Source organism: Myodes glareolus, chromosome 1 (assembly GCF_982192425.1).
Source record: "Myodes glareolus chromosome 1, mMyoGla1.1, whole genome shotgun sequence".
Lineage (NCBI taxonomy): Eukaryota > Metazoa > Chordata > Mammalia > Rodentia > Cricetidae > Myodes > Myodes glareolus.
In genome coordinates this window covers 64,348,854-64,604,712 of record NC_142026.1, presented here as the reverse complement: position 1 = coordinate 64,604,712, position 255,859 = coordinate 64,348,854, and the positions used below count along the sequence as shown (strand labels likewise).

The following is a 255,859-nucleotide window of genomic DNA, read 5'->3' as shown; positions in this document are numbered from 1 at the left end:
GCCTTCTTATTATTTTATGGTTGATCGGTCTCAGGCTGTTTGACAGAGGAGAGGAGGTTCCCCTTTGCATGGATTCTTGCTGTGTCGAGCCCAAGACAAAAGGTTAATTTGCAAAAGCGTCACCAGAGCAACGGTGAAGGTGGCAATCTAGGCGCCCAAGATGCTTTACTAGGTTGCACACCCGTCACTTGTCGGACAGCCAGACAGTCCTTCTCTGTGCCCAGTGCATCTGCCCCCAAGCGCCATCCAGAATCGAGGCCGGCCGTCGTCAAAGGCTGAATTGGTTGTCACCATGGGGGAGTACAGAATTGCAATACCCAGGTCGGGGGCAGAGAAGCCTGGTTTACGCTCTGTGGAGTCTGGACACCCAGCCTTGCTGTCGGGAGCCCTCTCCACCACAGTCAGCGCGGTCTTGATGTCCCAGCTGGTGTGTCCGGTCCGGTCCATCGCGTCCCCACTCTCACCAGAGGCCTAGACGACCCCTCGCTGAGTGACAGGAGGGAGGGTCTCTGTGGAGGGTGGTGTGGTGGTGAAGACTGTTGGTTTTTAACCCCTTTTCAGCCAGTCTAGGACATTCGTCTCCTTAGAACTAATATAGGGAGACCCTCCTCCTTCCTCCCTCTCCCCAACCCTCCTCCCACTCCCCAAAACCACCAACCTTTCATCTTCTAAGTGACTCCATCACCACCGGCCACCACTGGAACCTGCGGCCTCATTGCTCCAGCCCGCCCCACTCGACCGTCAGACTCGCTCATCGAACTCTTTTGATTAACCCTTTCTGTGTTCATCCCACGGAAAACTTGTGTGTCCGGCAGGGAGGCCAGGGGGGATGCTAGGGGCAGTTGCTACCTTTCCTCCATCTCCTCCCAGTGCCCATGCCTCCCCATCCCATGCCCCCATCCCCATCCCTCACCCCTTAGGATCCGCCTCCCCTGAGGGCCCAGGGATCCTCTAGAAATATACCTTTGCTGTTTGGCTTTGCACCCTTTAAAAGGCGGGCCTAGGAGGCGTGGCCTCCCCAGCCGAGCGCTCACTCCGACCGTCTTCCCCGTTGCCCCCACCCACTCCCCACGCCTTCATTGTAAATAGTCACTTTTGTACTTGGTTTGAGCCAGGCGACGTGGGGAGTCTCTCTCTTTCCCTTTTCTTTCTTTCTTTCTTTTTTTTTTATTTGTGTTGGCATCTCAGCTACTGGAGGCATGGTCCACATCCCAGGTCGATTTGGGAGAAGCCCAAGGTGTGTCCCGCCAAAATGCTAAGGATTTCGAGATAACAGTATTAACTCCGACAGGCCTGGGGTGCACAGGTCCCCCGGCCGGAGGCAGGAAAGTAAGGCTCTGTTCTCGAGATCTGTGAAATGGGTTCATCCCCCAAGCTCCCTGAAGAACCTCGGTGGAGTTGAGAATTGAATCTCTCCTCCACTTCAACTGTTGGAGACTGGCGCGAAAAGAATGGCTTTGGGGATGAGGCTGTCTTTGGAGAACTGACTGCGGAATCCTTCATGGGACCTGAAGTTAACCTCTGCTAGGCGTGTTATCTTGCAAAGAGGTAGTCGGATGAACGTCTAGGGTCCCTTTCCAACCCTTAAAGGAAAGGTCCGAGTCCGCGGCTGGCCCCTGCCTGCGGCCACTCTGCTACATTCCAATTTGGAGGTAGGGTGGGAAGTGAAGTGGCCATGCCTCCAGTTTCTCCATTCAACCCTCTTAACTGATTTCCTTCCATCTTCTTCGACCAGCGCCGCCGCCCACTTCCTCTCCGCCACCTCCAGAAGCTCTTGGCTGGGGTCACCGCACTCTCCTCCCCTTCCCCCCATCGCCATGCCTGGGCCATGCCCACCTCTCCCACCCACTCACCCACCCCCAGTGTCCGTTGTGTGACCTAGTGCACCACGTATTAGCTTCCATGGACCCCACCCACCCACTCCCTGCTCCCACCACACCCTCCCCCCACCCGTTCTCCCTCGGCGACTTCACCTTTTTTTGCCGCGATAAACGTCATCTCAGCATCTGTGTCTAATGTTGTCTTTTTTGCTTGGCATCACACACGCCTTCTTAACCCATCCCCTTCCCTCTCCCTCCTCCCTGACACCTCCACCCTCATCCTCAACTCTCCCCCCCCTTCTCCCCCATCCCCCACCCAGGGCTCTGGGCATTTAGGGGAGGGGGGACCCTTAAGGATGGTCTCAGAGGAGGGAGGGGTGTGTTGTTTTCTCTGAACTGGGTGAATGAGACCGAGAGTAAGCGTGGTCAAAGACAGGAAGTGTTTGAAGGTTGAACTTGCAGTTTCAATGTTCAGTCCTCAGAACCAGGGTCACCACCACCCACACATACACAGAGCCCACAGACAGCTCCTGGACACCATGTCCACACAGGGAGCAACTCCTCAAGTCCAGTAGCACCAGAATAGCCCGGGGCCAGGTGCTTGAAGTCCTGTGAGGCCCCAGTTCAGATTCCTGAGACTTTGCCCATCTGAGCCACCACCTTGCCAACTGTAGAATGGAAAATTTTTTTAAATGTTATTTCTACATCCATGGTTTATGCTTGAATTTAATACATCATTCACTTTTTAAAGAGTTTATTAAGCACCTACTATGTGTAAGGCACTGTTCTAAGTGCCAGAGTTAGAAAAAATGAACTAAACAGACCCAAACATGTCTGCCTTCAGGGAGTGTGTGTTCTACTGGAATCCAAATTCTTTCTTAGTCGAAGTCTGGCACACAACACACACAAAACAAATTTGGGGGTTTCAGGTCATCAGCCACAGGAGGTCAACCTAACAAACACAGAACCTGTTCCCAATTCTTGAACAGCATTTTGTGTGGGATACTCTGGCTTGAGAAAATACAAGATGGCACCAAGCATGGAGGTACATGTTTGTGATCCCAGCCCTGAGAGGATAAGACAAGAGGGTTGAGTGGCAAGAACTGGAAGCCAGCTTGGGTATTTGTGAGAACTGGAGGCCAGCCTGAGCTATACAATGAGTTCCCAGCCAAGCTGAGTTAGATTGCAAGACCCTGTCTCAGAAAGTCAAGGAAAAAAGAAGACAATAAAGCCAAGAGGGCTTCTGGTTGCTATCACAAACTAGCCTTGAGGGGTATGAGGGAGCCACAGCCCATTCCCAACCCACACTGCTCCTTTGTCTTATGATGCCTCTCCTGAATGGATCAGATGCAGCCTCTGGGTAAATGCTTAACACTAATGATCTACATGTTTGAGATAACCATGAATCTGGGCAGGTGAGGCTGTACCAAGCAGAGAAGTCTAATGCAAAGTCAAAACAGATTGAGGGAGGTTGTGTAGGGTGCATGCTCTGATGCTGGAGGACCCAGGACACCTCTGGGTCACAGTCTCCAACAAGCGGAAAGTACTCTTCACAGCTCTCCTTACCTCCTGGGATATTGTGTAAGGATACTATGCATGCGTGAGTTCACTCACCAGCATCTAACAATACTGTGGGTAACACGAGGTGATTACTGGAAAACCCTCCAGCTATAAAAGAGAAAAGCCAGGAGAAGAGAGGATGGGCAGAGAGGCCGGAAGCTCAGACAGAGTAAGAGACCTCAATGGGACTAAAGAGAAGGGCAGACCTGAATATGAGTATCAGCTGCTTGAGGAGGGTTCATTCATTTATGCATTTATTCATTCATTCCTCAAACATTTATTATCAGAGTGCAGTGGTCCTGATCTATAATCTCAACTACCTGTGATGGGAGGCTGAGGGAGGAGGTTGGGAGAAAATTCATGACTTGTCTGGGCTACATAGCGAGTTTCAGGATGGCTTGAGCAACTTAGTGAGAAGCTGTTTCAAAGTTATAAATTTGGCTAGTATATAACTCAGCATTAGAGCCCCTGCCTAGAATCCCCCAGTGAGGGGCTGGGGGTGTGGCTCAGTGGTAGAGCCCTCAACTATTTTGCTTCAGTTCCCAGGTTCAATCCCCAGTGCAGCTTCAAGAAGCCAGGTGGTGGTGGTGCATACCTTTAATCCCAGCACAGAGGCAGAGGCAAGTGGAGCTCTGTGAGTTCAAGGCCAGTCTGGCCTACAGAGCTAGTTCTAGGCCAAGGTCACACAAAGAAATCCTGTCAAAACAAAACAAAAACAGACATAGGGCTCAGTGGCACCCACAGTTGGACCTCGGTGTTTGAGGCCAACCTAGCAGAGAGTTCCAGGCCAGACACAGCTACATTGTCAAAAACAAAACAAAACAAAAAGATATAAGCAGGAATAAATGCTGTAATCTCAGCATTTGCCAGGTGCAGCAGAGAGGATTTTCAATTCAAGGACAGCCTCAACTAAGGCCAACCTGATCTACAAAAACCTTGACTAGGAGGAGGGGGAGAGCACTAAATGTAGTAACCATGCAGTCAGTTCTGATACACAACTATGGAGTTAATTCCTGTCCCAACCTTGGTGCACTATGCTGATCTTTCTGGCCCAGGAGATGGGAAGGAAAGATGAGGTCAGGACCAAGGTGAGGTATTGCTTCTTGGTAGGAGCAAGGCCGCGTAGGCAGGTGATATTCTTGAACAGAGATGAAGGAAAACTGTGGGGAGAACACTCTAGAAAAGAGAACTGGGATGGCCACAGAAGGGGTTGTCCAGGTAACTGTGTAAAGGTCAAAAGTCATGGCATGTCACACACTAGAGTCAAGTCATTCAAGAGAGGCAAGGGTATGAGCAATCTCATCAGTCCGGGATGCTGAGACCAGGGATTGATAGTGCCAGGCCGTCTGGGCTGTAAGGTGAGTTCCAGGTCATGCAGAGCAACACTGTAAGACCCTGGAGAGGGAGGGGAGAAGATGGGACGGGAGTGGGGTGGGAAGAAAATGACAGACAGACAAGAGCCTCCCAGGAGAACCTCTACTCTCCCTAGTAACAGGAAGTGCTGGCTGACAATGTGACAGGGCCCACACTGGCTAGAGCCGACCTCCAGGCTGCATCTCCGTTAGAAATTTTTTATTTATTTATTTATATATAGTATATACTATTCTGGGCACCAGATCTCATTATAGATGGGTGTGAGTCACCATGTGGTTGCTGGGAATTGAACTCAGGACCTCTGGAACAGCAGTCAGTTTTCTTAAGTTCTGAGCCATCTCTCCAGCCCCCCTCCGTTAGAAATTTAAGATTGCCGCTAAGGCGTCTTATTGGTGGGGCCAAACTCCGACCGCACAGCTTCATGGGAAATGTAGTTTTAGCCATTTGCCTCCGCAGCCATAGGCTACTGGAAGCCACAGCCCCAGTAAGAGACTGAGAGCCTCAGTTCCTCCACATTATTGCACGCGTTTCTGTTTACACCTGCTTCTCATTTTCAGTCTTCCTGTGAATATCTGTTTTGAGGTTTTTTCCCCCCAGAACATATTTTATTTATTCTTTGGCAATTACACACTTATTTCAATGTATCTTGATCATACCCACCTGTCACCTCGCTCTTCCCTCTCCCAAAATACCCCTCACCACATCCCTCCCGCCTTCATGTCCTCTCCTTTTTGTTTTGTGGATTTTTGTTTTTCGTTTTTGTTTTTGGTTTGTTTGTTTGTTTTTTGGATATTTCTCACTCGATAGCCCAGGCTAGCCTCAAATCATCCTCCTGTCTCAGCCTCCATCTTTGGAATTACAGACCTTAGCCCCTTCCCCATGCTTGGTTTTAATAACTTAAGATTTACATTGTATCATTTCCCATTAGGGGTCTGTGTGTGAGCAGGTGTGTGTGAGTGCTGGTGCCTGGTGAACTGCAGTCTGGAGGAACAGTAAGTGCTTTTTACTATTGAGCCATCTCTCTAGCACCACGACTCTGAGATGGGATCTCGGTTCTCATTCTGAATATCTGGCTGGTCTAGAGCTCTCTGTGCAGACCAGGCTGGCCTGGAAGTTGCAGGGGTCTTCCAGGCTCTGTTTCTGTCTGAAATAACAGGCATCGGCCATTGCACCAGGCCCTGGCTCCAGCTCCATTAATGAGTGAGTCTCCTCTTTACCTTCAGCCAGTTTTAGCTGGCCTGCAATCTGAGAGCCCTAAAGGAGAAGACAGTGGAAAGGTGGGAGAGAGAGGTGCCCCGGGCTGAAGACTGACATTTGGTTTCCCAGTTGAACTCCCTCTGCATGAGGGACTGGGTCCCTCAAGACTGGGTCCCAGTGAGTTCCTAGCCATTATACAGTGGCCAAAGGAGTGAACAGCTTTGTGTCTGAGCCAGGCCCTCGGTCAGCCAACTGTAAGTGATCAATAAGTCTGCCCTGTGAAGGGTGTGATCACCTTAACCCTGTTCCCTTTACCCACTAAGCTTAAATATGCAGGGAAACACAGCTTCATCCTTCTGAAAAAGTATGTAGGCATTTGAAAATATTTAGTAAGCACCTACTGGATACTAGTCCTATTGGATACTAGTCCTGTTTTAGACAGTTGGTGAAAAACAGAGACGGAGTGTAAGGAGCACAACAGAATAGCAGGGTGTAGCATCTCACACCTGTAATTCTAACACTTGGAACGCTAAGGCAGAAGGACTGCCTTGAACTCATGACCAACCTAGGCTACCTAGTGAGTTCAAGGCCAGCCTGAGCTACAAAGTAAGACCCTGTCTCAAAAATGAAAGAGGTGTGGTTGAAGTGATGGCTCAATAGATACAAGGCTTAAGGTCCAAGTGTGAAAATGAACTAGCTCAATGGTTAGGAGTAGCTGCTGCTCTTGCAAAGGACCTGGGCTCACTCCTAGCACCTACATGGTGGCTAACAATCATCTGTAACTCCAAATCCTGGAGTTCTGACACCTTTTTGTGGCCTCCACAATACCAAATGCGAAGACTTCAGTCCATATCCCCAGCACCCATGTGAAATTCAGTCAGGAATGAAGAATCATCCGTCTGTGATCCTCTGCTTAAGAGGCTGAGACAGAACTCCTGGGGCAAAGTGTCTAGCTAGAGTATTCAGATTGGTGAACCCCGGCTTCATCCAGAGACCCTGCGCCAACTATCCAGAAAGACACTTGACATCAGTCTCTGCTCACCATGGGTGTGCTTAAACACTTGCACACACATATGCTCATACAGGTGTATACTCATATACACATACACAGATACAAAAGAAACACCACATAAAAGGAGAAAGGAGAGTGCAAGGGACAAAGGGAAGGGAGATGACAACCACCCCTCCATTCCCCACCATCCCCACCCCAGTTTCAAACCTCTCTGGTCCTGGAGTTATAGTAAGCCCAAGGCTCACAACCCAGTTAGTTTTGTTTGGAAAAAAGAAAGGGGTTGTCGAAGGCTGAAGGGAAGAAGGAGGAGGGAAGAAGATTAGGCTAAAGAGTGGAGGTACAGTAAACGTGGAACATGGAAGGCCATCAAGGTGCCTGGGGTAAAGGTGCTCTCCCCCTAATGGAGTCTGATCCTGCAAACCCACCCCTGTAAAGGTAGAAGACAAGGACAGACTCGGCAGAGCTGCCCTCTGACCCCCAACTATACACTATGGCACATGTGCACGCATGCACACACACACACACACACACACACACACACACACACGCCATGCACACGTAATAATAATAAATTTATGGAAAAAAGATGGGAGATAGAGTCAAGACCCTGGTGACAGCTAGCCTTAGAATCAAGATGGAGGCTGGGATTATGGCCAAGATCAGGGCTGGATTTTGTTTGGGGACAGAACTGAGAGTAGAGCTGGGACCAAGGTCAAGGTGACTCTGGTCAGGGCTAGGTTAAGGTTTCGGTTTAGGGAATAGCTAGGTTAGGACCAGCAGATAAGAGAGACTGTGGTTTATGACTGGGGTTAGGAGAGGTGGGCTGGGAGGGCTCAACTGTTCCACCTACAGTGAAGTAGCCTGGTGTGGTGGCGCACACCTTCAACAACAGAGCTAGGGAGGCAGAGGCAGTGGATCTCCATGAGTTCAAGGTTCAAGGTTAGCTTGCTTTCCACAGTGAGTTCCAGGCCAGACAGGGTTATATAGCGAAACACTGTGTCAAAAAAAAAATCAACAAACAAATTAATTAACAGACAATGATGAAGTTAGTACTAAACTAGGACACGGACAGATGTGTGTAGAAGGTTCATACTTATTCCTTCCTTTGAGTTTTTGAATTAGAATCTCACTCTGCTCTGTAGCCCAGGCTATCCTAGAACTCTGTAACCCAAGCTGATCTCAAACTCACAGCAAATCTTCCTGCCTCAACCCCCTAGACCAGGAGTGTATCAACATACTTGCCTGGCTTTCAAAATAATTTTTTTTTCTTTTTCTCCAAAAAAAAAAAAAGTGTCTCACAGTGTAGCCCCCAACTCGCCTAGAACTCGATATGCAGAGCAGGCTGGCCTTGAACTCATAGAGATCCACTTAACTCAGCCTCCCAAGAGCTGTGATTAAATGCATGCACCACACCATACTTGACTTGTTGTTTTCTGTTTTTCTTTTTTTATTATTTGTTTATTTTCAATTTCTGTGTATGAGTGGCCTGCCTTCATGTATGTCTACGCTCCATGTGTGTGCCTGATGCCCACAGAGGTCAGAAGTCACTGAACCCCCTGGAACTAGAATTACAGATGGTTACAAGACACCATATAGATGCTGAGAACCAAACCTCTTAACAGCTGAGACATCTCTTATTTTGTTTTCTTTCTTCCCTTTCTTCTTTCAAAGGATATCACTATAAAAACCCTGGCTAGCCTGACTCATTACAGACACCAGGCTAACCTTGAACTCACAGAGATCCACCTGCCTCTGCCTCCTTAGTGCTGGAACTAAAGGCACGTGCCATCACTGCCCAGCCTTAACTTTTGTTTTTGGTCTCTTGGTTTGTTTGTTTGTTTGGAGACATCTCATGCTGTTGCCTGACTCACACTCTGGTCTCAGACTCACAGTCCTCCTGCCTCAGCCCTTGAGTGCTAGGATTATAGGAGTGCTAGGTGTGCCCCACAAGCTAGCTTGCTTTATCACTTTATCTACTTGTAGTTTTTGTATCCTAAAACCAAGGCCAAGGACTTCCCCAAACCTTACAGCCTACTCCACAAACCGCAGGAAACTCAAACCTTCAGTCTCTCGCTAGAGATCCCAGGCGAGTGCCAGGTGGTTGCAGCCACCTTTAATCCCAACACTCAGGGAGGCAGAGGCAAGCAGATCTAAGGCCAGCCTCAACTACAGAGTGAGTTCCAGGACACTCAGAGATAAGCACAGAGACCCTGGAGAGAGAGAGAGAGAGAGAGAGAGAGAGAGAGAGAGAGAGAGATCCCAGGCGCTGGGTAAACCCTGAGAGTAAAACAGTACACAGGAGACCCAGGGGCGGGGGATCCCCACATCACCCCAGAAGCACTCTGCCCCCAGGATGTGGCTCACCAGAGATGCCATCAAAAGAGACGCTACAGGGCCTGCCAAGGTGGCTCAGTGGGTAAAGGCAATTGCCACCAACCATGATGGCCAGAGCTTGAATCCTGGAACCCACAAGGTAAGAACCAGTTCCCCGAAGTTGTTCACTGACCTCCACACATGGAACATGGTTATAGTTGGTTATTTATGGGGGGCTATTTAAGAAAGACAGTTCAAGAGTTCAAGGCTGCAGTGATGGCTCAGGCATTAAAAACGCTGCTCTTCCAGAGGAATTGTGTTTGATTCTCCGCACCCACATGGTGGCTCACAACCATCTGTTACTCCAGTCCCAGGAGATCTCTACTGAACTCCACAGGCACATATATGGTGCACAGACATACATTCAGGCAGAACACCCATGCACACAAAATAATAGAGTAGAACATCTTTAAGTTGCTTTTCAAAGAATGACAGTTCATATAGAAAGGGCTCACTGAAAAAGAAAGACATTGCTGAGAATGGGGCCAGATCTTCAGAGGTCGCAAGACATTACCTTTATGGCTTCTGCTTCACTGCCCCAGTTCTCAGCCAGGAGATTCGAGAGGATGTGTAATGTCAACCCTTACCCCAAGACCTTTATGATCAAGTCTTCAAGACCTGCACTCCTCCAAAATTTAATGACTGCTTAGAACTTAGGGTATCTGGGTCTAGAAGCTCAACCTCTCATACCAGCTACTCAGTCTTATGTGGGCTCTAGAGGGACTTCAAGGCCAGCCTGGTCTACAGAGCCAGTTTCAGGACAGAGAAACCCTGTCTTGGAAAAAAAAATTACAGTTTGAGTAACCACTCCCAATTTTCTGACTCCTGTCTTGCCAGTTAAGGGAATCCAACCAAGACATGGGGTCTCACCTGACCCTACACTTACCTTCCCTGAGCAACCAGGATCAAAACCTGAGCAGAGTCTGTGGCAGCCGGGAGGACACATGACTTGGCTCCCAAAGCAGGCTTGACTTGTTGCAAAGCCTGAATTATACCTAAGAGCAGACACTCTGCCTCCATCACCAGCTTCCTGTGTGCTCGCTGAGAAGACAATTTCCCCTGGCTCTGTCTTTCATGGTTTGTGATTGGATTGTGTCTTAGTTGGGGTTTCTGTTGTGAAGAGACACAATGACCACAGCAACTCTTTTGTGTTTTTCAATTTTATTTTATGTGCATTAGTGTTTTGTCATGGGTTCCAGGTCCCTTGGAACTGGAGTAACAGACAGTTGCCAGCTGCCGTGTAGGTGCTGGGAACTGAACCTGGGTCCTCTGGAAGAGCAGTCAGTGCTTCTAATCCCTGAGCCATCTCTCCAGCCCCAGTCGTGGCAGCTCTTATAAAGGAAAACATTTAATGGGGTGGCTTGTACTTTCAGAGGTTCAGTCCATTATCATCATGGCGGGTGACATGGCAGCGTGCAGGCAGAAAGGGTGCTGGAGAATCTGCAGACAACAGGAGGTGGACTGTGTCCACACTGGAAGTATCTTGAGCATAGGAGACCTCAAAGCCCTCCACCACAGTGACACACTTCCTCCAACAAAGCCACACCTCCCAATACTGTTACTCCCTTTGGGGGCCATTTTCTTTCAAACCACCACAGATTGTGAGGCCTGAGGTATCTGTTTGTAAGGCATTCAGAAGCAAGCCTGTCACAGACCAGTTGCTAATTATTTTTACCAGGCATGGCTCACTTACCCGAGAGGCAGAGGCTGTCCAGAGAGCCTCAGCATGATCATTAAGTTCATCCAAATGTCTATTTGTTTATATACAGTTTTTATTAGGGTCCTCTATAGGCTCCCCAAATAGTGAGAAAAACACAGGAAAAGAAACATTCTCTCTCTTTAAGAGACTTGGAAAACCACCACTGTAACCCCAGAACTCTAGAATTAGAAACAAGAGGATCAGGGGTTCAAGGTCATCCTCAACTCTGAGAGTTCAAGGCCAGATGAGACTACCTAAGACTCCAGCCTCAAATAGAGAAAGAAAAACAGGAGAGGGACTAGAGAGACGGCTCAGTGGTTAGGTGTACTGGCTACTCTTGCGGAGGACTAGGTTGGTTCCCAGCATCCATATCAGGTAACCTCTGTAACTCTACTTCCAGGGCATCTGATGCCATCTTCTGGCCTCCTCAGGTAGTGGGCATACGCTTGGTACACATGCACATAAGCAAGCAAGCATTCATACTCATTGCATAGAAATGAATAGATCTTTAAAAGAAAGAGGGGTGTTGGAGAGATATTCTTGCAGAAGATCTGAGTTGGGTCCTAGCACCCATTTTGGGCAGCTTGCAGCCACCCATAACCCAAATTCTGAGTTTTCCAGTGCATTCATCATGCACACACAGATGTGCATACATACACAAAAATGTGAATAGAATATTTATTTACTTATTTATTTATTTATGTTCTTTGAGACGCAGTTTCTCTGTGTAGCTTTGAAGCCTGTTCTGGAACTTGCTCTGTAGACCAGGCTGGCCTCCGACTCGAGATCCACCTGTCTCTGTCTCCCGAGTGCTGGGATTAAAGGTGTGTGCCGCCACCACAACACAGTCAAATAAATATTTCTTAAGAAGAGAAATACACATCAATATGCTAAAAAAGAAAATACATTCTCATCATGTCAGTTCCTCCACGTGCCTCCGTGTGAATTCCAAGCTATCCACAGTGGTCTGCAGATTCCCATATCGTGCATGGCTCTGCAACCTGACCTTGTGGAGACCTCACTCTCAAGCACCATCCACATGGGGCCAACCACATCCTTTGTGCGCCAGCTGTGAGGACTGGCTAGATGACTCACCGGGTAGAGGCGCCTGCCCCCCAGCCTAAGGACCTGAGTGCAGTCTTTGGGACCCACAGAACCAACAAGTTGTCCTCTGACATCCACACATGAGCCGTGGCATTGGTGTATTCATATACACACGCACCCACATGCACACTCACACACGCACAGACAACTTTTTTTATTTACTAGAGATTCCGCCTGTAATTCCACCCCAGGGACTTCTTTTTAATTTATCATTAGAGTGTGTGTGTGCCACACTCGCACACAGAAGTCCAGAGAAGTTTTGTAAAGATCATTTTTTTTCCTTCCATCCTTTTTGGTCCCAGCTATCAAACCCAGGTTGTGAGGCTTGTACCGGAAGCGCTATTGCCTCTGAGCCTTGCCGCTGACCTTGTTTTACACTGTTAAGACAAAACCTCATTCTATACCCCAGGAAGTGTTCCTGACTCAGTGGGTAAAGACTCTTGATCACAGGCTTGAATGAGCTGAGTTCAATCCCTGGACCCCACAGAGTGGGAGAGAGCTGACGCCCTACTCAGAGCACTATCCTCAGACACTTGGACCATAGCATGCGCCATCCCTACCCCCACTCCTCCACCCTACACACACTCCATAACAATATGAGTATCTTTGAGCTTAATTCTGCCCACACATTCATTTCTATTTTCATTCATGGAATCTGTGACCAGGTGCCACTCTAGATGCAAGCTGGCTCACTTTATGGTCTCTTATTTTCCTTCCTGCCCAAGGGAGTGAAAAGCACACACAATCTCTTCCTTTCTTTTCTTTTTTTTTTTTTTTTTTTGGCTTGTCAAAGTTGTCTCTGTAACTTTGGAGTCCGACCTGGAACTAGCTCTTGTAGACCAGGCTGGCCTCAAACTCACAGAGATCCACCTGCCTCTGCCTCCTGAGTGCTGGGATTGAAAGTGCGTACTACCACTGCTTGGCCATCTGTCCTTCTAATAGTTAGCACTTCAAAATTGTTCAAATGTATCCTCAACAGGATTTTTTCATGGTCTCAAATTATTAACATGTTGATTACTTCCTTTTTTGTTTAGTTCTTTGTGCTCTAGTGTTGGAAATACAACCTAGGGCCTAATATATCCTAGAAGAGCACATTACATCCAAGCCATGGCCACAGCCCCTCATTGGGGATTCTAGGCAGGGGCTCTACCATTGAGCTATGCCCCCTAGACCAGAAATCACTGAATTAACCAAGACAATCCAAAATCTCTCCTGAAGTTGTCTACAAAAGTCCTAGCCCAACCTGGAGTATTGTCATAGCCTTTTAGTCTCAGCCCTCAGGAAAGCAAAGCAGAGGGATCTCTGAGTTCCAGGCCAGTCTGGCCTACATAGCAAGATTCAGGTGCAACTCTGTCTCCAAACAAAACAAAACAAATCTGAGTAGCATTGAGAAGGCCCTGAGTTGCAATCCCCAACACAAGCAAACCGAACTTGGTTATCCATTATTTAAATGTGTCTCTTCAAAATTGATGTTGGAACTTAATCCCCAATGCAACAATATGTAGAGGTGGGGCCTTTAAGAGACACCATGAGGGGACTGGAGAGACAGCTCAGTGGTTAAGAGCACTGACTGCTCTTCAGAGGACCTGAGTTCAATTCCCATCCCCTACATGGCAGCTCACACTTGTCTATAACTCCAAGATCTGACACCTTCACACAGACATGTATACTGGTAAAACACCAAGGCACATAAAATAAAAATAACTAAATATAAAAAAGACACTGTGGGGGCCACCCTGACGGTCCTATAAAAACACTTAGAGATAGATATGTGTGTCTGTTTTCCATCCTGCCGTCTACTGTGGGAGAACACAGCACCAGAGACTGAACCCTCACCGTGAAACCTGCCAGAGTGAACTTGGACATCCTGGTCTCCAGCACTGTGAAAAATAAATTTTTGTTTCTTATCATTTATCCAGTCTCCGGTGTTTGGTGATAGCAGCAGAAATGGCCTGGCGTACTGTCCATGAATACTTCTTGATTGTGTATCCATAGCTTTCCATGAAAATTCTGGGGGAATGCCCCACTCCTACCACATGGAAACAATACACCAACTAGGCAGGGCTGTACATGGTGACCAAGAAGAATGGCAGGAAAACAGAAGAATCTGATAACTGGGTGGTCACTACTTATTTTATTTATTTACTTACTTATTTGAAACTTGATATGTAAACCAAGATGGCCACAAGTTCCCAGATGCCCACTTACCTGTCCCTGCCCCAAGTGCATATGCTGAAGGCATCTACCAGCACACCCAGCATTACCTCTTGATTTTATTATTATTACTGGCAGGGGTGCATCACAGAGTATGAGTATGAAGGCTAAAGGACAATCTCATGGAGTTGGTCCCCTCCTCTTCCCTTTGTCATCTAATGGCTGTATTCAGGGTCCCAGAGCTGTGCAGTGAGTGGCTTTACCCACTGAACTATCTTGCCTGGTTTCTGTTCTGTTTTACTTTGGTTTTGTTTTTCTGGTCCTTTTAAATTTATAAATTTGCAGCCAGAGAGACGGCAGAGTGGGTAAAGGCTTCTGCTACCAATACCGATGACCTGAGTTCCACCCCTGGTACTTACCTGGTGGGAGAAGAGCACCAAGTCCCAGGGCCTGCAGCAGGGCTCGCCTCCTACGCCCAGCGTCTTCACAGTTTCCTGCCTATAACTAGCTCGGAGAAACAGATCCAACTGAATGTGTATTTCTTTCCCACCATCGTACAGTCAAAATATCATGAGTCAAACCATCCTTCCGTGCAGGACCATCTGTATTTATGGTTGAAATGACAGTGTGGCTGGGGTTTGTTTGGGAGAGTCTGGCAGAGGTGGGAGAAAGCGACGTGGCCTGAGATGAAATAAGAGATAAGTACTAGTGGGAACTGTGCCTAGTGGTGAGGCAAACTGTCATCCCAGCATGCAGAAGACTGGGGCAGGAGGCTGGGAAGCCGCGGGGCAGCCTGGGTTACAGCAAGACCCTGTTACTGTGTGTGTGTGTGTGTGTGTGTGTGTGTGTGTGTGTGTGTGTGTGTGATGTATGTATATGGCGTAACAGAAATGTATGTGTTAATATATGTGTGTGTTTCATATTTGTGACTTTCCCTACACCATGTGGGTCTCAGGGATTGAAACTCAGATCTTCAGACTTAGCAACAAGCACCTTTTCCTGCTGAGCCATCTCGACAGCCCGATATTTTAGTGATTCATGATCTCTGTTATACTATTACAGTTTATTCAGATCCATCAGGTAAGTTCTCACATAGCCCTCACGAACTTGACGAACTTGACGTGAGGTAACTGAGGGTGACCTTGAACTCCTGATCTTCCTTCAGCTATTCCTAAGAGCTGGGATAACAGGTGTGCACCACTACGCCAGACTTTCCTCATTTTAATCTCAGTTTGATGAGAGGGGGTTCTGCTTACGGAACTCAGCCTGGTTTGGAATTCACTATGCAGCTAAGCTGGCTGTGAGCACGCAGTCTTCGGCTGAGCTCGTATGTGTGGCTAGAACTGCAGGCTTGACCCACCACACCCATTTTAACTTTTGTAGAATATCATCTCAGGGTGATGAAACATCATGACCAAAGGCAACTTGGGGAGAAAGGGTTTGTTTGGCTTTCGCTTCCGCTCTTCATCACTGAAGGAAGTCAGGACAGGAACTCAAGCAGAACAGGAACCTGGAGGCAAGAGCTGATGCAGAGGGATGCTGCTTACTAGCTTGCTCCACATGGCGTGCTCTGCCTGCTTTCCTATAGAATTCAGGACCATCAGCCCAGGGATGGCCCCACCCACAATGAGTTGGGCCCTCCCACATCAATCACTAATTTAAAAATGCCCTACAGGCTTACCTCCAGCCTGATTTTATGGAGGTATTTTCTTATATTTTCTTTTTTTCTGGTTTTTCTAGGCAGGGTTTCTATGTGTAACAGCTCTGGCTGTCCTGGAACTTGCTTCGTAGATCAGGTTGTCATCAAACTCTAAGAGATCTGGCTGCCTCTGCCTCCTGAGTGCTGGGACTCAGGCTGGATGCTGACTCACCTCTAAACTATATAAGGCATGTACCACTACCACCCAGTGTCTGTAAAGTTTTCAATGGATAGAGAGCCCAGAATATACCAAGAAGACAGGCACTGGCACCATACCACCTGACTGTAAGTAACTTACAACACTCGGGAAACTGAGACGGGAGGATTAGAACAATTTTGAGGCCAACCTGGGCTACCCAGTGAGATCTAGTAGGATGAATAAAATAAGATGGTTAAACGTCAGGTGCTTATAGGAAGAGTCCTAATTGATTCACTTGTGAGCAGGGCATGATAGCGCATGGCTGTGATCACAGATAGCACTAGGAGGCAGAGGCAGGAGCATTGACACTAGTGTGATGCTACCCTGAGACCTCAAAATGAAACAAAACATCAAACAAACAGGTTTTATTCATCTCTAAATAGAACTGTAACCCCAGAATGTGACCGAGACCAACCTTCATCTCTATATTTAGTCAGGCCTGGGGAACCCTCATACAACTGGGTGAACTAGCACCCAGTCAAAATAACCAGGTCACAAGAAAGAAAAAAGTCCCCCCCCCCACACACACACAAAGAGATGGAGGGAGAGGGGGTGGGGAGGGGAGGGGAGGGGAGGGGAGGGGGGGAGGGGAGGGGAGGGGAGGGGAGGGGAGGGGAGGGGAGGGGAGAGAGAGAGAGAGAGAGAGAGAGAGAGAACACCACTGTGGCAGTTTAAATAAGAATGGCCGCCAGGTGGTGGTGGTGCACACCTTTAATCCCAGTACTCGGGAGGCAGAGGCAGGTGGATCTCCGTGAGTTCAAGGTCAGCCTGGTCTACAAGAGCTAGTTCCAGGGCAGCTAGAACTAAAACCCAAAGGGGAAAAAGAGTGGCCCCATAAACCTGATGATGGTGGCACACACCTTTACAGACTGGTCTATAAAAGTGAATTCCAGGACACCCAGAGCTACACATACAGAAACCTTATCCTGGGCGGGGGGAGTAGCCCCCACAGGCTCATGTATTTGAATACTTAGCCACCAGGGAGCAGAACTCTTTGATAGAATTAGAAGGATTAGTTGGTATGTCACAGTGGGTGGACTTTAAGGTTTCAAAAGCCCATGTCAGGCCCAGTCAGTCTCCCCCCCCCCCCCCCCCCCCCCGCTTGAGGATCAGACTGTAGCTCTCAGCTACTTCTCCAGCACCACTGCTGCCTGTAAAGCCATCCCCCAATTAAATGCTTTCTTTTATAAGAGTTGTGTTGGTCATGGTGTCTCTGCGCAGCAATGAAACACTAAGGCAGAAGTTGGTACCAGAGAGTGGCATTGCTGTGACAGACCTGATTGAAGGAGACTCCACCACCACTACAGAGTGGGGGCTTCCCTGCATGGAGGCCCAGAGAAATCCCTGTATGGAGTTGTGAAGGTGAAGCCTGGGTTGCCTTGAAGAAGCCAAGATGCTGGTGATGCCAGAGCCATGGGACACTTGCCGAAGAGAGCTGCTAACGGGAAGTGGAGCCTGAGAGAAGTGTGCTGCAGTCTGCAAAGCAGGAAGGAGCTGGGGATCTGAAGAGCGCTTTGACATCAGACATGGAGATGCAGAGTTTGGGTTTGCCCAGCTGGCTTCTGGTTTCTTTGGCCCAGTGTTTCCTCACTATGCTCCCTTTCCTTCCTTTTGGAATGACAGAGTGTATTCTGGGCCATTGTGTGTTAGGTGTATATGCTCTGCTTTCTCGTTTTACAGGAGTTACAGTTAAGAGCCATGAATCTCAGAAGAGACTTCGAACTTTAGACTCTTAAACACTGTTGAGACTGTGCTAGCCCATGGGGACCTTTGAAGTTGGACTGAATGCATTTTGCCTTCTAATATTGCTACAAGCCTATGGGGGCAAGGAAGTGGAATCTGGTGGTATGAGTGAGCACGGCCCCCAACAGGCTCACATATCTGAATGCTAGCCACCAGGGAGTGGAACTCTGATAGAATTAAATGGACTAGGATGTGTGGTCTTGTTGGAGGAAGTGGATTTGAGATTTCAAAGTTCCTTGCCCTGCCCAGTCTCTGTCTGCTGCCTACAGACTGGGGTGCAGCTCTCAGTGACTGCTCCAGATCTGCCTGCCGCAGCTGCACTCCTCGCCATGATGACAGCGGACTAAGCCTCTGAAACTGTAAGCCAGCCCCTAATTAAATGTTTTCTTTCATAAGCATTGGTCATGGTGTCTCTTCACAGTAATAGAACAGACTAAGGTGGTCCTTCTCCTTGATGACTAAGGGTTCAAATATATAAGCCCAGACTGGAGAGGTGGTTCAGAGGTTAGAGCACTGGCTGCACTTCCAGAGGTCCTGAGTTCAGTTCCCAGCACCCACATGGCGGGGGCCATTCTTACTCAGGCCGCCACAGTCAGCATGCTTGTCTTCCCCCTTCCAAGGCAGTCACTCTACCAATGGAGCACACTTGCTGCCCTTAACATTTTGAAAAATACCCATATAGCTTGAGCGTGGTGGCACACACTCAGGGGAGGCAGAGGCAGGTGAGTTCCAAGACAGCCAGAGATATACAGAGAAACCCTATCTCCAAAATCCAAAATATGTATGTATATAGCTGGATGTAGTGTTACATACCTGTAGTCCAGGAGCTTGAGAAACGGAAGCAGGAGGATTGAGGTCAATCTAGGCTATACAATGAGATCCAGGTTTTTGAAAAAAAAAAGATTAAAATAAATTAATAAACGTTAGTTGTGGTTCTGTGGAACATGAGCCTGGGTTTCTCCATCAGCAAAATGGGCACAAATTCTCCTTAAAGTTCCTTAGGCAGACCTGTTTGAAGGTTTGTAATACTTAGCAAATCCACCTGTCTGAAACCCCCTTAATCTGTTTTTTAGCCTGGGGTGGGGAGGTCAGGGTGAAGAGGAAACACAGAAGTAAGTAAACAGGGCAATGGACCCCTGCAGGGCCAGGCGTGGGTAGCATAACCCTACATAGTAAACACCAGGCTGGGCAGTTTCTAGTCAATTTCACCTCCGGTTTTTTTTTTTTTTTCCTCTCTCTATCCCACCTGGGCTTATCTAAAGAGGCACTTGTAAACATCCAAAAAATAAACCACAACCAGAGGCCCAGGAGGAAAGGTAGCCATAGCTGAGTGACAAGATGGAACAGGAAACCGGGGAAATAAATAAGGACGGCAGGCCGGGCACTGGGGATGGAGTGGCCAAAAAATAGCAATAGTTACTACTGGGTTCTGCAAACCTGCCTTTCCTTACCCTGTACCAGACTCTCAACTAAAGAGATCATGGTCAATGATCAGGGGACTGGGGCTCTACCATGCACATGGGGTCTCAGAAGCCCCCAACAACATTCACCCTAAAAATTATCACCATAATCAGTTTTCCTTTTTTCGAGACACACACACTGCCTAACTTGCAGACCATCCTGACTTCAAACTCAAGAGAGCCACTTGCCTCTCTCTCATATCTATGACCTCCCTATGTAGTCCAAGATGGATTGGAACCCATGACCCTCCTGCCTCAGGCTCCCCAACACTGGAATTACAGACCCGAGTCACCATGCTTCCACTTCTGATGTAGTAGCATCCAGAGCTTGCTCTGGGCCCCTCATTAGAAGCCTTGCTCTCCCATACATACGGCAGCCAGTGTGTCTCTTCTGCCTGGAAGGCTGTCCTTGTTAAAGTGTTTGTGGCATTATCCTGTGTGCATAGCCAGTGACTCAGACATCCCTAATTGCAGTTGCTGTACCTCAGTGTGTACTACACTAGGCAAGCCTCACCCAGCTCCCCTGGCTCCCTTGTTTTGAGATGCTGCCTCACTCTGTAGCCCAGACTGGGTTTGAGTTTGCAGCAATATTCCTGCCTTTGCTGGGATTACAGCACCTCGTTGCTCATCTATCTTGACTATGTTCCATATGCAGGTTCATGGGACTGAAGATTACTCTGAGTGTGGGTCCCAGCTATCCACTTAGCTTTGACCAACCCCTCAGCCTCTCTGGAGCCTTTTTCTGCTCATCTGTACTATGGGATCACAATGGTATTTTTGACTTTCTGTGATAGTCTTAATTGTTGCCCAAGCATCAAAACCAAGATCTTTCTCAGATCTAGGCTTGTGAACATGTCACCCACCTTGCCTAGCTACAATGAGACTTTCAAATTTGTTTCAATATGTGTATTTATTTTCTGTGAATCTGCACAGGCATGCATATGTGGAGGTCAGAGGAAAATTTGAAAAGTGGGTCTTGAGGATTGAATTCAGATCCTCAAGCACCTTAACCCACTACCTGGCCCTACAACGGAGGGCCATGTTGTTGCTGTTGCTTTTGTTTTAGTTTTCTGAGACAGGGTTTCTCTGTGCATCTCCGGCTAACCTGTAATCTCTGTAGATTAGGCTGGCCTCGAACTCACAGAGATCTGCCAGCCTCTGCCTCCCAAGTGCTGGGGTTAAAGGCACACACCACCATGCCTGGCTTACAGTGGATGGCATACCAAGCATTACAAACACCAGGCATAGTGGGGTACACACCTGTCACCCCAGTACTTGATGAGTACAGGCAAGAGGATCAGAAATTCAAGGTCATTCTCAGCTACACAGAGTTCAGTACCAGCCTTGCCACATGAGATCTTGCCTCAAAAATAAACACATTGAGGGTTGGTTTTAACTCAGAGGTAGAGTTGTTGCCTAGCAAGCTCAAGGTCCTGGGTTTGGTCCTTACCTGGATGTAGGAGGGGACAGAAACAAAAAATCACACACACACATAAGTATCAGTCCCGACTCAGCTATCTCCCCAGTTTGTAACCTTGGATGTGTTCCTTCTTGACTCTGAGTCTCACATCCTCTGTGATAGGGAAGGAATAGAGTCCTCATCTCCTTGCCTGACAATGGCCTTCAAAGATTCATGCTTTTAAAGCACCAGGCACCCTAAGTACTGGGCAGCACTTGTTTGGATCCAGCTTTTCCTTGCTGTATGACCCTAGACTGATGAATTTCCCTCTCTGAACCTGAGTTACAGGGTCATCGCTGTGCTCCCCTCGCGGAGTTGTGAGGATTGAACCAGACAGTTTGGTAGCTGTGTTGCAGTATCTGCCTCTCATTCGGGACTACTGAGATGATAAAGGCTGAACAGGCAAGACCGCCGAGGGGAGAAAGGCGCTTTACCTCCAAGCCTGAGAACCTGAGTCCAATCCTCAGGACCCACATGGTGGAAGGAGAGACTTGACTTCCAAAAGCTGTTCTCTGACCTCTGTGTGCTGCAGTGCAAGCACCCACATATATCCAACACACACATATAACAGACATGCATATGCAACACACACAATACATGTATATACAATATACAGAAACACATAACACATGCAAATAGGACACATACAACACATATACATCACAACGCACACACATACAACATACACAAATATATAACAAACATATATAGCACACACATGTATACAATACACATCACACAACACACATATGTACACACATGTATACAAGACACATCACAATACAACACACATCACACGTATACAACACATATAACACACATACAAAACACCACACACATACAGCACACATCATACACAGATCACATACACACAATACAACACATATATACAATACACAAACATATGAAACACAAACAACACATACACAACACACATATATACAACACACAAATGCTAAGAGGAAAAGAATACTAGGTCCATGAGCCCAGTGACTCATGCCTGACACTCAACAGTTGGGAAGCTAGGCAGGAGTTCCAGGCCAGCCCAGGCTACATCTCAAAAAACAAAAAACAATTTCAAAAAAGAATTCTAGGAATACATCCTGGAGTGTGGCTGTAGGGTTTTTTTTTTATTTTTTTTGAGATTTTTCTTTATAATTTCAGATTTTGTTTTAAATAATTTATTTCATGTACATTGGTGTTTTGCCTAAATGTATTTTGTGTCTGTGTGAGGGTGTCAGATCCCCCAGAACTGGAATTCACACAGTTGTGAGCTGCCATGTGGGTGCTTGGAATTAAACCCGGGTCCTCTGGAAAAATAATCAGTGCTCTCAACCACTGAGCCATCTCTCTAGCCCCTCTAATTTTTTTAAATGTGTGTGCGCATGTGTGTGTGTGTGCACATGTGTGTGTGTGCCTCCTTGATTTTTGTGTACCACATATATGCGGGTGCCCAGAGAGGCCAGAAGAGGGCATCAGACCCCTGGAATGGGAGTTACAGGCTGTGAGCTGCCCAGGGTGGGTGCTGGGAGCCTAACTTAGGTTCTTAGTAAAAAGCAGTAAGTGCTCTCAACAGCCCAACCATTTCTCCAGCCTCCTTCATTGTTTTTAATTATGAATATCTATATGCACATGAGTACAGGTACCAGAGAGGTCAACGGCACCAGATTCCCCTGGGGCTGGAATTACAGATAACTGTGTGCTGCCTGATCTTGGTGCTCGGAACCAAACTTGGATCATATGCAAGAAAGAACATGAAGCACTCTTAACTGCTGAGCAGTCTCTGGCCCCTATTACTTGAGGCAGAATCTTAAATAGGCGGGGCTGGCCTCAAACTGGCTGCAAATAGCTAAGCCTGGTCTTGAAATCTTCTCTTTTTTAATTTTTTTTTCTAAATTTATTTTATGTGCATTGCTGTGAAGGTGTCAGAGCCCTTGGAACTGAAGTTAACTGAAGTTAGCAGCCAGTACTCTTAACTGCTGATCCAGCTCTCTTAAACTTCTGATCCTCACTTTTCTACCTCCCAAAAGTAGGCAAACCACCTGGGGACTCAAGCATGCTAGATAGAAAAGTGCTCCACCATGGAGCTGACTGCGCAGGCCTCTGTGTTTGTCCTCTCAGCACTCCAGAGACTGAAGCAGGACAGAGTCAAAAGCTGTAGTAGGGGCTGGAGAGATGGCACAATGGTAAAGAGCACTGGCTGCTCTTCCAGAGGTCCTGAGTTCAATTCCCAGCAACCACATGGTGGCTCACAGCCGTCTCTAATGGGACTTGATGCCCTCTCCTGGGATAAAGGTGTGCATGCAGATAGAACACTCATATATTTACAAAATAAATAAATCTTTTTTTTTTAAAGCCATATGGAAAGAGTACTGAGGAGCACCACTCCCAGGCCTTGAATTGAAGGATGGGAGGTCAAAGACTATGTAACAAGATGTAAGTCTGTTTCAAAACAAAAACAAAAACAAACAAACTATACCAGACATCAACAAAACCCACCTGGAGGCAGTGAGCTGGCTCAGCTTGGCCTAGCACCAGGTTTGATGACCTGAGTTTGGTCCCCGACTTGGGGGAAGGAGCTGTCTCCTGCAAGTTTTCCTCCAATCTCCACATGTAAGATGTGACATGCCCCCACTATTAAGTAAAGAAATGTAATTTTAAAAAAATTCAGTTGGACATGGCAGTACACACCTTTAACCCTGGCACCCAGGGAGGTAGATTCTGCCAGTTTGAGGCCAGCCTGGTCTACATAGCAAGTTCCAGGACAGCCAGGGATATACATACTGAGATTCTATCTTGAAAAATAAAACAAAGAAGTTGGATCAAATCATAAGGTTCTGGATGATCCTGGGGGAAGGAAGGAGGGAAGAAGGAACTGAGAGTGAGCAACAGACATAAGCAAAGCCCTAAACTGAACCGGAAGGAAACTGGGGCCCATGGAATTCCTTTCCAGAAAACACGGAATGCCTTGGAGGAGGGGCAACCTGGGAATAAGCTGCTTCCAGTCTCCCTGGGAGATTGGAGTCAGCCAAGAACCCTGGGCTGGAAGTGGGCCCTTTAAATCTAAGCTCCACCTTTGCTTAGAATGGGCTCTAGGGGAGTATTTATAAGGGGTGTGCCTCCTCTCTGCTCCACAAACCGGCCTGCTCCTCCTGCTCTCTGTCCTCACAGTCCCTGGCCCCCAGTCCCTCCCCAGTGCCCACAGCCACCAGGTGTCATGGACCTACCACCCTTTGACATGTGGAGGGACTACTTTAACTTGAGCCAGGTGATACTGACTCTAATCCAGAGCAAGAGGCAAAGACTGGAGGAGGAAGGAGCTGAGGTGCTCACCTCCAGGCTCCAGGAGAAGAGGGAGCAGGAGCCAGGGGTCTCCGGGAGCCTGGCTGCCCTATGCAACTTCTGCAAACACAACGGAGAGTCTCGTCATGTCTATGCCTCACACCAGCTGAAGACACCTGAAGGCGTGGTGGTGTGTCCCATCCTGAGGCATTATGTGTGCCCTCTGTGCGGGGCCACCGGGGACCAGGCTCACACGCTCAAGTACTGTCCACTCAACAGCAACCAGCAGTCTCTCTACCGTCGTGGTGGACGAAACTCGGCTGGACGCAAAGTCAAGCGATAAGTAATACCCATGAGATGCCTATCACCCACACCCTCAAACCCTCCTGGTTCTCACCCTAGTACCCTCTTCTCTGCTCACCCAACCCTTCAGAGGTTCCTGGATCCCACTGTTCTCTGTGTCTTCAGGATCCTGAAACGTTGTGGGTTGCTGGCAACCGGGTTCGCCTGTCTCAGAGATTCCTGACACTGTGAGAGTTGTTCTCCATGGACCCTGTATCTTGGTGGCTTCTTCTGGATGTTGATGGCCTTCTGATGACACTAAGCTAGCCTTGTTGGCTTCTCAGATCCCCTGTAAATATCCCTTGGGGGAACCCTTGGACTGTCCACCCTACAGCATCCCACCGTGCTCTGACAGGCCAGTCTTCAGAATCCGGGGACAATGCCAGAGACTGGCTGGGACCATCACTGCTAGGAACTTGATGTTGGTACTGAGTGTGAAATCATCCACATATCTACAACCATCTCCAGCATCTCCAGACTCGGGTTTCTCCATGGACCATTCGAGTTCAACCCTCAAGTTCCTTGAACATGCCATCCAGCAGGACCTGGAGGAGGGTCAGGACTCTCTTGGAAGGCTGCAGGGCCTTCGTAGCTTCACAGGCTGCTTCAAGTGAGCCCAAGCCCACAGCTCCCCTGACTTCTTTACCAATCCCATCTCACTTTCTCTGCCCCCAACCCCAATCATTGATGGATCCCTCCCCCGGTGAGAGGTTTATCTCTTTGCCACCCCTGTTTTGCTACTTAAGTCAATGTGAGTCCCACAGCCAGAGTATAAGAACCTATGGGAATGTGGCAACTGCTTACATTTTAATTTTAAGGTCAACGAAGAACTCCAGTACGATTTTAAGTTATTTAGGAGTTGGGCTTGGAGATGGGATGAGGATATATGGGTGGGGTTCTTGTGAATAAAGAGTTTTAGAGTTAGATTTGAGACCCTGGTGTCTATGGTCTTTGAACTTGGTTGGCTCACTTAGTGGGCTGTGTGCCTTTAGGCACTGGGGTAGAGAGATGAAGGAGACGGGAGGCTGCATTTGCCTACAACCTTGGGAACCACAGGAAGGTAGGAAGGGATCCACCTCATATATCCTCCCAACACAGGTTGTCTGGCTGGGACAGGTTCCCAAATACTTCTCAGCCTCCACCTAGACACTGGTTTTCTTTTCTTTTTTTTTTTAATTCTCAAAAAAACTGTGGAGCCAGGTGGTGGTAGTGCCCTCCTTTAATCCCAGCACTTGGAAGGCAGAGGTAGAAGGATCTCTGTGAGTTCCAGGACAGCCAGAACTACACAGAGAAACCCTGCCTCAAGGAAAAAAAAACCAAACAAACAAACAAAAACAAAAAAAAAAAACTGTGTGCAAAGGCCAGGCAGTAATGGTTTATGACTTTAATCCCAGCTCTCGGAGGAAGAGGCAGGCAGATCTCTGTAAGTTCTAGGGCTATGTTGAGAAACCCTGTCTCACTGTCTTAGAGAGAAGAAACTACAATGGGTGGGGGTGGGGTGGGGGCAGGGGTACAACATCCAAGGGGTGATAATTCGAGGGAGTCCACTCTCTCCTACCACGTGGGTCCTGGAGACTGAACTCAGATCTCAGTCTTGGTGGCAAGCACCTTCCACCCATTGGGTCATCTCTGACATGCCCGGTAAGTCTTTTTCTTTCTTCCCTTTTCTCTTTCCTGTTCCCTGGAGGTTGAACCTAGGGATCTACATCTCTGATAGCCTCCTGCCTTATTAGACTAGGAATTGCCAGGTCTGACTTTTGATAGATTTTAATCTTTGGCCTCTCGAACCCCATCACAAAACTTTTTTTAAAAAGTATAAACTAGGCACACAGTTTTAAAAGCCCCTTTAATCCCAGCACTCAGGAGGAAGAGGCAAGCAGATTTCTGTGAGTTTGAGGTCACTACAAAGCGAGTTTTAAGACAGCCAAGGCTGTTTCACAAAGAAATGCTGTCTCCAAAACATGTATGCGTGTGTGTGTGTGTGTGTATATATAAATATATATAGATATATAAAATCTGTCTCCAAAATATGTAGATCTCACACACACACACACACACACTCTCTCTCTCTACATATCAGCAGCAGGGAATGGTGGCACCCACACCTTTAATCCCAGCACTCAGGAGGTAGAAACAGGTGGATCCAGCTACAGGGGATCTCTCGCCCTCTCTGGCAGCCAAGGCACCACCACCCATCCACATACATTTATAAACAATTAAAACTAACCTCCCCCCTTTTATGTGTATGGGTGTTTTGTCTGCTTGTATGTCTGTGTGCTACATGTGTGTCTGGTACCAGAAGAGGGCATCAGATCGCTTGGTACCGGAGCAAAAGATGGTTATGGGTGCGGAGACCCAAACTCCGGTCCTTAAGGGAAAGCTATTAAGCTGAGCCATCGCTCTAGCCCCTCCCCCGCCTCACTTCTTAACACAGGGCACCTTTCCTTGAATGCGGTGGGCTTTTTACGTACTCTGGAGGCTGCAGCGAGATTATAGCTGCAAGTTCAATGCCAGCATGGGATACTTGGTGAGATGCCCTCAAAAGCAAATTTTGGGAGTGAGCAGGAAGAAGAAACGGAGTTTTGCCTTTTGTAAGGATAGGACCTTGAACTAGTGGGTGCTCACAAATAACAGGATGAATGAAGAAGCACCGCTTAATCAATGACCTTGCAACTACTGGCACTGAAAAAAAATTTCACAAGGCTAAACTCAGTCATCCAGCCTGTTAATAGATTAAATTCATCTGATGATTTATTCCTGCTTTGCGCTTTTGATTAAAATGGGCCATAGCCAGGATTCTCGTCCCCACCCTCCAAGAAACCCCAGCCTTTGAACTCCCTCTCCTAGCAGTGACGTCAAAACGCGAACAGGGGTCCTCCCAGGCATGATTGGGAGATTGCTAGGTTGTTATGGTTACCGCCTCTGCATGGGCGGGAAATATCGCCAGGGTGCCCCGCCCCAATCCGTAGGAGGTAGTTCCCAAGCGATCCTGCGCTGGGGCGTGATTGGGCGTGGGCAAGGTTTCCTAACGCCCCCGTCCTCACCCACGCAGTTGTCATGGAAACTAAACTCTACTCCACCCCCCCACCGCTCTCCCCCATCTCTATCAAAAAGACTTTTCGCTTGGTGAGAGAGTAGGCTAAAAGACTACCCAAAAAGAGGAAACTCCTCTCTGTCGTAGCGCTCTCCCTTCAGCAGCTCTCCTTCCTCAGCTACACCCGCATTGGGTCCTGGGTACCACCGCGGGCAAGGTGCCCGCGAGACGCAAGCGCGCTGTAGGTTTGCACATGCGCATTTGGGCATGAGACGCCTAGGGAATCTAGCGCAATGCTAAGTGTGCGGCTGCGCAGTCGTGTCCTTCTGGTGAAGCAAAGCGATGAGCAGTTCTGCGCTTGCGCCATGCAGAGAAGCAAAGTGCAGAGAACGCAGCCCTGGCTATCAGGGTGTCTGGAGACAGCGTTCGTCCAGCGCGCATGCGCCTCGAATCTCGATGCTACTGGGGGCGGGGCCGGGGGGGGGGAGAAATGGGGGGGAGGGAAGAGGCTGCAGAAGCCGAAGCCCTGACCCACCGGCAGGCTGGGGCTGCGGCGGCGCGGGTGAGTGACCCACGACCCAACTGGGTCCCCATCCTCTGCGCTCCATCACTCTTCCTGGAGTCCCAAAGAGCTTCGGGGGTCCCTCTTATCTAGGACCTCCGTTATTTCCGGAGCTCCCCTTCATTCCAGACAATCCCAGGACCCCCACAATCCCTGCAGACCCTCAGCCTTAATATTTTATCGTCTTATCCAGAGGCTCCCATCTCACCTTTGCTCCTGGACATCTCTCGGGGACCATAAAACAGACACTGCCCTGAGAGCCCCCCAGCGCTCCCCTCTGATCTGGATGCCCCCTGTCTACTGCATTGTTCGGTTGGCATCACTTCAAAGCCTTATGGGTGTTCGACCCCCGGGACATCCCCGATTCTCTTTCCCTTTCCTATTCCCCTGCGCCCCCGTTCTCCTCTAACTCCTGCAGCGACACCTTTCTCCTTTCCACTTTTGCTCATTTCCCTCCATCCTTCCAGACTGTCCCCCAGTACCCATCAACTCCTCCGCGAGGCTTTCGGCGGCCGCGTGAAGCACAAGATGGGCACTGGGCGGGTGTCAACTACGAGTAAGCACCTCTGATTGCACTCAGCAGCTCGCCGCTCCCACCACCACTTTTGCACAGGGGACCGGAGGAGCCCGTGTCGGGGCGACACGGGGACACCGAGCCCCCGCCAGCGCTGTTCACCCTTTGCCCGCAGAGCCGGCGCCCCCCATGCGCCAGGCAGCCGATCGGTGGCGTCTGGGGGCGCCATGGCCTCGGCGACCGCGGCGGCGGCGCCGGGCGAAGCGGAGGAAACCACCCGGCTCCGCAAACCGCGGTTCTCTTTCGAGGAGAACCAGATCCTGATCCGGGAGGTGCGTGCCCACTACCCTCAGCTCTATGGTGCGCAGAGCCGTCGGGTGAGCGTGGCCGAGCGGCGGCGAGTGTGGGACAGCATCGCCAGCAAGATCAACGGCATCACCAGCTGGAAGCGCACGGGCCAGGAGGTTCAGAAGCGTTGGAACGATTTCAAGCGCCGCACCAAGGAGAAGCTGGCCCGAGTGCCGCACTCCACGCAGGGCGCGGGGCCCGCCGCCGAGGACACCTTCTCCGCGGAGGAGGAGACTATTTTTGCCATCCTGGGGCCGGGTGTGGCGGGGCCCGGGGCTGGAGCTGGGACTGAGGAGTCCCCGACAGCCGCCTCTTCACAGCCACAAGCTCCGACCGCTGGTGCGCAACGCTATGTTTTGTCGGAGGATCGCAGGCAGGATCGACGGGCAGGTGAGTCCCCAAAGCCACTCCTGTAACAACTGCAAACACTTCTAAAGCTTACTGTACGCAGTTCACGCCCAGATCCTTCAGGCGTGTTTATCACAGTCTCCTAAAAACTGGGAGGTGGGTGTTGTCACCCACGTTTTAGAACTAGGGTGTTAAGGTCAGAGAAAGGATTTGATTTAGACGTGGTGGCAATGGGCCTGTAGTTCTAGTCATTGGAAGGTGAAGGCAGAAGAAAAATGAGTTTAAGGCTAGCCTGTACTACAGCAGACCTGGTTCAAAAGAAGGGCGAGCAAGGGCCGTCTGTAGATGCCCAACTGGTAGAGTGCTTTCCTAGCGTTGGGTCGGATTCCCCAGCACTTCATAGATCCCTGTGTTGGCACATGACTGTAATCCCAGTATCTTGAAGTTATTGCTAGAAGACCAAGGTTATCTTTGGGTAACCTTAGGTTACCTCAGGCTTGATAAAATGCAAACCTGAGCCCTGTGAGACTCCATTTCTCCAAAAATAATGATTTAGTAAAGGAAATGAACTGCTTTGGGTGGTTGGGCAGCCTCTTGGTCAGAGGTAGACATGGAAGCAGCCCTAGGAGCCCTACCTGGGGTCCATAGCTGGGAAAAGCCATCAGCAGCCAGGCAGGATTTCCATAGGTGAGGCTGGTTGCCCCTCCCAGCCTTGGTAGATGCTGAGGCAGGAGGATCAGGGACCTTGGTGTCGCCTTGGTCTTCAGTGTGAGTTCAGTAGCAGTTTGGGGTTTAGGAGACTTTGTGCCAAACCAAAAGCAGAAAGAGGACTGGTAGAGCACTTGGCCAGCATGCATGGGGCTCTAGAGCTCATTTTCAGCCCCGAAAATAAACAGGAGAGAGAGATTGGGGGGCGGGGGGACGGGACACGGGATTGCCTAGAGGCAGAGTCCAGGCTGAGTGTTAATTACAGTGTTGTCGCTGGGTGGTGGCATCCCAGTAGGTTAGTCCGAGTTCATTTCTGCTCCAGCCAAACACAGGTGAGAAGTAAGTTTTCCCCTCCAAGGGTTCCTGTGAGAACTTCGTGAGGCAGAACAGGCAAATTGCTTGCTCGGATGTCTCTGGAGTACATGGCTAGCTTGTGATGTCATGGTCAACAGTTTGAGGTCCTTACTTCTCCGCTGTAAGTCAAAGACTTGGAGAAGTCTGGTGACTTCCTCAAGGTCATACATGAAGAGCTGCTGTGGAGACTTTCCCTTTCTCAGCCTCTTTATAAGTCTCTCTTTCCACCTTGGATTCTCGGGATCGAAGTCAAGTTGTCAGGTTTGCCCAGTAGGCATCTTTATGCGCTGAGCCATCTCACTTTAGCTAGGTAGTCCTAGATTCAGAGAGGTTCATTTCCCTACCTGAGGCCACACAGCAGCGGAGAGATGTTCAGCGGTTTCTTTGCCTGTAGTCTGCCTGCAATCGTTACCCATTGGCACCTGGGCAGTTAATGGGTAAGACAGAAGGAGCCGTGGAGCTTGTAAGTCAAGGTCAGGACTTGGAGCTCAGGTAGAGGGGGGGAGTGCAGGAGCCCGGAAATGCCTGACCTGTGTTCTCAGATTGAATCAAGTATCTTTCTGTGAAGTGGTCCTATCAGACCAGGATACTAACAACAAGTCTGTTACATGTTCGTGTGTCGTGTGTGGTAGCTATACGTGTTTGCAGGCGTGCATGTGCATGGAGAAGCCCAAAGTTGATGTGCAGAGTTGTCTGTCACCTGTCTCACTTTAGTCTTTGAGGCAGGCTCACTCAATCAAACCCAGAGCTGACAGATGGACTCGCCTACCAGCCCGCTTGCTCTGGAGGTTTCCCTGTCTCTGCCTTCCAAGACTGGAATTCCAGGCTTGCTACCACGCCTACCCATCATGTGGACCCTGAGGCTCTGGATTGGCCCTCACGTTTGCACTGAGTCATCTCCTGAACTCTCTCTTTTTTAGAAGTTGGTGGAAGCCACTTTATCCTTTTTGTTTTGTTTTGTTTTTTGAGACAGGGTTTCTTTGTGTAGCTTGGAGCCTGTCCTGGAATTGTCTCTGTAGACCAGGCTAGCCTTAACTCACAGAGATCCTCTGCCTCTGCCTCCCGAGTGCTGGGATTAAAGGTGTGCACCACCACTGCCCGGCTCCACTTTATTCATTTTTATATACTCAATAAATGTTTATTAAGACCCTCTTCCTGGGGTAGAAGCTGAGATACAGCAGAGGACAGGACAGATTCCTCTCCCTTAGGGAGCTGCTGTAGTTGAGGGAAACACCACAAATAGCCACATGATGTCACCAGATAGTAACCAGTAACAAGAGAAATACCCTCTATTGAGAGGGTATTGAGTCAGGGAATGGCAGCTCACAATGAAATCCCAGCTCTTGGGAGGTTTCGAGGCTAACCTGGGCTGCATGGAGACCCTGTACCAAACAGTTATTTAGAGTGATGTGGGCTATTAAATAGAGTCAGGGAGGGCTTCTCGGAGGTGGTGACATCAGCAGAAACTTGAATTGAGATACATATTCACACGATTTTACATATATATATATATACACACACATATATGTGTGTGTGTATGTATATAATGTATTATATTCACACTACAACCTACTGGGTATCTGAGGGAAGAGCCTTTCAGCCTCAGAAAACCACATATGCAAAGGTCCTGAGACTACAGTATCCTTAACCAACTTTTTTTTTCTTTATACAGGGTTTCTCTGTGTAGCCTTTGCTGTCCTGGAACTCACTGTGTAGATCAGGCTGGCCTTGAACTCACCAAGATCTGCCTGCCTCTGCTTCCTGAATGTTGGGACTGGAAGTGTGCCCCACAGAACCTGGCCTAACTAGCCTTTAAATGCTGTGTGAAACCTATAAAGCGGGAATCAGTAGTGGAAGAAGAGGAGCAGGGCACTGAGCAGCTGTGAGAAGCCTGCTTGTAGTAATAATTTTGTTTGTGCTCTAACAAAGCTTGCCTGAAGAACATAGTGTAGAACTAAGCCACTAGTTAGCCATAAAGGCCAGGCAGTGGTGGCACACGCCTTTGATCCCAGTACTCTGGAGATAGAGGCTGGTGGATCTTTGTGAGTTCAAGGCCACCCTGGGCGCTATGTAAGTATAATCAGTCTAAAAGAGAAACAGCCAGGCAGTGATGGTTAACACTTACAATCCCAGTATTTGGGAGTCAATGTGTCTTTAATCCCAGTACTAGGGAGGTGGAGACAGGAAGGGATATGGCTGGTCTGAGAGAGGAATATAAGGCAGGAGGAGACAGGAGCTTAGATGCAGTCTGAGACAGTCAGTCTGAGGACAGGATCGCCCTTTGATCTGAGCTTTGGTAGAGGTAAGAGCTCTAGTGGCTGACCACTCTGCTTCTCTGATCCTTCAGCTTTCACCGATAGTTGACTCCAAGTTTTTATTATTAAGACCAGTTAGAGAAAGCAGGGCGGTGATGGTGCACGCCTTTAATCCCAGCACTTGGGAGGTAGAGGCAGGCAGATCTCTGTGAGTTCAAGGCCAGCCTGGTCTACAAGAGCTAGTTCCAGAACAGGCTCTAAAACTACAAAGAAACCCTGTCTCCAAAAAACAAACAAACAAAAAAACACCAATTAGAATTTGTCCTACATTTTCTTTGCTGTATCTTTACTGGCACTGGGAACTGAACTGGGGATCACTTATCTCTGCATAGTATTTGAAGGAGATGTAATAGCCAGGCATGGTGGCGCATAGTCATAGATACAGGAGCATCACCCCAAATCTGAGGTTGGCTGTTGTACATACTGAGTTCCAGGCCAGCCAGAGCTTTAATCTCAACACTCGGGCGGCAGAGGCAGGCAAATCTCTTGAGTTCAAAGCCAGCCTGTTTGACAGAGTTCCAGGATAGCCAAGGCTGTTAAATGGAGAAACACCCTGTCTTGAAAAACAACAAAAGACACCACCACCTCATCTGATCCCATCCCCTGGCGCTTACACACACACACACACACATACACACACACACATAAATGAGGGTCTCTGAGGTGGGTGAGTGGTTAAAAGGTGCTTGCCACCAAACATGAGTTCAATCCCTGGAACAAGTTGTCTTGTGACCTGTATGTGTACAACATGGCATGTGTGCCTGAACCCCATAAACACAAATGAGTAAATATGAAATATGTATTTATTTATTTATTTATTTATTATTTTGGTTTTTTTGAGACAGGGTTTTTCTGTAGCTTTGGAGGTTCTCCTTGAAACTAGCGCTTGTAGGCCAGACTGGCCCCAAACTCACAGAGATCTGCCTGCCTCTGCCTCTTGAGTGCTGGGATTAAAGGCATGCGCCACCACTGCCTGGTGTGAAATAATTTTTTTAAAAAAATAACATGGAAAAGAAGGCTGTCCAATAGAGCCCCTGCCTAGTATGTGAGGCCTGGAATATCCTAAGCTTGGGAAAAAAGCAGCTAGCTCAGTGAAGCCTTGGCTGGTGGAGCCCACCTAGAGTGATTAGACAGACAACAAACAGGGATTCCAGGCCCTGGGGAAATGAGTGCTAGAGGAAATCCCTTGGGGCGAAAGGCCTGGCAGCCACTTTAGATAAGAGTCTCCTTAAGGAGACCACAGTAGGAGCCTGCAGGCCTGGAGCCACCACACCTGTTGCTCGGGTCCTAGGCAGCCACTGATCTCCTGTCTGCATCTGTAGAACAGCGTGTTCTGACATTTCCCGTACACACGGAAGCAGGCAGTAGGCAGTCGGTCGTGCCTAGATACCTTCCTGGAGTCTGGATATGTTGTACTGGTACCCCACAAGGATGATGGTGGAGAAGGGACTGGGGGTGCATTGGATGAGGGTGGGGAGCCCGGTAGGGAGATGACAGTGATCGGACAAGGCCAGAGCTATGGACTCAGAAGAGTCTAAATTGGGTGTCAGATTTGATGCGGTTTGTGTGGAACCTGCATGGGGATAGTGTCTTAAGAAAAAAAGAGCCGGTGTGGAGGTGCAGGCCTGTGGTCTCTGCTACTAAAGGAGGCTAAAGTAGATGGAAGTTCAAGGCCAGCCTGGGCAAGTCAGCAGAATCTTGTCTCAACAAGCAGGGGAGCTGGAGAGATGGCTTAGCAGTTAGGAGCCCACACTGTTTACAGAGGTCACAGGCTCAGGTCCCAGCAACCACACCAGCCACTCAGAACCACAAGGCCTCTGGAGCGTCTGTACTCTCACGCACAGACCCACACAGTCACACACATACACAGAATTAAACTTAAAAAACCGTAGCTGTGGTCGGACACGCCTTTGCCACCAGCACTCAGGAGGGGGTGTGGGTGGGTCTCTCGAGTTCAAGGTCAGCCTAGTCTACAGAGTTCTAGGAGAGCCAGGGCTACTGCATAGAGAAACTCTTTTATCTTGAAAAACCAAGATTAAATAATAAAATAAAAATATTTTTAAAAATTTATTTACTAATTATGTATACAGCATTCTACTTGTATGTGTCCCTGCAGGCCAGAAGAGGGCACCAGATCTCATTACAGATGGTCGTGAGCCACCATGTGGTTGCTGGGAATTGAACTCAGAACCTCTGGAAGAACAGTCAGTGCTCTTAACCTCTGAGCCAAATCTCCAGTCCAATTTTTTAAAAAATTGACTGAAGAAAGAACTCAGTTGGCAATGTTTTTGCCAGAGAAGTATGAAGTTCTGAGTTCAGTCTTCAGAACCCAGGCTTAAAAGCCCTGTGTAGTTCACATAAGTGAAATTCTTGCACTCAAGAGGTGGAGTCAGTAGGACCCTGGGGTCACGTCGTGCAGCCAGTCAAACCAAAACAGCAAAGTCCAGGAGAGACCTTTCTCAAGAGTAAGTTAGACAGTCCACATCCACATGCGTGCACATATCCCTCACACATACATACTCCTGCACACCCACACTGACACAAGGCTGCTGATGTAGTTAATGGTAGAGCACACACCTAGCTTGAATGAAACTCGGTTCCAACTCCAGCATAGGAAAAGAACGGGGAATGAAGGACATACTTTAGCCCCAGCTAAAGGATGGAGCAGCTGTCTCTGAGGCAGGGGTGGAAGAGGAAGAGTATGGGAAGGGGATCAGGAGCTCAGTACTGAGTTGGGAGTATCAGTAGGCAGTGCACAGATTTGAAGAATTCCCCCCTGAAGACACTAGAGAGCCCCAGACTCCAGCTCAGGGAAGAGGTTTTGGTCACCCAGGACCTTAGTCCTCTTCGGGCAGATTGTTCAAGTCCAAGAGTGTCAGTCAGGTCCCGGGTTGGGAAGGTTGGGAAGCCCAGCAGGCAGGGACAGAACTAGGAAGCCCTTCCCGTGCCTTCATGGCTGGAGAGAGCTTCCAGGAAGTATGGCCAGTGAGCCGGCCGTTCTTGTCTCCTCTCCAGGGACTCCAGCTGAGAGGTGAATGGTGAGTGTCCAGGTGATTCTGAACTTTGGGGAGCACACAGAGCCTCTTGCTACCTACGGGGACAGCAAGACTTTTTCAAGGCTTTGGTCCTCTGAAGCTGGCACCAGGTTTAATGCATCGACGACTCTGCATTCAGAGACTGATGTCACCGACCTCTGTTCTCTTGACATGCTCTAACTTGGGTGGCAGTACAACTGGGTTTGTTGTGTTTTGTTTTCTTGTTTTTGAGACACAGTCTCTGTATACATCCCAGGTTGAGCTCCAGCCAATCCTCTGGCTTCACGCTCCTGATTACAAGTATTTCAAGTATGAGACTTGATAGCTGTTCGGCTTTTGTGGGGTGTGTGTGTGTGTGTGTGTGTGTGTGTGTGTGTTTCCTGGGGGTGGGAGAGATCTTAGGGTGTTTTGGGTTTTTTTTGTTTTTTTGTTTTTTTTTTTTTTTTTTGGTTTTTCAAGAGAGGGTTTCTCTGTAGCTTTGGTGCCTGTTCTGGAGCTAGCTCTTGTAGACCAGGCTGGCCTCGAACTCTGTTTTGGTTTTTTTAAGGGTGTATATGGTGTAATATAATCCAAGCTGGGTGAGCAGTGGGTGCAGGCCTTCAGCTTCTCAGTCTCCTAGCTTTGGCTTCCTAAGTATTTGGGTTAACAAGTGTGTGCCAGCATGTCTAAAAGGCAAAGTCAAGCCAGGTATGGTAGAGCCCACCTGTACTACCCGCGCTTAGAAGCTGAAGCAAGAGGGTCAGGACTTGCAGATTAGAAACCCTGTTTCATCAGAGGAGGAAGGGATTGAGAGACTGCTCTGGGGGCCAGGAAGCCAAAACGGGAAATGAAGCCTCGCAGGCTCATTATAACTTACTCAAGGTCTCTCTCTTCACAGACACCCCAGCTCAGAGCAAAGGGGGCTCCAGCAGCCCAGAGTCCTGGGCCCGGTCCTCTGGTAATGTCCCAGAAGCCAAGGAGGGTGAGTCCCCGTCCCCTGCAGCCATGCAGCCTGTCCAGCTGCCCCGCCTAGCCTTGTCTCCACCTCTCCCTGCCCCTCCACCGCCACCCACGCCGCTGGCCCAAGTGGCACCTTCATCCCCTAGCCCACCACCTCCTCGACCCACCTCAGCCCCAGAACAGTCCCTGGACTTTCTGCGGGCTCAGCAGGAGACTGCCAATGCCATCAGGGAGCTGGCTGGCACCCTTCGGCAGGGACTGGCCAAACTGAGCGAGGCCCTCAGCGCCCTGTTACCCCTTCTGCCGGGAACCCCAGCTGACCCGCTGCCTCCGCCCCCACCTCCGCCTCCGCCCCCACCTCCCAAGCCAGTCCTGCCACCACCTGCCCCCAAGGTGGAGGTCCCCTCAGAGCCTGTGTCCGTGGTAGCTGCTGTCGTGGATGGGGCTGTAGTAGCAGCTAGGGGAGTGATCATCGCTCCTAGAAGCGAGGAAGGGGTGCCCAAACCACCCCCAGCTCCACCAGTACCCCTCCACGACTCACCACCACACAAAAGGAAGAAAGGCTTCCCTACACGGAAGAGGCGGAGTCGCTGGAAGTCTCCGTGAAATCTTCTCCCGTCCACGCGCCTGCCTGCAACCCCTCTCCCTGCTTTGCGCAGTCGAGGAGGAAGCTGCTCTTTGCCCATCCTAGATGCACCCTGGCTTCCTGCTCTAGGGAAGTGAGCACCCCACTTCCTGTGCTAGTTAGTGCCTGATTCTCTGAGTGGGTCCCCTGGGTGGGACGCCCTCAGCCCCTTTCTCTGGTACAGTGGTGTCTGCCTGACTGCCTCCTGTAACCCCCAACTTGTAAGCCATCAATTTTATGTTGTTATATTGCCCCATGTGGGATGGGAGGGGGACCTCCTGGCTCTGCGACATGCCCCTTTGCCTAATAGTTGCTATTCTTGGAAGAGAAGCAACGCGTGGGAACATCCCCACTCCCCCAGCTGACTTCGGAAGGGTTGGGCATTTGCTAGACAAATGAGAATGTAGAAGGCCACAACTTTCGGGAGAAGGAGGCTGGATTCTGATTGGGGAGGTATAGGTTGGGTCCTCTGCCTCCCGTTGCTGTGTGTCTTGTCTGACCTCCCCAGCTCAGCCCCCCTTTTCTCCTCAGTGCTGACAAGATGTCAATAAACTTATTTTCATACAATCAACTTGAGGCTCTGAGACAGGCCTTGTGTGAGAGCACAGCATTTAAGACTACGCTCTTCATCCCCTGCAGGCCACACCTGAACCTGCCTTTCTGAAAGCCTTAACCAACCCTGGTATGGAAGCCCAGAGTGAAGGTTGTTATCCCAGCTACTCAGATGGCTGAGGGCAAGAAATTGAGTTTGAGGTCAGCCTGAACAATAACGACACCCTACACACACACACACACACACACACACACACGAAGTTTTCAATTAATGTTTCAAACTTGAGATTAGTTAGCGTCCATGCAGGCCTGTGTTAAGAGAGCAGTTCGTTACAGCAACTTGGATGGATGACTCAAGTAAAGACAGTTGCCTGAGGGTCAGATTCCCAAGAACTACACAGAATTTAAAAATAGGCTTTTACAAATTTAAGAACTTAGAGCAAGGGATCATGGCTTACTTTTGCGATTCCAGTAATAGGGAGGCTGATGGAATTTTTACCGTGAGTTCAGGGTCAACCTATGCTTCGGTGGTTTTTTTCTTTTTTCTTTTTCTTTCTTTCTTTTTTTTGGTTTTGATTTTGGTTTTTCTAGACAAGATTTCTCTGTAGTATTGGCTGTCCTGGAGCGCTGGCCTCGAACTCAGATATCCGCCGGCCTCTGCCTACGGAGTACTAGGATTAAAAGTGTGGGCCACCACCGCCTAGCCTGAAAAGCTTGTCTTTATAAAAGAAAAAATTGAAGCCAGGCATAGTTAAGTATTTTTGAAATCTCAGCCCGCGGGAGGATCCAAAGCTTCACGCCAGCCTGGGCCACTTAGTAAGACCCAGTCTCAAAACAAAAAATACGGCTGGTAGTACATCTCCGCGGAAGAGCACTTAGCATAAGGCCCTGGATTCCATCCCAGCACCAAGAATAAGCAAGAGAAAGTAAATAAACAGTAGTACACGAAACCGATGGTTGCGAACATAGTATCTCCTAGGAAACGACGAAAATAGGCAATTCGTTTAAAGGAAAAAAGTGTTAAAATAGTAGTGCAGGTGGTAGGTAAAATTGTGACGCTGAAATAGCAGAAATCCAGGGCTGCTGTGACAACCCTGGGATGGGGTGAGAAAGCACGCAGCTTATACGGAGTGCAAACCAGGATGAATGCAAACTGACAAGATACTCAGATATTTCTTGAGAACATCAGCGGACCCAGGCCGAGTGAAGGGAAAAGGCTGACGTGAACAAAAACCTGATGACCTACAACGCTTCTCCCCCATAATCTGGGAGAGAAAACATGGGGTACCTAGAGGCAGACTGGGCCCACCAGGTCATTAAGCACTTGAGGGCCTGGCGTTGCCCTCCCTGCAACCACCTCTAGGCTCTCCCAATCCAAATCCAAGTCCCCCCCCCCATTCCCATGGCGGGGGGAAGATTCCCTTTAGCAAAGCGGGGAAGGGGGGCAAGAATCGGGAAGGCCTCCCCCAACCTTCCAAGCAGAGGAAGTTCGTCATTTCGTCCGTCTCGCAGAGCATTTTGGGAATTGTAGTGAAATTGGGGGAAGCGCGGAAAAGCTGACTGTGTAACCCTTTGAAGACCAAAGCGCGTGCACAGCTGGAGCAGAATTGGAAGGCGCTCAGTGCCCCTCCTTTAACAGGATAAGGCCCTGGCTCTGAAGCCTTCAGCCCTCTCTCTTCTCATCCTGTTGCCTGTGGGCCTCCCTTGAGGCTAGTACCTAAGGACTCCGGGGGACGACAAAGTGCCAAGTAGACACCCCTCTCCAAGACACTTGCCTGCTTCCCGTTCCCTTAAACTTAAAACCATCCAATCAGAACCTCTCCGCCCCATCTCAAACTGCTGCTGCCTTTCTAACCCGTCATTGGCCCTTCTGAAGGGGCGGGCTTCTCAGAGAGGGCAAGACTCTTCTCTAAAACTGCTCAGCAAGTCAGAGCAGAAAATATTTGCCGGGTTCTGGGTATAGAGTCTCAGGACTGTAATCCCAACACTAGGAAAGCTGAAGCAGAAGGATTGCAGCAAGTCTGAAACCAGCCTAGGCTACAAAGGCTAGCCTTTAGGCCAGCCTAAGCTAAAGAATAAATCCAAATCTCAAAAAAGAAAGGGGAAAAAAATTGCATGCCTAGAACTTGTCCGCTCCAAGCACTTCTGAATCCATGATCCGTCCCCTAAACCCTGTGTGCGAACCCCAACTTCATGGCGAAGCACAGTGAAGATTAAGCACGCAGAAGTCTGCGCGCGCCCACTCTTCCCGCCACTGGTTTCTGCCCAGTCCCCTTTAAGAAGCAGCCCCGACGGGACTACATTTCCCAGAAGGCTTTGCCCGCGCGTTATGTAACTTTCCCTGCGAAGCGGCCTCTGGGGCAGAAGAAGGAGGTGGAGGCGGCGGCGGTGGCCGTTGCAGCGGCGTCGGCAGTAGCGCGAGAGGCGGGAGCCCGGGGCGGCGGCACCCGAGGCCCATCGAAGAGCTGGAGCTGTGCATCTCGGCTCACGGCGCGGACCGGACGGGGGCGCCGACGTGCGTGCTCGTGGCTTGCCTTTTCCACGGGAGGCGGGAGTGAGGAGAAAAAAAAAAAGGCTGAGGGCCCAGGGGGCGGGGAAGGGGGGCCGGGCCTGAATCCGGCGGGGAGGCCGAGCCGGAGGCCAGACTGAGTGGCTCGCGCGCCCGTCCCCGGGCACGGCGGAGCGAACGTGGGCGGAGGGTGCACAGCGGGGGCACCTGGCGGCGCTCCGGGGGGCGCCATGGCGTCCGTGCAAGCGTCCCGCCGCCAGTGGTGCTACCTGTGCGACCTGCCCAAGATGCCGTGGGCCATGGTGTGGGACTTCAGCGAGGCCGTGTGCCGCGGATGCGTGAATTTCGAGGGCGCGGACCGCATCGAGCTGCTCATCGACGCCGCCCGCCAGCTCAAGCGCAGCCACGTGCTCCCTGAGGGCCGCTCGCCGGGACCCCCGGCTCTCAAGCACCCGACCTCCAAGGACCTGGCCACCGCGGGCTCCCAGGGCTCCCAGTTGCCACCCCCGCAGGCCCAGGCGCAGCCATCGGGGACCGGAGGTAGCGTCTCAGGCCCGGACCGCTATGACAGGGCTACTTCATCCAGTCGCCTGGCTCTGCCTTCGCCGGCTTTGGAGTACACTCTGGGGTCTCGCCTGGCCAACGGGCTGGGCCGCGAGGAGGCCGTGGCGGAAGGGGCACGCAGGGCTTTGCTTGGCTCCATCCCCAGCTTGATGCCCCCCGGGCTGCTGGCAGCTGCAGTGTCTGGCCTCGGAGGCCGAGCCCTGACGCTGGCACCTGGCTTAAGCCCCGCTCGTCCACTTTTCGGCTCCGATTTCGAGAAGGAGAAGCAGCAGAGGAATGCGGACTGTTTGGCAGAACTGAACGAGGCCATGCGGGGCCGGGCGGAGGAGTGGCATGGGCGTCCCAAGGCTGTAAGAGAACAGCTACTGGCGCTGTCCGCCTGTGCCCCTTTCAATGTCCGCTTCAAGAAGGACCACGGGCTGGTGGGAAGGGTGTTCGCCTTTGATGCCACTGCCCGACCTCCTGGCTACGAGTTCGAGCTGAAGCTCTTCACTGAATACCCCTGTGGTTCTGGCAATGTGTACGCGGGGGTCCTTGCGGTGGCTCGCCAGATGTTTCATGATGCTCTTCGAGAGCCGGGCAAGGCCTTGGCCTCATCAGGCTTCAAGTACCTCGAATATGAACGCCGCCACGGCTCAGGGGAATGGCGCCAGTTGGGAGAGCTGCTTACCGATGGGGTCCGCAGCTTCCGAGAGCCTGCTCCTGCGGAGGCCCTGCCCCAGCAGTACCCAGAACCGGCCCCAGCTGCTTTGTGTGGCCCACCACCTCGAGCCCCATCCCGGAACCTGGCACCCACGCCTCGCCGGCGCAAGGCATCCCCTGAGCCCGAGGGCGAGTCAGCTGGGAAGATGACTACGGAGGAACAGCAGCAGCGGCACTGGGTGGCACCAGGTGGCCCATACTCCACAGACACACCTGGTGTACCCTCACCCATTGCTGCCCTCAAGAATGTGGCTGAGGCCCTGGGCCACTCACCGAAGGACGCTGGTGGGGGTGGAGGCCCTGTGCGTACAGGTGGCGCTAGCCCGGCAGCATCCTCCACGACCCAACCACCAACCCAGCATCGCCTGGTGGCGCGCAATGGAGAGGCAGAAGTCAGCCCCACGGCCGGGGCTGAAGCTGTTAGCGGGGGTGGTAGCGGCACAGGGGCGACCCCTGGAGCCCCCTTGTGCTGTACCCTGTGCAGAGAGAGGCTGGAAGACACCCACTTCGTGCAGTGTCCCTCAGTACCCGGACACAAGTTCTGCTTTCCTTGCTCCCGAGAGTTCATCAAGGCGCAGGGCCCAGCTGGAGAGGTGTACTGCCCCAGCGGAGACAAGTGTCCGCTGGTGGGCTCCTCTGTCCCCTGGGCCTTCATGCAGGGCGAGATCGCTACCATCCTTGCTGGAGACATCAAGGTCAAGAAAGAAAGGGACCCCTAGGCCATCAGTGCCATCAGGCTACTTTCCCCTCCCCCTTGCCCACCCACCGCAGTTGCGGATAAATTATTCCCTATCCCACCCAACCCGGTACCACTCTAACATGTGTATATACCCTCTTTCCCTGCCCGGATGGATCCCCTGGGGTAGATACATTGTGGGTGGGGGGAGAGCTTGTGGATCCTGTCAGAGCGGGTGTTTGGAGTTCCTGGGCCCCTCCGATTACCTTCTCCTTTCTTGGCTTGGCTTTTATGCTGTTGGTAGTTGGGGGAGAGGTACCCCACTTGTCCTTGAGAAAGGACCTCTTGAGAACTTGCTCTTTATAAATGAAGCAAAAGCATTTTATTGCCCCCTCCCACCCTTTTCCTCCTTCAATAAACCGAAAGATGGGTTGGGTTTTTTTTATTATTATTATTATTCCCCCTACTTGGTCCCTTTAGTTGTGTGAGATGCTGCGCCCCCTTCGGGACTGGACTTGTCCTGCGACAGAGCGAACTTCTGCGATGTGACCACTAGGTGGCGCCCTTTGTCCAGCGGGCGGCTGTTTGTAGTGTACATTTGCTGTGCTCTCATTAAAAGGTGTAGTCGAGGCCGGTTTTGCAAACGATGGAACTGAGGTTCTGACAGGGTTTGGCTCTTGCATGGGGACCACAGACAAGCCCGGGAATAGGTATGGTATCGCTGTAGGTGGCCGATACTCTGAATGTGGAGAGGAAGTGGGAGGCTTACTAGAGCAGTTTATCTGAAGGTACATTTCTAGGGGAACTGCCCACGGAGAAAGTAAGCTTTACCTTCCCGGGCAAATAAGATACGTGGAAGCAGGGTGATGGCTTCTTACTTCAGATGGTGCCCGAGAGGTGGATACTCCTGAGAATGAGAAACTTAAACTGGGCTCACATCCTTCATCAGAGGACATGGCGGCCACCTTAGAACACCCAGGAGCTAAGTGAAAGGCTCTCACCCGCCGCGGCTACTTCTGATGTGTGCGCGGCCTTGTCCCGCACCTGTCCTGGGTGACTGATCATTAACCAGGATTTCCTGCTCCGTGACGTCACGGGGCGGGGTCTAGGGCCTAGGTAGGTTGTGGCAAAACAGGGGTTAAAAAGAGAGGATGGCCCCAGGAACCCTGCCCCATTCCTGCTGGACCCTTACTGGGAGATTAGGGGAAGGGTAGGAATGCTGAGCCACAGGGGCAGTAAATGCATAGTAAGAGTCAGGGCATGGTTGTGTCTCGCCACTCACTGCACAATGTTCAGCTCTGAGACCCAAGGGCACTCCCAATCTTCCTCCCAGATGTTCCCTAACCTGAACATGAACTGTCACATGCCCGGTGTACTACCTGGGTGCCCCCTCCCATTCACCTAAAGACATATCACCCCCGGTATCTTAAGAGTTATGAGTTCTTGGGCTCAAGGGTTCGGTACCCCCTACCCCAGTGCTCAGGCAACCCCGGCCCTTGTAGCCTGGGGCTCAGGGCAGGGCTGAGAAAACCACCCCTGATTAAGTACACCAGGTGATAAACCGCACCAGGGGTGGTGCTGGATGGGGCTCCCCTCCTTCAGAAGTCTCCTGGTTGATCCAGGGCTGCAGCCCCAAGTAGTGGGGCTTTCACCCTCCCCCTAAAACCTCAGGGATAGAGGCCTCCCCACACCTGGCCACTCTGCTCCAGGAAGGGCTCACAGCTGTGGAAGACACCTGCTCCTTTAAGAGCAGCTGGTAGGTGGGTGGGGGGCAGGGGAGTCACCCCCAGCCTGGCTGCTGTGTATTTTAGATAGAGGTTGGGTTAACTATTAACAGAACAGACATGCTGACCTGTGTAGGTGTATGTGGGGGGGGGCTGGGTCAGTCCCCCTTTCCCCAGTGGCCAGGTGGGTTAGGGTGGAGGGATTTGAGGTTTGTTTGGGGACCAGGGAGTAGGCAGAGAGAATGAGGAAAATGCTGCAGAAAGGTCCAGAAAATGTGGGAAGCAGCAGAGGAGAGGAAGAGAGGAGCAAGAGGCCTGTTGGTAAGGGTTGGGAGTGGGGCTCAAGTGGTAGAAACCCTGCCTAGAGTCTACCAGTGGGGGACTGGGTGTGTGACTCAGTGGCACCTGCCTAGAATCCCCCAATGAGGGGCTGGGAAACTTTTGCTAGAATACTTGCCTAAGATTCTGGGAGGCCATGGGTTCCATCCCAACACCACAATTTTTTTTTTTTTTAATTCACTGAGTCAGAGACATGGGGAAAAAATACCGAAAAATAAATGAGAACAACCAGGCAGTGTTAGCACAGACCTTTAATCCCAGCATTTGGGAGGCAGAGGCAGGTACATCTCTTGAGTTCAAGGCCAGCCTGGTCTATGGAGCTAGTTCCAGCACAGCCAGGGCTACACAGAGAAACCCTGTCTTGAAACAGCTCCCACCCAAAGAAAAACGCTCAGAGAAATGAGTTTAATGGAGAGATGTCCAGAAAGGTTGAGAAAGGCAGGTGCACAGAGATGCTAGTCAGGCTTGGGAGCTGGGAGGATTGGATACCGAATGATATCCATAATCCCAGCATGCAAGAGGCTGAGGCAGAAACATCAACACCAGTTCTAGGCCAACCTGGGCTGCATAGGAACAGTCCATCTCAAAAAGCAAAAAAAGAAAAGAACAGAAAGCACATAGGCAACTCTAAGACTTCAAACTTGTTCAAACTAGGAAGTCTCCGGAAAGAGAAAGCCGTAGACCTCTGGAAAGAAGTACAAGGCCAGGCCTGTCCTGAATCCTTGGTTGCCTTCCCCACGTGGTGAAAACGGCCTGGCTACTTCTTCCTTAGCCTCCCAGCTTAGCTCACTTTGACACTTCATCCAGGAAGCCATCCACCATTGTGTGACAAGTCCTGGGTCAGATGCTGCTGAGGTTCAGAACAGGGACGTCAATGCAGTTTCTGTCCCCAGGAACTACTTACTATTCAAATGGAAGACACAGAGCCTTAAAACATGGCGGCTCCAGGAGCGATAGGTCAGGCAAAGGGATCTCAGGTTGATAACTTTAGAACAGGTTCATGAAAACTAAAGCCTAGAGAAATCAGTGTGGTTGACATGTGCAAAGGTCCTGAGGTAGTAAGCTGCATGGCTCCACACAGAAGCAGCCACGAGCCAGACAGACTCACAGACCCACCCCCAGAAGAGAGGCCACCTAAGGACCTGAGGACAACCAGGGACAATTCAGACAGCAATGTGGTGAAGAAGTCCTATTCTTTCCAGAATTTTCCCTACGGGGAAAACCTCCTAGGCCCTGGAAAAAAAAAAAATCTGGGTCCCCCATCTGCCTCCCTGTGCCCTGCCCACTCACACCTCAGGCAGAGGAAGCTGGCAAGCCCCACAGGAACCTTTGTGTGGAGGGGGGGCAGTGAATGGGGCGGGTGGCAGAGATGAAGGGAGAGGAGTGCCGGGCAGGCGGGCAGCGGGCAGCGGCTACACAAAGGCCCCAGTGTCTGCCCCTCCTGCCCCCATACAGATATAAATAAGATGTGCATATACCTTTTTATATATACCAGCGGGCTGGGCCAGAGGCTGGAGCCGCTCTGTCCCTGAAGGGCCAAGGCACAGCAGAGTCTGCCGCTGTGGCAAAGACTTGAACTAAGAGAAAAGCAGCTGGAGAGCCCAGACTTGGGAATGACACGAAAGCTGATTCTGAACCTGGAGACAAATCTGAGAAACAAACTTGACTGGCGAGAAGGGAAAGGGTGGCAAAAGATTGACAGAACGAAGAAAAGGGCTGTGACAGGGAACATAGGCGAGAGGAAGTAGGTGCAGAGAGAAAGCAAGAGATTAAAATTCAGGGAGCACGGGTGTGGGTGTGGTGGCCTGTAACCCCAGCACCTGGGAGGTGAAGTTAGGAGGAACAAGGGTTTGGGGTTCTCCTGGGCAACAAACTGAGTTTGCGATCAATCTGGGCTATGTGTCTCAAACTCCACACCACCACCACCACCACACACACTCCATTAAAAAAAATAAAAAACAAGCTAGGCACGTAGTTCCCTTAGTAGAGTGTTTTCTAATGTGAAAGAAGCTCTCGGTTCAATCCTGAACACCCCCAAAACTGGGCATGGGGGCGGCTCATGCCTGTAATGTCAGCATTATGGCAGTAGAGGAGGAGGAAACAGGAGTTCAGGTCATCCCCAGCTACAGTGAACTCCAGGCTAGCATAAGCTACATGAGATCCTGGAGCAATGCTTCTCAACCTGTGGGTCATGACCCCTTTGGGACCCAAAAACCTTCTTCACAGGGGACATATGCATATCAGATTTTTACATTACGATTCATAACAGTAGCAAAATGACAGTTATGAGAAGCAATGAAAATAATTTTATAGCTGGTAGTCACCATGTGAGGAACTGTACTAAAGGGCCTCAGCTTTAGGGAGGCTGAGAACCACTGCTGGAGAGAGAGAGAAAGACAGAGACTGAGCGATAGAGACCAGGTTGAGGCCGAAACTGGGACTGTGGGTGCAGGGACGCTGGGGCCATGGCAGTGGGCTGTGGTCCAGCTGGGCTGGGAGCAGCTCTAAGGGTAAGGAGCAGAGGTGAGGGAGGTGCCCTGGGCCTCCGGATCCTCGTGTTTACCTGAGGCAGGCATGGCAAACAGGCGTCCAGCCTGGACCACAGCAGCCAGGGTAGGCAGGGCAGGGCTGCAGTCCTGGCACCAATGAGCCCGACACGCCCACCTGTGGCCTGAGCGGTGAGTAACACACACACTGGCACCAGGGGAGATGGTGACACATTCGTGGACAGACACAGTGACGCACAGTGACCAATATAGGCAGATCTGAGGGACAGGTCTGAGGGACAGAGACACGATGCTGCACATAGAAAGTGACAGATAAAGGTGACAGACAGGATGGCAAGTGACAAGACAGTGACAAAGAGACGGAAGGACACACACCAATTTGCTGAGACACTCATTACAGAACAAAAGAAGAGCAACATCAAAATGACACTAAGAAATATATAGAGGTGTATGATAGACACGACTCACGCCCGCACACACACACACTCACACCCCTGTGAACTGCCCCGACCGCTGGCTCCTGTGTGTGAGGCAGGGAGTGGGAGGTATCCTCTAGAATAGTAGAATAGTGGAGGTTCAGGGCACTGAGTCTTGGCCTCATGGCCTGCCTAGCACCCCAGTAATTAGCTGTGTGACCTTAATCAAGTCAAGGCACCTTTCTCCCTCAGTTTTTGCCCATAATAAAGTAAGGAGCCCTAGACAAGGGTTATTCAAATTTCTCATTACTTCTTGTTGTAGTTTTTTTCTTCTTAAGAGACACAGACTCACATGTAGCCTAGGTTGGGCCCCACACCAGTAACTCCTGCCTCTCCACCTCCTGAGTACGGAGACACACAGGTGTGGGCCACTTGGCCCAACAGCTGGGGCCACTTCTATGGTCATTATTTCATCTCAAAGTGTCCCATAGAGCCCTGTGCCCAAGTAGGGACCCTGCTCCCTAGCCTCAGTTTCCCACCCACAGGGCTTTTCCTTAGACTATGTCACTTCAGCCCCACAACTCTGCCCTCTATGTTCTCAAATTCCCCCCACCCCCATTCCCGACCCATCCCTCATCCCTTGCGTCCTGCTGTCTGTCCCACGTCTGGCGGTGGTACTTTTCCACGTTGGACACCAGCCGGCTGTCCCTGGGGTGGGGGGTCACACCTGCCCACGCCAGGCGAGGCCAGGCGAGCTGGTGGCCACCAGACACCCTGATGAATGGCCCCACCCTCCCCTAAGGACCCTACAACAACACCCCGCCTCTCAGGCCACCTGAGGTCCCCAATGGGGCAGCCTGAGGCCCGAGCCTGGGGACAGGAAGCCCCAGGCCTGGCTGCCTTGAAAGCCTCTTTCAACCTGGGCCTCCTCCCGCCGCCACCGACTCCTCCTGCGGAATAATATTTGGGCTGTTGGCCGGGGGGGCGGGGGCCAGATCCGGAGGCCGCCGGGGAGAAGCCAGAAACCGCAGGGCTTCCTGCCTCAGGCCGGCGACCCCCAGGCCCGGGGGAGGGCCCGGGCCCGGGGAGACTGAAGGCCTTTCTCTCGGTCCCAGTTGTTTTTTCCAGGAACCGGGAGGAATTCCCCGGGACAGCCAGGCTGGTGGGACCTCTGACAACTGGGAGCCAGCAAGGCAGGGGGCGACGTGTGTGTGTGTGGGGGGGGGGAGAGTGACACGCAGCCTGGGCAAGGCGGGACTGCGACAGAAATAGAGAGACCCGCCTGCCAGGCGGCAGGTAGAGGCAGAAACTCTGAACCGGGAGAGGGAGGGAGGCCAGAGAAGAGAGCCAAGGAGGGGGGGGCGGATAGAGAGAGGGTGACAGGACCGCAATGGCGGAGTGGACCTAGCTCAGAAGGTGACTGCTTGCTTAGCATGCTCCAGTGCTCCGGGCACTGGGTTCCATCCGCAGCACCGAATACACCAGAATAAATCAGTGTAAACCAGGTGTGCACTCCTGTAATCCTGGCACGTGAAAGGCAGAAGCAGGAATTGTGATGAGGTTGAGGATCCCAGCTAGAGCCATTTTTCAAAAATAAGTAAAAAAAAAAAAAATCACACACACACACACACACACACGTCCTCAAGTCTTCTATCCTTTCCCATTCTTCCCCCAAAGTGAATAGTCCATAGTTTCCATAGGTTCCTGGAGCCTCAGAGTTCCAGGTGTGTGTGTGTGTGTATGCGCACAGGTGTACGTGCTCCTGTGTTGTGTGTGTGTCTGCAAAGTGGGGGTGGGGCGATGGCCTTGGACACTTGCGAAGCCACCTCCCCTCTGGCTCCAGTACTGCGGGGGCTGCTATCTGAGCAAACTGTCCTCGGGGTCAGGGACAACAAAGAGCCAAAGGTCACGTTGCTGCATTCCCCTAGCCCTTCCCCCCCAGAGGCCACCAGCTTTCCAGGATGGGAAGATCACAGGAACACAAATTTGGGGGTTGAGCCCACAGGGTTCCCCCAAAGAAAGAGACACTCATGAGACGGAAAAGGTGCCTTTTTAATGGCCTAACCCAGCCAGTATCCCAAGTCCCAGGCAAGAACTTGACCTCAGGAAGAGTCCCCCACACCAGCCCTTTCTCATAGCCAGGGTGGGGATGGGCTTCAGAGAAAAATCACAGTGTCTCCTCGACTCTACCCCCTCACCCAACCCACACCAAGGAGATGGTGATGACAGGCCTGCCTGTGGTTGCCATCGTGGTGCATAACAGCTGCAATGTCACCTTGACAATATGGTGGCCCTCCGTGCATCCAGTGTGTCAAAAAGACATCGTGTGATGTGGTGGCCAACTTGGCATCTGTTATATCAAGAAGTCTGCCAAAACAAAAGAAGTGATCCCAGGAAACAGTGGGCCGAAAAAGACGTGGCGTGACAGTCACACATTCAGGTCAATCCAGATGTCCATCACAGCTTCCAAAGGGCCAAACAAGATGTCATCCTACATGGAGACCCACTGGGTCAGCCAACGGCTTCTCTCAATATAGCAGCTTTCACAGTATACCCAGCATAGCTGCCATCACAACACCGCCACCCAAGGCCCACCAGGGAGTCCATGACAGTTACCACAGTAGCCAATGGGTCATCACAGTAATACACCAAGTAACATGCTAATCAATGGGACAAGCAAAGTGTGACCAGAAGGACCAGAGCCCAAGAACCGGGTGTCTGTCACAGTTAACCCCCACCGTGTTCCCATTTGCCCTGCTAGGATGCGTTGAGCAGAGAGCGGGAATAGAGGCTCTGGTAATAGACCCCTGGCTCCCCACTCTCAGCCCCGTAGCCTCCAAACCCCACATCCAGTTTGGAAGGTGCTGATGTCTGTTCTGACATCAGGTTGTTGATAGAGAAGGGGTGGTTGAAGTTGTAGGGTGCATCCAACTTCAGTTCCCCTGGGAGCTCCAAGCCAGTGAAATAGGGTGTGGAAGAAGGGGGAGAGGCGCAGTCCAGACCCCCCACATCTTCCCCATTCTGGGCCTCAGGCTCAGAAGGCACAGGCTGGGGCTGAGCCTGAGAGGTGACTACTGTGGCCACTGTGGTTGTGGCAGAGGTGGCTGACCCCACCGCGCCATTCCTGGTGGTTCCTTTCTTCGCCTTCTCCTCCAACTTGAAGCGTTTCTGACGCCGAAGGTAGCAGCCGTTCTCAAACATGTTCCCGGAGCTGGGATGTAAGGCCCAGTAGGAGCCTTTGCCCGGCTTGTCTGGGGAGCGTGCCACCTTGACAAAGCAGTCATTGAAGGACAGTGAGTGCCGGATGGAGTTCTGCCAGCGTTGCTGGTTCTCCCGGTAGTATGGGAAGAGGTCCATGATCCATTGGTAGATCTCACTCAGGGTCAGCATTTTGCCTGGCGCCTGTTGGATGGCCATAGTGATGAGAGAGATGTAGGAATATGGTGGCTTGGCATGGGCCAGTGGACGCCGGTACCCCCTTTGCCATCTCCTTGCCAGGTACCAGCCCGGACCCTGGGGCTCCGTAGCCGGAAGTACTGCTTCCACTGTTGCCACCAGTACCCAGGCCTGGGAAGGTGGGCCCCAGGGGTGCTGTGGTGGCTGGGGGTGCCAGGGGTCCTGTAGGCAGTGGGGAGGCCTGAAGCCCTCCTGGAGGGTAGGGAGAGCTGAGAGGGTTCAAGGTCATGTAGGAGTTAAGAGGGGCCATGGTGGGCATGGGAGTCACCGGAGAGTACACCTGTGGTGAAAGAAACAAGAGATGTGGTCAGTGTCTCTTCACTGTTTTGCTCGGCAAAGGAGCTCCTGAATACAGGTCCATTTATGCCTTCTCAAGAGAGTCTCACACAGCCCTAACCAGCCCCAAACTCGCTATGCAGCCAAGATGACTTGGAATTCTCCATCCTCCTGCCTCTACCTTCCAGTTGCTGGGAATACAGGTGTGGGCCGTCAAACCCAGCTCATCTGCCCATCTTGCCTTTTCTACAAGTCCCTCCCACCATTCCCTCTCTCCAGAGGTTGCTGTCCATTTGCACTCCAGGGTTCTGTTGCCTTCCACACCCTCAAGGTCACGCTTGAACACGGGTTTGGGAAGGAAGCACGGGTGGTCTCAAACACCGAGGGAGTCTCTGAAACCGGTTTCAGGTATCTGCCAGGTTAAGGCCATTTTCATTTTTTAATTTTTGTTGTTTAGTACACAGTCTCATTGTGTAGACCAGGCTGACTTGGAACTCACAGAGATCCGCCTGCCTCTGCCTCCTGAGCGCAGAGCTCTTAATCCACCTCCCAAAGGGTCACAGGCTTGTACCACTACACCTGGCTAGGCTGGCTCAAGACCATTTTTTTTTCTTTTCTCTTTCTTTCTCTCTCTCTCTCTTCTTCTTCTTTTTCTTTTCTTTTCTTTTCAAGACAGGGTCTCTCTGTGTAACAGCCCTGGCTGTCCTGGAACTCCCTTGTAGACCAGGCTGACCTTGAACTCACAGAAATAGATCTACCTTCCTCTGCCTCCTGAGTGCTGGGATTAAAAGGCACATTCACTGCCTAACTTCAAAACCATTTTCAAAATCACAGTAAAAGTATCAGTTCTACCAGGCATGATGGTACAGTCTGTAATCCCAGCTACTTGGGAAGCTAATAATCACAAATTCAGGGCCAGCCTGGGCTTCAGAGAGACTTCTAGGATATTGACCCAAAATATAATAAAAAGGGCAGGAGGTGTGGCTCAGTGGTAGAGCCCCTTCCTAGAATCCCCCAGTAAGGGGCTAGGGCATGGCTCAGTGGTAGAGCTCCTGCCTAGAATCCCCCAGTGAGGGGCTAGGGCGTGGCTCAGTGGTAGAACCCCTGCCTAGAATCCCCCAGTGAGGGGCTAGGGTGTGGCTCAGTGGTAGAGCCCCTGCCTAGAATCCCCCAGGGAGGGGCTAGGGTGTGGCTCAGTGGTAGATTGCTTATCTAGCATACAGGAGAGCCTGGATTCAATCTCTAGTAAATCAAAAAAGAAAAATTTTGTCAACCTTTTGTACCCTCTTTCATATGAGTGCATAACGAGCTTTTCATTGATCTGTGACATCCGCTATTGCAATAGACCAAAGGTCTAGCTTGTACTCATATCTTGCCAGCTGTGTAGCAAAAGTAGAAGATAGCGTCTCTCTTCTCACTAAATTCTATTTATTTATTTGTCTTTGAGACAGAAATTCACTGTGTGTGTAGCTAATGCCGCTCTCAAACTCACTATCCTTTTTGTTTGTTTGTTTTTGAGACAGGGTTTCTCTGTAGCCTTGGAGCCTGTCCTGGAACTAGCTCCTGTAGACCAGGCTGGCCTCGAACTCACAAAGATCCACCTGCCTCTGCCTCCAGAGTGCTGAGATTAAAGGCTTGCACGCCCTGCTTCTTCAATGATGTTTTAATAGTACAGAGAGGGTTTGAGGGCTGGAGAGCTGGCTCAGCAGTTAAGAGCACTGACTGCTCTTCCGGAGGACAGTTCCCAGCATCTCCATTGGGCATCTCACAACTTCCTATAATTCTAGACCCAGGGGGATATGACACCTCTAGCCTTCTGGAGCACCTGCCCTCACAGGCACATAACTATACACATATACATAATTAAAATTAATCTTCAAAGCCAGGCAATGGTAGCACACACCTTTAATCCCAGCACTAGAGAGGCAGAAGCAGGCAGATCTCTGTGAGTTCGAGGCCAGCCTGGTCTACAGAGCTTGTTTCAGGACTGGCTCCAAAAGTCGGTGGTGGTGACGCATGCCTTTAATCCCAGCACTAGAGAGGCAGAGGCAGGTGGATCTTTGTGAGTTTGAGGCCAGCCTGGTCTACAGGAGCTAGTTCCAGGACATGCTCCAAAGCTACAGAAAAACCCTGTCTCAAAAAACAAAACAAACAAACAAACAATATTTAAAATGTAATAATAGGTTTTAAATGTCTCCTTGCTAGGCACAGTGGTACCTAACTTTAATCTCAACACCTAAGAGGCAGACACAGGCCATCAAGGCCAGCCTGGTCTACATAGCAACTTTTAGACTAGCCAGGGCTTCATATCTTAAAAAAAGGTGGGGGGGGGGCAGGAAGAAGTTCTGATCACAGTAAAGTTGAGAAATCAATTATCTGATTTGAAAATAATTGAGAAATCAATCAAAGTTAGCCAAGTCAGCTGAAAGGTTGATTTATGTAACAAATCAGTGGCTTTCCATTTTTTTCTTGTTCTTTTTAAAAATTTATTTTATGTATATGATTGCTTTGCTTGCATTTATGGGTGTATATCACATCGGTGCCTAGTGGCCAAGGAGGCCAAAAGAGGGGGTCAGATCTCCATTTCCTGCAAGAAGTCTCCTCTCCAACAGTGTGTATGTGCACAAGACATACACATACATATATATGTGCACACACAGAAATATACTCATGCATGTGCAAACACACACACTTCTACTTATATAAACAAACGATATAAACTTTAAAGAATTTACAAATGCACCCCATTTTCAGAAATGTTCACATAGAAGAACATGTGCCCTTAGCTCAGTATACACTACTGTGTTTCCCAGAATCATAGGCAGGCTCACAGTGGTGGCTCACACCTGTGATCCTGGCACCCGATAGGCCAAGGCAGGAGGATCAATGTGCACTGAAGAAAAGTCTGGGTTACATATTGAAATGCTTTTTTTGATAACAAATCAGCACCTGCATATTCTTCTGCAACAGCCTCAGCCTCTCTAGTGCTGGGATTGTAGGTAGGTATTGCCATTCCCAGCTTTAACAGGCATTTGCCCATCATTGACACTGTGCCAGGAGTGACCCAAGCATTTCACAGGTATTATCTGTAGTCCTTACAAACACATGTGTGTACGCTATTATTACTGTGATACTGTCATGTTCTATGGTTAGTGCAGAGACTTGAATAATACACACTAGCCACTGAGCCACACCCCAGCCCCTTACTGGGGGATTCTAGGCAGGGGCTCTATCACTGAGCCACACCCCAGCCCCTTACTGGGGGATTCTAAGCAGGGGCTCTATCACTGAGCCACACCCCAGCCCCTCACTGGGGGATTCTAGGCAGGGGCTCTATCACTGAGCCACACTCCTTGCTTAAAGAGTTCTTTTGACACCCACTTTACAGTGAGTCAGCTATGGCCCAGAGAAGTTGTCAGTGGATGAGGGAAACACAGAAAGGAAGCAAAAGGATCTTGGGAGTCCAGAACCTGGGCATGACAGATGTCCTGGACCATGCTATAAAAGTTGCAGAGTCAGGACAGCCAGAAGTGCCCACCCTTGTGGAGCCGACAGTCTAGCCGGAAGTCAGTGATCCTAAAGAGCAACAAAAACACTAAGCTTGCTGGATGGCCCTCCTATTTCTAGATACACCTACCCTGTCTCCCCACTATCCTCCCTCCTCTCTCTTCCAGTCTTCCATATGCCTGAGCACCCTCCCTTTTCCCAGCTGGGATCTCACAGCTTGGAGGGACCTTAGACTTGGTGCTGACTGAATGGAAACCACCGGGTTTCTGGTCCTCTGACACTGTGAGAATTAGCTGGACTCGAGGTCCAGAGAACAAAGGGAGCTGTCAGAACAGCTTAGGGAGTCAGGGACAGGTGACAACTACCTACTCCTTCTGCCAGTCTCTCCAGGTAGCTCTTTTTTCCCTTCCCTCCTTCCTCCCTTGACAAGAATATTGTGTAGCCCAGGCTATCCTTGAACTAACCTAGGATAACCTTGAACTCCTGATTCTTCTGCTCTACCTCCCAAGAGCTGAGATTACAAGCCCGGGCAGCATGCCTGCTTTAGATCATGCTGGGAACCAGAGAACCAAAGCCAGGGCTGTCTACACATCAGGCAAACATTTTACCAAGCGTGCTACAGTCCCATGTAGCTTTTTTTTTTTTTTTCATTCTATGTAGGTATCTGTTTTGGGTATGTACAAGTGAGTGTAGGTGCTGAGGGAGGCCAGAAAAGGCTTTCAGATCCCCTGGATCAGGAATTATAGGCAGCTTTGAGCTGCTTAATGTGGATGCTGGGAATTGAACTCAGGTCCTTTGCAAGAGCAGTATGGCACTCTTAATTGTTGAGCCACCTCTCCCCGCACCAGACACCCCCACAGGAAGCTTTTGCTATATAGACAAGGATAGCCTTGAATCCCTGCCCCCACTTCCCGAAGGCTGACTTTACAGGTACTTCCACCACACTTGGCTCTGCAGGCAGCTCTTTTTGTTAGGTCTCTTACTGTTATTCCTCCTTCCCTCCCTCTGACATAGGGTCTTGCTATGGGTCCCTGGCTGCCTCCAGATGTAAGGCACTTCTCCTGCCTCCCCCCTCCCTAGTGCAGGGATTAAAGGCATTTACCACCACCCCTGGCTCTTGCACTGGCCATTGCTATCCTCCCACGATGTGTCTCTCCAGCCCCAGCCCAGAAGCTCCGCACCCCTCCCCTTCCAGTGTCTGTCCCCCTGATCCATCTCTTTCCTCTCCCATCCAGAGTTTGTCGCTCACCAACTCATCTCTTGGCCTCAGTCTCCCCCTCTTTGACTCTCTCTCTCCCTTCCCCCAAGACCTGTGTGCAGCTTAACCCCCAGGAGCCTGGTTCCAGCCCTCCTCCACTGCCCCTCTCCTTCGAAGGGAAAAGTGATGGCTTTAGGGGGATCCAGAGTCTCTTAATCCCTTTGTACCTCACTCTACTTCTCCAACGCTGGGACATCAGGACCTTCCTTTTCTGGCTCCCCACCCACCCGGAAGTTCTTCTTGAGGTCTGACCTCAAGCACTCCAGCTGCTCTAATCCACCCTAGGCTTTCCCACGCCCCAAGGCTGGGATGAACCCCTGATGTCCGGGTCTGAACCGGATCTCCCCTACTCAGGGTGCGGTTGAGAGTGGGGGGAAGCCCTCAGGGGACCTGCATCCCCACCTGGGAGGCGGCAATTTCTCCCTTTTCATTTCCTTATTGTTTCTGGAGAAGGGTGTGCTAGGCAGCAGGGAGACACGTCCAGTTCCAGACCCAACCTGAGGACCCCAGCACCCTGCAGGGTGCCCTACTGCCCATCTCTAAAACGGGGGGAGGGTGGGGAGAAATGCTGGGACAGGTAATGTGTAGAAGCCTAAGGTTCTATGGGTTTACCCCAGGATGGTCACTCTCCAAGAGCCAGCTGGCCACAGAGTAGGACACGGGTATTAACCTCTCTGCGCCCCCCCAGCAGAAACCATTGGAGGGGGTCTTGCCTATTCTTATTCCTAGCAGAATGTAACCCACTCATTGTTCTCAAGAGCAAGGAGAGAGGTGGGCTTTCCTGCTGAGAAGCGGCAGGTGCTGCCAGTACTGCCAGTACCCTGCGGTGCATGGCTGAGAAAAGGGGTAGGGGATAGGAGGTGGGGGAGAGCGGGAATGGGGCGGGGGCACGGACTTTCAACAGTAACTCCAAACCATCCAGTCTCTCCTTATGCTGACTCTTCCAAAGTTACATTTAGGCTGGCCTCACCTCACTCCCCTTCCCCCAAGATCTCATTCTATAGCAGGTCAAGATGGCCTGGAACTTGCTATGTAGCCAATCTCAAACTTGTCATTCCCCTGCCTCAGTTTCCCAAGTGCTAGGTTTACAGGCATGGAGAACCACGACTGGTTTGTCAATTTCTGAGTCTCCATATACACTGTCTCCTCAACTGGGTGGCGGGGGGCATCCACATGCCACCCCCAAACTTTAGTTTCTCCTCCCTAGACCCCCTCCCCCAGACTAACTTCTTTAGCTGTGTCCCCAGAAGGACCTATTTGGGGCTGACCCTAAACCCACTGATCACACTCCCAACCACCTGAAAGCCTCCACGGACCACCCTGGCCTCTGCCTTCCCCATAATATTACCAACATCTCCAGCCCTCTCCCTTCCATCTCCACACAGTCCCAATCCCTTCCCCGACGGCTCTGCCCCCTTAACCCCTCCCCAGACCCAGGACAGGACCCCTCCCAGGCCCCTGACCAAATCGGGAGTCCAACCCCACAACTTGAAAATACAGACCCTAGTTACCCCCCTCAATTACTAAATGACTATTGGTGAGCCCCCATACCTTAAGTCTCTTTGGTTAGGATCTATGGGTCCAGAACCTCATGTCCTTTCCCCATCACAATATGGATTACAGGGCGACTGAACAATGAATAAGTCCCTTGCACCAGGACAAACAGGAGTTAGACGTGAAGAGGGACTTTCTGTTGGTTGGGGCGAAGGAATTAAGGTAAATCTAGCAATGACTAGATTGTGCATAGTCTGAAGGGGGTTCCTGCAGAAGGTCATGGTAAGGATGCGAGGTGAAGACTGATTCCTACCACACAGGTGTGGATGCCCATATGTCTTTTGATCTCCCAAGGCTGACGTCATCTGAGGGCTAGTCTACCTAAGCCACCTGTTACAGTAAGTTCTCCAAAAGGACCCTGATAACCCTTATTTCGGCCCCTACCTTATAAGGCTCTCCAGAACCCTAATTCTGATCCCATCCGCCCAAAGCCCGCCCCCCCCCGCCCCGTCTTTAACCCTAAACTTTCACCACAGACTTTCCATAGTGGGGGTTCCTAACCCATCCTCTCTACTTTGAACCTCGTTTCTTTAGGTCCTCCAGCTCCATCCCCTATCCTAGAGCCCCGAATCCCACCTCCAATTTTTTCATTTTTATCAGGGTCTCAACATCTTTCAAGTGTGTGACCTCAAGGTTTTCTTGCTAGCATTTCTTCGTTTGGAAGCAAACGATCGCCTCGACTTGCTTGTCTCAATCGCTCTCCCAAGCCTTGTCCCCCTGCTCCGGGCTCCCACACCTGGTGTCTGTGTCCCCGGGTCTTTGCTCTCATCTGGGCCCACAACACGGCCCCTGTTTGCATTTAAGCCCGCAGCCCCACACCTGCCCCCATTTCCCGCTCCGCCATCCCCGGGGACACACCTCGCCCGCCTCCGGGTAGTAGCTCCACTCGGCCAGGTCATGAGCCTCCATCTTCACCGAGCCCAGCATCCCCCGGGCCTGCGCCCCCACACGCCCAGGCTGCAGCCCCCCAGGGGAACCGAGAGCTCCGGTCTCTCGGCAGGCACTGGCCCCGAGTTGCGAACTGAGGCTCGCAGCCCGGGAGTCCCGCTGGCCCAGGCGCCTTGGGAGGCAGTCACTTTTTATAGCCGGGACACCCCCGCCCTGGCCCGCCCCGGGCTCTCCTCCCACCTCCCCTAGGGCCGCACGCTCGGATTGGGGCGCCCCCTGCGGGACCGCAAGGAGACAGACCTTAGGCACCGGGAGCCACAGTCCTGGCACCTGGGAGCTAGCCATGGATGAAGAGTGGGGGAGCTACCGGGGGTGGGGGTGTAAGACCACACACTGCTGAATCCAAGAGCCCTAGAGTCACAACGCGAGGAGAGGGGGAATCTTTCCGCCTCGAGGTGTTCCATCATCTTCACCTAAGAGAGGAAGACGCCACAGCCCCGCATGTCCACCACGAAGGAGAAGAGGTAGACAGTGTTCAGGACTCCACCGGTCCCTGAACGACACCGTAAGTAGCCCGCAGAGATTCTTGAAGTCACATTCTCATTGGACAGACGGGAAGACTGAGGCTTTCGACGACTGCAAGTGCTGCAGGCTGTGTACAGGCTCAGGGCCAGCGGTGGAAAGGCTCAGAGCTTTTGCTCAGATCCCGTTAAGACATCAGATCTCCAAGACCCAAGAGCTCTGCTCACAGCACTCTCCACTCTAACGACAGCCTGCCGTCTAGGGAGGTGGGGCCTCCGACCCCCGAGAACTCCATTTCCCAGAAGCCTCCGTTTCCATTTCCGTCCAGCGCCTGCGCACCACGGACTACATTTCCCAAAAGGCATGGCGCTCGAAGGCCGGAAATGGCGGCAGCCCCGGTGGACACCCGGGGAGGGCGGTCGGCTGCCGACGCGGCACGCCGTAGGGGCGGGGACGGTCCGCAGTGCGGGACTCCATTTCCCGGCGGCCCTACTAGTGCAGCGCCTGCGCTGTGTCACGGCGGCAGGCGGAAGATGGCGGCGGCAGCGTCTTTGGAGAGGCGCTGCTGAGGGGGCGCGAGGGGGACGGAGGCCGGAGCCGCGGTGAGCGGGTGGCGGCGTAAGGGCCTGGGGCGAGGGGAGGAGGGGCGCTGACTAGGCCGGGGCGCGAGCGGCGGGGAGGGCCTCGGGGAGGGCCGGGAGCAGCGGCGCCAGGGCCCTTGCTTCTTCCCCCCACTGCCTAGGACCCTTCCTTGACTACCCAGTCCCCCGCGGTCCAAGTTCCAACGTGGCCCTCGCAGAAGTCCGCCCGCGGACCTCCTCCGCCTCCAGTCTGCGCCTTGGTTCAGCCTCCGCTGAGCACAGCTGCAACTGGCTCTTCACGACCTCAAATCGGCCATGTGCCTTCCGGGCTCGGGGCCTTTGCACAGGCTGTGCTCCCCCGACCCGCATTCCTCCACTCTCGAAACATTCTGTTATCCATCGGCCTGACTAACTCCCTTTCATCCTTGGGGTTAGGGGGCTCGGCATCGCACGTCACTTCCCCTATGAAGCCCTGGTTTCTCACCCTTCCCCCAAATCCTCCAGCTGAAGGCTCTCATAGGTCCCCGTGCTTTTCCCTCCCTTCACGTGTGGTCGACTTTGTTATTAAGGTTTTATTTTTGTGCTGTCTTAAGGATGCCGCTGACCCTGAGCTCTGTGTGGGCGAGGACTGGGTGTGTCTTGGTCCGAACCTGGCTCCCAGCACAGCTCACATCCCACACTGGACTGGCTCAGTTGATATTCGTTGAATGAATGAAAAAAAAAAAAAAACACCACTCGGAGGAGATCCACTCCTTAGGGTAACAGGGGAGTTGTTGTAGTTGTTGTACTTCCTTGTGGGAGGAGCAGTTCACTGCTGAGCTCCAGCAAGGAGGGAGTCAGCAACCTTAGTGTTTTAGATAGCCAGACTGCAAGAATTGCAGCTATTCTTCAGTAGGCAGCTGTCTGAAATCAGTAATTACATTTATGTAATAAAATGATTTGCAGATGTAGAAAAAAAGGAAGGAGAAAAGTAGAGTTCTAGCATTTATTAAGAGAAAAACAGTGAAATAGAAAATAGTTTATGTACAAGTTGACAGCCATTCATCCAGAAGTTCACATTTGTGAATTCAGCCAACCTTAGATTGAAATATTCAGGAAACCAATTAACATTGGCCATGTGTAGCTTCTTCTTCTTCTTCTTCTTCTTCTTCTTTTTTTTTTTTAAAGCATCAGTCCCTAAACAATACAGTGTAGCACCATTTACATAGTATTTAAACTGCATTAAGTATTTTAAGTCTTCTGGAGATGAGTTAAGCCAGGCTTGGTGGCACGCACCTGTTTGTTACTCCAGCTACTTAAAACTGAGGCAGGAGGATCACAAAGTTCTAGTCCTTGACAGGACTACAGAATGAGTTTACTGGCAGCCTGGGCAACTTAGTGAGACCCTGTCTCTAAGTTCAAACAGCAAAAAGGACTGAGAATATAGCGTAGTGGTGGAGCACTTGCCTGGCACACAGGGGCCTTGGGTTCCATTGCTAGCCAGCTGGAGAGAGGTTTTTTTGTTTGTTTGTTTTTTTGAGATAAAATTTCTTTGTGTAACAGCTCTGGCTGTCCTGGAACTCACACTATAGACCAGGCTGGGCTTAAACTCTCAAGAGATCCACCTGCTTCTTCCTCCCAAGTGCTGGGATTGAAGGCAGGCGCCTTCAGCGCCCAGTAAGAGATGGTTTTAATGTGTGCCAGAAGGTGTATGGATTTCACTTGAACACTGCTCTTTTGTTTGTGGTAAGGTCTCCTGGCCCAACCTGGCTTCCCGACTCACTGTGTATAGAGGATGATCTTGAATTTTACACCACTGCTTTTCTGTGGTGCTGGGGATGAAACCTGGGGCTTTTGCATATTAAACAACTGAGTACCAACTGAGCTCTGTCCTCAGCCCCAACAGTACTGATTTTTTTTTTTAAACGGAGTGGCCCTAAGAGATCATTTTGCCTCTGCTGCTAGTGCTGGAATTAAAAGGGTATGCCACCCCATCTGGCCAAACAGTGCTATTTTAAATAAGGGACTGAATTTAATAGTCAAAAAGAAAAATAGGAATATATACTCAAGACAAAACAAAACCCAGAAAATTAAAGAGTAAACCAAAGAGAAAGGAAAGTTTTGTTGGTTCTTGATGTATCATCCAGAAAAAGAGTGGACAGTTTCTTCTGGTCCAAGGAGCATTGTGGTGTGTCATGGCCGGTGGTCATGCCCCTTTGCTTAATGAACAGACATGGGGCGTGGTGATGGTCAGTAGCATGAGACAAAAGGAACACATTGGATTGCACAGGGTGTGTGTGTAAATTTAGAGTGGGGAAGGCCTCCCTAGGGAGGAAAGACTAGATCTCTGGGGACAAGAGAAGAAATAGACTTAGAGAAAGGGGTGTACAGGGTGAGGTGAGCTAGCTGCAAAGTAGCCAGAGGGAGACAAGGCTACCATCTAGAAGACTTTGTAGGTCTTGAGGGCAGGACTTTGACTATGACCCTGACTCTAAGCAAGATGTGGGAATGACAGCCCTTCACATCTGACTCAAAATGTTAGGTTCTTTTAAAAGAGAACAGTTAGCTGGGCTAGTGGCATACACCTTTAGCTGGGCGGGTAGAGGCAGGTGGACCTCTGGGTTTGAGGCCAGCATGGTCTAGGGTTTATAATCCATGGAGACCACCAAGTTACTTTCATTCTACAGCCTTTTTCAATAGACTTACTACTTTTATGTGTGTATGTATGTATGTATGTATATTTCTCTGTGTAGCCCTGACTGTCCTGGAACTCTAGATTAAAAGTGTGCACCATCACTGCCCAACTATTTATTTATTTATTTATTAGCCTGTGATGTCTAGCAGGAGTGTTTCTGTTTAGTTTATAGGTTAAATCCATTTAAACTTAGTTACGTCCAATGCTGTCTTCTTAGATTTTCAGTTGCATAATTTAGGACTAATTTATTTGTTTTAATTTAATCTGTATATGTATGGGTATTAATGCTACATTTATGTGTCAATGCCAAGTATGTACAATGTACCTGTGGAGGCCAGAGAGGGTTTCATATCCCCCAGGACGAGCATTACAGTTCTGAGCTGTCATATGGGTGCTGGAGATCAACAAATGCAGGTTCTCTGGAGAGCAGCTATTACTCTACCCACTGAGCCATCTCTCCAGTCCCACTTCTACCTCCTGACTGCCAGGATTACACTACCCTGACTTTGGTTTTCTTCATTTACCAGGCCTCCCTCTCAACTCTCTCTCACTCTGCTGGTCTTCACAGAGTTCTGTCAGTGTGTAGAGATTTTACATTTTCCATAATTCTTCTTCCTTTCTCTCGAGGCAGGGTCTTGCTTAGCTCTACAGTTGGCCTAGAACTCACAATCCTCCTGCCTCAGACTCCAGGACTGCTATGACTAGAGAGTGTGTTCCTGCCCGGCTTCCCTCTCAGTTTCTTTTTACAGCCCTGTCTGTTGGCTTGCTCATTTATCCCGGGGTCCATCCTGTGCCACGCGGGACCTTGTACATGCTCTTCAGCACTGTCCCTCAACTTGCAGAGCCCATCAGTATGTAGGTGTCGCCTGTGTAAGAGCTCTTGCTGTACGTGATGTCTGCTCTGAGTTACTTCATGGACTTGTCAGTATGATTTTATGCTAACTGTGTGGAAGTTCCTCTCTCTCACTTTCATAGAAGGAACAGCTTAAGGATGCTGTCTTGCAATGAGTCTGTCTGTCTGTCTGTCTGTCTGTCTTTCTTTCTTTCTTTCTTTCTTTTTTGAAGACAATATGAAGAAGCCCTGACTGGTTCTGAACTCACTGTGTGACTCCTGTTGTTTTCATCTATTTGCATCTTGAAAATGCTGAGATGAGAGATAGGCACCACCATACCTAATTGTAGGTGGCCTTTCTTCCCTTTTTTTTTTTTTTTCCTTGAGATGGGTCTCACTATGCAGCCCTGGCTGGCCTGGAACTATTTGTGGCTGTGCACACCTGAAATTCCAGCTCTTGGGAGGCACAGACAGAAGGAGTAGGAATTGATGGCCATTTTTGACTACTAGACCAGCCCAACCTGCATGACATCCTGTGTTTAAGAAAATAATAAAAGTATTGGAGATGAAGCATTGTATGTACCTCTGACTGGGACATCGTTCTCCTGCCATTGGACACTCTGCGCATGAACATAAGTTCTCTATGCAACCTAGAGGAAGGAGGACTGGATAGGGAAACTTACTAGTTTCTTTTTTAGGGAGAACCTGACAGCAGTCATGGCAAGTGGCAGCGGGGACAGTGTCACCCGCCGGAGCGTGGCATCACAGTTTTTCACACAAGAGGAAGGACCAGGCATTGATGGCATGACTACTTCTGAGAGGGTGAGTATAGCTGAGGACTCGGCAGTGAGAGCCTTTGCATGACGCTGCCCAGCAGCAGAGCTCAGGAGGACTGTGGGGATTGGCCTGGCCTGTGTGTGACGCCTGGCTCGTCCCTCCTTCCAGGTGGTGGATCTTCTAAACCAGGCAGCGCTGATCACCAATGACTCAAAGATCACAGTGCTCAAACAGGTGAGTTGGGGGGTAAGGTAGAGAGAGGGCAGGACAGGGGCAGGGTATAGAGTTACTGAGAGAGCATTGGTAACACCCAAAGTCACACATGCCTGCACTCATTCGTGCCTATACACACACATACACACCTGTGATATATACCTTCACGAGGACACTCACCTGTGATACACTCATTCACGACTGCACTTGTACATACCTGTATCCCAGAGTGCAGCACTGCACAGCATGCTTATTCAGTACCCTCCAAATCTGGGCCTGGGGGTAGCAGGTGGAGGGATCACAGAGAAGCAGACCTCAGTGTAGAGAATGACTCTAAGGTCACTCTGCTAGTAGCTGGCCAAAGTAGCCCTTGGATTGTGGGGTCCACCTGCAGATCCTGTGCCTTTTCTCTCTCCATGGTCTAGTAGGGTGACCAAACAGTGACGACCCATAGTGGGCAGGACTGACAAGCAGAATCCAGAGAGATCGCCTAACCTGTCCAGGATAGGGAGTCGGGGAGAGTTTTCTGAAGGGGGACATCTGAACCGAGTGCTGGAGGAAGAAGAGACGAAAGGCATAACCAGACACAGCACCAAAGCGTGTACTAAAGTAGAAGAGGATAGGGGTCCTTCAGAATAAGAAGCCAAGATGGCATTCAGAGGTCATTGGATAGGGTGAAGGCACAGCTTGGTGGCAGAGCCCCTACCTAGAATCCCCCAGTGAGGGCTGGGGACATAGCTCAATGGTAGAGTCCCTGTCTAAAATCCCCCAGTGAGGGGCCGGGGTGTGGTTCAGTGGTAGAGCCCCTGCCTAGAATCCCCCAGTGAGGGGCTGGGGTGTGGCTCAGTGGTCGACATTCTCTTTACTTAAAAAAGTACAAAGCTGGGGCTGGAGAGATGGCTCAGAGGTTAAGAGCACTGGCTGTTCTTCCAGAGGTCTTGAGTTCAATCCCCAGCAACCACATGGTAGTTCACAACCATCTATAATGGGATCTGGTGCCCTCTTCTGGCAGAACACTGTATACTTAATAAATAAATAAAAATTTTAAAAAAAGGTAACATTTATTAAAAAAAAAAAAAAAAGTACAAAGCCTTGGGATCCTTCTCCCCGGCAGCATGAAGAAAAAATATACTTTAAAGACTGTGGGACTACCTTGCCTAGTTCAGGACCCTTGTTCAGCATGTGGTCAGAAGGTGACAACCCATCCCGTGAGTGCAGTAGAGTGAATGCTAGTGATGGTTGCTTATGAAGGTGACTTACCAGCAACACTTGGATTTGTATCATTGAGGTTTTGGACCAGCTTTGGTTTTTCAGGAGGATGTCTAGGAGGAGGTATTATTTTCAAAGAGTGTGGGAACTTTGGTGATGGCTCACTGTGAAAGCAAAAGGATTTGGGTTTAAACTTCCAATACCCATTGGGCATGGCTATGAATATGACCTCAGCTCTGGGAGTGGAAAAAGGTAAATCCTGGGAGCCCGCTGACTAGTCAGCCTAGCTAAAACTTCCAGCTTTGAGATAGTTAAGAGCCCGTCTCAAAACATAAAAAGCCCTGACATGTAGGCGGTCTCAGTAAATGGTCTGAATGCTTACCGGTTGCTGCCATTGTAAAGATAGAGAACTGGCAGATAGGTAAAAGGAGGCTGAAGCTGGGCGGTGGTGGTGCACGCCTTTAATCCCAGCACTCGGGAGGCAGAGGCAGGCGGATTTTTATGAGTTCGAGGCCAGCCTGGTCTACAAGAGCTAGTTCCAGGACAGGCTCCAAAGCTACAGAGAAACCCTGTCTCAAACAGAAAGGAGGCTGAACCTCAGGAAGGCAGGAACCCTAGGGTTTTTCCCCCTTTTCTTTACCTTATCCTTGGGATTGGATTTAGAGCCTTGGCTTGCTGGACAAGCACTCTTTTGCTGAGTTACATTCTCGTCTCTTTTACTATTTATTCAAATTTGTTCATTCATTTATTTGGTTTTTTTGAGACAGGGTCTCTCTATGTAGTCCTGGCTGTCTTAAAACTATCATAAGTTTACTCTGCAGCTTCGGCAGGTGTTGAACTTGTAATCTTCCTGTCTCCTCAAGAAGCTTGAATCATAGGCCTATGCTACGAGGCTCAACTCCCTTTTGTTTAGTACTTTTGGATATAGTGTCCTCGCTGCTGACCAGGACCTGCCTCCCCTCTACAGGCGCAGGGAAGCTTCCCAGTGGCCTGTGAGAACCTTGATCTGTGAGGGTCTGATACAGCATAGCTTTTGAGGCTCGGGGTCAGGGATGCCAGAACCACCAGTGCTGTTTCCTTCCTATTCTTGTCTGTGTGGATCTGGGTTTATTTTTTTACTTGACGTTTGTTTCTTTGTTATTTTTATGTGTTTTGCCTACATGTGTGTATATGCGCCATGTGCATACAATGCTGACAAAGGCCAGAATAGGGCTTTAGATCACCTTGGCGCTGGAGTCAGATGGTTGTGACTGGGTGCTGGGAATCAAACCTAATTCTTGGGACTGGCGAGATGGCTCTGAGGTTAAGAGCACCAACCGTTCTTCCAAAGGACCTGGGTTCAATTCCCAGAACTCACATAACAGCTCACAACTGTCTGTAACTCCAGTTCCAAGGAATTCGACACCTTCACACAGACATACATGCAGACTCTGTGTTCCCCAGAGTCCCTCCCCTTGTTAGTCAAAGTGGCAGTCCTCCTTTCAGAGTACAGGCGGCAGATGACTTTGACTTCTCTTGAACCTGGCTGAGGTGACGCGGTACTAGAAAGTATTTAAGAACACTAATGTTCTTAAAGTGAAAATAAGTAAAAAAAACTTTAAAAAAAGCAAAAAACAAACCTAGTCCTCTGGAAGAACAGCCAGTACTCTTAACTCCTGAGCTATCTCTCCAACCCTATATTTAAATTAAGAATTTTTTATTTTCCCTGTATCTCTGGTATGCATGTGTGCTTGTTCACATGGATGTAGGTGCTTGGTAGCGTGGTATGAGATGCATGCATATGTGCATACATGTAAAGACCTAAAGATGACGTGTATTCCTCAGTCACTCTCCACTTTATTAAGGCAGGGTCTCTCAGTAGAACCCAGAGAGTCTAGCTAGTCAGCTGCCTGGGAGCTTGTCTCTGCCTCTGAAGTGCTGGGGCTGCAGCTGTGGTGCTCTGGAGATCCAAACTCTGTGCGTGCTTGCTGAGGGAGTGCTCTACCCATTGAGCATCTCCCCAACCCTTATTTTTATGTTCTTTATTTCAAGTGTGCCTGACCAAGCATATGATGTCAGAGGACGGCTTACTGGAGTTGGCTCTCTCTACCAAACAGCTCCTAGAGATGCTATTTAAATCTTCAGGCATGGGTGACTAGCACTTTACCCACTAAGCCATCTTGCTGGCCCTTATTTTTAGTTTTTATTGTATACAGTGTTCTGCCTGTATGTATGCCTGTATGACAGAAGAGGGCAGTAGATCTTATTATAGATCTCATTATAGATGGTCATGAGCCATCATGCGGTTGTTGGTATTTGAACTCAGGACTTATGGAATAGCAGCCAGTGCTCTTAACCTCTGAACCATCTCTCCAGCCCTAGTTTTAGTTTTTAAAGATAGAGTCCATACTCCAGGCTGTCTTGATAGCATGACAATCCCGTCTCAGCCTTCCAAGTACTGGGATTATGAGCAAGAGCCATTGTGCTTGGCTTTGGAGCCTGGTTTTATGTCTGTTCCTCCTAGGTCCAGGAGCTGATCATCAACAAAGACCCCACCCTGCTTGACAACTTTCTGGATGTGAGTGATCAGCCTGGGGGCGGGATAAAGGTGAGGTAATGCTCCTTAGTGTGGTCTGATCCATCTTCCCTCTGACATTGCAGGAGATCATCGCTTTCCAAGCAGACAAGTCCATTGAAGTGCGCAAATTTGTCATTGGCTTCATCGAGGAGGCATGGTATGGGGCTTCTTTGGGAGTACCTGGGTATCCTGTGTGTGTTCCCCAGAGTCCCTCCCCCATCACATACCTAATGGGATTGCAGTCCTGGATGTCACAGTCCAAGCACTTCAGCCCACACTTCATGGTTGCCTTGTTAGTCAAAGTGGCAGTCCTCCTTTCAGAGTACAGGCGGCAGATGACTTTGGCTTCTCTTGAACCTGGCTGAGGTGACGCGGTACTAGGAAGTGAACTCGGGTTCTCTTTAAGAGCAATATACACTCTTAACTGCTGAGCCATCTCCAGCTCACCCCCCTACACCCCTGTACTATTTTAAAACAATCATCAGTGGTGCTTAGTGCATTCACTCTGTTGTTCTTGTTTGCTCTAGACAGGTCCTGATAAGGCTTAGGTTAGCCTGGAGCTCACTTCATAGCAGAGGATAACTTTGAATTTTGGTCCTCCTGTCTGTCTGCCTGTTTCTGGAATAGGAGGTTTGCCCCCAATTCCTGATCTCACAGTCTAGTTCTGAAACTTCTGCCAGATGGGAACCATACCCTTCACCCGTTTGCTTACCTCTGCATATAGCCGGCTGACCTGCTGAGAGGACATGTGTCTTACTGTGCCTATCTTACCCTACTACTGGCCCTCTGAGCACTCGCCTGACCCCTCTGGGCCTGTGATCCTAGGTGGCCATTCCTTCTTCTCCAGGGTTCCTCAGAAAACCCTTTCTGAGCATTCCCTTCGGCTCCTGCCCATTGGTACTTTTGTCTTCGCTGTCGCTGTTCTTTGTGGTGCTCCACATCACCTGGGTAACTCATCACAAAAAATGTCAGCTTCACAGCAAAGCCTCTGTCTCACTGGCCTCAGACAGGGTTGGTTCTAACAGTGGAGACAAGGGAGGTGCTGAACAAGCAAGGACATCTAACAGTGGCTCAACATCTCATTTAATCTCATCCTGAGCCTTAGATGGGGCCAGTCACCCTCTCTGAGACTCAGAAGAGGACGTAACTTGTTCCTGTCTTTACTCATTCTTGGCTCTGTAAGGGGAAGGAGATAAAATAGCTCTTTTTGTTACCCTTCTAGCCTGCCAGGAGCTATTGAGTTTTGACCTACATGTTGTTCAACCTTCAGCATGAGGTTGCAAGGTGATTATTCTTGATTTGTTTAACTGAGAAAATTGGCTTGGAGGGTCAGGTGGGTTTCCCAGGCTCATTTGGCGGAACTTAGCAGACTTCCAATTTGTTACCCTGTGTCTCTGAACCCAGTGCCTTACATTGTCCCACTCCCCCTGTGTCTCTGAACCCAGTGCCTTACATTGTCCCACTCCCCCCTGTGTCTCTGAACCCAGTGCCTTACATTGTCCCACTCCCCCTGTGTCTCTGAACCCAGTGCCTTACATTGTCCCACTCCCCCTGTGTCTCTGAACCCAGTGCCTTACATTGTCCCACTCCCCCCTGTGTCTCTGAACCCAGTGCCTTACATGGTCCCACTCCCCCCTGTGTCTCTGAACCCAGTGCCTTACATTGTCTCACTCCCCCCTGTGTCTCTGAACCCAGTGCCTTACATTGTCTCACTCCCCCCTGTGTCTCTGAACCCAGTGCCTTACATTGTCCCACTCCCCCCTGAGTCTCTGAACCCAGTGCCTTACATTGTCCCACTCCCCCCTGAGTCTCTGAACCCAGTGCCTTACATTGTCCCACTCCCCCCTGTGTCTCTGAACCCAGTGCCTTACATTGTCTCACTCCCCCCTGTGTCTCTGAACCCAGTGCCTTACATTGTCCCACTCCCCCCTGTGTCTCTGAACCCAGTGCCTTACATTGTCCCACTCCCCCTGTGTCTCTGAACCCAGTGCCTTACATTGTCCCACTCCCCCCTGTGTCTCTGAACCCAGTGCCTTACATTGTCTCACTCCCCCCTGTGTCTCTGAACCCAGTTCCTTACATTGTCCCACTCCCCCTGTGTCTCTGAACCCAGTGCCTTACATTGTCCCACTCCCCCCTGAGTCTCTGAACCCAGTGCCTTACATTGTCCCACTCCCCCCTGAGTCTCTGAACCCAGTGCCTTACATTGTCCCACTCCCCCCTGTGTCTCTGAACCCAGTGCCTTACATTGTCTCACTCCCCCCTGTGTCTCTGAACCCAGTGCCTTACATTGTCCCCTTCACTGGGGAATTGGCAGTAGTTTTCTGTGAGTTTGTTTGCTGGAGACAGGCTCTCACTGTGGCCTTGAACTTGGGACAGCCCTCCTGCCTCAGCCTCCCCAATGCTGAAACTGTAGCATTTGCCAACACACACAGCTGTACTAAATTTTTGGAGTTCACAAAAAAGTGGTGTGTGTAGCAAATGTATCTCAGTGTGCTGAAGGACACAGCATGGCGTAAAGCTGTACTGCCCAGCATTCTGGCATGGGAGAGTCAAGTCTCATGTAGCCCAGGCCTGCAGCCAGTGCCCTAAACACTGAGCCATCTCTCCAGCCTATTTTTTTTTTTGGTCTTTTTTTATTTGTTTCTTTGATGTTTCATATTTTTTTGAATGGTGCAACTGTTGTTTAGAATCAGAATGGAACTTATGTTGTGAAAAATTACATTAATTTGCTGAGTTCTGGGGGGGGGGGGTGGCCTTCTCAAATTTCTTTGTTCCTTGACCAGATGTTACTGGAGGCCTTTCATTCTCTCTGACAACCAAACTGACCCTGCCAGTTCTTAGTTCTACCAAAGGGTCCCTATGGAGCCTTCAGGCTTGAGTAAACAAAACTAGGTGTTTTTACTAAGTCCTTTCATTACAAACTTGATGGTTTCTGTGCCTGTTTTCACCACCTGTGCAGTAGGTATTCTTCAAATAGGATGAAGGAACAGGGCTGAGGATGTAGCTCAGTTAGAGTGCTTGTCTAGAATGTATAAGGCCTTGGGTTCCATCCCCTGCATTTTATAAATCTGTGTGATGGCACATACTTATAAATCCTAGCACATGGGGTGTGGAGGTAGGAGGATCTGGAGCTCAAGGTCATCCTCACCTGTGTAGATAGTTGGATGCCAAGCTGGGACTGAGACTCTGTCTCAGAGAAAAAGATGATGCTCTGGTCAAACTTCAAACAGTTGTTAGCTGTCACTTACATAGATAGCAGGGCCCTTCAGAGTTGAAGGAGTGAAGACTGCAGGACCGGACCAGCTATGCTACAGGGGCCCACGGCAGCCTTTACAGTGGAGATATCAGCATCCTCCTCCACTACTGAATGTGCTGGCAACAAAGATTCTGAAACTTCCACCTCAGTTTCTTGATTCATGGGCCTGAGTCTCTTCCCTACCCCAAGGCCAGCATGACCTGGTCCCTTCTTTTCCCTCCGCAGCAAGCGGGACATTGAACTGCTGCTAAAACTGATTGCCAACCTCAACATGCTCCTGCGGGATGAAAACGTGAATGTAGTAAAGAAAGCCATCCTCACCATGACCCAGCTCTACAAGGTGGCCTTGCAGGTGAGGATCATAGCTGGATGGCCACGTCACAGTGTGATTTGGTTTGGTACTGGGTGGTGAGCTCAAGACTGAGTTGCTCAGGAAAACCTTGAATTTCCCTCTCCCCGCCTACGGCTCCTGTTGCTGGGTTATGGCCTGTACTACCAATCCTGGCAAACACAAGCTTGTCTCGAGCGAGGTTTGCTGCTGTTGTGAGAACAGACAACAAGGCATCAAATGTTGTCTTCTGAGTCCACCCACTTAGCATTCAACAAACATTCCCTGAGAATCTCCACTTTTGAAGCCTTCTGTTCTGCCAGGTGGTGCAGGGACAGCAAGGACCAGGACTCTAGATGCGGCCTTCACAGTGCTAGCTCAGTGAGGGACACAGACTAAAGAATTAGCACAGCCAGGTATGGGTTGCTCACCTGTCAACCCAGCATGTGAGAGGCTGAGGCAGAAGTTCTAGGCCACCTTGGACTACAAAAATAATAGCAATTTTTAAAAAAGGATCATGAGTTTGCAGAGATGCCAAGCTAATGAGAATACTTGCTCTTCCAGAGGATTCAGGTTCACTTCCCACCACCCACATGGTATCTCATAACCATTTCTAACTCCAATTTCAGGCTGTCCGATGCCCTCTTCTGACCTCCTTGGGTACTACATACATGTGGTGCACAGATACCTGCAGACAAAACTTCCATACACATAAATATAAACAAATCTCAAAAAGGTGGGGGAATAACCTGGGTTCTCAACTGTTTGACGACACAGGAGTGAGTTCATTGGTTAGGCCATTCACTGTTAGCAAAATGAAGCTGGTCAGTCACTGCTGCTTTTTGGAGGGGGGCATGTGGGTGTTTTGCCTTCGTGTATGTCAATGCAGGGTGTGTACAATGCCTGTGGAGGTCAGAAGAGAGCATCAGGTATTCTGGAACTGTAGTTGTAATTGAGAGCTTCTCTGTGGGTATGAAAATCCTACCTGGATCCTCTGGTAGAGCAGCCAGTACTCTTAACTGCTGAGCCATCTTTTTAGCCCTGCCTCCCCCTTGGAGGTTACTACTTCTGTATTTTGAGATCTGATGCTTCATCATTGAGTTAGCTGTGTCTTGGTCACCCCCATCCTAGCACTGCCCAGCACTGAGCATAATTGTTGGTTTAACCAAGTGAATGTTCTCACAGTCATTTAGTCTGCAGGTGGGGCAGAGCCTGCTGGTAGTTGATGTGTTGTCTTGGCTCTCTCTGTCTCTTCTATTCCTCTTGGCCCCTCGGCAGTGGATGGTGAAGTCTCGGGTCATCAACGATCTCCAGGAGGCCTGCTGGGACATGGTATCCTCCATGGCTGGGGAAATCATCCTGCTATTGGATTCTGACAATGACGGCATCCGTACACATGCCATCAAGTTTGTGGAGGGCCTCATTGTCACCCTGTCACCGCGCATGGCTGATTCAGAGGTCCCCCGACGCCAGGAACATGACATCAGTCTGGACCGAATCCCCCGAGACCACCCCTACATCCAGTACAGTGAGTGTTGCCGCCCTAGTGCCCTGTGTGCACTCAGTGCCCCATCTCACAGTCACCTGTAGTGCCTGCACTACGAGATGGTACACAGGCAGGAACTAGGCTGAAGATTAAAAAATACACACCCAGAGACAGGCAGAGACAGGGGTCATCCTTGAAACAAGAGTGCCCCATTTGTTGTGTTCTAGGCCAGCTTATATCGGGATCCTTAACTGATAGCCATGCCCCAGCCAAACCCACCAGAAACCACTCCCCTGCCATCAGATCTCGTGCTCAGAGCAGCTGCAAACACAGGAAAACAAGTTGTTTTCCTCAGAGCAGTTGCAAGCATAACAAGTTGTTGACAAGAAATTCAGGGTCTGGGGGTCCACAGCCCCCAACAACCTTCTCCCCTCTTTCCCCTTTTCTTTTCTTTTGTTCCTGACAGGGCCTCATGCATCTCAGGTTAGCCTCGTATAGCTGAAGGTCACCTTGAACTTCTGATCCTTTTAGTTGAACTTCCAACTAAAATTGGTGAGATTACAGGCCTGAGCTGCAGATGAATTGATAGAGTGTTTGCCTGGCATAGAGCCCAGAACTTTCCCCAGCCCTGCATACACTGGGCATGACATGCCTGAAAATCCCAACACTTAAGAGGTAGAGGCAGGAGAATCATGAGTTTGCATCCAGCCCAGACTATGTAATAAGACCCTGTCTTAAACAAAAGACATAACAACAACAACAACAACAAAAATGCTATACAGTGGCCCACAGTGCTGTTTCAGTGTGTTCTGCAGATATACATGGAATTTGCTTTACTTGTCTTCCTGTAATATGAATTCAGTGTGTTCACACCAAAATCTGAAGTGTTGACTTTGAAGGACTAGACTGAGAACAGTGCTTGTTGGGCTCTGGGTGAATCTTCATTTAGTCAGGTTGACACTGGGGCCCCACCAACTGATCCTTCTTCTTCCCCTGTTAGATGTCCTGTGGGAAGAAGGCAAGGCAGCCTTGGAGCAACTGTTGAAGTTCATGGTACACCCTGCCATCTCCTCCATCAACCTGACCACAGCCCTGGGCTCCCTTGCCAACATCGCCCGCCAGAGACCCATGTTCATGTCCGAGGTGATCCAGGCATATGAGACCCTGCATGGTAGGTTGAGAGCCCCCCTCCCCGTGCTGTCCTGGCCAGGTTGCTGTTCCTGAGGAGTTGTTGAGCTCTACATGCTCTCCTGCATGCTGGTCAGCACTACAGCTCACCATGAACTCCATGTTAGATAGAAAACTTTGGTGTGGGATAAAAACTGCTTCAAATGTGGCTTGGGATGCTGGGCCGCAGGATCCTTTCTGACACTCTAGCCTCCCCCTGATCCCTCTGAGAAGGCTGCTGGTCACATTTTCCTATGTTTGTGCCTGAATAAAACTCTAGAAGTCTGGAGTTGAAACATGAGTGGATGCTGACCAGGGATCTAGTCTGTCCATCTCTGAGCTCTTGTGTTGACTTAGTTTTCTGGATGTTTGCTGAAGCTGTAAAGATGGCCCCAGAGATCCAGGCTCCTATTCTGGCCACTTAGCAACAGAGAGAGAGTGCAACTCTTTCCCCATCATTCCAGCAAAAGTCAGGGCTGATACTCATTGTTTATGATTGGCTGAGCAGAGACTGTTAGCCTACCTCTGAGCCAATCACAGTGGCCAGGGAAACGCAGTGTTCTCATTGGCCCCAGTCTCCTGCACACTTGGACAGAGGATGGAGACAGGGTGGTTCCCTCAAAAGGGAATGAGAGTGGCACTGGCCAAGGAACCAATGGTAGATACTGTGCAGGCCGAGTTAGAGTCCTCTTTCTCTGTGGAGCAGGGGCGGCTTGCTCACCAAGGTGACTGAGACTCCGGCTAGTGGCAGGACGACTGACCTGAGCTGTGGCAGCTTGTAGAGAAGGTGGCAGTCACAGCTCTCTCCAGGGTAGCACTGGACTGCAGGTTGGAGACGGGGACCTGAGGCTCGAGTGCTACAGAGAAATGACTTAGGTGTTCTCACCTTAAAGGATTAATATTGTAGAGGTCTCTTAGGCTTTCAGTCTCAGCTTGAAAGGGGGAGGCTACCAGTCCTTGTGCAAGCCTAGGAACTTTCCAGGGAACGGCAGAAAGAGTCCCACTCAAGTTTGGGACTGAGAATTGAGCCTGGCAGACCACACAGTGATCTGTCCCCAGCATCGAGCTTCCACCTCTGTCCTTACAGCCAACCTGCCCCCAACACTGGCCAAGTCCCAGGTGAGCAGTGTGCGTAAAAACCTCAAGCTGCACTTGCTGAGTGTGCTCAAGCACCCTGCCTCCTTGGAGTTCCAGGCCCAGATCACCACCCTGCTGGTGGACCTGGGCACCCCACAGGCAGAGATCGCCCGCAATATGCCCAGCAGCAAGGACTCCCGCAAACGGCCCCGGGATGATGCCGACTCCACGCTGAAGAAAATGAAACTGGGTGAGCTGGGTTAGCATAAGGCCTGGGCTTGTCTGAGGTGGCTTTGTTGCACTGTTAAAGTTGCATTGATACACAGGACATTCCATAACATGATGATGTAAGCATAGCCAAGTAGAAAACTGTAGCATATAGAACATTTATTAAGTGTGATCTTGTGTTTCTAAGTAGGGACTTCTAGTCTAGGAGAGGATGACTTTGGTCTTCTGCCACCGCGTCTGGACTGCTGGGATGACGGGTGTGGGGCCAGTTAGGATCCATTTAGATGGTACAGGAAGGAATGATGTGAGTCGTGAGAGTCGCCTTCATGGCTCTTTTCCTGTTTTGTTTTTGTTTTTGTTTTTTTTTTTTTAAAGATTTATTTATTTATTATGTATACAACATTCTGCCTCCATATATTCCCGCACGACAGAGGAGGGCGCCAGATCTCATTACAGATGGTTGTGAGCCACCATGTGGTTGCTGGGAATTGAACTCAGGACCTCTGGAAGAGCAGCCAGGGCTCTTAACTGCTGAGCCATCTCTCCAGCCCTCTTTTCCTGTTTTGTATGTATATGGAAGGCTCTCTTTTCGTAGTTTTTCAAGTCAGGGTTTCTCTGTGTAGCCCTGAGTGTCCTAGAACTCACTCTGTAGACCAAGCTGACCTTGAACTCACAGAGATCCACCTGGCTCTGCCTCCCTAATGCTGGGATTAAAGGAGTGTGCCCTCACCACCTGGCTTGGACTTTTCTTTTTTAATTTTGAAAATTTTAACATTTCTGGGTTTTTTTGTTGTTGTTGTTGTTGTTTTTTTTTTTTTGAGACAGTCTTACTTCCTCCACCTTCAGGTGTGGGGATTGCAGCCCCACTTTGAGGTGATTCTGAGGTATTAAACATAATTAAAAATTAAACCATGACAGCCTCCCAGTACCAACATTTAAAAAATGTCATCTCTGTTTGTTTATAGAACATTTATGAAGTTATTTAGGGGTTTTGTTTCATTTTTGTCATGGTCTGACTATGTAGTCCTGGCTGACCTTCAAACTCTTAGAGATCCACCTGCCTCTGCTGAAGTGCTGGGATTAAAGATGTGTGTCAGTGTACCCAGCTATGGAATTCTTTTTCATATTCAAGTGGAATTAATTAATTTTGTAAGGGCTGCTGTGGGGATCTATCTACATCCTCCATTGCTCAGTGAATGAGAGCAGTGTTCTGCTCTTAGGTTTCTGTGGAGCGCTTTCTATGTGTGCATGTATGGAGGCCAAGCCACACCTTTGTGGAGTCTGTTCTTTCCTTCCTCCCTTACGCGAGTTCTGAGGATGAGCTCATCTTCAGGTGTGTGCAGGAAGCGTCTTTCCCTGCTGGGCCTGTCACTGTCCTGCTCTGTTTACTATTTATTTTAACTTTTTCATTAGATTGGTTTATTTTATGTGTGAGCGTTCTGCTTGCACACATGTATGCTTACTATGTGCATGCTTGGTATCTTCAGAAGACAGGAGAGGGTAACAAGTTCCCTGGAACTGGCATTCCAGATGGTTTTGAGCCACTGTTCAGGCATTAAGTTTAAGCTATCTCTGCGTCTACAGTGCATCTTTTTAGTGGTGGCTACATCCTCTGTAATGTGATGGAAAGATTGACAGTTATATTTGTGGACATTTCATTTCTGTCCATGCTGTAGGACTGTCCTACACATCTAACCATAGAATACTCCCAAAGGGAGACGCTGAAGTAAACAGTTTGTGCATTTAAAGTTTGTCTGAAGTCAGTTTTCTCCTTTTTTTAAAAAAAAGATTGATTGGTTGGGTTTTTTGTTGTTGTTGTTGTTGTTGTTTGTTTTGTTTTGTTTTTTGAGACAGGATTTCTCTGTGTAGCCCTTGCTGTCCTGGAACTCACTCTATAGAACAGGCTGGCCTCGAATTTAAAGATGTTCCTGCCTCTGCCTCCTGAGTGCTGGGATTAAGGGTGTGCACAACCATTGTGAAGTTGGTTAAGATTTATTTGTAATCATGTATGTGCATGTATGCCTGTGGGTGGGTGTAAGAGCGTGAGTGCAGTTGCCCACAAGGGCTGAAAGAGGACTTTGGACGCTCTGCAGTTACAAGCATTTGTGAGCTGTGTGACATGGGTGATGGACACCAAATTTGGATCTTCTAGAAAAACAACAAATGCTCTTAAGGGTTGAGCCGTTTGTCCAGTTCCATATGTCTTTAAACTTCTTGTTTTGAAGTGATTTTGGGTGGCCACACAAGTTGCAGAAGCGCTACTGGAGGCTTCTATGTGCTGTTTATGGGTATGAATCACACATTGCATTTGGCCCATATGTTTCTCGCTTGCTCACTCAGCTAACGTGTCCATATCCATTAAGTTGTCCCCTACTGTGGAATGACAATCTTCTAGCAAGGCATGGTGGTACATACCTCTGATCCAGCATGTGGAGGTCAGAAGCAGGAGGGTCATGAGTTCCGAGCTGGTCTGGACTACATAGTAAATTTAGGCCAGCCTGAGCTGCATAAGACAATGTCTAGGAAAGGGGGACTGGGTGGAGCTAGAGAGACAGCTCAGGGGTTAAGAGTGCTATCTGCTCTTTCAGAGGACCTGGATTCAATTCCCAGTACTGATATGGCAGCCCATAAACCATCTGTTAGCCCAGTTCTAGGGGATCCATCACCCTCTTCTTACCTCACATGCATGTGCATGGTGCATCGATATTCATACATGCAGGCAAATACCCACACACATAAACTAAATTAACAACTCTTTTAAAAGGTAAAGGAGAGGCCGGGCAGTGGTGGTGCATGATCCCAACACTCGGAGGCAAAGGCCGGTGGATCTCTGTGATTTCAAACCCAGCCTGGTTTACAGAGCAAGTTTCAGGACAGCTAGGGCTACACAGAGAAACCATGTCTCAAAAAAAGAAAAAAAGGTAAAGGAGAATGATGTCAGTGATAGGAACAGTAACAGCAATATTGTCTCCCACTGGGGCCACCTGCCCTAGTGACAATAGGGTCCTGCATTCCATCCTCAGTATGGAATATATTAATGATACCATCATCTTGGAGCCTAATGTGGTCAACTAGAGATTTTTGGATTTTTGCTAACCAAATGAGACCTGAAACCCAGGAAGAGTTGGGTGCCTGGGGCCCTATGACACTTTCATGGCCATGGCAAATTGACGCTTAGGTCCTTGCCTGCTCTGTGTTCTTGCAGTGGTTTTCTAGAGGCAGGGCTACTTGGCTCCCTGAGCACAGGTCCTGCTGCAGTCTAGAGAGCCAGTCTCTTATTTCCTTCTCAGAGCCCAACTTGGGAGAAGATGATGAAGACAAAGATTTGGAGCCTGGCCCATCAGGAACTTCGAAGGCCTCAGCCCAGATCTCAGGCCAGTCAGACACGGACATCACTGCTGAGTTCTTGCAGCCTCTGCTGACGCCTGACAATGTAGCCAATCTGGTGAGGAGAGGGTGAGGCCGTCCCAGGGATGGGAGTCTGGATCCCAGTCCTTTCCCTATCCATGCTCTGCTGACCACCTCCTGGTAGCATCAGCCCGAAGTCCCTCCCACCCTTGGCTGGGCCCTTTCTCTCACCCTTCCTCCTTCCAGAGGCCATTTATCCTCATTATCCCACTCCTCATCACTCTGTTCTTTGGGGTGAGATACTCTCTCAAGTGAACTGCTTGGCGGGTCATTAGCTCCTCTGAAAGCTGAGATAAGGAGGGCAGGCCCAACCCAGCCTCAGTTCCTGCTGCTTCTCACATGCCCTAGGCTGAACTGGCTAAGTGTCCCATCCCTGGACATCCCACAGGTTCTCATCAGCATGGTGTACCTGCCTGAGACCATGCCTGCCTCCTTCCAAGCCATCTATACCCCAGTGGAGTCAGCAGGCACCGAAGCCCAGATCAAGCACCTTGCTCGGCTCATGGCCACACAGATGACAGCTGCAGGACTGGGTCCTGGTGAGTCTTGTGCTGACCCAGCCAGGCCGTGGCACTGGGCTCTCCTGGAAAAGCTGTGGAGATGGGTCTGTGCCATCTAACATGTTACCTCTCATCATGAGTCCATCATTAAGCAGAATGCTTAGTATCTTCAGGCTCTGGGCTTTGAAATCCGACAGACTTCACACGAAGTCCAGACTAAGCCAGAATGACAGTGTCAGGTTACTGAGACTGAGCCTTGGAGTCTTTCCCTTATTTCATCAGTATGCTTTTATTCTATGTCTGTGCCCTTAGAAACCAGAAGAGAGTGTCACATCTCTTGGAGATGGAGGAATCACAAGAGGTTGTTGGATGTTGAGAGAGAAACGTAGGTCCTTTGCAAGAGCAGCAAGTGCTTATCACCCCTGAGCAATCTCACCAGTTCGGGCTTTTGTATTCTTTAAGACTGGGTCTTGTTATGAAACCCATGCTGGCCTCTAACTTGTACCAGTTTTCCTGCCTAGTCTCCTGAGTGCTGGAATTAGAGGTGTGGGCCACACTCGGCACCAGCTTGTTCTTTGAAGTATAAATCATGAGCAGTACTACAAGCACAGCTCCAGTGTCCGTCGGCTGTGAACTTCACAAAGCATGTTCTCTCTTTCCATCTTACGTGGGTTTGAAAGGCTGGACTCAGCTCCCCTTTACCCTCTGCGCCATTGCACCAGCCCTTGTTTCAGACCTTGTCGTGGCTACTGTGAACAGGGGCTTATGCGTCTTTGGTGCGCTCAGATTTTCCTGAGCAGTGTATTCCAAGGGGTGGGGTTGTCGAGTCACATGGCCTCTCCTCTTAAAGACTTTATCATGAGGATGCCGAAGTGGCACACACCTGTCATCCCAGGAAGTAGAAGCTGGAAGATAGATCAGAGGTTATCCTTGGATGCATAGTGAGTTTGAGGACATCCTGGGGTACATGAGACCCTGACTCACAAACCCCTAATGGGCTGTATGGCAGCTCAGGGGTAAAAGTGTCTATTGTCAAGCCCAGATCTTGAGTTTGATCCCCGGAACCTACATGATGGAAGGAAAGAATTCCACACCACACATGCAGCCTGGTATATGCATGTACGTCCCCATACAAATAAATGAGATGTAATAAACATTTTTTAAAAAGAAGCTGGGGAGATGGCTCAGTGGGTACATGTTTGCTATGTAAGCATGAGGACTCGTTCTGATTCCTAACATCCACAGAAAAGCCGAGGTAGTGTGTACCTGTAACCAGCACTGGATGAGGGCAGACACAGGCAGATCGATCTTTCTGGCCAACTAGTCTTGCTGAAACATCCAGCTCTGGGTTCTGTGGGCGACCCTGTCTCAAAAAGTAAAGCGGCTGTTAGATAGATGATTCAGCTGGCAAAGGTATCTGCTGCCAAACCTGATGGCCTGAATTTAATCCTTGGGATTCATTGAGAGAACCAACTCCACAGGATTGTACTCTGACCTCCATACATACATACATATCATATGCACAATGCATAAATAAAATGTAATAATTTAAATAATTTTTTAAAAAAGCCAGTCAGGGTAGCACATACTTCTAACCTCGGTACTCAGGAGGTGAAGGTAGTCAGATCTCTTGAGTGTGAGGCCAGCCTCAAACGCCTCTCACTTCCACATGTGTACACAGTCTAGCACACTAACACACAAGGCACACATGCATACATATGCATATGCCATACATCCATAAACCTAAGAGTTTGCTTGTGACGTATCTCAATGACTGACATTGGCTGTGCCTCCAGGAATGAAGCCTGGCTCGATCCTTGGGTCTTGGTGCTAGGTGGGCTGCACGGTGGGTGCAGTGCATGCACAGCAGAGCCCAGGGCTCAGGTGATGGAGCTGAGGGTGCTTTGGTTGCCTCTGTGCAGGTGTGGAGCAGACAAAACAGTGCAAGGAAGAGCCCAAGGAGGAGAAGGTGGTGAAGCCCGAGAGCGTTCTGATCAAGCGGCGCCTGTCAGTACAAGGCCAGGCCATCTCTGTGGTGGGCTCTCTGAACACCATGTCCCCCTTGGAGGAGGAGGTACCCCAGGCCAAGAGGAGGCCAGAACCTATCATCCCTGTCACACAGCCACGGTGAGTCCTCTTCTAGTTGGAACGTGGGGCCCCATCCCGTGTGCCCTGTTTGCAGGTGTGAGTGTAAGGCAGAGCTGGACCAGGTTCTCCCTCTGTTTCACAGTCAGTGCAGGAACCACCACGCTCTGGCGGGTTTCTGCAGCCATACCTTGGGAGAATGTGGTGCCTTTGTCGTGGAGTCACTAGGTTAGAGAAGTCTAGGGCCACAAGGCATGGTGACAGCGAGGAAGTTATGGTTCCTAATGTGCAACAAGGACTCCTGCATCATCCTTTCTTCCTTATTCTTCCATCACCTTTATCACAAAACCAGTCTCCACCCACCCGCAGTGAGTGTTTCCTGCTCCTTTGCGACCTCACTCCCTCCCCATTCCATCATCCCTTACTCACCCACCCACAGCAAGCCCCACCCAGGGTCTTTGTGCTTACTCTTCTCTTCTTAACCCCTTCCGGCCCCTCCTGTTCTCACAGGGAGACAGCCTACTTGACAGAAACAGTAACAATTTCTTCCTCACACTGTCTTCCTGGTGTGCTGAGTTCCACTCAGGGAATTCAGAGCTGGGGAGGGCCTGTGTGTCTCTATGTGGGGCCAGCAGACAGACTGGTCTGCAGAAAGCATGCTGACACTGTTCTTGTCCCTGCCCTCATGTAGGCTGGCGGGCGCTGGTGGGCGCAAGAAGATCTTCCGTCTGAGTGACGTGCTAAAGCCCCTGACGGATGCCCAGGTGGAAGCCATGAAGCTGGGCGCTGTGAAGCGGATCCTGAGGGCTGAGAAGGCTGTAGCCTGCAGTGGGGCCGCCCAGGTGTGCTCCTCAGTTTAGCTCCAGCCCCTCGCTCCTCTATTCAAGCCACTCCTTCTGGCTTGAATCCACCCCATGTAAAATCAGAGCAACAGCCTTCTAGACAGTGGAGGCTTGTGGAATGGGGGACAGCTCTGCATGGGACTGTCCTGCAGGGCTGGTTCTTACTGGCCACCTTTCTTAGCAGTGTTATATTCCAGACAAACCTGACTTCAAGTTTTTTGCTTTGTTTTTTAAAATTTGTTTAATTTATGAATGTGTGTTTGTCAGCATGAGTATCTATGCACTGTGTGTCCAGGAGCCCATAGAGGCCAGAAGAGGGCACCAGATTCCCTGAAACTGGAGTTACAGGGAGTTATGAGCCACTATGTGGATGCTGGAAGCCAAACTCAAGTCCTCTGCAAGAGAAGTCAGTGTTCTTAGCCATTAAGCCATCTCTCTAGTCTTTATTTTCTATGTTTTGTTGTTGTTGTTTTGCTTTTGTTGTTTTTAGTTTTTCAAGAAGGGGTTTCTTTCTGTAGTCTTTCTTGTGATTGTCACCCACATCCTGTTCATGTTTAAAGGTGACAAAAAGAGAATCTTCAAGGTCTTTTCCTATACACTGAAGTACCTAGTTAGTCCTGGGATCTTGGAGTGGTTTGAAAACAGTTGATAGTTTGTTTCTTCCTTGTCGACTGCCATACAATGTGATGGTGCCGTGTTTATGCTTCATGGTGCCTTCCTTGGTTGGTTGATTCATTAGTTGATTGATTTGGTTTTCTAGATAAGGTTTCCCTTCACCAGGCTGACCTTAACTTGGGTGCTGGGATTATAGATGTTAGCCACTGTATCCACTTTATATGGTGTTTTCACTGGAGGTTCCTGAACCTGGCAGCAGAAGTGCAAGGCGTGATTGAAGTGTGCTGCATTGGCTCAGCCATACTGACACAGTTGCTTACCTACCCCCAGGTACGTATCAAGATCCTGGCCAGCCTCGTAACACAGTTCGACTCTGGCCTCAAGTCAGAGGTGCTGTCCTTCATCCTGGAAGATGTCCGGGGTCGCCTGGACCTGGCTTTCGCCTGGCTCTACCAGGAGTACAATGCCTACCTAGCAGCAGGGGCCTCAGGCACTCTGGACAAGTATGAGGACTGCCTCATCCGCCTGCTCTCTGGCCTGCAGGAGAAACCAGACCAGAAGGATGGGTGAGGGCCTGGCTATAAGCCCCATCATCTCTCCTGTATCCCACTTCCCCTTTTTCCTCAATGCCACACAAACTTGTCCTACCTGTGTCCCTGTCTTTCTTTTTCCAGTTCCTGCAGAATCCTGTGCAGACTGTGCTGTTGTAGGTGTGGGAGGGAGGACTTGGGTCAAGTTCATCGGAGTCATTCCCAACTCTGCTACTTGGTTTAAGTGGCCTGTCACTCTCTGTTTCCCATCTGTAATAACAGTTCCCAGAGATGGGACAGTGTCTTGGTGGTAGAGTATCTCCCTAGCACACCAGAAACCCTGGGTTCCATCCCTAGTAGCAAAAGGAAGAAAGCCTCAGAGAGGGAACATCTCTGCCCCAGATGCCAGTCTGAAGCTCTGGACCCAGGGGCTAAAGAAGCTGTGTGGTGCATCTGGGCCCCTGGGATGCAGGCTGCCTTGCTACACTTCTCCAGCAAGACTTGTGTCTTTCTTGGGCAGGGTATTCACCAAGGTGGTTTTGGAGGCCCCACTGATCACCGAGAGTGCCCTGGAGGTGATACGGAAGTATTGTGAGGATGAGGTAAGCATCCTTTGAAGACCTGTGTTGTAGACCTGGAGGCAAGGGTGGTGTGAGGGTCCAGTCCTGGAGACTTGGTTTGAGAGATGGAGGGGAGGCAAGAGGAAGAGAGCACAGCAGGCTGAGCATTGCCTCCATCTGCAGAGTCGCGCCTACCTGGGCATGTCGACACTTGGAGACCTGATCTTCAAGCGACCTTCTCGCCAGTTCCAATACCTGCATGTCCTCCTTGACCTCAGCTCTCATGAGAAGGACAGGGTGAGCTTGTGCCCATACCCAGCCAGCCTGGCATTCCTTTTCCTCAAAACTCTTTTCCATTTACCATGGTGTGAAATCACCATGGAGTCAGGGGTGCTATCCTGACCCTGACTGTGCACATGCCCTCAAAGAAGGGCAGGCCTGTTCACTCTCTTCTCATGTTGATGAACTGTAACTGCATCCTGAGGCAGCAGCCAGTAAAGGAGCCCATGTGACAGCAGCGTGATGCCACAGTATACAGTGCCTAGGCACCCACCTGTGAAGGAGGAAACGTGTGATAACCATAACACAGTAGCTGTGCTCTGGATGAGATGTGCTACAGACGAGAAGGGCCTAGACCTGTCTGCACTGTAGTCCCTGGCGGTACATGAGCAGTCAGCGCACTGTTAGCATAGCACCTCTGGCCCAGTGCTGAGACCAGACCCTGATCTCGTGGCTCCCAGCAGATGCTGTCTGAGTGAAATGAAGCTTGGTTAGTGACATGTCTTCTAGGCAGTGGGCTGCCTGTCCTGCAAAGTTCCAAAGCAAAGTCCACTTGGCAGGGAGAGTCACTGTTGAGGAATGAGGAGAGTGAGCAGAGCAGGGAGTAACAAGATAAAAAGTGAGCCGCCGGCAGCCTGAGCTGCACTCACTGCTCTCTTTGGCCTCGGGCTGGGCATGTTTCACAGCTGTGCAACTCCGTCTCCATGCTCCCACTCTGTCCATCTTGCCCATTTTCCCCCAGGTGCGCTCCCAGGCCCTACTCTTCATTAAGCGCATGTATGAGAAGGAACAGCTTCGAGAGTATGTGGAAAAATTCGCCCTCAACTACCTACAGCTCCTGGTGCACCCCAACCCGCCCTCGGTGCTCTTTGGAGCTGACAAGGACACAGGTTTGATGCAGCTTCATCTGATTTGTGTAGAGTTCCGCCCAGCCTACTAGAATGGCTGCTGGATAGTAGACAGGTAGACGGGACTGCAGGGTGAGAAAGCCAAGGACCAGGAGAGCAGCCTGTGGGTTCCAGGGCTACCTCAGGCCAAGTCCCGTAGCATACATAGTCGCAGATCCTGCCAAATTACAGACAGAAGGTCCTGCAGGGATGTGGAAAACCCTCCCAGGAGAGGCGTGACCCTGGGGAGGATTTGTGAGCAGAAGTGGTGATTCCCACAAAGGAGGTGGTGGCACAAAGGGTTAACAATGAGGGTCTTTCTACCAACTGTAAGTAGGGACCAGTGTGGAGGGTGACTGAGTTGCCAGGTGGGCTGCTCTTGTAGTCCCTGACAGCCAGCCAGTGTAAGGACATTTATGATGAGGTCATAGTTGTGACAGGACTAGAAGAAAAAGGGTTAAATTTACACTGTAGAATGACCTTCTAGCTGCCTTGGGGCTTGATGGTTGGAGGGGGTCCTACTCTTTCTCCACCTATTCCCTATTCGCACTGACTTCACTGAGAAGGCTCAGACACTGGGGGCAGGGCTTTGGGAAGAAAGTAGAGGCCTCTATTGATGCATGGCCCTGTCCTGTCAGAGGTGGCCGCGCCCTGGACCGAGGAGACAGTGAAGCAGTGTCTTTATCTCTATCTGGCTCTCCTGCCTCAGAACCACAAGCTGATCCACGAGCTGGCAGCCGTGTACACTGAGGCCATCGCCGACATCAAGCGGACAGTGCTGAGGGTCATTGAGCAGCCGGTGAGGCTCCTGAGCCCACCTGGGCAGGGCTGGAGCCCCCAACTCCAGCTGCTCCTTGGGTGTTTACCTCAGTAGACACAAAAGGCTGTCTTCTGGATTCATGGCTTTGACTTGTGGGTGGTGCTTATGTCTTTCGTCAACTCATGAGAAGGCACAGAGTGGCTCAGAGATAGAGCCTGGAGTGGGGCACACCTGGCTTCATGTTCTGCCCTTGTGCTTCTCACTGTGCCCTGACATGAGGGTGCAGGCCAGTCCCCAAGTATGCCGCATTAGCATCTGAGCTATTGGTACTGTTGCCGTTTCAACTGGCCTTCCCCTTGCTGTTACCAGAAGTCGAATCACAGGCCACCTTATGAAAAGCAGTTCACATGGTTGCCTTCTTTGTTTTGTGTGTCAACTCTGCCCCAGCTTTGCTTTGTTATTTTTAAGCAGGTCTCATTTTCTAGAGATCCTCATGCCTCAACCTCCTAAGCGCTGGGGTTACAGGTGTGCACAACCCTGTCCTCGTGACATTTTTAGTATGGAAATCACCAGGTAGAAACAGGGCAAGAAGAGCGGTGAGGCTCTTCATAAGGTGCTGTAGCCCAGCGCTGAGAAAAAGAAGTAACTCCTAGGCAGCCCTGGTGTTGAGTGCCTTAGTGTCCTTCACACTAGAGATGAGGATGCCAAGGGCAGCCAGCAAGCTCCCTGCTTGCTGCTCACTGCAGCAGCTACCCAAGTCTATAAGCCTGCATCCTCAGCTGGGTGTTATCCAGCCAAGCTGGGATGACAGGTTGCAGGAAGGTAGGCAGGGACCAGGAAAACCTCCCTAGGCATTGCCACAGAGGTTGGGCATATAAGGTTTCAGACAGTTGGGTCACTGACCTGCCAGAGAGGAGTACACCACACAGATCAAGGTTGACACTAGGAGAGACCCAGAGCCCAGTGACCTTAACCACCCCAGCTTTTGCAGCCTCCTCGAATGCTCACTGTAACCAGGTCTTGCTGACCTCTGCATCTAGATCCGAGGAATGGGCATGAACTCACCAGAGCTGCTACTGCTAGTGGAAAACTGCCCCAAGGGGGCAGAGACGCTGGTCACCCGCTGCCTGCACAGCCTCACGGACAAAGGTGCCTGGGGTCCTGCCTTCTACCTTCCCTCCCACCCATTCTTCCCCTGCAAGAGCTGGAGCTGCTAAGTCCCCAAGTGACTTTGCTCCTGTGGATTTCTCCCGTCCTTTGGCCTCTGTAGAGAAAAGCCATGTGAGCTGCATTTAGGACGGGAGAGGCTGGGGATCCAGCTCTGGAATTGCAATGTCCCTCCCCATGCCCACAAAGCCCTCCTCCCATATGCTTACCTCCTCTGTCCCCTCCTTATCACCCCAACTCTGTTTTCTCTGTCTTCCTGAAGTACCGCCGTCCCCAGAGCTAGTGAAGCGGGTCCGAGACCTGTACCACAAGCGGCTCCCTGATGTGCGCTTCCTCATCCCTGTGCTCAATGGGCTGGAGAAGGTAGGGCAGGAGTAGGATGGTGGCCAACTCGCTTCCATGGTGATGGGCCAGAGGCTTGTGAGAGCAGTGAGACTCCCATCTTGCCCCTGTGGTTAGTAGTTGGACACCATGTCCCCAAGGCCTTCTCAGCCTCTTCAGGCAGTGCTCCAGCGTCACAGTCACAGGGCCTCTTATGTGTGTGTTTGCGAGCTTGTGAGTGTGCACATACACTACTGTCCTGGCCTATGGGAAACTCCCAGCAACAGCAGGGTCTCCACAAGGTTGTGCCCCTAGTGAGTGGGGCCAAGGATACCCCCATCCCCATGTAGACGTAAATGAGGATGACACTGTCCAGCAGAGTTAGGCAGCAGCTTTGGGGAGACAGGGAACATGGGTTGTGTGTTTGGAGGCCTCACTGGGATGAGTAGGTGAATGGTGGGGCCCTTCTAACTCATCCTACTGCTCCTCTCCCCACCACTTCTGCCTTAGAAAGAGGTGATCCAGGCCCTGCCCAAGCTCATCAAACTCAACCCCATTGTGGTGAAGGAGGTCTTCAACCGCCTGCTGGGCACCCAGCACGGTAGGTGCCCTCCCTCCTAGCCAATGCTCAGTTTACCTCCTTGCTGCACAGGGGTCATGTGGGGAGGGCCCAGGAATGCTACAGTGTCCTTAGAGACCAAGGTCTCTGTTGTCCCTGCCAGTTCCCTCTGCCATCCTAGCCCCCAGGAGGCATTTTGTCCACTGTGGTGAGAAATGAAAGAAGAATTCTGAGGAGTGAAGAATAGCCTGTGATGTGGACAAGTTTCTCATCTGTTCTCCGTGGCCACAGCTTGGGCACAGTGGGAGGCTATGTGACTCCTGAGGAGGCTGCCTCTGTGAACTGCCTTTTTCCACACTTTGCTCCAACCATGGAAGGTTGAAGCCACTTAACATTTAGTGAGACCCTGGCCCTGCCCTGCCCTCTAACTGCCTGTGGTCATATGCTATGTGGAGTCAGTACTAGAATGGCTGGACCCAGTCCTGCCTTCAGGGTTTATAACCCAGTGGGAACAATTAGACCACAGCAAGGCATCTCTCACAAGGTGGGAGGGGGAGAGTGGTGAAGACTTATGGCCACCTCATGCAGTCTCACCCTCTGTCACCCAGTCCTTACAAAGCAGAGGGTGTCATATCTGTATTTAGTGTTCCTCAAGTCTGATCTGAGACCCACCTCTTCGTTGAGGCCTCTGTACTATCTCCCTTCCCTATTGCCACCCATTGCAGGTGAAGGGAACTCAGCCTTGTCCCCCCTGAATCCGGGAGAGCTGCTGATCGCATTGCACAACATTGACTCGGTGAAGTGTGACATGAAATCCATCATCAAAGGTGAGACACCCCTGTCCCTACATGGCCCAGCTCCCATGGACTTGGGGTGGGGCCTCAATAACCTGCATGACTCCACTGGATTAAAGACTATCACCCACTGCTGTACCTACCCAATCTTGGCTTTGGCATCAGTGTGGGCTGTCCCTCCCACCCTACTCTGAGGAACTCAAGGAAGCGGAGCCCATGGAGCAAGCCAGAGGCTCAAGGGCCTCTGTTGTCATGAGCAGATGCCAGGCCTGAGTTGAGGCAACAGAGGACCTCCATAGCAGGGGCTTGGTAACAGTCTGGCGGTTCCCTCTGAGCCAGGCTCTCCCTTCATGCCATAAGCCCACTCCTGCCACTCACGTGGCTCTTGGTAAGTATGGTGTAGATTAGGGTCCAATGTTCACAGAAGCTAACTATGTAACACAGCCTGAGCCAAACTGGACCCCAACCAAGCCTCCCCTGGGAAGACACCACCATTTTCCTTTCTTTCTTCCCTTCCCCAGAGACTTCTGGGCCAGAATCAGCTCTGTCTTAGGATGGGGCCCTTCCTGTCACCCTGTCCTCCAACCTCTCTGCTCACTTTTACGTGGGCTTCTCTGTCCCTCCACGTTTCCTGTTCTGGCTGAAGTAGCTTCTCCAGGGACTGCTTTTCTTCAACAGTCCTAACGGGATGGTCCTGTGAAGACAGGACAGAGGAGACTGCAGGCCCAGGGGAAAGGTTCAGAGACAGGTCTCAAAAGTTGTGGTCCAGGGTTGTGGACTTTAGACACACACACACACACACATTTTCTTTTACTTTTTACCATGCTGGAAGTGGACCGGGAGCTTCAGGTGTGCTAGGCAAGTGCTCTACCAAACTCTCACTTTAGATGCAATGGGAGCAATCCTGTCCCTGTGCAGAAATCGGAGACATGCACACACAGCCATCTTGGATCCAAAATAGAAGTCTAGTCACAGAGGGAAGAGGCCTGACAAAAGCTACACAGGTGGCTAGTAGACAGGGGTCTACCTTTTACAGTACAGTCCCCTTTGGGGAGTCTTGTCAGTCACAACCTTGGCTTGCTGGGCCCCAGCTCCCCACAACCCTCACTACATCTCATCTGTCTGCTCCTGTGAAATCCTGCCCTCCCAACACAGTGCAGGGTACACGGTTGAGACACTGACATCCCTGATCCAGCCTGGCTGGGACTCGGGAAGGACGTGCTGAAGTGGGGTCCATCCAGAGCAGGACACAGCGATGAGGTGATAGTGAGCTGAAGCTGGTCAGAGCTAGCACCAAGTAGAGGCTCCAGGTGAGAGAGAAACTGGCCTTGGCCTCATGCAGCCCTCTATGATGGAGGACACTTTAGGTTGCCAAGTAGAAAGGGTGAGAGACTGAGTGGGAAGCGTGAGGAGAGACTGGGTAGGCTGTGGCCTCAGGGCCGCTTTGGGCAGCAGTGGAGCATGTCTGCATAGAGGAGCAGATCCCTCCTCAGGTTCTGCCCTGCAGCCTGTGCATCCTCTACAATGTCCACTCCTCTCTCTTTGGGCCTCCTTCTTACAGGACCACCCTCCCCTCTATTGGCCTCTCAGATTTGTGGGTTGGGGGGAATCTTGCTTCTGGCTCAATAAAGACTTCCTGGTTGACACACTCACATGGCCAGTGGTGTTTGGGGAAGGACTTCAGAGGCAGCTCCTGGGATCACCTCTCAGCCTGGTTGACCCTGATGTTGCCCACCCACCAGGAGCTAGACCCCAAGCAAGGTCTGCTCTGCTTTTCAGTGTGACATCTTTCCACATCCTGTGGGCACTGGCTACTAAGTTGGGTCCTCATCTTGGGTCGGGCCCTCACCACTCTCTTACTGCTCCCTTCCCAGTTATTCTCGTAAGTGTCCCTTGTCATGTCTGCCCTGCTCCATCACAGACCCTAAACTCTTTGGTCAGCCTTCTGGCAGAGACCAAACTTTTTTTCTGTGGATGCCAGGGTGTCAGCAGCTCTTGCCCCTCCCCTTGGTGGGTTACAGCCATCCTTCTTAGGCTATGACAGGCCCCAGGGCTCAGGCTCTATAGCATGCTCTCTACCCCACTCCCCAGGGCTGCCCCTGAGGGAGGAGGCTGAGTCTCCCAGTTGGGGTGCCACAGGGTATCTACGGGTTGGACACATCTACTTGTATCTTCCTGGGGGCAGGACCGTTGAGCATCCTCATAAAGGGTCTTTTGTGGTAGGGATGGAGAAGCTATGGGGGGTGGGGTTTCCACTTAATAGGGGACATCCAGACAGAGAGGACAGGCCCACTCTCCGCCTCCTCACAGCCACCAACCTGTGCTTTGCGGAGCGGAATGTGTATACATCGGAGGTGCTAGCTGTGGTGATGCAGCAGCTGATGGAGCAAAGCCCTCTGCCCATGCTGCTCATGCGGACCGTCATCCAGTCCCTGACCATGTACCCCCGCCTGGGGGGCTTCGTCATGAACATCCTGGCCCGACTCATCATGAAGCAGGTAACCTGCCCTGGCCCAAGGCCACAGTGGGGCAAGTCTCAGCTGCCTGGGGAGCAGGATTCTGTCTCTGGATCACCTACCCTGCCTCTTGCAGTGTTCCCTCCAACTTCTTCCAACTGACTACAGGGTGACCAATGAAAACAGTTAGGGATTGGAGAGATGTGGTTATCTCCCTTTACTGTACCCCTAGGCCCTGCGGGGCACATAGCTCAACTGAAAGCATCCAGTTTTTATAGAACCAGAATTGGGGGGGGGGGTGTTTTAGCAAGAGTCTTACTTTGTAGTCCAGAATAACCAAGAACTCAAATTTGTGATCCTCTTCCATCAGTCTTCCAAGTGCTGGGATTCAAGCATCCAGCACCACCAACTTTTAGAACTACTCTGTGGAGGTAATCAAGTTCCATCCTCCGTCCCAAAGCTGGGTTCCGTTCACAGGCTGTCCCTGTGCAGCATCTAGCTAAGGTCCCTGCACCTCCACCCTATTAAGTGTCACAGCACCAGCTAGAGGTGGCTGTAAGGACAGCATGAGGTGGTACTGTGCTGGCCTAGGCATTCGGGGTGGGGTACCCCCTTTCACTGGGTTATGTCCTAGTGCAGTTTCCTAGGTGAGAAAGGCATTCCTGGGCAGGTGGCTATATGAAGCCTGTAGTATGTTGTCAAGTGGTGGCACATGGGCTCTCAGCCATGGCAGTGTCTGTGGGAAGGAGGTGGCTGCTTGGGCTTTTGCCTAATGGTCCCCTCCCACCTCACAGGTGTGGAAGTACCCCAAGGTATGGGAGGGCTTCATCAAGTGCTGCCAGCGCACCAAGCCGCAAAGCTTCCAGGTCATCCTGCAGCTACCTCCGCAGCAGCTTAGCGCAGTCTTTGACAAGTGCCCTGAACTCCGGGAGCCGCTGCTGGCCCACGTGCGCTCTTTCACTCCCCACCAGGTACCTGAGCGGCGAGTGGAGCCAACAAGCAGAAGGGTTTGAGTTATGGGTTATGGGGTGCTAAGAGGTGCCTTTGGCCAGAGCTCTCTACAGGTCCTGGCCTTTCCCTTTACCTAGCAAGCACACATCCCCAACTCCATCATGACCATTCTGGAGGCAAGCGGCAAGCAGGAACCCAAAGTCAAGGAAGCACCTGCAGGGCCCCTGGAAGAGGTGAGGGCAATGTGGCCCACCTGCCTGTGTCTCTCACCCCAAGAGGCCCAGTTGTTAAACCCACGGTCTCCCAAGATTGTATTCCTGGTAAAGGGGGATGGCCACCCCCCCTCCACCCTCTTGTCCAGATGGAGAAACTACGCAGTGCTTTCTGAAGCTTGGTGGTCTCTGTCTCCTCCATCCTGTGAGTTGGGGACCGCCCTCTCTGAGCTGGGTGCCCCTCCAACTCCAGGATGACCTAGAGCCCTTGGCTCTGGCTTTGGGCCCGGCCCCGGCCTCTGCTCCGCGGCCCCCTCAGGACCTCATCGGCCTGCGATTGGCTCAGGAGAAGGCCCTGAAGCGACAGCTGGAGGAGGAACAGAAGCTGAAGCCCACAGGTGTGGGAGCACCCGCTGCATCTTCTTCCATGCCCGCGGTGGTGACGGCAGCCCGAACTGGTCCCACCCCTACTGAGGAGGCCATGGAATACCGGGAGGAGGGTCCTGAATGCGAAACCCCGGCCATCTTCATCAGCATGGACGACGACTCAGGGCTGGCCGAAACTACACTCCTGGACTCTAGTCTTGAGGGTTCCCTGCCTAAGGTAGGGGGACAGCTAAAGCTGCAGAGGGAGGCTGGAGCGGAGAGAGCCCCGGGTGTGGGACTAACCGGCTCTTGACCCGCTGCCTCTTGCCTTCTCCCGCCACCAGGAGGCAGCAGCAGTCGGACCGAGCTCCAAGGATGAGCGAAGCCCCCAGAGCCTCAACCACGCAGTGGAGGAAGCCTTGACGGCCTCCAGCCCAGAGGCCAGGGAACCCGAGAGCAAGGGGAACAGCTGACAGCTGCGGGAGTTTGGGGGGAGGGACGGGGTGGGCCACCTAGAGCTTTGCCTTAACACAAATAAAGGAGGTGCCGCATGGCTGCTGTGTCCTCTTTGCAGCAGACTACAAACTGAAGTCGGAGCGGTGCTAGACTGCGCCTGCGCACTCAGCTCTCACCCTGCAGGCGCCCCGCGCTACTAATGTAACGAGCTAGTAATGTAACGGCAGCAGAGTGCAGGCGCTGCCAGCACTGACTAGCTTTCCTCCTACAGATCCACACACTTTCAAGACATGGGCGAGCCACCGCCCAACCCCGATCCCTCGTCCCAAAGCCGGAGGTCTTCTCAAGCCTCAGAGAGGGCACGCAGTCGAGATTCCTCGCAGCCTCTGTTGTCCATCCCAGAGGATGGGGTGCCCAGACCTACACAGCGGGGCAGTCGGAGCAGCCAGAGCAGTCAGGGCAGCCAGGACCTGCAGTCAACTGGCCTGCCGCAGTGGCCACTGAGGTCCAGCCTGATCCCAGAAAACCAGGGCGAGGAAGGCATGGAGTATAACCAGTCCATGAGCTTAGGTTACCAACCAGGCTTCCCATTCGAGTTCTCGCCACAGGGTTACCTGGATGAGAACAGAATGATGCAGCAGTTTCCTCAGGGCGAGGGTCTCTTAGAACAACTAGATACTGCCTTCCAGGACTCCGGTGCCGGCCTCCTGGGCCAGTTCAACATGTTCCCACAAGAGGACCAGCCGTTCGGCCAGACCATACAGCACGGACCATACCTGAGGGACGACCCCACTCTCCACGCAGGGTGTTCTGACCTGGGCTTCATGCCCTTTGTCGGAGAGGTGCCTGACCCCCAGCCCCGTGAGCTGGCAGTGCAGAACGCCAAGGCCTACCTGCTGCAGACCAGCGTGAACTGCAACCTCAGCCTGTGAGAAGAGGTTGGGGGTGGAGAAGGTGGGCAGCAGGCTGGGAAGGGCCCTAACCAAGGCTGCCTCGGGTGCGGGGTCTCTGTGAGCATGTAACCTAGCAGAGAACTGAGGAAGGAGTAGCAACAGTCTCAGTGCCAGCACACCCCACTCTTAGCATCTAGCTACAGAGGTTCACACAGTCACTAAGCCTGCTTCTAAATGAGACTGAACCAGAGAGGTTGGGTTGCTTATCTAAAAATCACACAGCCAAGAAGTGGTAGAGCCAGCATTGTCGAACAAGGCCTCCAGCTCGCAGAGCCCTGTTCTTGTCTCCTGCCTGTCTGAGAAGGGTGGTTATCCGTCAGTGAGCTGCAGACATAATCTCCTCCCTCTCCCATTAGTTATGCTATAGAGAATGAAATATGAATATTGAACATGGCATGGTCGCTGAGAAGGGCTTAGGTGGCAACACAGAGGGAGGGACCAGGGGGACCTTGCATAGAACAAGAGGAAGAGTGGTCCAGAGATAGGGCACAGCCAGGTCTTGGAAGGGCGCAGCTATGTCTGGGACCACCCTGGGGAGAATAAAAGGAAACGAATCAGGGCTGGCTAAAGCACATAGCCCATTCCATTCCTCCTGTGCTAGGAACCCTACTGACCCAAGGAAGACAGTCAGGAGGTGTGGGTTCCCATCCTGCCCACAAACATACTCAATTTCCACTCATTACTTAGTTGTCTCTACCTCAGGCCCCAGATCCAGTCCAAATTAACCTGTATGTGTCTTGCCATCACATTTGCAGTCTTGAGAGCTTCAAGGTTTCTTCCTGAAATGCCCTGGCCAGTCTCACTTCTTTTTTCAAGGTTTCATTTTTATCTATTTAACTCGTGTGTGTGTGTGTGTGTGTGTGTGTGTGTGTGTGTGTGTGTTCACACACTGCCCTTGGAGACTAGAAGAGGGCATTGTGTCTCCTGGAACCGGAGTTTGTGGGCTGTTGTGGGCTACATGACGTAGGTGTTGGCAACCAAACTCTGGTTCTCTACAAGAGCAATATGAACTCTAGACCACAGAACTGTCTGTCCAGCTTTTTTGAGATTTTTAAAATATTAATTTAGGGACTGGAGAGATGGCTCAGAGGTTAAGAGCACTGGCAGCCCTTCTGGAGGTCCTGAGTTCAATTCCCAGCACCCACATGGTGACTCACAACCATCTACAATGAGATCTGGTGCCCTCTCATAGCGTGCAGGCATACATGCAGGCAGAACACTGTATACATAGTCAAAAAATCATTAAGAACATTTGTTACTCTTGCAGAGGACCCAGGTTGATTTCCCAGCATCCAGGAGGCAGCTCAGCATCAGGGAATCCAGTACCTTATTACCTCTGCAAGTATCAGTCATGCATATGGTGTACATACATACACGCAAAAACAGTTGTACACATAGAGATACAATAAAATCTAAATCTAAAAAATATTAATTTAGTATATATGAGTATTTTACCTGCATCACATACGTTCAGTGCCTTTGAAGGTCAAAAGAGATCACTAGATTGTCTGAAACTGGATGGTTGTGAGCTGCCATGTGGATACTAAGAACAGAACCAGGTCCTCTGCAAGGGCAGCCTGTGCTCTTAACCACCGGTCCATCCCTCCAGTCCCTCTAAGATACTTCTGTTATTTACTTTACAGTATCAGAGCTTGAACCCAGGGTCCTGCAAGCTGGACAAGCACCTTGCCACTGGGCTGCCTGATGAGCCTCATCTCTTAGCTTTCCTGCATCAGCATGGCTCCTCCCCCACACTAGAGACTGTTCCCAGGGGGGTTTGCAGGCAGCAGAAGGACTCATGTAAATGCTTTGGGATGAGACTAGCCTGTCTTCAAAGGGTGCTGAGCCATGACCTCAGATTTCCTAAGCATTAGTTCTCTCATCTGGAGGATTGGGTGTGTGTGTGTGTGTCATGACTGTTGCAAGAACTCAATAATGCCCTCAGTGTGCTGCCTGGACTGAGTGGGTGGAAGCCACCATGAGACTATTATTACTCTGGCCTCTCCGTTCTGAATCTTCCCTTATGCTGTTTGGCTATACTGAACCTCCATCTTTTTCCAGTATGCCAGGCACTCATCCTCCCCAGGATCTTCCTGCAACCCCAGGCATTGTCTGTAAGCCTAAACAATGTTGCTTCTTCTATTGTAATCCATGTTCTATCTTACTCCCTTTAAATAAATAGAATTAACTAAATTAATTCTATTTTAATCCCCTTTCCTTTTTGTGCCTTAATGCTATGGCCACTTAAACAATATTAAATAGAAGTTATGAAGTCAGGTTTCTTCTTTAAGGCAGCTTGGGCTACATTGTGAGACCCTGCTACAGAGAAGTTGGGGAGGGAGGGCTTAGTACCTCATCCTGGCTATATTTACCCGTCAGGGCAGGGACATTTTCTGTGTCCTCCTGTGTCCCTAGCAGTAGACAAAGGAACAGGTACAAAACAGAAAGCTCAGTGCACTGAGAGGTGTCCCCCACCTCCCGCTCCTCCTGGGAGGCAGGTATGAGCACCTGGTGAACCTACTGACCAAGATCCTGAACCAGCGGCCCGAGGACCCCTTGTCCATCCTGGAGACTCTGAACCGCAACACGCAGTGGGAATGGTTCCACCCCAAGCTGGACACGCTGCGGGATGACCCTGAGATGCAGCCCACCTACGAGATGGCCGAGAAGCAAAAGGCTCTGTTCAGCCGGGGTGGAGAAGGCGAACAGGAAATGGAAGAGGAGGTGGTGAGTGAGCTGGTGTGGAGAGGTGGTAGGGAGAGTGGCTAGGGGACAGGCCTCTGCCACAGCCTGTGCTGGAAGTGTCAACAGCAGGGACTGGCAAGACAGTGTTTACTGTGCCTGTGGAGGGGGACAGACGGCCTTGTGTGCCACCCAAAGTAGTATCTGGAGCACCACACAAGGTTTAGGAGCAGGGGACAAGCCCTTGGCCCTGTCTCCTGGAAGCGGCCTCTTCTCTTTCATATGAAGGAGCCGGAATGACTCCTTGTCTCTCCCTCCACAGACTTTTCCTACCGCCTTCGAGTCTCTCAGAATCCATTCCTTCCTCTTCTCCTGCCTCAGTTTCCCCATTTATTAGTTAAGGCCTGCTAAGAACTCTTCCACCTAACGACCCAAGATTATTCTACCATCCTCAAAGTATTTAAGGCCACAGTTCCGGAACTGAGTGATGCATATAATTTGGGTGAGGGGCTGGGAGCACGGCTCAGTTGGTCGAGGGTTTGCCCGGCCCCACAAAGCCCGGGGATCCTCCCCAGTGCTGCATAAACTGAGTTTCGTAGCACACACCCGTAACCCCAGCTCGGACAGAGGGAGCAGGAGTTCAAGGTCCTCCTCCAGCCACGTGGTGAGTTCCAGGGCAGCGAGCCTGAGATGCATAAGACCCTGTTTAGTTTTTGTTTGGTTTTTGTTTAAAAACAGTACAAATGCCCAGGAGAGCTAATGCAAGAGGGTTGTGAGTTGAGGCTAACACGGGCTACCCAGAAGGGTTTCAAGTCTTCTAGGACTCAGAGTGAGATAATATCTTAATGATGATTTTTAAAAATTGAGTGAAAGGGGTTGATGAGATGACTCCGTGGGTAAAGGTGTTTGCCACCAAGTGTGACAACCTAAGTAGGATCCCCAGGACCCACCCATTTAGTGGGAGGAGAGAGCAAACTTTTTTAAGTTGCCCTCTGATTTATATACAGACAAGAAAACACATTTTTAAAGGTCTAACCAGGGCCTGGAGAGATGGCTTAGCTTAGAGCGGCTAAGAGTATCAACTGCTCTTCTAAGAGGATGGATGTATGTATATTTGTTTTTTCAAGACAGGGTTTCTCTGTGTAGCTTTGGACCCTTTCCTGGAACTCACTCTGTAGACCAGGATGGAGTTCCTGTGCTGTGAAGCAGTGTAGGTGACAGTTCCGGGCAATGGAGGAGGATGGACCATCACATTGATGCCCTTGGGAATTACAGCTAGCCAACCATATGAGAGACACACAAAATAGAGCAAGAGGAACCTGCCCCAGCCCAGATGGGAAAAGAAATATAACTGCTGAAACGTGGCTCTGTCTCGCCACAGACGCCCACAGTTTTTCTCTCTAGATGCTGAACTAAGAACTCCAGGACTGGGAACATACTGATCATGACACGTAGGCTCTTATTAATTACGAAAGCTCAGCCGATAGCTTAGGCTGTCCCTAACACCTCTATAACTTAAATTAGCCCATTTCTACTAATCTGTATGCTGCCACGTGGCTAAATTAACCCATTTCCATCATTTGTATGCTGCCACATGGCTAAATTAACCCATTTCCATAATCTGTATGCTGCCACGTGGCTAAATTAACCCATTTCCATAATCTGCATGCTGCCATGTGGCTAAATTAGCCCATTTCCATAATCTGCATACTGCCGCGTGGCTTGTGGCTGTTACCTCATGTCCTACATATCATGCTTCTACCGCATCTCCTCACAACTCTATCTTCTTCCCAGAATTCTCTCTGCCCTTAAAACCCTGCCTAGCTATTGGCCATTTAACTTTTTATGAAACCAGTCACAGTGACAAGATATCCAATGTCATCCATAACTACCTAGCAAGTTCAAAGCCAGGGTATATATCAGACCCCTTGTCAAAACCTTACCTCCCAACCCTGCAAAAATAATAAATAAATAAACCGACTGTTTCCAGCTCTAAGGAGAGGGGTCTCAGCCTTCCAGAGTCCATCTATGCATTACACTCACATGAGATGGGACTTGGAGGGACCAGTGAACTAAGGGTGTATGTAGACTCGCCCCCAGGGGTTGCTCTTTTGAGGCAGGGCCTCTTGGGATCTGGACTAAGGGTTGCTCTTTTGAGGCAGGCCTCTTGGGATCTGGACTAAGGGGAAAAAGTACATCTAGTGGGTATTCCTTAAAAAATAATTCTTTTTAAAAATACGATTTAAAATTTTTTTTCTGTGTATGAGTGTTTTGCCTACATGTATATCTGCATACCACGTGTGTGCTTGATGCTCTCGGAGGTCAGAAGGGGGTATCAGATCCCCTGGAACTTTGCCATCCAATTTTTTTCTTCAAAACAGGGTCTCATGTATCCCAGGCTGATTGAGCAGATGGCTGTGAGCTGCCGTGCAGGTGCTGGGAAACAAATGTAGATCCTTAGCTGGGTGGTGGTGGCGGCGGCGCACGCCTTTGATCCCAGCACTCAGGAGGCAGAGACAGGCCTCTGTGAGTTTGAGGCCAGATACCCCTTGCTGTGCCTTCCCATGAGGCTGGGGAAGGAGGATTAGCATTATTACCTAGACTATGGAGAGTGAGTTCAAAGCCAGCAATGGGCTCCTTAAGGAGAGCTCACCTTTTGTTTTGTTTTGTTTAGGTTTTCTGGGACAGGATTTCTGTGTGTAGCCCTGGCTGTCTTGGAACTCACTCTGTAGACCAGGCTGGCCTCACACTCAGAGATCTGCCTGCCTCTGCCTACAGAGCGCTGGGATTAAAGGTGTCAGCCATCACTGACCAGAGAGGAGATCTCATCTTAAATCTCCCCTCAAAAATCCAATCTGAGGGTGTAGCTGGCTGCTCGAACAGTTACCTAGACTCCTCCAGTGAGGAGCTAGGGTGTAGCTCAGTGGTAGAAACATTGCCCAATATATAAAAGGCTATGGGTTTGACGCTTAGCTATGGGAACATAGCTCAGTGGTAGAGTGCTTAGCTAGGATGTCTGAAGGCCTGGGTTCTTCGCCCAGAACCACATTGACTGGTTGTGCTAGGACACACCTATATTCCACTTAGATGTGGCACTTAGGACATAGTGCCAGTAGGTTAGAAGCTCAAGTCCATTCTTGGCTACATGGATGAGTTTAAGGGTAATGTGGGTACAAGAGACCTTGTCTCTCTCAATAAAACAGAGCGTGGTCACAAATGGCAACAGCAGAAACAGAGAAACAGAGAAAGGAGAACCGAGATTTTGTCTTTCCAGCAAGTCAAGGCTCACCATGGAGTACCAGCAAGTCAAGGCTCACCATGGAGTAAAGCGTGTTCACGTGTCCTCTGAGCGTCCGAGCTACCTGCGCTGAGACAGCCACACCAGAAGATGATCTCTAAGGACCAGATGCTGGTTTTTCTCTCCATCCAACCACACCAAGCAGATCAGAGTCAATCTAATGTGGTGGCGCATGCCTTTAATTGACCACTCAGGAGGTAGAAACGGGTGGATATCTGAATTTAAAACTAGCCTGGTGTACATAGGGAATTTCAGGACAGCGAGACATATTCTCCCTCTGTCAAAGAGTTGACTCCGTCATTTGAAGTACTGGTCCACAGTTGTTTCCTTCAACAGTGGCCAGTAGGGCCAGGCAATACTAACACCCTTTAGCTGTAGTGGGACTGTACACCATTTTTACAGAGATGCAGGTTTCTAAAAAAGGCAATATGCAGCCAGGTTGGCGGTGATGGTGCACGCCTTTAATCCCAGCACTCAGGAGTAGAAGCAGGTGGATCTCTGAGTTCAAGTCCAGCCTGGTCTACAGAGCGAGTTCCAGGACAGCCAGGGCTACAGAGAGAAACCCTAACTCAAAATAAATAAATAAATAAATAAATAAATAAATAAATAAAGTGGGGGTGGTGTCTAAACACACTTTTGGATAAACAGTGGGTCATTCAAGAAGTCAGAAAAAAAATACAAATATCCCTAGAGGCAAATGAAATGCAATTGCGTCCTACCTGAAGCCCTGGGTACAGCCAAAGTCCTCTAAAGAAGAAAGCTACTAGTGATAAGCACATGTGTAAAAGAAGCTGGGAGACATTGAATAAACAACCCAATGATGCACCCAAGTATCTCAAAGCACAAGTGGTCAAGTCCAAACAGTAGACAACTCTGAAGAGGGTCAGGGGAGAAACGGAGTAAAAGACAATACACAAAGCCAGCCAAAGAGTCGGCTCTTTGAAAGAGAGATACACAAGCCCTTACCTAATCTGACAGAACAAAGAGGGAGAAGATGCAATTAATAAAATTAGAGATCAAAAGGGTAACAAGTGACCCCAGTGAAATACAGAACATCACTAGAAACTATCATGAAGATTTAACTTTGAAAAGCTGGGTAAGTCAGGAAAAAAAAAAAGGAAGGATTTCTAAATGTATATCCTTCATTAAAATTAAGTCTTGAAGATGTGTGCATATGTGTGTGTGTGTGTGTGTGTGTGTGTGTGTGTAAAATCTTTTTCTTAATTAATTAATTTGTTTTTTTGAGACAGGGTTTCTCGGTGTAACAGCTCTGACAGTCCTGGAACTACCTCTTGTAGACCAGGCTGGCCTTGAATTTCTTAATTTATTTTTATTTCATGTGCATTGGTAAATTGTTTTACCTGCATATATGTCTTCAGAAGTGGTAGAACTGGAGTTACAGACAGTTGTGAGCTGCCACCATGTGGGTGATGGGAATTGAACCCAGGTCCCCTGGAAGAATAGCCAGTGTGCTCTTAACAGCTGAGCCATCTATCCAGTTGTGTGTGTGTGTGAGAGAGAGAGAGACAGAGACAGAGACAGAGAGACACAGAGAGGTCTTAAGCAGACCTATTACAAGTAATAAGACTGAAGCTGTTAGTAAAACCTAGGATCAGGTAGGTTCACTGCTGAATTCTACCAAACCTCCAAGGAAGACCTCATGCCAATTCTTCTTAACCTGATCCATAAATTAGAAAATGAAGGAAAGGGGGCTGGAGAGATGGCTCAGAGGTTAAGAGCATTGCCTACTCTTCCAAAGGTCCTGAGTTCAATTCCCAGCAACCACATGGTGGCTCACAACCATCTATAATGAGGTCTGGTGCCCTCTTCTGGCCTTCAGGCATACACGCAGAAAGAATACACATAATAAATAAATAAAATAAATAATTAAAAATAAAAGAAAGTGAAGGAAAACTCTACAAAAAATAACTACCGACCTATTTCCTTGATGAATATATAAGCGAATATTCTTTTTGTTGCTGTTTTGTTTTTTGTTTTTTTCAAAAACAGGGTTACCCTGTGTGGCCCTGGCTATCCTAGAACTCTGTAGACCAGGCTGACCTCAACCTCAGATCTACCTGCCTCAGCCTCCGCCTCTGCCTCCTGAGTGCTGGGATTAAAGGTGTGTGCCACCACCGCCTGGCAAGTTTGTTTAGTGAACCTACTTAAGAAAATGTTTGCAAACCCAATTCAGGAACACATGAAGAAGATCATACATTATGACCAGGTGACCGTCATTCTGGAAAGGCACAGTCAGCCCGACACACATAAATCCATAGATGTGACACACTCTAGCACAGACAGACACACTCTAGCACAGACAGACACACTCTAGCACAGACAGACACACTCTAGCACAGACAGACACACTCTAGCACAGACAGACACACTCTAGCACAGACAGACACACTCTAGCACAGACAGACACACTCTAGCACAGACAGACACACTCTAGCACAGACACACTCTAGCACAGACACTCTCTAGCACAGAAACCACACATGAGTACTTCAGTCAGCTATGAAAAGGCGTTTGACAAAGTTCAACGTGCCTTCATGATACAAGTTCTGGAGTGTTAGGAAAAGATGGAGTAGTCCTCAGAAGTAAAAGAGCTACCGCCAACATTGTATTAGATGGAAACAAATGAGAACATTTCCTCTAAAATCAGGAACCACACAAAAATGTCATTCTCCCCTCTCATTCAGTATACTACTCACAGTCATTACTGCAGCAATTAGCCAGGACAGTACACAAGGGGCATAAAAGTAGGAAGGGACAAAGACAAACTACCTCTTCTTGCAGATGACATGATTCTTCACTTTGAGTTCCTACTGAGTCGGCTAGAAAATTCTTGGCCCCAATAAACACAGTAAAGTTTCAGGATACAATGTATCTGTGGTGACAGGCAGCTCTGAACACGCGAACCTTAGTGACAGGCAGTGCTGCAGTGAACATTCAAACACCTGGGCATTTCTGGCTGACACAGGAATGACGCCCGTCAGCTCAGGCCAGGGGTGCTGCAGGATGGCTTCTGGAGAGATGGCTGCAGTAACAGACACTGTGGCCAGCAGTGCCCTTCTTCTTCTGTAGAATATGTCTTGAGGATTTTTGGGTGGGGGACAGGTGACGATGATGCTGATTGTGTCGAGTACCGGCGGGGTCCTGACATCAGCCTTGGGTTTTAGTCATCCCATGAAGATTGCTGGGAACAAGAGATGCTTTAGTTACATTTTAATTTATTATGTATTAGTTGTGTTTGTGGAGGTCAGAAAATGACTTTCAGAAGTGGATTCTGTCCTTCCACCACCTGGGTCCTGGGAATTGAACTCAGGATGTCAGGTTTTTCCATAGACACTTTTACCCACTAAAGTATCTCACTGGCCCAGCTGGAAACATCTAATTAATTCAATCAACTATTGTTGACTTTGCAATATTTGATTACATTACATCCATCCTACTTTATCAATAACTAAAAAAAAAAAAAAAAGCCAGGTAGCAGTGGCGCACGCCTTTAATCCTAGCACTTGGGGACAGAGGCAGGCAGATCTCTGAGTTTAAGACCACCCTGGTTTATAGAGGGAGTTCTAGGGTAGCCAGGGCTACACAGAGAAATCCTGTCTCAAGAAACAAAATGAATAAATAAATAAATAAACCACAAACAATAGCTTCACTTATATTAACTACTCTCAGACCACTGTTAGAAATTAAAAAAATATTCCATGCAAAATAATCCCCCAAATTAAGTATTGAGAAATATATCTAAAGATGTGAAAGACCTCAACAACCCAGATGACAAGATATTGAAAGAAGAAATCACAGAAAATACTAGATGACAGAGCCTTCCATGTTCTTGGGTAGGCATTATTATTATTGTGAAAATGTCTGTCTACTAAAATTAATAAACAAACTTAATACAATTCCTTTCAAAGTCTCCATGCAAAACTTTATAGATTTAGGGGAAAAAAAACCCACATAATTCATGTAAAGTCAGGCATAGTGGCTCATGCCTTTAATCCCAGCACTCAGGAAGCAGAAATGGGTGAATCCTTGAGTTTGAAGCCAACCTGGTCTACAGAGAGAGTCCTAGGCCAGTCAGGGCTTCACAGAGAAAAACAAAACAGATGGACTTGGAATATATAATATTGTGAGGCCACAATCTTAGAAAGTAAACAAAGCATATATTTGCCCTCATGTGTGGAGTCCAGCAGTTATGTATATAAAGTGTATGTATGGATAGAGTGTAACAGAAGGGAAAGAACAAGGCACGCTGGCTATAGAGATGAGGAACCGAGTGCCAGCAATGGAGACAAGTCATGAGCAAGGACGTAACCACTTCTCTAATTCTAATACTGTCATGGGTTTTGGTTTTGGTGGGAGATAATACATAAAATAGATACTGAAAGTCTAATAATATTTAAAGTGAAGCATCCATTTTGAATGAAATTCTTTTTTAAAAAATATTTTTTTTATTTATTTATTTTTAAAAAATATTTATTTATTCATGTATTTATTTATTATGTATACAATATTCTGTCTGTGTGTATGTCTGTAGGCCAGAAGAGGGCACCAGACCTCATTGCAGATGGTTGTGAGCCACCATGTGGTTGCTGGGAATTGAACTCAAGACCTTTGGACGAACAACCAGTGCTCTTAACCACTGAGTCATCTCTCTCTCCAGCCCCTTGAATGCCAATTCTAATTGCATAGGAATAAGGAAAGAAAAAAAGGATTGAAAAATGGGACACACACACACACACACACACACAGATGCCATGTGAATCTGCAGGCAGAGACTCCAAAGATGACCAGCAACCAGTCAGAGTCTCGAACAGCTTGTTTCACAGCAGCTTTGACTTGGCTCAGGGCACCACTGGCTATTTCAATATTGCTAGACTGAGGAATGTTGAGCTTTGTGACCTGTAGCCCCTCTGCTGAGCAGATGACAGGCATTCCTCAGAGAAAGGCTAGAGCCTTGGTGGGTAAGGCGCAGAGGCCACATGCCACAGACACACATTTCACTTCTTCCGGATTTCTGTTTCCATCCCCTCCGTGCCCCCCCCCCCGCCCCCCCCCCCCCCCCCCCCCCCCCCCGCAGGATTCCTGTCAAGCATTACTTTTCAGGCCCGCCCTCTCTCCCTCCTTCCCTCCCTCTGTTCTTCACCCTACCCTACAGTCATGAACCAAGAACACAGTGGAAAGATAGGCAGTGAAGACTGCTTTGGGTTGTAAGGAACGGACACCACGACTAATAGTGTCTATGTTTTATACAGTCTTGATATGCACCCCTGGCTGGCTGGAACTCACTCTATAGACCAGACTGTCCTTGAACTCAGAGATTCATCAGCCTCTCCCTTCCAAGTGCTGGGTTTAAAGGTGTGTGTTACCGAGCCTGGCAACAGTGATTCTTTTGTCCAGTAGAATAAGAAGGCCAGGGTGATAGGGCGATCCAGCCATGCGCCCGAGGGCCAAGTCCACATTTCGCCCCATGGCTATGAGGGTGTAGAGTATGATGACCCAGGCGTTTACTGCCTGTTGGTACCCAACGGTCAGGGACACCCTCCCTGAGGACATTCCCCGAAACTGGTGGCCTCAGTCCAAGTTTCTTAACTCTGGAGGAGTCGGGCTGCGGGGCTGGCTCAGAATTTTCTGCTGAGGCTGCAGACCCTAGTACCATCCCTGGGATCCAGGTGATGGCAAGAGAATCAGACCCTAAAGTTTTCAGCCTTCCATCCTCTTTCTCATCCCCTCTCCCATCCCTGTGCAGAATGACAGTCCGGTGCCCAACATCATGGAGACGGCCTTCTACTTCGAGCAGGCGGGCGTGGGACTGAGCTCCGATGAAAGCTTCCGGATCTTCCTGGCCCTGAGGCAGCTGGTGGAGCAGCAACCCATTCACACGTGCCGCTTCTGGGGCAAGATCCTGGGACTGAGCCGCAGCTACCTGGTGGCCGAGGTGGAGTTCCGCGAAGGCGAGGAGGAAGGCGAGGAGGAGGAGGTGGAGGAGATGATGGAGGGAGGAGAGGTCCTGGAGGCGCACGGTGAGGAGGAGGGCGAGGAGGATGAGGAGAAGGTGGTGGATGCAGTGCCCAAGCCGCAGTGGAAGCCGCCGCCAGTCATCCCCAAGGAGGAGAGCCGCACGGGCACCAACAAGTACCTGTACTTCGTGTGCAACGAGCCAGGCCGCCCGTGGACTCGCCTGCCACACGTGACGCCCGCGCAGATCGTCAGCGCGCGCAAGATCAAGAAGTTCTTCACCGGCTTCCTGGACACGCCGGTCATCAGCTATCCGCCCTTCCCGGGCAATGAGGCCAACTACCTGCGTGCTCAGATTGCGCGCATCTCAGCAGCCACGCACATCAGCCCGCTGGGCTTCTACCAGTTCGGCGAGGAGGAGGGAGATGAGGAGGAGGAGGGCGGCGCAGGGCGTGACTCGTTCGAGGAGAACCCCGACTTTGAGGGCATCCCGGTGCTGGAGCTTGTAGACTCCATGGCCAACTGGGTACATCACACGCAGCATATCCTGCCACAGGTAAGGACACAGTGCCCAACCAGGACGAACCCAAAGCCAGCCCTGCATCTGTGTGATAAAAAAACATGATACTGGTCGTTGTCCGTCCGTCCGTCTGTCCATCCATCCATCCATCCATCCAGTATTATACTCACCCAATCATCTGTCTATACTCTCACTCATCTACCCAGACATCCAATCTCGGATCCATACACCTACCCATTCATCCATCTCTCCATCCATCTCTCCATCCATTGTTCTATTCACCCATCCTTCTCCCTTGAATCCACCTGTCCCTCCCTCCCTCCCTCCATCCATCCATCCATCCAATAATCTGTTCATCCATCCATCCATCCATCCATTCGTCTACTTGTCCATCAACCAAACCCTCCACCCAGCTACCCTCTCTTCCAACCACAAATCCATTCACCCACCACTCCATTCACAAGTCTATCTGTCCATTCACTAGTCTGTCAACTGTCTGTATATCCATTCATACATTCATACATCCACCCCATTCATCTACCCAACTGTCCACCTACTTATACACTATTCAATCTGTGCAGCCACCAATTCAGCCACCTGCCCATTCACCCATCCATCCACCCACCCACCCATCCTTCCACCCATCCACTCACCCACCCACCCACCCATCCATCTCTCATGCTCACCTTATTTTCTTAAATAGGAATTGCTTGGTGATTCCCCCAACAGACACTTTGGAGTCAGATGGACCTTGGGATATCCAGAACTTTCTGGTTGGAAAGAGGGTCGAGCCACAGGACAGGACAGGCGAAGTGTAGTGACAGGTAGCTCTGGACAGGCGAGCCTTAGTGACAGGCAGCGCTGCAGTGAACATTCAAACACCTGGGCATTTCTGGCTGACACAGGAACGACGCCCGTCAGCTCAGGCAAGGGGCGCTGCAGGATGGCTTCTGGGGAGATGGCTGCAGTAACAGACACTGTGACCAGCAGTGCCCTTCTTCTTCTGTAGAACATGTCTTGAGGATTTTTGGGTGGGGGGCAGGTGACGATGATGCTGATTGTGTCGAGTACCGGCGGGGTCCTGACATCAGCCTTGGGTTTTAGTCATCCCATGAAGATTGCTGGGAACAAGAGATGCTTTGGTTACATTTTAATTTATTATGTATTAGTTGTGTTTGTGGAGGTCAGAAAATGACTTTCAGAAGTGGATTCTGTCCTTCCACCACCTGGGTCCTGGAATTGAACTCAGGATGTCAGGTTTTTCCATAGACACTTTTACCCACTAAAGTATCTCACTGGCCCAGCTGGGAACATCTAATTAATTCAATCAACTGTTATCGACTTTGCAATAACTCGCCTTTTTTCTTTTCTTTATTTTTTTATTTTCAAGAAACTGTTTCTCTGTGTAACGCTAGCTGTCCTGAGACTCAAGAGACCTGCCTGCCTCAGCCCCACCTGCCTCTGTCTCCTGAGTGCTGGGATTAAAGGCACGTACCAGCATTGTGGGGGCTCGGGGGTGGAGCCTACTGCTTTATACAGCCCAGGACCACTAGCCCAGGGATGACACTGCTCACAGTGAGCTGGGCCTTCCCACATCAGTCATTAATCAAGAGCATACCCCACAGACTTGCTTGCAGGCCAATCTGATGGAGGCCTTTTTTCAGCTGAGCTTCCTTCCTGGATGACTTTAGCTTGTATAGAGTTCACACACACACACACACACACACACACACACACACACACGAACAGCAGCGAACCAGTACTACAGGCATAAACTACCATACTTTCTTCAAAGAACTCCTTCTGAAGGCCAGGTGTGGGTGGTGCACACCTTTAGTCCCAGCGCTCGGGAGGCTGAGGCAGATGGATCTCTGAGAGTTCGAGGCCAGTCTGGTCTACAGAGCGAGTTCCAGGACAGGTACTGACCCTGTTTCACAGATGAGGAAATGGGAGGTAGAGCTGTGCTGTGTGCCTGCCTGTACTTATTCAAAAAACAGTCACTGGGACTGGAGAGATGGCTCAGGGGTTAAGAGCACTGACTCTTCCAAAGTACCCAGGTTCAATTCCCAGCACTCACATGGCAGTTCACAACTGTCTGTAACTCCAAGATCTGACACTCTCAAATGAACATAGATGCTGGTAAAATACCAATGCACATAAAATAAAATAAATATTAAAAAAAAAACTAAAAGCAGTCATTGATCAGAGGGAGTTCAAGGTCGCAGAACAAGACACCGTGTTAAACAACAACGGGGCCTGAAGTGGTGGTTTTTCACCCCAGCACTCGAGAGTCGGGGCAGGCGGATCTCTATGAGTTTGAGGTCAGCCTGGTCTACAGCGCGAGGTCCAGGACAGCTAGGGCAACACAGAAAACCTGCCTTGAAAAACAACAACAACAACAACAACAACAACAACAAAAGAAATCAAGAAAACAACAAAATCAAAACAAAGCTGGGCGTGTAGCTCGGAAGAATGCTTGCCTGATATCACACACATACAGAGACACACACACTCACAGAGAGAGTTCAGTGTCCACCCAATGAGGGACGCACAAGTGACATTGCCACTGCAGAATGACAGCAGCCCCAGGAATACCGAGGTCTCATTTCTCATCAATATGTCCAGCATCCTGGGGCTCACTGGGAACAGGACCAGTGTTCTAGGGACCTGTCTAGCACTCCACCTTTTCCCACAGTAGGCTAAGCTCTGTCGGAGGGTGCCGTCTGACTTTGCCGCTGCACCCCCAGGGCCGCTGTACATGGGTGAACCCAATGCAGAAGACAGAGGAGGAGGAGGAGCTAGGGGAGGAGGAAGAGAAGGCGGATGAAGGGATGGAGGAGGTGGAGCAGGAGGTCGGTCCTCCGCTTTTGACTCCTCTCTCAGAAGATGCAGGTAAGTCCTTTCTTTGGGGCAGGTACAGTGGTGGCCTGTAAGGGGTTGATGGGATTCAAACACTGATGTCACTCACCTTCTGAGCCTCAGTACAGTGGGCATCAGGCCAGGTCTTGGGAGCACAAGTCTGTCATCCAAGCCTTAGGGCGCCAGAAGTGGAAGACTCATGGGGCATCCTCAGCTACTTCTTGTGACTAAGCCTCATCAGGCACGTGACAATGACCATGACCTTGAGACAGAATCCCTTCCTTGGTTGTCTCTCTTTCTGGAGGGTTGTCACAGCAGAGGCCATTCAAGGCAGGTCTTGTTCTGTAGCCCAGGCTAACCTTGAACTCTAAACAATCATCTTTGGTCTCCTCAGTGCTAGGATTATCGGCATGTGCCCCTATGCCTAGCTGGATGACAGTCTCTTGAGCCCCAACCAGGCTTGGGGAAGAGAGAGTTTAGGAGCCTCCCCTAGGGGAGGCAGCCAGGAGTGGGATTTTGCATTCATGGCAGGAATTCCGTAAGTCTGAGAGCTCTTGGAGGGAAGAGGGCGGCCCAGGTCCGGTGTGCGAACAACAGAGCCCTAGTTCAAAGCCATGCACTCTGTAAGAGAATGCTTGGAGGTTGCTGCTGGGGACATGGCTACCAGACCTCACTACCACCCAGCAAGGGAGGTGACGTGGGAGTTCTCGTTCCCCTCACTGAAGTAGAGATAGGTGAAGTGTCTTCCTAGAGAGGCCAGAGCTGGGCGTCAGTGTGATTTGTGGCTCATGCCTGGTCCCCCTTTCTTCATCCATGTGGTAAAGTCAGGAGTGGCTTGGGGACCCCTGACCCCACTGCCCTTTTTCTTCTCACAACAGAGATCATGCATCTGTCGCCCTGGACCACCCGCCTCTCCTGCAGCCTCAGCCCGCAGTACTCGGTGGCCGTTGTGCGCTCCAACCTCTGGCCAGGGGCCTATGCCTACGCCGTTGGCAAGTAAGATTTAGCCTTGACCCAGGGGTCTACCTATGAGACAGACATATTACCTACCAGCCAGACAGTGGTGGTGCACGCCTTTAATCCCAGAACTCAGGAGCCAGAGGCAGGGGGATCTATGTGAGTTTGAGGCCAGCATGATCTAGAGAGCTAGTTCCAGGACATCCAGGGCTATATAGAGAGACCCCATCTCAAAAAATATATATTGACAATCTCTGATCGCCCCGACTTTCACTCTTCTTACCTTTAAATTGTCTCTAAATCCCTACATCAGCTCACTAGCCTCCCAGGCCCACTACAGCCTTCAGAGACCCTGGCTGCGATTCCAGACATGTCCACCAGAGGGCAGAGCTCTTCTGCTCTGATCTCGGTGCTCTATATTGCTGAGTTCTGGGCTTAGTCCTGATGGAGTTTCAAGGACACTTGATGCTTTTAGTCATATTCTTGTGGATTATTATTTTTTTGTCCAGAATCTGAGACTAGAATTTTTCTAACCCTCTTTTTCCAGCCACACATTAATTTTTAAAAATCTCTCTGAAAGTCAAACTGAGTTCTACTGGCCTCATGCCCGTTTATCTCCCCACCCTCCCTCCCATTCATTCACCCATTCATTCGTCATCAGCTCATCCATCTGTGCATCCATCAGTTCAGTAATTCATCCGTCTTTTGTCTTTTTATAAAAGAGTATTCTAGACAAAGTTACATATGTTATTTACATGTATGTGTGTGCTTGTGTGAGTTTATGTACAGCACAGTCATGCAGATGCCTTTGGAGGCCAGAAGAGGGCGCTGGGCATCCAGGAACTGGAGTTATAGGTGGTTATGAGCCTCCTGATGTGGGTGCAGGAAACCAGTAAGCACTCTTAGCGGCCGAGTCATCACACCAGCCCCAAAAGAGACTTTATTTTGATTCATGTGGGATTTCTTTTCTTTCCCTTTCTTTTCTTTTCTTTTTGAGACATGAGCTCACCATGTAGACCTGGCTGGTCTAGAACTCACTATGTAGACCAGACTGTCCTCAAACTCAGAGCGATCTGCCTGCATCTGGAGAGCTGAGATTAAAGATGTGCTTGACAACAAGTGCCTGAGACTCTTGAAATAAATTAACTGTGTGTGCACATGCATGAACAGCATCATGCATGTGTAGGTCAGAAGGCACAGGAGTGAGTGCTAGCCTTCCACCTTGTTGTAGCGGTCTCTCTATCTGTTTCTGTGATGTGCAGTGTATCTCAGGCTAGCTCCCTGAGCTTCCAGACCATGCTTCTCCGATCTCTGCACCCCATCCCGCACTATGTGTGCTGAGTTTACAGTTGTGCTGCCAACTCTGACCTCTTATGTGGGTCCCAGGGTCAGACTCAGCTTGTCCGGCTTGTGCTGCTGTCTCTCTCTAGCCCTAAAAGAACCTTATTGTTGTTGACACAGGGCTTCATTATGCTGCTCTGGCTGGCCTTGAACTCCCAATCCTTCTGGAATACTAGGATTGCAGGCATGTCATCATACTTGGCTCTATGAGAAACTCTTGAACATCACTATTTGGCAGCTGCCTGCAGGACCCCAGGCCCTTATTGGAAAGACAGCCATAGACCCACACACGGGAGCTGGTAGCAGAAATCCAGTCTTGTACGACATCCCTACCATCCACACACTCCCTGCCCCATGCCAGCGAGTACCCTGTTATGAGCAAGATAAGCTCCTAATTGGGTGTCTTGAGTCCTTGTGGCTTCTGGAGAGAAAGCAACCTCAATCTACAATCCACAGGGAAAGAAAGAAGTACCGTTAGAGACAGGCAGAAGTAGTCTAGACCAGTTTTATAATCAGAATGTGTAGGACTCACTGAGAATCTGGCGAAGATCAAAATTCTAGTTCAAATGTCTAGAAAAGAGCCTGGGTTTCAGGGTGATTGTATTGTGATGCTGGGATTGAAGCCAGGGTTTTGGCCTCTTCTAGGCAAGTGACCTACTGTTGAGTCACACTCCAGGCCCTCACTGGGGGATGTAGGCGGGGTTCTATCTGAGCCACACCCCAGCCCCTCACTCAGGGATTCTAGGCAGGGGCTCTACTGACTGCTGAGCCATGCCCCCAGCCCTCATTTTGCTTTTTAAAAACAGATTTATTTTTCATGTGCACTGGTGTTTTGCCTGTATGTATGTCTGCACAAGGGAGTCGGATCCCCTGGAACTGGAGTTACAGACTGTTGTGTACTGCCATGTGGGTGCTGGGAATTGCACCTGGGTCCTCTGAAAAAGCATATAGCGCTCTTAACCACTTGAACTATCTCTCCAGTCTGCAGCCAGTGCTCTGAACTGATGAGTCATCTCTCCAGCTATTCCCCCCTCTTTTTTTAGACAAGGTCTTTCTATGTAGCCCTGGCTGTCCTGGAACTCACTCTGTAGACGAGGCTGACCTCAAATTCGCAGAGATCCACCTGCCTCTGCCTCTCCAATGCTGGGGTTAAAGGTATGTGCCACCACTACCCAGCTTCTATTTTTCATTCCTTATTTCATAACATGTCTTCAGAATCTGGAATATGTTTTTCGTTAAAATGAATCTCAGTTTGGATATGAAGTTTTTATCAGAAAGGCTTGCTGGGCTGGTGGCACAGGATCATGATTCCAATAAGCTTAGATAATCAGGACGCCAAGACAGAAGGAAGATGAGATATTCCAAGGCCAGCTTTGACTGCAGAGGGGGCATAAGGCCAGGCTGAGCAACCTAGAATGTATTTCAAGATAAAAATGAGCCAAGATTACATACAGCTCAGTGGTAGAGCCCCTGCCTAAAATCCCCCAGTGAGGGGCTGGGGGTGTGGTTCAGTGGTAGAGCCCCTGCCTAGAATCCCCCAGTGAGGGGCTGGGGGCGTGCATGGTCAGCAGTTAAGTGCCTTCCTACCTGGTAGGAGATTCTGGCTTCAACCTCCTGTACCACTAGGAGAAATAAATTAATCTTAGTCAGGCTACTGATACATCTCTGTTATCCAAGCAGCAAGGAGGCTGAGGCAGGAGTTTCTAGTTTATGGCCAGTCCAGGCTACATGGTGACATACTCCCATAAAGAGAAAAAAGAAGCAAAAGTGGATTCATGTACCCAAGTTGTTCCAGGACTCTTTGGAGGTTTTCCAATAACCAAATTAAGTATCAGTTTTATTTTTAAAATTGAAATTAAATAAAATTAAATCAAAGCCACTCCACCCAAAAACAGCAGAACACACATTCTTCTCCAGTGTCCACGGAAACACTCCAAGACAGAGTGTGAACTGAATCTTCAAACAAGGCTCAGTTAGATGTAAGGCGATCACAATCATACAAGATGTGCTCAGTGACTCCCTGAGAAGGCAGTGAGAAAGCAGTCAATGAGGCAGAGGGGGATGCTGACGATATGAGACCAGGAACCAATGACTCAGAAGTGATTAGTGATTGAAGAAGACCACAAAGGTTGAGGAGATGGCTTAGTGGGTAATTGCTGCCCAAGCCAATGAGGGGCTAGGGTGTGACTCAGTAGCAGAGCCCCTACCTAGAATTCCCCAGTGAGGGGCTAGGGTGTGGCTCAGTAGCAGAGCCCCTGCCTAGAATTCCCCAGTGAGGGGCTAGGGTGTGGTTCAGTGGCAGAGCCCCTGCCTAGAATCCTCTAGTGAGGGCCTAGGGTGTGGCTCAGAGGTAGAGCCCCTGCCTAGAATCCCCCAGTGAGGGGCTGAGGATCAATGGAGCCCTGGAATTTACTAGTGAAGTCAGCCTAGCAGAATCTGGCTCCAGACCTGGTGAAAAGACTCTGCTTCAAAATATAAGTGAAGTGAAGTGGTGATGCCCTTTTAATCCCCACACTCAGAAGGCAGATCTGCACCAGTCTGAGATTAGCCTTGTTTATATACATGTGTTATATAGGGAGACCTTGTCTTCGTAGTTAAGAGCATGTACTGTTCTTGCAGAAGACCCCTGAGTTCAGTTTCTCAGCACTCATATTTGGTACCTTCACAGCCACCTGCCACTACAACTCCAGGGATCTTATGCCCTCTTCTGGCCTCTGCAGACACTGCACTCATGTGCATAAACTCACACCAATAGACAGACAGACAGACAGACAGACAGACACACACACACACACACACTTCTCCAGTCCCCTTGCTACTTTAGATTTGGTGAACACGTAACAGGTTCTCAGTAAACCTTTGTGGGATAGACTGACGGCAAAACTCCATGTGTACCTGTCATCTGCCCACTGACAACTCTGTGGTGATGCTGTGCCATACTTAGTTGTCCCCCCAAAAGAGAATGTTTCCCTATCTCTCTAGGAAGTTTGAGAACCTCTACATTGGCTGGGGCCACAAGTACAGCCCTGAAAACTTCAACCCATCCCTGCCAGCTCCGATTCAGCAAGAGTATCCCAGCGGCCCTGAGATTATGGAGATGAGTGACCCCACAGTGGAGGAGGAGCAGGCCCTGAAAGCTGCACAGGAGCAGGCCCTGGCAGCAGCTGAGGAAGAGGAGGAGGATGAGGAGGATGAGGAGGATGAAGACCTGGAGGACTGAGGTCACCAAGCTCTGTTCCATAGCTTTTGCCCTTATTTGTACTTACAGATTGTATTTTTCCTGTTGTTTTTTTGTTCCCTGCCCTTGCAGGACATGGGTAGGAAAGCGCCCAGTGCTCCAAATAAAACCCTGCAAGGCTCAAATGCTAAACTCCACATTCATTCGTCATAGGTAGTGGACTCAGTCATTCCTTCTCCTTGTTTGTTTGTGCTTATTTATTTCTTTGGTTTTGGTTTCTCAATACAGGGTTTCTCTGTAGCTCTGGCTGTCCTGGAACTTGTCCTGTAGCCCAGGCTGTCTTCAAAATCACAGAGATCCGCCTGCCTCTGCCGCCTAATTGCTGGGATTAAAGTGTGCGCCACTGCTGCCTGCCTTGTTTGTTTTTAAAGATTTGTTTTTATTTATGTGTATGTGGGTGTCTATGCATGTGTGTGAAGATGCCCTCAGAAGCCAGAAGAGGGGATCAGATCCCCGGTTGTCTTACAGGCAATTGTGAGCCCCTTGGTTTGTGGGCTGGGAACTGAACTTGGGTCATCCAGCCTCATTTATTTTTTAAAATTTTGTTTATTGGTGGGGCAGACTGGAGAGATAACTCAGCGGTTAAGAACATTGCCTGCCTTTCCAGAAGTCCTGAGTTCAAGTTCCAGCACCCACATGGTGGTTCACAACCAGTTGCTCGAGTGCTTGCCCAGCTTGCACAAAGCCCTGGCTTCAGTACCCACCACTGCAAAATGCTGTCATACCGACTTGGAAGAGGTAGAAGCAGGAGGACCTAGAGTTCCTGGTTTTCTTCAACTACAAAGGGAAGTGGAAGTCAACCTGAGCTAGAGACCTTCTCTCACAAAATGAATGAATGAATGAATGAATGAATGGCAAAACAGAACTAGCTTTTCTTCTGTTGATGTGGTAAATATAAAATACCTTGACAAGGGGCAACTTAGGGGAGAAAAACACTATTTCAGCTTGCTATTCCAGGTTACAATCCATCATAGTAGGGAAGTCAAGGCAGTAATCTCCCCAGTCAAGAAGCAGAGAGAGGGAATACATGTATGCTTGCTTGGGTGTGCTCAGTCTTATCTCCACTTTTACATGGTTCAGGACCCCTGCCTAGGGAATTGCAGGTCTTCCCACATCAATTAAGGCAATTACTCGCAGACATACCTGCAGGCCAACCCAGTGTAGTAGACAGTGTAAGTGTTGCAGCTCCGGGGGAAATATATCCAGGCAGTCGGGAGCCAAGGAATCCCACGAAATCACTAAGTATAGCAGCTGACAGCCCTGCTCTAGGGAATGGTTTCCCCAGTGCAAGTGTAACAACTCTGCTCTGGCCGGGAGGGCTTTCCCAGGGAGGCTGTTTCAGCTCTGCTGAGGTCTAGCAAAGTAGTTACAGGTTTGCTCAGGGTTAGCAAATGCTGCAGTTCTGGTCTTCTAGGGGAAAGTTTCACCAAGGAAAGTCTTACCTCCAGCAAAAGTGTCACACTGCACAACAAACCTCGCTCATGAGATTTATTGGGAAGGAAAAATCCAGGAGGGTGACTGACTGCCCCTAGGGTGAGAAGCGGCAGCACACGGGACAGGGCTCAGAGCTCTTATAGTCAGGACCTCCTGCCTAGGGAATGGTGGCTCACACAGTGGAGGGTTGGGGGTGCACTTTTCCAGGGCGCCTTGGGATTGTGTTTTTCTAGGCTAATTCTGGGGCAAGTTCAGGGATGGTTGGGATTTTGTGCTCAGGGATTGGTGGGATTCTGTAACCTGGGGGTCAAGTCAGAGGCAGAGTGTTCTTTCCTTGGCCCCTTTACCCTATAGACAGTCTCTCATTGAGACTGTCTTCCAAGTGATTCTAGGTACTGTCAAATTGACAAAGCTGATCACTCTCACGAAAACAAAGCCAAGAAAAGGTGGGCCGAGTCAGATAGGTCACGGGAGGGTTTTACTTCACTCCTCCGGCAGCAGGAGACCACAATGAGGAAGGGAAGGGCTTTAGGCTGCCAGGTAGACAACGAAGGGCCGAGAACTAAGTCACTGAGCCTCAAATGAAACAAGGTGTGGTGTCTCAGGCCTGAAAGCCAAGAACTTCTGGAGGTTGAGGCAAAAAGGATTGGGTCACATTTGAGGACAGCCTGGGCTCTAAGTGTGAGACAAAACAAAGGTCAGCGAGATGGTTCAGCGGGTAAAGGCACTAACTGCCAAGCATGAGGATCTGATTCCGATCCCTAGGACCAACATGGTGGGAGGGGACTTGACTCCCTCTGACCTCTACATTGCGCTTGTCTACGCAAAAACGCAAAAATAAATAAAAGCAGTAAAGTGATTTTTTAATTTAAAAAAAAAAAGGCAAGAAACGCCAGGAGTCAGCTGTAACAACACGAGGATTCTGAATAGCACTTGAGGTTTCAACGTTGCTAGGCAAACGACTCCCAGGGCCCTGTTGTTAGGGCCTAGGGCCTTCCTATCGGTCACGCCCAGTAGCCAACCACTCGCCCGAGTCTGTCGCGTCGACCACGCCCATATCATCACCCCGCCCACAGCCCCAGAACCGTTACCTCAGCAACGGTCCCGGCTCCGCCCACCTTCGGTTCCGGGTGCCAATCGTCGTCCAACCCGGACGACGACCCTACCCCTTCCGGCGCTAGGTCCGCAACTTCCGGCTGGGGGGTCCGTCGGCTGGCGGTGGGGCTGCGGCGGGGCCCCGGTGGGCTGCCAAGATGGCGGCGGGCGGCGCGGAGGGCGGCGCGGGCCCCAGCGCCGCCATGGGCGACTGCGCTGAGATCAAGTCGCAGTTTCGCACTCGCGAGGGCTTCTACAAGCTGCTTCCCGGCGACGCGACACGCAGGTCGGGTCCAGCCTCCGCCCAGACCCCGGCGCCGCCGCAGCCCCCTCAGCCCCCGCCCGGACCTGCCGCAGCCTCAGGGCCTGGTGCCGCGGGCCCTGCGTCGTCCCCGCCGCCCGCCGGCTCCGGATCGGGGCCCGCGCTGCCCGCTGTCCGTCTCAGCCTGGTGCGCCTTGGCGAGCCCGATGGCGCCGGGGAGCCGCCCTCCACGCCCTCGGGACTGGGTGCAGGAGGAGACCGCGTCTGCTTCAACCTGGGCCGCGAGCTTTACTTCTACCCCGGCTGCTGCCGCCGCGGGAGCCAACGGGTGAGTGCTCCGCTTCGTGGGTGCCGAGAGCATCATCCCCGGAGTGACAGAAGGCATCCGGGGTTGGGCATCCTGGAGCTAATGGAGTCTGAGAGCTTGCAGGCGAATCTTCGCGTGGTGGTGGGGGGTCGTGGAGGTGGTGAGTGAGCGTTCTGGACGGGTTGGAGCTTCTGAGAGGAGTTGGGGGGCGGGTTTACGGATTCCGAGGGGCAGACATTGTGCAGGCGATGGGGAATCCAATGAAGATGCAGGCCCAGGGAGATGGGGAATGACTGCATTCTTGGCGTGTTGGAGGGAGTCTGGAGACTTGTGTCAGGCATTTGTAAGTGATAAAGGTAGGAATCTACAAGTAAAAGGCAGGGAGGACTGGGGGTATAGCTTAGGGGTCGGCGATCAAAGCAACAGGTGAATGAGATACTAAAGAATACGTTGTCTAGAGAGTGAGGCTTTGGAGGAAATGAAAGGAGTTTGGAGGAATGATGGGAATTCTGAGTTGATGGAGTTCCTGGCAGGGGACATCCCCAGGTGTGGCAGACATCTCTAAAGCCATTGAATCCCAAAAGTGTAAGGGTGATGGAAAGAGAGAGAGGTGGGGATCCTGAGAGTTCAGGGGTGATTGTGTACCTAAAATAATGAGGGACCATCGTGATGATTGAGGAGTGTCTGAACTACCATGAAGGTCCTGAAGTTTAGGAACTCCAAGTGGGAAGAAATGAAGCTTTGGAGATGGCTCTGTGGATTGAATGCGTGCTTTGAAAGCATGAGGACAGGAGTTTGGATCCCGGTACCCCATGTAGAAGGGTGCAGCAGTATATGTCTGCAGCCCCAATTTAGGGAGCAGAGGCAGAAGGATCCTCAGGGCTCACTGGCAGCCAGCCTAACTGAACTGGTGAGTTCCATGTTCAGTGAGAGACCTGTGTCAAATGTTAGCTGAAAAACCACAGAGAAAGATACTAAATGTTGACCTCTGACCTCTCACCCACGTGAGTAATGCATACACATGTACACAGGTATATACTACATGTGCAAAAAATTGAAAACCTAGGATGTTGGAATTTTTGAGTCCTTGGGTCTTGGAATTTTGTTCTGAGTCCCCTGGAGTTGTCCTGTGGTGGTGGCGGCTGGAAAGACCAGAGGAGAATCAGCTCCAGGCTCTTAGGGACTCTGAACCCTGAGGATGTGAGCAGCAGTGTCCCTAATTTATACCTTGTAAGGGTCTGTTGTCTTTATTGGGTGGCATGCAAGTGAACATGTGTGTGCTGTCCTTCTAGGTTTGAGCCCCCTCCAGTCTGTGGTTGCCTGCCCCTCCCCACCCACCCACCCAGCCACTTCCCTTGAGGTTAACCCTGCTTCCCCTTGGTGGTTCCCCCCCCCCCCCCCAGCTTCCTCTTCTGTCCTCTCCCTGCTCTAACCGCTAACTCGTCTTTTCCCATGGCTCAAGTCCATTGACCTCAACAAGCCCATCGACAAGCGGATCTACAAGGGGACCCAGCCCACCTGCCACGACTTCAACCAGTTTACAGCGGCCACAGAAACCATTTCCTTGTTGGTGGGCTTCTCTGCTGGCCAGGTGCAGTACCTAGACCTCATCAAGAAGGACACCAGCAAGCTCTTCAATGAAGAGGTGATCGAGGACATGCACTGCTCCCTTCTTATTTATCTACCCACCCATTCACTAAGCTGCCTTCTAACAGAATAGGCCTGAGGGGGTAGGATGAGGGAGAGGGTAGCAAGTGACAGACAGCTGCTGATGGTGCCATTATTAAAATGTCCCGGTCCTCTACTTTGCCAGCCCTGTGCTGAAAGAAGACTTCTTAAGGTCTCACCCATGGATAGATAAGAAAGTATAGTACCCATCACACAGATTGGAAGACTGAGGCTCATAGGCAGTTGGAACTTTCTTGATGTCCTTGCTGACTTCAAATTCTGAGCTCTTTGGGCTTTGGAGTCAGTCCCTGCTGTATCATTGACTTGCTATGTGGTTTGGGGAGAGTGATCTGTTGTCTGAGCAAATAGTTTTCTTTTGCAAAGTAGGATCTGTGTCCCCTTCTCATAGGACTATAGAAACTCATTCATAAGGACTGCTCAGTTGGACTAACTTGGCTTAAAAGGAAATGCCAGGAGATGACCTTAGCAAGCAGGCAGGGAGGACCTTTGTACTCTGGTTGTACTGTCTCTGGTCCAGGACAGGCGGTCCACAAATGTTCTCAAATGAGCAAATGACTGGAGGGAGCAAAGAAGCCCAACACTGAGTGGATTAAGAATGCACTCACCCATTCATAGAACAGCGGTCCCCTCCTGTGCAGGCTACTATCCAGGAACAGCTCAGCCAGCCATGGAAGGCCTGCCCTAGCCACACTTTTAGACTGGGAGACAAACTGCAGATTCATCCGATGTCCTGCATGCAGCCCCGTCAGCCAGGAGCTGCCACTGAAGTGAAGCCTAAGGGAGGCAGGCCTCCAGGGAAGGACATTTAATAGAGAGAATGGGTCGGGCCTTGTAGCACAGGTCTGTTATTGCCGTTATTTGGGAGGCTGAGGCAGGAGGACCAAAAGTTCAAGGTCTGCCTAGGCTCAAGAGTAGAAGGAACAGCTTAGATAAACTCGCCCAGGCAGAATGACCATTGACTTTGTGACCAGGGTAGCAGTTGAGGGAGAGAAGACAGAGGTGCATTCTGGGAAGAAGCAGGAGGTACTGACCAGGGTTGGCCTGGAAAGAACCTTGCCCTCCTCATCAATAGGAGCCAGAGAAGTGACCCCCACATACCCTTCTGTCCCTGAACCACAGGGCTGGTGACTTTCTCAGCCCTGAGTGGGTCGCAACTTGGTCCCAGGAGAGAAGTTAGATCATCATAGTGCCTGCCCCAAGCTGTAGGGCTTCTCACAGGGCAGCACTAGAATTTTACTAATTTACTCATCTCAAATTTACTAATCTCAGGCCACTGAGGAAGAGACAGCTATGAGTGTCTGAGGCCAACAGGGAAACATTGTGGGTGGTGGCAGTGGGACCTGGGTGGGTGGGGTGGACACACTTTACGCAAGAAGCTGCAGCTTTTGTTGGAAGCAAGACTTGATTGGGAAAAGGAGAGATGCCTAGAGGGGTTTGATAGGTGCAGCCGAATGGGTAGGCTGCCATCATTTTGTGCAGGGCATTGCTTGGGCCGTGTCCTTTGGATGCTGCGCCAACTGCTGGGACTAGTACCTGGGACCCTTTCTGGGGGAAACTGGCATTCTGGAATCTTTATGCTGCCGCTGAAGACAGAAGCAACAGCTAAGTGGCTAGAGGAGAATCTGATAGGCAGGACGTGGAGTCACCATGGAGCGCCTCACAGGCGACTTTTCTTCCCTGTGTCCCTGTGATATCCTGCAGTCTGTCTCAGTCAGTGGGGGAGCTGGGGTTCAGGATATAGGACACAGTCCATCAGAAGTAATCACCACCTCCAATCCCACCTGTCATTCCCTTTCCAGCGGCTGATTGACAAGACCAAGGTGACATATCTGAAGTGGCTGCCTGAGTCGGAGAGTCTATTCCTCGCGTCTCACGCCAGTGGCCACCTGTACCTCTACAATGTCAGCCACCCCTGCGCTTCCACCCCACCCCAGTATAGCCTGTTGAAGCAGGGTGAGGGCTTTGCTGTCTATGCAGCTAAAAGCAAGGCACCCCGCAATCCACTGGCCAAGTGGGCGGTGGGTGAGGGGCCCCTCAACGAGTTTGCATTCTCACCCGATGGCCGACACCTAGCCTGTGTCAGCCAGGATGGCTGCCTGCGTGTCTTCCACTTTGACAGCATGCTTCTTCGTGGCCTCATGAAGAGCTACTTTGGGGGTCTGCTGTGTGTGTGCTGGAGCCCTGATGGCCGCTATGTGGTGACGGGAGGGGAAGATGACCTGGTTACTGTGTGGTCCTTCACGGAGGGTCGTGTAGTGGCTCGAGGCCATGGCCACAAGTCCTGGGTCAATGCTGTAGCCTTTGATCCCTACACCACGCGAGCAGAGGAAGCAACATCGGCCAGTGGTGATGGGGATCCCAGTGGTGAGGAGGAAGAGCCTGAAGCCACCAACTCAGACACAGGAGCCCCACTGTCCCCACTACCCAAGGCTGGCTCCATCACCTACCGCTTTGGCTCGGCTGGCCAGGACACACAGTTCTGCCTGTGGGACCTCACAGAAGACGTGCTCTCCCCTCATCCCTCTCTGGCCCGTACCCGCACCCTCCCAGGCACACCTGGGGCCACCCCACCAGCCTCTGGTAGCTCTCTGGCTGGAGAGACAGGCACAGGCCCCCTGCCCCGCTCCCTGTCGCGCTCCAACAGCCTCCCACACCCAGCTGGTGGTGGCAAAGCTGGTGGGCCTAGTGCAGCAATGGAGCCCGGCACACCATTCAGCATTGGCCGCTTTGCCACGCTGACCCTGCAGGAGCGGCGGGACCGAGGGGCTGAAAAGGAGCACAAGCGCTACCACAGCCTGGGGAACATCAGCCGTGGGGGCAGTGGGGGCAACAGCAGCAACGACAAGCTCAGTGGCCCTGCTCCCCGTAGCCGCTTGGACCCAGCCAAGGTGCTGGGCACAGCACTGTGCCCTCGAATTCATGAGGTCCCACTACTGGAGCCACTCGTTTGCAAGAAGATCGCTCAGGAGCGCCTGACTGTGCTGCTGTTCCTAGAGGACTGTATCATCACTGCCTGCCAGGAGGGCCTCATCTGCACCTGGGCTCGGCCAGGCAAGGCGGTGAGTCCACCCACCCTGGGCAGGACCCTCTCATCCTGTTCTCCTCTGAGTCATGGGCCTCCCAGATGCCAGGCATCAGTCAGCAGAGGGGTCAGGTGTAAGAGACAGAGTGGTGGGGCCCACAGCCCCATGTAAAGAACCTCTGATGGCCCATCTGGCCCACCCTTAGCACTTTACACTCAAGGCAGAACCTATTTTTATGGGAAATCTGCATTTTTAAATGGTGAAACTTTATTTTGGGGCTGACACTGTTGGGATGAGATTGAACCGAGGGCCTGGCTTCTGGCTTGCCTCTTAGATGCTCCATTTCTGAGCTAAAGGCCTGGATGGGAATCACAGGGGCTCAGGTCTGCACTTGTGCTTGGTATGTGATCCTGGTCACTGTGCCTTGCAGATGGGCTGTGTGGTGGTTGTGCTCTTAGTTGGTGAAATGAAAACCTGGCACTGGTCTATCTTGGTTCTTTAGCATGTGGGCTCAGCATTTGGGACCCCACACTGCCTTCAGTCCCTCAGATCCTTTGCTGTGGAATGTTAGAGTTCAGAAGCCTTAAAAGTCAGAGCAGCCTCAGCGAAGGCAGGATGGTAGGACTTGGGGAGTGTGAACTCTAAAAGACACCCCTCTGTCTCCCTAGTTTACAGACGAGGAGACCGAGGCCCAGACAGGGGAAGCAAGTTGGCCCAGGTCACCCAGCAAGTCAGTGGTAGAGGTAGGACCAATCCCCAAGCTGGAAGTGGGCCCCAGTCTCTCTCCTTCCTCTCCACTGTCCTGTCTTGTCTGCCCAGGATCTCCTGGGGCAGGGAAGGCTGCTGAGCTGTTCTTCCTAGCCAGGATGGCAGCTTTAGGACTGGGAGCCAGGGGGCCCAGCTGGGGCAGAAGCAGCTGTGAAGCCATTGGGTACCCCCCTCAACCCCAGCACTGGCAGAAGCCCAGGTGTTGTCTAATCCAGCCTCCCTTTCATCCTCCCCAGGGCATCTCCTCCCAACCAGGCAACTCCCCCAGTGGCACTGTGGTGTGAAGCTGTGGATGTCCCATGCCCCCAGCCTCCTAGCCATAATCCTCCCTGCTGACCTCAAGGATCCCTGTATTAACAAGACTAATCATGACGGAAGGACTGCTGCAAGCCCCACCCTATCCAAATGCTGGGGATTCCCCTAGACTGGCCCATCCATGGGGCTGTAGAGGCCTGTGTGCCTCAACCCTGGCTTCTGCCCACTGCCAAGAACAATGACCTGTCCTCTGAAGTGTCAGTGTTAACCCACATCCCTGTCTCAGCATGTGACTGGTCACTCCTGGGAAACTCCACTCACAACAGCCCAACTCCACAGTGCCCCTGGGTGAAAGGGCTGGGGGAGGGTGTCCCCCGGCAGCCCACACCCCACCCCTTGCTATGGTTTGTGCTTTTGAAGAGTGTTAAATTATGGAAGCCCCCAGGGCCCTTCCTTGTCCCCCCCCCACCTCTTATTTATACTAAAGTCTTTGTTTGCACAGCGTCTCTGTTCTCTGAGGCGCTCGCACGTGTGTGTGTGTGTGTGTGTGTGTGTGTGTGTGTGTGTGTGTGCGCGCGCGCGCGCACGCCTGTCTGTATCTGTCCATGTCCTGGCACAGGGTTATCTCTGTTCCCTGGGATGTGTTGGGGGTGGGGCCTGGGGGCCTGTGCTCTGACCAAAGGAAGGCCAATTACTCTGCCTCCCCATCCCCTACCCCTGAGCAGAGTCCTCTGGAAGAAGAACCCCTGACCCCCCAGAGTCAAGACACTGAGGTGGCCCCTTCCTGCTAGGTCCTTCAAAGGCGTTGAAACTTGTTTTAAAGTGTCAGGACTATCCAAGCATGCTCTTCCGGGAGGAGGGGAGGATGCTGGGAATTGAGCTGTGCCTCATCTTCTGGACATGCCTTTGCAGACAGAGCCTGGTGCCCCTGGCCCTTGAAGTGCCAGCTGCTGGAGGCCATGATTTCCTCCCCAGAGGACTGGCCACCCTAGAAAGACACTAATATGTCTCCTGGCTGACTGTCCAAATGGCTCCACCCCCAACCCCCAAAATGTTTCTGTCTCTAATCCTAGCCTGGGCAGGAATGTGGCTGCCCCGGCCTGTGGCCAGGGAGCTATTTTGGGGTCTCTCTCGCTTGGGGAGGGCCTGCCTCCACCACTTGCCTCCCCCAGGCTTGGGCCAGCAGGTCACCCCTGGCCCTGGTGGCTGGCTAGGTTCCCTCCTGATTCCCTTCCACCTCCTGCCAAAAAAGGGGGGGCGTGTAATACAGCAGGCACAGGAACTAAATTTAACTGTCCCAAAGTCGGAATCCATTGCTGAGTCACGAAGAAGCTGCCCCTGGCCTCTGCCCCCCTCCCCCCACGGGCCTAGGCATCAGCCCTTTCCCCACCCTTCCCAACTCTGAACTTAGATTGGCACTTCTGGGCACTGACACCTCACACCTGTAACTCCCTCTGCTCTACCCTTTTGTGGGTGGGTAGAGGCTTTGCGGGGGCATCTGTGGAGTACTACTCTATCCTTTGACATTGGGCATCAAAGAGTTTTGAGGGGCCCTGAAAGAAGGGAGTTGGGGTGTTGGCTTAGGAGGGGTTAAAGCTGGGAGGCGGGAGGGGGGCTGGGCCAAGGGGTGGGGAAAAGAGGAGGAGGCCTCAGCCTTAGAACTGGCCAGAGGGACCCAAGGGATAGTCAGGGACAGGCAGACATGCAGCCAGGGTTCTGGGGCCTGGACGGGGGTAGCCAGGCCCCGTGACAGGAAGACCCCGAGCTCCGGCCCGGGGAGGGGCCATGGTGCTGCCTGCCCAACATGTCAGCCGAGGTGCGGCTGAGGCAGCTCCAGCAGCTGGTGCTGGACCCCGGCTTCCTGGGGCTGGAGCCCCTGCTCGACCTTCTCCTGGGCGTCCACCAGGAGCTGGGCGCCTCCCACCTAGCCCAGGACAAGTATGTGGCCGACTTCTTGCAGTGGGGTGAGTATGGGCATGAGGCATGGGGTGGAGGGGCAAGGCAGATGTGGGTGTACAGGGCAGGATTGGCTGTGGAGGGCAGGAGGGCTTGGAGAGGTCTTCCTGTTGGGAATCAAGCAGAGTTCAGGCCTTGATCCCAAGCTCCCCTGCTGGGGCAGACTAGGGTCAGTGGAGGCCAGCCATGACTCAGCCAGTGCAGGCTGGGGTGGGCACAACCTGCTGCCTTCTCTGCACCCACAAAGGGACCTGGTAGCTTTCTCTTATAGGACCCTCACCCTTCAAAATAAGCTTTACAGCCCTCCCTGGTTTCCCAGAGTGTGGGGAGGGAGAGCGTGGGGCAGCTGCCAGGGTGCGGCCCGTAGGCAGGTGTTTGGCATCTGCCTCCCCAGCTGCCCTGACAGGTGTCCAGGAGCTGTGAGGGCACAGTGACTCACAAAGGCCCTGGAGGAGAACCAGCCCGGCAGACAGGCACCACCCAGCATCCTTTATGTCCCCCAAATTAAGGAGGAACACTTTCAGCTTCAGAGTGTGTCTTGGACCCTCCTGGACAGGACTGCCCAGACGGGGGATCCCATTTGGCTTTCCGCCTGCTTTCATGGTTCCAGCTCAAGGCCTCTAGTTCCCCTCACAACTTAAATGCCGTTCTGCAAAGGTCTTCTGAGACCTAGGGCCTTATCTGCCCCTGCTCCACATCCAGCCAGAGTACAGGCTTATGCCAGCTTCCTTACAAATGACGTTATTTTGTTGCTCTATGCCCATCGTTAAGGGTCCTGTTCTTGGTCGTTGTCCTGTATGCCCATGTCTGTGACCCCAGCTCATTCCCCTCCCCCATTTATAGATGGAAAGGTGGAGGTCATGGGCTAGGCCACTAAGCCTGTGGAAGATTTTTTTTCTCTGCAGCCCTCAGGGACTCCTTCAGCCTCCCTTTTGCAGAGGATGGGGCTGGGCTGATAGGAGGTAAACTGAGAACAGGAGTGGGGGTGGGGGTCTGGCCCACTGAGAAGGAGCAGTCCTTTTGTGGCCCGAGCAGCATCCCGTGGGCCCCTCCCCTCCCCTGCCAGGCCTGGGCGGGGGAGGGGGCCTGGGTTCCCGCTGCCTTAAAAGGGCTCAATGCCTTGGCTCTCTCCTCCCAACCCCCCATCAGCCTTGGCCCTGGCTGTGTCTTCTCTGGCGGCCCACTTAACCCAAGCCCCTCTCTTCTCCATGACCCACTGTCTCCCTCTTTCCTACACTCTTTCCTCCTCCATCCTTACTCTCAGTCCTGACCACTTCCCAAGGGAGGCCTGATCTCTCTCTGCCCCTCTGACCTGGCTGCCTTCTTCTCCTATTGAAGCAGGACCTTATCTCCTGGAACTTTGGCTGTAAGAAGGCTCTCTTACCCTCTTTGGAGACCAGGAATGCTGCTAGCAGTGTCTAAGATGCTGGTGGGCTGTGCCCTCCCCCACTCCAGGCTCTACTAAAGTTTCCCAAGTGCAGTCCTCATGCTGCCTGTGCTAAACACCACTGCCTTTTGAGGCCATGGTGCAAGACATTAAATGAGAATTTCAGGGGACCTGACTGAGCACCCTACATGGGTTTGGGCTTCCCCCTCTTTTCCCTCCCTCTGCCTCCCTTTTGGCCCTACAGTCCTGTGGAAACAAATCTAGGCCCCCAAACATCACAGAGGTTTTGAAAGCAGAACCCTAAAATCAACCTAAGGTGCAGAGGGAAGAGGAGACTGAGGGTACCACCCTTGCCTCTAGTGTTCTGGTGACCTTTGGCTCTTCCTCCCTCCACCCCCACCCAGTGGATCCCATTGCAGCAAGGCTTAAGGAGGTCCGACTGCAGAGGGATGACTTTGAGATTCTGAAGGTGATCGGGCGAGGGGCATTCAGTGAGGTGAGTCTTGAGTGACCTGAGAGTGGAACTTTACTTGAGGTGGGTGGGGCATAGCCTTAAAAATTGATGAATGAGCTTGAACCTGAGGCTGGGGTGGAGGCGGGGCTTGGGGGGCAGTGAGTGTTGTGCGTGGGGGCGTGGCTAAATCTGGGTGGAGATAAGGGTGGAGACCTATCTGGGTGAGCCTTGCTGTTTTCCCTGCCACCTCTACTGTCATCTCGGTTCCACATTTAGGTAGCGGTGGTGAAGATGAAACAGACAGGCCAGGTGTATGCCATGAAGATTATGAATAAGTGGGACATGTTGAAGAGAGGCGAGGTGAGGACCAGGGCTGGGGGAGGCGCCCTTATCTCTCCAGCTCACCTTCTGCAGCATCGCTCCCGCCTCACAGGTGTCGTGCTTCCGGGAAGAAAGGGATGTATTGGTGAAAGGGGACCGGCGCTGGATCACGCAGCTGCACTTTGCCTTCCAGGATGAGAACTACCTGGTGAGCTCCGGGCCCCGGTGACCAGGAAGGAGTGACAGATACACCACCTCAAGTCAAGAAAGCTGAAGTAGGGAGAGCAGCCGTAGGCCGGGGGCGGGTTAGGAATATGTCTCAGGAAGAAGAGGGACCTTTCTTGATAAAAGAGTTGATGACTGGTTTGGCCTTCGTTCGGATTTCTGGGGCACTCTTTCACAGTGGAGGGCTCTATACTTGGGGACGGGGTGTCTCAGGGAGTCTTGGGGGCAACCAACTCCCTGTGACACGCCTGCTCCCAGTACCTGGTCATGGAATACTACGTGGGCGGGGACCTGCTAACGCTGCTGAGCAAGTTTGGGGAGCGGATCCCCGCCGAGATGGCGCGCTTCTACCTGGCCGAGATTGTCATGGCCATAGACTCGGTGCACCGGCTGGGCTACGTGCACAGGTGGGCGTGGCAGGGCCCTTGGAGGGTTAGCAGAGTTTGTGTGGGAAGGAAGGGTACCTTGAGGTCAGATCCCATTGGGGGCAGGAATGGGGTCTAGAGGTGTAGAATCCCTGCTGGGGGGAACTGGAGCGAGCCTGGTGGGACCCAAGAGCACAATCTTTCAAGTACCTCCTTCTGTCTGCACACAGGGACATCAAACCAGATAACATTTTGCTGGACCGGTGTGGGCACATCCGTCTGGCCGACTTTGGCTCCTGCCTCAAACTACAGCCTGATGGAAAGGTATGATGGGAAGGGCCTGGTGAAACTCTCCCCACCAGTTAGGGGCCAGAAGGTGCAGGAGGCGGGGTTGGGTTGGAGAGCTGAAGAGTGGAGTTTGGGTAGGGGCCGGGCTGGATGTAGAGCAAGAAAGGAGCTTTACTGGGGACATCCTGTGCTCCAGGTTGTACAGTCAGGGAAGGGTTTAAGCATTCAGGTCTGGTTGGCATAGGTGAGGTCGCTGGTGGCTGTGGGCACCCCGGACTACCTATCTCCTGAGATTCTGCAGGCTGTTGGTGGAGGGCCTGGGGCAGGCAGCTACGGGCCTGAGTGTGACTGGTGGGCGCTGGGCGTGTTCGCCTATGAAATGTTCTACGGGCAGACACCCTTCTACGCCGACTCCACAGCTGAGACATATGCCAAGATTGTGCATTACAAGGTGAGTGTGGGAGCCACGCAGGGTGCTTGGCATGATGGCACATGCTCCCAGGCTTTTTTTTTTTTTTTAAGATATTTATATAAGTATGTATAAGTTTAAACTGCCTGTATGTCTGTGCACTATGTAAGTGCCCATGAAAGTCAGAGGGCCTGTGGTCCCCTGGAAGTGAAGACAGACTTGTGTGCTGCCATGTGGGTGCTGGGAAATAGAACCTTGATATCTCTGCCGGAACAGCCAGTGTTCTTACCCACTGAAGCAGCTCTTCAACCCAGGACTGACTTGCTTTTATCTGCTTTCTGAACAGGAACACCTGTCTCTGCCTCTGGCAGACACGGGTGTCCCTGAGGAAGCTCAAGATCTCATTCGGGGCCTGCTGTGCCCTGCGGAGATAAGGCTAGGCCGAGGTGGGGCAGGTGATTTCCAGAAGCACCCTTTCTTCTGTGGCCTTGATTGGGAGGTTCTCCGAGACAGTGTACCCCCCTTTACACCAGACTTCGAGGGTGCCACGGACACATGCAACTTCGATGTGGTAGAGGACCGGCTCACTGCCATGGTGAGCGGGGGTGGGGTACGTACCTGCGATTCCTAAGTAGTTAAGGGGACATCCCTAACCCCCTTCATAAAATTGGGATGATCAGCTAGGTATGATGGCGCACAGCTTTAATCCCAGGGCTTCAGAGGCAGGTGGATCTCTGGTGGATCAAGGTCAACGTGGTCTACATCATGAGTTCCAGGCCAATCAGGGCTACATAATGAGACTTCCCCCTTGAAAAATAAAACAATGGGGTGACCACCTTCTTTGGTCCCACATTGTTACCCTAGAGCACTGCAATGTGCCCACTCAGGCTTGAGGACACATAGGTGAGCAGTTCTCAAGACAGTGCGGTCTCACTGTTAGCAAGGCTAAAATGGACCCGGCCTGGAAGAGCTTCTTGGAGGAGACTGAGCTGAGGCCCAAAAGGATGCCAGGAGATCCTCTCTCAGGCTAGTGCTCTCTCAGCATTAGATTTAACAAGCTCTAGGTCCTGCCTTGGCCCACTGCAGTAGAGAAAAGTGTGCTGTGGGCCAAGGCCCAACAAGAAGCAACAAGATACAAAAGAAAATGATAGAAGGGACACCTTAACTCATGGGGTTGACTTAATGGGGACAGTCATGCTATGGTTAGAGAGGGGTGAGGGGCCAACCCTGACAATTGTTGGCCACAGCCCTGCACCTCTTTCATAGGAGACACTATCGGACATGCAGGAGGACATGCCACTTGGGGTCCACCTGCCTTTCGTGGGTTACTCCTACTCTTGCATGGCCCTCAGGTAAGTGTGATTGCCTGCTGGCTGTGTGTTTGAAGGCTCACCTCAGTCAGTCAGTTCGAAGGATCAGTCTTGAAACCAAGGATTCTTAGGAACTGTCTTAGTTAGGGTTTCTGTCGCTGTGATGAAACACCATGACCAAGAGCAGGTTGGGGAGGAAAGGGTTTATTTGGCTTCCATTCCACATCACTGTACATTACTGAAGGAAGTCAGGGCAGAAACTCAAACAGGGCAGGAACCTGGAGGCAGGAGCTGATGCAGAGGCCGTGGAGGGTGCTGCTTATTGGCCTGCTCTACCAGCAATGGGCTGGATCCTCTCCCATCAATGACTAATTAAGAAAATGCCCTATAGGCTTGCCTGAAGCTTGATGGTTTTAGGTTGATGGTGTTTTTGTTTTTATTTTTGTTTTTGTTTTGTTGGTTTTTTGAGACAGGGTTTCTCTGAGTAGCCCTGGCTGTCCTGGAACTCACTCTGTAGACCAGGCTGGGCTTGAACTGAGAGATTCGCCTGCCTTTGCCTCCCAAGTGCTGGGATTAAAGATGTGTGACACCATTGCCACCGCCGGGCTTGGAGGCATTTTCTTAATTGAGGCTCTCTCCTCTTTGATGACTTCAGCTTGTATCAAGTTGACATAAGACTAGCTTGTACAGGAACACATATGTACTTTATTTTATTTTGCTTTTTTGAGACCGGTCCCTTTGTTATATAGCTCTGGCTTTCCTGGCCATATGTACTTTAGTATTTCAGTTCAGTTGTATAATCCAAGAATCTATACTCAGCCTTCCAGAATCTTCCAGCTATTGCACTTTTATGTTTCTAAGATATGTCATAGGACCCAGGTTCTTAGAAAACAGGCCTGGAATCTGACAGTTTATTTTAAGAATATTAACTTATTGGAGCACATAACAATAAAACAACTTTTAAGTTTTTAAAGTTTTTTGTCTTCTTTTCTGAGGCAGGATCTTGTTCATACAGCCTAAGCTGGCCTTAGAGTGCTATGGTTATGGGCTTGTACCACCATGCCTAGTCAGTAAAGCCTTTTCAAAGCATCCATTCATTATGCTGGGTGTGGTGGCACAAACTTATAATTCCAGCACTTAGAGTAGAGGCAGAAGGATCAGAAGTTCAAGACCATTCTGGGCTCTATAGTGAGTCTAATACCAGCCTGGGCTACAAGAAACAAAAGATAGACAGACAATATCCACTATTGCTAGGCAGGGTGTCTTAACCTGGAACCCCACCATCAAGGAGGCCAGCCTGGGCTACAGAGTGAGAACTTGTCTTGAAATGTCAGGCATGTAAGTGGCACACACCTGCAATGCCAGTACTGGGGGAGTAGAGGTAGGAGAGTCACAGGTCAAGGCCAACCTGGTACAGTACGGTACACAGTAAGAGCTTGGTCTCAAAAACAAAACAAATCAATTATTCAAGTAAGACAGTGCTTCCTGGACTGGGAACATGGCCCAGTACAGGAGAGCATGCCCAGCTCTGGGGTGAGTGCTTGCCTAGCATGCTCAGGTCCTGGGCTTTGACCTCAGCACTGTGGAAAGGATGCATGGTGGGTCACACCTGTCATCCGAGCACAAGGGAGGAGACGACAGGAGGATCAAAAGTTCAAAGTCATCATTAGCTATAGCAAGTTCCAGGCCAGCCTGTGCTACATGAAATCTTGTCTCAAAAGAAAGACAAAGATTTAAAAAGTGCTAAAGATAACAATAAATATTTAAAGAAAAAAAACCTATTCAGGCATGGCACATGCCTTTAATCCCACCACTTGGAGAGGCAGAGATGGGCAATCTTGAGTTTGAGGCCAGCCTGGTCTACAGAATGAGTTCCAGGACAACCGGGGCTATGCAGAGAAACCCTGTCTTAACAACAGAGAGATCTTAACTCTCGTGTATGATTTCCTGGCTTAGTCTGCATTGCCACAAAATGACAAATGAATAGGCCACTTCTCAGGAGTAAACTGGGAAGCGGGGAGCACTTAGAGGAAGCTTGTACAGGTGATTACCATCGGGCATGTCCCAGACTGGCACAGCTAACTAAGAACAGCCTATGTCCTGCTCTGCGAGCAGCTTGTAGAGCCATACTGCTAAGGTAGCCAAGAGGCAGAGGTCCTGTCGACTAGCCCTGGCAGTCTGCCCTGCTCCTCGAGCCATGGGGTCTTGGAAGCCTGGCCTGGTGCTCACAGGCTAGGGAGTCCCAGATCCCTGTTTGGCAGCCTCTTCCTCTTCTCAGAGACAGTGAGGTCCTGGACCCCACCCCTATGGAACTGGAGGCCCTGCAGTTGCCTGAGGCAGACTTGCAAGTGCTCAACTTGGAGCCACCAGTGTCCCCACCCAATCAAGTGGTGAGTAGACAGAGGAGAAGGCTGACCAAGAACCTGCAGAGAGAAGGGCAGAGCTTGCTGGGTGGGTGCACCTGCTGAGCCAAGCACTGCAGGTTACAGGACATTGCAGTGGCCCCTGTCAGGCTGCTGCTTCAGTAAGCATGCCCTAGATACTCAGGAAGAACAGTCGAAAGGATCCCAAAGTCAAGGCTTGCTTGTGTTAGCAATGAGACCCTGTCTTCGAGTGAAAAATAACAAAGAGAACTAGGGAATCCGCAGCTCAGAGGTAGATGCTACCCCAGCATGGGTGTGGGGTCCAACCAGGGCTGGAAGGGAGGGAGGGATTGCTGATCATCTGGAGGAGGCTGAGTTAGGGGTCCTTATCAGTTGGAAGAATGAGACCAGAGCTCACCAGGTGGGATGCTGTTTCTAAAAGCTACAGGTGGTAGGTGGCCTTGGAAGGAAGGGAGGTTGTAGAGAGCAGGCCAGAGACAAACTCGGGAGGCCTGTGGATAAAGTCAGGTTTGTCTGAAGCACTGTGGGATTGGGAGGGACACAAGTTCTGATGCCAGCCCTTCAGTGCCTGTGTTGACTGTCCCAGAAGCTACTAGAATACCAGAGAGAAGGCCAGGGGAAGGGTGTGCAGGACTGAGCCCAGTGATGGTCCCAAACTCGATCCCCACCTACAGGCAGAAGTGGCCGGCCCAGCAGCTGTACCTGCAGCAAAGGCTGAGACCGTTGTGACGCTGCGGGAACTCCAGGAAGCCCTGGAGGAGGAGGTTCTCACCCGGCAGAGCCTGAGCCGCGAGCTAGAAGCCATCCGCACTGCCAACCAGAACTTCTCCAGGTTGGAGTCAGAGTGCGGGGTGCCAGCAACCTTCCCAGTTCTTCACCCTATGGACTGGCTTACCTTCCTATCTTCCTGCAGCCAATTGCAGGAGGCCGAGGTCCGGAACCGAGACCTGGAGGCTCATGTCCGGCAGCTGCAAGAGCGGATGGAGATGTTGCAGCCTCCAGGAGCCCCAGGCGAGTCCCTCACACGCCCCAGGCCAGGAGGGCACCGGGTGAAGATGGGGGCGTGCTGGGTGTGTGGACACTTGGGACAGGGGAGGGTCCCAGGCTGGGGCACGCCGAGCCACCGCCCTTTTCCGCCCTCCACGCTCCATACACCTCTCTTCTCCTTCCAGCTGTCATGGGGGTCCCCAGTCCCTGGGCCATGGATCCACCTTCCCATGTAAGACCCCTTTCTTCCCCATCCCCACTCAGATCTGCTACCCACAGCCCATCTCCCCATCCACATTTAGGGCTCGCTCTCTTTGGGGGCTCCAGAAGGAAGATACCCTTCACTCAGCCTGCTATCCACCAGCTCTCCCTTGTTTCAGGCCCTTTGCCAAATCTTCCCCAAAGGAATTTCCTAGATTCCCGTTCTTGCCTTGACTCCCCATACTGCCTCTTGTCCTGCTGCTGAAGGCGGCTGGCCGGGCTGGGCTCCGATCGGGTCACCTGTCCCTTCTCTCTCCAGCTAGATGGCCCCCCGGCCGTGGCTCTGGGCCAATGCCCGCTGGTGGGGCCAGGCCCCGTGCACCGCCGTCACCTGCTGCTCCCTGCCAGGGTATGTCCCAAGTCCTCCCGTCACGGGCTTTCGCCTCGCTCCGCCCACTGAGTGTCATCACCGCTTTGCTGTGCCTCTGTGGAGCTCGGCCCACCGCAGGGAGGGAGGGTGATCGGGCGGCCAATCAACACAGGCCGCTACGAAGTAGCCAATGATGAGTTCTGAAGGGAGCTCAGGCTTGCGAGCAGTCAACTGTATCTGCGGGCTGTGGGGCATCAGCGATGCGCTCAGAGGATTCTTGGCCCATCTATGGGTACAGGCGGGGCTGCTCCCTGGAGCCAGTTGCTAATCCTGCCCTCTTACCTGCAGGTCCTTAGGTCTGGCCTATCCGAGGCGCGTTGCCTGCTCCTGTTCGCCGCTGCTCTGGCTGCTGCCGCCACACTGGGCTGTACTGGGTTGGTGTCCTATCCCCCGGTCTGGTGTTTCCCGGGAGCCACCTTCGCCCCCTGAACTCTAAGACTCCAAGACATCTTTCATCTAGGCCCCCTTGGAAAGCCGGGTGACCTGAGAACGGCCCAGAGCGTCTCTGTGCCCATCCTCCCTCCCACTCCAGCCACCCCACTCTACCGTCATGCAAGCCTGGGTCCCGACCCGGCTCCGCTCCTGTGATCCGGGCCTGCCCCCTGGCGGCCTGGGAGGGAGGAGCAGGACCCGTGCGCAGGAACCCGGTTCCTGCAGGGCGGGCGGCTTGAACGCTGCTGCTGCTGCTGCCAGAACATTCGCCGACCACTTTACTCAGGCCCGACGTGGATAGGCAAACAGCTCAGCCCATCCGATTTCACTTTTCACGCTTCCAGCCACTGGTCACAAACCATAAATCCTTGTGCATGAGCCCCTGATCTCTGGGGAGGTCCCAGTCCCATAGCAAATGATCAGCACAATTTCTACCAGCTTTCATGAGAGCCTCAGGCTTTGAACAGCCCCGCTCCTAGGGATGCTGCGACGACCCTTTCCTCACTTATGCTGCTGTCGGAGCCACTGCTGCACACTCCCTCCCCCAAGGCAGTGTGGGTATTTATTGACCTTGTCCTCTGACTCACTGACAGACTCCGGGACCCACGTTTTGGATGCACTGAGACTCTACATTCCTCGGTATTTATTGTCTGTCCCCACCTATGAACCCACCCCCGACCCTTGCGAATAAAATACTTTCTGGTCTGCCCTAAGCTCCGCGAAGTCTCTGCTGTGGGGAGGGAGCCCCCGGTAGGCCAATAGAGAGGCCCGTAGACACAACCAATAGCTTGATTCGGAGCTAGTGGGACGCAAAGCGAACGAATCGGGTTGAAGGGCGGAGCTTAGGCATCCAGCCAGTAAGAGAGGAGCAACAAGCCACCCGAGACACCACCGCCCCCGCCCAGCTGTGACCCAGCTGTGCTACTCAAGCTTGGAAAAGTAGGGGGCTGGGCCAGCAGGGCGCCCACTGCCATCCTCCCACCGCGCCTGCGCAAACCACGCGCATCCGCTCCTAAGACCGACGCTTCAGAAAAGTTGCCGAAAACTTTCTAGCGCTTTTCTCCCGCCCCTCCTCCCAGCCAGATCCGCCCCCTCCCCGCGGGGCCGGGAATTCCGAGAGGTGGAGCGCGGCGCGGAGATAGGGAGGGAGAGGGCCTTCTAGGGACCCGAGAGATCGAAGCGGCTTCGCGCCCTTAACCTTGCTGGACGGCCCACTACCTTCTCCGTTGCCCTGAGAAACTGGGGAAACTGAGGCCCTGAGCCAGAGGCACACGCAGGGGAAGGCCGAAAGCGCGGCCAGAGGCGGAGGGAAAACAAAGAATTCCGACAGCTGGGGAGGGGGGCGGACACACAGACACAGGGACAGACCCGAGTGCAGAGCTAAGTCTAGCCTTTGGGCCGGGAGAGGGCCAGAAGACCGCGAGGGGACTGGGGAGGCGAGGACGACTGAGCGGGGGAGGGGGCTGGGGAAGCCCGCAGGAGGCGGCAGAGGAGGGAGGAACTTCCCAAAGTTGCCAAACATGGCTACCTCGCCTGCCGAGCCGAGCGCGGGGCCGGCAGCCGTGGGGGAGGCAGCGGCTGCGACCGAGGAAGAGGAGGAGGAAGCGCGCCAGCTTCTGCAGACTCTGCAGGAGGCCGAGGGGGAGGCGGCGGCGGCCGGGGCGGGCGAGGCGTCGGCGGCAGATTCCGGGTCCCCGGGCGCCCCGGCGTCTCCCTCCGAGACTGCGGCCGAGGAGCCCACGGGCCTCCGCTTCTCGCCCGAGCAGGTGGCGTGTGTGTGCGAGGCTCTACTGCAGGCTGGCCACGCCGGCCGCTTGAGCCGCTTCCTGGGCGCGCTGCCCCCGGCCGAGCGCCTACGTGGCAGCGATCCGGTGCTGCGCGCGCGGGCCCTAGTGGCCTTCCAGCGGGGTGAATACGCCGAGCTCTACCGGCTCCTTGAGAGCCGCCCTTTCCCCGCCGCCCACCACGCCTTCCTGCAGGACCTCTACCTGCGCGCGCGCTACCACGAGGCCGAGCGGGCCCGAGGCCGTGCCCTGGGCGCGGTGGACAAATACCGGCTGCGCAAGAAGTTCCCTCTGCCCAAGACCATCTGGGACGGCGAGGAGACCGTCTACTGCTTCAAGGAGCGCTCGCGCGCTGCGCTCAAGGCCTGCTACCGCGGCAACCGCTATCCCACGCCAGACGAGAAGCGCCGCCTGGCCACGCTCACCGGCCTCTCGCTCACACAGGTCAGCAACTGGTTCAAGAACCGGCGACAACGCGATCGAACTGGGACCGGCGGCGGAGCGCCCTGCAAAAGGTGAGGGGACCGGCCTTCCTCGGTTCCCGCTGGAGTCTGCGCGCCTGACCCTTGGTACCCCTCGGCGTTGGCGAGCGCACGGGCTGAGCGCAGAGAGATCAGGCACACCCTGGGTTCTCTGGGCATCACTGCCCCAGGGGGCTGAGGTTCTGGCCGCTGTTTCTAGGTTGGGGTTGCAGTTCAGGGGGGCAATGAGAAAAGGGAGGAGGGTCCCCTGGAGGGGTGATGGTAAGGATAAGGGGGCCTTTGTCTAAGGCACCTAGGGCGGGGACCTCTGCAACCCTTGGTGACCATTACTTACGCCCACCCCACGCCCCCTCGGGCCCAAACAGCATGGTCTGTTGCCTGCCTTTGTTGTGAAACGTGAACCTTCTCCGGCTCCGGTTTCCCTTGTAACCCAAGCCCTTCTCCTCCCACCCCAGCGCCAGGCCTCTAGCTCTGGTCTCTGACGCCCCAGGGAAGGAAAGGGGGAAGAACTGGAGTAAAGGCTGCTGCCTCGCTCTGCTGCCACGCGCCTGCTGACCCAGGGGACTTGGGGCGGAATGGGTGCTCGGCTGCAAGCCAAAGGAATAGGGAAAGCTTCCCTCCGGCTTTGCATTCCCGCAGTGCTGTCAACCCCAGCAGGGTTTGTGGAGGCTCTGGGGTCCGTGCAGGTCCTCTGAAGGGCTCAAAGAGTTAACAGGAGTTTGGGTTGCCTCTGCCTCTAGGGAGATGCAGCCTGAGACTTAACCCTTTTTCCTGCCAGTGAGTCCGATGGGAACCCCACTACTGAGGATGAGTCTGAGTCCAGCCGAAGTCCGGAGGACCTGGAGAGGGGTGTGGCTCCCGTGGCTGCTGAGGCCCCCACCCAGAGTTCTATCTTCCTAGCGGGGGCCACCCCTCCTGCGACGTGCCCCGCCTCCTCCTCTATCCTAGTGAATGGCAGTTTCCTGGCAGCCAGCAGCCCCCCAGCAGTGCTCCTCAATGGCAGCCCAGTCATCATCAATAGCTTGGCCCTAGGAGAGGCTTCCAGCCTGGGGCCACTGCTGCTCACAGGAGGCGGGGGCGCTCCTCCACCACAACCCAGCCCCCAGGGAGCCAGTGAGGCCAAGACTTCCCTGGTCCTGGACCCTCAAACAGGAGAGGTTAGATTGGAAGAGGCTTCGTCTGAGGCTCCTGAGACCAAAGAGGTTCAGGGAGCTGTTCCTGGGGCAGCTGGAGAGGAAGTCCCAGGGACCCTGCCCCAAGTAGTCCCTGGTCCCCCACCCACCTCCACCTTCCCTCTGACCCCAGGAGCTGTGCCCTCTGTGGCTGCTCCGCAGGTTGTACCACTCTCCCCCTCTTCTGGGTACCCAACAGGCCTGAGCCCCACCTCCCCCCTGCTGAACTTGCCTCAGGTGGTGCCCACTTCCCAGGTGGTGACCCTGCCTCAGGCTGTGGGGCCACTCCAGCTGTTGGCAGCTGGGCCAGGCAGCCCTGTGAAGGTGGCAGCTCCAGCGGGGCCTGCCAATGTGCACCTGATAAACTCTGGTGTGGGAGTGACTGCACTGCAACTTCCCTCAGCCGCCACCCCAGGTACCCTCCTGCTTTCCTCGGGCCTGCTGGGCTGGGGGAGCCCATGTCTTGCTTCTGGTACATCTCTTGGGGTTAAGCCTACTGGTCCTGCCTGCTCTCCAGCATCTTGCCCTCCATCTCTTCTCTCCACAGGAAACTTCCTCCTGGCCAACCCTGTGTCTGGAAGCCCCATTGTCACTGGGGTAGCTGTGCAGCAGGGCAAGATCATCCTTACTGCTACCTTTCCCACCAGCATGCTCGTTTCCCAAGTCCTGCCACCTGCCCCCAGCCTAGCTCTGCCCCTGAAGCAAGAGCCAGCCATCACAGTGCCTGAAGGAGCCCTCCCAGTGACCCCCAGCCCCACCCTCCCTGAGGGTCACACTCTGGGACCAATCTCTACTCAGCCACTGCCAACTGTTCCTGCTGTCACCTCTGCCACCAGCCTGCCTTTCTCCCCGGACTCCTCTGGCCTGCTGCCTAGCTTCCCAGCACCCCTGCCTGAGGGTCTGATGTTGTCACCTGCAGCTGTGCCAGTCTGGCCAGCAGGGCTGGAACTGAGCACAGGGGTGGAGGGGCTGGGGACACAGGCCACCCACACTGTGCTGAGATTGCCAGACCCTGACTCCCAGGGGCTGCTCCTGGGGACCACAGCAGGGACTGAGGTTGATGAAGGGTTAGAAGCTGAGGCCAAGGTCCTGACCCAGTTGCAGTCAGTGCCTGTGGAGGAGCCCTTGGAACTGTGATTGCTTGGACTTATCACCTCTCCTGACAATGGTGCTCAAGGTGCTAGGACAGAAGGAGGAACCCTCAGTAAAGTGGCTGCAGTCTGAAGCTCCCACACTACAACCCTCCACGCTGGATGAGCTGCAAGCCCTGGAGAAGCCAGAGGAACCACCCGAGTCAGGGCACTGTCCCTTTCCTGATGGAAAGTCTTTTGTTAGAGCCCTCTTTGCATGGGGCTCTAGGGGTCCTGACTAGGGCTTTGTCCTCTACTTGGTACTAGCTGAGGAAGGCCCTGCTAAGTGGCTGGTTTTCAGCCAGCACCCTTACCATAACACTATTAATAGGCCCATGGATACCTAGTACTCCCAGAGCTGCCTGAATCCCAGGGATGGGAGACCAGGATGTGACCCAGAGAGCCCTTCTGCTGAGGAGGGTCTGGTGGGTGCATGGGAACCTTCCCCTACTTCCCTGGACTTGAGCCCCAGGATTCAGTCCCAGACCAAAGATTTCCCTGCCCCCTGGGGCAACCCTGGCCCCTTTGTCTAGTTTGTATCGTAAATCTTTATTTTTCTAGGATATGTTATGCCTCCATTTCAATTAAAGTCAAGTTAACATACAACAGAGCCATTGGGGTAAGGGTCACCTGCCAAACAACCAGCCCAAGAGAGAACTAGACAACATGAAGCCTGAGGTTGTGGCTTGCTCTTTTTGTTTGGGTTCTTTTTGAGATGGGGTCATGTTCTATAGTCCAGGCTGGCCTCAAATCTTATCTTTCTGTCTCAATCTCCTGAATGTTGGAATTATAAACATGGGTCATCACATCCCAAACCTGGATTTTCAAATTTCAGAAGCAAAGAGCTTCTGGATTTGGTGTGGAAAGCCCACCCAGGGCCAAGAGATTCTGGATACAGCATTGCTTCTCCCCTGCTCTTAAGGGCTCCACTTCGTTTTAGGACAGCTAGAGTAGGGAAGCGTGCAATGAGAACAAATGGGGCTGAAACAGGATTGATTCTGAGAGCTCTGCATTTCATCTGAGCACCCATCCTTTAAGAACAGGTGGGAAAGGCTGCACACAGTCTCGGGTCAGTAAATACACTTCCTCTCTGGTGCTGGGGGTGGGGTACTGGGCAGGGGACCCTTAGCAGTGGCTGCTGAAGCCCAAAGGAAACAAACATTGGGGGACCTGGGAACTAACCATATGGCAGACCCTGCAGGGGCTGCCCATCTCACTGGCAGTGAGGGGAAGGCAGTAAAGCCAGGCCCAAAGACAGTTGGGTCTTGTCAGCCAGCAGCTGGTAGAAGGGCTTAGGGGTCTCCCCATCGTCGTCCTCACTGCTGGAGCTCTCCCGCTTCACAATGCGGTTGTGCTGGCGGCTGAACCTGCGTGCCTTAGTGCTGGGGACAGATGGAGGTTCCTCATTCTTGGCTCCTTGGTTCCTGCACAGTCCTCTGCCCCCAGCACTGACCAAACATAGGCTTTAGGGAGCCAGAACTCTCATTTGTCCCATGAGGCCAATCTCTCTTTGGGGTGCCAGGTTCTAGCACCTAAATTGGACCCTGCTGGGTGCTCTTCACAAACAGGATTTCAACTAGTTTGGAAATGGGCAAGAGGGAGCCCTTGAAGTTGGTGGAAGGGATAGGATGGGGGAAGGATGGCTAAGACAAGAGAGAAGAGGCCAAGTGACAGGAAAATAACTGAGATGCTCTCTGGCAGAGCTTAAATGGGAGGCAGCATGTCCAAGAACAGCAAAGTTCATTCTCTTTCCAACTGCAGGTGACACTCTACCTGTTACCTCCCAGGTCATAAAACGTGTGACCCAGGGGTCTGGAGATACTCCGTGAATAAGCACTTGCTCTGGGCCATGAGTTTGAGTTACCAGTATCCACATAAAGATCTGAACCAAGAGCTTGCTCTCCAGCCATCCTGGCTGTAAAGGCCAGTTCCCCATTCAATGGGAGACCTTACCTCAAGGCAACAAGGCAAAAAGCAAGAGAAAAACACCTGATGTCCTGTTCTGGCCTCTGCATGCATGTGCATGCGTGCACATACCACACACGCATGTGCATGCACCACAGATATACAAAGAAAAGAAGTCTGTGTTTTACAAGTCCTCAGCCCAGGAAAGCCCCAATCTGTTTTACTAACAGATTTTTACTAGTCACTAGGCTCTGAGTGAGGGATGAGAGTCACAGGTTGGGGCCCATGGTTCCCCCCACATACTCTGGAAGGTACTTCTCACCAGTATGGTCTCCTTTCCTCCAGAGTCATCTCTCGCCACAGTTGAGCTAGGTCCTTAGTGGCAGCTGTGGATGCAGTCCCAGGACAGGCTCTGGGACAGGAAGGAGGAGGTCACAATGGCCACACCATGGTCCTTGGCTATCTTTCCTCTCCCACCAGCCTTCCAGTGTCCCATTTCACCCTCTGAAGACACAGATTTCCCCAAAAGCATAAATGACCTGTAGCCATCACTTCACAGGCTCTCCCTACTGCCCACAAACCCGTTCTTCCAGCAAAGCTCAGCCACCAGTGACAGGTCCAGGACTGGCACCTGATCTAAGTCAACCCCAAGGATATTTAGAGATGAGACTTCTAGGCCATTCGGCAGGACTGAGTCTGAACCTCCTGAGGACAACCTGCTACCAATGTGACCCAGCATGTTGGGAGATGACAGTTCAGGAGAGAGGGACAGGACTGATTCAACCCAGAACCAACTGGAGACAGTTTTCTTGATGGTGACAGAAGCCAGTTAATTTCCTTTTCTCTGATGTCTCAAGTTTGAGCTTGGGTCTGCTGCTTGGCAGTGGGGCCACATGGTCTCAGGGTGCACATGGGGATGGTAACCTCTTTATACCATTAAAAACCCGGATGCCCTCACTCACCGGATGTAGTGCTTCCGGTTCATCCTGCAGAACATGATGAAGCCATTAACACACTTTTTCTTCACCTGGCCAGGGCAGGCCTTTCTGCTGTCCTTGAGCTTCCCAGAGCCCTGGCTTGCTTGGATCTTCTTGGTCTTCTTGCCAGCTATCAGCAGGCCAGAAGACCGCTGGGTAGGTGTCCATGTGTTGTCTCTGTCCTCGTCACTGGGGGTCTGTAAGCCCACAGGGTTGGCCTGCTGCAGGACAGAAGACTGAGCAAGGGAGAAGACCCCTGTCCTCCCTAGGTGGATGGCCATCCCTCTCACCTCCTGTCCCCACAGGGACTCGGTGTCTGTGGACTCCGAACTGGAGCTGCAGCTAGACAGCACCTTGATGTTCTCACTCAGCGACAGGTAGCAGTGGTCCAGTGAGACTGAGGACTGGAAGTTAGGTGAGGCTGTGAGTGTGTCCTGGACCAGATGAGGAAAACACTGACTATGGGATTCACAGAGCATCAGAAACAGTGCAGGTGAAACATCCTTGTCTGTCTCCACACCTCTGGAAACTCGGGAACCTCGACTCAAAGGTCTCAAACAGGGCCTCATGACATCAATTCACGAGGAAACAGACTACAACATTGACATAGGATGTCTCAGCTGGAGGACACAGGTGTCCCCTCTCACCTGCAGGGCCTCAGCACCAGTCCCTACTGACTGATTCTACCTCCCTCTTACTCCCTTCTGTGCTGAACTGGAGGTTAAAAACAAAACTGGTGACACCAATGGAGTTTTTCTTCATGAACTCCAGAACATGAGGCCTGTGATGAGACCACCCACTGGAGTAAACTCCAAGGTCGAGGAATTAAGACTTATTTGGCCATAATTGGTACACTCCTGTAATCCAATCTCTCGGAAGGTTGAGGCAGGAGGACTGATTTTGAGGCCAGTCTAGGATCCAAGAGACCCTGTGTCATGCATGAGGACACATTAAACATACAGACACTAAGCATTGTGGCTCCTCCATGAGTGGTAAATCACTGAAGGTGAGAGAAGTGTCCTGTCCCCACCCTGCTTGGGAAGTAGCTGTGATCTTAGCAGGCCTCTCTCAGGCTCCTCATGGGCAGTGGTAAGCTCAAAGGAGGATGGTGAGGACAGACTTGGTAATTCTTAGAAGGCTGGAAGTGTGGAATGCTCATTAAGGGAGTCAAGTCAGGAAGATGGAACTTACCTTCTCTTGGGGGTCCTCCAGTTCACAGGCAGCAGGCAAAGACTCCAAGAGACCTGTGAGCAGAGAACTAGTGGGACTAGGCACCTTTCTCACAGCACCCCTGGCTATCCCCAGTCTCCTTCTCTGATTTTCTCCCCTTTGGGATTTCCTAGCCCATGTTCAAGTCTCACTCACAGGCCAGCTGTGAGTGTGGCAGTTTTCTGGAGCCTCCCTTTCACTACGTGGCCTAGTGGCCCCTATGTTGGAGGAACTATGGGCCCTTCAAGGCCCTCTGAGCATCCACTGGGCCCAGCTCAGACCCAAGTACTTGGTGGATAGGTGTCCCTATCTTTTATGAATGAATGAAGCTCTTCCCACTCTGGCAGCCCACCTTCAGTCAAAAAGTAGGTCTCGTCCTCCAGGACGTGATCTGGCAGGATTTTGCTTGGGGAGCTGAAGAGGGAAGAGCTGAGTCCTAAGATCTCACTCAGATAGTTCGTCACATGACAGGTATTGATCTGGGATGACTCCGAGGCCAGTAGACTCCCTGAAAGGATCATGGCACTCAGGAGTGTGGTCAACCCAAAGTGCAGCAGCAAGTTTTGAAGGGATAGTGTCAGACACTGGGGAAAGAAGACTACCATCCAGAGTCACGGAGGTAGAGGAAATTAAGAGGCACATTACCTGGCAATACATCAACAAAAAAGGAAAGATCATCGTTACAGTGTGTCAAAGCCAGAAGCCTGGTTGCAGTAACCCATAGCTCTGTTTAAAAGGTTCTATAGTGGGTGGCTCATGAAAACAGGGATTGATTAGCAATGTCTGGCATAGCAATTGGGGGCAGAGTGATGATAAGCATAGTATGTTTGCCCTCCCTGTGCCTAGCAGATCCCCAACCTTCTTCCTGCTTTTCTCTGCCATAGAAACCCTCTGGAGAGGAAGGTTCAGAAGGCTGACAGCCTACAAGAAGAGGAGTTGTAATCACCATTGAGGCTGTCTTCTGAGGTCCACGCAGGAAGCCAAGGGTCAGTGTCTGGGGTTTCTTTGTGTGTCTCACTGGAAGTACACAAGAATAGCTGCTGCCTGTGAGAGTTGGAGTCATAGGATGACACATAGCCCTGGGATGAACTCAGCTGTGATTGTGGAGCTCACATGGGCCACTCCATGCAACCCCAGGGGATTTAATCAGTCTTGAGGGAAAATGAGTTGGTAAGCAGACGCTGACACAGAGGGGACCCCATGGAGGAAGTGTTCCAGGGAAGACTAGAGGGCACATCGGAGAGAGTAGTTTCCCAGGTAAATCAGAGAGGCAGATGCTCCAAGTAGAGGGACCAGAGCAGCAAACTCAGAGCAGGTAGTGTGAAGACTGGAGAACATTTGTGCTGCTCAGTGGAAGGCTCATGGTAAAGGCAAGAGAGGACTGACATGGCGAGACAGGTCACATTCTCCAATGCCAAGGAAGAGGTTTGGGCTATACCTTGGATCAGCCCCACTGATACAGTCACGGTCTGTAGCAGAGAAGCCCTCAATGGATGAGAATAGGCTGGGAGGGGGAAAGAGGCAAGAAGCAAGAAGATCAACGGGTGACAATCCAGACCTTCATGGGAGTCTGCACCAGCCAGCACACAACTGGACCTAGGGTGCCATTTAAGGGACTCTGGCAGAGAATGTAAATCAATCTCTCACACTCCCCAGATACCTCAGCCCCAGCCACTGACACCCCAGGGTTTCCTTACCTGAGATAGGGCTCTGCTTTGGTGAGGAAATAAGACCTCTGATCTCTGCTCTGAGCCTTGATGTCAGTGTCAAGCTCACCATCCTGGGTCCCTGCACCATAATCACCTGGAGGAGGGGTGTCAGAATAAGGTGACTATGACTGTATATGGGCCAGATTCCAGGACCCCAAGACAGGGAGAAAGAGAGGGGCCAGACTCTGCCACCAGTCTTCTTCCTCCTATACCCAAACAAGAGCCTTAGGCTGTGGTGCCCAAATCACCGCAGCACTGACCCACACCTCTCTCTATCAGAAGCTGCACTGACGATCATCAGATCCTTAACATGGACTAACAATGCCATGACAACAGGGATGGCCCTGACCCATCCCTGCATGTCTTTTACTGAAGTACAACACAGTAGACATCAATGGGCTATCTCAGTCATTGCTACATGAATGTCTAGCCCAGGTCATACAGCTAGCAGGAAGATGACGTAGCTCTGGGACCAAGGCTTTCTATCACCTCAGAAATTCTGGGGGCCCAGGAAATGTGGGTCATTCTGTCACTGGACTGAGAATTTGGTCACTACTGTGTCACAAGCACCAACAAGTTATGGCCTGGCCTAGAGGAGGTACATAAACAACAGGGGAGCATGTTGGAGAACTGGACACTCTGCAGCCTCAGAGCTAGTGCAAGGCCTCAAGGCTTGCATTCTTGGTGTTCTTCTGTCATTTTTAGGGAATTCCACCCCTGCTCCCCTCTGGTACAGAGACAGGGCCAAGCGACAGTCTGGCTTCTTTGGAGAAGCCCAATAGGCATATGCTCCCCCATACCCAGGTTTGAGACTTGAAGTTTACACACAAGGGCGACCTGATCCTGTCCCTCCCTTACAGTCCCTACATAAGAAAGGAAAGCTGTGGGTGAAGCCCCATGACAAGAGATGCAGTGTCATTCCATTCGGTGATGTATGCCTTGTTGCTAGGACTGTCCAGGAGGAAATCTGTGAAGAAGCACACAAATAAACATGTACATGTACACACACAGTGGGGGGCAGAGAAAAACACATGCAAATAAAACAGTAAGTTCCTGCTGAGGAAAGGCACCAACTTATGATGTCATAGGCAACAATATTCTGAGTCATGTCCAAGTACACCAACTGGGCCCCTTCTCCATCACTTTCTGACAGGGATAGTGCAGATGTGGGGAGGGTGCCAGGGCTGAGGTCTCTTGGGTAGGTGGCACCTGGGTATGCAGTGACCAAATTTTCAGGCTGGTTCAAAGCCAGAGAGCAGCGAGGCTTCTGGGGCCAGGTTGGGCACTCTGAGAGAATAGAGACAGAGTCAGGGGGCTTGGTGAGGACACTGGGATGCCTCAGAATTTGGCCCAAGGAGAGAGAACTTTTCTGCTCTGGACTGTCACATTCCAGAGCACTGCCTGGCTTGGCCACTTACCAGCACCACAGGTGTGCCCAGCTCCTCAAGTAGAGCTTATTGAGCCAACTCAGTCTATGTAACTCTGAGCTCTAACAGCATAATGCATAGTTTGTGTGATATTCCACACCAGGCCAAAGACACCAGCTTGCTGGGTGTATGGTACACACTTAGGAAGTTTATAAGTACCTCAAGTAATTCCAATGTGTAGCCATGAGTCTTCCAACAACTCTGTCTCCCCTATGCCCTAGTTCAAGGACAGTAAATGGTAACAGCAGCATCCTCCTTGGGCTTTACCAGTGCTTCTGATATAAGCACGGCGTGGCAATGTCTGCCCAGGCTTTTCTGTAACCTTGAGAGGGCCTGAACTGGTAACTGTCCCAGTGAAGAAGAAATGAAGGTCCAGAGGAAAGCATGCCACCCTAGACCTCAGCACCCCCTAGGAAGGTCTGGGAGTGGACTCGGGCACAGACTGGCAAGGCCTAGCTCAGTGTGTCCCTACAGGAGGAAACTATGCTACATCAGCAGCTCTCTGTCCTGCTTTCAGAGACCATGTGTACCTGACACTCAGGTGAACTTCTTCTTTTGAGGTCTGGAGCAGGTGCCCCAAAGGTGTGACTTCTGATAGCTGGAGGGAGTGGAGTGTCTCCGCTGGGTTGGGCCGGGAGATGGGTTCCGACCCAGCCCTGGGATTGGAGAAGGGGGAAGATCAGAGCCCACTCTCCATCCTGGACATCCTTTTCCTCCCAGACAAGGCTTTCCAACCCTGGAGGTGGGAAGGTTTTCAGGCAGACTTTACAAATAAGGAAACTGAGGTCTACGGCTGCACCGCCAGGAAGTTGAGGTCAAACACAGGGACATAGGTGTGTCATCCCAGCATTTGGGAAGCTGAGGCAGAAGGCTTACTGCAAGTTCAAGGTCAGTCTGGGCTGTACAGAAAGACAGCTCGATAACAAAACAACAACAAAGAGGAGGAGGAAGAAGAGGAGAAAGGAAAATAAAAACAAAAGTAAATTAATCTGAGCAGTATATTCCCTGGTTCAGTCTTCTACTACTTCTCATCTCTACCCCTCTGCTCTGCCCTACAGACCTCATCCCCCTGCTCTGGCCTTTGTTCCCCCAGTCTCTTCTTCCTGCCCAAGTATTTCACACTAGCCACTGTACAGTGCTGGGTAGCTGTATGCTGTAACCACCATGTTGTTTCTCTGTTTTAATAAATTTGATTACCATAGCACACACAGGAGGGAAGTGTTGGTGGACTCCCAATTTACAGATTGCAGGACTGAAGCCCAGAGAGAGTCTGAATCAGGATCTGGCTTGGAAAAGGCATGCATCAACCCGCTCAGCGCTGTATCTTATCCTGTCACATCTCCTGCCGTCTCTAAACATTCTATGGTTCCTCATGCCCACATGCTCTTTGGTCAAAGTGGTTCTGCAGTTTAGCAAGGTGCTGTCCTTGAAGGCCAAGCTCTCCTGCTTCCTCCTCCAAACACCAAAACACAGTGTCCATGTTTTGCTTTGTTTCCTTGAGACTAGGTCTTGCTCTGTAGGCTACGCTGGACTGGAACTCACTATGTGGCCTAGGCTGGCCTCTGGATGCTGGAGTAACAAGTGTGAGCCATCACATGAGGCTCTCCTGCAGCACCTTGCTTACCTTGCTGTAGTCACCTTCCCCAGGAAGGAGAAGACGGTCGATCAGTTTCCCTGACAGCCAGGAAACCCTGTGGTATAAAGTCAGCTGGAGGTGGAACTGCTTACCCAGAAATCCACCTTTGCTATCGCTGTTGTGGAGCTTGAGCAAAGCCTGGACCACATCAATGCATCTCTGGAGGTAGTGGATGTAGTGCAGGACACGCAGCAGGATCTCTTTCTGCACAGACACAGGGTGGAGAGTGGGGCACATTGCCCACCTGACCTCTTGACTCCATAAGAGGCAGAGGTAGCAGGATTGTGAGTTGGAAGCCAGTCTAGGGTGCAATCTGTAAGACCCTGACTTGTATAAGCTTCAGGGCCCAGGACAGTGTGAGACTCCTGGAGAACAAAGGCAGGAAGTACTTCACAGCATCGCCTCCACACATACCCTAGTAGGCTTATTGGCAGAGACTCACCTACTCTGCTGTCTAGCCCCTACCTTGTCCTAGAGAGCCAGCTGAAGACTGAAGCTGAACACTAATGGGGTTTGGAAACCTAAGGAGGCAGAGCTGGAATCTGACCAGGGCAGCTTGCCTCCTGGTCCCAGTTACTGGCATATACTCCTCAGCTTCTGGCCCAAGGCCTTTTGCTCATGCTTACTTCCTGATCTGGGCCCCCTGTCTTTCCTCTTCTCCCTACAAGCCTTCTCACCTGCCTGCTCCTCCTCTGAACTTCAGCATGGCCCTTTCTCTTCTGACCATCTGGCCAAGGCGGGGTCAGCTTCCCACATTCCAGTGCTTTGTAATAGCCTGGACAGGCTTTCTGCTTTCTGTCACCATGTTCTTCTCTCCCTTTGACCTTGAGCTAGCTGAGGCAAGACTTTAGCTAACTTATTTTTATATTGCAAAGCAGATATGGAGAGGTGGCTCATCCAGGGGCTTTTAAAGAAGTAGATTTCTCACAGCAATCAGCAGGGTGCTTCCGATCAGTTGGCAGACACCACCTGCCCCACCAATGCCACTAAATACCTCCTGAACTACTGCGGAAGACACAAAACTAAAAACCAATAAAAAAATCATTCCAAATTATCAGCCAAACATGCTGGAACACTCCTGTAATCCCAGTACTCAGAATGCTGAGGCAGGAGGATTGTAAATTCCAGGACAATACAGGCTATATAGCAAGACCACATAGAAACAGAGACAAGAAGAGGACTCAGAGAGAGAACACCTCCTGCCACCCACCCTTCCAGACACATGCACACCACACACACACTCACTCTCTCACACGATTTTAAAAATTCTTAGTCAATGTTTGAATGAGATTTTCTTCAAGGGACTGAAAAAGAAAAGTGCACTCAGGTGGTAGATCGAGTTCGAGCCCGGTCTGGTCTACAGAGCAAGTTCCAGGACAGCCAGGGCTACACAAAGAATCCCTTTTCCAACAGCCTCCCCCCCCCAAAAAAAAAAAAAAAAAACGTGAGCATGTTCATACATCTCTCACAGCCTTGCTAGGTATGGTGGCATAGGCCTATAATCACAACATCAGAAGCTGAGGCTTGCTATTAGTTTGAGGCCACTCTGGGCTATAAAGCAAGTACCGAGCCAAGTAGGACTACATAGTAAGACCCTGTCTCAAACTGTACAAAGAAGGTAAGCCTGTGAGATGGCTTAGCAGGGAAAGGCACTTGCCTGACATCCTGCATTCAGTCCGTCCAGTCCATAGGAGAGAACTGACACCCACAATTGTGTCATGACATTTGCACCAAATAAATAACTTAAAACTTTAAAGATGGAGGCATGTTTAAGATATTCAACATTTGGTGTCTGAGTCCAGGAATTCACAGTAAACTGGGAACAACAGTGATCAATCAATATCTGCTGTAGGTTGGATGTTAGGAGTAGAGTCATCCTTTGGAGCCTTTGCCGTGGATTGGAAAGTCAGTGACCCAGAGAGGTGGAGGGCAGGGGTCCTGAGCAAAGGAGAGGATACATGGTAGAGAAGTCAGCTGAATGGGCTGGTGAGGGCAAACCAATGAGTCAGAAGGTGAAATTACTTGGTGTATAGGCCTGATGAGCTGAGCTTCATCCTCAGATTCCACTGTGAAGGAGAGAGCTGACTCCCAAAAATTGTCCTTTGACCTCTGTAAACATGCCAAGACATGTTTCCCCTTTCTCTCTCTCACACACATTAATATGTTTTTTTAAGAACAGAAAGAAGTAGGCCAGGCATGGTAGTGCACATCTTTAATCCCAGCACTCAGGAAGCAGAGGTAAATGAATCTCTGAATTCAAGACCAACTGGTCTACAGAGAGAGTTCCAGGTCATCCAGGAACACAGAGAAACCCTATCTTGAAAAAACCAAAAATAAATAAATAAATAAATGCATTAACAAAACAAAACAAAACACAGAGAAGTAGATAGAAGGAAACCACGCCTGATGATACAGGTCCATAATCCTAGCTACTCAGGAGGAAGACACAAAGGATTCCAAGTTCAGGCCAGCAAAATGACAGAGTGAGTTCAAGGTCAGGCTAGCAGCTTAGTAAGATCTTGTCTCAGGAATAAGCATAGTTCAGTGAAGAGTATTTATATAGTATGCACAAGGCCCCAGTTCTAATGCTCAGCACCATAAATACATAATTATTTAATAATTATTATCAATTATTTAATACATAATTAAATATATAGAGGGCAGAGGTATGGCTTAGTAGCAGAATCTTTGCAAAGCATGTTTGAAGCCCCCTATTACCTTAAAAAAAGGTGGGGAGCTAGAGCAAGAGAGTTGGGTCATCAGATAAAAGCTCTAGCTGATCTTCTGGAGGGCTCAGGTTTGATTCCAAGTACCCAAGGGTGGCTCATAACCACCTCCAGGGGATCCAACACTTTCTTCTGTTATTGTCACACATTCAGGGAAAACACCCATGAACATAAAAAATTAAAATAATTTAAAGATTAAAAAAAGTATACAGCCCTAGAGATAATTCCAAAGGAGATGACCATCTTGTACATTATAAAATGCTAGACTCATTCCTTGAGGGCAAGAACTGTGTCTGTCTCTTTCCTGGTTTCCCAGAAACCTGTGATAGTACCTATACATAGCAAATATGCACTTGCTTGAGAACATAGAAAAATCCCCCCCATAGTCACATCCTAGTCTCAAAGGCAGCCACATCCTAGTTCCATGACTGTGAATAGGTTGCCTTATAGGGCAAGGGGACTTTACAGATGTCATTGAGTTAAGGATCTGGAGATGGAGAAATTACTTGAGATGAGTCCGGTGCAGTCACGAGGATCTTTGTAAGAGGGAGGCAGGAGGGTCAAAGGTGGGGAGACCATATGAGAACAAAGAAGCCCTGAAGAGACTTTGTTGATAGTTTGCGAGGAGCAGTGTGAGGCCTTTGCAAGTTGCCAAAGGAAAAGAAAACGCACGCATTCTCCCGTGTCTCTCTCTCTCTCTCTCTCTCTCTCTCTCTCTCTCTCTCTCTCTCTCTCCCCAGGGCCTTGTGTGTCCAAGGCAAGTCTCTATCACTGAGCTACCCTCCCCAATCCTCTATTTTACATTTGTATTTTGAAACAAGGTCTCACTAAGCTGTCCATGCTGTTTTGGACTCACTCTGTAGCCCAGACAGGCCTTGAACTTGCAGTTCTCTTGCCTCAGCCTCCCAGGTGCCAGAATGAATGGCATGTACAACTAGGCCACACTTTTTATCTTCCCTGTGCACCTCACCCCCACCTTCAAGGATGAAATCTAGAACCTTGCACAAGACAGACAAGAACTCTGTTGCTAAACTACAGGTCTTGCAGTACTATTTAGGAACAGAAATTATATTTCCTTTGTTTGTTTGTTTTCGAGACAGTTTCTCTGTGTATCCCTAGAAGTTCTTAAACTCATTCTATAGACCAGGTTGGCCTTAAACTCCCAGAGATCGCCTTTCTCTGCCTACGGAGTGCTGGGATTTAAACCCTGTGCCGCCAGGCCCGGCTTACTCTTTCCTTTTTTTAACTGAGAACCTGGGGCTGAGAGAGACTGAGGAGTCTCAGACAGCAGCTGTGAGACCTAGAAGACTCCTGCTCTGCTGTGTGACCTCTGCTTCTACTTTTTCTCTCTTAGTTCCCTTTCCTCTTTCTCTGTGTATGTGCATGTTCATGTGGATGCCAGTGTGCACATGCATGTAGAGGTCGGAGGTCATCTTCAGTGTCATTCCTCAGAGGCTGTCCACTGTTGGGTCTTTTTTTTTTTTTTCTCTTTCTTATTATTTTTTTTAATTTTCTTTTGTTTTTGGAAACAGGGTCTCTCAATGTGACCTGGGTCACTGGCAGATTAGGCTAGGCTGGTTGACCAAAACAAGCATGCACTAAGACACCTCATGATGCATGACTTTCTATGGCTTCTAGGACTGGCGCTCAGGTTCTCATGCTTGAGTAAAAAGTGCTGACTGTGCTGTCTCCAGCCCCTGCTCCACCTACGCCACCTCTTATCCTGAAAGAACCCCGCAGGGCTGAGGGTATAGCTTAGTGGTACAGCACTTGTTGACCTTGGGCGAGGAACTGGATTAAGAAAAAAATCCTGGTGGGATTATGAACTCCCGGAAATTCTTGCTCAGAGATAGACCACCCCTGAACCACCTTGAACCTCAGTTCAAGTCTGTCACTGAGAGGGCCTGCATGGATTTCCCAGGAGAGGCCCGCACTTATTGCTCTGACATCCTTTCTCCCTCCTGCCTCATCTCCTTTAGTCCCCACACCTTGGTATGCTTCTTGTTTCTGGTCGTCATGGTCACAGGGATCAGCAGGGCCAGTTCTCGAAGCTTGTTTGTGTGGTTCTTCTTATCCTTCCTGTTTGGGGATGAGAGCCAGTTTTGGTTAAGATGTCTAAAATTAAACTAGCTTTTGGAGACAGGTAATGTGATCATATTGCCTCAGCCTCTCAAGTGCTAACATTCCAGGCATGAGCCACCACATACAGCTTTAACGGTTTGCCATCTGCCCCCAAACCTTTGGTCTAATACCAAGGCTACATGAGACCTTGTCTCAATAAACAAACAAGTAAATAAATACCCCCCCCCAAAAAAATCCTAAAGAATTAGCAGTAATACAGGAGATAGTGATGCATGCTTTTAATCCCAGTACTTGGGAGGCAGAGGCAGGTGGATCTCTGTGAGTTTGAGGCTAGCCCGTTTTACAAAGTGAGTTCCAGGCCAGTCAGGGCTACACAGAGAAACCCTGTCTCTAAAAACCAAATATATCTTTTTCATCCATTCATTCAGCAATTAGCATCCACTCTGTGGTAGAAATTGTTAGGACAGGGACAAGAATATAAAGAGCAAACAGTTCTTCTGGAGCTGAGGGTATAGCTGGAGGTAAGGACCTCAACCACAGTTACACAAACATAAAACAGCAACTCGGATCAGAATGAGGGGGACACTACAAATGAAAATGTGGGGTCACTTGCCTAATAATTAAGATCTTCAAGATGAAGAAGGCAAATCATTAAACTAATCAATTAGGTCTTTTTATTCTGTGTGTGTGTGTGTTAGTTTTGGAGACAGGGTCTCTCAGTAAACCTGAAACTCACAGAAATAGTTAGGCTGCCTGGCCTAATCTCAAGGCCCTAGCTCCATCTTGCCTGCACTTGTTTGTATTTGTGGGTGCTAGAGATCTGATCTCATATCCTTAACCTTGCATACCAAGCACTGTACTAATCCAGCCACCCAGCACCCAATCGTTTGACATTTTAAATACCAGGCCCTGTGTGAATGACTGCACAAGTCAAACACCCATCAAGGTTGGCTCTGATGGCAGGTAAAGGAGAGGTGTTGTTTGGTTGTGAATGTTGTAATAGCAGGCTTTGACCTACAAAATAAGGGGCTTGTGACCTAGAACTCCAGACTAACCAGTGAGGTATTTTCCTTTGGAACTAAATGTGGTGAGAACCTAGTCTAGAGGATGAGAGGGTGTGAGAAGAAACAGAAAATACTCCAGACAGAGGAAACATATGCAAAGGCCCTGTGTCATAAAGGAGTAAGGGGAACTCAAGAAAAATAAAACCCAAGCACTGGAGCTCAGCAAGCGAAAGGGACAAGGCTGGAGGAGGCATCTTGGGTGAAACAGAGACCCGTAGGATTACAGTACAAAGGAGTTTTATCTCCATTCTAAGATCTATGAAAAGCACTTAAAGGGCTTCCCGCAGTAGACAGCACCCTTAGTTCACTTCTTCAAATGTTGGTGAACACAGAGACCACACACACTAGTCATCTGAATTGAGGAATGAAGAAGAAAATATTGGGACTAGAGAGATAGCTCAGAGGTTAAGAGCACTGCCTGCTCTTCCAAAGGTCATGAGTTCAATTCCTAACAACCACATGGTGGCTCACAACCATCTATAATGAGATCTGGTGCCCTCTTCTGGCCTGCAGGCATACATACAGGCAGACCACTGTATCCATAATAAAGAAACCTTTAAATACAGAAGATTAATTTAAAAAAAAGAAGAAGAAAATATCATAAGCTGGTTTCCAAGTGACCTCTTCACTGATTGCCATTTTGAGGAGTGCTGTTCTTGGGCACATTTTGCTACCTAGGCTGGCCTCAAATTCCTGGGCTCACATGACCTTCTGCCTTGGCCTCCTTGGTAGCTGAGATCAGTAGTGTGTTCAGGATTTTCATTACTATCTTAGCCAACCCAGAACTATTTTATTATTTTCTCTCCCTCTCCCTCTCTCCGCCTCTCTCTCTTTCTTTTCTTTTCGAGACAGGGTCTGTTATAGATAGCTTGGGTTGGCTTTGAGTTTCTCTATGTAGTGAAAGGTGGCCTTGAACTAATACTACTTCTTCCTTTTTTCCTTTGAGAAAGGGTTTCTCTGTGTAACCCCAGTTGTCCTGGAACTTGCTCTGTAGACCAGGCTATGAGACCTGGAACTCACAGAAATCTGCCTGCCTCTGCCTCCTGAGTGCTGGGATTAAAGGAGTGCACACCACTACCCAGAGGACTTTATTTTGAAAGAAAAACTGGTGTTTGCTCAGCACATATAAACCCCTGGGTTCAATTCTCAATACTGAAAACAAAAGATAAATATAATAAGTAAATCTTCCAAATCGCCAAAGCGATTACTGGTCCTGTTCTTTACTTATTTATGCATGTGTGCAATACCTGAGTGTGTAAATCCAGTGTCTTCCTGAGTCACTCCCCGCTTATGTTTTCAGACAGTCTCCTTCTCAAACTGGAGTTCACTGGTGTAGCTAGACTGGCTGGTCAGTAAGGCCCGTAAGAATCGTCCTGTTCTCCCTCCCCTGTGCTGAGATTATAGGCATGTGCTGCTGCACCTCTTCTCCACAGGGTCCAGGAGATCAGACTCACATCCTCATGCTTTGCATGGCAAGCACTTTGTCCACTGAGTCATCTTCCTGATCTTATTTATTTACTTGCATGGTTTGTACCTATAATCCTAGCACTTGAGAGTGTATGGCAGGAGGACTCTAATGAATTTAAGACCAACCTAGGATAGAGCTACATCTTGTCTCAAAAAAAAAAAACTGAAAAAAAGAGGGTACAATCATTTCTCAGAATGGGTTAGGGGTAAGGGATGGTAGATGATGGGGCACATAGATTATTGAATGACTTGTTGATAATTGCTGTTTTTGCTTAACCAATATCCCATTCCCCTTCCCTGAAAATAGTACCTCAATTGTCCTTTGGGAAGCCTCTCTACTCTCTGTTCAAGTTTTTCAGAGAGACTGACCCTATTTTCCCCTTTTAAAAGGAGCACAGAATCAAGGTATATCTAAGAAGTTAGCATGACGGACTCAATAAATCTTGAAAAGAGCCTCTTTGGGATGATCCAGCAGGCTGGGTATGGACCTGAGCAGCTAGGAGTCATCTTGCTCTCCCCTAAGGAGAGTCTGCTTGATAAGAAAGATAGAGCCAAGACAAGCAGAGCTCTATCAACACCATTCAACCCTTGTCGGGGACTAGTTATGTCCTGGTGCCCCTAAATTTTTGTTTAAATGATCCAGCAAACGCCCTTTTATACCTAAGCTAGTTTTAGCTGGTTTTCTACCCACTGCAACTAAGAGTTTTTTATTGTAAAGATTCCCTCATCTAGAAAGGGGGCAATAAGAGTCTCAACTGTTGATTACTAAGGTTCCAGGAAGCAAAGCTGCAGAATACATGATTCTTCATTTTCTTCATGGTGCTCCTTCTGAGCAGTACCTACTACACAGAGAACCAGAGCAAGGAGGTGCTTAACTGTGAGGTGCTTAATAAATGAACAAGGAGAGTTGAATTGACATCGATTAAGGGGAAGACAGTAAAGGGGAAGATGAACTTCGACTTTTATTTGTCCAAACTGGATGGATGGAGAGGAATCCAATCCAATTCTCAATCAGCTATATGAATCCCCTTTTCAGATTCCTACAGCTCAGTGGTAGAGGGTTGCCTATAATGTATGTGGTCCTGAAGGCTGTTTCAGTATTTCCTCTCACCCCACAACACCCAAAAGATTCCTAACATTTCGTAAGTGTTTTACAGGTGGATGAATAACCAAAAAATTATAGGGGCTGGAGAGATGACTCAGCTATTAACAGCACTTGCTGCTCTTAGAGAGGCTCCAGGTTGCAATCCCAGCACCCACACAATGGCTCACAGCACTTGTAGTGCCAGGTCTAGGGGCATCTGGTGCCTTCTCCTGGCCCCCACAGGCAGTGCATGCACAAAACAAAACAAAATTAAAAAGAAAGAAAAGAGGGTCAGAATGGGAGCTGTGGATATAGTATAGTGATTTTTAAAAAAATTCCTTAGCACCTCACATCATAAGGTCCTGGATTCATACCTAGTACTGGAAAAACAAACAATCAAACAAACAGAAAAACTCCAAGAATATCAATGCCCGAAATCAACTTAGAACCTTCTCTGGGAAATGGCAGGAATATTCCATCTGTTTCTTTGTCAAGGTTGCTGTAATGGTTAGTAGATACAATTAAAGGGCTAAACAATCTGGAAACAGTGTTTAGTAACATTGTTTTGTTACTATTATTCTATTCAAACCAAGCCGCTAAACTGAAGAGGGGAAAACTATTACCTGTCAGAAGAACTCAAAGAACTATCTCTGAGCTCATCAGGGAAAATCAGGTATCTGCCGGAACCCAACATCTGCAGAGGGAAACAAACTGTTAGTGCTCTTCAGGACTCCAAAATGAATGGGGCAAATAATGCACACCCTTCCCCACCCCCGTGGTGCATCTTTAAAAGCACCAAGGGATCCTAAAATAAGACACAACTATGGGCACAGAATCTAAATTAAAACTCAAAACTCTAAATAGAGGAACACAAATTCCAAATGATAAATTTAAGCTCCTAAAATTTGATCTAAAACTAAAACCAGCAAATTCCCAGACATTGATCTCAGAATTTAGACATCAATAATGGGATGCCAAAGTCTGAAATACAAACTGTCCAGTCTGAAAACTGTGGCTTGAGACCTCTCAAAGAGTGAGTTGGGGCTGAGTCAGTCTGTCTGTGTAACTCTGGCTGTCCTAGAATTCACTATGTAGATCAGGCTGCACTTGAACTCACAGAGATTCACCTGGCTCTACCCCTCCCAGTTACGCAGTGATATTAATAGATGAAAACCGACTTTAAAATCCCAAAGTGAGAGCTGGATAAATGGATCTATGGTTAAGAGCACTGACTGCTTTTCCAGGGGATTTGGATTTGGTTCCTAGCACCCGCATAGTGGCTCACAACTATCTCAAGCTCAAGTTCTAGGGGGTCTGATATCTTCTTCTGACCTACCCCAGCAACTCTATGTATGTATGCATACATGGATCCATCCATGCAGGCAAAACACTTACACAAAAAATAATTTAAAAAATTAACCCCAAAGTGAACCAGGCTTGGCAGTTTCACGCCTTTAATCTCAGGACCCAGGAAGCAGAAGCAGCCAGATTTCTCTAAGTTCCAGGCTAGTCAGGGCTCCGTAGTGAGACCCTCTCTCAAATGACGACAGACAAACAGACAGACAGACAGAAAGAAAGAAAGAAAGAAAGAACGAGAGAGAGAGAGAGAGAGAGAGAGAGAGAGAGAGAGAGAGAGAGAAACCACCAATAAATAAATTCCAATGTGAGGGCTAAACCCCCCAAAGGTGCTTCCAAACCTTTAAACCCTGAAAATCTGATACTGAAATACTGGATTGCAAACTGTTGACTATTGGCCCTCAAATAAGATCCTAAGTCTAATACCAAGATCACAAACCACAAACTTTTTTTCTTGAAAGGGTCTCTCCATATTCTAGCTCAGGTGTATGTAGTGCAGACTGGACTCCAACTTAACAAGATTGTATGTGCGAGTTACCACAGCCAGCTCAAATCACAAGTCTTAATGCTGAAAAGCCCAAATTCTATAGGAAAACTATCCAGGATTCTCCAAAATAAGCCTCAACCCCACCCCACCCCCCAAAAGTATCTCATGTCCTATAATAAATATCTGCAGACTCCAAAACTGTCCTTTCAGATCCTCAAATTGTTATCTTCTTAGAAAAACCTAGATCTTGAGCCAGACATTGGTGACACAGACCTTTAATCCCAGCACTCGGGAGGCAGAGACAGGGGCATCTCTGTGAGTTAAGGCTAGCCTGGTCTACACAGAGAGTTCCAGGACAGGCTCCAAAGCTACATAGAGAAACTCTGTCTCGAAAAACGGGGCGGGGGGGAGCTAAAGAAAAAAAAGGAAAGAAAAAGAAAACCTAGATCTCACGAGTGCTTCTACTGGAATCTTGAACCCTAAATTGACGCCTCTATTCAATGCATAGGAGGACAACTCTAGGCCTTAAAACGAGTTCTCAATGGCCCAAACTGTGCCCCACCCAAGAACCTACTTTCATACCTCAATAGACTCCACTGAGACTGGAAAAGCCTCAAATTAGATCTCTGACCCTCCAGATGTGAACTCTGGAACCTCAAACTAAGATTCCCAGACCTCCTGTCTTCAGATTCTAAAAGCTGATCCTTGAGCCTCGAACGGGAGATTCCACCTCTCCAACACCACTCAGAAAGAACTTTCCAGAAATCCAGATTCAGCACCCCCCCCACACACACACCTAGGCCTAACCTCACACCTGTGTCAGCTATGTGGTCCTGTTCCACTCTACCCCAAAGGAGGCCACAGCCACAAGGTGCGACTCTGGGCACTCCAGGCTCCATGCTACCCGCGCCAGCTAGTGCCCAGGTATCCCAGCCCCACACCCTTTGGTCACCAACACCTGCCTCAAGACTTGCAAAATGGCGTTAAGGCTCCACTTCTGCCTTGACGCTGTGCCCACGCTTGGGCGGCCCAATGGTGAGGACAGTGGATCTCGCGGGTCCCAGGGATACGGACCCGCAAGGCGCAGGCCGACCGAGGAATGGCAGGGCGCGAGGCTGGCGCGCGACTTCGCTCCTGAGGCGAGGCCACGCCCCTCCACGTTCCCGACACGTGGTACCAGGCAGGGAGGGCGTTAGAAAAGGGCTGTTCAGCGAGGACCCACGCGCATGCGCACCTGAGGCATGACACCATCGCAGATCCGCACGTGCTCCAATTCCCGCGCTCGGAATGCCAGCCAATCAACTCTCGCTCCACTACCCGCCTTTTCCTCTGGCCACGCCCCGTTGCATTGCACCGCCCCCTGATCATTCGCCTTGGTTAGTAGCAGGACTTGACAGGTCTCTGGAAGAGTAAGATGCCAGTACACCCCCTGCTGGCCATCCTGTGCCCTGGTCCCACCCTTTCCCTTCAGCGCGTGGCTAATTAAAGACCATGGTGTGCCAGGCACCTTGCTCAGGCTGGTAATTTTGCCAGCTTTCCTTGAAATAAGCCTTTGTAGACCTCAAGGAGATGCCAGTTTCTGTAAATGAAAACAAAGTAACTTTTTATGTGTCTGTGTGTGGGTCAGGTTCTTGCTATGTAACCCAGGCTTGCCTAGTACTTATGATCCTTCTGCCTCAGGGGCAAGAAGACAAGGAGTGCACCACCACATCAGACTACAAGCTATACTATTCCTTGTTTTTAATATTATATATATTAAATATTATGTGTACATGGACACGTGTGGCGGAGGTGTGTGCATATCAGGTGTCCCCAAAGGCATCAGATCCCCCTAGAGCATGAGTTACAGATAGCTGTGAACAGTCCAGTGTGGGTGCTGGAAGCAAATTCAGGTTCTCTGCAAGAGTGATATATGCTCTTAACTGCTGAAAAATCTTTCCAGGCTTATTTGTTTATCTTTATTTTTTGACATAGGGAGTCATACATAACTCAGTACGTAGGTAGACCAGGCTAGCCTCAAACTCACGAAGATATGCCAATCTCTGCCTCCCGAGTGGTGGGATTAAAGGTGTGTGCCACCACGGTCGTCCCGAACAGTACAATGTAAGTAAAGGCTCCTGCTGCCAACCCTCACGACCTGAAACTCATAGTGGAAGGAGCGAAATCAACTCCGAAAGTCGTCCTCTAGGCTTCACATCCACTCAAATAAAGAAAATAACATTCTCATACACATGAACACGGGAATTGTGTGGACGCTTCAGACATTTTCTAGCCCCCAGCAATGACAAGTACCTGGGGTAAACTCTCAGCTCACAGTACTTTCCAGTAATGATGTGGACAGAGGGGCTTGATCTACAGTCACCTTAACTTTTAGTAATTTGGGATAATTCTTACGAGGATTGTACAAAGCGGTCAAAAAGCATGAACTATTCACACAATACTGTTCTAGCGTCTAACCAAGGTGTATAAATTCGTAAACACTCCTGCCCTACTGGATGCGTTGATCTACCTGGGATATAAACAGTCTCATAGTGCCAGGGCTTTCTTAGATCCAATAACTTATTTTTCTCATTTGGGAATTAGGAGGTGGTGGTAGGCGAAATTGGTGAGGTGCGATATGGAGGTGAGGAATGGGAGGGAAAGTCTGGGAAAACATTTATTGATTGATTGATTGATTTTTGAGACAGAGTTTCTCTGTGTAACAGCCCTAGTTTGAACTCGCTCTGTAGACCAGGCTGGCCTTTAACTCACAGAGATGCACCTGCCTCTCCTTCCGAGCACTGGGATTAAAGACATGAGCCACCACTGTATAATATTTAATAACAACATTTAATATTGTTAAATAACATATTATAAATTGTTAAATAACATAAATAAACCAATAATTTTCTTTTCTTTCTCAACTCTCTATCCCTCACTAACATTCCTCTGAAGTAGCCTTAATTCTCTTTTCAAGGGCCTCGAGTCAAAATGGAGACAGCTGGACTCTATTTCCCAGAGAGCCTTGCTGGTGAATCGTCTACGCCTGCGCAGCAGTGTGTGCCCTTTGCCGCCTGGGAATTCGAGTCGTTCTATTTCTCGGCCCGCCTAGTTTTTTTTCCTCCTCCTCCTCCAAGGTACCGTGCTGCATGTTGGGAGCTGTAGTCCATGGCTGCCCGTACTCTAATTCCCAGAGGGCTTCGGGGCGAGAACCCGGAAGGGGAGGCTGGAGAGGAGCGAGTGGGGGGAAACCCGCGTAGTCGAGCGAGCTGCAGCGCGGGGAGATGGTGAGAGCCCCAAGCTGGGTCCTGCGGGTGTTCGAGAGTATGGGCGCGGGGCTCGGGGCCTAGGTTCGAGGGGAAACAAACTGAGGCTAAAGAAAGGGCTGGGCGTGGGGAGATCGCTATGGGTGGGGATTGAGAGGAACGGGAGCCCGAGGGAGTAGAAGAATGGGGGCTAGGGAGGGGTCTTGGAGGTGGAGAGAGTCGAGCTTTGGAATTGGCTATTAGGAGTATTCGGAGCTGGGGGAATGAGACTCTGAGTTGGGAGTCCTGGGTGGACATCTAGGCAAGAGACCCTGAAGTGGGTAGTTTCGAGAGAGGTTAGTTAGCCTGGAGTACTTGGAAAGGCATGGGGAATCGGGGTTAGAAGAGTGAAGGGAGGAGAGGTTAACCGCGGATGCAGTTAGGTTGAGTTCTCTGACAGCGAGGTGGGGCTGCTGCAAGGCAAGTTGAGGAGGTGGGAGGTAGAAGTCAACGAGGGTGAAGGTTAGCTTCTAGGACTAGGAGGCGTTGTAGGGTGCGTTAATTTACTAACGTGGCTGTCTATATCGTGCCTTAATCTAACCAGAAACTCCCGATAAACTAGACAGTCACGTAACTCTGGGCTGATATGGCCAGAAGGGGTCCGTAGAGACCACCTTTAGCATCCTTCCAGCCCCGGTGGCATCGAATAGTGGCTTGTGGCCCATTCAGCCTTCAGATTCCTTATTCTGCCCCTCCTTTGTGACCTAGGCAAGTCTCTCTGTAAGCCTCTGTGCCCTTATCTCATGATGAGAACAAGCAGGCCACTGTGAAGATAAAGGGAGGCTCCGTAAAAATCGATACTTTTAGTAGGAAAGTTAAGTCCGAGCCTGAGAGCTATCGGTGGGAACAAGGAATGTTGACTGGGTTAGAGTTGCTTGCTAATAGAGTCCCTACTTTTCAGTCCAGCCCTCAGACATTTTCTCAAAGCCTGACAGTAGTCACCTCCATCCCCACCTCTTACTGCCAATTTTTCCAAAATGCCTGATCTTGGTTTTAGCTGTTGGTATTAACTTAAATGGATTCAGGTGTAGGTGCTCCGTTTTATAGAAAAGAAGCAGGGGCACAGAGAGTTTAAGCAACTTTCTTGTTGTCAGCCAGCATTAAATGGTAAATCTATAATTACTGTCCAGGTCAAAATCTGCTTTGGTTGCTTTAATCCAGTCCCCTCTGCTTATAGTGAAGTAAAAGTCGGAGAGTGGAGACACCGACCAGAGCAGCTGTCAGACAGAATTGAATCCTTTTGTGTGACCCGGGGCAAATCTTAGGACTCTATGCAGCTATTAAATGAGATCCATAAGCTAGGTAGGCTGGAGAGTTTAGGGAGCTGTTTGGGAAGTGCTTAGAGTAAGTACACAGTACACATTTGTTGTTGTCTTGAGACTCACTGTGTAGCTCAGGCTGGCCTCTATTGATTTTTTTGCCTCAGCATCCAGAATGCTGGGATTATCACCCCAGCCCAGATACTATTTGTTGTTGTTTTGAGGGTCTCATGTATTCCAGGCTAGCCTCAAACTCTCTGTGTAACTGAGGACGACCTTGAACTTCTGATCCTCCTGCCCCACATCCTGATTTCTGGGATTATAGGTGTGCACCACCATGCCTGACTTATGCTGGACTAGGGATCCAACCCAAGACTTTGTGCATGTTAGGCAATCGCTCTACCAACTGAGCTGCATCACTAGTCCATGCTTTTGTTTTTAAAACAAATGGGAAACATCACATAAAGAAAATAGATGAGGGACTGGACGGGTGGTGGCGTACCCATTCGGGAAGCAGAGACAGGTGGATCTCTGTGAGCTCGAGGCCAACCTGGTCTACAGAGTGAGTTCCAGGATAGCCAGGGATGTTACACAGAGAAACACTGTCTCAAAAACAAAACAAAAGAAAACAGACCAAAAAGAAGAAGATAGAGGAACCAGTGAGGGAGCTTTGGGCATGTTGTCTCTTTGCTCTCTAGTTGCTCCCTCCCCCTTTCCTGATTTTTCTAGTTCCACCTATTCCTGGGTTTCTAAGTCTAAGTAAGACTCCCAGAAAGGTGCTCAGAAACTCAATCTGTCTCCAGCTAAATATTAATAATTCACTTGCCCAGTCTGGCCCAATTCCCAAGTCTTCCAGTGAGTTAGAAATAATGCTGACAACTGAGTTAGGGTTTTGTTTGATTTGACTTGATTTTTGTTTTTCTTGTTGTCATTGTTGGTGGTGGTGTGCATGTGCTTCTAACATTTTAGTCATGGCAGGAATGGGGCTTCCCTAAGGAGTTTAGCAACTTTGTAATTCACTTTGAAACAATTTGGGTTTTTTTAATTTTTAATCTTTATTTTTTTATTTATGTGTATGTTATGGAGGGCGGTGTACTTGTGCCCCAGAAGAGGGCAGTTGGATGCTCAGGAGCTAGAGTTACAGGTGATTGTGGGCTGCCTAATGTGGGTGCTGGGAACTGAACCCACAACCTCAGAAGAGGAGCAAGCACTGTTGAGCTGTCTTAGCAGCCCAAGCATGGGTCATTTGCTTGGAGCCTCTAGTTTATAAACTCAGTGACTGATAGGAAAGCTTATGGCTAAAAGCTCTGGTGTCTGCTGGAGCCAAATGGCATGCCATGACTTTGGCTAAGCTTTATTCCCACTCTTGGACTCAGTTTTCTTTTTCTTTCTTTCTTTGTTTTTGAGATAGGGTCTCTCTATGTAGCCTTAGCTGTTCTGAAACTTCATATAGACCAGGCTGGTCTCAAACTCACAGAGATCTGCCTGTCTCTGCCTCCCAAGAATGGGAATTAAAGGCATGGTTCACCATACCTGGCCTCCATTTTTTTTTAATATGTAAAATGGGACCACACTCAGCCAATGATATCCCCCTAAGGAACTGACAATAAGGCCCTGTGTTTAAAATGTCTGTTGTATTTTGCTCTCAGTAAGTATGACAACTTGGGGTTTTCATTCTTTCAAGGAAATACATTTCAGCTCGTTGTGATGGCACAACTGAGGTGGAAGTGGGAAGAGCTGAAGTTGGAGGCTAGCCTGGGCTACATGTGATCTAGAAAGGAAGGAAGAGGGAGGTGGGAGGGGAGAGGAAGATTGCCATCTGAAAAAGATGGGAGTTCACTTAAAAATTTGTTTCTATACTCATAGTGTGTACTATGGGAAGTGGAAGTCAGCGGGCATGGGTTTTCTCCTTCTACTGAGTACGTTCTGAGGATAGAAATCGGATCAGTCAGCTTGGTGGCAAGGGCCTGTACCCATGAATTACCTTGCTGACTTGGGATTCACTCCGTAAGTGGCCATATCCTCTACTAGGTGCCAGAGGTTGGTAGACAGACTGGCCTCTGCCCTCCAGACCTCCGTTTTCATAATGCCAGGGCACTGTTCTCAGCACCAGGGGCTTTATGCTTTATGTGCAGTTTTAAGGTCAGTTCCTCTGATGCAGTCAGTGTCACCCTGTGCTCGTGCCTGGCCCTTGCCTCGCTGTCATGCCCTCCGGGATGTGTGTCTTCTCCACCCACCCAAACCCTACCCTGAGAACTTTTAGCATTGCTTCTCTGCTCTTTTTTTGATTTTTCAAGACAGGGTTTCTCTGTGTAGCTCTGGCTGTCCTGGAACTCAGCTGTAGACCAGGCTGGCCTTGAGCCCACAGAGATTCACCTGCCTCTACCTCCTGAGTGCTGGGATTAAAGGCATACACCACCACCGTCTGGCCTCTCCACTCTTTCTTAAATTATCTGAACACCTATTGGTTTGGGGTAACGCGAACATCTCTCACTTGTCCCTGTCCCTGTGTGTTACAGCTGGGTGAGCTGACACTTTTCCCCCCATACCCCCCATTATTTTGTATTAGAAAAACAAGTGACATTTCCAAATTATTTTGCCCCCCCACTTTGTTTCCATTTGTTTTGTGAGGTACATTCTAACTTCATAGCTTCACTGCTCTGAGACTCAGTATGTAAATACACCAGGCTAGCCCAGGACTCAGAGAGATCTGTTTACCTCTGCTGACTAAGTATTGAGATTGTGTGTGTTTTCTGAAATAGGGTCTCATTGTGTAGCATAGGCTGACCCCAAACTTTTGGTCATCCTGTCCCAGCCACTACTGTGCTAGAATTATAAGTCTGTGCTGCGACACATAGTGATTGCTTTTTTTATTTCTTCTAAGAGAGGATCTAATGTAGCTCAGGCTGGGACTGAACTCACTGTGTAGTGAGGATGACATTGATTCTCCTGCCTCTGTGTCCCAAGGGATCAGAGGCTCCAGGGACCATGTTCTTTTGGCTTAAAAAAAAAAATCTTAAATTGGATTTCAGCCTGTGCCTGTCTGAGGCTTTCTCATAGCACATTTGTGTGTATCTGTGTGTTTGTGTACATGTATGTGCCAGCAAGCATATCTCTGCACCTGCAGTGGCAGGGTTACAAATGTATCCTACCATACCCTACTTCTTTTTACATGGTGGTGGGGATGAAGTCCAGGTCCTCCTGTGGTGTAGGAAGTCCTTCTGTCTATGTTTTGCTTTTATTCACTTTTTAGTGAATAAAGCTGTTTCAGCCGTGGCTTAGCAGAATAGGGCAAGGTGGGAGTTCCAAACAGACAGAGGAGAGAATAGGTGCAGTGAGTGAGAAGCCAGGTAGCCACCACAGGAGACAGAGGCTTACACCATAGCCTGCTGAAACTTTGCCGGTAGGCCACGATCTCGTGGTGATGCACAGATTAATGGAGATGGGTTAGTTTAGGATATTAGAGCTAGCTAAAAATACGCCTGAGCTATTGGCCAAACAGTATTCAAACAATATAGTTTCTGTGTGATTATTACCAGTCAGGGCAGTTGGGAAACGAACTAGCAGCCTCTGCCAACACTCATGCCTGTCTGCAAGCACTTTATAGACTAAGCTACCATTATTTATTTGTACTTAAGTGTTTTGCATGTTGACCTGCATTTGTGTATGTCTATACCATGTCTAGGCAGTGCTTGCAGAGGTCAGAAGAGGGCGTCCAATCTGCTGGAACTGGAGTTAAAAATGGTTGGGAGCTGCCTTTATGGGTGCTGGGAATTGAACCTTGGTCCTCTGCATGAGCAACCAGTGTTCTTAGCCTCTAAACCAGCTTTCCCACCCTGACCCTTCCCTGACTTTTTTTTTTTTTAAAGTTTATTTTCACTTTATGTTCATTGGCGTTTGCTGCATGGATGTCTGTATGAAGGTGTCAGATAGTGGAGTCACAGACAGCTGTGAGCTGCCATGTGGGTGCTGGGAATTGAACCCAGGTCCTCTGGAAGAACAGTCAGTGCTCTTAACCACTAAGCCATCTCTCCAGGCCCCCTTCCCTGTTTGTTTGTTTTTTTTATTTTTTTTAGACAGGGTTTTACTTTGTATCCTGATTGGCCTTGAGCTCTCCAGGATCTTCTTGCCTTGGCTCCAGAATGTTGAGTTTTCAGGCATCCCATATCACATCTGCCTCTAAAGTCACTGTCACCTTTGTTGTATTCCATTTGTGACAGTATGTTACTAGCTGTGGTGGCAAAGCCGTCTTTCTCCCCAGAGCGCAGCTTTGCTGAAGTTTGCCTGTGGTATGTCCCTTCATGCGGAAGAGGATATGGCCTCCTCACAGCCCACTCACTGCTCAATTTGAGATCAGAAGCTCACCCTCCATCCAGCCTAGCCCCCTCCCTCACCTGTGCGTTTATTTCTACCTGGAAACTGCCATTGTGTTTATTTTCCCTTTATCCAATTAGTACGTCAGCCCCTTGAGGACAGGGATTTCTGTCTCCTGTTCCTTGTGTCTCCAGTGCCTGGAACTACACCTGTCACAGAGTAGGTTTCTTTTGAACAGGATCTCACTGTATAGCTCTGGCTGGCCTGAATTCACTGTGTAGATCAAGCTAGCCCCAAACTCACAGAGATATGCCTGCCTCTGTCTGACCCAAAGTGCCAGGATTAAAGGATGCACCACCACACCTTACTACAATATGTTTTTGTTGTTATTTTGTTTGTTTTGAGGTAGGGTTTCTGTGTATAACAACTCTAGCTGTAGACCAGGCTCACCTCAAACTCACAAAGATCCATTTGCCTCTGCCTCCTAAGTGCTGGGATTAAAGATATGTGCCACCATGCCTAGCCTTAGTTTTTTTGTTTTGTTTTTGTTTTTTGAGACAGGGCTTCTCTGTAGCTTTGGAGCCTGTCCTGGAACTAGCTCTTGTAGACCAGGCTGGCCTTGAACTCACAGAGATCTGCCTGTCTCTGCCTCCCAAGTGCTGGGATTATAATGTGTATAGATGTTTTACCTGTGTGTATGCCTGTACACTATATGTGTGTCGTGCCCTGAGAGGCCAGAAGAGGACACTGAATCTTCTGGAACTGGAATTGCAGGCAGTTATGAACTACCAAGTGGGTGCTGGGAACTAAACCTGGGTTCTCTGCAAGAGCAACCAGTGCTCTTAACCACAGAGATACCTCTTTCTGTTAAATGATAAGCAAGGCTCAGGATCCTGCAGTAAGGGGCAAGTTTCCTGGTTTGTTTTTTGTGATTCCTGGAGATCAGTTTCATTTCAGAGTGTGAACTAAAGAGGACTGCTCTAGTATGATGTAATATATACGCCTGTGATCCCAGCAGTGAGGTGGCTGAGGCAAGGGGATTGCTTGGAATTCCAGCACAGCCTGAACTCTCATAGTGACTTCCACGCTAGCTTGGGTTGCAGAAGTAGACTCTGTCTCAAAAACAATAACAAATATTTTATGTATATGAGTGGATTTTTGGGGTTTTTTTGTTTGTTTGTTTTTTTGGGGGGTTGGTTTTTTTGTCTGCATGTGTGCATGTGCCTGGTGCCTACAGAGACCAGAAGATGGCACCAGACCCTCAGGAATTGGACCCAAGGACAGTTGTGAGCCACCCATGTAGGTGTTGGGAACTGAGTCTGGATCCTTTTCAAGAGCAGCCAATGCTCTTAACTGCGGAGCCATCTCTCCAGGACCCTGCTTTACTTACTTATTTCTGTTCTGGGGATGGAATTCAGGATCTTGTCTGCTAGGTAAACATTTTAGCACTGAGCCGCACATTGGCGGATTCTAGGCATGTGCTGTACTGCTGAGCCACACTCTCACCTTCTTTAGGAGGCAAGTTGCCCCAGAAGTTGCCCAGCCTGACTTTGAACTTGTGATCCTCCTCTCTCAGCCTCCCAGAGAGCTGGAATTACAGATGGGGCCATCAGGCTGGCTTCGAAGTTGTTTCTGACTAATAATCTTCAGGGCAGAGCTAGCCAAACCTTCCGGCATCTAGAGATCTTGGAAGCAGACAGAAACCAAGTTAGGTGGCCTCTATGTGTCCGTTTCCCCACCTAAAGGGCACCAAAAAAACTGGTTAGCCCTCCATACCTCAAGTCTTAACATTGCAGGACTAGACTGAGGATGATGTGGTAGCTGAACTTCAGAGGGAGAGAGCTGACACACAGGCCAAAAGCAGGAGGGGGAGGGTCATGGGTAAGCAGCTTGTGAACTCTGAGGCGTCCAGTGAGCTGCTCACAGATCCAGGATAGCTGCTAGGAGAGATCCCAGTCACAGGCTGGAGGGAAGAGAGCCTCTCATATACCCAGCCCACTGCCATTGAGCAGTGACAGGGACAGGTGTTAGAAGCAGGATGGTTGAGAGGAAGAGGTCAAGGATAGCCTGGGAAGGCCCCTGAGGGGGTGGATGAGATTTTTCAGGGCAGCTGGTTGGAGTGGCCAGCTATTCAGATGTCTCCAGCAGTAGACACGTAAAAACTGGCCAACAATCAGGCTGTCCACTCATCCAGACAATGCATTGCACATGGTGACCTGGGCTGGTCAGTGAAATGCACAGCTGGAGTCAACCACCCTGAGGTAAGAACATAGAACCTGTGTTTCTTGCTTGTTCCCAGGGCTGGCACATGATGCCATGCTTCAAGAAGGCAAGCACTAGGGAAAGAAAGCTGCATGCCAACCAAGCCAGCTATTGTAGCGCATGTCTGTCATTCCAGTCTTGAGGAAACTGAGGCAGGAGCACCTCCAGTTTGAGATGAGCTTGTGCTATATAATGAAACAAAGGGAAACGCCAGCCCTTACACTTTCATTTTAATAAGGAGAGGCGGACAGCACACTTTATAAGCAAAGTGTTTAGTACCGTGGATACTGACAGACAGGAAGGAGAAAAACCAATGAGGATTGAGTTTGTGTTCTGTTGGGCAGAAGCTGTAGACTTGGATCAAAGGCTTCCCAGAGGTGACTTCTGAGCCAGTCCTGAAGGAGGTAAAGGGTAAGCCTTGGGGGTAGGTGACAGGGAACAGTGAGTGTGATGACCTTGAGGACTAAGTGATACCATCCGTGCCCAGTGAGTGTGAGCAGTCTGAAGAGCAGAGGCTGCTGCCCACTTTCTCTGCCTGAGTTTCCTTCCTAGTCTTTGACACAACAGGAAAATAAGACATGGATGAGCTGGGCTCAAGAGCAGCTCAACATTAAGAGCACTTGTTCTTGCAGAAGACCTGATTTGGTTTCCAGTACCCATGTCAGGTAGTTCATAGCCATCTGTAACTCTAGCTCCAGGAGATCTGACTCTTTTGACTCCTTGGGCACCCTTACCTGTGCACATACCCACATACAGACACACATACACAGATTTTAAAATAGGTCTTAGATCCATTTTAAAAAGAAAGACAGAATGAAAAAGAACGAACACAGTGTGGGGAGATGGCTTAGCGGGTAAAGTGCCTGCTCTGCAAGCCTGAGGACCTGGGTTCAGATCCCCAGCACCCACCTAAGGAGCCAGACACATCTTGTGTCTGTAACCACAATACTGGAAGGATGGCAGGCAGAGACATTTTTACTCAAGTCTCATTGGCGACCTAATAAAGCTACTACTGAGCTTGGGTTTCAGTGAGAGATCCTGCCTCAAAAACCGTGTGCAGCCCGTGTTGATGGCGATGGCGCATGCCCTTAATCCCAGCAGTTGAGAAGCAGGAAAATCTCTGAGTTTGAGGACAGCTGGTCTACACAGAAACCTTGTTTCAGAGTGGGGGGAAAGACATATGCTGAGTGATTAAGACACCTGGTGTTGATCTCTGTCCACCACACACACTCATGTGCATTTCCAAGCACACTTACATACTCCCACACAAACACATTTATATGCCATACATAGACCCCAAATAAAGATGTAAAAATGAGACACTGGTTGTGGAGCACTCTTGGGCTTCCAGCGCTCAAGAGGCTGAGGCCAGGCTGGACTACAGAGTGAGACCCTAGAGAGAATATGGGGGATTAAATGAGTTCGTTTTAAGTGCTGTGCTACTAACTGCATAATGTGAGTGGATGTCTTTCCCTTTTCCTCTGAGCTATTTCTGGTGAGCCCAACGTCATCTCTGTATCCTATGCATACAGGACCTCCTGTAGGAGGACCTCTGTGCATGTCAAGGGCAAGGTTTTGCAGACAACTCTGTGTATCAGGGTATGGGAATGTGCATTATCTAATTATTGGGGGGCACTAAATAAGGGTGCAGAGTGTGTGGATGTTCTGTCAGCTTCACTTTCTCAGGCAATCTCCTGTGATAGGCATGTTTGTGGTTTCCATTAAAACTGTGGATTATAGGGTTGGAGAAATGGTTTGGCGATTAAGAGCATTTGCTGCTCTTCCAGAGGACCTAAGTTCCCAACGCATCAGGTGGCTCACAGTGCCTGTAACTCCAGTGCCCTAAACTGGACTATGGATGCCTGCACTCACATGCACGTGCATAGTCAGACACACACACTTTAAAAGTAGTAAAAATAAATCCTTAAAATTGTAGATTTGTGAAGCTCTTGGCTCTTGTTTAAAAAAAAAAAAAGCCATAATATCCTTACCCGCTGAACAATCTCTCCAGCCACCTGCACTGCCCTGAAAGCCTCCTTTGGGTTTGTCTTGAATCAGCCTGGCAAAGGCCAGAAACAACGCAAGGTGTCTGTAATTTTAAGATAACTTAAAAGTCATTAAGTGACTTCCTGTTGTTTTCCTGTAGTGAGTGTAGAGGTTTGAAGAGCCTCGTAGGAGACTGGACAGGTTCCCAAGCCTTGATTGTCAAGTCAGTGACTGTGGGGACCAGTGACCAGTACAGGGTTAGCCCTTGTTCTTTGGTTTTTGAAACAAGGTCTGATGTAGCCCGGGGGTGGGGGTGGGGGAGCTGAACTCCTGATCCTCCTAGCTCTATTTCCTAAATGCTAGCTTTCCCTCACCCTTTTTTAATACGTAGGTGTTTTGCCTGTATGTATGTCTGTGGACTGCATGCATGCAGTGCCCGCAGTAATCAAAAGAGGATGCCAAGTCTGGACCTGGACTTACAGGCTGCCCTGCGGGTGCTGGAACCAAACCCAAGTCCTCTGCAACAGCAGTCAGTGCTTTCAACAGCCCTCGTTTTTGTTTGTGGATTTTGGGAAATTTGTTGTTGCTTTATTTTGCTTATTCTTCCGTTTTTGTATGATTTTATTTTTATTTTACGACAGCGTGACACTATATAGCCCAGGTTGGCTTAAAAAACTTCCTGCCTCAGCCTCCCAGACTATTGGAATTACAGAGGTGTGGTGTGTCACGCCCGACTTGCCTGTTTGTTTTAAAGGCTAGGTGACTAAGGCTCCGGGTGTCCCACCGAGAAACCTTTCCATCGCCACAACCGTTAAGCAAAGCCAGGTTCTTGGACCTTTCTCCCCTACGCTTCTTTCTGCGCTTCTTTCTGCCCGAGTCAGCCAGTCCCCGACCGCGTGGCCCTTTAAATCTCTAGCGTCCATCAGGGCTCCTGTTTCAAGGGAACGTTGGATTGTTCTCTTCCCCTTGAGTGTGGCGGTCGGTGTCCCCGCCGGGTTCTCCTTTCGGCAGTCCTGGACTGTGGGAATTTGTCCCCACTCCCTTACATCGGGCTGTTTCCATCCTGCCCGCCCCCTCCAGTCACCTCACGCCTACTCCATCTGTTTTCCAAGTCGGGGCCCCTTCGCCAGTGCCTTCCTTATATGGGCATGGCTCAACCGCGGCAGCTCATTGGCTGAGGCCGTCACGCGCGCGTCTGTCAACAAAGGGGCGGGGCTGGGCGCGCGGCTCGCCGGTCCGCGCGAGGGGGTGGGCCCGCGGGGCTCCGGTGCGCCTGCTTGTGGGCAGCCATTCTCCCTGCCGCCTGGGGGAGGCGCTGCGGTAAGCGTGCCAAGGGGGGGGCGTGTCCGGGGTATTTTTGGGGAGGTCGCTTGAGGGGGTCGGAGGATTCGGTCGAGGAGGAGGCGGGTCCAGAACTTGGGGGCACCTTTTGCGTTGAAGCGTTTAATTGAACGCTTGGGGAAGTTGAGGGGATGGAGGGGATACTTCAGGGATCCCGGGAGCTTAAGAAACGCCTTGGGCTGGGGTTATTTTGTAACGTGGTAGGCTTGGTTGTGTTTTAGTGGTGTCCTTTGTGGTTCGGGGCCAGAATGCCTGGGCTTGAGTCCTTCCTCTCCGGGTGACCTAGGACAGGAGGGCACTTTCCTTTCTGCGGCCCGACCAGTGATGTCGGAGCAGTGCCTAGGAGCCTGCTGGGGCGTGCGGGACACGCGGCTGCTGTTGTACCACTCGGTTTCATTAGGGACTACTGACATTTATTTGATTTGGGGTTCGTTTTACATAGGGTATTTTTTATGTCTGAGTTCTTTCAAGGTTCGGGAGCTCTTGGGGAATGAAGGGTAAGGATCGGTGTCGGGAATGAGCGGAGGATGTCAGGAGACCCGAATCACCTGTGAGATTCGGGTGTTGCTGTATGTCTTCGGATATCTGAAAAGTTATTTGTGATTTGACTTCTCTGTGCTGAAGGGCGTTTTGATTTATCATTTTGGTTTTTTTAAAAAAGTTTTATAAGTATTGTTGTATTGCCTGTGTGTGTATCTGTGTCCCACATACGTGTCTGTTGCAAGCGGAGACCAGATGAATCCTCTGGAACAGGAGTTACAGAGAGCCACTCCGTGGGTGCTGGGAACCACACTTGGGTTCTCTGCAAGGGCAGCAAGTGCTTTTAACTACTGAGCCATCTCTTCAGCTCTCATTCTTATTTATTTATGGGCCAGGATCTCTTAAGTGGTCCTGACTGGCCTAGGACTAGATACGTAGACCAGGATGGTTTTGAACTCAGAGATCTACCAGCTTTTACTTTCCAAGTACTGGGATTAAAGGCCGCTTAGATTTGGGGGTGGGGGGGAACAGGGTCTTTTTATATAATATTGTAAAACCAGAATCCTAATTCTTCTGTCTCATGTCCCAGCCTCCCTAGTGCTGGGATTACAGGCATGTGCCACCAGGCTTGGTAAGGTCTTGAGGAGGGGGTTGAATTTTTAAAGTAAAATTTGAAAAAGTTAGGATACTTGGGGGTAGGACATGAAGATTCTGGAAATGAGGGTGGGATTGGGTAAGGAGTCTTAAGGTTGGGGTTCTGTTACTGGAGACAGTATTTGGAGCTGAGTTTTGAATGGCATCTGCAGGTCCCTGATATAATAGTGCGTCAGATTTGCCTGGATTTAGAGCAGGCAGTCCATCCTACAGCATCAGCTAATTTTTTCTTTTCTTTTTTTTTTTGGTGGGGGTGGGATTGGATTTTTTTCCATGTATACAGTGTTCTCTGTACTACATGTATGCCTGCATGCCCTAAGAGGGAACCAGATCTCATTATAGATGGTTGTGAGCTACCATGTGGTTGCTGGGAATTGAACTCAGGACCTCTGGAAGAACCACCAGTGCTCTTAACCTCTGAGCCATCTCTCCAGCCCAGCTTTTTCTATAAAAGACCAGGTAATGAAGTATTTCAGGCCATACAATCATTGATGCAGTTCTGCTCTTTTAGAATGAAAGCAGCCATCTTTTGTTTACATAGAATTTAATTTACAAAGATAGGCAGTGGGCTGGGCTTAATTCTTGGCTTGTAATTTGCTTACCTTTCTGTTTCATTGGCACGTTCAAGTTTATTTTGTGAAGGGTTATTTTCTTCTTTTTGTTTTCTTTTCCTTTTGTTTATTTGTTTCTTTTTTAGACAAGGTCTGGCTATGTAGCCCAGACTGGCCTGGATCTCTCTATCTTGTTGCCTCAACCTCCCCAGATCTAGGATCATAGGCACTCATCACTTCCCCAGATATGGGATCATAGGCACTCAACACCATGCCCTGGTGGAGGGTTGTTTTCATGTTGACATGTCTGGAAGGAGATGGGCCAAAGATGCAGGAGACTAAGCGTCTGCTACTTGCTGGTAAGTAGAAAGTGGAACAGAAAGTGCTGCCATCAGACTCATTAACAAAACTGCCTCCAGATTAGCTGATGTGTGCAAAGTCTTGCAGAACAAAAAGAAAAGTCATTATTAAGGGAGCTCTCAGCAGATGGTGAAGCCCAGGCCTGTGATCCCGGAACCTGGGAGGCTAGGAGCCTGACAGCCGGGGCTAATGAGTGAGATCCTGAAAGTCACTTGTACCTCTAGTGGCCAGTTCCAGAAAAGGCAGAGGTACAAGTGTAAGGAGGAGCTTGGTTGGTCTGCCTGGTATTTTCACTGAAGGTTAAGGCCAGGCCAGGTCATGCCTTTAATCTCAGCATTTGGGAGGCAGAGGCAGGTGGATCTCTTGAGTTCCAAGGCAGCCTGGTCTACATAGTGATTTTCAGGATACCAGGGCTACAAAGAGAAACGCTGTCTCAAAAAAACAAATAAATACATAAAGGTTTGGCTGCATCCCTCTGCTTACCTGATTCATAACTGGGCTAGGATTTTATTTTCTTGGCCATGCTTGGGACAAAATCCAGCCTGGTAGAGAGGCTGCCACGAGCCCTAGCCCTAACGCCCACTAGGTAAAGTCAGGCAAGTGCTGTTGCTGTGCCGTAGAACTCTTCACTGGGGAATCCCAGGCAGGGGCTCTTACCAGTGAGAGTTTGAGAGTATGTGTCTGTCTGTCTGTCCAGTTAAGAGAGGGGTCTCATGTACCCTAGGATGGCCTTCCACTCCTGGCCTTACTCCTCCCTTGCTGGGATTCAGCTCGCACACTTTACTGTCTGGGAAATACAGTTCTCAGTGCTCTAATTTGTTTTGTCCCTTGTGCAGAAGTTAAGATTGGGTGGTCTTGGGGGCTGGAGAGATGGCTTAGTGGTTAAGAGCATTGCCTGCTCTTCCAAAGGTCTTGAGTTCAATTCCCAGCAACCATATGGTGGCTCACAACCATCTGTAATGAGATCTGGTGTCCTCTCTGGCCTGCAGGCACACATGTAGGCAGATATTGAATGCATAATAAATGAATAAATATTTAAAAAAAAAAAGATTGGGTGGTCTTGGGAAGAAGGCAGTAACCTCAGTGCTCTGTTGTTGGTTGTTTTTATACTTTTTACTCTTGGAGGGCCTGCCACCCTGCTCCCAGACAAATACATAGAGGCTTATTCTTATGAATCCCAGCTTTAGCTTGACTTGCTTCTAGCCATCTTTTTAAACTTGAATTATCCCATTTACCTTTTGCCTCTGGGCTTTTACCTTTCTCTATTTCTGTGTACCTTTTTTTTTTTTTTTTGTGGGGTGGGGTGGGGTTCAAGACGGGGTTTCTCTGTAGCTTTGGAGCCTGACCTGGAACTAGCTTTTGTAGACCAGGCAGGCTGGCCTCGAACTCACAAAGATCCGCCTGCCTTTGCCTCCCAAATGCTGGAATTAAAGGCGTGCATGGGTCACCGCTGTCCAGCCCTTGTACCTTTCTTTATCTTACTCTGTGACTTGCTGTGTAGGTGGGTGGCTGACCCCTGGAGTCCTCTTCTCCTTGTTCTTCTCTTGCTACCCAATCTTTTTCTTTCCAAGATTGCTACTATTTACTCTCTCTGCCTACCAGCCCCACCTGTCTTTCTCCTGCCTTGCTCTTTATTAGACCAGTAGTCCACAACAGTGTTTCAACCTTCTCTGTCTCCAGGTGGCATGTGTAGCTCCCTACTACCATCGTGGTCCTGAGATTGAGTGACTGACTACCTGCTGTTTGCCATCATCTCCCAGCATGGACAGGGGCAGCCTTCTGCCCTTCCAGCTCTGGTGCCCCCGGCCCTTCGGCACATATTCCCAGAACCAGCCACGCCCACCTTCCACAGCCCTCAAGCCGCCAGCCTGCTCTGACACAAGCAGTGGAACTGAGCCTGACCACGGACCTGCACACTCAGAGAACACACCACCTACCTTGGCTACCGAAGCCTCCACCTCCCAGCATGCTCCACTTCTCTCTTCAACAGCTGCTGGCGATGAGGGTCGAGTCCTGCTGGACACGTGGTATGTAATCAAGCCTGGAAACACAAAGGAAAAGGTGGCCTTCTTTGTGGCCCACCAGTGTGGTGGAGGTAGCCGGGCTAGCTCTATGAAGGTCAAAGGGCACTGGGGCAGTGATAGTTCCAAAGCCAAGAGGAGGAGGCGCTGCCTTGAGCCCACCAAGGCTCCTCCAGACCCAGGGGGCAGAAGAGGAGCCCCTGCCACTGAGGGGGCCCCCACGACATCCGGAGATGATGTAGACCTGCTCTCCGTAGCAGAAATGGTGGCCCTAGTCGAACAGAGAGCTGCCTTGGCCCTGCAGAGTTACCCACGCCCCACCACCCCAGCTCCGGTGGTCTTTGTGTCAGCTGAGCAGGGGGGACCAGCCAAGGGGTTAGGGTCAGAAAGACGATCTGGTGGTGGTGACTGTAGCCGAGTTGCTGAGGCAGTGGCCCACTTTGAGGCCCAGCGGGACAGCCCTCCAACCAAGGGTCTCCGCAAGGAGGAGCGGCCAGGTCCTGGGCCTGGTGAGGTGCGTATCGCTTTCCGCATCTCCAACGGCCGAGAGCCCTGTTCGCCAGATGGTAATTTACCTACTTGGAGTGGAGGCCAGCCTGGTAGTCCCTACCCTGGTAGTCCTGGACCTGGGGCTCGAGCCAAAGACAAAATCACCTGCGACTTGTACCAGCTTATCAGCCCCTCCAGGGATGCCCTTCCCAGCAACATGGAGTTCCTCCTGGCCAGGGCAGATGAAGCCAGTGAAGGTGAAACACCAACCCCGGCCAGGCCTGAGGATGCTCCCCCAGCCCCTCCTCCACCCCCTGCCAGGGACTGTGGAGCATCAGGATTCCATGTGGATGTGGTGGTGACAGGTGTAGTGGATGAGTGCATCTTCTTTGGCAAAGATGGCACCAAGAATGTAAAGGAAGAGACTGTCTGTCTGACAGTGAGCCCTGAGGAACCACCCCCACCTGGCCAGCTCTTTTTCCTCCAGTCCCGGGGTCCAGAAGGGCCGCCTGAGCCACCCCCAGCTGATACACCAAGCACAGTGCCAGGTCCCGACGATTCGGAGGGCACAACGGACACCTCCCTGTGCCGCCTCTACCGGCACGTGTCGCATGACTTCCTGGAGATTCGCTTCAAGATCCAGCGACTTCTGGAGCCACGGCAGTACATGCTGCTGCTGCCTGAGCATGTGCTGGTCAAGATCTTCAGCTTCCTGCCCACCCGAGCCCTGGCAGCCCTTAAGTGTACCTGCCACCACTTCAAGGGTATCATCGAGGCTTTTGGTGTGCGTGCCACGGACTCGCGCTGGAACCGGGACCCACTCTATCGCGATGACCCTTGTAAGCAGTGCCGCAAGAGATATGAGAAGGGCGATGTGTCACTCTGCCGCTGGCACCCCAAGCCCTACCACCATGACCTGCCTTATGGACGTTCCTACTGGATGTGCTGTCGCAGAGCCGATCGTGAGACACCAGGCTGTCGCTTGGGCCTGCACGACAACAACTGGGTGCTGCCGTGCAATGGAGTGGGAGGGGGCCGAGCTGGTCGGGAAGAGGGAAGGTGAAGCCTGGGGATGAGGGGACACTTGCTACACCTAACCCCTTCCCGCTTTGCTGGGAGCTGGGGACCAGGACTGAGTCACCAGCCAACACCTACCAGTCCATCCAGCGTTGATCTCCCGCTAGAACTGGGACCAGGTTTGGGGGTCAGTGGGTAAATACCCTGGTTGACCCCTGTTGGTTTTCTACTCCTCAGAGCCAGGGCCATGGACCCTCAGAGAGGGTTGTGTTTTTTTGTTTTTTATCAGCATCTCAATTGCGCCTCTATCAAGCCCCAACCCCATCCCTGAGTCTCTTCACCCCAGGGACCCACCAGCAGGGAGCAGATGGCAGCTAATTTTGGTACCACCTGAGGCTTTCCTCAAGCTGGCCCTCCCCATTCTGTGCCTCCCCCAGTTCTTTGTTCACCCAAAGGGCTGCAGTCTCTAAGGTTGACGCCTCCAGGCCATTAGCTCTCAACTCCAGTCAGCACGTTTTGGAGGCAGGCAGCCCACCATTTCTAGATGTTTTCCTCATTAAATAAAAAAAAAAAAAAAAAAAAAAGATTTCTTCTGAACTACCAGTCTCTCCCTCCCCAACCCCAGGGAAAGTGGGCGAGATCCCCTCACGTATAGAGATCTCTCTACAAGCTCTTGTCACTGACTCCCCAGTAAAGCTGTGAAGCCCCTTGCCTCAGAGCGCAAGGACAGGGTCTGTATTTCAGGTGATGTTCCTTCCACATGGGCGCTCAGTGAGGCATTCGGGTCTCTGCACCTTCCTCCCCACACCTCAAGTTTCTTTAGAATCTTTTGGTTAGGTAGGCCTTGGTTTTTAGGTCCAAGATTTTTTTTTTTAATTTATTTTTCTATTGGTTTTTCAAGACAGGGTTTACTGTGTAGTCCTGGCTATGCTGGAACGAACTCTGTAGACCAGGCTGGCCTCAGACTCAGAGATCTGCCTGCCTCTGCCTTTTGAGTGCTGGGATTAAAGGCCTGGGCCACCACTACCCGGCAATTCAAGATCTTTTTGTTTGAGGTTTTTCCTCTTTTGGGGTTCTTTTTGTTTGTTTTCTCTTTCATTGTGGTTCTGGAAGCTTCTAATGTGTGGCATCTGACCAATTTTGAATTGGTCCTTTCTATAAAATCAATATTTATAAAGCAGGGCCAGACTGGTCTGTGTGATGTTAAGGGAGGGGATTTGGTAACAGAAGACATCCATAGATCTATGCTTGGCAGGGTGGGATGGAAAGGAGTACGAGTCCCCACCTAAGTCCCTCTGCCTGGAAGTATTTAAGACTCTTCAATACTATCATCTCTCACTTAGTATTTTTTAAACATCTTAAAATAGTAGTGGCTTAAACAAGATCATTTTTACTTCTCTCAAAATCCCAGTGTTGGGTAAGTACGCAACCCTCAGGTCACCATTCCATGGTGCTTCAGCAGTGACCCTCATTGCTGTGGTCTATGACTGCAGGAATTCCTGCTGTCCCTATGGTACAGGAAGGGAAGTCCCCTTCATGGTGGAGGTGCTACACGGGCTGTGAATACTTCTCATTCTTCAGAACTCCACAGTTCCTCATCTTTATATATAGATATGCCAGGGATGGAACTCAAGTTAAAAACAAGGTTCTTCATTCTCAATATTTTTTGCATGTGTGTGAAATGTGTGGGTAGTTCTTTTGGAACATTTGTTTAATGATGCAAAGATATGTTGCATTCTTTTATGTTGCATTTGTTTAACTCTGAAGCTGTATGCCTGTGTAAAACACCTGATTGGTCTAATAAAGAGCTGAACGGCCAATAGCAAGGCAAAAGAGGGATAGGTGGGGCTTCCAGGCAGAGAGAATAAATAGGAGAAAAAGAAAGAAAGGGCAAGGAGCCAGAAAAGAAGAGCAGTGTGCCAGGGGCCAGCCACACAAACAATCACAAAGTAAAAAGGAAAGAAAGGTATATAGAATACAGAAAGATAAAAGCCCAGATACAAAATGTAAAAGAAGAGAAATGGGTTAATTTAAGAAAAGCTGGCTAGAAATAAGCCAAGCTAATGCCGGGCATTCATAAGTAAGAATAAGTCTCTTGTATTTATTTAGAAGTTGTGTGGCAGGTCCCCAAAGAGTTCTTTATTAGACCAATCAGGTGTTGTAGGCAGGCAGAGTAACACAGCTTCACAGAGTCAAACAAATGCAACATAAAAGAATGCAACGAACAAATATTCCACAGCATAAACAAGTATAAAACATCTTAAACTAATTTTCCACAACAGGGACAGGTGTACACATGGTACAGCACACATGTGCAGGTCTCTCCTTCCACTGTAGGTTCCAGGGATCAAGCTGAGGTCATCAGGCTCATACACCAAATACTTCTATCCACTGAAGCCTTTTCACAGGCCCATAAAATTCGTTTCACATCACCTCATGCACATAATCTGGTGCTGAGCTTGTGTGTGTGGTGCTGAGGATGGAGCCCAGAACCACACCCCCATCCCCTCACTGGGGGATTCTAGGCAGGGGCTCTACCACTGAGACACACCCCCATCCCCTCACTGGGGGATTCTAGGCAGGGGCTCTACCACTGAGACACATCCCCATCCCCTCACTGGGGGATTCTAGGCAGGGGCCCTACCACTGAGACACACCCCCATCCCCTCATTGAGGGATTCTAGGCAGGGACTCTGTTACTGAGCCACACACCCAGTCCCTCACTGGGGGATTCTGGGAGGTGCTGTAGGTGCTAAGCTACATTTTCAACCCATTTTGAGATAGGGTCTCACTAAATTGCCAATCCGACTTAAATGGACCTGTGTCATCACACTTGGCTCTAATATCCTGAGTTATGGTTCAGGTTCCCATGGAGTCTGCAGTTCACCAGGAAAACCAATGACACCCTCATTAACACTTCATCTTACTGAGGTAAAGGGTGGCTTCGCAAGTTGTAGATGATTGATTGAGCTGCCCTTCAACCTGGTTCCCACCACCTACAGTTTTCCACAGGCATGTTTGCTAAGCAACTAACTCGGCATTCACCAAACTGGCCTTAATGATAAGGTGCTCTAAATACAGTTGATGAGATTCCCACAAATGTTTATTACTTTTCTGTATTTTGGGTTTTGGTGGTTTATCGAGACAGGGTTTTTCTGTAGATAAGACTGGCCTTGAACTCAGAGGTTCAGCTGTCTCTGCCTCCCGAGTGGTGAGATTAAAGGTGAGTGAACTCCAAGACACCCACTCTGTTATTATTCTTGTCCCAGCCCCTCTGACTGGTCCTGGTTCATTGGGTTTGGGGTGGATCTTGGAAGCCTGTTTATTTACATGGACTTGAGAAACAACTCTTGACTGGCTAGGGCAAGGAAGAAACAAACCTGTTACACTAGCACTCAGGACTGGGTAGGAGGGTTGTGAGTTTTTGGCCATGCTAGACTGCACAGTTCCAGGGAAGTCAGGGCTATACAGTTAGACCTTTTCTTAAAAATACTCTGGGTATGGTGACTTGTACTTTTAATCCCAGTGGGGGGGTGGAGGCAGGTGGATCTATTGTGCCTTCATGGCAAGCTTGTTCTACAAAAGGAAACGGTGCTCTGGGGTTGACTGGGTTTAGGGGGTGTAGTCTGTTCAATCCATTCCCAGTCTCAAATCTAGTATTCCCAAAATATCATCTGAGGCAACTTCATTTGAAATGCCTCCTCATAAAGGGGTTCCACTGTGAGATACTTCGAGAACCACTTCATTCTCTCCAAACCAGGAAGATCTCACCTTCTGAATGAGGAAACTCATTGAAAGTCATTTCCCAGTGGGAACTGTGGCCTTTCTTCCCTCTTAACCCCTGAGCCAAGCAGAACATGGAGCACTAAGCTCAGTCCCATGAGTCTTCATCGCTGTCCTTAGGCCCATGCCCATGTGAGAGTCAGAACAGAACTGGGTCCATGCAGTAGCAAAGCTGCCATTCTGACAAATGAATTGACATAAAACATTAGCCACACTGGATTCATTTGGTTGGTGGTGCTGGTGCAGGTGCCAGCCCATGACACATTATTTGGTCCCTGGGAACTTCCAGACCAGTCCATTTACTTCAGGACAGAAGCCAGAACTGTTCCTTTGTCTTATACCCTCAGTGTTCCTAGCATGTCCTTGAAATGCAGTGATTTGAGATGGTTGTAGCAGACACCTGAGGTGAGTCTGGCTACCCTGCACTGCTCAAGGTGCCCCTGTCATGTCCCCAGCTTGGTGTAAGATCCTTCCAAGGTATCAGTCTGCAGGCTAGAGCCCCAGGTACTCAGCCAGGAACACGGCGAGGATGCGGCTCAGGTTGTGCACGGTGGGCGGGTGAAGGTTGGCCTCGGTGTCAGCAGGTGTGTGCCACACAGCAGGGAAGGGCGTGGCAATGAGGTGGAGCACCGGGACCCCTGGAGGGGATAGGAGATTTAGCCACCAGCTGCAACCCATAGCTGCTACAGAACATCCCCCTCAACCCACAGACACGGAAAAGGCTAGCCCTTGAAAATCTCTCAACCAGCCGAGCGATGGTGGCGCATGCCTTTAATCCCAGCACTCGGGGAGGCAGAAGCAGGCGATCTCTGTGAGTTCAAGACCAGCCTGGTCTACAAGAGCTAGTTCCAGGACAGGCTCCAAAGCTACAGAGAAACCCTGTCTTGAAAAACCAAAGTAAATAAATAAATAATAAACCTCTCAACCTGCTGGGCAGTATGCCTTTAATCCCAGCACTTGGGAGGCAGAGGCAGGCCTCATCTACAAGACCTAGTTCCAGGACAGACTCCAAAGCTATAAGAAACCTTATCTTGAAAAACAAAAAACAAAAACAAAAAACTCAACCCTCGACCTTGGGCATGCTAAGCAAGTGCTCCACCCCTGAGTTACATCCTCAAGTTCCAAAGAATGATTTGAAATGTGAGAGAGGATACATATTAAGAAAATAATTAGAGCCAGGCATGGTGGTGCACACCTTTAATCTCAGCACTTGGGAGGCAGAGGCAGGTGGGTCTCTGTGAGTTCAAGGTCAGCCTGGTCTACAAAGAGCACCAGGACAGTCAACTTCCTAGTGAGATCCTGTCTTATTTATTTGCATTTTATGTACATTGGTGATTTGCCTGCATGCATGTCTATGTGAAGGTGTTGGAATCCCTAAGCAGGAGTTACAGACAATTGTGAGCGATGGACAGGGTGCTGGGAATTGAACCCAGGACCTCAGGAAGAACAGTCAGTGCTCTTAACCACTGAGCCATCTCTCTAACCCTTTTTTGTTTCTTGAAATGGGGTTTCTCTATGTAGATCTGGCTATCCTGGAGCTAGTTCTGTAGACCAGGCTGGCCTCAAACTCACAGAGATTCGCCTGCCTCTGCCTCCTGAGCACGGGATTAAAGGCATGCGCTGCCACTGCCCAGCGAACCTCTCCTTATTTCATTGGGATCCTGCTCTTTGGATGTTTCCCTGTGTAAGCACAGAAACAGGTGAACTGGGGCCCATTAGACACCCAGTTCCTCCCTCCCCCACACCCACCTGTAGAAGCACTCACTGAAGGAATCAGTGAAGAAATGGAATAATGCTTTCTTGGCATGCAAGAGGCAGCACATTGGCTTGCTGTGCATTGGGCTCAGCTCTGAGTCAAACCTTGACATGTATTTGCATATTCGATGACCTCCATTCTCCCCACTGTACAGATGAAGAAATCAAGGCTGAGCACTTGCCAGCAGGCCCTAGCCCTGGGGAGGAGGCTTCCTTGTAGCCCTGGCCCCAGCAAGTACCTCTGCGGAGGAAGGGGATGTGGTCATCTTCCACAGGGCCAGGGGGCTCTCCGGGTTGGAAGTACATCACTTCCTGTGGGTGAGACTGCAGCAGGTTCAGACGGTGAAGGCGCTTCTCTGGAGAGGCAGGATTGGAGATCAAAAGTAGTCAGCAGTCAGAAATATCACCCCAAAACCAGTGTATATATGTGTGCACCGCATGCATGCAGTGCCTCTGGAGGCCAAAGAGGTCATTAGATCCTCTAGAACTGGAGTTATACTTGGGAGCTCCCATGTGGGTGCTGGGACTCAAACCCAGGTCCTCTGGATAGGCACAGTGCTGTTAATTGGTGAGCCATCTCTCCAGCACCATGTTTCTTTTCATGGCAGTTTCCTACTCCTAGTCTCATTTATTCCTTCTGTCTCTGAAGCAGATGCCTCTATTTCTTTATTTCTTCTTTGTCTATCTGTGATTGGGAGGGTGTGTATGTGGAGGTCAGAGGACAACTTTGTGGAGTCAGTTTTCTCCCTCCACCTTTACATGGGTTCTGGGAATTGATTCTGGCTGCCAGGCTTTTGAGGCAAGCACCTTTACCCACTGAGCCATGTTGCTGACCCCAATGTCCCTAGTTTTTTAAATTATTTATTCATTTTGACATTTTTGTAGAGAGAGGCTTTCATGTACCTGTGTGCTGGCCTCAAACTCTGTGTGGAGCTGAGAATGACCCTTTATCCTCCTGCCTTACAGCTACCTTCCAAGTGCTGCATGCACCACCAATATAGGCTGATACAGACTTGCCTAGAATTCACAATCCTCTTCCCCAGCCTTCCAAGGGCTTGGATACAGGTGGACACCACCAGGCAGCTTATTTTAACATGGAATTCACTATGTAGCCCAGGATAGCCTTCAACTTGCAGTCTCCTTGCCTCAGCTTCCTGAGTGTTGAGATTTCAAGCACGCACCACCATGAGGACCAGTTCACGACTATGCTCGTTAACATTATCACCATACTTATTTTATATGTAAGAAATAGAGGTTTGGGGGCTGGAGAGATGGCTCAGTGGTTAAGAGCATTGCCTGCTCTTCCAAAGGTCCTGAGTTCAATTCCCGGCAACCACATAGTGGCTCACAACCATCTGTAATGAGTCTGGTGCCCTCTTCTGGCCTGCAGACATACACACAGACAGAATATTGTATACATAATAAATAAGTAAATAAATTAAATTTAAAAAAAAAGAAATAGAGGTTTGCCGGGCAGTGGTGTGCATGCCTTTAATCTCAGCACACTGGTGGCAGAGGCAGGAGGATCGAGAGATGAAGTGTCTTGCCCAGGCCAACCAAGGCTAGTCTCAGTTTCACACACGAGTCCCCGCCACAGTCACTACACTCAACTTTCCTAGATAAGTTTGTTTCTGCCCTAGTTTCTCAGCCCAGGGCTAGGGAGGGAAGACTGGATGAGTACACAGAGGTCAGGTGCTTGGCCTACCCCGGCCTTGGCCTACCCTCCTTACCAATGCTCCTTAGTCGTTGGAACCAGCGGGCTGTGCGGGGGAAGTGACTGAAGAAAATTGGACTGGGCGCTCCCAGAAGATCAAGAAGCACAAAGAGTTCCTGGGGAAGGAGTCCAGGACTGGAGGCTGCTGAGTCTGTCCGATGCTAATGACCCTACCCACCTTCCCCACTCCCTGCCTCCTCCTCCAGAGCCCAGAGGAATGGATCTTACAATAGCCTGGATCCTAGTGGGGCCAGGGCTGTGTGGTATAGACTCCATGATCTGAGCTAAGTGCCGGGAGCCATAAAGGGAGTCCCGTGGTCCCCACTCCTTCAGTGCCTCCTCTCCATCCAAGAAGAGCAGCTGTAGGGTCACCGGTGCTGCCTGTGGAAACAAGCAACCAAATCAGGCCAACCCTTGGCACTGGTCCACCCACATGACCTGCCTATTTGCACAGTTGGGACGGGACAAATCAAGTGTTCTCATTTATGCAGTATGGTGACAAGTCACAAGTTGAGTCAGGAGGGTTCAAATCCATGCTTTTAAGTGGTTGTTAGATATGGTAGCTTTGTTTGGTTTTGAGATAGTCCAGTATAGCCCAAGCTGGCCTTAAACGTTCATTCCTCTTGATTCCCTATCTGGGATTACAAGTGTGCAGCATAATGGCTGTTTTTTTCCTTTTCCTTTTCCTTTTTTTTTTTTTTTTTTTGCACTTCAAGGGAATGGCTCTAGGGGTGCCCATTTGCTGGAGATGCACTGTACCACTAAGCTACACCCCCAGCTCTCTCATTACTTTTTTGAGACAGAGTTTCACCAAATTGCCCAGGCTTCCCTTGAGATCACTCTGTATCCCTAGCTGGCCTTGAACTTCTGCTCATCAGGCCTCCACATCTGGAGGAGCTGGGATTACAGGCCTGTGCCACTAGGATTAGCTCAAGTTCTCCATCTATGAATGGGGGTAATAGTCCTATTCACAGGATCACATTTGAGTCCAGGTCTGTAAGAACTGAAAGAATCAGCTCTTGTTGTTATTACGTAAGCCCAGTTGGGCTAGACAGACAGACCCACCCACAAGGGAATAACTGTACAATGAAGCAAGATTGGGACTGGGACAAATGCTTCCAAGATCTAGTTTCTGAGGGCCTAGGAGGCTGGCTGCAGGGTGATCTAGTTTATAGAGGCCACTGGGTCTATCAGGCAGGGATGTTTGCATTGAGGGTGAGTAGGTGAGAGTTGGCCTGGCAAAGAGGGAACACTGTTCTCAGGCAAGGGGACAGCCTGGACCAGAGCTGGGGCCAGGGGGGTTTGACAGGAGACCAGAAGAGTTAGCAAGATCCACAGATTTCTGGCTTTGTTATATCACAGGAATACTGGGGAGCCAGAGAAGGGCTTTGAGGGAGAGAGAAATATAATAAAGTTTGTGCTTTCATTCATTCCACAGATTCTACTGATGTCTGACTTTACTCTGACTCAGGGAGACATAACAGGAAGAAGCCAGGTCCATACGGTCACGGAAAGTGCTGCGACTGTAGAAAATGGGCCGTCAGTGCCATAAGGAATGGGCGGTGACAGGAAGATATTTGGAGGTAGTCTGAAAGGTTTCTTTGTAAAAAACAAAAAACAAAAAAGACTGTGGAGAGCCTGGGGATGGGGTTTATCTGAGAAAAACATGAGCTGTGCAGGGCAAACAGCAAATGCTAATGAGGTGAAAACGAAGCCTGTGGATTGGAGGGACACGGAAAGGGGTGTGGCTACAGTGGAGTGATGAAGAGACAAAAACTACTAGACCAACAAAGTGCATCCTGTGGACTCTGCTTAGAGTTAGGGAGGGATGGGGGCAGCAGAAGGATGGGGGGCAACAGCGTGCATCCTGTGGACCCTTCAGGACTCTGCTTAGAGTTAGGATGGGGGAGGGGGCAACAGCATGCATCCCATGAACCCCTCAGGACTCTGTTTATAGTTAGAATGGGATGGGGGCTATGGGGAGATTTCTGGACACAGAAGGGCAGGATCTGCCATTTAGGACATAGAAAGATCCCTGTGGGAGGCTGGGGTTGTAGCTCAGTGAGCATCCATGAAGACCTGGGTTCAGCATAAAGAAGACGTGGTGGTACATTGTTGCATTGTCTTAGTTAGAGTTTTTATTGCTGTGAAGAGACACCATGTCCACGGCAACTCTTACAAAGGAAAACATTTCATTTAGGCTGGCTTACAGTTCAGAGGTTAAGTTCATTATTGTCATGGTGAGAAACATGGTGGTGTGCAGGCAGACATGGTACTGGAGAAGGAGCTGAGAGTTCTACATGTTGATTGGAAGGCAGCAGAAGTAACTGTCACACTGGGAGGATCCTGAGTATAGCAAACCTCAAAGTCCACCTCCACAGTGACACACTTCCATCAACAATGTCATACCTACTCAAAAATCACACCTAATACTGCCGCTCTTGGGGGACTGTTTTCTTTCAAACCACCATATTCCACTCCTTGACCCCCAAAAGGCTTGTAGCCATAATCATATCGCAAAAATGCGTTCAGTCCAATTTCAAAAGTCCTTACTATAGCAGTCTCAAACGTATTTAAAAATCTAAAGCTCAAAGTCTCTTCTGAGATTTATGCAATCTCTTAACTGCAATCCTTTGTAAAAATCAAAATCAAAAAGCAGATCACATACTTCCAACATATAATGGCACAGGATATACATTACCATTCTAAAACATAGGGAAGAGAATATAGGGAAGAAATACTGGACCAAAGCAAGACCAAAATCCAGCTGGGCAAGCTCCAAACTCTGTATCACCATGTCAGATATCATAGCGCTCTTCAGAGCTCCAGGTCCTTTCAGCTTTGTTGAGTGTACTACACTTCTTTCTCTTGGTCTGGTTCTACCCTCTGTTAGCAACTCCCCTTGGCAGGTGTCCTACAGCTCTGGCATCTCCAACATGTTGGGGTCTCCGAGGCCTCCATGCAGGGACACCCCTGACACATGCCTGGCCTCAGCAGCTTGCCTTGGTCCCAGAGGAAAGTTCCCTAACACTTTTCTTCTATCCTTGACTCTAAAGCCAGAACCATGTGGCTGAAGCTGCCAAGTTCTGCTGCTTGCTGGGGCTAGAACATGGCCCCCTTGTTCAATTACATCTTCATCAGCTTTCTGTTTTCAATGGTTTCCTTCACTGCCTAAGCTTGGCTATCCTGAAACTTACTCTGTACACCAGGCTGGCCTCAAACTCAGAGATCTGCCTGCCTCTGTCTCCATAGTACTGGGATTAAAGATGTATACCATTATGCCTGGACCTAAACTGTTCTTTAATTCCTTCTCATAAGTTGGAAACTTAACTGGGTGGCATTTTTCCCTGAGGTCCCCACTCCTGCTGTGGGATAATGCTTTTGTACACTGTAAAGATTTGTCACTTGTATTAGTTTAATAAAATGCTTATTGGCCAGTAGTCAGGCAGGCATATAGGCAGGGCAATCAGACTAGGAAAATTCAGGGATAAGGAAAGGTAGAAACAGTTACCAGTCAAATGCAAGCAAGATGAGAATACCTCACTGATAAAAGGTACCAAACCATGTCCCTCCCTTTATTGCATTTCTAAATCTGTTTATCTCCTTGAATACAGGAATTAGTTCCATTCCATTTCCTGCCCCCCCTTCTCCTCAATCTGTATATTTTGTATTTTTACTTGCTCAACTTGCTCTCTTTCATTATAAATCTCCCTAAGAGTCAACATGAATAACCACACAACAGAATCTATACTGGGCTGTTTTAAGATTTCCTCTGCCAGTGGAATTAATCTAAAACTCTTCACTTTAGCCTCAGGCAGACTCTTTGGACAAGGTCAAAAAGCAGCCAAATTCTTCACCAAAATATCACAAGAACAATCTGTAGGCACATATTATATTCTTCTCCTCTGAAACCTCCTGAGTCAGGCCCCACAGTTCACCAAATCACACTCAGCACCACTGTCTTCCATGCTCCTACTAGTCTGGAGAATTAAGCAGTACATACAGCATTCCACTGCTTTCCTAACCCAAAGTCCCCCAAACACAATCAGATCTAGCATAGCAATGCCCCAGTCCTGATGCCTCAGGGTGGGAAATTCGATGGTTTGAAAGAAAAGGGCCCCATGGGGAGTGGAGGTGTGGCTTTGTTGGGATAGGTATGGCCTTGCTGGAGGAAGGGTGTCACTGTGGGGGTGGGCTTTGAGGTCTCCTATGCTCCAGCTACACCCACTGTAGTACACAGTTTACTTCCTGTTGCCTGCAGATGAAGATGTAGAACTCTCAGCTCCTTCTCCACTGCCTGTCTACCACATGCCACCATGTCACCTGCCATGATGATAAGGGACTAAGTCTCTGAAACTGTAAGCCAGCCCCAATTAAATGTTTTCCTTTATAAGAGTTGCCGTGGTCATGGTGTCTCTTCACAGCAATAGAAACCCCAACTAAGCCATGCATGTATGGTTGTAATGCCAGCATTCAGGAGATGGAGGCAAGAGGATCAGAAATTCAAGTTCATTATTGAGTTCGATGCTAGTGTGGCCTACATGAGATCTGGTGGGGGTGGGAATCCTTGTGTCTCAGTTCATATGTTGGAAAACAAAAATGTCAGTGAGGGTTGGAGAAAACAAGGGTGACGGTAGGGTATGTGGCCACCTGCCACCCCACTGCTTGGAAGGGTGATGCAGAAAAATGGCTGAGTTCAAGGTTAGCTTGGACTCCATTCTAATGAAACCCTATCTCAGATAAAATGACAGAAGCAAGTGAGGATGTGGGCTAAGGACAGGCAACCCTCCCCCACTCTCACCTGCTGCTTGACTCTGCTCAGCATCACATCGAAGGCCTGGACTAGCTCCAGAAGCAGGGCACAGGGAACAGCTGAATCTGTGGCCCCCACAAAGGGGGGCAACCCAGGAGGGAATAACTTAGAGTCATAATGGCAGGCAAGGGTGAGGTGACGGGCAGCTCCTGGGTCAAGCGTGGCCACCACGTTCCCGAAGTCCAAAGGCCCCAAGGGTGTTGAAGCTGTGAAAGGGTCCAGTTCCACATGCCAGCCTGCTGATAGGGATCGCAACGTGGCCTCCAGGAACTAGTGGCGAGAGAGAGGTAGGAGGGTGGACAGGGACTGGGGAGGAGGTGGGGAGAAGGGTCTTGTGACTGGAGCCATGCAGAGCAGTCTGGGTGGCTAAAAAGTTCCACTTTGGATTTAGTTTCCCTTAACAAATGCTTCTGCTGAGGAACAACTGCGTGCCAGATGTGGGATAACCACACCTTTTTTCCCCTTCTTTTTCTTTGCTTTTTTTTTTCTTTTGGTTTTCTGAGACAGAGTTTCTCTGTGTAGCTGTGTAGCTTTGGAACTTGTCCTGGAACTCACTTTATACTCCAGGCTGGCCTCGAACTCACAGAGATCCCTACATCTACCTCTGCCTGCCAAGTACCAGAATTAAAGGTGTGCGCCACCACCACCCAGCTACTAACAAAACTTATGGCTCACTATGTAGTCCAGGCTACATATTTGCTGTGTAGCTGAGGCTGGTCTAGAACCCCAGATCATGCTTCTGCTTCCTGGAAGGATTATAGATCCAGGCATCACCACAACCAGCTCAGACAGTGTTTTCTCTCTCTCTCTCTCCTCTCTTTTCTCCTTCTCCTTCTCTCTCTCTTCATGTTGATTCTTCCAAAATCACATCTAGGGTGGCCTCAACTAATTCACTTCCACCCTCTCCCTCTCGGTCTGTCTGCCTCTCTCCATGGTGCTGAGGATTGACCCATGGTTTCCTGAATGCCACAGCCCTACACTGGTGGCTACTTAAGGGCAGTCTTCTACCAATTGAGCCACACCCCCAACCTCACATTTGTGAATTCTGAGCAAGTGCTCTCCTGTTGAGCACTTCCTCAACATGCTCTGTTGAGGAATGCTCTGACTTCCTCTTTAAAAGCTCTCACTATGTGCCAAGTCTGTTCTAGGATCCCTATGAAGTCAACAGTGTGAGTGAATGTCCCCATTCTACAGATGAGTCCCAGAGAGGTTAGGAAAACTATGCCAACTAAGGTGTATCCTAAATACAGTATCTAAAACAATTCTACACCACCCACTCTGAAGCCAATCTTGAATTCTAACTTCAGTGGAATATCCCCTGGGCCTCAATTTCCCCATTTGTATAGTGGAGATCATATTACTTCCGACCTCACTAGACAATACACTGCTGTGCCTAATATAAAGTAAGCGTTTGGTGGGAGGGAGGTGTATAGTTTGGGAACTGCCTCCTGGCTGTTCTGGGATCTTAGATGCCTGAGTTTCATTTCCTGCCAGGTTGGGGAAAGGAGTTTAGGGATCAGAAATAAGACCCTTTACCTTTCTCACTTGGAGATTGCCAGGACTACCCGGGGGTCGCACAACCAACAGGGGACGCAGGAAAGTTCCCCAGAGACGCTGCGGATCCAGCTGCCCTACCACCCTCCGCAGCTTGGCTTCTGGAAGGCTTCCAATCAGCGCGGCCTTGGTAGGGAAATGGGATGGGGAAAAGAAAAATGAAGACAACCCCTTTCCGGGGCGACGTTGCCCGCCCCCCAAGGATCTCTGACTCTTCTTGGCGATGCATCAAAGACTTGAAGGATAGATATACCCTAGATTAGGAAAAGCAAATCTGGTTCATCTTACTGCAGTTCTGACGGGAAAAATGAAAACCGGGTGATGGAGACTCTTCTAAATAGATGACTTGGGGCCTAGAACTCACATCTACCAGTGTTGCTATGCTGACTCTTCAAATTGAGAAAGTGCTATTACAAAACAAGCCTGAAGCCTTATTCTGTTGGAAAGGGACATGCGCTCAAATGATGGAAAAAGAGATGGCACCAGAGGCAAGGGCCATACAGCCACATTAACCTGAGAGTCTATACGAAAGGAAATTGAGGAACGACGGTGTCTGGGTCCCAGCCAGACCTTACCCGCAGATCCCGACTCCGCGACAGCTCCTGAACCCCAGGGTGCCAGCCGTTCCAGACGATGTAGAAAGCCAAGCCCAGGGCCAGCGCCAACAGCAGCAGAGGCAGGAGCCGCACTCGCGGTAGCAGGCGGCGCTTGGAAAGAGAGGGCGGCTGCATGAAGCCCCGATCCCCGGGTCGCTGTCGGGGCCGCCCGCGGCTCCCAAGACTCATGGCAGCTTTGCCCTAAAACCAATCCCTGGACTGTAGTTTGAGTTTAGGCCAAGATCCGCCCCTTGTGGATTACAAAAACCAATAAAAAAGGAGAGTGGCTGCGTCGTCCCTCCAGATGGTTGCGATTGGTTGGACTAAAGGTTGTACAAACCAAAAGGCAGCGCGGAAACCATAGGGCCCGCCCCGTGGAAGAGAAACAGCCAATGAGTTGCGTCTGACTGCGCGTGTTGCCACGCCCATTACTATGTTACTCAAGAAACACGTCAAGGAACTGTGGCTCAATCAAGGAGTCGATTGGTTCGCCAGAGACCACGCCCTCAAGGCAAAGTGTCGGCGGGTGTTTGGAAACGGCGTTGCGTTCCCCGTCCTCCTAGACTGTCGGACAGGGAGCTAACTCGGCTCAGCCCCCTCCCTTTATTTTCCTCTCCTGGTCTTTTGCACAGACCCCTACTGTGCTCCTCAATGGCCTCGGATCCTCTAGGCATTTTCTAAGGCGGAGCGCAGCAAATTGGTCACTATGAAGACAGGACACGCCCATCCCCGTTGATGTAGATTGCGCAGGCGCCGACGGAAGTGAGCCGGAGGAGGCGGAAGTCCTGCCCTCCTCTCGCCCTACCTACTCCGGAGACCTGAGCAACGCGGTGGCGGCGGGAGTAATCTGCTAGCGAAACTTCCACCATGTGAGGCCGGGCGGGGCTTCGGCAGGTTCTGGAAGGTGGAAGGGGACAGTTTAGCAGATTAACGGTTGAAGTGGGGTGCTCATAGCTGGGGACAGAGTTCCTCAAACAAAAGTAGTGTCTTTTCTCCTTAGGTGTTTGAGAACAGGCGTGGGGCCTTGGACGATCATGAGTTCCGGAGGGGGACAGCTTTGTTCCCTAACGGGCGTGGGACCCTCCTAGGTACTGAGTCTTGTGAAGATGACTGTAAAAGGAAAGCTGAGCCTGGTGGTACATGCCTAGAATCCCAGGCTGATTCTGAGGCCGGAGGTCGCAAGTTCGTGACCAGCCTTGGGCTTCATTGCAAGACCGTTTCCAAAAGTAGTAGTAATTTTAAATGGGAGTGGTCTTATGGATAAAGAACTTGGCGGGAGTTATAGGGAATTCTATTAAAAATAGTGAAAGGCTCTCTTTAAAAAAAATTATAATGGTGAGGGACTTAACCAGGATAAGTTAGAGGCCAGACAGGTGGCTTTTCGACCTAATCGAGAGAGACGGTCAGACTAGCCAGCTACTGCGGAGGTTTGGTGTGTTTATTCATTGAGCAGATGTTATATATATATAGCCTGTTTATAGGTTAAGACACATGGTGAGTAAAAGGCCCTTGCCACCAAGGGAAGAAAAAGAAATCTCAGTGGGCCTTGTAAAAGGAATGGGTTAGGAAGACCATAATGAACAGGTTGGTACAGCGTGTTAAATGATCAGAGTGTGAATGAAGAAGTTGAGTAACTAGCTCAAAAGGACACCCTGAAAGTGCAGTACTTGAACTGGAGTAATAGGACAGAGAGTACTTGGCTACTATGGGCACTGGGTTCAGCCCTCAGCGCCACACAAACTGGGCCTAGTGGCACAGGCCTGTAATCCCAACACTCTTGAGGCAGAGATGGAGAGTCTAAGTCCTAGGCCAGCCAGGCTTACACGGTGAGATGTTGTGGGGGTCCCTGGAGAGAGATGATGGAAATTGAGCCCATGGGTGGAAATGGCCAGGTTCTGGATACGTTGTCAAGGCAGATGACAAGATGTGAGGGTAGATTGACTATAAGATGTTGAGAAAAGAATCCAGTGCCGGGCATGATAGTGAACCCCTGTAATCTCAGAATTTGGGAGGTGGAGTCAGGAGAATTGAGAATTGAAGGTCATCCTTAGCTACATCACTAGTTCAAGGCTAGCCCGAGCTATAATGAGATCCTGTCCCCACAACAGACATCAGTTTAATAGTAGAGGTTTTGCTTAGAGAGCCCACTGAGTGGCACTGCCATCAGTGAAGATGTGAGGGATACAGTAGGTGGAAGGGGTTTGGAGGTTGATGAACTGGAGCAGACCAACTTGGAAATATCTCTCCACCTCCAGAGAAGACTGAGCCAGGGAGGGTGTTTGGGGCCAGGTTGAGGAGATACTGTACAGTGGCTTTGATCACTCATGCTTCCAACATCCTTCTCACCCATGGGCTCTCTATTCAGGAGTCTCCTCAATAAACCCAAGAGTGAGATGACCCCAGAGGAGCTGCAGAAGCGGGAGGAGGAGGAATTCAACACAGGCCCTCTCTCGGTGCTCACACAGTCAGTCAAGAACAACACACAAGTGCTCATTAACTGTCGCAACAACAAGAAGCTCCTGGGGCGGGTGAAGGCCTTTGACAGGTAAGTGCTGGCTTAGAGAGGACGAGTCTGAGGAGCCTGAAGGAAAGGTGATACCAGCAGCATTATGGCAATAAGCTGGACATGGCAACAAACACTTAATCTCAGCATGAGTTAGAGGCCAGCCTTGAACAATCAAAAATAAAAAAAATCAGAAAATAGGTGCCTCTCCCTTTTTTTTTTAATTGTTATTTGAGACAGGGTTTCTCTGGCTGTCCTGGAACTTACTCTGTAGACCAGACTGTCCTTGAACTCAGAGATCCGCCTCCTGAGTGCTGGGATTAAAGGTGTGAACCACTTCTCAATTTAAATTTGTCTTCTGTGTATATCCCATGTGCTAGGATTATAGGCATGGGATACACCATCCTGCCTGGTTTGTTGCTTTAGTTATATATATATAACTGTATAAGGTAGTGATATATATAACTGTGTGTGTGTGTGTGTGTGTGTGTGGTTGTAAGTCGCCTTATGTCTACTTGTCTAGTCATACGTGTCTATCATTGTACTTTGTTCATATTTGCAAGCATTTCTGGAATAAGCTGATCCAGTGTAAACACATGGCTACCTGGCTCCATGAGAACAGGACAGCACAGCACTGGAGTGCACGTGTTGGGAGCCTATCCCCCATGCCCTGGGACCCTCTAGGTGTGGAGGGAACAGTTGTTCTCTCCTGCTGCTTCCCTAAGTCCTTAGAGTTGATGGCAGAAGTGCAGCCATTTTGGTTGCCTTTACTCTGCCAGGGTGATGCTTCAGAAATGCTGTATTCATTTATCAATCTTCACAGCCCTGTGAAACAGATTGTCTCCATTTCAGAGAGGGGGAAACTGAAGTGTAGAGGGGTCGAGGCCTTTGTTGAAGCCTCAGTTAAGAACAAGCTGAGCGCTGGCAGTGGTGACATGTGCCTTTAATCCCAGCACTCAGGAGACAGCCAGGCGGATCTCTGAATTCGAGGACAGCTTGGTTTACAGAGGGAGTTCCAGGACAAGGCTACAGAGAGAAACTCTGTCCCAAAAAAAGAAAAAAGAATGGGCAGAGATGGCACTGGCAGCCTGCCCATCCTCACCCTGGAGCCTAGATGCCTGCTGCTGGAGGGATCACCCAAGCAGAGGAGGGCATTCTGATGCCCCCTCTCACTCCAGCCTTCTCCCCGCCCCTACCTCACCAGGCACTGCAACATGGTGCTGGAGAATGTGAAGGAGATGTGGACTGAGGTCCCCAAGAGCGGCAAGGGCAAGAAGAAGTCCAAGCCTGTCAACAAAGACCGCTACATCTCCAAGATGTTCCTGCGCGGGGACTCAGTTATCGTGGTGCTACGGAACCCTCTCATCGCCGGCAAGTAGAGTAGAGGCCTCTTCCTTCCATGAGAGCCTGCTCCCTGCCCTGTCAAGCCCTGCCCAATGGGATGGAAATAAAACCCTGTGTTTTTTGTTGTTTTGTTTTCAATGGTCTTGTCTGCCTTTGGGTTTTGTGAGCTGGGTAGACTCTGGGATGGAGAGAGAATCAGGTTGTCATGGTCTGGGCACTAGGACAGAACCCATGAGTAGGTGAGGCACATCTCTGCCCCATCTGTGAAGGAGACAGTTTAGGCAGAAATGACCTTAATTTATCTTTTGTGTATTGTGGGCAGAGGGATTCTCCAGTAAATTTGGAGGGAATGCAGTGGGAAAGGGTGGCCCTTTATTTTAAGAGGATTATGGAAGAACCCTAACTTGTTCTAGGCTGTACATGGTGCCCTCTGTTCTGTCTCTGTATCTCTGTCCCCACTCCCTCCAAGTAATTCCAAAACAAGGTAGATGCAGGAGATCATAGGCCTGAGTTCGGGATAGCTTTCCCTCTTTAAAATGCATATGAAACACGTATGGGTATGTTGCCTGCATATATGTCTGTGCCTGGTGCCCTCAGGCCGGAAAAGGAAGGTTGGATCCCAGGAAGTAGAGTTACAGATGGTGGTGAGCAGCCATGTGGGTGCTACGAACCAAACCTGGGTCCTCTGCAAGAGCAGCCAGTGCTTTAGACTGCTTACCATCTGCCCTTGTGATCCCGTCTGCACCCCATGCTGTGGGTGTGTGCGTCAGTTTTGAACTCAGGTCCTCATTTTATACAAGTGCTCTTAAACACAGAACCATCTCCCCAATTCTTCCATTCATTTTTTGTTTTGAGACAGGGACCTTCTTAGGAAGTTTCCCAGGCTGGTCTTTTTTTTTTTAATTTATTTATTATGTATACAGTATATGGATGTATACCTGCAGGGCAGAAGAGGGCACCAGATCTCATTATATTGGTGGTAGTGAGCCGCCATGTGATTGCTGGGAACCGAACTCAGGGATTTCTGGAAGACCAGCCAGTGCTCATAACTGCGGAGCCATCTCTCCAGCCCCCCAGGCTGGTCTTAAAGTTGCAATCTTCCTGCCATAGTCTTCCAAGCAGTCAGGATAACAGGCCTGTGTCACCAGGCTACAGACCTTGTTCAGGTGAGACTGCTGAGATTCAGAAAGGGCATTGACCTGCCGCAAAGTCACCCAGTTAGAGAGTAATCACGCTTCATCAAGAAGGCGGCTGAGGCTGGTAAGATGGCTCAGTAACTACTGAGCTTAGTGCTCAGCACCCACTCCTGGCAACTGCCTATAACTACAGGGCCCAGGGATCCAACACCTCTTCTGGCTTCCTTGGGCACCTGTACATAAATTACACATAGATTAAAAATAGATCTTTATGGGAAGTAGAAAAAGACAAGATTTCCTGAGTATATTGGGAGCATAGGGACCTTGGGAGAGGGTTGAAGGGGAGGGGAGATGCAGGGAGGGGAACAGAAAAATGTAGAGCTCAATAAAAATCAATAAAGAAAAAGCAATTTAATATAAAGAAAATAGATCTTTATGCTGAGTTGGTGGCTCATGCCTTTAATCCCAGCACTTCCGAGGTACAGGCAGGCAGAACTCTAGGTTCAAGGCCAGCCTGGTCTACAAAGTGAGTTCCAGGACACCCAGAGCTACACAGAAGAACCCTGTCAAAACACAAAAGATCTTTATGGCCTATCATAGTGGGATATGTCTTTAATCCCAGCTCTTGAAGTGGACAGTGGCAGAGACTTCTCTGCGAGTTCAAGGGCAACTTGGTCTACATAGTTCTAAGACAACCAGGACTACAGTGTGACCCTGTCTCCAAAAAAAAAAAAGACCAACAAAACAGCCTAATAAGCAATATAGTATACTAAAATGAAGGCAGGCATGGTGGTGCATGCCTATGATCCTCATATCTTGAGAGGCTGAGACAAGAGTATTGCTACAAGTTCAAGGCCAGCATAGCTCTACATGGTGAATTCCAGGTGAGCCAGGCATAGTGAGACCATCTCAAAAAGGAAAGGCTCTGTTGAAAGTGCATTCGAAAAGGAGCTAGCCTGGGCTTCCCCTCCACCTTCTCCCACCTGATGGGCACCCATGATGCTTGGACCAATGAAAGTGGCACCTGATCTCCCATGCTCCTCAAGGCACTCTCTAGGGCTGAGGAGAAGCAGGACCAGAGAGGAGAGAGCTCTGCCCCAGGAGCACTGCTCCCCACTTGGCTCCTTCCCGTTTGTGCTGAGAACCTGGGATTGGCACCTCCAGACCCACAAAGGGCGTTTAATGTCTTAGCTGGCCTTTCTGTGGGGTTCCCCACCATTACAGCCGCAACCCTCCTTTGCATGGGAAGCAGGCGATGGTGTCAGGGGAGGAGACAGCCTGCAACTCTGCATAGTGACCTAAAGACTATGGTCTTAGTGACCTAGCTGCTGGGCCTTTACACCTGTGTGTTCTTGTCACCTAGGACTAAATTGAGAGACCCTGTCTCAAAAAAACAAAATAATAAAAGTCATGTGGCCAAGCTAGTGGGCAATCTTGGTCCACACAACTGCCCTGAAGCCTTGTTCTTTCACCAGGAACACAGTTGAATCAAGTCTGAGGCCACAGGCTCAACTCCAGTCCTGCCCCATTGCTCTGAGCACTACTTAGCAGACATGGAAACTGCTAACCTGCCTCTCAGACAGCAAAGGCTGCGGTTCTGGGCATCTGGCTGCCCAAATGGTACTTCTGTCTAGCTTCTTTTTTTAATCACATGTTGTGGTGGGAGTGTGTGTGTGTGTGTGCGTGTTCACATGTGTATGGATATATTGCACATTTGTATGTATGGAGACCCTGCTGGAGGTGGGAGTGTGTGTGCATGTTCACATGTGAATGGGTACATGTGCACACAGTTGTATGGAAACCCAGGCTCCCATAGGAAGCTTCCTCAGTCACTACCACATATGCGGGTGCTAGGAGTCAAAGCTGCAGTCCTTGGACTTGCATGGCTAGCACCTTACCCACTGAGCCATCTCCCCTGGCCCTTCTGTTTTTGACAAGGTCTTGTTACATAGCCTAGGCTGGCTTTAGAGTGCTCCTGCCTCGACTTCCTAGGTGGCCGAATTACAGGTATACAAATTAGTTTTAGGGAAAGGATGTGATCTCACTTTAGCCCTAACTGCCTGAAACTTAGGCTGGCTTTGAACATGCAATGGTTGTGCCTCTGCCTCTGATGGCTTTTGAATAGTCCTTCAGGGGATGAAAGCCATAGAGGTGGTCCTCAGGGACTGCCCCAGCCAGAAGGGATGGACCTCAGGTGAGTCAGGCAGTGTGGCAGTGATTTATGGAGTCCTGGGCAGCCTGAACGTACAGGCCCCAGAAAAGGGAGCATACAGACAAGTTGGGAATTTAGCGACAGCTAATACAGTAGCCCAACTAAGAAATGGACTAGGCTGGTTCCTGTTGCTTTTGCTGTTTGTGTCTCACATAGTTCAGATGTCCAACTTGCTTCCATCAAGATGACCTTAACACACCCTCCTCCCAAGTTTTGGGGTTACAGGTGTCCCATGCCCTCTCCCAACTCTGCTATTTGTGTTGCCTTTCTAGAGAAGCAGCAGGGTCACACACACAGCTTTATTTTGTACATGTGTCTTAAATAGTTTCCAATCAAGGGCACAGTGGCAAAGGCTCCAGTTGAACCTCATTCATCTGTGGCAGACAACCTCACGCATACCCTGGTCATCTGCCTTTCCAGCCTGACCTTCATCTCGTGCCCCATATAGAAGCCATTGATCCTCATGCTTACTTTACTAGGGCCTCTACACCAGAAACAAAGTGTGGAATGAAGAGTCAGCGATGGGGCATGTCTTTCTGGGGACCCCCTACTAATTGAGGAGGCCTGTGTGTGTGCACATGCAGGTAGACCAGCTGCAATTAGACTGCATCCCCAACTTTCTCCCAGTCCTCTCTGGGAGGTGGTAGGATTTGTCCAGCAGAGGTTCCATGTTTAACCCTCAGTGACACAGGCTCCTCTTGCTCTGCTGCCAGGTTTCTCCAGATCCTAAGTTCAGCCTAACACAGGCCAAGAGCACTTTGCTACACCTCCACCCCAAACAAAGAGCCCTTTGATCTCCCTCCTTTTGTCTTGGCATTCTCCTTTGATCCCTGTCCTGGGATCCATCAACAAATCTTTCTCACCCCTCTGTGGCCTCCCTGCTGGTCCAGCCACCTGCATTCCCCTCACTGGGCTCCCAGTTTACAGCCTGCCCCTGATGATCTGTCCCTGTGAAGCAGACAAATGTGTGGGAGAGGCCAAGGAGCTAGACACCGCTGCTAAACTGGACCGGAGAGACGGATTCAGCTGCCCCCACCCCCGTGGAGGCTGACAAGCATCCTGTCGGAGGGGAGCTTCTGTTCTCCATGCATATGTAAGTGCTGCATGCATGTGCGCACAGATATCCATGCAGGCAAAACAGTCGTACGCATAAAAAGATGAAAATCTCCAGTGCAGCTGGCATGCCATCCCAGTTTCTGCACCCCTGCCCACTTTTCAGTCTGCAGGCCCAGCATTTTCCAGTCGAGCCACGGAAGCTCTTCCTCATCCTTTCTGTTCTGAGGGCCCTTTCACATGCTATTCTGTTTTCCTGGAATCTTGCCCTCCAGCTCTTCAAGTTGTCTCCACTTCTTTGAAGCATGACTTAAAAGCGCCTCATCTTCACAAGTGATCTCCCTGTCAGTTGTCCTAAACATCTCAATTCTTTTCATAAGCCATTCCATAACAAATATATACACGTAGGGACCTTGTCTTTCTTCTCTCCTCCCCCCCCACCCCGCCCTTGTCTTCCTTCTCTCCGGGTTCCCCAGCATTCCCCACACAGGAGCTGGTACACAGTAGGCACTCAATACAAGTTACACAGACACAAGAGTCCCGTTACCTAGCAGTAACTTTCCAAGACCTCATCTCCAGGCACGTGCAGCGATCCAGAGGGCAAGGCGCTGCCAATGGGGACCTCCCGGGGTGCAGAACGCAAGGGCAGGGCCGGAGGGCCAAGCTCCACGTGCGGACGGGTGTGCTCATCTCGGAGACTGAGATGTAGGAGGCCGTGACGCCAGCCTCGGCGGATCTCCAACTGCACCTGTAACGCGGGACGCTCAGAGCGGCACCGTTCCCGGAGCGGCCGCCAGGGGGTGCGGGTGGGCCGGACTCTCCTACCTCTTTGTTGATGAAGCAGTAGAGCAGGCTCACCAGAAAGCCCTGCCAGAATAGGAGAGATCAGATCGCTGCTGTGGACTTGATCCCAGTCCCAAAGTACTGTTGCTGTTGCCGCCCTGATCAAGGTACCGAGTATACCTGCTCACTGGCTCCCAGCTCCCTGCATTGGCCCGCCCAGGGGCTGAGAACTGGGCCCAGCAGTTGAGGATCCTGAGTGTGGAAACCGATTCCCTGCTTTCCACATTTGGTGTAAGCTACTTAACCACTTTGTGCCTCGATTTCTTCGTCATGAAAAATGAAGGTGGTGGTTGTCAGAATTGAGATATTTATGTGTAAAAGATGTAGTGAAGCCAGGCAGTGTAGTGCACCTTTGATTTCAGCACTCGCAGGCCAGGTGACTCGGAGTTTGAGGTCAGTCTGGTCTATAGAATGAGTTTCAGGATAACAAGATAGTGTGCTTAGTAATAATAGTGAATTAGCTAATTAATTAATTTGAACTGTAGAGATGGCTCAGCCATTAAGAGTTTTGCTGCTTTTCCAGAGGATCCAGGTTCAATTCCCAGTATCCACATGATGACCCATAAACATCTGAAATTAATCAGCCACCTCCTTCTGGTCTCTGTGGGCACTACATGCACATGGTGCACAGACATGCTAGTTAAAACATCGATACACAATAAATAGATAAGTAAAAATATTTTAACTAATTAATTATGGGGCTTGAGGTTTGCTCGGTAATGGAGCACATGCTTAGCCAGCAGGAGACAGTACAGGTTTGAGCCCCATGCCTAGTTTAATTTTCAAGCCAATTATGAACATAAGCTGTTAGGGTGGCTGGAGAGATGGTTCAGTGGTTAAGAGCATTGGCTGCTCTTGCAGAGGTCCTGAGTTCAATTCCAAGCACCCATTTACAATGGGATCTGAAGCCCTCTTCTGGAATGCAGGTGTACATGCAAATAGAGCACTCATACATAAAATATACGAAATACGAATAAATAAAATATTTTTTAAACTCCTTTTTTAAAAAGGTATTTCTTATGCCGGGTAGTACTGGTGCACCTTTAATCCCAGCACTTGGGAGGCAGAGGCATGTGAATCTCTGAGTTTGAGGTCAATCTGGTCTACAGAGTGAGTTCCAGGACAGTCTCGAAAAACCAAAAGCAAACAACAAAAAGATTATTATTATTATTATTTTATTTGGTTTTTCGAGACAGCGTTTCTCTGTAGATTTGGAGCCTGTCCTGGAACTAGCTCTTGTAGACCAGGCTGGCCTCGAACTAACAAAGATCGGCCTGCCTCTGCCTCCCGAATGCTGGGATTAAAGGTGTGCACCACCACCGCCCAGCCCAAAAAAAGATAATCCTTACGATTTTCTACAATCCTGTCAAAATCTAATTCAAATCACATACCTCCTCTTTCAAGAGAAAAGGAAAACAAAATTATGCTCAGTGAATTGGCCCCTCTCGATTCTGCTCCTGCCAGTGGCTCTGCAGCTGGAGTCACCTCACCTCTCTCCATCACGCTAGCTGTCCTCTGGCCGCAGGGATGCCCCAGATGTGCGACTAGCTGTTTACACAGGGTGTTTGCTCCTTGTGTTTTCCACAGGATGGGGGACTAGCCATTTGGCTCCTGGTTGGAGCTCAGTACATAAGTGCTCCATCTGCTCTTGCTTCCTTTAATGAATGCACATCCTCCCAAGGGAGACTGGTACTGTGCCCACTTTCGAGAGAAGACTGGGGCTCAGTGGGTCTATCAGGGTAGGGTAGCATCAGAATTGGCCTCCCGTTTGGAACGACCTACTTTCTTAAATTCTGTACTTTAGGCTTGTCTCACTCTAGCCCCATCCAAAAGTGAAGAAAGCCTTGAAGTTAGCAAGTGCCAACTAAGTAACTCTGCCCCAGCCCAGTCCACCCCACAGCCCTTGCTCCTCACCCAAAGGTTGTGTGGTCGTCTACCCCCATCTCTGTCCTATGCTTACATGATGAAAGCCTGAATGAATGCATGGGTAAATGAATGGATGAATGAATGAATGAATGAAATTCCATGGGTGCATTCCAATCAGTGGCTGTCAGGTGGATGATAGTAGCGCTGTGCCCTAGTGGAAAGAAAGGCACCAATTGGGAGAGTGGAACTTATGCACCCTGTCTGAGCACCTGAAAGGAACTTAGGAAGATTTCAAAGGCCAGTTTGGCAAAACGCAGGGCGCCTTCAGCCTGTTCCTCCATCACGGGAGCAAACACCACCTCATGGACACCCAGCAGGGGCACCAGCGTCAGCGTGGAACGAGCCAGCCTGGGAAGAGAAGCTGTTGGTAGTCTTCACATCCCTATCCCTGAACCTGGTCCGTCTGCCTCCCCACTAGGGCCCTCACCTTAGTCGGTAGTCGGGGCACCGCATCTGCCGTGTCCTCAACTTTGACAAGAGGATGCCAAGGATGCGGATGAAGATGAGGAAATTGATCTGTGAGGAGAGAGAGACTGAGCCAGAAGCCATTCAGTTCAGGGGTGGGACGGGAGGTTGGCCTTCCGCTTCCCCGGAATGGGAAATCCCTGAACACAGCCTGGAGTGGGCGTTACAGGCCCTACCAAGATGGTTATTAGGATGGGAGTGCGAATGATCCACCAAATGGCTTTGACTTCGTTGCGCTCCCAGCACCTGGAGGAGGCAGGGTAGAACTGAGATACACAAATCTCCCCACCCACAGCCACATCTAATCAGGCAGGGTCCCTCACCAGGCCCTGCCCACCCCCTTTAAGGACCACCCACATTTCTTTAAGACCCACCCCACCCTGATTTTCAGGAGGCCTCCTAAGTCACCTTTCCCAGCACCCAGCCTCTTTAGACACACACACACACACACACCCGCCCCTCTCACATTCTCCGCCTGGTCCCGTTTCCACCCTCCCCGCCCTGATCCCACGTAGCTCCGCCCACAACCCAGGCTCCGCCCCTAGGCCCTGCAACTCACCGCGTGTTCTCCAACAGGTACCTGACGATCACCCAAGGAATGACGAAAAGCACGGGGGCCCCTGTGCAGACCCCGATCCCCGCCCCCCACCCCGCCGCAGCTGTCAGCGTGCACACGAGCCCCTTTCCAGGCCCAAGACCCGCAGAATTCCTCAAAGAGGGGATGGGAGGGGGAAGGCAACGCGGATCGCGGATCGGCGGGACAATAGGGGAGGCAAGATGCACTGGGCTGGACAGAGGGTTGGAGGGCTCGGAGTTAGGGCTCACCCCAGCCAAGAAGCAGGTAGCAGCGGAAGTTGCCCTTTTCTGAGCCTCCTACGATCACCAGCAGATGGTGCAGGTACACACCCTCCACCAGCAGCCAGGTGTAGTTGGCACCCACGCAGTACTGGGTCACGATCTGGGCAGTGCGGCAGGCAGCTAGGGCCTAGGGAGCCATCAGACAAGAAAAGTCAAGGCAGCAGCCTCATCTCTATTTTATTATTTGTGTGTCTTCCTTTGTGTATGTGGTAGTAGGCCTTGAACCCAGGGATTCCTGCTTGTTAGGCAGGGGCTCTACCACTAAGCCACTCCCCCAGCCCCTCACTGGGGGATTCTAGGCAGGGGCTCTACCACTGAGCCACACCCCAGCCCCTCACTGGGGAATTCTAGGCAGGGGCTCTACCACTGGGTTACATTCATTCCTCTTACTTTGAGTCAGGTTCTCAATACATTGTCCTTAAACTTGCTCTGTAACCCAAAAGGGTCTTAAAATGTCAATTCTACTCAGATTCCCACATTCCTGGGACTACAAAATCTCCTGACCAGAGAGGGCTCATCTCCATCTCTTTCTTGCTTTCAGATGTTTTCCTATGGGTCCCCAGCAGATGGTTTATCTCACCTTATTCACTTTCTGTTAAGGACTCTCCCACACTGACACCCTTAACAACTGGTGTTTTCTAGTTCATCTCCACAGTAGAGTACCCATAGAATCCCAATAAATAACCTTTGCCACACTAGCTCCTAAGAACTGAACTCCTGAAGAGATAATTCAGTACTTAAGAGCACTGACTGCTCTTCCAGAGGACTCGGGTTCAGTTTCCAGTACCTACACTGCAGCTCACAACTGTCTGTAACTCCAGTTCTAGGGGATCAGACACCCTCTTCTGGCCTCTGGGGGCACCAGACATGCGTGCGCATGTAATCTCACACGCCTTTAATCTCAGCACTGGGGAGTCAGAGGTAGGTGGAACCAGAGGCTGGTTCGAGACCAGCCTGGTCTATAAAGTGAGTTCCAGGACAGCCAGGGCTATACAGAGAAACCCTGTCTCAAAAAAAAAAAAAAAAAAAACCAAAAACAAAAAATTTAAATGCCAGGCTATGTGACCACAGGCGCACGACCAGACCTTTCAGGAGCTGGTTCTCTTTATCCATCATGTGGGCTCTGGGGATTGAACTCAGGCCATCAGTCCTATTAACCAGTGCCTCTATGCATTGAGCCATCTAGATGTGCTTTTTGTTGCTGTTATTTAATGTGCAGCGGTGTTTGCCTGCCTGCCTGCATGCCTATGCATCACATGAGGGTCAGAAAAGAGCACAGATCCCCTAGAACTGGAGTTAGATGGTTGTGAGCTGCCATGTGGGTGTTGGGAATCAAACCAGGGTCTTCTGCAAGAGAAGTCTGTGCGCTTTACCACGGTACCATCTCTCCAGTCCTGGATGATGCTTAGTCTTTCATTTCATTTCCCCAGCACTGGGCTCTCCTCCAAGACTCTCACATTTCTCTCAAAAATTATTAAAGTCTTATTTTTACACATCTGTTGACTTGAGTTTCACCTCCCCATATCCAGGAACAAATTGGTACCTTCCAAATCCCCATCGTTGGATTTTTGTTTTGGTTTTGGTTTTTGTTTTTTTTCAAGACAGGGATTCTCTGTAGCTTTGGAACCTGTCCTGGAACTAGCTCTTGTAGACCAGACTAGTCTCGAACTCACAGAGATCCGCCTGCCTCCGGAGTGCCGGGATTAAAGACCTTCCACCGCCCGACTTCTCCCCATTGGTTTTTTTCCTCCCATCCTTCTCCCATACCCTCGGTACACAGTGATGAAGAAAGGTATGCAAGCAGATGGGAAAAGTCTTGGTCCCACCAGGAAGGAGGAGATGGAGTACCTGGTTCCATAGGGTAAGAGTCTGATCCTCTGTGTAGCGGCCCAGTGCAGGCAGCAGCCGGTCTCGGGTGAGGATGGCCGCTGCCCGCAGCATGAAAGACGTGAACAAGTTCATGTGGATGTAATTACGAGTGCAGTGTAGCCGCCTAGAGGATTGGAGAGACAAAAGGGCTGAGAGTCCCTGCAGAGTCCTTTTCACCTTCCCCTAGCTCTTCCGCTAGGGCCACCCCCTCTCCCAACTTAGTGTGTAAACTGAGGCCCACCACACCCAGGACTGGGGTCGCACCTGAATAAACTTAAGATGAGGAGGGCTAGCAACAGCGTGGCCAGGGACAGGGAGTAGCCCACTGTATACACGACCTGCAGGCGCTCCAGGATCAGTCTTTGGTCCTGGTGGGGACATGGAAGGCAAGAGAAGTTGTGACTCTTCCAGCTGGTCCAGAGTAGAAGGCAGGGCTGCCCAACAGGCTCCCCTCCCCCACCCCGCCATTGCCTGTTCCCTATGAGAAAAGTGCCACTTTGTTCTCTGTCCTTTCAACGTGAAGCGTCCTGATATTCTCCTTGAAGCACCACTTATATCTTTTTTAAAAAAAAAAAAAAAACAAAAAAACAAAAAAACAAAACAGGGTTTCTCTGTAGTTTTGAAGCCTGTTCTGTGAACTCACTCTGTATAGAACAGGTTGGCCTCAAACTCATGGAGACCCGCCTGCCTCTGTCCCCCAAGTGCTGGGATTAAAGGTGTGCACCATAATGCCCGGCTTCCACTTGCACTTCTTTAAGTGGGGCTGACTCCATCCTTCAATTCCAAGACTGGATGTGCATATTAATACACATACATGCACACTCATATGCACACACACATGCACGCTCATATGCGCACACACATGCGCACTCATATACGCACACACATGAACTCTCATATGTACACACACATGCACGCTCATACACACACACACACACACTTTTTTTTGACACAGGGTTTTATTACAGTGGAGCTCACTAAATAGATCGGGCTGGTTTGAGCTTGTGGATGGATATACCTGCCTCAACCTCCTGAGTGCTGGGATTACTCATTCATAATTAAAAGCAGTAAAATGACTCTTTAAAAAAAAAAGCACAGCAAAACCGAGCATGATGGCTTTAATCCCAGGATTTAGGAGTCAGAGGCAGGTAGATCTCTTTGAGTTCAAGGCCATCCTGGTCAACAAATTTAGTTCTAAGACAGTCAGAACTACACAGTGAGATTCTGCCTCAAAAATCACAAAAAAAAAAAAAAAAAAAAAAAAAGCTCAGCAGGTAAAGGTGGCCTGAGTTCAGTCCCTGGTATCCCCTGAAAGGTGGAAAGAAAGAACCAACAGACTTAGTGCACACACACACACACACACACACACGCTAACAAATAAAGGACTTAAAAAAGAAGCCCTGACGTTAGTGGGGCTCACCTCTTCTTGATGTCCCATAGAAAAACTGAGACTGACAGAGAAAGGCAAACATGCTCTGGTGACAGAGCCTGTGTCATTTGAGCGCACAGGTCTTACTCCACCTGAAGCTGTTTCAATCTCGGTAAGACAGGTTTCAATCTCGGAAGCCAACACACTTTTCTTTTTTCTACCTTAAGCAAGTCTGAGTTAGATTTTCATTACTAACAACCCAGAGTTCTATTCGGAAGAAAGTTGGGCCTGACGCTCCTGAGGTCTTTTTGGTTTGCAGCTCTCCTCAGACATCCTAACCTGAAACCTTCATCTCTTCTCACCTGAAAGGCCCCGTTCTTCTCTGGACTCTCACACTGGGTGTGATCTCTCCAAGACCCCCACTGGCCATCACTGTCACACTGGCGGAAGACGTAGCCTGCAGCCACTATGGGAGCATAAGGGATGGGATCAGAGAAAGGTTCACCACAGTAATCTTGACAATTGGGAGGTCGAGGCAGGAGGATTGCCATGAGTTCAAGACCAGCCTGGGCTGTGGAGTTGGCTCTGCAGGTAGAGTTGTTGGTAGAGCCTGGGACCACAAGGTGAAAGGATTACTGTAAATTGATCTCTTTATTTTATGTGCATTGCCATGAGTTTTTCAGATCCCCTGGAACTGGAGTTACAGACAGTTGTGAGTTGCCATGTGAGTGCTGGGAATTGAGCCTGGATCCTCTAGAAGAGTAGCCAGTGCTCTCAACCATCATCTCTCCAGCCCTAAAGTTGATCTCTTATCATCAAAGCCCTTAGCATGTGCATCCATACATACACACAATAAATTAAGTGTGTGGCAGAGCCCAGAAGACACAGACATTAGGAAACACCAGGCTTGACAGACAGGGTCACGAACGGGAGCAGGAGGGGTTGGGTGAGCTGCCCAAATGTGGAGTCCGGAGTGAGGGTTCGGGAAGCACCTCACCGTGGCGATACCAGGGCAGATACCAGGGACAGGGCACCTGGGCAGTGGTGTTGGCGGCCGTGTAGTCCCAGCAGACATAGGTGTCGAAGGACCCGTTACAGACCACGCCTGAGGGTGAGGGCGACAGAGCCAGAGGCTAGAGTAGAGGGGCGGTCCCAATTTTTTTTTTCTTTCTTTCACACCTCCAGGATGCTATCCCCTTAAAAGCCACAAGCTCCTCTCGCCAGCATCCTCCCAGTCCCATCGAGGCTCCTTCCACCAAATAAAGCCCAAGCCCGCATCATGATTATTTCATCTGGAAAGTTCAGTTTTCTAGCTCCACCCAGACACTGCCCATTGGCGTGCATGGCCCCGCCCACGACCATTCCCACTTCCCCGCCCTGAAACTGGCTCTGTAGGTCCAGGCTGGCCTCGAACTCACAGAGATCCTCCTGCCTCTGCCTCCCTAGTGCTGGGATTAGGATTCTTTTATTAAATTGAATCCAACCCGGGTGTCACCGCTTACCTGAGCCAAACCCCACCCCACACATCCTCGAAATCGCCCAGATTTTTCTCTTCAGCCGCCCCACTACTTCTCTCAGCCCCTCCCTCCTGCTCGCCCAGCCCTCTAGTCACACCTGAGGGAGGTTCTGCAGCCTCCAGGGCCTCTTGGCACTCCCTGCCGTAGAGCTCCCAGCGCTGGTACAGCTCCCCCGTCTGTCCCTCAGAGTCTGTCTAAGAGGAAAGGAAAGGGAGAAACCCCCCTCGATGAGGACAACCTCCTTTCAGGCAGCAAACTTGGTTGGGAAGGGCCCAAAGCACTCATTTTTAGAGATTTGGAGGGACCGTCCAGTGTTTTACACAGTACTCCTGGGTGGCTTAGAAATCTTTTAGATGAAGAAAAAAGAAAGAAAGAAAGAAAGAAAGAAAGGAAGGAAGGAAGGAAGGAAGGAAGGAAGGAAGGAAGGAAGGAAGGAAGGAAGAAAGAGAGAAATCTTTTAGATGGAATCGGGGTGCTGATATGGGAGACGACAAACTTTTCAGAGAATCAGAGGAGGGCCCCCACGGGAGGACTTGCGAGGGAAAGTGTGAGCAGAAACTACCAGACTGCAGCGTGGGAACGGGCAGCCTCAAAACTCTCCTTGTGATAGGGGAAGGCTTAAAACCCTCCCGAACCACCTGTGTCTCTCTAGCTCCTCACCTCCGCCCTCTGGAGCGGCAGTCCCCACAGACACAGAAGCAGAAGCCGAAGCCTCAGGGGCATCCTTGAAGGGTGATGGAGACTCTGGCCACTCGGAGGTGATTGGGTTGGAGGGTCCCAGCGCAGAATCAACACTTCAGCCTCAGCCAGCGCTCACCTGCCAGATGCACAAAGAGTCTGAGGCCACCCCCATTTCCGCACGTGAGGATTTGGGGTGGGGCAGTACTAGGCGCGGCCTCCAGTGGTTAAGTGGGGCTGGGATCAGCTAAGCGATTCCCAGGCCCTCCTAAGTGTTGCTGAGGCAGCCAAGGTAGAAGGGAGGGGTGTTTGCTGAGGGGCCTGTTGCCCTAGAGCCGTGACCGGCAGAAGAGTCAGTGTTACCCAGAGGCTAGACAGGAGAGACTCGGGAACCTGGGACCTCCTGGCGGGTGTGGGGATGGGAGGGATAGAAACCATCAGTCAAATCTAAAAGGGAACTTGAAACGACCTTTTGAGTTCCCATCCTCCCAGTGCAAAGCGTTTTTAAAATTGGATAGAAACCCATCCTCTAAAACTTTCTTGGCTTTGGATATATAAAGCCCAGACAGAGTCAAAGAGACAACGTTTTCCCAGCATCCAAATACTGAGAAAATAGACCGTGGGTTTCTGACTTTAGCATGCTAAACGCTCTCTGAAAATTTTTCTAATTGTAACAATTACCCACCCCCACCTAGACAATGCGAAAGTGGGGCTTCAAGAGGGAATCTCAAGAGGGAATCTCAGACCTCTAGAAAAGAGAGAGAGAGAGAGAGAGAGAGAGAGAGAGAGAGAGAGAGAGAGAGAGAATGAGAATGAGACACAGGAGAACAGAGAGCAAATAGCAAAAAAATTATAGAAAAAAAATGTGGCTGGGAGACAGAAAGAAGTGAGTGGGGACAGAACAGGGAAAGAGTAGAAATAAACCCATCAGAGAGGCAGAAAGAGACAAAGGTAGAGATAGAGAAACAGAGGTAGGCAGAGATAGACCCAGGGCAGGGTCTTGATGAGGACCCCTTACCTGTGTCCAGTCCTGGCTCCCAATCTCCTTCTGCCACAGCTGCCCTGCCTCTCCAGCCTGAGCTCTGCAAGAGGTGACGGGCGCCCCGCAGCCTGGGGTGTTGGAGGGGGTGGGGCCAGGGCGGAACAGAGAACGGGAACGGGGAGCTCTAGGGAAGAGTGGGAACTGGGGAGAAGGCACGTTTATCACAGCCACTCTATGTCACGTAGGAGCCGCCACACAGTTATGGTCCGCCGACTCCCCCCCCCCCCCCCCCCCCCGCTCCGGCCACAGAACACACTATCCCATTCAGCCATTCACACAGTCTCTCACAGGATTCCAAACGCGGAGCAGGAGCACGGCAGAGACTCGGAGTGCGACTCTGTGAGTAACAAGTTCACTCACAGCTATATAAGTGGGACACGCTGAGAGAGCCAGTCTTTCACTCACAGCTTCCCAGTCACCCACAGTGACACGCGGCTGTGTGCCCAGGGCCGTGGACATTTCACAGATATGCGTCCAATAGTCCTCACACCGTGGTCTTTCTGTTGTCATTCTTTGGTGTACGGATATGTGTGTACATGTTCATGTGTAAGGGTGTGAGGACCAGAGGACAGCCTCTGATGTCATTTCTGGGTGCTGCCTACTTTGTATGTATGCATATATATGTGTGTGTGTGCCCAAATGTCCTCAGAAATGTGAATGACAGAGATCAACCTCTGGTGCCCTTCTTCAGGTGTTGTCCACTTTTCTTTCTCAAAAAAAAAGTGCACATATACATACACATACATATATATGTGTATATGTATGTGTATATATATATATATATATATATGAGACAGGGTTGCCTGGCAGTGGTGGCGCACGCCTTTAATCCCAGCACTTGGGAGGCAGAAGCAGGCAGATCTCTGTGAGTTCCAGGCCAGCCTGGTCTACAGAGCAAGTGCCAGGACAGGCTAAAAAGCTACAGAGAAACCCTGTCTTGGGGGAAAAAAAATGAGACAGAGTATCACTGTATAGGCCTGGCTGACCTGGAACTCACTCTGTAGACCAGGCTGGCCTTGAACTCACAGAGATCGGCCTGCCCTCTGCCTCCCCAGCACTGGGATTACAAACACATTACCCAGCTTTACTTGCTGCTGAGAATCAAACTCAGGCTCTATGTTAACGTGCATCGCAAGTACTTTATCAGCTGAGCCATCATGGTCCCAATCCTTAACTCATTTGCTTTGTTTTAATTTTATGTGTATCTTGCTTGCATGGATGCATGTGTACCACATTCATGCAATACCCAAGGAGGCCAGAAGAGGGCACTGGAACTGCAGCTACAGATGGTTGTGAGCCTTCTTGTGGGTGCTGAGTACTGAACTCTGGGTCCTCTAGAATAGCAGCCAGCACTCTCCAGCCCTGTTTTCTTTGTTTGTTGTTTCTTCTTTCCTTCTTTCTCTTTCTTTCTTTCTTTCTTTCTTTCTTTCTTTCTTTCTCTCTCTCTCCCTCTCTTTCCTTCTCTCGCTCTTTTCTTTCTTTATCTCTTTCTTTTTCTTTCTTTCTTTCTTTTTTTTTTTGGTTTTACAAGACAGAATTTCTCTGTATAACAGTCCTAACTGTCCCAAAACTCACTCTGTAAGCCAGACTGGCCTAGAATGCACAGAGATCCGCCTGCATCTGCCTTCCAAGTGCTAGAATTAAGGCCTGTGCCGCCACGACCTGGCTGTTTGCTGTTCCTTAATGAAACAGAGTCTTACAGTATAAACCAGGTGTCCTCCAGCTTTGGATCCTCCTGCCTCAGCCTTTCAAGTGCTGACATTCAGATTTAAATGGCAACGCGTGGGCAACCATATCTGGCTCCCGGGAACACTAACAATAAATAGCACAGACACCACACTCAATAGAGCGCATCATGTCAGATTAGCGGCCACTAGTCTGTATCCCCCAGGAGGACAGGAACTGGACACCTGAGACGTTACCCAGAGCAGGACCTCAAGCAATGAGTGTTCAGGACATAAATGTGCTTGTGTGTGTGTGTGTGTGCGGTGATTCACAGAGTCATTCAGTCATCTCTCAAACCAAGCTGTAAGTCACACACATCCACAAACACTGTCACCCTGTGACACAAATCACAGTATCCCGGAGTCTACACCACTGTTCTGGCCACACTCACAAACCTCAGACATCCCATGTAGGTTCTGGGGATGGAATTCACGTCGTCAGGCCTGACGGCCGGCAACTTTAATCACTGAACCATTGTGTTGGCCCACGTCACCTTTTTCATTTTTTTTTTATTTTGTGAGAAAGGATGCTATATGGTCCAGGCTAACCTTGAACTCATCCTCCTTCTGCCTCCAATTGCCAGATTCTAGACTTTCACCTGGGGGTCACCACTTCCAGCTTATGTGTGCCACATATGTGACCCTCCCTGGTCCCACAGCCAGTCATACTGCCCACACACTGTGATTCCCACTGCCACACATTAACACAAAGTCTTGAAGTGGTCCCATGGTTACAGGAACCCACATATCACTCATGTGTTTACAGTCTCTACTTCTGGGATCTTCCTTCACCCCAGATACATCTGTCTGTGGATCGTAGGATGGGGAGACTTGGAACCAAGTGTGAGAACGCAGTGTCTACATCTCCCCCCGATACACACCACCAGTTCAGGCTGCTCTCTTGGGATCTGTGTGATAAGTAGGACAGAGGCAAGCCTGCCCATTTTGCAGAGGACAAGCTGAGGCCCAGAGGCCCCAGGAAGGGCAGGGGGTGGCCTGAGGTCTGCATCAGAAGCAGGGAGCAGGGAGCATGGGGAGGGTGAGGGTCCTTACCGCCTGGCCCCTGGGGGCCTCTGTGCTCTCTGTTCCACATTCCTGGCGCCATGTGGATCCTGGGAAAGTATCTATTCCTGAAGTGGAGCGTGAAGAGGGTCTGAGATTGAAGAGCACCTCGTGGACAGTTCGGGCTAGGAGATCCTCTTGGGTTTCAAGAGAGCAAGGGCATGAAGGTCACTGGACTGGAGAGGGAGGAAGGAGTGGGACTGGGGTGCTCAGGGGGACAGTAAAAGAGTCGAAGTCCCGGAAAGGTAAGGAGGGGAAAGATAAGAGGCCAGATGGTGGTGGCGCATACTTTTAATCCCAGCACTTGGGAGGCAGAGGCAGTCAGATCTCTGTGAGTTCGTGCCAGCCTGGTCTACAGAGCGAGTTCCAAGACAGTTAGGGCTACATAGAGAGAAACTCTGTCTCGAATTCCCCCAAAAAGAAGAAGAAAAGGAAGAGGAGGAGGAGAGAGATGAAGGATGGGGAGAAAAAGAGCTTGGCGTGCAGATTGGGGCAAGAAATCCTGAGTTTGAGGTCAGCCTATACTCCATAATGAGACAGAATTTCAGAGAGAGAAGGGGAGAGAGAAAGGATGGAGGAGGGGGAGAAAGAAGAAGAGGAGGAAGCAGAGGATGTGGAAGGAGAGAAAGACGGGAAGGGAGAAAGGAGGAAGAGAGATGGGAGAGTGAGCCTGAAAGATGGTCTTGAGGGGGCAGAGACCCAAGGCTCCACCCCTCCTTGAGAAACTATGGTAAGGTGCCCATGTTCCTGTCAGTCACTCCTTCCCCATGATCCCGTAAGTAACACTAGCAAAACTCATTGAATCACAGCAAAGAAACTCACAGCAAGACGCAAGCAGAGGGAGGATGGTGGGAAACAGGAAAGAGGTGAGTCAGGAGACAGGGTGAGTACAACCAACACACATTATATGGGCATGCATATATATGTGCATATATGTGTGTGTGTGTGTGTGTGTGTGTGTGTGTGTATACATAGCTCAGTGAGACCCACTGTGTATGATTAACATCTGCTAATAAAAGTCTTAAAAGGGGTCTGTGAGATGGCTCAGTGGGTAAGTGTGCTTGCATGCTTGCCACCGAAGCTGACAGATGACCTGAGTTCAGTCCCTGGACCCCATATGGTAGGAGAGGATGAACCCACTCCCACAGCTTGTCCTCTGACCTCCCACTCGTACACAGTGGCAGATCCACAACGGCACACAGACACACACAGATAAACAAACACGAATACATGTATATTCAATTTCCAAAGATGTTCCTGAAGACAGAGAGGCATCCTCATGCCCTCCCCGCATTGTCCACTCTAAGTGAACACTGTAAGACAGGAGGGAGAGGAAGGGACATCTGTCTAGGACCTTGACTGGCTCCTGCCCAGCCCTGTCCTCTGTCTAGGGTCCTTGGCAGTCTCTGGGGACAGGCATTGAAGTAGCAGCCAGGAGCCTCCTGAGCTACTCAGCTGCTCCCAGGCTGCACCATGCTGCAGCAGCCCACCCTTCACCCCACCCCCACCCCCAGGCTCAGGCCCTGACTACACTCTGCTTGCTTCTCCAGCATACTTGACTCTTCCGGTCTCTAAATATAGCCTGTCTCCCCCAGCGGCCAGTCTATCTTCTCTCTGCTGGTCCTCCCCACTCCTCTCTCTCTGCTTGCTCTCTCTCTCTCCCTTTCTCTTTTTCTCCCTCTCTCCTCTAAATCCCTCCTGTCTGGGGAGCATGACAGAGCTTCAATGCCAGCACCCTGGAGGCTGAGGCTAGTGGAGCCCTGTGAGTTCAAGGCCAGCCTGATATGCATAGCAAGTGCCAGGTCAGCTAGGGCAACATGGGGAGACCCTGTCAAAAGGATCAAACAAAGCCCCTGGATCTCTTCTTTCTCATTGTCTCTAAGCCCACATTCAGTGTTTCTGTCTTTCCGAAAGTAGGAACTTTTCTCGTACTTCTCTTCAGCCTCTCACTCGACTTCTTGGGTTTTCTCTATCAGTCTTCCTCTTGCTTTGAATCATTCTCTTTTTTGCTTGTCTTCTTATTGTGTTTATTATTGCTATTATTGCTGCTGTTCTGGTCCTTGTACATGCTATACAAGTTCTCTAACAGTGAACTACTGCCCCAGCCCCTCACTGGGGGATTCTAGTCAGGGGCTCTACCACCAAGCCACACCCTCAGCTTCTCACTGAGGGATTCTAAGCAAGGGCTTTCCAATTAAGTTATAACTCTTACCTCCCACCACCCCAACATACTTATAGCCCAAGCTGACCTCAAAATTACCCCAGTCCTCAGTCCCCTCTCCTGGTACTGAGATTCCAGGCATTAGCTACCACAATTCATTCGTCTGCTTTAAAATCTGCTTTATTTAATTTTGCATCCTGGGAATGCAGCCCAGGGTCCCACACAAGTGAGGCAAGCTCTCTGCTGCTGAGCTACACCCTGGACCTATTCTTGTCTTCTAACTTCCCTGAGTCTCTCCTTCCCTTCCCGTCTTGTCTCTGGGTGTTGTCTGCTTGCCTCCATTGTTCCTGGTCCTCGCTTTCCTGGCTCTTGTCTTTTGTCCCTCCGGCTTAGAGCAGTGACCAGATAGTGCCCCAACTTTGAAAGTGACAGTAGGGGGAAACTGGAAAGCCTGTGTCTTTCCCCCCACGGGGCTGCCCAGCCAAGCAGAGCTGGAGGGCATCAGGCAGGAGCCTGGGGTGCTGGCAGATGGTGCAGGGGAAATGAGGCAGAGAGATATGGGGAGAGAAGGCGCCCCATGGGGCCTGAGGCCAAGAATGGGAGGGAGAGATGGCCCCTGAGATTCAAGACTACAGAGATATGGGACTTGAAGGATAGAGAGCTAGTGAGAAACAGAGAATGTGATTCGGGCACGAAGACACTCTCGGGGAAACATGGCCACTCACTTGAAGAGCTCCAGAGGCAGAGCCTCAGAGAGAAGAGAGGCCAGGAGGCCAGAGTCAGAAAGACAGTTTCACAGTGACAGAGAGCTAGAGCCTGGGAGTCTAACTTGCACACTCAGTCACACACAAGCGATTTCTGGAGGAAGGAATCCTCGGCAGGAAAATTGGAAAACAGAAGAGACCCGGAGAGGCAATGACAAGAGCTTTGGGATGTGGCTCAGTGGATAGTGTGCTTCCTTAGCACGGGTGAAGCCCTGGATTCGATCCCCACCAACACACAAACCAGAAGAGCTAGTGCAGATAATCCCAACTCCACGGGGGTGGGGTGAGGGGTGGAGCCGGGATGGTCAGAAATTCAAGGTCGTCTTTGACCACTTAGAGTGTTCGAAGACAGTCTGGCCAACAGGAGTCTCAGTCTCCAGAAAAAGTCAAGGGTTGAGTGAGTTTCAAAGTGATAGGACACCAGAAACAGGAAACCAGGGAGATGGGGACAAGGCAAGACAGGAACTCAGAGGGAGGGCACCCACCGAGAGTGAAGGACAAAGAGACAGAAATATGACAGTACCCAGAGAGGGACGACAGGGAGAGACAGAGTCCAAAATAACAAGACTGTATCAATGCCCCAAAGTAAAAATCCGAGGGAGTTGAGACCGATGCTGTCAGCTCCCCTTAGCCGCTTCCGGTCCTGGGGGTTGTCGGTATCCATAGCGACCGGCCCAGATCCCCAATGCAAATATTGTCCAGGCCAGAAGCAGCCGCAGGGCTGTGTTGACATAATGTCGCACTGGGTCGGGTGGGGGCCCTAGAGGCCAGAATGGCGGGCGGGCAGAGAAGAACGGTTCTCGGTTGGGGCTTCGTAGATAGCGTCAGCCTCCCTTCACTTCCAAATCCCCCGGCAAACTTCCTTTCACCCCACCCCAGTGGCTGAGTCCAACTATCCCGTACTGCCCCCTGGTGGCGGTGGTCGAGGCTGTGCGGTCCCTACAAGCATGGACGTGGAAACCTGGGCTGAGGGTGTAGTCCAATTCTCAGAAGAAGAGGCAGGAGGATTTGTAGATTCTATATTCCATATTCTAGATGAAGACACCCAGAGAGGGGAAGCAGTTTGCCTCAGGAAACAGAGCTCATGTATATTGCCAGAGAGTGCCCCTTACGGCCAGTTTCAAAATGTAATTTCCAGACTGTGAGAAAGCACACGCTCATCTGGAGAAGAAATTTAAAAAATAAAAATAAAAATTCTATCTACCCCACCCGCCTCCTCCAGCGCAACGACCCCCTTCCAAGTCTGTCAAGGTCCTTGACATCTCCCTGTGAAAGTACTCAGGAGAGAACAAGCTCCATTAGCTGTACCCAGAGCCAGCACACGGAACACTTCACACCCAAACTCCCATTCAAACTGCTCTTCTCTTCTGGGAAATGGGTACCCACCACAGCCATTTGAAAAAAAAAAAGCCAAAGTCACATTGTTCACTGCTCACTTGGATCCTTTTTAAATCTGGTTCCTGCTCTGGGGCTAGGAGCTGTCCCACGACAAGGTCGGAGTATGATGCCACTGGCTGTCATCTCCCTCCCTCTGCCTTAACCTACCAACCTCAGTTCTGGGCCTTACTCCATCCTCTATACCCAGGATCTGCTCCTCTCCTCCACAACATGGAGCCCAGAATTCGAACTCTCCTGGGCCCCCAAAGTGCCCTTTCAAGAGGGTTCTACCCCTTAACACAGTATGGTCAGTCTTACTCCATTGTGTTTTGTTGTTTTTAAAGTTTCTATTGCGTTTATTTATTTATTTAGGTTTTTTCAAGAAAGGGTTTCAAGAAGTCTTGGCTGTCCTAGAACTCACTCTGTAGACCAGGCTGGCCTCAAGCTCAGAGATCCGCCTGCCTCTGCCTCCTGAGTGCTGGGATTAAAGGTGTGCACCTCCACACCGCCCAACTTATTTATTATGTGTGTATATGTTTAAGCATGTGCTCCAAAAGCCCAGAGGTGTCAGATCCTTATGGACCTGGGATTACCAGGGGGTTCTGAGGCAGTTGCTGTGGATGCTGAGAGTCACACTCAGGTCCTCTAGAAGAGCTACAATTGCTCTTAACCACTGAGCCATTTCTGCAGCCCCTCGTTGTCTTTGGCTTTCTTCTAAGACTAAGTCAAAGGTAAAATCTACCTTAGCAGATTTTTTTTTCTGCCCAGAAATCATTTAACTCTGGGCATAAAAACTTCCTTTTTGTTATTTGTGTCTCTTATCACTCTCAGAGAGAAGGTCCTTGGTGCACAGACTCTAAGCCAGGCTCACCCTCCCTTCCTAGGGATCTCCCTGGCACTCCCAGGACCAGAAATTGTCTTGCCAGCTCTGAGCCTGCTTCTTCAAGGTGTAAAATGAAGATGATCGTGACCAATGAGTGTCTGACAGGTAGGAGCTGTGTGGCACCTGCTGGCCGTTATGTACTCTGTGTGTGGTGTATAGTTAGTACTAAGGATGTGTGTGTGTGTGTGTGTGTGTGTGTGTGTGTGTGCAAACCCAGGGCATCAAACTTGCTAGGCAAGGCAGGGGCTCTACCACTGAGCCACACCCTAACCCCTCACTGGGGAATTTTATGCTGTTGCTGTGTGGATGAGTCATGCCTCCAGCCCTTAGTCTTTAGAGGCAGTCTCTTTAGATAGCTTGGGCTCGTCTTGAACTTGTGATCCTCCTCCAGAGTGCTGGGGTCATAGGTGTGTGCCATCATACCCGACACTCAGGAAGCATGTTGAATGAGGGAAGGAGGTTGGCATGACTATATATATCACCTGAAGCTGAGGCTCAGGCTCACACAATCGGAATGTGGCAGACATGGTACCCAAATACGAATGAATCTGCCCAGAAGTGAATCCCCTTCTGCTCTCAGCCTTCCTTCTCTTCTCGGCGTCTGGGCTCCATCAGTAAAGGACCTTGCCCGATAACCTGAGTTCAGTTCTCAGGTCCACAGGTAGAAGAAACAATCTGACTCCCACAGTTTGTTGTCCAACACCCACACGTGTGCATGCACACAAGTGAATAAGTGTACAAATCAAGAACAAAAATATTGTCTGGAGGTTGGATCTTGTGGTGTACAACTGGAATCTCAACACTGGAGGGGTTGGTGGTTGGAGACAGGAATATAAGACTCATTAGAGGTTTTTTTTTTTTTTTGTCATTTTGAAACAGGGTTTCTCAGTGTAGCAGCCCTGTCTGTCCTGGAACTTGCTCTGTAGACCAGACTCGAACTCACAGAGAGCCACCTGCCTTTTCCTCCCGAGGGCTGGTATTAAAGGCGTGCATCACCACCCCTAGCCAGGCTGAGCCCCCAATCCCCCCTCCTCGTCTTAAAACAAAACAAAACAAAATCAGAAGTGAAGGGGCAGCACAGGCCTGTAACCCCCAGAATTTGGGAAGTAGAGACAGGAGAATAAAGATGAAGAGTTCAAAACTGGCCTACATGAGGCTACACAACACCATGACTCAAAAAAGCAATAAAAGCCGGGCATGATGGGGAGGGTTTTGCCAGTAATCGCAGCACTTGAGAAGCTGGAGTGGAGGCAAGCCTGGGCTACCTACACAAGGGGGCAGCCTGTCCTCGCTCAAATATACAAAACAACAAAACAAAGCAAAATGAACCCCGTGGTCTGGGTCATGACTTGGGAAAGGCGATTCCATCTTCTTTAAATCTATTGTAAGGTTTTGTACCCCCTCCTTTTCTCCTAGCTCCCCAGTTTCCGAGACTGCTCTGACTGACACTGCCAGCTGGTCCCGGGCTTTACAGCTGGGTCTCTGTCAAAATACGGACTGGATAAATCCTTGGCGGGAGACTAGGACTGTAGGGGCGGAGCTAAGGGCCTTGGTGGCTGAAGGGAAAAGGAAAATTCGGGCGGGGCTAATCGACTCGAGGGGAGGGAATCTAAATTCTGGGGGCGGAGCTAACCCTACCAGAGAGTCTGGTCCAAATTTCTGGTCCTTGGATGTTCAGGGGGTGTGGCTAATTGTTCTAGGGGCGGGAATAGAACTTCTTGATTTGGGGGGTGGAGCTAAAAGCCCTGGGGGCGGGTCTAGATCTAATAAACAAGGAATGAGGACCTGGCTAGGATACAAGCTCAGGTTATAGGATAACCTGTCATATTGAAGGTTTCAATGTCAGGCTCTGGTCGTGCGAGGGGACTTATGGGAAATCAGATAAAAGATTTCAGGGAGGCTTTCGGGAATAGAGGAGTGTCTTCTTTTACCCCATCCTCCTTCCAGAACTGGGGGCGACACTTCAGGATGAAAAGCAGGAAAGCCCCTGCCCCTTCAAGCCCATCCGCATCGCTATTGGCGGAGGAGCCTGCGCGACAGACTCTTATTGGCTCCTAACGGGAAAGGAGGGGGAGTGTAGAGAGAATACACTCGGTTGTGGGAGGTACCAGACAGTACCTAGGGGAACCCAGACGCAGCCAATCCTGACCTGAAGACTGTTGGGGGGGCTGACAGAGCAGTCTCTCGACCCCCTTTCTGGGCATCCTAGGGGATGACCCCAGTGCCAGGCTCAGAGCCGGCCGCCTGATGCTGGGTGGGTCGAGCTGGGGATGCTGGAACGAAGGGCGTTGCTATGGCAACGGGAGGCAGGGCCTGGGGGGGGGACCGGGCCCGAGCTGGGGCTGCGGGGGCCGGCGGTGGTTGTGGCGGGGCAATGGCGGAGCGCGGCCCGGCCTTCTGCGGCCTCTACGACACGTCCTCGCTGCTGCAATACTGCAACGGTGAGAGCCCCCTTCTCAGTTCAGACCTTGGCCCCACCCAGGGTTGGATCTACCGCTTCCTTCCCCAACCCTTTTTTTCCAAGTCCTTATCTCCTCCCTTGTGGGAGATTCCTCCTTTCTCCCTGTCAACAGGATCCTGACCCCAGAACAAGGTCCTCCATCCCCAAAGCCAGGATCCTGCTCCTCCCACCCCCACCCCAACATACACCTGCTCCGAAGGTAGCTAGACAGAGAGAAGGGGAAAGATCCTGGAGGTGCTTATGTCGGGAAGGAGAGTAGGCCTGCGGTGGGGATTCAACTGAACCTGGAACTCTTTCTGCTCTTCAACCTTCTGGGACCCTCCTCTGTGTTTGGGCATAGCAGGGGGAAACGCTGACTTGAGGGCTGGACATGGGACCAGTAAAGCGCCAGAGGACTCTCTGTTCACTATTTCCCCCATCGTCAGCGCTGCCCCTCCCACCCATGAAGAATCCTTTTTCCCTAGACAAATGCGTATGCCACCTGAAGTGCCATTTTGATGTTAGGGGAGCTGGGCTGCAGGAGTGGGGAGGTAAGAGAAGTGAAAAGTGGGTCCTGGTCTCTGGGCCAGGACAACAGGCAAGATGCTTGAGTCATGGGGTGGGACCATCAGACCAAGAAAGGCCTCAGATCCAAGCTGGCCACTCAGGGTCACTGTGCCCCCATGTCAGTCATCTCGGAGTTTGGAGGTCACCCCTCCCCCGAGGAACACACCCTTGGCTAGGGACCCCTAGAGCTGGCAGAGGGCCTAGAATGTTCCTTTCACCCCCGCTCTGCCGTCTAAAGGTTAAGGATGATAGGGTCTCTGAGGCAGGATCAAGTTTGTGTTTTGTCCCTGATAGAAAAAGAAAAGCTGTGTCCTGAACAAGTGATTGGGACCTTCTGCGCTTTAGTCCTGTGCAGAAGCAGAGACCACTACAGAAATCAGAGTGGAGGGTGGGGGTGGGAACAGTAGTTACCATATTTAATGGTTCATCTTATTTGGGATTTCTGTGGGAAACATGGTAAGTGCAGAGCCTAGCTCATGTATTTTCAATTGTAATACTATTTATGGTAGCTAGAAAATGGGCTCAACATAAGGTTGTTCATGGCTCCGCACCCCTTACTGGCTGTGTGGATGGCTCTTAGCTTATCTCTTATTCCACCTTTTTCAGTTTCTTTCTTTGCAAGGATCGCCACGGGACCCTAGGACTTTCTGATAGGGGTCTCAAGTCTCTGCAGACCCTCTCGCTCCGATCTCGAGAGCCCCCTCTCCCATTTTCCCTCTGAAAGTCCAGACACAGAACCTACGAAGCACTGGGTGGGTGGGGGTAGGGGACAGAGTGGCAAGGCCGGGCAGGCGATTGGACCACGGAAGGAGTAGGAGGGGAGGGTCAGGAGTCTGCAGTGCGGGAGTCCAACGGACAGGCGGGGCTGGCCTAAGGGACACAGGACTCGGGATGGCAAGTGCGACCTCCGAGCCGGGTTACTGTTCCTGCTACCACCTTTACTTGGAACGGGCTGGAAGCCAGGATCTCCTAGATTCTCTCAGTAATGAGTCTGGGTAGGAGTGGTCCAGGAGGGAGGCAGAGAAGGGCCGCCCGACTAGAATCCCCCTCCCTGGTGGGAGGAAGGACGGGACGGGGGAAATGATGGAGTCATTTAAACTGCAGCAATGGGTTGAAAAGGAGAAGGAGAGCTAAATCTGGGGTAGGGATACAGAGGTAACATAAAGTGGGGGGAGGGGTTGGAGGACAGAAACTCAGGGCTGGGGAAAGAGATCGTGTGTCATCTCTGCCCGGCAATCCCCATGTCGGCCGCCAGGGGTCACAGAAGCTCTGTCTTTACGGCTTCTCGGAGGGTCGAACTCCTTGGAGAGGGGAGAAAAGGGAAGAGGTGAACACTGCAGGACCTTTTGACTTGAAGGTCTTGGATACAGCAAGAGAATGTTGGTACCCGGGACAGAATATTGATATTCGTAAGAGAACGTCGGGGGCGCGTTCTAGAACGTTGTCACGGGGAATGGGTTGATGTCATCTTAAAGTGCTGATATGACTTAAAGATACTTAGCATCTTAGTCACAGAATCTCAAAACCAAAGTGAGGGCCTGGGATTGGTGGACTCTGCCTGAGAAAAAGGGACTTCCCCCAAGGTCGCATGGCCAGGGCACTGTGGCAGAGAGAGGAGGTGGGGATTTCCTTTCTCCTTGCCGGAACCCTCTTCGTGGGCCCATCTCCAAGCATCCCCATCGAACCCAGGTGGCAGGAAAGTCAGAGAGCTTGGCTGGTCCTGACAGTCCCTAAAAAACGGAACGGACGCTCCTGGTCCTTGAAGGCCCCCACACCTTCTTCCCCCGGGTGGTCCCCTGCAGCCGGTATCTCCTCGGCTTTCTAGATGATAATCTGTCCGGCACCAGTGGCATGGAGGTGGACGACCGCGTGTCGGCGCTGGAGCAGCGACTGCAGCTGCAAGAAGACGAGCTGGCGGTCCTAAAGGCGGCGCTGGCGGACGCGCTGCGTCGCCTGCGGGCGTGCGAAGAACAAGGCGCGGCGCTGCGCGCGAGGGGCACCCCGAAGGGCAGGGCGCCCCCACGTTTGGGCACCACCGCCTCGGGTATTCTGGTCGGGGTGGAGGGTGTGATGAGGAGGGCTGGAGGAACGACCTCACGCTCATCATCTTCCATGCTCTAACCCCATCACTCCAGTGTGTCAACTCCTGAAAGGCCTTCCCACCAGGACTCCCCTCAATGGCTCCGGACCCCCGCGACGCGTGGGTGGCTATGCCACCTCTCCATCTTCCCCCAAGAAGGAGGCAAGCTCTGGGCGCAGGTAAGGCAAGAAAAGCGGGGCTCTGGCCTCCTCAGACTTTGCTGGAGAACGCTGCGCTGCTCAGAACGCTGCGCTGCTCAATCATCTCGGGCTCTGCCCTCATCACTCTGGTCTTTTCCGCAGCAGTCGCCGCTACTTGTCGCCTGAGCGCCTGGCCTCTGTGCGTCGCGAGGATCCCCGTAGTCGCACCACATCTTCCAGCAGTAACTGTAGCGCCAAAAAAGAAGGGTAAGTTCAGAGGTGGGGCCTCAACTTCAGACAAGCAAAAGAATGAATGAGAGTGCATGGAGAATTAACGTCAGGCTCCTGGCCACGATGTTATAACCGAGAGTGGGGTGAGCCTGTTCGCAAGGTGGGAGCGTAGTACTGGGGTAGCCTGGTCAAAAGGAAAGCCTGGAGGGGTGGAGCCAATATGGGAGCCCAGTCAGCTTTGGGAAAAACGGAACTGGAACCTAAGAAGGTCCGCAGGGTCTATGGGTCGATAGAGGAAGCTAGGGAGGAGCCAGGCGCATGGGTGTGGCTATTAAGATAAAAGAAAGTTCCCTTTGATTCTCAGGGTGGAGTCAGGGCTCAAGACTCAGAGTTTCTGTGGGGAGTGTTAAAATCAGAGGTAGGGGCGTGGTTGGAATTTGGGTGTGTTAGTGGAGTTAGCATGGTAGAATCGAAATCTAGAGTGGGAGACAGAAGGGAACTCTACTTGTGTAGAAGCTACTTGGTATAAGTGGGTGTGGCTTAAGATTGGACGGGGCTGTAAGTGGGCGTGGTCCAACCTTATGGAGGTAGCTTGGAGAACTTGGGGATAGCTTGGAGCGGGTCCAGCGAAATTGATGGAATCAGAATGCCTAATGAGACCCCCAAAAAAGAGGTGGGACAGCTATCTGTTATTAATTAAGAGGGAAGCCTGGAGTGGCCATAGTTTAAACCCGTAAATTACAGCAGAGGCTGAGGCAAGGGGAGTGCCCGAGTTCAAAGCCAGACTGGGTTACACGATTATATTGTGCGTTCAGTTCAGCCTGGATTACAATGAAACCCGGTCTCAAATTTATAAATAAATAAATAAATTCCTTGAGGGTTCATGACTCTGATCCCAGGACTTGGTAAGAGGAGACGGGAGGATCAGGGTTCATAGTCATACTCGGCTACTTACCGAACTTGAGGCCAACCTGGGCTACTTGAGACCCTGTCTTAATAATAGAGACACAGACAGACAAAGTCAGAGCCGGTCCAGGACTAAGGAGTGGGTGGGCGGTGGGCGTGGTGGTCAAGTAGCAAGTCAAGGTGTAAGGGTGGAACCATGCCACAGCAGGAGTGGCCAAAACTTGAGAGTAGACTATGGCAAGTCTGAAGCAGGTTTCAAGTCGTCTGAAATAATAACAAACACGTTCTGGGTCAGACACTTGCGTATATTAGCCACTATCAACCTCTCAATCGCCCTGGGAAGTGTGGTTATTCTGTTCCCGTTTTTGAAACGAGGAAACCGTTGTTTTAGAGGTTGGGCAACTAGTTCATACTTCTAGAAAGAGGCAGAAGTAGGGAGATATGAGCTCAGGCAAGCGCGTCTCTGAGTCTATGTGGTCAACCTTCACCCACCCTTCACCCTATCCAAAGGGCTTGGTGTCTGGACTCCGTGGGCCGGGCTATTGGACCCGGTGGCACCTGGCGCCTGCGGGGGTCCGCTGCGGGGGGCGGGGCAGGGGCGGTGGCGCCGGCGCCTCCCAGGGCCGGAAGCGGCGGGGCCGGTCCCGGCTCCACCTCCGACCCGAAACTCCGCCAGCCGCCGCCATGAGTAGTTTTGGAGCTGGGTGAGACCCTCTCGTAGCCCCCCTCCTCCCTCCTCCTGTCCTTTCTCTCCTCTGGTAGAGGAGGTGGAGACACGCCCCTTCCTCTGAACGTTTCATTGCTTTCCTGACTGCTTGAAGTTTGGGGTGCTGGGGGAGGGAGGCAAGGAACGCTGGGAGCATTTTGCTGTCTGGGAGGGAGGGTCTCTAGTGACTCCAGTCTTCCAGGATCGCGTGCCTGCCCTTCGTACTGTGTGACCCCTTGGCGGTCTCTGCCTCTCTGGGCCTGTGTCTTAGGCTCTTCAGCTCTAACGAGCAAAGCACAGGGCCTGCAGAGAGGTAGCGCTCCGCTCCTGACTCGCCTGGTTATTCGTTGGAGACCCGCAGAGCCAGGGCTTTGAGGGGTACTTCTTCTTCTATCTTATCTGCCTGCTAAAGCATTCATTTTCTTCCCTCCCTCTTCTCTCTTTTTCCCCTGCATCTTTTCCTGACAGGAAAACCAAAGAAGTTATCTTCAGCATGGGTGAGTGGGGAGGGTGGGCGTGGTTTCACTGATTGTAGCCTGCCAAAGACCTGGGGTCCTGGCTACTGGGCCTTTGCCTATCTGCCTTCATTTTATCCACCAGTTAAAAAGAAAAAGAGAAAGAGAAAGGAGTGGGAAAAGGGGGCAGAGGGAGGGAGGTGTGGTCAAAACCAGGAACCCAGCATTTGGGAGACTGAAGGTGTTTTGGAGTTGAAGGAAGGCTAGCTCGGGATACATAAAGAGATCCTGTCTTAATGAACTGGCTGTGGCGGCTCACACTTGTAATCCCAGCACTTGGGAGTCTGAGGCAGAAAGATCACCTTGAGTTCTATGCCAGCCTGGGCTACACAGAAAATTCCAGGCCAGTTGTCAAGACCCTGACTCAAATAACCTTAGTAACATTAATAGAGTGGTGGCAGGCCTAGGGGCTGGGTGGAACCTGACCTCTGAGGGTGTCTTGGCAGAGGAGGGGTCTGTGAAGATGTTCCTGAGAGGCCGCCCGGTGCCCATGCTGATTCCAGACGAGGTGGCACCCGCCTATAGCCTGGACACCCGCTCTGAGCTGCCCTCCAGCCGCCTAAGGCTAGACTGGGTGTATCCTTTCCTTTGGCTTTGCTGTCTGCCCTCTTGGAAGAGGGTAAATCCCAGTGAGGGAATTTCTGGAGAGAGGGGCCTGGGGCAGGGGTCTCTCAGGCCCATATGGGGGAGGTGGGGGTCAGCTCAGGGAGTCCAGAGGGAAGCAGAATGGCTGCAGTGACTCCTGTGAGTTACTCGTTCAGGGAATATTTGGCACTTGTTTGTGAGGTAGATTGTTGAACTCCCTGTTAGTCAGGGATGATCCTTAGCACTTGATCTTCCCTGCCTGCACCTTCCAAGGCCTGGGACCACAGGGTAAGAGCGCACCCGGCTCTCGTGGATATCAATCAGATAGATGTCAGCCACCGTGATCTGTTTCCCTGTGGATGGTCTTCACAGAACTCAGCTTAGGAGTGGAGAGTTCGGGGCTGGGGCACATTGGGTAGTCCTGTCCGTCCTGGAACTCTCTCTGTAGACCAGGCTGGCCTTGAACTCACAGAGATCCTCCTGCCTCTGCCTCCTGAGTGCTGGGATTAAAGGTGTGCGCCATCACCGTCCAGCTATAAAAAATATTTCTATGAAAAGCTTTCAGTGGTGGAGGGCTATTATATTGGGGAGTCACAGTTCTCAAAAGAAAAAAAAAAGACATTTGGGCTGAGAATCCAACATCCAGGAACCAGCCAGAGAAGAATTAAAGGAAAAACCTTCCAGACTAAGGATGCCATGGGTATAATGACTGGGTGGCCGCAGTGGGTTTTAGCTGCTTGGGAAACAGAAAACAGTCTTAGGGGGTGAACTGGCACCGTCTAGCCTGCTTCCGGCTGACTGTGACCACGGAGAAGTCACCTTCCTCCCTGTGCCTCAGTTGGTTGTTTCTTGACCTTAGGATCCCAGGACTGTGGAATTATGGGTAAAGAGGCGGGGCTTGTGGGGCTGCATTTTAGATGGTTTGTTGGATAAAGCTCTGGTTTCACAAGCATGAAGACTGGAGTTCTGATCCTCTGCATGCTCATAAATGCTGGGTGGGGTGGGCATGGTGGTAGCCTGTGATCATGAGGTAGAGACATGATTCCAGGGCAGGTAGGCTAGCTAGGCTAGCTGGAACTAAACTCTGGATTCAGGAAGAGTCCCTGCCTGAGTAAGAATGAGAGTGACTGAGGAGAACATTCAAAGTTAAATCAGTCACAGATGGACACACACACTCATGCAAGCATGTGTGCATACAACACACATATACAGGCAAGAACATTTTTTTAGAGATGCTGACTCTATAATTTAAGAACCACGCACAGAGATGGATAGAAGTGCTATATAAGCCACTGAGTTACACCCCAGCCCCTCACTGGGGGATTCTAGGCAGGGGCTCTACCTCCTAGTCTCTCACTCATGGAGTCTAGGTAAGGTAGTCTATCTCTAGGTAAGTTTATCTCTTGCCTTAGCCTTCTAAGTTCTAGAATTACAGGTGTAATCACCACAACCAGCTCTCTTGTTACTAGGTTTAGGGTCTGTGCATATCATATAGGATGACTTCATCCTGAGATCCTAATTACATTTGTAAAAATCCACATTCCATCCATGATCATTGCCACAGCTGATGGGGAGGGTCAAGTTGGGGATTTTAGACTGTAATTGCAGCCCTGAGGAGGTTGAGGCAGCAGGATTGCTGCCAGTTGAAAGGCTAATCTGTGCCACTTTGTAGATAATGTTTACAAGCAAACGGGGCTGTGGAGAGAGCTCAGTTAGAAAGTGCTTGGTGTGCAAGCGTGGAGACTCGAGTTCCATCCTCAGCACCACAGAAAGATGCACCACACTTGTGGCTACAGTCCCAGCACTGGGTGGAGTAGAGACAGGGAGATTTCCTGGGGCTTGCTGGCCAGCCAGTCTAGCTGAATCTGTGAACTCCATTCCAACAAGAGACCCTTGTGTCAAATGAAGGTGAAAAAATAAATAAGGTGGGAAGCAGCTGGGGAGCACACCCAACCTCTAGCCTCTACAGCTGAGGAGCACACCCAACCTCTGGCCTCTACAGCTGGGGAGCACACCCAACCTCTGGCCTCTACAGCTGGGGAGCACACCCAACCTCTGGCCTCTACAGCTGGGGAGCACACCCAACCTCTGGCCTCTACGTCTGGGAGCACACCCAACCTCTGGCCTCTACAGCTGGGGAGCACACTCAACCTCTAGCCTCTACAGTTTTGTATGGATGTGAATGCAAACTCATATACAAACACACAAAGGGGAACCTATATTTTGGGAACACCATGGTTCAAACCCCCTGCAGAGGTGGGGTGGAGACAGTAAAACATTCCAATGACCTTATGACTCCCATTAAGCCAAGAGGTACAGAACAGGCTCCTTAACCCAGCCCTGGGCGTCTGCAGCTATGGCTATCGAGGCCGGGACTGCAGGGCTAACCTTTACCTCCTGCCCACCGGGGAGGTGGTGTACTTTGTGGCTTCTGTGGCTGTGCTGTACAGTGTGGAAGAGCAGAGACAACGACACTACCTGGGGCACAACGATGATATCAAATGGTGAGTTAGGGAAGAACCCAGGCTTGGGCGTTGACCCAATCTTACCTCCTGGGGCTCTTTCCACATGACTGCCAACATGGAGTGTGAGGCAGTGCCAAATCTCTGCACAATGAGAGCACCTGCCACCCCAGGTGGAAACTAGTGGGAAAATAAGCATATATAGTGTTTATCTTTTTTTTAAAATGTGCCTTGGTGTTTTGTCTGCATGTATGTCTGTGTGAGGGTGTCAGATCCCCTGGGACATTAAAGTTACAGACAGTTGTGAACTGCCAAGTGGGTGCTGGGAAGAGCAGCCCAGTGCTTTTAACCACTGAGCCATCTCTCCAGTCCCTATAGTATTTATCTTTTTTGTTTTTTAAGTGAGTACGTGTGTGTATGTGCCTGTTTGTATGTACACCATGTTTGTGTAATACCCCCATAGTTTATCTGTAGTTCCAGCAGGTTATCAGCCACCCAGTGTGGGTGCTAGGAGCCAAATCCAGGTCCTCTGGGAGAGCAGCAGGTGTTCTCCCACTGAGTTCTCTCTCCAGCACACGAGCTTTTATTTTCTCTGCACAGCCCAGGCTGTCCTGGAACCTAAGATGTAGCCAAAGCTGGCCTTGAACTCATGACTCTCCTGCCTCAGTCTCCTGAGTGCTGCGGGATTATAGGTGTGCACTAACACACCTGACAGTTATCAGTATCAGATAGAGTGATGCCCTCACCCAGTGTTCTGAGTCTTTGCTTCTTTGAAGAAAGTGAGCTAGCATTTCAGGTATTTCCGTGTTGGGATTTAATGTTTTCATAGCCACTGTTTTTAGGACATGCCTGAGCTGGGTGGAGTCAGGAAGGTCAGAAGTTCAACGTCATTTTCAGCTATGCAGCCAATTGGCAGCCTGGGCTTCATCAAATGCTGTTTCAATAAACAAATGAAAGAATTTTTTCTTTCTTTTTTTTTTTTTTTTTGGTTTTCCAGACAGGGTTTCTCTTTGTAGTCCTGGTTGTCCTAGAACTCGCTCTGTAGACCAGGCTGGCCTCAAACTCACAGAGATCCTCCTGCTTCTGCCTCCTGAGTGCTGGGATTAAAGACTTGTGCCACTATGCCTGGTAAACATTTTTACAATTCATGTTTATCGAGCGAACAGCTTAACCTGCTGAGGAAGGCTCACTGCCCCTGTGAGTTTTTCCCTCCCCATTGCTGAATGCTCTTGCTCTGTCTCTCTGCCCCCAGTCTGGCTGTCCACCCGGATATGGTCACCATTGCCACAGGACAGGTGGCAGGCACCACAAAGGAAGGCAAGGTATCTGTGGGGAGTGGGCACTGCACAGAGGGACTAATGGAAACTGGGCCCCCCCATAAGTAACTGCGCTTCTCTTTTCTGCAGCCTCTGCCACCCCATGTGCGTGTCTGGGACTCAGTTTCCCTGTCTACCTTACATGTCCTGGGCCTGGGGGTGTTTGACAGAGCTGTGTGCTGTGTGGCCTTCTCCAAATCCGTAAGTCTTTGGCCTGCTCCCTTCAGAAAGCACTTTCCTATGGGTGGAGACTATACCTCATTATGACATCACAATGAGGTCATGAACTCCTTCAAGTTCCAGGCCTTGGGGCCTCACAGGCCTGTGACCCAGAGCCCAGCACATGGCACAGTACATCCGGAATCTCAACATACCCTTCTTTCTCCATTGGTTGACTCCCGTTGGGTTATTTTTGCCTGAGCATTCTGGAAGGTTCCTTTTCTCTCAAGGTTTCAATCTCAGCACTGAGGGTCTTGCACCATCCACTTCCCGCATCAAAGCAGAAGTTAAAGTAATCTTCCTGGAATTTGTGGAACAATTCGGTGTTGATACAACTGCCCTCCTCTTCCATTCCCGTGATTGATTGGGTTTTTTTTTCTTTTTTTGAATGATAATTTTATTTGAAAGTATTGCAGGTGGATTGGGAAAAACAAAAATTCTACTCCCCAAAGATAGTTTAAGAAACACTGGGTTTGTGGGGTACATGTTCATGATCCCTACAGTGTAGAGAACAAGGCAGGAGGAGCCTTGGCTACATGAGATTTTGTCTCAAAACCACAGCTTAGTTGGGTGTGGTAGCATATGCCTTTAATATTGGCCTTCTTAGGAGGCAGAGACTGAAGGATCGCTGTGAGTTCAGGTGAACCTTGATTATATATCCATTTCCAGGCTAGCCAGGCTATACAGTGAAGCTCTGTCTCAAAACACAACAACAAAACATCAGGCTGATCTATTTCTTTTTATTATTATCATTTTATTGTGATGATAATTATCTTGAGACAGGGTCTCACTATTGTCACTCTGCCTGCCCTGGAACTCACTCTGTAGACCAGGCTGGCCTCAAACTCACAGAGATCCACCTGCCTCTGCCTCCTAAGTGCCTGGCTTCTTTGTATTTTTTTAAAGGATTTATTTTTGGTTGTTCTCACCTATGTGTGGGTACCTGCATCCATATCCAGGACACAGCACAGATGCCTTAGAGTGGAAGCCATCTAACATGGGTGCTGGGGCTCAAACCTGGGTCCTCTGGAAGAGCAGCGAGCACTCTTAACCACTGAGCATCTCTCTAACCCCCGGGTTTGTTTCTTTTTTAAAGTTAGCATGTAAAATAATGAGCCCGTTCTGATATTTTCAGTGTATATGTCACTGTGCTAGCTCGCGCTCACTTACCCAGAACCTGCGGTTATCCTTCCCCAAATCAACTTTATATTATCTTTTTTTAAACATTTTTTTATTTATTGCGGGTGTGCTGGCATATTGTACATACACACAGTGCCCCAGCATTCCCGTGAAGGTCAAGAAAAACGGCTGGGAATTTCTTCTCTCCTCCTGCCATGAGGGTTGTCCCAGGGGTGGAACTCAGGTCAGGCTGGGCAGCAGGCACCATTACCCACTGAGCCATCTCGCCAGCCCCACCCATCCAAGTCCGACAGCCAACTTTGATAATGGCTGGATTTCATGTACATAAAAAGCCATTCCAGGGATGGGGGTGTGGTCCAGCGACAGAGCATTTGCCAAGCCTGCACACTGCCCTGAATTCCATTTCCAGCACCAAATGGGGACGGGAAAAAAAAAAAGCAATGAAAAAAAAATCACTCAGGAGGCAGAGGCACTGCCTGGGCTACATAGCAAGTTGGAGGGAAGACCCTGTTTCAGCATCCCTCATTCTGTGATAGTGCAGAGTAGATGGGGTCAACAAGAATTCTGAAGTGTGGGAGCTGGAGAGATGGCTCAGTGGTTAAGAACACTGACTGCTCTTCCAAAGGTCTTTAGTTCAACTCCAAGCAACCACATAATGGCTCACAACCATCTATAATGGGATCAAGTTCCTTCTTCTGGTGGGCATGAAAACAGAAGACTCATATACGTAAAATAAATGAATATATAAATCTTTTTTTAAAAAAGAAAAATTTAAATGTATTTATTCATTTTGTGTTTGTGGCATGTACATGTGCACCGCATATGTAGAGGTCAGAAGACCGCTCACAAAAGTCAGTTCTCTCCTTCCACTGTATGAGTCCTGGGGATTGAACTCAGATCGTCAGGTTTGGCAGCAAACACTCTTACTTACTGAGCCATCTCACCCGCTCATATCCTGTGCAACCAAATGAGACCCTTTCTCAAGCAAAGAAGGATGGGAACTGGGGTGTGGCCCAGTGGTAGAGCCCCTGCCTAGAATCCCCCAGTGAGGGACTGGGGCGTGGCTCAGTGGTAGAGCCCCTGCCTAGTGTATGACAGGTTCCATCCCCACTATCACACAAAAAAATTTATTGTTTTGGATTTTTCAAGACAGGGTCTCTGTGTAGCTCTGGCTGTCCTGGAACTCTGTAGACTATTTCTGGCCTTGAACTTAGAGATCCACCTGCCTCTGCCTCCTGAGTGCTATGCCACCACCACCCAGCTAAAATATTATTTTATGTAGGGTGAAAATACTTTACTAATGTTGTCTTACTTTCATTTCTGGGTACTGTGATAAAATAGCCTGAGAAAAGCCACTTAACAGACAAAGGGAAGGCGAGGAACTAGGAGCCCGAAGCGGCTGGCGTTGCTCCCACGTTCAGGAGTGGAGAGCAGTGAGTCCAAGTGTGCTCTCACGCTGCTGCTCACCTTACTTTTCCACAGTTCAGATTCCCCTGCCTAGAGAACGGTGCTGCCCACAGTGGGTGGTTTCTCCCATCTCAAGATAACCCAGGCAATGCCCCTCAAACATGCTGGGAGACCAACCTGATCCAGACAGCTCTTCACTAAGACTGCCTTCCCAGGTGACTTCAACACTGACCAATACAAATGTGCTTTATATATCATGCTTGTGAAGGTCTTTGGACAGGCAGCTGGGCCGGAGTGGGACGGGGGAAAGGTATCCTAACCACCTCTCTGTCTTCCACAGAATGGGGGCAACCTGCTCTGTGCAGTGGACGAATCCAATGATCATGTGCTCTCCGTGTGGGACTGGGCCAAGGAGAGCAAGGTGGTGGATAGCAAGGTGAGAGGGCTTGCCTTTCATATCCCCTCCCTGCGAGTGTCCTCTCAGGACACGCTGGGACATACGGTTGGGAGTCTGCAAGCAGACTCATCTTAAATGGGGGCTTTGGTGTCATCTGTTGGATGATACCTGCTCTGTGAGTGTTGGGTCCCTCCTGTGGAAAATGAGGTCAACAGTGGTGTCCTCCTCACAGGAGGTGGAAAGGCTGGGCAGGGCATCATGGCTTTGGCTCAGCGCAAAGTTAGGTGTGGTATGAATCCCAGAACACAGGAGGAAGCTGAGCAAAGATCATGAGTTGGAGTCTAGTCTGGGCTACATAACAAGACCCTGTTCCAAGAAAAAGAGAGATAGCCAGGCATAGTGGCACACGCCTTTAATCCCAGCACTTGGGAGGCAGGTGGATCTCTATGAGTGCAAGGAAGCCTGGTCTACATAGTGAGTTCCAGCCCAGCCAGGGCTGCATGGTGAGCCTCTGTCTCAAGGGGTGGGGTGGGGGTGGGGAGACATGATCAGGAGATGAGATATTTGCCTGTAATCACACGCCTGGGATTTTCTGAGATCAGGAAACCTGATTCTAGATCAGGGCCCCTCTTTCGGAAGGATGAGGAGTGAGATAAGAGATGGTGTCCCGGAGTTAGACTTTTGTGAACTGGGTTCTAGACATTGCTGTAATACAGCAGTGCAGCCCTAGGCAAGTGTTTGTGTTCTCTGAACTTCATCTATGATGGGAAGCACTAATGGGCCTTGTCTCCCAGAGGACCACGAGGATTAAGTAAGTTTTATAAGTGCTCAGCCTAGTGTGTAACACAGACTAGAGGCTCCCAAAGGGCCCGCTGGTATACTCCCTGTTCCTGCAAGTGGGCTCACAGGGCAATCCTATGGGATGGGTATGACATGGAAGTCCTGCTGACTTTTAAGTCCTCATTCAGAATCTGTCCTGACCCCCTCAAAGTGCTCCAATGAGGCTGTCCTGGTGGCCACCTTCCACCCCACTGATCCCAGCCTGCTGATCACCTGTGGGAAGTCCCACATCTACTTCTGGAGCCTGGAAGGAGGCAGCCTGAGCAAGAGGCAGGGCTTGTTTGAGGTGAGTACTGGGGATTGGTGGATGGGCTCATCTTGAGAGGGCCAGGCAGGGGTACCCAGTGGGGTAGCAGTGTGAGGACACTGCCAAGCCTGAGTTTCTTCACCCCTCTGAGAGAAGATCCTGCTGAGCTCTGATGTGTGAGGGTCCAGTGGCTGAGAGCACAGACGTCTAATGGAGACGTCTACATGACTGGGGAGTCACAGAGAGGAACTGCAGGGAGAGGGGACTCGGCGGACAAAGTGCTTACCATGAGTACATGGGGACTGGAGTCCCCAACCAAGTGAGCATGGTGGCACACCTGCAGCCCTTGGGAGGGGACAGAGAGGACTCCCAGGGCAAGTTAGCTAGCTAGAGTAGCTGAATCTGTAAACGCCAGGTTCAGCGAGAGCTCCTGCTTCAATAGAAATACGTGGGGAGCGATCAAGGAAGACATCTGACATCAACTCCACATGTGCACATGTGCACACACATGTAAACATACATTGCACACTCACACAGCACAGCAACATGCATGCGAACACAATAGCACACCCACCCACACATGTGAACACACACACACACAGTACAAGCCGGGTAGGATGGCATGTGTTTATAATCCCAGCACTAGGGAGATGAAGACTGGCGAATCCTTGGCCCATTGGTCTGCCAACATAGCCTATTTGGCAAGCCCTGGAATCCCAGTGAGAGACCATGTCTGAAAAACAAGGGGAGGGGAGCCAGACTTGATCGATCGCTGGGTCATCAAGCATGCAGAGTGTTTGGTGGAGGACACAAGTTCCCAGCACCCATATCAGGAAGCTCCCAGGAATCCAGCACCTGCTTCTGCAGCATCTGTATTCACTGGCACGTGCCCACACACGTGCGCACACGCACACATACACACAATTTTTAAATAATTAAAATAAAAATAAAAAGATAAACAAAGTTACGTAGGCAAGATGGCTCAACAGTTAAAAGTGCTTGCCCCAAAGCCTGACAATCCCTGGAACATACATCATAAAAGGAGAGAACTGACTCCCACCATTGTCCTGTGACCTCCACAAGTACATCCTGGCACAGGTATGCCCATACATACACCCATATACCAAATAATCATATAGAATAAATAAAAAGCGTAATGAGATTTTTTCAAAACCAAATCAACATACCAGGTGTGATGTCAACACTCCTGTAAACCCTACATCCAGGCATCTGGAGGCAGAGAGGCAGTTGGATCTGTATGGGATCAAGGCTGTCCAGGGCTACATAGTAAGACTCTGTGTATAAAAAACAAACAAACAAACAAAAATGAATAAATAAAAGAGCAAACTGGAGAGATGGCTCAGAGGTTAAAAGTAGTGAACCCAGAGGACCTGGGTTCAATTCCCAGCACCCACATGACAGTTCACAATTGTCTGTAACTCCAGTATCTGATACCCTTACACAGACATGTATGCAGACAAAACACCAATGCAAATAAAATAAAAATAAATAAATTATTTAAAACAAAAAAGAAAAAGAGCCAGGCGGTGGTGTTGTACATCTTTGATCCCAGCACCCGGGAGGCAGAGGAAGGCGGATCTCTGTGAGTTCAAGGCCTGGACTACAGAGCTAGTTCCAGGACAGGCGGCAAAGCTACAGAGAAACCCTGTCTTGAACAAATAATAATAATAATAATAGTAATAATAATAATAATAATAATAATAGAAGCAAAATGCAAGGTGAATGGCTTCTAAGGAATAACAACATGTTGTCCTCCGGCCTCCTTATGAATGTGCGTGTGTGCTCACTCACCCAGACATGTCCGGTGACACTGACGCCTCCCCTTCTCTCTTTCCACACTGTAGAAACATGAGAAACCAAAGTATGTGCTGTGTGTGACCTTCTTGGAAGGTGGCGATGTGGTCACTGGAGACTCTGGGGGGAACATCTACGTCTGGGGCAAAGGTCAGTGTCAGTACACTAGTTTGGACTCTCACCTCTGTCTTTTCAGCACCCTTGGCTGAATCTCCCTTTCTTTAGCCACCCTGTGTGGCACGAATGTCAGTAGAGAGCAAATTTCTCCTCTTTTTCTATGTTTATGTGTGTGTGCATGTGTGTGCAAGTGTGTGGGGGGCTTGAAATGGCTGTCAGGAATCATCCTTACTCACACTTCTACCTTATTCATTGAGGCGGGTTTCTCAATCAAACCCAGAGCTCATCAATATAACCAGTCTCACTAGGAAGCTTACTCTAGGATCTTCTGTCTCAATTCTCCAAGACTGGGCATTTGTATGTGTTCTGGGCATCTGAATTCTGGTTATAAAACTTGCATGGCCAGCACTGTATCCATTGGACTATCATTTTAGCCCCACTCTAGGGTAAAATATTTCTTCTTCTTTTTAAAATTATTTATTTGGGTGCTAGAGAGATGGCTCAGTGGTTAAGAGCACATACTGGAGCCAGGAGGCACCACAGAGGCACACGTCTTTAATCCCAGCACTTAGGAGGCAGAGGCAGGTGGATCTCTGTGAATTTGAGGCCAGCCTGGGCTACAAAGTGGATTCTAAGACAGCCAGAACTGTTACACAGATCCTAATTTAAAAACCAAAAGAGGAAAACAACACATACTGCTCTTCCACAGGATATAAGTTTAATATCCAGCACCACGTCAAGTGACTAGCAATCACCTATAACTCTTGCTCTGGGGGATCCAACTCCTCTGGCTTCTGCAGCCATTTGCTCTCATGCCTAAGCATGCATACATGCACACACACACACACAGAGAGAGAGAGTTAAAAAATAAAAATAAATCTAAAAATACTTAATTATGTATATGAGTGTTGTGCCTGCCTGTTTGTGTGTGCACCATGTGCATGCAGTACTCACCAAGGCCAGAAGAAGGCATCAGATCCCCTGGAACTGGAGTAATGGATGGTTGTGAGCCACCATGTTGGTGCTGGGAACTGAACCCAGGTTCTCCACAAAAGCTACAAGTGCTCTTAATCTCTGAGCCACCTCTCCAGCTCTTAAGATAAATTCTTATTTTCCAGTTCTAGCATCCTTGACAAGGCTCAGCTCAGGTGTCCCCAATTCTGTAAAGTCATTATTGGGTCCCAAAGCCTTATTCTCTGCTGGTTTCATAGTAGCAGCAAAGGCCCAAGTATAAATGTGTGAAATGACTCAGCCACAGCCAGTGTGTTGTGTGAATAATTGGACAGAAGGCTGGGTGGATTTCTATGTATGAATGGAAAAGTGAGTAAGAGGGTGGATGGATAGGTGGGTGGATTTGTGAATGAGTAGATGGGTGATGGACAGGTGGATGAATGGATGAGTAAATTAGGGAATGGTACATGAGTGGATGCATGGATACACGCAAGAATGGATACACTGATGCACGGGTGTATATGTGGGTGAATGAATGGATGTACAACAAGTGTCCTTGCCTGGGCACTGAATCACACCAGACTCCTATAGTCCCCTAAGCAGCCTTAATCCCTCCTACTGTACCTGTTTTGCAAGAGAAGGTTCTTCCTTCTGCTTGGACAACTTTTCCATCCATTTGTCCAAGGCGATGTTAGCTCAACCCTTAGATCTTTAATGAACCATCCCTTCATCCATCCAACTTCTCACTCAGCAGGCTGGAAACCCCATGCAGGATTTCACACGGTCCTGGTGTTCCAGCATGGTGCCAGCCACCTTGTGTCTTCACTGACTGGTGAGGGCAAGTCGTCTCTGCCATTGACGTGTGATATGAGATTGCCTTGGTTCCGCTGCGTTCCCATATGAAACTCAGCCCAGTGTAGCTAAACTTTTGTTGGTGGAACGGGTGGATGATGAACAAAGAGACAACGGATAGATGGGTGAATGTGAGGTGGGTGGGAAAATGAGTGGATATTTAAGTGAAGGGAGGGACTGACTGATGGATGGGTAGTTTGATGAAAGAAGTGAGTGAATGGATGAAGGATAGAAGGAGGGTGGATAAAATTGTTAGATCCGGAGATGGATGAATAGGTGGGTGGATTTGGGAATGAGTAGATGGATGATGGACAGGTGGGAATGGAGGGACAGAAGGAGACATGGATGAATGGATTGAATGAGTGGATGGATGGATGGATGGACGGGTCAGTAGATAAATAGGTGGGTGGGTGGGTGGATATGGATGGATGGATGGATGGATGGATGGGATTGAGTGGGTAGATGGATGGACCAATAGATGATGATGGGGGTGGATTGATGGATGACTAGGTAGGATGATGGAGCAATAGATGGGTGGGTGGGTGGATGGATGTATTGATGAGTGGGTGGGTGAGGTGGTAAATTGATTGATGGATCAATAGATAGATGAGTAGATGAATGAATGGGTGGTGGATAGAACGAAGGAAGGATTGATTGTTGGATCATTACATAGATAAATGTAGGTAAATGTATAGGAGGCAGATAGATACAAGGAAGTGAGAAAGGACTGACTGATGGACTAGGAGATAAATGGATGGATGAGTAGATGAATCTGGCGCTAATATGTGGCGAGTGGGTGGGCCGACCATTAGATAGTGAGGAAGCCGTGGAAAGGTATATGAGTGGATAAACCACAGGATGGATGGGTGAGAGTTCAGATGATTCAGTGGGTAGATGATAAAGTCCGTGAATGGTGGGCAGATGGATGGTTAGTGGGCGGAAGTACCAAAAGAAAGATGGAAAGATGAGTGAGCAGGTGGCTGCTGGCCTCAAAGCTTTAGATACAGGGTTCAAGGAAGGAACAGCCTTCCCATGTCAACTCCCATGCCCGATCCCCCTCACAGGTGGAAACCGCATCACCCAGGAGGTACTGGGAGCCCATGATGGCGGCGTGTTTGGGCTCTGCGCCCTGCGGGACGGGACGCTGGTGTCTGGAGGGGGCCGTGATCGTCGGGTGGTCCTATGGGGTTCGGACTACAGCAAGGTGCAAGAGGTGGAGGTGAGGAAGTGGGTGATGGGGTATGGCTTCGTAGGATCGTGCAAGGTCTCTATCCGACCACACATGCCATGCCACCCCACCTCACATGTATCCTATATGCACATCTACCCAACTCAGGTCCCGGAGGACTTTGGCCCTGTACGCACTATAGCAGAGGGCCGGGGAGACACACTGTACGTGGGGACCACCCGTAACTCCATCTTGCTTGGCTCAGTGCACACAGGCTTCTCACTGCTTGTCCAGGTGAGTGACTCTCCAGCTCTGTTCCCGCCCCTAAATGCACCTCCTACATCCTCACTGCCACCACCGTCATCACCATCACTATCGCCCCGTGTCTTCATTTCTTCCCCTTCCTCTTCACATCCCTGCCTCATCCCTTTCTCCTTGACCTGGGAAGCCCCATATCCCTTCCTTTCCATTGTCTTGTTTCACCTCGGACCCAAAACTCCCCAGAAGGGCTACCTGCCTTCTAGAATGGCTCCCTAGCACTCCTGCTCCCAACTAGATTGCTTCTTGCTGATCTGATTGAGGATAGAATCCTCTCATCTGGTTGGTAAGTGTCCTTGCTGATTGCCATGCTGTTGCGAGTCCCACACCCCTCAGGGGTCCAACTCTAAGACCTTAGAAAGCTTTCCCAGAGGGCCTGACTTTATTACTTCTCTCCCCGCCTCTTCCCCTCTCCCCCTCCTCCCCTTTCCCCCTCCTCCCTTCTCCCCCTCCTCCTCTTTCCCCCTTCTCCTCTCTCCTCCCTCCACTCTCCCCCTCCTCCTTTTTCTTTTCCTACTCATTTTCCTTTTTCTTTATTTTTTTTGTTGTGTTTTTATTTTATTTTTTATTTTTTTAATTTTTTATTTTTTCTGGCTTTTTCGATACAGGATTACTCTGTAGCTTTGGAGCCTGTCCTGAAACTAGCTCTTGTAGACTAGGCTGGCCTTGAACTCACAGAGATCTGCCTGCCTCTGCCTCCCAAGTGCTGGGGTTAAAGGTGTGCGCCACAACTGCCCGGCTGTGTTTTTATTTTTAATATTTGAAATTTGGATTTTTGTACCCCAGGCTGCCCCCTAAACTCACAATGGAGCCAAGGCTGCCCTTGAACTCCTGATCCTCCTACCACTACCTCCCAAGCACTTGGATTACAGGTGTACACCGCCCACACTGGGCTCCGGTTTCTTCTTGTAACTCAGATACCTACTCCTCCCTCCCTGCTGTGCCATACTCCGTTAGAAACCCACCTCGTAGGAGGCAGTGTAGCTTAGTAGTTTGGAACTCAGAGACTGGGACTTGGCTACCTGTAAAGAAATCGCTACCCTGTCACTCACAACTGTGATACTGGACCCGTGAATCACCTCTGAGTGCCGCAGGGATGGGGAAAGTGACTGCATGAGGATTTGCAAGGATCCCGAGTCACTTGATCATAGCATACCATTGAGACTGGTGTCTGAGCAGAGGAGCTAGTCACAGTATCTTGGTCCTAGTGACTCTTGCTCAGTGGTCCCCTTCCCTTACCTGATCCTTGCTTTTTTCCCCTCTGCACGTCTAGCTAACATCTGTGCTGCTGCATTTATATGCTGCTCTGGCCTTGGTTTGGCTGGGGAGGTGGCTCAGCCTGTAAGGTACTGCCTAGCAAGGATGCAGACCTGAGCTTCATCTGCAGAACCCGTCCTGAAAGCTTGGTGTGGTAATGTGTGCATGTAATCCCAGCATGGGGGAGGCAGAGGCAGAAGGAGCCCTTCTCAAAGGAGGTGGACAAATTCTCGAGGATGACCCTACCCCAAAAGATAGAGGAAAGCAAGGCCAGCAGGATTTCTTTTTATTGTTGTTGTTATTAACGTGTATGAATGTTTGACTGCGTGTGTCCCACATGTGTGTAGTGCTTGCACTGGCCAGAAGAGGGCATCTTCCCTTGGAGCTGGAGCTACAGGTGGTATGGGCTGTCATGTAGCTGCTAAGAATAAAACCAGGGTCCCCTGAAAGAGCAGCCAGTGCTCTTAACCACTGAGCCCTCCCTCTAGCCCCAGAATTTTCCATCATTGATTTGTGGGTTGGGTCTCACTGTGCTAGCCTAGTATTGCTGTATAAGAAGCGAAGCTTTGAACATATGACAGTCTTCCTGCTGGGCTTACAAATGTGTGACAGCCATCACATCTGGCTTGAATAGCAGGACTTTCCTGGAGCAGTAAAAGACCCTTAACAACCTCTATGAATATTTATTTATATATATTTGTTGTTTTTGAGACAGGATCTTCCTTCCTTCCTTCTTTCTTTTCTTCCTTTCTTTTTTCTTTTTTCTTTTCTTTTCTTTTTTTTTTTTTTTGAGAGTGTTTCAAGATAGAGTTTTCATTGTGTAGCCCTGGCTGTCCTGTAACTTGCTTTGTAGACGAGACTAGCCTTGAATTCACAGAGATGCTACTGGCTGTGATGCCCAAGTGCCAGGATTAAACGCGTGCACTGCCAACACTGCCTGACTTGAGACAGAATCTTTCTATATAGCCTAGGCTGGCTTCAAAGTCAATCTTGCCTCAAACTTCCTAGCTGCTCAGATGTATGAGTGTGAGCCAGCATTCCCAACTGTATTATTTTATTAGTAATATGTGTTAATGTAGCATAAGTGTGATTGATTTAACATCAAATCACAATATCAGTTTTGCCTGTGGCTATAGTTATTAATAGCATACTGATATTTTGGGGGTTAATAATTACTGGTGACTTTTATTTTCTGAGAACCTTCCTTAAGCTAGCCTGTTAGCCACTTTCATTTGTTTCTTTTCTTTCTTTTTTTTTTTTTTTCCTTTGGTTTTTCGAGACAGGGTTTCTCTGTAGCTTTTGGAGCCTGTCCTGCCTGGAACTAGCTCTTGTAGACCAGGCTGGTCTCGAACTCACAGAGATCCGCCCACCTCTGCCTCCCAAGTGCTGGGATTAAAGGTGTGTGCCACCACCGCCTGGCTTCATTTGTTTCTTTCATGTAGTGCTGGGAATAGAATCTAGGGTCTCAGACATGCCAGGCAAGTGCTTTTCCACTGAGCCACACCCCCAGCCCCTCACTGGGGGACTCTAGGCAGGGGCTGTACCCCTGAGCCACACCCCCAGCCCCTCACTGGGGGACTCTAGGCAGGGGCTGTACCCCTGAGCCACACCCCCAGCCCATCACAGAGGATTCTAGACAGGGGCTCTACCACTAAGCTATATTCCCAACCCTTTTGGTTCTTTTGGATTTTTGTTTTTGTTTTTTTGATTTTTGAGACAAGATCTTGTAGAGCCCAGGCTGTCCCTGAACTAGCTATCTATCTGAGAATGATTTTGAAGTCCTGATCCTCCTGCCTCTACACCCTGAGTGCCAGGATTCTGTTACTGTGCCTGGCTTGTGTGTAGCACTTTCTAGTCATGTTCTAAGGGAGCACAGCAGTGCTTTGAGGAACATGGGGTAGCTGGCCACATTTTAGAGAGCATGAAACTGAGACTCCAAGCTGGGCATGGTGGCATATACCTGTAATCTCAGCAGTCAGAAGACTACACAGTAAGAGGATTTCTATGAGTTCCAGCCTGGTCTTGACAAGAAAGGGAAGCTCTGTCTCAAAACCAAATGGGGCTAGGAAGACGGCTTGGTTGGTAAAGTTCTTGCTGTTTAAACTTGAGGACCTGAGTTTGATTTCCCCAGAGCCCATACGTAAAGACTGGACACGGGAACATGCCTGAAATTCAAGAGCTGGAGAGGCCGAGGCAGGCTAGTCCTCGGGGCTTGCTAGCCCGCCTGCCTGTCCAAGTTGGTGTGTTCTAGGTTTCGAGGACGACCCTGTTTGAAAAGTAATAGAGTAGAGGCCGTTGGGTGGCTCAGTGGGTAAGGGCGCTTGCCACCAAGCCTAATAACCTGGCTTCAATCCCTGGAAACTTCATGGTGGAAGGAGAGACTTAACTCTCAAGTTGTTGTTTGATCTCCATATGCAGGCCTTGACAATACCCTGACACCCACAAAATAAATAAAGCATAGATAAAGGAGAGAGAGATAAAGATACTTAACGCCCACTTCTGACCTCTGCACTCAGGTGAACATATGTGAACGCGCCCACACACACACAACACTGAGGTTCTGAGGTTAGGTCAGCTGACTAGGTGACTGGTTCCCCGGTGTCCTCCATGTGACCTTAAATGTCCCAGCTCTGTCACTCAAGACAAAGTCCACCGGGCTTTTCCCAGATTCCTATTGCTGAAGTCTGGAAAGTGTCTAGCCAGGTTGGATGGAACCTGTGCGGCCACTGAGGATACATTTTGAGCCACCTTCCCCTCCCTTCCATTCTACAAAGAGGAAAGCAAAGGTTTTGTGGGAAGGGACAGGATTTGCTTCGAGACACGGGGTAGCCAGAGTCAGCCCCCATCACAGGAGAATGCGCCTGCGCAGAAGGGGCTTGCCGGGTCCTGGGTGCCGGTCCAGCATTTATTTATTTGTTTGTTTGTTTTTCTCCTTTTTGGTTTTTCAAGACAAGGTTTCTTTGTAGCTTTGGAGCCTGTCCTGGAACTTGCTCTGTAGACCTGACTGTCCTTGAACTAACAGAGATCCGCCTGCCTCTGCCTCCTGAGTGCTGGGATTAAAGACGTGCACCCCTACCACCCGGCTAGTCCAGCATTTCTTTCTGGCATCAGAGCTGACTAGGGAAAAGAGCTTTGCCGCCTCCTTCCTATCATCTTCTTTCTCTCCCTCCTGCAGGGACACGTGGAAGAGCTGTGGGGCCTGGCCACACATCCTAGCCGGGCGCAGTTTGTGACCTGTGGGCAGGATAAGCTGGTGCATCTGTGGAGTTCAGAGGCCCACCAACCCCTGTGGAGCAGGACCATTGAGGTAATGGGATGGGAATGCAGACATAGGAGTCTGCAGAAATTGCTGATGTTCGGACCTTGGGGCTCAGCACATCAGATGGACGCTACACATGATCTCTTTAAGAAGAGTATCTTGTCAGGCAGTGGTGGTGAACACCTTTAATTCCAGCACTCAGGAGGCAGAAGTACTCAGATCTCTGAGTTCAAAGGCCAGCCTGATCTACAGAGTGAGTTTCAAGACAATCAGGGCTATACAGAGAAACCCTGTCTCAAAAAACAAAACAAAATTGGAAAGAAAAAAAAAAAGGCATCTTGCTGTATTTGGGAGCAAAGGTAGATCTCTGAGTTTGAGGCCAATCTGTCCCTGTCTCAAAGGAAAAAAAAAAAGGAGTAGGAAGAGGGAAGAATGTTTCTCTTATGTTAGCATGTTCAAGAAAAGGGAAAGGGAATGGCCCCTGGTGGTTTCTTGAAGGTGTGGGAGAGCAGAGAGGACCTCAGGCCATGCTAGTTGATTCTGAGGCTAGGGGGTACCTGGTCTTTGGGACCCCACCTTTTTTCTCTTCCTTCCCAGGACCCTGCCCGTTCGGCTGGCTTCCACCCCAGCGGTTCTGTCCTGGCAGTGGGCACAGTGACTGGCAGGTACTGCTGAATAGACCAGATCTTTACCAGTTTCTTTTTCTATTGCTCTAAAGCCCTTAGAGCCCCTCACATTCTAAGCCCGCTGCTTCAGTCCTAAGGGCCTGCCTGTAGCCCCGCCCCTTGCAGCCAGTGTATCCCTATGTGGGGCTCTGCCCACCTATTTGAAATGGCATGGACTTCTAAGTGGTAGGAGAAGATAAGAGGATGAAAATGTTGTTCAGCTCTGCCCATCCTAGCCTGACCCCTGACTCCCCACTCCTCACTGTCTGGCTCCATCCAAGATAGCCTGGCCCCTCCCCTCAATCCTGCCCTGCCCAACAACAGCTCATCCCCGCCCCCCACTCCCTTCAAGGTGGTTGCTACTGGACACAGACACCCATGACCTGGTGGCTATCCACACAGATGGCAATGAGCAGATCTCCGTGGTCAGCTTTTCCCCAGGTAGGCCTGGGATGCTGGTGAGACCGGGTCGTTGGGACCAAGGTTCAGAAATGCAGACTGGGGGGTGAAAGGCTACAGTTCCCCCCTATGAGAGGGGCTAGTCATGGAGGGAGGCAAAGCCTGGGAGTGTGGAGGAGGGGATGAGTCTGGGAGAGAAAGGGGCAGAGTCTGGGTGCCTCCTCATAGCCCCTCCCCCCTCCCCAGACGGGGCGTACCTGGCTGTGGGCTCTCACGACAACTTGGTGTACGTGTACACGGTGGACCAGGGTGGCCGCAAGGTCAGCCGCCTGGGCAAGTGCTCGGTGAGTGGGCAGTGGTCCCCAGCCCGCACCACCACCCCAACCAGTGGGGTGCAAAATTAACCATTTTTCTATCCCAAGGGAACCACAGCTCAGAACTCAGCTGATTTTTTTTCTTGCCCTGACTATGTCAAGGCGTCTCAGTTGGCCCCCATCCTCATCTCTTACTGTGTTCTAAGTTGCCCCTTTGTGAAGCCCAACCCTCACCTTCCAAGCCCCGCCCTCATTTGTAGCCCCACCCCTGCATCCTAAACCTCTTCCTCCATCCAAAGAGCACCTCTGTGTAGCCACGCCCCACGTCCAAACCCCCACCCCCTGTGTGGAGTTTTCCCCATTGTCTGAGCACTTTTGTCAGCCCCTCCCGTCATGGTCTGGCCCCGCCCATAGCAGTCTGGCCCTGCCCCTACTCTCAGAAGGCCTTTGTATGCCCCCCCCCAGCTAAACGTGTTCTCACTCTGTATATTTTACCTCCTAATCCTGACTTAATCCATCCCCTCTCCCTGACTCAACCCTCTCCTCTGCTCTAAGTGACCCTTACGTCCCCTGCAGGGCCATTCCAGTTTTATCACCCACCTGGATTGGGCCCAGGACAGCACCTGCTTTGTCACCAACTCCGGAGACTACGAGATTCTGTACTGTGAGTTCTCTGACAGTGGCCAGATTTCTTTCTTTTGCCGCTTCATTTGCATATGATTTCCATACAGCTCCTGTTTCCTTGAGCTAGTCTGAGCTGATCTGATTTGGAAATTAGCAATCTCTAGCTTGTGATTTCTTCCCCAGTGCACCCTATTTCCCTTCTGCTTTAACAATGAACAGAAGATTTTTATGCAGAAGGTACCCAGCTCAAGTTTTGGCGTGTTAGCGCCAAAAATCCAGCCTTCAGCTGGTTCAGACAGACAGAAATAAGCTCAGGAACCTTTGACCCCTCTGTCTTGGACCTCAGTGCTAGTTTATCTGGGAAACAGATTGGTGAATGGCAGATCTTCAGGCCCTGAACATCTCTTCTGATTGTCTACGCCAGGGGATGCCGCCACCTGTAAGCAGATCACCAGTGCAGATACCGTGAGAAATGTGGAATGGGCTACCGCTACTTGTGTGTTGGGGTTTGGGGTGTTCGGTAAGTTCTGGAATGAGGAATGTCCCACTGAGTACTGGAGCTCTGAGAAACAGCCTTGGCTTGTGATTTTCATAGCCCGATAGTGGCTGCCTCGGCTGGGGAGCTCAACCCTTACTGTCTGGATGGTACTCTCGGGGAAGGGCAGAGCAAAATGACCACTGAGGTCCCTCAGAGCTGTAATGAAATGAGACTGAATGCATAGGGCACCTGGCTCAGAGGGCTCCATGCTGAAGCTCCTCCAACCACCTGCTCCGTCAGGTCCTCAAGCGGCAGGAGCACCCTTGGCCCGGGCAGTGCTGCAATAGCACAGTGGTGATGGTAGTCCCAGCCCTGCTCTTCTGCAGCTCACAGTGCAATGAAGAAGGCAGCCTCGCCTGAGATAATGTGGCTGTACAGGGACTGGCTGGGACACTTTGGATGACACTGGGGAAAGAGTATTGGCCCAAGTATTTGAAGTTAGGAGGATCTCCTGGAGGGACAGCCAATTGAGCTAAGACCTGGAGGGTCAAGCCATACCCCCAACCCCTCACTGGGGGATTCTAGGCAGGGGCTCTACTGCTGAGACATGTCCCCAACTTTTTTCTTTTTTTTAACTTTTTGAGACAAGGTTCAATAAGTTACCCAGGGAGGTCTTTAACTTCTTCCTTTTGCTTCCCATGGCTGGATTTACAGGCCTGTGCCACCATGCCCAGTAGTCAGGCATCTTTCATCCCTTCCCTTGTCATGTCTACAGGGATCTGGCCCGAGGGGGCAGATGGCACAGACATCAATGCTGTGGCCCGCTCTCATGATGGGAAGCTGCTGGCTTCTGCTGACGACTTCGGCAAAGTGCACCTGTTCAGCTATCCCTGCTGTCAGCCCAGAGTAAGTCCCTCTGGGGCCTGAGGGGTGGGAGCTGGCAGTATTCACTCCTTTGTGGGGATGAGAGCTCAGACGTGCTTGAAAGTCCCTATATAACCAAGGATGACCCCAAATTCCCGCCAATTCTTCTGCCTCTTTCTCCTAGAACTAGGATTAAAGATGTGTGCCATTAAGCCAAGTTTATGTGTTGCCAGAGGTGGAGCCAAGGCTTCCCAGACCTCTCAGCTTCTCCTTAGTTTTCTGGTGTTCATCTTTTCACTTTCTTTAGGCAACTCATTCCACTCTGGGCCTCAGTTTCCCACATCTGTAGGAATGTCTTAACTGCACAGGGTCCTTTATAGGGTTCTGAGACAGTCTGTATCTCTGAGGTTTCTGCGTATTTTCTCTGTACAAATGATCACCTACTGTGTGCCTGGGCAAACAAAACCTCTGAGGTTCCTGGGCATGCACGAGCACACCCTTAATCCCAGCACTTGTGAGCCAGAGGCTGGCAGATCTCTGAGTTCCAGGTCAGCCTGATCTACAGAGCAAGTTCCAGGACAATTAAGGCTACACAGAGAAACCCTGTCTCAAAACAAAGCAAAGCAAAACACCATGAGGCTATTGCCCTTGCCAAGCTAAGTGCAAGACTCTAGGGCTAGGGTTTGGGTTCCCAGCACTGGTGATTCCCGTACAGGCCAAGAACAAGGACCAGCTTCTACAGAACCAAATGCACGGAGCTGCTAGGGACTGCTCCTGCTACAGCTAACCTTTTCTCTTACTGAAGCCGAGTTAGGATTTAATGAAGATATTTTAATGTAATTTAAGCATGAGGGAGACACTCAAAAGAAAGATATATCTGAGAACATGAATTTGGCCTTCTGGCTTTTCTTTCTTTCTTTTTCTTTTTTTTTTTTTGTTTGTTTTTTGTTTTTGTTTTGTTTTGTAGACCAGGCTGGCCTCAACAGAGATCTGCCTGGCTCTACCTCCCAAATGCTAGGATTAAAGGCGTGAGCCACCGTCACCCAGATACTTTTGGGCTCTTCAAAGAGGAAAGTAAGCCGTACCTGACTGTGGCCTGGGTTCCTCACAGAAACTTGTCATACTCACTTTTAATGGGAACCTGGTTCAGTACGGGCAGGTTATATCTTATATCTACCCCTGAGCCACACTCCCAGCCCCTCACTGGGGGATTCTAGGCAGGGCTCTTCCACTGAATCACACCCATGTACAAACTTGTACTCTAACACACATGTATGTGTGATTAAAATTTAAGCCAGGAGGTGATGGCACACACTTTTATTCTTAGCACTCAGGAGGCAGAGACAGGCAGATCTCTGAGTTCGAGACCGGCCTGGTGTACAGAGCGAGTTTCAGGACAGCCAGGGCTACACGGAGAAACCCTGTCTCACAAACCAAACAAAAATTAAAAGGAAGCAAGGGGATTGTGAGCTTTAGGACTTCCTGAAGTAGAGTAAAAACTTGTAGCTCACACAAAAGATGTTAATGGCTATGAAGAAGAAGATGACAGTGGCCTCCAGGTGGCGTTTTTCATCTGACCTCTGCCTTTCATCTGTTCCCTCCTAACAGGCCCTCAGCCACAAATACGGTGGACACAGCAGTCATGTGACCAATGTGGCCTTCTTGTGGGACGACAGCATGGCCCTGACCACTGGGGGCAAAGACACAAGTGTGCTACAGTGGCGTGTAGTCTGAAACAAGGGTGTGGGGCCAGGGTAGAGTCCTGTGCCAGGACTGAGTTCTATTTTTGGGAGATGTCTATTGCGGAGTAGAGTAATATATACCCAGAGTATGTCTATAGAGAGAGGCTTATGGGGGTGGGCGGGTGAGTGGACAGACAGGAGTCTCTATTTATCTGGGTGGGAAGAGTGGGTCGCCATGTCTTGGGGAAGCCATTGGTGTTTGGTCTGGGTGGGTTTTTTTTTTTTTTTAGTTTATTCTTTTATATTATCCAGAAATACAGACTTATGCACTGAGCTGTCTGGAGTCTTGGTCTGTGTATTTGGTATGTGTGGGAATTGAAAGGTGCCTGTGTGTGTGTGTTGTGTAGGCCAGAGGTCAAAATAAGGTGTCCTCAATTGCTCTCTACCATATTATTTGGTTTTCTGAGACAGGGTTTTTCTGTGTAGTCCTGGCTGTCTGAAAATTCACTCTGTACACCAGGCTGGCCTCTAACTCACAGAGATCCGCCTGCCTCTGCCTCCTGAGTGCTGTAATTAAAGGCATGCACCACCACTGCCTGGTATATTTGTTTTTGAAACAGGGTCTTACTGTGCAACCCTGTAACTCACTATGTAGACAAGGCTGGACTTGAACTCAGTGAGATCATTGTTGGAAGAAGAGAAATTGTCCTGTGACCTCCACACATGCGCCCTGACACACACTCACGAGCATGCTTCACTTCTACACACACACAAGCCATGAATGAATAAAGAAGTGTCATAAATGAGAATATATTATTTACAAATAAAAGGGTTGGGTGTGATGGTACATTGTGTAGTGGAGCTTCGGGCCAGTCAGGGCTACACATTGAGATCCTGTCTCAAAAACAAGCAGAAGACGAAGAAGGAGAGGGGAAAAGAAGAGGGAGGGAGAGAAGGAGAAGAAAAGGAAGGAAGGAAGAAGGAAGTCAGTCTGTATTTCTTTCCAAGTCTCAACAACGAGGTGATCTCTTGGGAGGGAGGGATACTGGCCATCATAAAAGAATGACTTACAAAGGCCTCCTCTTTTTAAGTTTTTTAGGTTTATTTATTATTTATATATACAGTACTCCATCTGCATACGTGCTGTAGACCAGAAGAGGGCACCAGGTCTCATTATAGATCTGGTATGTGAGCCACCATGTGCTTGCTGGGAATTGAACTCAGGAGCTCAGTGCTCTTAACCTCTGAACCATCTCTCCAGCCTCTTAAACATTTTCTCTTTCAAGACAGGGTCTCATTGCGTAGCTCTGGCTGGCTTGGAACTTCCTATGTAAACCAGGCTTGCCTCGAACTCACAGAGATCTGCTTCTGATTCCCAAATGCTGGGATTATAAGTATACACCACCATGTCTGGGAGCAGTAAAAAAATATACCCAACTAGTCTAAGAGCATCGCCCAGTCAATGGCTGGTCAAGAGTAAAATGTTCCTTACATTAATCAAACAAGCATAATCCATAAGCAGCATTTATAAATGATGTGTGTGTGTGTATGTATGAGTATATATATATGTGAGTGTGTGTGTGTATGTGGATATGTGTATGTGTGTGCATGAGTGTGTGAACAAATATGTATATGCCTTGCATGAGAAGTATGTCTGCATGAATGCACATGTATATATATATATATATATACATGTGTGTGTGCATGAGTGTATTTGTGTGTGTGCATGTATATGTGTGTGCATATTGTGTGAATGTATATATGTGTGTATATGTGTATGTATACATGAGTGTGTGTGTGTGTGTGTGTGAGCGCATGGTGTTGGATACATCGGTAACCAAGACAACCTCAGCACTATCTCATGGGAAGGAAGGTTTGAGCGGGAAGGCACACCTGCCTCAGAAGATGCTGACTCTGACTAGAGAGAAGGTGACGCGGAGGACTCACAGAAAGGGGCAACAGACAGACCTTAACACAGAAAGATGAAGAAGGAAACGTCTCAGTGGAAGCTCAGACATGTGTTGTCTCCTCCCAATAAACTCAAACAAAGCCTTCTTGGGGCTCCAGCCACCTGCTGGCCCTTGAGGCAGATCTGTGTTTCTTTCATTGACTTTGAAGCCTGGATGGGAAGGGACAAGATTGCCTGTCGCTTATTCTATCTCCTTGCCCAGTGCTGATGTAGAAGCAGGAACCTGGTCACTGGTCACTGAATGACAGTGAGGGTGTGTTTGAATATTGAGTTCAGACTCTGGGGAGATGGCTGGGTCTGTATTGTGCTCCCTGAAGGTCCTGATGATCCTCTGAGCGGGGCAACAGCAGTCTTGGGGAGTCCACTCGTGTCCCCTTGCAAAAGCTCATCCCAGCTGGGCTTTTTAGACTGCTTAATCCCTCATACAGGGATCGTGGCCCTCCCCCAGTACCCAGCCACTCCCTACCTGTTGTTACATTCAACAACTCCATCCTGACCGCAAGTGGGGGCAGGAGACGTTACAGAGGGAGGCTCCATCTGCAGGAGAGCCCTCATCCCTACAGGGCAAACACGGGCTGGTGTAGCCTGTGGAGCACCCACACCCATTATGACCTCTAACCTGTGCCCTTCGGGACACCCCAAATCTTACTGGTTCCCCATAGGAACTTTGGTAGAATGTGCCTCGGTTTGTCTTGGGGCCTTGGGAGGAGGGGTAAACCTTGCTTATGTCTTCTCCCAGGAAGGAATTTTAGCAACACCACACAAGCATGAGGTCCCAAAGTTCAGATCCCTGACACCCATGTGAAGAGCTGGATGGTGAAGGCCGAAATCCTAGGGTAGCTGAGGGCAAACCTGAACTTTTTTCTTTTTCTTTCCTTTTTAAAATTTTATTTATTATTTATTTATTTTAGTTTTTTTCGAGACAGAGTCTCTGTGTAGCCCTGTCAATCCTGGAACTTGCTCTGTAGACCAGCCTGACCTGGAACTCAGAGATCTGCCAGCCTTAGGCTCACAAGTGCCAGGGATTAAACGTGTGAGCCACCACTGCCCAGTAAGCTTTTAGGCTTTTAAAGGCTGTTTTTCTGACATTCTTGGGTCAAACCCTTCTTTCCTGTCTCAGTCGTCCTGCCATCCGGTCCTGCCCCGCCCCCGCCCCCCCCCCCCCAACGTTGACTCCAATACCCCCTAGTAGTTCTGGGAAGTTGATACCTGCTTACAACCGCTTTTCCTTGGGGGCTCTTGATGCTTCGTCGACCTCTTGTGCTCATCTTTGGAACTGCATGTGAAGCTATGCCTTGAAAAGTCAGTAGGAAAATTGCTGGTGATTCTCCACGCATTCCTTCAGAGTCACTCTTGGCGTTCATCTCCCTGGGTCGTGAGAGACTGCCTTGCGCATGGTCTCTACCCAGCGACTGTCTTTGGCCTTCTATTATGACCCCCCTGTCCAAGAGTAGGGCGAGAGAAAGTTTCCATTCCGCGGGCTGCGTTTGCACCCCAAAGGCTCGCCGCAGGTCCTCTCCAGTTTCTAGCTGTCTTTCTGGAAACTGTCCTGTAGAAGCTCCCATCGAAGCTCAGAGAAGAGTTGTGTTTTGCCTGCCACGAGTTGGAATGATGATTTGCGACAAACTTAGGGTGCACCAGAAGAGGAGGGACCCTACCCCCACCAGGGTAGGGTCTGAATGGCGGCTCACAATTGTAAATCCCTGTACTCTGGGGTGGAGGCAGGAAGATCAGGAAGAAGATCTGCAGCTGTGTGTGAAGTTCGAGGCCCACCTGGGCTGTGTGAAACCACGTCTCATCTCTTAGGGTTTATATATGGGAGCCATGACTCTTGCCTTGAACCTATTCTTTTAACTCTCCAGTATTGTGAGCGAGGTCTCTGTTTGGTGATTAACCCTCTATTTTCTAGGTCCTTCAAGTTCCTGAAAGAAGGGAATGATACGGTTCAGAGAGATGAGGTCACCTGCCCAAGACCACATAGCAGTAGCATAACAGCTTCCCCCTTTTTATTTTAAGTTATTTGATTTGTATGAAATTGTAGACTAGGAGAAAAGTCATCCAGTGATGAAAGAAGAGAGTACCGAGGAGATGGCTGTCAGTAAAGCGTTGCTGTGCAACCATGGGGACCTGGTGTGGGGCTGGAGAGATGGCCCAACGGTGAAGCACGTGTTGAAGCACGATTAATAAAAACTCAGAAACAGATATTGGGGTTCAACCTGAAGGTCAGAAAAGCAAAGCAGCCTGCCACTAGCTCTTACGTCAACCTCAGTCGGAAAATAGTGATCCTGCTTCCAGGAATCCTCAGAATGAGTCTGTGTCTGAGAGCTGTCTCTGCCCATCTTGTATTCCTCTCTAGTTTTGGGATTAAGGGTGTGCACCACTACCGCCTGGTTCCTATGGGAAGCTAGTGTGGTTATTGGGATTAAAGGTGTATGTCCGTCCTTGCTGCCTTGTCTGTAAGGCTGGCCAGTGTGGCTTTTTTACTTTCCTGATCCCCAGGCGAGTTTTATTTATTAAACTACAAATGAAATGCCACACTACAGGCTGCTCTTCCAGAGGACACAGGTTCAGTTTCCAACGCCTACACGGCTGCTCACAATTGTCTGTAACTCTAGCTCCTGGAGATCCAAGCCCTCTTCTGGCTTCTACAGGCACTGCAGGTACATAGTGTATAAGGACAAAACACCCACAAACATTTAAAAAAAATAAAGCAGCCCAAGAGTGGTGGCACACACCTTTAATCCCTGGCACTTAGGAGGCAGAGGCAGGCAGGTCCCTGAATTTGAGGCCAACCTGGTCTACAGAGCAAGTTCTAGGACAGCCAGGGCTACACAGAGAAACCCTGTCTCCAAAAAAAAAAAAAAAGAAAGAAAGAAAAACCAAAATAAATAAACAAAAAACTTGGTATATTAGAGCTGTCAAGATGACATTGTAAGCAAAGTCATTTGCCAAGCCTGAAAACCTGAGTTTGACTCCTTGAACCCACTTGAAGGTGGAAGGAGGGGCTGGGGGTGTGGCTCAGTGGTAGAGCCCCTGCCTAGAATCCTCCAGTGCGGGACTGGGAGAGAGGCTCAGAGACAGAACCCCTGCCTAGTGTGCCTAAGGCCATTGTTCCCATATTCTACATCGCTCCAGATAAAATATGTAAATTAGAATTGGTAAACATTACTACTGTTTTTCGGAGGGCTGTATGCCAGGTGGACCAGAAGTCCTTGCATCTATAACAAATGCTCAGGACTGATCTGTGCAGGAAATGATGACCATGATAAAAGCGGGCAAGGCAATTCTTTGGAGCACTTACACACTCCCTGAAAATAATGGGGTGTTCAGTTCTAGGCAACAGACACCCCAACACAAGAGCAGCCTCCCTCGTTCCAGCCAGGCTGAGAAAGGCAAAGAAGATTACAAAGTGCAGTCTGAGCCAAGTGAGAGGCTGAGGTGAACTGTGGCGGACACTGAACTTCTAGAGCACAGGCTGGGGTACCCTGGACAGCCCAATAGAAACACTTTAAATATATAATCTCATTATTTGGCCTCAAACTCTCAACTATCCTCCTGCTTCAGC

General features: G+C 50.2%; 15 protein-coding genes and 2 long non-coding RNA genes across 43 annotated transcripts; 11 read left to right on the top strand and 6 right to left on the bottom strand.

The window, feature by feature from the left end:
- Positions 1-23,239: 23,239 nt before the first annotated feature.
- Positions 23,240-25,373, top strand: Nanos2 (nanos C2HC-type zinc finger 2). The gene has a single exon (XM_085679785.2). It carries the CDS (start codon positions 23,939-23,941, stop codon positions 24,476-24,478), a length of 540 nt encoding a protein of 179 aa, XP_085535911.1. The 5' UTR covers positions 23,240-23,938; the 3' UTR covers positions 24,479-25,373.
- Positions 25,374-27,975: 2,602 nt separating this feature from the next.
- Positions 27,976-37,830, top strand: Mypop (Myb related transcription factor, partner of profilin). Its single transcript, XM_085693145.2, has 3 exons — positions 27,976-28,073; positions 28,541-29,325; positions 36,573-37,830. Exons 2-3 carry the CDS (start codon positions 28,815-28,817, stop codon positions 37,238-37,240), a joined length of 1,179 nt encoding a protein of 392 aa, XP_085549271.2. The 5' UTR covers positions 27,976-28,073; positions 28,541-28,814; the 3' UTR covers positions 37,241-37,830.
- LOC148123410 (uncharacterized) lies at positions 34,715-37,313 on the bottom strand. Its single transcript, XR_015738456.1, has 2 exons — positions 37,176-37,313; positions 34,715-35,751 (listed from the first exon to the last, which is right to left on the bottom strand). It is a non-coding gene; the product is annotated as an uncharacterized LOC148123410 (long non-coding RNA).
- Positions 37,831-40,170: 2,340 nt separating the features above from the next.
- Positions 40,171-42,694, top strand: Irf2bp1 (interferon regulatory factor 2 binding protein 1). Its single transcript, XM_048433396.3, has one exon. It carries the CDS (start codon positions 40,551-40,553, stop codon positions 42,303-42,305), a length of 1,755 nt encoding a protein of 584 aa, XP_048289353.1. The 5' UTR covers positions 40,171-40,550; the 3' UTR covers positions 42,306-42,694.
- A 6,585-nt stretch (positions 42,695-49,279) lies between these two features.
- Positions 49,280-58,376, bottom strand: Foxa3 (forkhead box A3). Its single transcript, XM_048433394.3, is given in 3 exon segments — positions 49,280-50,725; positions 50,727-50,984; positions 58,158-58,376. Coding segments are annotated over 3 exon segments (1,047 nt in total). The 5' UTR covers positions 58,227-58,376; the 3' UTR covers positions 49,280-50,005.
- Positions 58,377-59,159: 783 nt separating this feature from the next.
- Positions 59,160-92,942, top strand: Sympk (symplekin scaffold protein). Its single transcript, XM_087908573.1, has 27 exons — positions 59,160-59,311; positions 63,495-63,618; positions 63,742-63,807; positions 67,499-67,552; positions 67,636-67,709; positions 71,037-71,163; positions 72,418-72,667; positions 73,626-73,796; positions 74,880-75,119; positions 78,388-78,542; positions 78,894-79,044; positions 80,928-81,132; positions 81,782-81,932; positions 82,878-83,113; positions 83,598-83,679; positions 83,821-83,934; positions 84,659-84,806; positions 85,442-85,602; positions 86,604-86,712; positions 86,993-87,093; positions 87,562-87,652; positions 88,336-88,437; positions 90,715-90,902; positions 91,655-91,831; positions 91,949-92,044; positions 92,277-92,627; positions 92,734-92,942. The coding sequence occupies exons 2-27, from the start codon at positions 63,514-63,516 to the stop codon at positions 92,860-92,862; spliced, it is 3,834 nt and encodes a 1,277-aa protein (XP_087764699.1). The 5' UTR covers positions 59,160-59,311; positions 63,495-63,513; the 3' UTR covers positions 92,863-92,942.
- A 114-nt stretch (positions 92,943-93,056) lies between these two features.
- Positions 93,057-114,791, top strand: Rsph6a (radial spoke head 6 homolog A). Its single transcript, XM_048433393.3, has 6 exons — positions 93,057-93,773; positions 96,297-96,525; positions 105,543-106,307; positions 109,019-109,163; positions 110,009-110,126; positions 114,411-114,791. The coding sequence occupies exons 1-6, from the start codon at positions 93,136-93,138 to the stop codon at positions 114,646-114,648; spliced, it is 2,133 nt and encodes a 710-aa protein (XP_048289350.1). The 5' UTR covers positions 93,057-93,135; the 3' UTR covers positions 114,649-114,791.
- Positions 106,225-117,301, bottom strand: LOC125399777 (uncharacterized). The gene is made up of 3 exons (XR_007231772.3): positions 117,192-117,301; positions 106,958-107,392; positions 106,225-106,355 (listed from the first exon to the last, which is right to left on the bottom strand). It is a non-coding gene; the product is annotated as an uncharacterized LOC125399777 (long non-coding RNA).
- Positions 117,302-117,353: 52 nt separating this feature from the next.
- Positions 117,354-123,998, top strand: Dmwd (DM1 locus, WD repeat containing). Of its 2 annotated transcripts, XM_085693194.1 has the most exons (5): positions 117,354-117,785; positions 119,227-119,409; positions 121,253-122,512; positions 123,145-123,219; positions 123,481-123,998. In XM_085693194.1, the coding sequence occupies exons 1-5, from the start codon at positions 117,354-117,356 to the stop codon at positions 123,526-123,528; spliced, it is 1,998 nt and encodes a 665-aa protein (XP_085549320.1). In that variant the 3' UTR covers positions 123,529-123,998. The 2 variants fall into 2 exon arrangements, with proteins under 2 accessions (XP_085549320.1, XP_085549316.1); XM_085693190.1 differs by lacking the exon at positions 123,145-123,219.
- Positions 123,999-125,150: 1,152 nt separating this feature from the next.
- Dmpk (DM1 protein kinase) lies at positions 125,151-135,361 on the top strand. Of its 8 annotated transcripts, none has more exons than XM_085693227.2 (15): positions 125,151-125,463; positions 127,247-127,338; positions 127,573-127,656; positions 127,730-127,825; positions 128,101-128,249; positions 128,438-128,531; positions 128,797-128,946; positions 129,251-129,514; positions 130,171-130,256; positions 132,493-132,604; positions 133,273-133,430; positions 133,512-133,609; positions 133,771-133,817; positions 134,110-134,195; positions 134,505-135,361. In XM_085693227.2, exons 1-15 carry the CDS (start codon positions 125,304-125,306, stop codon positions 134,650-134,652), a joined length of 1,824 nt encoding a protein of 607 aa, XP_085549353.1. In that variant the 5' UTR covers positions 125,151-125,303; the 3' UTR covers positions 134,653-135,361. The 8 variants fall into 8 exon arrangements, with proteins under 8 accessions (XP_085549353.1, XP_085549335.1, XP_048289342.1 ...); XM_085693209.2 differs by having other exon boundaries at positions 125,152-125,463; positions 128,740-128,946; XM_048433385.3 differs by having other exon boundaries at positions 125,152-125,463; positions 128,740-128,946; positions 134,106-134,195.
- A 225-nt stretch (positions 135,362-135,586) lies between these two features.
- Six5 (SIX homeobox 5) lies at positions 135,587-139,826 on the top strand. 2 transcript variants are annotated; one of them, XM_085693174.2, is made up of 3 exons: positions 135,596-136,947; positions 137,693-138,501; positions 138,634-139,826. In XM_085693174.2, the coding sequence occupies exons 1-3, from the start codon at positions 136,169-136,171 to the stop codon at positions 139,221-139,223; spliced, it is 2,178 nt and encodes a 725-aa protein (XP_085549300.2). In that variant the 5' UTR covers positions 135,596-136,168; the 3' UTR covers positions 139,224-139,826. The 2 variants fall into 2 exon arrangements, with proteins under 2 accessions (XP_085549299.2, XP_085549300.2); XM_085693173.2 differs by having other exon boundaries at positions 135,587-136,947; positions 137,693-139,826.
- A 382-nt stretch (positions 139,827-140,208) lies between these two features.
- On the bottom strand, positions 140,209-157,197 carry Meiosin (meiosis initiator). 9 transcript variants are annotated; one of them, XM_085693306.2, is made up of 11 exons: positions 157,126-157,197; positions 152,794-152,884; positions 148,172-148,283; positions 145,005-145,110; positions 144,254-144,351; positions 143,660-143,815; positions 143,290-143,342; positions 142,389-142,532; positions 142,084-142,319; positions 141,444-141,533; positions 140,209-140,598 (listed from the first exon to the last, which is right to left on the bottom strand). In XM_085693306.2, exons 1-11 carry the CDS (start codon positions 157,194-157,196, stop codon positions 140,430-140,432), a joined length of 1,326 nt encoding a protein of 441 aa, XP_085549432.1. In that variant the 5' UTR covers position 157,197; the 3' UTR covers positions 140,209-140,429. The 9 variants fall into 9 exon arrangements, with proteins under 9 accessions (XP_085549432.1, XP_085549438.1, XP_085549448.1 ...); XM_085693312.2 differs by having other exon boundaries at positions 142,084-142,316; XM_085693322.2 differs by having other exon boundaries at positions 142,389-142,502.
- Positions 157,198-161,465: 4,268 nt separating this feature from the next.
- On the top strand, positions 161,466-179,543 carry Fbxo46 (F-box protein 46). 5 transcript variants are annotated; one of them, XM_048433376.3, is made up of 3 exons: positions 161,509-161,611; positions 174,623-174,835; positions 176,517-179,543. In XM_048433376.3, exon 3 carries the CDS (start codon positions 176,598-176,600, stop codon positions 178,407-178,409), a length of 1,812 nt encoding a protein of 603 aa, XP_048289333.1. In that variant the 5' UTR covers positions 161,509-161,611; positions 174,623-174,835; positions 176,517-176,597; the 3' UTR covers positions 178,410-179,543. The 5 variants fall into 5 exon arrangements, with proteins under 5 accessions (XP_048289332.1, XP_048289333.1, XP_048289336.1 ...); XM_048433377.3 differs by lacking the exon at positions 161,509-161,611 and adding an exon at positions 172,753-172,770; XM_085693251.2 differs by lacking the exon at positions 161,509-161,611 and adding an exon at positions 173,840-174,384.
- A 1,905-nt stretch (positions 179,544-181,448) lies between these two features.
- Positions 181,449-192,817, bottom strand: Qpctl (glutaminyl-peptide cyclotransferase like). Of its 2 annotated transcripts, XM_048433371.3 has the most exons (7): positions 192,558-192,815; positions 191,965-192,108; positions 190,417-190,698; positions 185,844-185,996; positions 185,632-185,731; positions 184,141-184,257; positions 181,449-182,784 (listed from the first exon to the last, which is right to left on the bottom strand). In XM_048433371.3, the coding sequence occupies exons 1-7, from the start codon at positions 192,765-192,767 to the stop codon at positions 182,639-182,641; spliced, it is 1,152 nt and encodes a 383-aa protein (XP_048289328.1). In that variant the 5' UTR covers positions 192,768-192,815; the 3' UTR covers positions 181,449-182,638. The 2 variants fall into 2 exon arrangements, with proteins under 2 accessions (XP_048289328.1, XP_048289329.1); XM_048433372.3 differs by lacking the exon at positions 190,417-190,698 and having other exon boundaries at positions 192,558-192,817.
- A 472-nt stretch (positions 192,818-193,289) lies between these two features.
- Snrpd2 (small nuclear ribonucleoprotein D2 polypeptide) lies at positions 193,290-196,563 on the top strand. Of its 2 annotated transcripts, none has more exons than XM_048433374.2 (3): positions 193,290-193,447; positions 194,944-195,123; positions 196,286-196,563. In XM_048433374.2, coding segments are annotated over exons 1-3 (357 nt in total). In that variant the 5' UTR covers positions 193,290-193,445; the 3' UTR covers positions 196,461-196,563. The 2 variants fall into 2 exon arrangements, with proteins under 2 accessions (XP_048289331.1, XP_087764698.1); XM_087908572.1 differs by lacking the exon at positions 193,290-193,447 and adding an exon at positions 193,648-193,666.
- Positions 196,564-201,288: 4,725 nt separating this feature from the next.
- Positions 201,289-210,523, bottom strand: Gipr (gastric inhibitory polypeptide receptor). Its single transcript, XM_087908221.1, has 13 exons — positions 210,334-210,523; positions 209,771-209,867; positions 209,154-209,261; positions 208,519-208,622; positions 207,052-207,155; positions 206,767-206,911; positions 204,886-205,045; positions 204,620-204,680; positions 204,237-204,306; positions 204,023-204,111; positions 203,805-203,943; positions 201,652-201,693; positions 201,289-201,574 (listed from the first exon to the last, which is right to left on the bottom strand). The coding sequence occupies exons 1-13, from the start codon at positions 210,394-210,396 to the stop codon at positions 201,374-201,376; spliced, it is 1,383 nt and encodes a 460-aa protein (XP_087764347.1). The 5' UTR covers positions 210,397-210,523; the 3' UTR covers positions 201,289-201,373.
- Positions 210,524-221,475: 10,952 nt separating this feature from the next.
- Eml2 (EMAP like 2) lies at positions 221,476-250,658 on the top strand. Of its 4 annotated transcripts, none has more exons than XM_048433367.3 (22): positions 221,476-221,805; positions 224,197-224,415; positions 224,507-224,630; positions 224,757-224,858; positions 226,903-226,931; positions 227,396-227,525; positions 229,889-230,038; positions 231,249-231,318; positions 231,403-231,513; positions 234,419-234,514; positions 235,467-235,601; positions 237,428-237,527; positions 240,362-240,516; positions 240,634-240,759; positions 245,216-245,347; positions 245,897-245,964; positions 246,317-246,405; positions 246,610-246,707; positions 247,254-247,341; positions 247,726-247,821; positions 248,555-248,685; positions 250,252-250,658. In XM_048433367.3, exons 1-22 carry the CDS (start codon positions 221,658-221,660, stop codon positions 250,375-250,377), a joined length of 2,523 nt encoding a protein of 840 aa, XP_048289324.3. In that variant the 5' UTR covers positions 221,476-221,657; the 3' UTR covers positions 250,378-250,658. The 4 variants fall into 4 exon arrangements, with proteins under 4 accessions (XP_048289324.3, XP_085549478.2, XP_048289325.3 ...); XM_085693352.2 differs by having other exon boundaries at positions 221,711-221,805; positions 224,754-224,858; XM_048433368.3 differs by lacking the exon at positions 221,476-221,805 and adding an exon at positions 223,342-223,366 and having other exon boundaries at positions 224,754-224,858.
- The last annotated feature ends 5,201 nt before the right edge of the window (positions 250,659-255,859 follow it).

Excerpts from the sequence above, each read along its gene's own strand:
- Nanos2 (XM_085679785.2), top strand. The coding sequence starts at position 23,939 with ATGGGCTCTAGGGGAGTATTTATAAGGGGTGTGCCTCCTCTCTGCTCC.
- Mypop (XM_085693145.2), top strand. The coding sequence starts at position 28,815 with ATGGCCTCGGCGACCGCGGCGGCGGCGCCGGGCGAAGCGGAGGAAACC. Across the intron at positions 29,326-36,572 it reads CAGGCAGGATCGACGGGCAG|ACACCCCAGCTCAGAGCAAA; the intron begins GTGAGTCCCCAA and ends CTCTCTTCACAG.
- Irf2bp1 (XM_048433396.3), top strand. The coding sequence starts at position 40,551 with ATGGCGTCCGTGCAAGCGTCCCGCCGCCAGTGGTGCTACCTGTGCGAC.
- Sympk (XM_087908573.1), top strand. The coding sequence starts at position 63,514 with ATGGCAAGTGGCAGCGGGGACAGTGTCACCCGCCGGAGCGTGGCATCA. Across the intron at positions 86,713-86,992 it reads GCACAGCCTCACGGACAAAG|TACCGCCGTCCCCAGAGCTA; the intron begins GTGCCTGGGGTC and ends GTCTTCCTGAAG. Across the intron at positions 92,628-92,733 it reads TTGAGGGTTCCCTGCCTAAG|GAGGCAGCAGCAGTCGGACC; the intron begins GTAGGGGGACAG and ends TCCCGCCACCAG.
- Rsph6a (XM_048433393.3), top strand. The coding sequence starts at position 93,136 with ATGGGCGAGCCACCGCCCAACCCCGATCCCTCGTCCCAAAGCCGGAGG. Across the intron at positions 96,526-105,542 it reads AGGAAATGGAAGAGGAGGTG|AATGACAGTCCGGTGCCCAA; the intron begins GTGAGTGAGCTG and ends ATCCCTGTGCAG. Across the intron at positions 110,127-114,410 it reads TATGCCTACGCCGTTGGCAA|GAAGTTTGAGAACCTCTACA; the intron begins GTAAGATTTAGC and ends CTATCTCTCTAG.
- Dmwd (XM_085693194.1), top strand. The coding sequence starts at position 117,354 with ATGGCGGCGGGCGGCGCGGAGGGCGGCGCGGGCCCCAGCGCCGCCATG. Across the intron at positions 119,410-121,252 it reads GCAAGCTCTTCAATGAAGAG|CGGCTGATTGACAAGACCAA; the intron begins GTGATCGAGGAC and ends TTCCCTTTCCAG. Across the intron at positions 122,513-123,144 it reads GGGCTCGGCCAGGCAAGGCG|TTTACAGACGAGGAGACCGA; the intron begins GTGAGTCCACCC and ends CTGTCTCCCTAG.
- Dmpk (XM_085693209.2), top strand. The coding sequence starts at position 125,304 with ATGTCAGCCGAGGTGCGGCTGAGGCAGCTCCAGCAGCTGGTGCTGGAC. Across the intron at positions 127,826-128,100 it reads TCCAGGATGAGAACTACCTG|TACCTGGTCATGGAATACTA; the intron begins GTGAGCTCCGGG and ends GCCTGCTCCCAG. Across the intron at positions 128,947-129,250 it reads CCAAGATTGTGCATTACAAG|GAACACCTGTCTCTGCCTCT; the intron begins GTGAGTGTGGGA and ends CTTTCTGAACAG.
- Six5 (XM_085693173.2), top strand. The coding sequence starts at position 136,169 with ATGGCTACCTCGCCTGCCGAGCCGAGCGCGGGGCCGGCAGCCGTGGGG. Across the intron at positions 136,948-137,692 it reads GGCGGAGCGCCCTGCAAAAG|TGAGTCCGATGGGAACCCCA; the intron begins GTGAGGGGACCG and ends TTTTCCTGCCAG.
- Meiosin (XM_085693299.2), bottom strand. The coding sequence starts at position 157,196 with ATGTTGGGTTCCGGCAGATACCTGATTTTCCCTGATGAGCTCAGAGAT. Across the intron at positions 145,111-148,171 it reads TAGCAAAGGTGGATTTCTGG|GTGATTATGGTGCAGGGACC; the intron begins GTAAGCAGTTCC and ends CCCCTCCTCCAG. Across the intron at positions 141,534-142,083 it reads AACCGGAAGCACTACATCCG|AGCCTGTCCTGGGACTGCAT; the intron begins GTGAGTGAGGGC and ends TTCCTGTCCCAG.
- Fbxo46 (XM_048433375.3), top strand. The coding sequence starts at position 176,598 with ATGGACAGGGGCAGCCTTCTGCCCTTCCAGCTCTGGTGCCCCCGGCCC.
- Qpctl (XM_048433371.3), bottom strand. The coding sequence starts at position 192,767 with ATGAGTCTTGGGAGCCGCGGGCGGCCCCGACAGCGACCCGGGGATCGG. Across the intron at positions 185,997-190,416 it reads TGAGCAGAGTCAAGCAGCAG|GCAGCACCGGTGACCCTACA; the intron begins GTGAGAGTGGGG and ends TTGTTTCCACAG. Across the intron at positions 182,785-184,140 it reads CATCCCCTTCCTCCGCAGAG|GGGTCCCGGTGCTCCACCTC; the intron begins GTACTTGCTGGG and ends TATCCCCTCCAG.
- Snrpd2 (XM_048433374.2), top strand. Across the intron at positions 195,124-196,285 it reads CGGGTGAAGGCCTTTGACAG|GCACTGCAACATGGTGCTGG; the intron begins GTAAGTGCTGGC and ends CTACCTCACCAG.
- Gipr (XM_087908221.1), bottom strand. The coding sequence starts at position 210,396 with ATGCCCCTGAGGCTTCGGCTTCTGCTTCTGTGTCTGTGGGGACTGCCG. Across the intron at positions 206,912-207,051 it reads CTCATCTTAAGTTTATTCAG|GCGGCTACACTGCACTCGTA; the intron begins GTGCGACCCCAG and ends CCAATCCTCTAG. Across the intron at positions 201,575-201,651 it reads ACTGCTTCATCAACAAAGAG|GTGCAGTTGGAGATCCGCCG; the intron begins GTAGGAGAGTCC and ends CCCGCGTTACAG.
- Eml2 (XM_048433367.3), top strand. The coding sequence starts at position 221,658 with ATGGCAACGGGAGGCAGGGCCTGGGGGGGGGACCGGGCCCGAGCTGGG. Across the intron at positions 224,416-224,506 it reads TTTGGGCACCACCGCCTCGG|TGTGTCAACTCCTGAAAGGC; the intron begins GTATTCTGGTCG and ends CCATCACTCCAG. Across the intron at positions 240,760-245,215 it reads GCTTCTCACTGCTTGTCCAG|GGACACGTGGAAGAGCTGTG; the intron begins GTGAGTGACTCT and ends TCCCTCCTGCAG.